Source organism: Homalodisca vitripennis, chromosome 4, assembly GCF_021130785.1.
Source record: "Homalodisca vitripennis isolate AUS2020 chromosome 4, UT_GWSS_2.1, whole genome shotgun sequence".
In the NCBI taxonomy this organism is placed as follows: Eukaryota; Metazoa; Arthropoda; class Insecta; order Hemiptera; family Cicadellidae; genus Homalodisca; species Homalodisca vitripennis.
This window is the reverse complement of record NC_060210.1, coordinates 6242715-6457500: the sequence shown is the minus strand read 5'-3', so window position 1 is coordinate 6457500 and position 214786 is coordinate 6242715. Positions and strand designations below refer to the sequence as shown.

Sequence of the window (214786 nt, the reverse complement as noted above, 5' to 3'; positions counted from 1 at the left end):
GGGAAAAATTTTAAAAAAAAATTTTTTTTCCCCTTTTTTTTAAAAAAAAAATTTTAAAAAACCCCCTTTTTTTTTTGTTTTTTTTTTTTCCTTTTTTAAAAAATTTTAAAAATTTTTTTTTTTTTAATTTTTTTGGGGAAAATTTTTTAAAAAAAAATTTTAAAATTTAAATTTTAAAACCCAAAAAAATTTTATTAAATTTTTTTTTAAAAAAAAAAAAATTTTTTTTAAATTTTTAAAAAAAACGTTTTTTTTGGGGGGGGGGGTTTTTTTTTTTTTTTGGGGAAAATTTTTTGAAAAAAAAAAAAGGGGAAAAAATTTTTTTTTTAAAAAATTTTTTTTTTTAAAAAAAAAAGGGGGGGGGGTTGGGGGGGGTTTTTTTTTAAAAAAATTTTTTAAAAAAATTTTTTTTTTTTTTTTGGGGGGGGTTTTTTTTTTGGGAAAAATTTTGGGGGGGGTTAATTTTTTTTTTAAAATTTTTTTTAAAAAAATTTTTTTGGGGGAAAAAAAATTTTGAAATTTTTTTTTTTTTTTAAAGGGAATTTTTTTTTTTTTTATTTTTAAAAAAATTTTTAAAAAAAAAATTTTAAGGTTTTTTGGGGGGGGGGAAAAAAAAAAACGGGGGTTTTTTTTTTCCCCAAAAAAAATTTTTAAATTTTTTTTTGGGAAAAAATTTTTTTTTTTAGGGAAAAGGGGGGTTTTTGGGGGGAAAAGGGGGGTTTTTTTTTTTTGGGTTTTTTTTGGGGGAAAAAAAATTTTTAAAAAAATTTTAAAAAATTTTTTTTTTTTTAAATTTTTTGGGGGGGGTTTTTTGGGGGGTTTTTTTTTTTTTTGTTTTTTTTTTTTTTTGGGGGGGGGGAAAAAATTTTTTTTGGTTTTAATTTTTTTTTTTTTTTTAATTTTTTTTTTTTTTTTTTTTTTTTTGTTTTTTTAAAAAAAATTTAATTTTGGGGGGTTTTTTTTTTTTTTTTTTTGGGGGTTTTTTAAAAATTTTTTTTTTTTTTTGGTTGGGTTGGGAAAGGGGGGGGGAAAAAATTTTTTTTTTTTGGGGGGGAAAAAAAAAAATTTTTAAAAAAAATTTTTAAAAATTTTTTTGGGGATTTTGGGGGGGGGTTTTTTTTTTTGGTTTTTTTTTAAAAAAAATTTTTTATTTAAAATTTTTTAAAAAAAGGGGGGGGAGGGAAAAAAAAAAATTTTTTTTTTTTTAAAAAATTTTTTAAAAAAAAAAAAGGTTTAAAATTGGGAAAAAATTTAAATTTTTTGGTTTTAAAATTTTTAAAATTTTTTTTTTTGGGGGGGTTTTAAAAATTTTTGGGGGGGGTTTTTTTAATTTTTAAAAAAATTTTTTTGGAAAATTTTTTTTTTTGGGGGGGGGGGGGGGGGAAAAGGGGGGGGGGGTTTTTTTTTTTTTGGGGGGGGGGGGAAAAAAGGGGGTTTAAAATTTTTGGGGGTTTTTTTTTTTGGGGGGGGGGTTTAAAAATTTTGGGGGTTTTTTTGGGGTTTTTGGAAAAAGGGGGGTTTGGTTTTGTTTTTGGGTTTTTTTTAAAAATTTTTTTTTGTTGGGGTTTTGTTAAAAAAAAGGGGGGGGGGAAGGGAAAAGGGGGGGAAAAAAAGGGGGGGGGGGGGGGGGGGGGGGGGGTTTTTTGGGAAAAAAAGGGGGAAAGGGGGGGGAAAAAAGGGTGGGGGGGGGGGGTTTGGGGGGGGGGGGGTTTTTGGGGGGGGTTTTTTTTGGGGGTTTTTATGGTGGTTTTTTGGTTTTTGGGGGTTTTTTTTTTTTTAAAAATTTGGGGTTTTTTGGGGTTTTTAAAAAAGGGGGGGGGGGGGAAAAGGTTTTTTTTTTGGGGGGAAGGGGGGGGAAGGGGGGGGGGGGGGGGAAAAGGTGTTTTTTTTAAAAAAAAAAGGGGGGGGTTTTTTTTAAAAAAAAAAGGGGGGGGGGGGGGGGGGGTGGGGGGGGGGTTTTTGGGGGGGTTTTTTTTTTTTTTGGGGGGAAAAAATTTTTTTTTGGTTTTTTTTTTTTTTTTTAGGAAATTTTTAAAATTTTTGGGGTTTTTGGGAAAAATTTTTTTTTTTTTGGGGGGGGTTTTTTTTTTTTTTTAAAATTTTTTTGGGGGTTTTTTTTTTTTGGGGGGGGGGGTTTTTTTTTTTTTTTTTTGGGGTTTTTTTGGGGTTTTTTTTATTTTTTATTTTTTTTAAAATTTGGTTTGGGGGGTTTTTTGGGGGGGGGGGTAATTTTTTTTTTTTTTTTTTGGGTTTTTTTTAAAAATTTTTTAAAAAAATTTTTGGGGGGGAAAAAAAGGGGAAAAAAAAAAGGGGGGGGGGTTTTTTTTTAAAAAAAATTTTTTAAAAAAAAAAAAAATTTGGGGAAAAAAAGGGGGGAAAAAAAAAATTTTTTTTTTTTAAAAAAAAAAAAAGGGGGGGGGGGGGTTTTTTTTTTTTTAAAGGGGGGGGGGGGAAAAAAAAAAAAAGGGGGGAAATTTTTTTAAAAAAAAAGGGGGGGGTTTTTTTTTTTGGGGGGTTTTTTTATGGGTTTGGGGGGTTTTTTTTTTTTTTTTTTGGGGTTTTTAAAAAGGTTTTTGGGGGGGGGGGAAAAAAAAAAAAAAATTTTTTTTTTTAAAAGGGGGGGTTTTTTTTTTTTGGGGGGGGGGGTTTTTTTTTTTTTAAAATTTTTTTTTTTAAAGGGGGTTTTTTTTAAATTTTTTTTTTTTTTTTAAAAAAAGGGGGGGGGGGGGGGGGGAATTGGGGGGGGGAATTTTTAAAGAAAAAAAAAAAATTTTTTTTTTTTTTTTTTTTTTTTTTTTTTAAAAAATTTTTTTTTTTTTTGGGGTTTTTGGGTTTTTTTTAAAAAAATTTTTTTTTTTTTTATTTTTTTTAAAATTTTTTTTTTTTTTTTTTTTTTGGGGGGGGAGGGAAAAAAAAAAAAAATTTGGGGTTTTGGGGGTTTTTTTAAATTTTTTTTTTTTTTTTTTTTTTAAAAAAAATTTTTTTTTTTAAAAATTTTTTTTTTTTTTTTTAAGGTTTTTGGGGAAAAAAAAATTTTTTTAAAAAATTTTTTTTTTGGGGTTTTTTTTGGGGGGGGGGGGAAAAAAAAAAAAAAAAGAAAAGGGGGGGAAAAAAATTTTTTTTTGGGGGAAAAAAAATTTTTTTGGGGGGTTTTTTTTTTTTTTAAAAGGGGGGGGGGTTTTTTTTTTTTAAAAAAATTTTTTTTTTTTTTTGGGGTTTTTTGGGGGTTTTTTTTGGGGAAAAAAAATTTTTTTTTTTTAATTGTTTTTTTTTTTTTAAATTTTTTTTTTTGGGGGGGGGGGGGGGGTTTTGGGGGTTTTTGGGGGGGTTTTTAAAAAAAGGGGGGGAAAATTTTTTTTTTTTAAAAAAAAAAAATTTTGGGGTTTTTTGGGGGGGGGGGGTTTTTTTTTTTTTTTTTTTAAAAAAATTTGGGGGTTTTTTTTTTTTGGGGGAAGGGTTTTTTTTTTTGGGGGGGATAAAAAAATTTTTTTTTTTTAAAATTTTGGGGAAAAAAATTTTTTAAAAAAAAATTTTTTAATTTGGGTTTAAAAAATTTTTTTGGGGGGGAAAAAAATTTTTTAAATTTTTTTTAAAAAAAATTTTTTTTTTTTTTTTTTTTTAGGGAAAAATTTTTTTTGGAAAAAATTTTTTTTTTTGGTTTAAAAATTTTTTTGGGGGGTTTTTAAAAAAGGGAAAATTTTTTTAATTTTTTTTAAATTTTTAAAAAGGGGGTTTTTTGTTTAAAAGGGTTTTTAAAAATTTTTTAAAAAAAAATTTTTTTGAAAAAAATTTCCCCCCAAAATTTTTTGGGGAAACCCAAAAAAAAAAATTTTTTTTTTTAAAAAAAGGGTTTTTTTTTCCCCCTTTTTCCCCCTTTTTTTGGGCCCCGGGGGAAGGGCCGGGGGAAAAAAAAAAAAGGGGGTTTTTTTTAAAAATTTTTGGCCCTTTTTTTTTTTTTTAAAATTAATTTGGAAAAAAAAAAAATTTTTTTTGGGGTTTTTTTTTAAAAAAAAAAAAAAGGGGGTTTTTTTTTTTAATTTTTTCCCCTTTAAAAAAAAAAAAACCCCAAAAAAAATTTAAAAACCCCCCAAAAAAAAACTTTTTTAAAAAAAAATTTTTTTTTCCCGGGGGGGGGTTTTTTTTTTTTTAAAAAAAACCTAATCCCTTTTTTTTTTTGGGGGGAATTTTTTTTTAAAAAAAAAAAAAAATTTTTTTCCCCCCAAAAATTTTTCCCGGGGGCCCCGGGGGGGAAAATAAAAAATTTAAAAAAAGGGAAAAATTTTTTTAAAAAAAAATTTTTTTTTTTTTTTTTTAAAAAAAAAAAAACCCCTTTGGAAAAAAATTTTTTGGGGGGGCCCTTTTAAAAAATTTTTTAAAAGGGGTTTTTTTTTCCCCCCGGGGAAAAAAATTTTTTTTTTTAAATTTTTTAAAGGTTTTTTTCCTTTTTAAAAAAATTTTGGTTTTTTTTTTTTTTTTAAATTTTAAAAAATTTTTGAAAAAAATTTTAAACTTTTAAAAATTTTTTTAAAAAAAAAAAAAAAAAAAAAAAAAAATTTTAAAAAAAAAATGGTTTTTTTAACCCCTTTTTTTAAAATTTTTCAATTTTTTAAAAAAACCCCCAAACCCAAAAAAATTTCCCAAAAAAATTTTAAAAAAAAAAAAAAAAAAAAATTTTTTGGGGGGTTTTTTAAAATTTTAAATTTTTTTTTTTAAAAAAAAAAAAATTTTTTTTTTGGGGGGGAAATTTAAAAAAAAAAAAAATTAAAATTTTTTAAAAAAACGGAAAAAATTTAAAATTTTTTTTTTAAAAAAATTTTTTCCCCCTTTTTTTTTGGGGGGGGAAAAAAAAAAAATTTTTTTTTAAAAATTTTTTTTAAAAAAAAAAAAAGGGTTTAAAAAAAAAGGGTTTTTTTTTTTAAAAAAAAATTTTGGGGGGTTTTTTTCCCCCCCCAATGGGGGGAATTTTAAAAAAAGGGGCCCAAACCCCCCCCAAAAACCCCAAAAAGGGGGAAAAATTTTTTTTTAAAGGGTCGGTAAAAAAAAACCCCCCCCCCGGAAAACCCTTTTTCCAAAAAATAAAAAATTTGGTTTTTGTTTTTAAAAAATTTTTTTTAAAAATTTTTTAAAAAAAAATTTTTCCCCCAAAAAAAATTTTTAAAAATTTTTAAAAAAAGGGGGGGGGGTTTTTTTTCCCCGGGGGGGCCCCTTTTTCCCCCCCCGGGCCCCCCGGCCCTCCCGTTTGGGTTTTTAAAAAATTTTTTCTATAGTAGTACAATTGAAGTTTAAATAACAACTAAAAAAACCTATAGGGGAGTAACTTTAATGAGTAACTAAAAGTGTTTTGGGGGTAAGGTCCCATTTTGTTCCTTAAAAAGTTCTTGGTTCGTTTCTTTGTTGAGAACGATCTTTCAGCAGTACATGTCAGTAAGACTAAAGTATTTCAATAATAATAATCGTTTACTAAAAAAAGTAATTTAAAAAATTGAAAATTTGGGGGTTCCGGACTCCTTTGGACCCTCTCGCTGGCTACGTCCTTGTAAGTGAGAATCAAAATGACTGAATTTTAAATGGCAGGCGATTAGATTATCCGAGAAGTAGCTAAGTAATAAAGAATAAGATTGCAGAAAATGTAAAAAGTTTTTCAACGATGTATGGAAAAAATTCTAAAATCTCTAATATTTCTAAAATAAATCTTCTTAGCAAGAACAAAATTAGAATACCTAGAAAAAGGCTTTTGAAAACCCTATCAAAATTAAATTTTCTTATTACAATTTAACTGATGTAAGAAAAGTTTGTAATTAGACCGATTGGGATAACTAGATATACAAGTATGTATTTGTAAAACACTCTTGGATACTCCAGGCATGCTGGGTCAGAGGATGCTGAGTCGTTAGCCAAGGTGAAAGGCGTGTCTAGAGTATTCAACGCTACTCATGTACTGCCTAACTTCCTCAGTTCGACCAAGGAAGCGGAAGAGGACACTGTCTTTTTCGTCAGCATGGAACGCCATAAGGAACAGGCTCAGGTACAAAACTTGAAAGCACTTTTGTCGAAAACGTTTTAAATACAGAACAGCGTAAATATTATGTTCTGTATAAAATATTATGTGTAAGATTTTAAAAAGACTTTAAATCATATACATTGTTTGTTGCCAGAGCGTAATCACTCTGCTGAAACAGCTGCACTGGCAGAGTTTCTCTGTAGCGTTCGAGGAGTCCATGGCAGAGTTGGCAGAGGTCCTGATACAGACCACCAAGGAGGACTCAACCGTGTGTGTCAAGGGTGCCGTGTCTGGGCTCAGCGGCTACTTTTCTCCCCCAACATTTTTGCAGGTATTTCTTTTTCTAGTTCCAAAAATAACGGTTACTGGTAGAAATATTATGTAATTTACATAATCTAAGGTATTATTGTTATTGAAATAGTTAAGTTTACTATCCTGTATTACCCGGTCCACATTCTTATGCAATTTAATTCTGGAAACATTTCGACCTCGGTGTGTGGAGCTATCTTCAGTTTAGAGTGCTATCATGAACTGCTTATAATACATACTGCTTATGCAGGCGGATAAAGGGAGGGAAGCTGTTCCTCGAGTGGATTATGCTTCAGCGATGAATATGGAAAGAAGCGAAGATAAGACTTTATCACAGCCGATAGCTTTTTTATTATCGAAAAATGGCAGCCTATTTGTTTTACGGCTACTCTACGGAAGGATGCCATGCGAATTTTTGAACCCATAAGGGAATGTTACTTAGTGTTTGTTCCAACGGACATCAAAGGAAACCCAAATACTGTTCAAATTTAAGTCTTTATTTTCCCCAAAACGTTAATATTATATCAGTGCTATAGTAACAGGTGAAATATCCACTATTTTTAAAAAAACTATACAATAACAAGTAGTACGTGATAAATATTATTTCATTTAAAACCCTTTGGATGCCACCCCCCATTTTCCAAAAGTACTACCCAGAAACCCAAGGGGCATTTACAGCAGTTTTGCAAGCTTTTCACAAAAAGTATCATAACTTTTTTTTTTTTTAAAACAGATATTGATGATTTTTTTACCTTATTTTGCTTATAAATGCCCCTTGTTCTGTTGGAAAATTTTAGTTGCTAAATGTAATTTAAATTTATAAAAAAATTTAAAAATTAAAAAAAAAAAAATTAAAATTTAAAAAAAAACATTTTTTTTTCACAAATAAGTGGTTTAAAAAAAATGTATGCTGTTTTCCTGTTATACCCTAGTAAAACTATATTAACCCTTAAACCCTAATTACAAATTTTAAAAGCCTCCCTTATATAGAAGTCCATTTATGTTTTTTTTTTTTTCACTAAATGTGACACGGGCCAGTTTTTGTTTTCAGGGACTTGTATGTAATTTTTTCCCACTATATTCACAAATCAATATTTGACACATACAAATCGATACTTTGGGATTATTTACCAACCAACCCCTTGAAGAACAAAAAATATAAATTTATAATAATTATAAAAAAAACTTGTAGAAGAAAAAAAACTTTTTTAAACAAAATTTCAAACTTACAAAATTACATTTTAAAAGGCAACCAAAATTTTTTAAAACTAAAATTATAAACATGTAATTAGTAACGCCCCAACATTCCATAAAACAAAAAAAGCTTTTCCAGGTAAAGTGTCGGTATTTGGTCGCGTTATCTTATCTTTCTCGAGAAAACCCCATTACGGCAGGCCGCGCGGCATCACATGATTATTTAAGTTTTTTTTCACGGTACATAATTGCCTTTCCATTACAAATTTAATTTTATTTCTGATCAGCCCCTCTAGAATTAATTTCTGATAGATACTATCTGAGGGGGGTTTTTTTTTTTCGTTGACATCAGCGCGAGCTTCGGAACACCTTCGGCCGGAGGCATCGCATTTTTGGGGGGCGGAGTTTGATCAAGAATAATGAAAAGTTTTGTTTTTTTTTTTTTTCAAAAAAGGTTTTGTTTTTATTTGGTAATGTTTTTTTTTTGTTGAATTTTTTTGTTTGGAGAAATGTAGGGGTTAAAATAAGAAAATACAACAAAAGGAACGGGCGGCGAGACTCTGCAATCCGTTTTATCTACTACACCGCTCGCTTTGACCTTGTTGAGGATGGGGAGGTGTTTGGAAAGACAATTCCTGTTTTTTTTACTGACGAAATATTGTTCTACGCTAAACTGTAATCAGTAGAAGCAAATGTCAACTGTCTGAGGATGGGGAGGGGTTTGCGATAAACATTCCTTTTTATATCGACAAATATTGTTTTACGCTAATCTATTAACAGTTGAACTAAATGTCAAAAACGATTCATGTCTGGGTGTGTCTGTATAAACCCCAAAATACCAATGAAATTTAATAAAAGGGGATAGTAAAAAAGCCCTAACAACAAAAGTAATGAGAAATTACAAAAGTAAACAACGCATAGCAACACGAAGTAACCTCAAACCGACCAAACAATTCAACAGTGCGAAGCTCAAATAGACCAAACAAACATCCATAAACAATTTAAAATACTTTTTTTGGGTTTCAAAGCAACTAATCGATATCGATTAGTCAAAATTTCGCGGCAATAAGATAAACTATAAGAAAATTACAGGTGAAAAACGTGCGTACCTATATTTCGGCCGTTGGGGATTTTTAGTTGAGTAGCCGACGGCCGAATACCGGTACGTTGGCACCAAAAAGGTTAAGTGCTAGTATGAAAATTTATTATTATTCATAAAAATACTGAACAAATAGAAAAAGATAAGAGTAATGGAATATATGGGAGAAAAATAAATATAAAACTTTAAAAAACTTTAACAATAATAATTAACGAACAATGAACTTAACAAACTATACATATTTGCCCGATTTTGACAAACTTCAGGTATGACATTTGATGTATCGGAAAAGGCCCCAAACCCGCGCATCAAAGAACTCGTCTATGGTAGAACATGATCCATGTGGAGCTCCAGAGCCTCTTTCCCGAAGATTTTATTTAGGTTAATGTTTTTAAAGGGGTATTGGGAGTTTATTTTAAAGTTTTCTTCCTATATAGCCAGGGGTTTTTTCGTAAGAAGGTGTGTTATGATCTGTTATTTCTATTCTTGTAAGGTAGGACGATTGAGTATAAAAGGGTTTGGGGGGAAATTGATAAATACGGTAAATAAATTTATCACAAGATAGAAATGGTTCTAGGAAGCCAAGACGGAGTTGTGGGTTTGACTGGGGGGGGGGGGGGTGGGGGGGGGGGGGGGTGGGGGGGGGGGGGGGTGGGGGGGGGGGGGGGTGGGGGGGGGGGGGGGTGGGGGGGGGGGGGGGTGGGGAATTAATTAAATTTGTATAAGTGGCAATAGCCTGATTTAATTTTCAATAAACATTGAATCGTAAAATGTAATTGCTCCGCCGGGACTCGAACCCGGATCTCTCACTTTGCCGGGTGAATGTGCTTCCATTACACCACAGAGCCCTAACTTTTTACGTTTCAATTATTTTGTATTTGGCCGTTTCTTTCATATATGTGTTTAAATAACCAAAACTAACATATGATCGAAAGACCAAATACCTGTCAAATGACTTCTATTTACATACATTAAATTTGTATAAATGGCAATAGCCTAATTTAATTTCCATAAACATTGAATCGCAAAAAGAACTTGCTCCGCCGGGATTCGAACCCGGATCTTTCATTGCCGGGTGGAATATATATAGAATATTGCAAGTCGTGATTGGATCCTACGATCTGGTTTTCTGGCATTAACAGTATCTATGTCATGTAAAGTTAGTTCCCAATGATACAACTAAACACAGCTCGTTCCACAAGGCCTTAAACCAGTGCTGTTCTAATTAGGGGTGCCGTCGCGTACATGGCACTGATTACAGTTATTGGGTGAAAATCCCAATTGACTCAGTTGATGAATATTTATTACAGTTGTACATGACTTTTGCAATGTCTATTAGAATAAAAGCACTACTGCCACGTTAATCACATATATTTTACTCGTACCTAAGCCCTAACCCTATTAGATTTTAAAAGGAGAAAACCAAGTTATTATTAGCCCTCCAACTGTTAATCCACAAAATTTTGTTGGTCAAACATTCCCTCTTATAATTACTTTTTACAATATAGCCTACGCTGTCAACGTATCGATTTAATTCATGCACCATTTGATTTAGGAAGAAAAAAATGCTAGAGAACAGATAATTTTTATGGTATTGAAAGAAAGATAAGCTAATTTAGTAACACTGTGTATTTTATTGTAGGCTTACATTTTTTCTGGTGCGCTTTATTACACTTTATTTTAAAAACTTGGTATTTTTCATATATTTAGTTATATCTATGGTTTCCTAAAACTACATCATATTTCCAATTACTTATAAACCATAAATTTATAAATTTTGATATAGTACAAGCTTTCAAACCCGTTTTTATATTTTGCTGAAAGAAAATTGTTTGCAAAAGTTTTCAATAATGTTGAAATGTAACATTTTTGCTTTTCAAAAAATAAATTATGGGAATTATTTCATTGGTCCTGTACAGTTTCTTTCATTCTGAGTAAGAAAAATGTGCAATATAACATGTATTCATGGACAATTGTATTAGCAAAACTTGTTTTACTAAAGTCTTACGTATACATCCGATTTTCAGAATTTATGCGCATCTCTGCTTTTTGTTGTATCGCTTTATGATGCTTTCATAAATGTGTATAATGTTTGTTTTCTGTAGCCAGATAAAATTTTACACAGAATGGCTATCTCACTTTTAAATATTTCTCACTATAACTTCATTAGCTAGGTATGGTCCCCTACTTTTAAAGTATCGACTGTTTATCTTAATAATATTAAAAATACGAAAGTGCCTTTTTTGGTTTGTTTTTGTTGTTACGAGTAAACTACTACTCAACCCACTGTACTATGTGAATTTTTACATAAACATTCTTTGGGTCCCTGGGATGAATATAGGCCAATTCCTATTTCAAACATCTCTCCAAGCTGGTGTAGTGTAAACTGTTCTGTGTAATCATTTTACTATGACAGCACAACAATTATTTTAATTTATATTAAGGTTTATTTGACCTAACCACTATTTTTATTATAATATTTATGTTTCACAATAAAAATGGATTGACATTAAACTCCGGTTTTCAGTCCTAAGCTGTATGTATATTTTCTTGGTATTGTGACAATAAGGCAAACTCAACTATGGGATTGGAAATACCTAAGACAAAATAAAGATTGCAAGAGACGTAAGTAGACCCTTTTTGACAGACGTTGTCTTCTGAGATCGAAATATGTATATATTTTCTTGGTATAGGCAATAAGGTAAACTCAACTATGGGATTGGAAATACCTAAGACAAAATAAAGATTGCAAGAGACGTAAGTAGACCCTTTTTGACAGACGTTGTCTACTGAGATCGAAATATGTATATATTTTCTTGGTATAGGCAATAAGGCAAACTCAACTATGGGATTGGAAATACCTGAGACAAAATAAAGATTGCAAGAGACGTAAGTAGACCCTTTTTGACAGACGTTGTCTACTGAGATCGAAATATGTATATATTTTCTTGGTATAGGCAATAAGGTAAACTCAACTATGGGATTGGAAATACCTAAGACAAAATAAAGATTGCAAGAGACGTAAGTAGACCCTTTTTGACAGACGTTGTCTTCTGAGATCGAAATATGTATATATTTTCTTGGTATAGGCAATAAGGTAAACTCAACTATGGGATTGGAAATACCTAAGACAAAATAAAGATTGCAAGAGACGTAAGTAGACCCTTTTTGACAGACGTTGTCTTCTGAGATCGAAATATGTATATATTTTCTTGGTATAGGCAATAAGGTAAACTCAACTATGGGATTGGAAATACCTAAGACAAAATAAAGATTGCAAGAGACGTAAGTAGACCCTTTTTGACAGACGTTGTCTACTGAGATCGAAATATGTATATATTTTCTTGGTATAGGCAATAAGGTAAACTCAACTATGGGATTGGAAATACCTAAGACAAAATAAAGATTGCAAGAGACGTAAGTAGACCCTTTTTGACAGACGTTGTCTACTGAGATCGAAATATGTATATATTTTCTTGGTATAGGCAATAAGGTAAACTCAACTATGGGATTGGAAATACCTAAGACAAAATAAAGATTGCAAGAGACGTAAGTAGACCCTTTTTGACAGACGTTGTCTTCTGAGATCGAAATATGTATATATTTTCTTGGTATAGGCAATAAGGTAAACTCAACTATGGGATTGGAAATACCTAAGACAAAATAAAGATTGCAAGAGACGTAAGTAGACCCTTTTTGACAGACGTTGTCTTCTGAGATCGAAATATGTATATATTTTCTTGGTATAGGCAATAAGGTAAACTCAACTATGGGATTGGAAATACCTAAGACAAAATAAAGATTGCAAGAGACGTAAGTAGACCCTTTTTGACAGACGTTGTCTACTGAGATCGAAATATGTATATATTTTCTTGGTATAGGCAATAAGGTAAACTCAACTATGGGATTGGAAATACCTGAGACAAAATAAAGATTGCAAGAGACGTAAGTAGACCCTTTTTGACAGACGTTGTCTTCTGAGATCGAAATATGTATATATTTTCTTGGTATAGGCAATAAGGTAAACTCAACTATGGGATTGGAAATACCTAAGACAAAATAAAGATTGCAAGAGACGTAAGTAGACCCTTTTTGACAGACGTTGTCTTCTGAGATCGAAATATGTATATATTTTCTTGGTATAGGCAATAAGGTAAACTCAACTATGGGATTGGAAATACCTAAGACAAAATAAAGATTGCAAGAGACGTAAGTAGACCCTTTTTGACAGACGTTGTCTTCTGAGATCGAAATATGTATATATTTTCTTGGTATAGGCAATAAGGTAAACTCAACTATGGGATTGGAAATACCTGAGACAAAATAAAGATTGCAAGAGACGTAAGTAGACCCTTTTTGACAGACGTTGTCTACTGAGATCGAAATATGTATATATTTTCTTGGTATAGGCAATAAGGTAAACTCAACTATGGGATTGGAAATACCTGAAGACAAAATAAAGATTGCAAGAGACGTAAGTAGACCCTTTTTGACAGACGTTGTCTACTGAGATCGAAATATGTATATATTTTCTTGGTATAGGCAATAAGGTAAACTCAACTATGGGATTGGAAATACCTAAGACAAAATAAAGATTGCAAGAGACGTAAGTAGACCCTTTTTGACAGACGTTGTCTTCTGAGATCGAAATATGTATATATTTTCTTGGTATAGGCAATAAGGTAAACTCAACTATGGGATTGGAAATACCTAAGACAAAATAAAGATTGCAAGAGACGTAAGTAGACCCTTTTTGACAGACGTTGTCTACTGAGATCGAAATATGTATATATTTTCTTGGTATAGGCAATAAGGTAAACTCAACTATGGGATTGGAAATACCTAAGACAAAATAAAGATTGCAAGAGACGTAAGTAGACCCTTTTTGACAGACGTTGTCTTCTGAGATCGAAATATGTATATATTTTCTTGGTATAGGCAATAAGGTAAACTCAACTATGGGATTGGAAATACCTAAGACAAAATAAAGATTGCAAGAGACGTAAGTAGACCCTTTTTGACAGACGTTGTCTTCTGAGATCGAAATATGTATATATTTTCTTGGTATAGGCAATAAGGTAAACTCAACTATGGGATTGGAAATACCTAAGACAAAATAAAGATTGCAAGAGACGTAAGTAGACCCTTTTTGACAGACGTTGTCTTCTGAGATCGAAATATGTATATATTTTCTTGGTATAGGCAATAAGGTAAACTCAACTATGGGATTGGAAATACCTAAGACAAAATAAAGATTGCAAGAGACGTAAGTAGACCCTTTTTGACAGACGTTGTCTACTGAGATCGAAATATGTATATATTTTCTTGGTATAGGCAATAAGGTAAACTCAACTATGGGATTGGAAATACCTGAGACAAAATAAAGATTGCAAGAGACGTAAGTAGACCCTTTTTGACAGACGTTGTCTTCTGAGATCGAAATATGTATATATTTTCTTGGTATAGGCAATAAGGTAAACTCAACTATGGGATTGGAAATACCTAAGACAAAATAAAGATTGCAAGAGACGTAAGTAGACCCTTTTTGACAGACGTTGTCTTCTGAGATCGAAATATGTATATATTTTCTTGGTATAGGCAATAAGGTAAACTCAACTATGGGATTGGAAATACCTAAGACAAAATAAAGATTGCAAGAGACGTAAGTAGACCCTTTTTGACAGACGTTGTCTACTGAGATCGAAATATGTATATATTTTCTTGGTATAGGCAATAAGGTAAACTCAACTATGGGATTGGAAATACCTAAGACAAAATAAAGATTGCAAGAGACGTAAGTAGACCCTTTTTGACAGACGTTGTCTTCTGAGATCGAAATATGTATATATTTTCTTGGTATAGGCAATAAGGTAAACTCAACTATGGGATTGGAAATACCTAAGACAAAATAAAGATTGCAAGAGACGTAAGTAGACCCTTTTTGACAGACGTTGTCTTCTGAGATCGAAATATGTATATATTTTCTTGGTATAGGCAATAAGGTAAACTCAACTATGGGATTGGAAATACCTAAGACAAAATAAAGATTGCAAGAGACGTAAGTAGACCCTTTTTGACAGACGTTGTCTTCTGAGATCGAAATATGTATATATTTTCTTGGTATAGGCAATAAGGTAAACTCAACTATGGGATTGGAAATACCTAAGACAAAATAAAGATTGCAAGAGACGTAAGTAGACCCTTTTTGACAGACGTTGTCTACTGAGATCGAAATATGTATATATTTTCTTGGTATAGGCAATAAGGTAAACTCAACTATGGGATTGGAAATACCTAAGACAAAATAAAGATTGCAAGAGACGTAAGTAGACCCTTTTTGACAGACGTTGTCTACTGAGATCGAAATATGTATATATTTTCTTGGTATAGGCAATAAGGTAAACTCAACTATGGGATTGGAAATACCTGAGACAAAATAAAGATTGCAAGAGACGTAAGTAGACCCTTTTTGACAGACGTTGTCTACTGAGATCGAAATATGTATATATTTTCTTGGTATAGGCAATAAGGTAAACTCAACTATGGGATTGGAAATACCTAAGACAAAATAAAGATTGCAAGAGACGTAAGTAGACCCTTTTTGACAGACGTTGTCTTCTGAGATCGAAATATGTATATATTTTCTTGGTATAGGCAATAAGGTAAACTCAACTATGGGATTGGAAATACCTAAGACAAAATAAAGATTGCAAGAGACGTAAGTAGACCCTTTTTGACAGACGTTGTCTTCTGAGATCGAAATATGTATATATTTTCTTGGTATAGGCAATAAGGTAAACTCAACTATGGGATTGGAAATACCTGAGACAAAATAAAGATTGCAAGAGACGTAAGTAGACCCTTTTTGACAGACGTTGTCTACTGAGATCGAAATATGTATATATTTTCTTGGTATAGGCAATAAGGTAAACTCAACTATGGGATTGGAAATACCTGAGACAAAATAAAGATTGCAAGAGACGTAAGTAGACCCTTTTTGACAGACGTTGTCTTCTGAGATCGAAATATGTATATATTTTCTTGGTATAGGCAATAAGGTAAACTCAACTATGGGATTGGAAATACCTGAGACAAAATAAAGATTGCAAGAGACGTAAGTAGACCCTTTTTGACAGACGTTGTCTTCTGAGATCGAAATATGTATATATTTTCTTGGTATAGGCAATAAGGTAAACTCAACTATGGGATTGGAAATACCTAAGACAAAATAAAGATTGCAAGAGACGTAAGTAGACCCTTTTTGACAGACGTTGTCTTCTGAGATCGAAATATGTATATATTTTCTTGGTATAGGCAATAAGGTAAACTCAACTATGGGATTGGAAATACCTAAGACAAAATAAAGATTGCAAGAGACGTAAGTAGACCCTTTTTGACAGACGTTGTCTACTGAGATCGAAATATGTATATATTTTCTTGGTATAGGCAATAAGGTAAACTCAACTATGGGATTGGAAATACCTGAGACAAAATAAAGATTGCAAGAGACGTAAGTAGACCCTTTTTGACAGACGTTGTCTACTGAGATCGAAATATGTATATATTTTCTTGGTATAGGCAATAAGGTAAACTCAACTATGGGATTGGAAATACCTGAGACAAAATAAAGATTGCAAGAGACGTAAGTAGACCCTTTTTGACAGACGTTGTCTTCTGAGATCGAAATATGTATATATTTTCTTGGTATAGGCAATAAGGTAAACTCAACTATGGGATTGGAAATACCTAAGACAAAATAAAGATTGCAAGAGACGTAAGTAGACCCTTTTTGACAGACGTTGTCTTCTGAGATCGAAATATGTATATATTTTCTTGGTATAGGCAATAAGGTAAACTCAACTATGGGATTGGAAATACCTGAGACAAAATAAAGATTGCAAGAGACGTAAGTAGACCCTTTTTGACAGACGTTGTCTACTGAGATCGAAATATGTATATATTTTCTTGGTATAGGCAATAAGGTAAACTCAACTATGGGATTGGAAATACCTGAGACAAAATAAAGATTGCAAGAGACGTAAGTAGACCCTTTTTGACAGACGTTGTCTTCTGAGATCGAAATATGTATATATTTTCTTGGTATAGGCAATAAGGTAAACTCAACTATGGGATTGGAAATACCTAAGACAAAATAAAGATTGCAAGAGACGTAAGTAGACCCTTTTTGACAGACGTTGTCTTCTGAGATCGAAATATGTATATATTTTCTTGGTATAGGCAATAAGGTAAACTCAACTATGGGATTGGAAATACCTGAGACAAAATAAAGATTGCAAGAGACGTAAGTAGACCCTTTTTGACAGACGTTGTCTTCTGAGATCGAAATATGTATATATTTTCTTGGTATAGGCAATAAGGTAAACTCAACTATGGGATTGGAAATACCTAAGACAAAATAAAGATTGCAAGAGACGTAAGTAGACCCTTTTTGACAGACGTTGTCTACTGAGATCGAAATATGTATATATTTTCTTGGTATAGGCAATAAGGTAAACTCAACTATGGGATTGGAAATACCTAAGACAAAATAAAGATTGCAAGAGACGTAAGTAGACCCTTTTTGACAGACGTTGTCTTCTGAGATCGAAATATGTATATATTTTCTTGGTATAGGCAATAAGGTAAACTCAACTATGGGATTGGAAATACCTGAGACAAAATAAAGATTGCAAGAGACGTAAGTAGACCCTTTTTGACAGACGTTGTCTACTGAGATCGAAATATGTATATATTTTCTTGGTATAGGCAATAAGGTAAACTCAACTATGGGATTGGAAATACCTGAGACAAAATAAAGATTGCAAGAGACGTAAGTAGACCCTTTTTGACAGACGTTGTCTTCTGAGATCGAAATATGTATATATTTTCTTGGTATAGGCAATAAGGTAAACTCAACTATGGGATTGGAAATACCTAAGACAAAATAAAGATTGCAAGAGACGTAAGTAGACCCTTTTTGACAGACGTTGTCTACTGAGATCGAAATATGTATATATTTTCTTGGTATAGGCAATAAGGTAAACTCAACTATGGGATTGGAAATACCTGAGACAAAATAAAGATTGCAAGAGACGTAAGTAGACCCTTTTTGACAGACGTTGTCTACTGAGATCGAAATATGTATATATTTTCTTGGTATAGGCAATAAGGTAAACTCAACTATGGGATTGGAAATACCTGAGACAAAATAAAGATTGCAAGAGACGTAAGTAGACCCTTTTTGACAGACGTTGTCTTCTGAGATCGAAATATGTATATATTTTCTTGGTATAGGCAATAAGGTAAACTCAACTATGGGATTGGAAATACCTAAGACAAAATAAAGATTGCAAGAGACGTAAGTAGACCCTTTTTGACAGACGTTGTCTTCTGAGATCGAAATATGTATATATTTTCTTGGTATAGGCAATAAGGTAAACTCAACTATGGGATTGGAAATACCTGAGACAAAATAAAGATTGCAAGAGACGTAAGTAGACCCTTTTTGACAGACGTTGTCTACTGAGATCGAAATATGTATATATTTTCTTGGTATAGGCAATAAGGTAAACTCAACTATGGGATTGGAAATACCTGAGACAAAATAAAGATTGCAAGAGACGTAAGTAGACCCTTTTTGACAGACGTTGTCTTCTGAGATCGAAATATGTATATATTTTCTTGGTATAGGCAATAAGGTAAACTCAACTATGGGATTGGAAATACCTGAGACAAAATAAAGATTGCAAGAGACGTAAGTAGACCCTTTTTGACAGACGTTGTCTTCTGAGATCGAAATATGTATATATTTTCTTGGTATAGGCAATAAGGTAAACTCAAATTTGACACCATAAATACATTAGATCTTAAGTAGACGCTTTTAGCTTTTTGGCCGAAGTCGGCTTCTCAGTTCTACGTATTTACATATATTCTAATAATCATGACAAAGTGGGGAATTCTAATGTCACGCTGGAAATATCATGGACCGGAAGTCAAAGCTTTTTGACAGACGTTGTCTTCTGAGATCGAAATATGTATATATTTTTCTTGGTATAGGCAATAAGGTAAACTCAACTATGGGATTGGAAATACATGAGACTAAATAAAATTGAAACGCCCGGAACTAGATACTTTTTGACAGAAGTAGGCTTCTTATGTATATTATAATTTTATAAATAAGGCAAATGTAGCACAGTAAATACATGAGACTATGTGTAAATTGAAACGCCCGGAACTAGATACTTTTTGACAGAAGTAGGTTTCTTATGTATATTATAATTTTATAAATAAGGCAAATGTAGCACAGTAAATACATGAGACTATGTGTAAATTGAAACGCCCGGAACTAGATACTTTTTGACAGAAGTAGGCTTCTTATGTATATTATAATTTTATAAATAAGGCAAATGTAGCACAGTAAATACATGAGACTATGTGTAAATTGAAACGCCCGGAACTAGATACTTTTTGACAGAAGTAGGCTTCTTATGTATATTATAATTTTATAAATAAGGCAAATGTAGCACAGTAAATACATGAGACTATGTGTAAATTGAAACGCCCGGAAACTAGATACTTTTTGACAGAAGTAGGCTTCTTATGTATATTATAATTTTATAAATAAGGCAAATGTAGCACAGTAAATACATGAGACTATGTGTAAATTGAAACGCCCGGAACTAGATACTTTTTGACAGAAGTAGGCTTCTTATGTATATTATAATTTTATAAATAAGGCAAATGTAGCACAGTAAATACATGAGACTATGTGTAAATTGAAACGCCCGGAACTAGATACTTTTTGACAGAAGTAGGCTTCTTATGTATATTATAATTTTATAAATAAGGCAAATGTAGCACAGTAAATACATGAGACTATGTGTAAATTGAAACGCCCGGAACTAGATACTTTTTGACAGAAGTAGGCTTCTTATGTATATTATAATTTTATAAATAAGGCAAATGTAGCACAGTAAATACATGAGACTATGTGTAAATTGAAACGCCCGGAACTAGATACTTTTTGACAGAAGTAGGCTTCTTATGTATATTATAATTTTATAAATAAGGCAAATGTAGCACAGTAAATACATGAGACTATGTGTAAATTGAAACGCCCGGAACTAGATACTTTTTGACAGAAGTAGGCTTCTTATGTATATTATAATTTTATAAATAAGGCAAATGTAGCACAGTAAATACATGAGACTATGTGTAAATTGAAACGCCCGGAACTAGATACTTTTTGAGGGAAGTAGGTTCTTCAGTCCTAAGTATGTAGGATGAAAACGAGGCAAACTCAGTTGTGGTATCAGAAATATAATTAATTTGAACCGAAATACTCCTATACACGCCATCATTTATATAAGGGAGTTCCTAAATCTCTGATCGTCTAACCATGAATACCTAAATTAATTATATGAACCTGATCGTATGCCTACCAACTTTGAAAAACATCATATTTCATCATAAGTGCTCTGATAAAGTAGGCTAAGACCTCGGATTTTAAAAACCTCGGACCAAGCCATGAGTAACAGCTAGTATTTTGTAAGATAGAATCATATATATGCATTTTTTTTTTTATTTATTTGTCTGTGGTTATTATAAAATGTGTGCTTGGTATAAGCCAGATTACATTTAAAGTCAGTATTTAAATCAGTGTTTAGGTTTCCGCAAAAATTTTCACCGAAGTTCACCTTGTACTAATTAACTCACGGCGAACATAAAACCAGACCTTGGGCGAAGTTTTGCCTTTTCTTTGGGATCGCCTTCTACCATAACTAAAATTCTTCTCAGAAACACAGATGGTGTACACTTATTGTGAAGATCGTGCTTAGAGTTAAGTGACCGTAGCAGACACTTGTGTACTTTTATACGTAAATCTTGATCAGTCCAATAATATCATTGATTATATTGTATAACAGAGCTTATTCCTAATGTTTTAATAGGATCTATTATTTGGTAAGAATTATTATTGCAACGCTAATAAAATAATACGAGTTTATATACGTCGCATGGCGTATCAGGACTTAATTTACAACCTAAAATGTAAGTGGTTGCCCATAACTTTTTCTTTGATCGCCAAAGAGATGTGTTATTCATGTCATTGTGTTTCTATTAAATATACCTTCAAAAAGACATGTCACAAGATAGGGGTTCCGATTTTAAAATTTAAGGTTAGCCCCTTCTAATCCCTTTGAAAAGGTGAGGGGAATATTTTATTCTCCAAAAAACTCACAATCGTAATTTAATAAGTATGGTGAAGTATGATATATGTCTCCTTATACACATGTAAGACACTTTAGTTGACGCAAACTGAATATTATCAATGAACGTGAAATTGAAATATATTTATTTTATCAACAGGTATATTTAAGAATTGTTAAAATAACGTTTGATAAGGAATCTAAAAACGATAATGGGATTTCTCTACTTACAATAACTATTTCAATTAGTGATTATTGTTCTAAAACAGTGGCATTGCTTGTAAAGCAACGATTTATTAAATAGGCTGTGTCTTTATTTTTGTAACATACGAGTTAAAGAAAGACATGTTTATTTCCGTAACACATGAATGCTCATTGTGTTCTCCTTCAACTTATATTGACTTTGTTAAATGGCTTCAAATTTAAAGTTTTCTGTGAATGAACAATCTGTGAGCTGTACCATACAAATTTAATCTGGTAACAGAATTTACCTTAGTATAATTATCTTAAAAGCGTTTTTATCGTAAATTAAATCACTTCAAGACCTTTATATAGTTGTGTACAGTAATATAAAATGCACATAATATACAGTTTGCATTTTTTTTCTGGGGATTTGATTCTTTATTGGCACCTTATTATAGTCACAGTTCTATACTGTAATCTTGAAATTTCTTTTCTAACAGGTTAAGTGTAGAAATCAATCAATTTCAGATACACTCATTTTTAACCATTTGAGCGCCAACGTCCTACTGTTAGAACGTTCGTATCGTATAATAAAAAAAAACATGTTTAACATAAAAATTATGTTAAAAAATAACTGTTTACAACTTTATTACTTCCCGTGTCAATTTTTAATTTTGTACATATTATAATGTTTAGACATAGAACAATATTAAGCATACATTTCTTTAACGTTTCTATGGATTAAATAAACTCAAAATTAAAAATAAATTCCAAAACCTTTTTACAATTTGTTCTAAATTTTGAAAGTTATTAACTATTTACTATACGTTTTGGTTTCATATTGATGTAGCACAATCAATTTTGTACAAGGAGTGCTCACACAATTTACAACAATATTTATACAGTATTTATATGTATAAGACGTTCTTAGTGTCAATGTTTACTCGCTTATTGACCAATATATCGATAGGTTTGTTATTATAGTACAGGGATTTGTGAATGGGCAGTTTGGAATGCATTATACAGTCATTAACAATGTAGTCAAAAGTAAAAAAACAAAAATAAACAAAAAAATAATACAAAACAGTAAAAAATACGACATGAAGTTCCATCCATTACGTAGATTAGACGTTTTAATTCACTCCTTTAATATTACGAGGAAGTTGCACAAGCCGACGCTGACGTTTTCATTCATTACGGTTGGAATTGTAACGTTATTAAAAATTAGACTTAATTTAAAACAAATAAGGTGCATAATTTTTTAAACACGATACTTTCGTCTTTAACAAGTTTCCGGGGACATCGTTATTTTGTAGGTAGACACCATACTTAAGACATATAACTGTCTAAAACACTATGAGCGTAAAAAGTACTCGATGAATCTATGTACATAAAAACAGCCTTCTTAATATTCATTGGAATATATTTTCATTAAAATCCAATTTATCTCCAAGTTTAATTTTAATTTAAAACAGATGTGGGACTGGAATCTCAAAGTAAACCGTACCTACCTTCAGGATATGCGGGAAATCTTTTTACATGAAATTTTGGTTTAGGATCGAACTAGTTGAAATAGTGGGCAATTATAGTTCAATCGTACTGCATATCGTTTGAGTGTCGTTTCAACAAATTATTAATAGGACGCCACTTTGAATTTACTTAAGTTCTATATTTCGGTTGGTTTCCCAACTTTTGTATTTTCAAGTTCATTAAAAAATAACTTTGATGACAAGGTAAAGGCGTTTTAGTAAAGAACGTAAAATTTCTGTTTCCAGATTAGAAAATTAATTACAGTAGTTTAAATGCGTTCTGTTTATAGTTGTCAAACTAAATATTAAACCGAATATTTAATTAATTTTAGTTGCAAAAATTGACAAAGTTTCGTTTTATAATGAATCATCGCTCCAGGTGCGCTGGTATTTTATCGGACCGTTATCTTATCAATATTTACTTGCTGATATTACAATGCTACTAGTGTGCAAATAGTTATTATCTTGATTGTGGTTGTTATTTCCGAATTTATTTATACAAGTTTTTATCCAATCAGCATAGAAAATGTTTGTAATCGTTATCATTCGTTAATGTATTTCCTATACTCCGATTATAAAATTAAATGTCCTCTTTTTCATTTAGTGATTATAACTAACTGTTTGTTTACTTCTGTCGTAATATTACTACGATTTTCTCATCATAAAATCAAGAGTATGTTTTTTGATAATAAATAATATAAAGTAAATTTGAATTGCGTTGTCCTCGATGACGAGTTAAATGCAAATAAGAATCTCAATTATCAATTATCAACATGAGCTCGGAGCATAGTAATTAAAAATATTCCGTCCAGCTTAGTCTGAAGGAATGTAGATCTCACATGAGGCTGTCATCTCTATATGTTAAATCTATTAGGTTAGATTTTAATTGCACAATACTGATGTGGCAGCAACTCTTTATGTTGACATAGTAATTCTGTATAATCTTAACACTTTCAAACGTTTCGAAACTTAATAATCTTGAAATCTTGCAAAACAAAAATTGTTACGTGCATTTTCTTTGCAAAAATCTTAGCGTTCATTTAGTTACTAGGATACTATTAATCAGGTCATGTGTAAATATATTCATTTGTAGAAATTTTTACTATTTTCACAAAGAACCACTTTTAAATATTATGCACATTATATGTTTAAACAAAATTGGCAAATTAAATAGCAAACTTAAAATTGATATTGTCCTACAAGTAAATGTACAAAACTAACATTTAAAATGCGCATAAATGTTTCTTTTCGAAAATACTAGGGCCTCAGAGGGCCAAAGCTCGTTTTCAGTTTCCTTTTATTAGTTAAATTGGATACTTAACAACCACCATCTTGAAAGCATAATAATCATCGAAAAATAAGTAACAATAAACGTTGCTAGAAATTGCTTGACAATGTAAAGAATAGTGTAATTTTATTTTTATTACGAAACACCCTAGGTAAAATATTTGTCAAATTCAAATGACCACCGTCTTGATTCAAAATACTGGTTAAGACTCAATAACGAAATCAACCAAGCTATGTGCAAATACTATCTCTGTACCATACTGAGTCTGAATCTAGAACTATTATCCTGTTCACAATTTATTCCCGCAATGTTGTACTATTAAAACCTTTATATGGTCACTGTCTGGGGAGGTTAAGGATGTAGTAAAAAAAGACATTAGGAGAAGAACTGGATTATATGTAAGATGGCGCCACCTTTTTTTATCTTATCACCAGACTCGCAGCAGGAAGACCGTACAACGGGAAATGAAGAAACACATGTCTGGATCAGTAAAATCGGTCCGTTCCATCGTTCCGCCACCACGAAATTCACGTGTCCATTCTCAAGGCGTCAGTACATGAAATTAGTTGTTTATTGAGGGCGCGTTTTGTTTGTTAAGTGTAATCAGCTCGCCCATCTATCTCTGCGGCACATGCGGAGATACGGCCCGCAACAACAGGATATGTGAAAGTGCATTAATGAGTTGACTACAGGAAACCACAAGATCTATTCGCGAAGATTAGATAAACAATTTCAGGCTACAACTGATGGTAGTAAGATACTGTCAATTATTATTGACGTGCAAGAAGCAAAACTTCTGTTTCCTAACATTTCAATGCTTGGAATATTGATTAGTATCATTATTATACCAGCATACGGAAGCAAAAACTTAAAAAAAGAGATTTAAATGTCCCATATACTCATTCTAGCAATTTATATTGTTACAAAACTGTTTGTTGGTTTTCATTACTCCTTGCTCTAGGCGCTTCCAAAATAGATAGATCAGTTTTATCTCTGGATCCCAATTCCTTTCGTAAATAAAATTTAATTTTTCTGAAGTTTTTTTATTATAAAAATAGTGCCAACCTAAATGTTTGACTGTGTTGAATGTCTAAAACCAATAATACTAGGCCTGGCCGTCGGATCACGCTTTGAGCTTTTAGTTTCAGTGTGATTTTATTGTTTTTTAGAATAGAGTCTTTTGGTCTATGAGAAATTTGAAATTCAAAACAATGAAGACTATTATTAAACGCTGTGAAAGAATTGAAAAACAAAGAATTGTACTTATGAATAGGCTATACATGATCTAATATACAGTAATAATATACTGAAACTTTATGGATGACCATCTAAAAGTAACCAGAAATGTTTAAATAAGACCAAAATAATATAGTTTTAAAACAAAAGTAGGCGTGGAATAAAGTTACAACTTAAAGAGAACATAAGGGCATTGTTTTTCTCTGGAATACAAAGCTTTCTTTGGATAAGGAGTGTAAAATTGCTGATTTCAGCATGGAATCCCCTGCGAATTAAGAAAGCAATTAATAAGTAATAGACGTAGTGTGGTAAGCCATATCGAGTGTAGTCTCTGGAGAATGGGCATTAGTTATAATGCAGCAGTTGAACACAATGGTCAGTTAGTGATTTTACTCACAGTTCGACGTTTGTAGGTCATTATTCAAGTCTCCCGTAACTAAGACACTAGCATAACAGACGGCAACAAAATAATTTCAGTCAGTCACAATCAATCCTCAGAAACTAGTTAGAAACTCTCCATACAAGCTGGGAATATGTGAACTAAAAATAAATGTTCACGAAGTTTTGCTCCTTTTTGTTGGCAACGGAAACTCAAATTTCCCTTTCATGGTCCAGATATTACGCGTCACATGGTTCACGATTATCTGCCACAATTACATAGCCAGAAATAAAGCCAAAGAGGGATTCTGACCTCCAGCTTTTCAACCCTAAAAGGGCAAACCAAAAGAAAGACATGATAGGGAGCAAGCCGTCATCACTGGGTTCTCGACGAAGGACACAAGGAGATGCAGGAGAAATTGTGTGGGTCTTCACATTTATTATCCTTCCAACATGAAGACTCCTCAAGATAAGTCCACTTTGAAACACTGTCACCTATTATTAATTACCCAATAGGGCCAAGGACGTAGCTAGCGAGGGGGTCCAAGGGGTCCGGATCCCCCAAATTTCCAATTCCTTTTATGTAAACAATTATTATTTGTAGAATTGATTAGAAATGTCATCGATTTGATTGCTCCTGCATTGGTATACATAATCAATTTGAGCTTCCAAAATGGAGTTTTTCCTGAAAACCTCAAACAGAGCATTGTAGTACCAATTCTTAAAAAAACAAATTCAATAAAATTAGACAATTTAAGACCGATAAGCCTTCTTTCAGTTTTCTCTAAAATTATTGAAAAGATTGTAATAATTCGTCTATTCTCTTTTCTCAATAATAGAAGATTTTTCAGTACATACCAGTTTGGGTTTACAAAGGGGAAATCAACAGAGGACGCTCTCATTGACGTAACTAACTTGATATACGGTAGCTTAAACAATAGTAAATTGACATCTGGTATTTTTGTTGACTTTAAAAAGGCTTTTGACCTGGTAAATCACAAAATACTCCTAAATAAACTTGAGTCAGCCGGTATCAGGGGTTCCGCCTTAAGCCGGTTCAATAGCTACTTAACTGGGAGAAAGCAACAAGTGAGAATAGGTAACCACCTTAGTACTCCCTCGATAATTAGGACAGGAGTGCCCCAGGGTTCCGTTATCTCTGCGACTTTATTCTTAATTTTTATAAATGATTTATTACAAACTAATTTTAAAGGAAAAGTATTTGCATTTGCTGATGATTTGGCGTTATTTTACTCTCATTCTGATGTAAATTGTTTGGGAGATATTATGGATCATGATATCGCAAAATTACAAAATTGGTGTGAAGCTAACAGAATGATAGTTAATGTTGACAAAACAAAGTATATTAATTTTAGCCTTTCAGATTACAACATTCCGTTCACTTTAAAATTTCATGATTATAATTGTAGTTATATTGATTGCAACTGTCAACATATAGAAAAGGTCAATAACATTAAATATTTGGGTATAGTCTTTGATAGTAGGTTAACATGGGAAAACCATATAAACGACCTTCATAAGAAATTACGCATGTCAATAAGAAAGTTCTATTTTTTGAAAAACTGTTGTGATAAAGAACTATTAAGAACATTATATTATGCACTAATCCATTCACGGATGCAGTATGGAATAAATTGTTGGGGTGGGACGTTTAAATATCTAATTGAAAAATTAAGAGTTACGCAAAACTACTTCCTCAGAATAATTTTAAGTAGACAAAAAAACTGACAGTTCATTTCCACTTTACGTTGATTTAAAAATATTACCGATTCAACATCTGTTTGTATACAAGGTGTTAAGAACCTTCTTCATTAGAAGCGGGAATAATGGAAACCAAAATTTGTTTTACTCTACCCATAATGTACAACATGGTACAATAAGAATTCCTAAAGTGAAAAAAGAAATGTTTAGGCATTCCTTCCAATACCTTGCACCTAAATATTTTAAACAAATACCAATTTCTTGTAGGACTTGTAATTCATTTAAAGCAAATTGTGCTAAACTGTTCAACTGGCTTTTATTGCAGGAAGATGTTAATTTTTTAAATTATGTCCTCAGATAGAATGTAGTTCAGTTAGTTTAGCATGAAATTGAATTTGTATATTTACATATTATTATATTTATATATTTCTTATTTAATTATTTATTGTTACATGTGTTAAATGATATATTGTTGATTTGGTACGGTTATTGTTAAAATGTAATTGTTATTGTTAAGATTTTATTACTGTTATTGATGTGTCATTATTAGTTTAATTGTTGCTATTCTGTGTTGAGTTATTGATATAATGAATACCGACATGTATATGTGTGTGTGTATATATATATATATATATATATATATATATATATATATATATGTATATATTGTATATGATCTACAGTAAGATGAGTTAGTGCACTCAGTAACAAGAAGGAAGGAAAAGTTATATATTTGTTATTTCATTATTTATTTGTTACATGTGTTGAGTGATATATTGTTGTTTTGGTACGGTTATTGTTAAAATGTTATTGTTATTGCTAATATGTTATTGTTATTGTTAAGATTTTATTATTATTATTGATGTGTTACTAGTAGTTTAATTGCTGTTATTATGTGTTGAGTTATTAACGTCATGAATACCGACATTTATATTGTATATTATGTTCTACAGTAAAATAAGTTAGTGCACTCAGTAACAAGAAGGAAGGAAAAGTTATAACTGGATTAGCTTACCCAGATAGAGGTTAGTTACACACAACACAATACTTGTATCACTTGTATTAATTACCACACAATCACAACTATTAATTTTCACAACACAGCCACTTGTGACAGTTTAAACAAAATATAGGAAAAACACAATATGGATAGGATAGTAAATTGTAAAAGGATAGTTTAGTATTTATTTCTGATGAATTATGTCACTGAGTATCCAGAGTGACGCCGGCTAATGCATGACTGAATCAGGCACAATTTGGACAAACCTCTGTCTGAGAGCGAAACTGAACTTTGCTCTCTGAGCAGGTTGGACAACCAATGAAAATAAAATCACTGCTGGCCGGCGTTATTCAACAATATTTGGATATTCATAGAAACCTATCAGCTCTGGTTCACGTCAGTAGTATTAAAAAATAAATAAAATAAAAATAAAACACTACAATTGGAGGCTCGATTTTAAATAACTACTTAAGTTGCTGGACTCTAGATTAAGTGTATTAATATTATTATTAGATTATATCACTGGCCACACTACTGGTAATAGTGGTCAGTAAATTCCGAAAAAGTTATTGTGAATTATACTTTGTAAATTATTGATGGAATAAAATTATTATTATTATTATTTTAATAATTCAGCATTACTGACATGTACTGCTGAATAATCGTTCTTAACATAGAAATGGGACAAGAACTTTTTAAGGAACAAAATGGGGTCTTACTTTCTTTATACTACGGGAAAATATCACTTGTCTTAACCCCAAAAGTCTTTTTCTTGCTACGTTCTTGGGCAGGGCCGTATTGAAATCGTGTCATTGTCAAGCCGTTTGTGCCATAACTGTCGATAGAGAGGTCTTACAGACTTAGCAATAGATTTCTATTAGTCCAAGGAAGAAGCCTTCTGATATTAGGTTCAGAAAGTTAGAGATTAAACCATCTGACTGTCTTTCCGTCTGACCGTCTGTGCGATACCTACTCATAGAAAGGTTCTAGAAATTTTAAACTTGATATATAGGTTCCTCTTGGTCCAAAGAAGAATCCTATTCATTTTGAAGTCTGAAAGTATAAGAGATGGAGAGAATAGACCGTCTGACTGATTTTCCGTCTGATCGTTTGTGCGATACCTACGGATAGAAAGGTTCTAGAGATTTTAAACTTGATATATAGGTTCCTCTTGGTCCAAAGAAGAATCCTATTCATTTTGAAGTCTGAAAGTATAAGAGATGGAGAGAATAGACCGTCTGACTGATTTTCTGTCTGATCGTTTGTGCGACACCTACGGATAGAAAGGTTCTATAGATTTGAAACTTGATATATAGGTTCCTCTTGGTCCAAAGAAGAGTCCTATTGACTTTTAGGTTTAAAATTAAAAAGTACTGTCCATATGTCTGTATGTCCGTCTGTCTCCTACCTCTCTCGTTACGTTCCGTGTCGCATTCTTTGATCCTCCATTGTACAGTTTATTCAATTACATTAATTAAACCAAAATGGTAATTATTTTTATATTTTCAAGTTAGTTTATATTTCACATCTGCTTCCCAGAGTGACCATTGGAAGAGCGGATCATAAGATAGTAATTTCAGTTTCCAGACTTAAAGTGCTGGTGCTACGTTTGCTGATTACTTAATAACTGCGCGTTAGCCAAAATTAACAGGTGGTTGGCCTTGAAGGGTCATAAGGGCCGAGATTGTAGCACGTAAAGCGATAAACATTACGTTGGGGCTTCACTTACACAAGAGAGAAAGGCTTCTTTGTCCAACGCGAGGTTGGACACTAAGCTAGTCCGTTGTTTTGTATAAATATGCTTCTCGAATACAAGTATCTTATAACTGTAAACACGTTGTGATTATTAAAAAAAAAAAAAAAAAAAAAAAAAAAAACACTTGTTCGTATCAGTATAAAACGAAAATACTATACAGTGTTTCATAAATGTATGCAACTTACTAGTAAGCACGCCTCTAATTAAGAGGTCTGAGTGTTTTCTTGTTAGTACAATATTTTTGGCTGAGCGTTAACGAAGTCGATCACTCGTGGGGCTGGAAATTTCACTTTTGCCTGTCTTCCACTCGATATCTCGAAAACGAATTGGCACTGCAGACCTGAGTATTGTATGAACATATGAATAGAATGTTGAATAGTAATACGTGTAAATGAAATGAGCTACAAATTATAGAATTGAATACAACCTCAGCGAAACCTGTTACGTGAAATTTTGTCTGTTGTATTATTTTCTTTTTATTAAAACTGATAATAGCATAAGAAATTACAAATGAAAATAAACAAATAACAATTCTACATATTGTTGCAATACATATCATCATAAATGGCGATTATGTATCTCCTGGTGTGCCATGTTGGGCAAAAGGATGAGATCAGAGTTAAACCAATCAATACAATACAATATACCTTTATTGCCAGAAACAATGTTAACATTGCATAGCATGCGTCACATAATAATAATTTTATATACATTAAAACAATAAAATGTCTTAATACCAACGATTTAATTTTTAAAATATCCTAGTTAGTTAACAATAACAGTTGACAAGCAGTAATATTAATATATAATACGAGTAAAAAATAACTTTGGATGTCAACGCCCCTGTACTATCGCATATTCAAGCTAGTGAGATGGTTAATGAATTCACGAACTGTATAAAATGAATGAGACACTAAAAAGTGTCGCAATGAACTTTTGAGCCTCATTTATTGATTTTATTTCTTCAGTGAGCCCAATTAGAAACCTTATGTCGGCTTGAGGAGGAAGTTGCTCGTATCTTCTCAATCTATGCTAAGCAGATCTGAGATTTTCACGATACCTTGTATCGTAGTTGTGAATGTCCCGACCTCGAACCATTTGGCTCTTAAACCGACAATGTACAGTAGTTTCCAGTATATACAAACATAGTAATGTTAATATTGTTAACTCCATAAATGAATTCCTACACGACTCTCTAAACTTTAATTTAGCAATAGTTCTGATAGCTCTCTTCTGCAAGATAAACAGTCTGTGGAAGTCGCTATTTGAACAGCCACCCCGCAATATAATACCGTAGGATAATAATGTGGATGGACCAAACCGTAATATACAGTCTTCATTATTTTATATGAACTGTATTCGGCAAGACCTTTAGATATTACTTGATAGTCTCGCACAAACACTGTCCACATGGTTCCTCCAAGTCAATAGGTAAATAGGTGAAAAGTAACAACTTTATTACTGAGGCATTAGCTGCACGCATGGTGTAGCGACTCGTAGAAGCTTTAAATTCAGAATACTAATATCAAAAGGTATAAATCTTCTGCAGCAAATCAGCCTTCTCTCTCGGAACATGTTTTTTGTGTCGTCCACGACTGGTTTGATGTCTTCATCTGTTGTGCCTGCGTCTGTTTGGATCTGTAGGCATTGGATGTCCTTAAGGTTTGTCTTATACTTGAAGAACAAACTGTTTGAGCCTTATTCTTGCAGCAACTCTTTTCTGATTTGAATTTCACAATAAGTACACAGTTCCTATATAAATTTACATTTTGTGAAGTGCTGCTTTCGAAGTCAAAGAATTCATTATCAAGCGTAAATACTGTATTTATTTGGGAACTGTATGCTTATTACCCATAATTTGTATTACGAGGTGCACACATAAAATTATCAAAGAGATCATAGGATCAAACATCATAAGAGATTTTAATACGTGACATTTAACACGTCCAGCCTAACTACCCCATCGTGTACAACATCATTTTATCTTGACTTCAGTGTGTAGACCTTTAATATTTAAATACTGATATCTAATTCAATTTAATGAACAATAAGGTGAATGTATTATATTGCAAGATATATCGAGAAAGATTCATCTATAGAATAAAATATTTGATAACCTTTTCTACTTTAATTTTTTATGCAAGATTGGGTTCTATGATTGAGCAAGTCCAACCGTGGAATTTGGTCGAAGCCTATCACTCAGCAGGCTCACTCAATTTCTCTTTTGTTTGCCAGAGGATGTCCAAAGGTCAAAAGATCTCTCAGTAATAAAATGTAGACTCAATTTTGCATTAAACGTCAGCGAAACTTTTTCATCTTTTGTACTAATAAAACAATCGAGAGCCAATATCACTGCAATGACACGCAACCCTAGTCTTTCTTTAAATCGAAAGGGAAACTTTCCCTGGAAAGACATCGATCGTCGACCGCGCTAGTTTGGTGGATATTGGCATGGCAGGGCATCAACAGGGTTAAAAATATGAAATTGTATTTTATTTCTTAGTCATATGTTTCTTACATTAAGTCACTAAAACCAACCATCAGCCACACAAAGCAGCATTAGCTAAGCATATCCCATATAGTGACTACTTTCTTTTTACCTAGTTATCTGAAGGTGATGTGACTAATATTTATGTGCCTGATGATCGGTTCTAATAGTATTAAGCTAGGAGAAATATAACGTATGAAAAAATATTGTTTCATACTTTTAACCCTTTCAAGACCCTCCCATTTCGACCCCCACAGTGGCATGGCCGATGTTCAATTTCTATTTTAGAAAATATCCTTCTTTCAAAAAAGAGGTTGTGCGATATGGTACTCAGCTTCTAGACCATAATTTTGTAAGTGCACTATAAGATAATTTATCATTATATTTACTTATAGTCTCATGCCCAAAAACATACTTCTGTGAGTATAAAATATTATAATCAATGAAATATTTTGCACTAACAAACATTTTTATTGACATACTCAATGAGGACTAAACAACATATTTTAGGTCTCAAAAAAAACAAATTTACAATACACTTCCATAGTTTTACGCTTGAAACTTTTTCTTGTTCTATTCGGTTCGTAAGCAAAATAATGAAATAACATTGTGTGTGCAATATTCTGACCAAAGGCGTTATAAAACCTTTTATAACGATTCTCATTTGTGAAACACTGTCATATTTGAACACAGTTTCATGTAACAATGTATTTTTAAAACTTGAAAATGCATTGTACATGTGTGCATTTCTATATTTAGCAGACTATTAGCTGGCGAATTTCACACCTAGGAATCACACAATAGCTCCTTTGTTACTCGGTGCCAACAAAACCTAAGAAACGATAATTCTACAAATCAATATTCCCCTCAACTAGCTTCAGTAAAAACAAAAAAAACCATAACACAAATGAGTCTCTTTGGAAACCAGTTAACAGTGATTTAGAAGCAGTAATTTACCGAATGTGACGTAATATTAGTGCGTTATGTTTGCTGGGCCTTGTGAAGTGCCTGAGAATTTTAATTTTTTTATTTTGGTCTTTTATCAATCTGTTGATTTTAACGAAGTACATTTTACGATTAAAATGTTGCCCCTAAATGTTTTTGTGTCTTCTAAGCACATATGATAGAAGCTCCTAATCATAAGTAATAGCAAGGTAAACCTCATGAGGTGTTGTGAAACAGGCTTCTCTGAGGTTGTGTGAAAATTACATGCCTGTAGCTCCTTTTATTCTGATAGTCTGGATACGTGAATTATGATAGAACGTATTACATCGTAATGTGATTTTACTCAATTTGTTCAAAAACTTTTTTATTCTCTTATTTCCTCGTTCACATCATGGTTAACCATGAGGCAAATGTAAACTTTGGGAGTGCCGATGGCAGAACGGTCTAAGACGTTGGACTTTGAGTTTAAGTTAGAGATATCGCAGGTTCGAATCCTGGCTATGACCCTTGCACTTTTTATCAGTACCCTCGACCTTGTACTGTATCGACTTTCCCCCTTAGTCTGTTTGATAAGATTCTCGCACAAGCCAGTGGTCCATGAGGACGGGCAGAATAAGGCTTAAAGGGGATCGGCTTCTCCTTAAAAAAAAACACACATTCGATAACGCTCAGCCAAATCCCTGGATTTGACATGTATCATCATTGAACTCGACGTGTCCTTTGTAGAAATGAATACTCATGCAAAACTGCAAGTCTTCAGTTTATTCTAAAGATGCAATAAATTATGTGGATTCTTCTAGATCCGCTCATTTTATTGTCTGAGAGTTACCCCGAAGCCTATCACTGAATGGGTCGGAAAGTTTTCATTTATCTGTCTGTCTGTACGCACGATATTTTGAAACGAACTGACCTGCATCAAGCTTCATTTCTATATGTAGAACACTAAGTTCGATGATGGTGAATGTCACTCCATGGGATTTAGGTTAGCGAATATTCTTGCATTGGTCTTTCCATGGTGGCACAGCGCCATCTGACATTGTCACAGACTAGTTTCCTGAAATCGGGAATCATGTTCGTCTGAAGAGATGCAAAAGAGTCGGCGACGGAGAGGCTCAAACGAACTCTTCGACATCAGAGACAACTAGACTACAAAATATAAAAATATTGTATAATCCAGGTGAGAACGTATTCCCATTATCTCATCAGGTGCACAATTTCGTCTTATTTCGGACGAAGCACAAGAGAAGGGTGATCTGGAGCTAAGCTCAACATTCACATGGAATCAACCCTTCTCACCGTAGCCACGTTTTATAGACAAGTTGATATTAATTGGTGGCTTTTAGAGGCAATATCGTAGAACATATGGATCCAAGACACAAAGTAATCTCAGTTGTAGACAGTTCTTGGAATGTGGGATTGATAACAATCTAAATGCCTCGGGAATTTCTATTTAAATTGCATCTATATTATATTTCCAAGGACATAGCCAGCGAAAAGGGTCCAAGTGATCCGGACTGCCCCCCCCCTCTAAATTTTCATTTTTTTCAATTACTTTTTTTAGTAAACGATTATTATTATTTAAATAGTTCAATATTCTTGACAATTACTGCTATAAGATCGTTCTCAACAAATAAACGGGTCAAGAACTTTTTAAGGAACAAAATATGGGGCCTTTACTCCCTGTTTACTATAGAAATAATTCAGTTGTCTGAATACCCAATTCCCCCCAATGTTTTCCTGGCTATTTTCTTGCATATTACCTATCTTTTTGGCCAGATCTTACAACAATACATTCAAATTGTCTTATTCTTGGGTGTTAAAGCTAATTCTGTCCTGAAATGGAACTGTCAAATTGATAAGGTTTGCACTAAACACACCAGAGCGCTGTATTGTATCTATCTAATATCATAAGAAAGAAACGTTGAAAATTGATATTGTTTACATTGTTACACTGTTCTCAGCTGTGGAGTTAAGTTGTGGGGGGGGGGCTTCTGAATCCTCTTTGGCGAGAGATTTTGTGCTTCGAAAAAGGGCGCCGAGACTCATAACATCTGTGGCCTCAGAGGTAGATAAAATTATAGAGAACGTCTTCGTCAAAAGGGAATCTTAGCTTTAATCTCCCTTTTTCTGTTATTGTTTTCAATAATAAAAGCCTATTTCCTTAATATTACCACCAGTATAATACAAGAAACAAAAGCAGTTGCATAGTTCCTAAACTTAGGTTAGAGCTCTTCTAAAAGTCGTTACTATATTATTTGGGATCAAAACTATTTAATTAACCTGACACCATAAAGAATTGCCCCAACAATATTTATTTTAAAACCATGTTGGACTACTTTCTATGACTGTTGAATTTTATAATTTAACTTTTTCACAATTTTAATAATTGTGTTAATGGTAGTTTTTAGTACTATCTTTACACATTATGACTATGCTCCAGGCATGTCAATGTCCATGAACAATGAAGTATTCTATTCTGTTCTATAGACTAATTGACCATAATTCCGCCTGGAATTACAACTGAAGCAAAGAACATGCAGGATGTTGGCGGAAGTGATCATTTACATTTAATCTAAGTTCAAAACTATCCAAAAGTTTTTGGAGCTAACGTTTCCTGCAGGAATTTAAATTTTCTTGTCCACTGTCACTCAAAGTAAAGACACTAATTCCGTAGTCCTGTATCTTCTACAGATTGGGGGTTTCTACAGACCACACAAGTAACGGATGCAAACGGAAAAAACCCGAGAAAAAGTTATAAAAGAGACCAGCTGGCCTTAGAAACGTTTTAATGGAATTAAAAATGTAAGTAATCCCACAAGAAATGGCCCTTAAGAATAGATCAACAGCTAATCCATAAATGAAACATGATTTTTTTGGACATTCGCCATCGTTCAGTGATTTAAAAAATCAGTAACACTACGTTTCGAGATCGTGAATCTGATCTCTTCCTCAGGTGAATAGCTAACCTAACACATAGCTACAATCTAGGATTAAATAAATAAATCATACAAGAGCATAATCAGATTGCAGACCTCAAAACGTAGTGTTGCTGCTTTTTTTCACTGAACAATGGCAAATGTCCGGGAAAATCTTTCTTCACAATATTTCATAGCCAAAACAAACTTCAAATAATGAATTTAATCGCTTTTTTCATCTCAAAAGTTATAAGTCCTGATCATTTAAGTCTACTTCAAGAAATGGAAGGACTTGAGGGGGCTCCTATAAACATATGTCGGCTCCTAATGAGTAATAGGCTCATGCTCTTCAAGTTATTGGGTCGGAAGCAATTTGTTGTTTAAGATCGCTTGCGAAAGAAACAAAGTGAACTCTCAGGAAAACAGAACAGGGTGCATAACAGGTGGGAACATAATCGGCTAAGGCTATTGCATGTTGTTGGGGGCAGACTCTTATGTAAACCCTACATAGGCCAATGACGAGAGAGGTTCTAATGCTGTTAGCCGGGCGGCGGTGTTGAGTTTATAACTGCCCTTGTCCTCGCAGACCTCAACAGATCCTCACCATCCTCAACATGAAACGTAACAACCACTTCCGTAAGTACACGTTCATGTACTCGTGTAGTCTTACGGAAACTTCCATTTAAATTCTTCAGTATTTGGACAGTCGAAATCTAAATCCAGTTTTAACCATTCCATTTCCACAAACAATTATTCAAATTAAAAATAAAAATTATTAAATAATTAAAAATATATAATTATTCACATAGCTTATTTATAAATGTAGGAAATTAAAAAAAAACTATTGATCTGTAATATCGCCTCTTTCCCCATTAGATTAGCAAATTTAATAAAACATGATAAATAACGGAGTTGCCAAAACTCAAGTTTTAAGCACTTTAAATACAACACATATAAATGAATGGAAGTTAAAATATAAAATAAGTAAATACATATTAATATTTTACAATAAGGAAATAATAAAATTAAAACTATTAGTTTCAAAAGAATAAAAACATATTTTATGTTGAAACATAAACCTGGTTATTGGGGTAATGATTTATTCTATATTCCTTTCCCTTACATGCTGGTTTGCGTGTAACTTAACCCAGATTAAAATTGTTAAGTTATTCAATTCATTCATGTGATTTATAAGATAATAAATTATATGATTAACCATTTGCTAAGAAGCTTTTTATATGCTTAATAGATAAGATATCATACGTTCATATTAAAATGTTGTATTTAATAATTTTTTATGGTAGTATAATTAATTTTCGTAATAAAAATGTCAGGTTATAAACTTTGATAAGTTATAAGTGCATTAGTTATATTTAAAATTTATTAAATTTGATATATATATATATATATATATATATATATATATATATATATATATGAAATTTTTCAACGTTTATATTTGAAAAAGTACAAGAGCAAAAGTATTGTGTTCATTTATAGTGAGCTTAAATTTTTTATAAACAATGAAAATTATAAATATGACTAAAAATTACATATGTAAAGGCTAGGGACAATAATCACAGTGTTAAAAATTTTAATTAGATGAACCTTATAATAAAAAAAAAACTAATGCAATAAAGTTAGATTAAGAGAACACGATATCAAAACTGTATAAATATCATTCTAGTTTAATTTTTCATTGAATTTTGTTTATTTTAGTTTGATTTTATTACCGTAAATAATATTATGATGTTATTATAATATTACCTTGTAATTTAATTTTACATCAACATTATCATATTATAAGAAATGCTTAGTAGAAAAGATAATAAATAGAACATATTTTACTTAACTCCAAATGTAAACTTTAAAAGACTCTTTAAAAATATTTACAGCTAATAAAATTTCAGTAAAACTTAAAAAACATATGAATTATTACATAATTTATTAGATTATTGCCCGAGCCTATCACTCATGAAGCTGGAAAAATATAATTTCTGTATGTCTCTCTATTTGCACGATATCCCAAAAACAAACTTTCATATGAATTTTAAATTTTGCATAAAATTCTATTTCTATATTAGCAAGACTGAGTGCAATGATAGTGCATTAGGCTGAGAGTTCGCCAATATTTTTACTTTGGTCTTATGGTTTAACTATGATGGGGAAAAAAATATCAGAGTAAATAAATATATAAATAAGTTGGTTAAAATTATATCATCATCATCATCATCTGACGTTTCCGTTATCACAGGTCGTCGTACACAGCCTCCTCCACTTTTTTCTGTCATTCCAGGTCTCCTTTTCCTCCACCTGCATTTTCTGTAGTCCCATTCTCTCTATGTCTTTCCACACTTGGTCCTCCCATCTTCCTCTCGGTCTTCTTCCTCTTTCCTCCTTCTCCAGTGCTATTCTAGGCATTCTATTATCTCCCATCCACTGTATTCTTCTTCTTTCCATTGTCTCTTGCAGTGAAACTACCTTCAATCTTTCTCTGGTTATTTCGTTCCTTATTCTATCTCTTCTTGTAGTCTTCTCTATCCCTCTTAAAAATCTCATTTCTGCAGCTTGCAGTCTGCTTATCTGATTATATGTGATTTTAAAATGTACATTTTTATTGATCGATAAAAAAAAAAAAAAAAAAAAAAAAAAAACAGGTTGGCAACACAACGTTAAAAGTTGATGACGAGATTTGATTTCAGCGCACACTATTTTTTTAGTGCCTTCCTTACTAAAACTGCAATGGAACTTTTTTATTTGAAAACTTCTATTAAACCTAAATGAATGAAGAAATTAAATGAGGCAAGATAACCTGAAAGAGACTTCATCTGAAGACTTTAAATTTTTCAAGAAACTTCATTTCTACATAGACAAGAATATGGTCTATGATCGGGAATGATCCACCCTGGAATTTGGCTCACTCGATAAGTTGGTACAAATTATGTTTTATTTGTCGGGGAGATGTTAACAATTATTTTCTGTATGATAGTCAGTCCTTCTATCCATCCACAACCCATCTCGGGAATGATATGATAGTGCCTAGAATAGCACTGGAGAAGGAGGAAAGAGGAAGAAGACCAAGAGGAAGACCGAGAGGAAGATGGGAGGATCAAGTGTGGAAAGACATAGAGAGAAGGGGACTACATAAAATGCAGGTGGAGGAAGAGGAGACCTGGAATGACAGACAATAGTGGAGGAGGCTGGTACGACGACCCGTGATAACGGAAACGTCAGATGATGATGATGATGATGATGATGATGATGTTAACAACTATTTTCTGTATGATAGTCAGTCCATCTATCCATCCACAACCCATCTCGAGAATGATATGATAGTGCCTAGAATAGCACTGGAGAAGGAGGAAAGAGGAAGAAGACCAAGAGGAAGACCGAGAGGAAGATGGGAGGATCAAATGTGGAAAGACATAGAGAGAAGGGGACTACAGAAAATGCAGGTGGAGGAAGAGGAGACCTGGAATGACAGACAATAGTGGAGGAGGCTGGTACGACGACCCGTGATAACGGAAACGTCAGATGATGATGATGATGATGATGATGTTAACAACTATTTTCTGTATGATAGTCAGTCCATCTATCCATCCACAACCCATCTCGAGAACGATATGATAGTGCCTAGAATAACACTGGAGAAGGAGGAAAGAGGAAGAAGACCAAGAGGATGACCGAGAGGAAGATGGGAGGACCAAGTGTGGAAAGACATAGAGAGAAGGGGACTACAGAAAATGCAGGTGGAGGAAGAGGAGACCTGGAATGACAGACAATAGTGGAGGAGGCTGTGTACGACGACCCGTGATAACGGAAACGTTAGATGATGATGATGATGATGATGTTAACAACTATTTTCTGTATGATAATCAGTCCATCTATCCATCAACAACCCATCTCGAGAACGATATGAGCTGCAGACTTGAAATGTTGCATAGAACCTCAGCGAAACCTGTTACTTGTCATGTGGTGTCGCGTTCTTCTACTTTGTTCCTTTATAGTTTTTTATGGATTCATTAGTAACTTTTAATTGATTTTTCACAATTTTATAACCGTAGATGAATTTTTCAGTGCACTCCCTTGCTCAATCCCTTACAGAATATTTTATAGAATAGTTTTATTTTTTGAATATGAGATATTTGAGGATGAACGCATGTGGAATGATAATAAAAAACCTTACTTAATCTTTTTTAATAACTGACATTGTACATTTTATGTTCATTTAAAAAAATTTTTTCGAGATGGATCCTTCGACACCCATTTACTAATGGAAGTACTTCTTTCTCACCATGATCACTCGATCTTTTACATTCTTAAAGTTTTCGTCACTAATCGGCTCATTTTCCAAACGTATGGAAAATATTCAGTGGTGGCGTCATTAAAAGATTATTATATAATTTCTTATTTTCTTAACAACAACATGTATGACACAGGGCTCTTTAAATACATAATTTCTTAACTTAGTTATAAAGAATTGCTACAGCAAGGCATTAGTAACCGATTTGTTTACGTAAAGAAAAAACAGTTTCCTGCAAATTATGATGAACAAAGCACTGCATATCTGTTATGGATATACAGTAACCTTCGACAATTTTTGAATCAGGAGATTTATAAATGCATTAACTAGATGGGCAATGAAGCATGTGTAAATATTAATAAAAAACGAAACAACATTTTTCTGGCATGTGGAAATTTGTATCTGAGTTGGGGATAGCACAGGTTATATATGCTCTATCATATAGGTTTTATTTTTAATCAGTACCTTAAACCTTTTACTGAACTGTCTCTCCTCTTTATTCTAATATTTCCACTGGCGAATGGGTCATGAGGATGGGCAGAATAAGGATTAAAAGGATATCGGCCTCTTTTATTTAAATGATCAATAATATTCTCTGAGACTGCTTCATATATGTTTCTGTTTTTTTTTCATGATCATTGTGTAAATAAATAAATAAATATATTTCTAAAGAGTGTATGGTGAATTCAAATAAACTTTAAAGTTTCTAAGGAGTTATTTCTATTTCTATTTAATACACTAAACTTTTTAAGGAAAAACTCTCCAAACACTGTAAATTTGTAGAACCTCCCCGAAAATCAAACTCTTGGATAGAGAAGCACACTCTCACTCTTAACAGTCTTGTGCTAGGTGAAGGTCGTGATTTATAAAAACAAAACTTAAGTCAAATTAATTAATTTTGTATAGTTTTAAGGGTACAGATTTAAGGTAATCAATAAACATAAATAAACACAGAAATATGTATAGCATTAACATTAACAGTTAGAATGCTGATAGAATTCTAGTAGACGTAGAAAGGTGTTACGTAATAGATAACAACTTGTATGAACTCTCAGGAAGCCGAATAAATGCATAATCCAGCAGAAGCCATAATTTCTCTTCTAGCACAGAAGTGTATCTAACTGTAGCTCTCAATTCTTTAACAAGCTTAGCAGCATGCAAGCATGATAATGCTTCGTCCTTCTTAGTTGACATCCATTTGTTGCGTCCGCATACAAGGTTTTATTTCTACACCTTGTAAAATCGTATTAGTGTTTTATTTTTGGTTAATTTGTTGAATATAATATTTTAGCGAATTGGTGACCTTTCAGTAGAATAATAATTTCTGCTTTATATGCATTATTTTCTATTTAGTTTTGATATTTCAAAATGAGAGATATCTTAAATTCGGCTAAAACTTCTTAAAAAATTTGGGAAATTCATAAATCGTCTTAGAAATATACAATGAGAAATATGAAAACAGTTTTAGAGCAAGTGAAATGGTTTTATCCAATATCAATTGGGAAAATAAAAATTACTAGAGTTCATAAACGTATCTTCACTCTAGACTGAACAAAACAATTACTCTACCAAGGAACCCAATGAAAATCTTAGAATTAGAAGATACTAACTTACACCATTATGGTTATACAATAATCGCATAACATGTACAAAGTGTATACGAATTTTGGGAATTTATTTTTTATTTGATGGCTAATCTATATATGGAATCTTCTAATATGCAATATTGTACATTGCATATTAGACTTCTGATGTGCAATAGGATTCTAGCAACGTGCACGTCATTGAACGACGGTAATCAATATTACTCGATTATTATTATAAATTATTATAGCTTGTTCCCTGGTTTTTCCTCTGATTTGCGATGATGGTCTAGGGAAAAGTCTGGTAAAAGAACACAATTATTGTACAGTAAAAGTTTCGCTTGCGGCCTAGAGAGTTCAAAAAGGCTGATTCCAATGAAGAATTCAGAGGACACAGATATCCTTTTTTATTAAAACGGAGAAGCCTTTTAAGCCCTTTTAAGCCTTATTCTGTCCGTCTTCTTGGGCCACTGGCCTGTGCGAGGATCTTATCAAAGAGAATAAGGGGGAGAGTCGATACAGTCTGATAAAAAGTTCAACGGTCACAAACAGGATTTTAACCTTCGCTATATCTAACTCAGACTCAAAGTCCAACGTCTTAGACCACTCGGCCATCGGTACTCCCTTTCCTTATACACATTAATGTAAAGAACTTTTAGAATGGTAAGGTCTAAATCATGTGCTCCATCTGTCATACAAATAGATATCAAAATCATCCAACAAATTAAAATCCACTGATCTAAACATTAATTTACTAACCAAATTTATTTTCTCTGTTCCAGAAGCTTTGTTATTCGCCACTCTCTTCACTCTCAATTGTCTCACTCCCCCTGCGGCCTCAGCATGTTCTGGCACCAGTTCTGCAGTTGTATCAGCACTGTTGCCACTACACACTGGCAGTGACTGCTCGGCTCTTCAGCTGAGAGGACTGCAACAGTTGGCTGCCCTGCGGGCGGTCGTCAACGAGATCAACAACGAGCTCAAACCTCAGGATGGACTCACGATTGGTAACATATTTTGTGGTTTTCAAGATTAAAACATCATTTTTCTACGCTTGTGGAACGAAATTTCAATGAAATAATTCCAGCAACCCATGCTGAATAATATAGTGTTATGGTGTTGGTAGGACTGCAAGTACAGGACACCTGCTCCACCCCTGATGGAGCCATGAGGGCTGCTATGAGGTCCTTGGTAGATGTCCAGCAGACCTGCAGTAACCCTCCTCTTTACCTCGGTGAGCTTACCTCAATCTTAGTAATTCCTGAAGTAATTGAACATCGTAATTTAATACGCTTCCAGTAAAATACTCAAAAGCTGTTAAAGATAAATTCAAGATGATGGTTATATTCTTTCTATAGTAGTACAATTGAAGTTTAAATAACAACTAAAAAACCTATAGTGGGAGTAACTTTAATGAGTAACTAAAAGTGTTTTGGGGGTAAGGTCCCATTTTGTTCCTTAAAAAGTTCTTGATTCGTTTCTTTGTTGAGAACGATCTTTCAGCAGTACATGTCAGTAAGACTAAAGTATTTCAATAATAATAATCGTTTACTAAAAAAAGTAATTTAAAAAATTGAAAATTTGGGGGTTCCGGACTCCTTTGGACCCTCTCGCTGGCTACGTCCTTGTAAGTGAGAATCAAAATGACTGAATTTTAAATGGCAGGCGATTAGATTATCCGAGAAGTAACTAAGTAATAAAGAATAAAATTGCAGAAAATTTAAAGGGTTTTTCAATGATGTATGGAAAAAATTCTAAAATCTCTAATATTTCTAAAATAAATCTTCTTAGCAAGAACAAAATTAGAATACCTACCCAGAAAAAGGCTTTTGACAACCCTATAAAAATTAACTTTTCTTATTACAATTTAACTGATGTAAGAAAAGTTTGTAATTAGACCGATTGGGATAACTAGATATACAAGTATGTATTTGTAAAACACTCTTGGATACTCCAGGCATGCTGGGTCCAGAGGATGCTGAGTCGTTAGCCAAGGTGAAAGGCGTGTCTAGAGTATTCAACGCTACTCATGTACTGCCTAACTTCCTCAGTTCGACCAAGGAAGCGGAAGAGGACACTGTCTTTTTCGTCAGCATGGAACGCCATAAGGAACAGGCTCAGGTACAAAACTTGAAAGCACTTTTGTCGAAAACGTTTTAAATACAGAACAGCGTAAATATTATGTTCTGTATAAAATATTATGTGTAAGATTTTAAAAAGACTTTAAATCATCTACATTGTTTGTTGCCAGAGCGTAATCACTCTGCTGAAACAGCTGCACTGGCAGAGTTTCTCTGTAGCGTTCGAGGAGTCCATGGCAGAGTTGGCAGAGGTCCTGATACAGACCACCAAGGAGGACTCAACCGTGTGTGTCAAGGGTGCCGTGTCTCGGCTCAGCGCGCTAGCTGTTCTCCCCAACATATTTGCAGGTATTTCATTTCTAGTTCCGAAATACACGGTTACTGGTAGAAATATTATGTAATTTACATAATCTAAGGTATTATTGTTATTGAAATAGTTATAGTTTACTATCCTGTAATCTACCCGGTCCACATTCTTGATGCAATTTAATTCTGGAAACATTTCGACCTCGGTGTGTGGAGCTATCTTCAGTTTAGAGATGTTATCATGAACATGCTTATAATACATATCTGCTTATGCAGGCGAGATGAAGGAGGGAAGCTGTTCCTCGAGTGGATTATGCTTCAGCGATGAATATGGAAAGAAGTGACAGATAAGACTTTATCACAGCCGATAGCGTTATATTATCGAAAAACTGGCAGCCTATTTGTTTTACGGCATACTCTACGGAAGGATGCCATGCGAATAATTTGTAATCCATGAAGGAATGTTACTTAGTGTTTGTTCCAACGGACATAATCTTCAAGGCAACCAAATACTAGTTCAAATTTAAGTCTTTATTTGTCGCAAAACGTTACATATTATAGCAGTGCTATAGTAACAGGTGAAATCGTCCACTATTTTAAACTATATCAATCATACAAGTAGTATTCGTCGATATAATATTATTTCATTTAAAACCCTTTGGATGCCAGCCCATTTTCCAAAAGTACTACCCAGAAACGCCAAGGGCATTTACAGCAGTTTTGCAAGCTTTCACTAAATGTATCATAACTTTTTTATTTTTTAACAGATATTGATGATTTTTTTACCATTATTTTGCTTATGAAATGCCCTTGTTCTGTTGGTAAATTTTAGTTGCATAAATGTAATTTAAACTTATAAAAAAGTTAAAAATTAAGAAAAAAAAATTAAAATTTCCAAAAAACATTTTTTTTTATCACAAATAAGTGGTTTTAAAAGAAAATGTATGCTGATTTCCTGTTATATCCTAGTAAACTATATCTAACCCTTAACCTAATTACAAAATTTTAAAAGCCTACCTTATATAGAAGTCCAGTTATGATTTTTTTTTCACTAAATGTGACACGGGCACAGTTTTTGTAATTTGCATGGACGTTGTATGTAATGTTACACTATATTCACAAATCAATATTTGACACTATACAAATCGATACTTTGGGATTATACCAACCACACCACTATGAAGAACACAAAAATATAAATTTATAGATATATTATAAACAAACATTGTAGAACGAAAAAAACAACTTTTTAATTACAAAATTACAAACTTACAAAGATTATCAATTGTTAATGAGGTCAGATTCGCTTAAACTTTTTTCAATGAACTTAGAACATTATAAAACGATGTATTTGAGTAACAGAACTAACATTCCATCAATCAAAAAGCATTTCCAGGTATTGTGATCGGTATTGTGGTCGCTGTTATCTTATCTTTCTCGAGAATCCCGATTACGGCAGGCCGCGCGGCATCACATGATTATTTAAGTTTTTTGCACGGTACATAATTGCCTTTCCATTACAATTCAATTTATATTTCTGATCAGCCCCTCTAGAATTATATTTACTGATAGATACTATCTCGAGGGATGTTTTTCTTTCGTTGACATCAGCGCGAGCTTCGGAAGCACCTTCGGCCGGAGGCACTCGCATTTTGGGTGGCGGAGTTTGATCAAGAATAATGACAAGTTTTGTGTGTTTTTTTTTTCAATAAAGAGTTTAGTTTTTATTTGGTAATGTTTGTTTTTGTTGAATTTTTGTGTTTGGAGAAATGTAGGGGTAAAATACGAAAGTACAACAAAGCGAACGGGCGGCGAGACTCTGCAATCACGTTATCTACTACACCGCTCGACTTTGACCTCTGTCTGAGGATGGGGAGGTGTTTGTGATAAGACAATTCCTGTTTTATACTGACGAAATATTGTTCTACGCTAATCTAGTAATCAGTAGAAGCTAAATGTCAACTGTCTGAGGATGGGGAGGGGTTTGCGATAAGACAGTTCCTGTTTTATATCGACGAAATATTGTTTTACGCTAATCTATTAATCAGTTGAAGCTAAATGTCAAATAACGATTCATGTCTGGGTGTAGTCTGTATAATCCCAAAGTACCAATGAATCTAATAAAAGGGGCATAGTAAAAATGCCCTAACAACAAAAGTAATGAGAGAATTACAAACGTAAACAACGCATAGCAACACGAACGTAACCTCAATCTCGACCAAACAATTCAACAGCTGCGAAGCTCAAATACGACCAAACAAACAGTCCATAAACGAATTAACTACTTTTTGGTTGCAAAGCAACTAATCGACTATCGATTAGTCAAAATTTCGCGGCAATAAGATAAACTATAAGAAAATTACAGGTGAAAAACGTGACGTACCTATATTACGGCCGTTGGCGATTTTCAGTTGAGTAGCCGACGGCCGTAATACCGGTACGTTGGCATCCAAAGGGTTAAGTGCTAGTATGAAAATTATATTATTATTCACTAATAATACTGAACAAATATGAAACAGATAAGAGTAATGGAATACTATGGTATGAAATAATAAATATAAAACTTAATAAACTTAACAATAATAATTAACGTAACAATGAACTTAACAAACTATACATATTTGCCAGATTTTGACAAACTTCAGGTATGACATTTGATGTATCGGAAAGCCCCACCAGCGTCATCAAATGAACTCGTCTACTGAGTAGAACATGCTATCCATGTGGAGCTCACAGAGCCTCTTCCTGAAGATTGTTATTGACGGTTCATGTTTAAGGTGTATTGGGAGTTTATTTTAAAGTTTTCTTCCTATATAGCCAGGTGTTTTTTCGTAAGAAGGTGTGTTATGATCATGTTATTTCTATGTCTTGTAAGGTAGGACGATTGAGTATAAAGGCTTTGGGGTAAATTGATAAATACAGGTAAATACAATGATCATCAAGATATCGAAATGGTTCTAGGAAGCCAAGACGGAGTTGTGGTTCTGACAGACACGCACCAGATGGCAGCAAAGGTCCTGCAGGCCTACCAAGCACTCACAACTCCCATGATCCTCTTGGTCCGCACCGTCGGTCTGGAAACGTGGCAGATTCCTCGCTCAGCTTCGAAGATGTACCTACTTCAGCAAGTCAGGTCAGTACTCTAGTTGACTGCGAATGACTTTCAGTCTGCCAACAGATTAATGAATTGCTTGAGTGACGTGATCAGAAAACGGAAAGTTTACCACCAAGCTCAATACTGATTGATACCATTCTCATTGACCGTCTATGTCAAATCTTGCAGTGTCAAATGAAATTTAATACATCTCTATATTTTTAGCTGAAGGCAATTTTTGACTGAAACCCTTACGTATTCCTTTAATTGTCAAAACCGATTTGAAATATAATTTGTTCACTTAGTGCTAGATCTTGTTAAAAGCGAATCTGACGGTCATTTGATTAAAGAAGAAGTGTGCTTTTCTTCAGTATGCAAAAATACAAATACACTTATTAAAAAAATATTAAAACTTTTAGGAAATAATATATGTAAGCAATTTTATCTTTTGACAACCTAAATTTATTACTAACAATATTAAAACGATTTATTATATGTAAATATGTTCCATATATTGCTGTTTAAAGTATATCCTTTCCGTTTCAGGATCTATCATAATATTTCATGACTATATTGTTATTAAAACTATAATTGCAGCACAGCTACTGAAAATTATCATCAATCGTACTAAAACTGTGATTAATATTTTACTGCAGTACAACTACTAAAGATTACTTTCAATAATTGTACTGAAACGGTGACTATTACTTTTCTGCAGCACAACTACTGAAGATTACCTTCAATTGTACTAAAACAGTGATTATTACTTTTCTGCAGCACAACTACTGAAGATTACCTTCAAGTGTACTAAACGGCTATTATTACTTTTCTACAGTACAACTACTGAAGATTACCTTCAAGTGTACTAAACTGCTATTATTACTTTTCTGCAGCACAACTACTGAAGATTACCTTCAAGTGTACTAAACGGCTATTATTACTTTTCTGCAGCACAACTACTGAAGATTACCTTCAAGTGTACTAAACGGCTATTATTACTTTTCTGCAGCACAACTACTGAAGATTACTTTCAAGTGTACTAAAACGGCTATTATTACTTTTCTGCAGCACAACTACTGAAGATTACCTTCAAGTGTACTAAACGGCTATTATTACTTTTCTGCAGCACAACTACTGAAGATTACCTTCAAGTGTACTAAACGATGATTATTACTTTTCTGCAGCACAACTACTGAAGACGTCCCTGAGACAATGAATGTCACTCTGAAGACCGAGTATGAAACCCAGCGACAAGCAGAGTTCCAGAACATCCACTGCAAGGATATCACCAATGCTGCTGATTGCGCCATTGAAAGCTCCACACAGGTAATTATTTAGATCTGTAGGATACGCCTTGATTGCGTATAGAAGAAAGGCTTTTAATAAACATGCTGCACCTAAATCTATCTATAAAGATGTCACTAGTAATTTGTGTTTGGTATAAGTGTGTGGTATAACTACATTTTTTTCAAAACAGTAGGGGCTATCTGCTTTCAGTCATTACTGTTTATTATAAGAAAAACAACTCGTAAAGTAATACATTTATTATACTTATCTTATGAATAATATGACAAAGATGGTTGCTAAACCAAATGGTAAAACGGATGGAGAAAAGAAAAGAAAAACTAAGTGCAAGTACTATTGAATATATAAAAGACAGAGTGTAATAAAAATGTTGGGATTTTACTAAAGCCCAAAGCTTTTTTTACTGAACATGATAACTGAACACATAATAGTTATTTTCCATGATTCAACAGGCAGTTTCAGAGTTGAATTTTAATAACAGTAACAGCTGTTCAAATACTGTTGAATTATGTATGGGCCATTTTGTTGCATGTGTAATATGAAACGTTCCATAAAATGGTTATTTCTTAACCGATGTTTACAAATGAGGTATCCTTGGAATGGTACAGTTATTTAAAAACAGGTTTTTATCTTATATATTTCTGGCCAAAATAGTAGTTCATTATATAATTCACGAAAAAATTTAATGGCCGCCATTTTAAAAATGATAAAACTTATTTTAAAATGTTTTTCTGGTATATTTATTTCTGAAATGGATTCTTTATAATAACAAAAATAAAATTGTTTTAATAAAACATAACAAATTGGCGTATAGCTGCTAAACAAAGTAGAAATTTGAAAAAAGAATATTCTTAATTTTTAGCTTAAAATCATAAGAATAATTTTTTTGTCCATTTTCCACTTCGTTTAGCAGCTATACGCATTTTTTCCTTTACGAATGTTATAAAATTGGTGTACGGGTCCATGTCAGAAGATATTTTTTTAGAAAAAACATTTTTAAATTAGTTTTAATATTTTCAAAATCGCGACCATTTAATTTTCGTTTAATGAAATATCTAATAAACCACAAATTTTAATTAAATGTTACAAGGCACAACAAGTTTTTAAATAACTTTTCCTTTCCAAGGACACTTCAATGCTGCATTTTAATTGCAGTAACAGCTAAACAAAATGAAACTAAAATAGCGTATAGTTGCTAAACAAAGTGGAAATGGAAAAACATTATTTTTATTTTTAGCTTAGAACCACATAGAGTCTGAAAATGCATAGCCAGCCTATCCTCTTTGTTAGGAGCTGTGAGAAAATATATTTCCCCTAATTTTCCAGGATAATCTACTGGAGAATGTGGACGTGTCCGTGACATCCATGGCTAACGCGGTGAGGCTCGTAGCTTCTGCTTTGCGATCTGTACACCGCGTCCGCTGCATGGCCGGCACCACCCCCACATTCGGCATGTGCCCCAAGTTGATGGCTCTGCCAGCCCATGAGTGGAGAAACGCTCTGCGCAGAGCCACCGCCGTCACCAAGAACAGTGACAACCACCGTGTCCGCTTCCTCATGGAACTGTCCACGAACTTCAACATCTACAGCAGAGACAACATCGAGGGCAACCTCATGAAGGTAGGCTGGCAACTCAATAATAGTCACCCTCTTTAGAATACCTTTGCACCAATGGCAAAACAACCCTCAGGTGGGCTCTGCCGGTAGATCCTACACTGGACATAACAAGGTGCTAATGGCATAGTGTAGCGGTACATTTATCGCAAGATAACCAGATCAAGCAACGTAGAGCGTGGCTGCTGCTTGGATGGGTGGCCGCTGAGCAATCTTGTCCTTGCAAGCTGCCTGCCTGCCCGGCCGTTGGTTGTGGTTCGGAAGTCACCTTTCAGCCGTTGGTCCCCAGGTTAAGTGTTAGAAAGGGCTTCATATCCGCAACCTCGTCTGGTAAAACATGATATCTTTGATTTTTAAGATGGCAAAAGTGACGTATGATTTATGAGTAAATTTATTTTAATTATTTGCCTAGTACATTTTATGCTTCAAGCCAACTAATTTATTTATTGCGCATATTTCATGGCAAAACTATAGAGGTAATTATAAAAACTAGCCTATAAAGTCATTATAGTACATTCATTATCCAGTGATAGCAATCTCAAAGAAGGCAATAAGAGCAGATCCTTTCATCTCCACTTGTAATTTAAACTATAACTATCTGTATGGCAGGCAAAGTAAAAATTTATATACTAAGTGCTACCTCATGCCCTTTTGTAATATAGCTACTGGATTTATTTTTAGTACACATATTCCTTTAGAATACATTATTTTTCCAAGTTGTGTCTTTGAAATTGACTTTGAATGAAACCTGAAACTTACACAAAAATTCAATTTTGTCAGACCTATCGTTTAACATTCTTGTTTTTTGTTTACAAGACCTTTATTTTTATTTTAAACATAATTTTTGTAGATTCCATCTTCAGAAAACCAGATTGTAATAGATTTATTTTGAAATTTGAAAGGAATAAATTTAACGGTCTGAATTATTACAGGTTGGATCCATTGTTGCTGGAAACATGAAGGAGGTCGCCAAGGACTATACTTTCCCAGTGATGCAACACGCGTCCAATGTCACAGCCTGTGGTGCGACCCCTACCATTCCCATTGCCCCACCTCACATTCCTCCACCCACCACCACCTTCGACGAAGACTCCATCGCCACCCTGAAGGACATATACACATCCGAGTACTCCTTCTACGAGCTGGTCGGCATGATCTGTGGTGTCGGCTTCATCATGTTCGGCATCATGGCTCTGATGATCTATCTCATCTACAACAGCCTCGTGGAGAAGACGGAGAAGGAAGTGGAGAGCGGGTCTGTGGATACGGTAAGAACCTCCCGCCCTGCCAGACGCAATTTCAGAGACACCTTCCGCCGGAACTCTTCCGTCCGCAGCTCCACTCACTCTTGAACAGACTGAGATCCTTCCGACTCTCGATTTAGCTTCTGAATATCTAAGGATGAAACTTCAATGTAAGGCTCAGAGATGATGAAAATACGCATCTCTCTTCCTTTTGACATCGTCCAAGTGATCATCCCTGTAAATGTGTTGAAGGTGGCTAAGTAAACGTAAATGCCTTTCATAATTTCCCAAGTGACAAGAAAAGAATTGAAAAAAAAAAAACTGTATGCCTTTCATTATTTTTTTTGGAACCCTTTGTAATTAAAAAAGCAAAGCTAACCAATAAAAATTGTAACGCCAGAAAAATATAAAGAAACGAAACCCATTAATGTTTTATTCATTAAACCCGTCATTTTTCTTTTGCATTAAACTTACTACATTTGAAAGTAGTTTTTTAATTGAAAGTATTTTCCCATAATAATTTCTAATTCCTTACTTCCAGCATACATGTAAATAATTACGTAATGATATAGTGTAATCTAATATGATCTTGATTATTGTTGGTTTTTATACAATATTACGACCTTTGATATTACCTTTTATATATTTATCCAATAAAACTTTAAAACTATAAAAATAGGAATACAAATAAAGAGGTACAAAAATATATTTGATATGTGAGTAATTTGTTTTGTTCTTCATTTGAAGTTGTGATTTTGTATAATAAGCTGTTTGTGATTCCATCAATTGTTTATAAATATTTGTGATTTAATTAAAATCTGTTAATTTTTATATTTCTCTAGTTAAACTGATTGCTCCCTTTATTTATTATTATACAGATGTAAAATCATCTGCGTGGATTTTATTTCAAAATAATTTTAAAAATAAAAAAAGTAATTTCTTATATTACATATATGACTTGTATATTTAAGTGAAATTACTATACTGTAATTCCAGAATAATAATAATTATGGTTTCAAGGTCATAACAATATAATATTCTTCAGTAAATTGAATTATTAAAGACTTTCATTTTACCATTTTCAGTTAAGCTTATCTAAATTACAAATATTTATTTCTTATATATTCAAACTTAATGTCCTTATTACATTTTTCATTTTCTGCAAACCTACGTGGTCTCTTCACTTACTCTAAACATTATACAAGTAATAAACCACACCTAGAGTGATTAATTAATTTTAACCCGTGGAATAGCAGTTAACTAGGTGAGTTTAATCATGTAGTACAACTATATTGAAAGTCAGATTATATAGATCTTTTGAGGCTAAAGTATGTTAGGGTCATATTTTATCCCACTTTTTGCTTTCACTACCACATTTAATGAGACATTCGTTAAGGTCTACCTTACCTTGAATGTTACTTGCCGACGCATATCTAATGACATTAGATATGGTAATGGTATGGTACTAACATCGCCTATAAATTAACGTGATATTTACATTAAATTGTGTCCACCCATTACAGTTAAGTTGTTACTAATTAATGTAAAAAGGTAAGCAAACCTATGAAGAAAGAAATGATACACCTAATTCACCCTGACGTCTATATTTTATTCATATTGAAAATAATCTCAGGATTAGCATTCTTCTCATAACTCAACCCTTTAATATTCTAGCAGCCAAATTTGGTAACTAACCTAGACATCAATAACTTTCCGCTTATGATACATTTTCCTTGTTGCTGGTGGAATGATTTGTGTGCCCCTACAACATTAAGGACTATTCCCCATTTCTTTTCAAGTTCTGAAATAAATAATTCTGTGTCTTTCTTGATCGTATACGTGTTGGCTTCTTTTGCCTTCTTTTTTATTTCTGAGGAACCTTCCTTCAAAGTAATTTTTTATGTATGCTCAACAAAACTGAGCTGTCAGAATTGATTTAGTACTCCCCGGCCTTCTCTAGGTCCTCAGTAGGGATTTCGTTCTGGGGGTTGATGTGATGCAAAGTTCTGACGAGTCCTGATCCTGACGTTTAGGTTCGGCATATTTACAATAACTAATCCATCCGTGTATCCGATGGTGGAAAAATGGAGCTCAGGATTGGGCAAATGGGTTAGGGAGTTTATTTACAGAGTCTTTAGTGTCTTTAATCTCGGCTATTCAGTGTATTGCAATGCGTTGGTGAAATATAGGAATTTCCATCGAGCAAACATTCTGTGAATGTTAGAAGGGAAATGCATCGAAGGAATAAGAAAGTATATCCTGGAATTACGTCAATTGTCCACCACTCAACATTACCTTGTGTCTGACAAGAATCCATCAAGTAACGGATCAATAGATTCAAAGAGAGTTTTACAAGATAAAATAAGAAACGCGTTAGAAATAGCAACGCCTAGTTCATGCCTACAAATACACTCCAAAGATTACATCAATATATGGGTAGTAATGGAGATACATGAACTTCTCAGTCATACACCCCTATGACCATCAAGTAGACCCTGCCTTAGACTTTTGTCCTAAAGACGGCATGACTATGATATCCTGATATCCAAGCTACGGAAGGACGGACAATCTGGCTTCCAAGGTAGGTCACTTATCCAAGGAACATCAATGCTCATTACAACTTGATGTGATTATCTTATGCGTCTGGCAAGAAGCCATCCAGGCAGGAATGGATCAAAATGTTCAAAGTGAGGAGTAAAAAAATGGCCATGCCTGGTTCTATATTAACAAAGATGTGCCAAAGATCTCATATGATTACATCGATACTTACATGATAATGAAGATACCGATCACCCGCAGACCTACGACAAAGTTGGATTCACTTCAGTCATACTTATCTCAACTTAGAAATCGTTAACTTTCGCTGATGCTCGTTGCCTTAAGGTGGGCACTATCAATATTGGGGAAAGAAGCACCAGGATGTGTCCAGGCTAAGATTGGTTGGGTTGTCTGCAGGCGTGGATGACAAAGGAAGAGAAAGTGCTCTGTCATACATTATTCTCATTCAAGTGAACAAGTCTGCATATGAAGTGTCATATGGTCGTCAAAAAGTTGGGACTGCTTTTCCTCTTCTATAATTGCGTAGTGTCTGCAGGCGATGACAGTCATACACAGTGCTCAGGGGGGAGGGGGAGGTGTGAGTCATTCTGAGATTAACTCACAAAATTAGTGGTTCATATCCATCAAAAGAATAGGATAGTATTCCTTCTTTATTTGTTGGTACCTGGAGTAGGCACCGACTTCCTATTATTACAAAAACAATAGAGGGTAGAGATTATCAATCTTCTAATTTCGATCTGTCTTACTATCAATTCGAAATGGTTTCGTTACATCGCTATCAAGGACATCTCTGTTTTGTCATATACTTATTGCACCTCACGTCCAACAAGCCAGCCAAGGACATAGCCAGTTAGGGCTGCAAGGGGTCCCGGACCCTCCCACAAAATTTAGAAGTTTTCAAATTAACTTTTTTAATAGACGTTTATTATAATTTAAATAATTCAATATTACTGACAAATAGTGCTGAAAGCTCGTTCTCAACAAAGAAACGGGTCAAGAACTTTTAAGGAACAAAATGGGACCTTACTCTCTGTCCACTAGGGGAAAATATCAGTTGTCTAGACCCCTCCGCCAATTCTTTCCTGGTTACGTTCTTGAAGCCAAGATAATATTTTGAAACCGGAGAACAATTCTTCGAGGACGGCACCCGGAATTTCGAACGTTTTGAGTCGTGCTTGGGATTAACTTCTATCTTTTACATCACCTTTCCTGTGGAGACTCATGTTCCTTCGGTATTGCGTGTGAAGACACTTGGAATGTTACACTACAAATTACCATAAATACATTTCTGTTGTGTAGTCTTTAAACTCCTTCTTTTACTAACCTCAGGCGTATACCGCATAAATAGAATGTTGGCCTTGCGAAATTTTCGTTACTTACTAAATAACACCTCTGACTGTTTCATATCGAGGAAAACTATCTAAGGATCTTTACTGAATATTTTTTTTTTATTTTATAAGAGGCAGACTAGAGCAGCAAGTGGAATTAGGCATTTGCACTCGCCATGCGTCTGTCGCACTTTTTCCACGCCAATGATTTAAGCATTTTGAAATGCAAAACCTAATAGCTATTTAATATTTCAAGTGTTTCAACTGAGTTTATTCCTTGTGGTGCTTGTCGTTGTATATATGTCTCGGCATGCATTATAATGTATGTAAACTAAAAATGAAGAATACATTTTTCCAATTTCTACTTAGATTTTTTATAAAAATTCCAACAGTACTTTTTACATCGTATGCATAAATGAGCACGATCACTTTAAAGATACGCTTGCGCAAACCAGGAGAGCCAGACATGTCATAGTTAAGATTAATCAGTTGTTTTTTGCTTATAATCTATATATATATATATATATATATATATATATATATATGTTCGGTCAAATATTTTCTGAGTCTATAAAGGACAACCACACAAACATTAATTTCTATATATATATATATATATATATATATATGTTCGGTCAAATATATTTCTGAGTCTATAAAGGACAACCACACAAACATTCATTTCTATATATATATATATATATATATATATATATATGTTCGGTCAAATATTTTCTGAGTCTATAAAGTGGACAACCACACAAACATTCTATATATATATATATATATATATATATATATATATGTTCGGTCAAATATTTTCTGAGTCTATAAAGGACACACAAACATTAATTTCTATATATATATATATGTTCGGTCAAATATTTTCTGAGTCTATAAAGGACAACCACACAAACATTAATTTCTATATATATATATATATATATATATGTTCGGTCAAATATTTTCTGAGTCTATAAAGGACAACCACACAAACATTAATTTCTATATATATATATATATATATATATATATGTTCGGTCAAATATTTTCTGAGTCTATAAAGGACAACCACACAAACATTAATTTCTATATATATATATATATATATATATATATATGTTCGGTCAAATATTTTCTGAGTCTATAAAGGACAACCACACAAACATTAATTTCTATATATATATATATATATATATATATATATATGTTCGGTCAAATATTTTCTGAGTCTATAAAGGACAACCACACAAACATTAATTTCTATATATATATATATATATATATATATATATATATGTTCGGTCAAATATTTTCTGAGTCTATAAAGGACAACCACACAAACATTAATTTCTATATATATATATATATATATATATATATGTTCGGTCAAATATTTTCTGAGTCTATAAAGGACAACCACACAAACATTAATTTCTATATATATATATATATATATATATATATATGTTCGGTCAAATATTTTCTGAGTCTATAAAGGACAACCACACAAACATTAATTTCTATATATATATATATATATATATATATGTTCGGTCAAATATTTTCTGAGTCTATAAAGGACAACCACACAAACATTAATTTCTATATATATATATATATATATATATATATGTTCGGTCAAATATTTTCTGAGTCTATAAAGGACAACCACACAAACATTAATTTCTATATATATATATATATATATATATATATATATATGTTCGGTCAAATATTTTCTGAGTCTATAAAGGACAACCACACAAACATTAATTTCTATATATATATATATATATATATATATATATATGTTCGGTCAAATATTTTCTGAGTCTATAAAGGACAACCACACAAACATTAATTTCTATATATATATATATATATATATATATATATATATGTTCGGTCAAATATTTTCTGAGTCTATAAAGGACAACCACACAAACATTAATTTCTATATATATATATATATATATATATATATATGTTCGGTCAAATATTTTCTGAGTCTATAAAGGACAACCACACAAACATTAATTTCTATATATATATATATATATATATATATGTTCGGTCAAATATTTTCTGAGTCTATAAAGGACAACCACACAAACATTAATTTCTATATATATATATATATATATATATATATGTTCGGTCAAATATTTTCTGAGTCTATAAAGGACAACCACACAAACATTAATTTCTATATATATATATATATATATATATATATATATATATATATGTTCGGTCAAATATTTTCTGAGTCTATAAAGGACAACCACACAAACATTAATTTCTATATATATATATATATATATATATATATGTTCGGTCAAATATTTTCTGAGTCTATAAAGGACAACCACACAAACATTAATTTCTATATATATATATATATATATATATATATATATGTTCGGTCAAATATTTTCTGAGTCTATAAAGGACAACCACACAAACATTAATATATATATATATATATATATATATATATATATATATATGTTCGGTCAAATATTTTCTGAGTCTATAAAGGACAACCACACAAACATTAATTTCTATATATAATATATATATATTATATATATATGTTCGGTCAAATATTTTCTGAGTCTATAAAGGACAACCACACAAACATTAATTTCTATATATATATATATATATATATATATATGTTCGGTCAAATATTTTCTGAGTCTATAAAGGACAACCACACAAACATTAATTTCTATATATATATATATATATATATATATATATATATATATATATATATATATATATATGTTCGGTCAAATATTTTCTGAGTCTATAAAGGACAACCACACAAACATTAATTTCTATATATATATATATATATATATATATATATGTTCGGTCAAATATTTTCTGAGTCTATAAAGGACAACCACACAAACATTAATTTCTATATATATATATATATATATATATATATGTTCGGTCAAATATTTTCTGAGTCTATAAAGGACAACCACACAAACATTAATTTCTATATATATATATATATATATATATATTATATATATATATGAAATGAATGTTTGTGTGGTTGTCCTTTATAGACTCAGAAAATATTTGACCGAACATATATATATATATATATATATATATATATATATATATATATGTTCGGTCAAATATTTTCTGAGTCTATAAAGGACAACCAACAAACATTAATTATATATATATATATATATTTATATATATGAATGTTTGTGTGGTCAAATTTTTTATAAAATATATTTGACCCAAACATATATATATATATATATATATATATATATATTATATATAGAAAATGAATGTTTTCTGAGTCTTTATAGACTCAGAAAATAATTTGACCGAACATATATATATATATATATATATATATATATATATTCGGTCAAATGAATGTTTGTCTGAGTCCTATAAAGGACTCAGAAACATATTTGACCGAACATATATATATATATATATATATATATATAGAAATGATTTTGTGTGAGTCCTTTATAGACTCAGAAAATAACCGAACATATATATATATATATATATATATATATATTTATATATATAGAAATGAATGTTTGTGTGGTTGTCCTTTATAAAGGACTCAGAAACATATTTGACCGAACATATATATATATATATATATATATATAGAAATGAATGTTTGTGTGGTTGTCCTTTATAGACTCAGAAAATATTTGACCGATCATTATGAAAATTTGTATGTATATGTATTTTTCCACGTTGAAGGTTTATATGCTATGCCCATTGATGTAACTCACCACCAGGAGGCGCTGCAAAATATATAAGTTGTCAAAGCGCCTGCACAAAACTTTACAAAACTACACTTACGAGATAGTTGTGTATAATAACCACACAATATGTGAAGGCGCTAAGTTTTTATGGATATTTGTCTTTCAAATGAATTTCTGTTTGGCCTTATAGCTTGAATGTTAGACCACTTTATTATTAAGTACATGTACGTGTACAATGGCTATAAACATATACTTTTTGTAGATTTTCTTGATAGTGTCAACAAGGTAAACTCTACATCGGCGTTGACAATATAATTTACATGAACCAGAAGTGCTCATACACGAGCAAAGCTTACAAAAAGCGTGCGAAGCCGCGGGGAACAGCTAGTTCTCTTTAAAAAGAAACAATTGAAAACATGGTTTACCTAATTCAGACAAATTTATCTGACACATTCAATTAATCGAAACAAAATGGCAAGAGAAGTATACATTTGGCCAGATTAAACGTTCTGTTCTTTAAAACTGATCATTACAGTAACCAGATATAAAAATACCCAATTTCAGATGTTGTGGAATTTTGAAAGTTTTAATTCTCTGGCTTTAAAAAGTTATTCAATACTGTCCAACTTTTCAATAAAGCAACTTCGGGAAATATAAAATATAGCTCACACTGTAATTTTTATGAGAATGTCTTCTTCACAAGAAGAAGGTAATAGTAGTTTACAAAATTTACCGCATAAAGTTAGGGAATTTGGAATTTTGCATTAATTAATTTTTTTATAAGTTGTGAGGTGAGAGCGTGGATGATCTCATAATGTAAACTTAATATGTTATTTATTGTTTAATATAGTTAAGCTTAGTACAGTATTTTAGATCTCTTCATCAAAGCAAGGAGATTTTGTTTTGGTGTCATTATGACGACGGCTAGAATGAGACTAGGGAAAAGATCGCCAAGTATGTAGTCGTGCAATTGGTCATGCGCGTCACTGTTTGGTCGGCGACAAGTGGCAGTGAGCGGCTGCACATCGACCGTCGACGGTAGAACTGCCGCATCGGCATTTCTGCTGCCCAATGCAACCTTCCGTTTAATTCTTCATACACTGATGGAGAGGCGGCAATAGCTGATTTGCCACTGCGGCAAAAACCACCCAGTGCGTACCGGGTCGATCGATGAAAAGTTCTGAGTTTATTGATTTAAAGAAGACATGATTAGCGTACCACTTTATTTTTAAGACATTCTCCATGACCCAGATAAATTCTTATGTGTCCTCAGTCAACGCAGAAATCTCATATACAGTACTACTTGAGTATAAATAACACTCAGACCGTCACAGTTGAGAGTTCTCTAGCGAGAAAACTATGATATTGGGAGCTTCAGATAACAAATCACCATTATCGGTCATATAATTTTTTTTGACAGGAATTGCAAGGAGTCCTTAAATGACCTCTGCGCTACTTTGGGAGTGACATGATATTCGGGAGGGATTAGTTTGCGGGTAGAGGCCCTCTTCAGTCAAGATCCATGAGTAACCATTTGTGGGCATTAATATCAGTCATATCCGCTTGAAAGAAGGGAAAGTCCACTCTGAACTCTCCACTCCAGTGGAATGCAAAGGCACTGGTCTATGTTTTGGTTTTGGTCTATGTCTGGTTATGTCTAGGTTAGAAAGAACCTTTCACACTTAGAGAGCCCCGACAACTCCAAAAGTAATTTCCTGCAGTAGACTAGGCCGATCGATTTACTCTTGTACCCCAGAATTTCAATACTTGCGGTTACTGTTGTGCAGCTCCTAGACAACCATAAGGTTGCCCAGATTTAAGTGTAAAATATTTTTCTGTACCCAGTGTAGATTCAACTTTAAGCTATAAAACAAACAGAACTACTGGGGTCAAAATCTGCCTTGTGGTTCCTGGATTTTAGTAATCCAAGTAATGGGCCAGTATATTACATTCAAAAATGTTTACACCTTATTGTATGCAATGCAAGAGTGCATAGCTATAAAAAGAAGGTTTTTGAAGTAAATATTATTAAACATTTTCCATTTTTAATAGCAAATAACAACTTTTAGACAGGATATCTTAATATAGCGTAGCTGGTTATTATTTAAAATATTGGTTAAAATATCTAAACATTATCCATTAAATAAAGTGTCATATTTAAAGAGTAGCTGTTTTATAGTGCTTCTCTGTATAATACAAAATTGAAAAACTAATAACTAAATCTATTGACTGTTACAAAGTGTTCATGCATATTATTCTACAGTGCAGCTGCAACTCCCCTGCTTTAAAATATTCTCAGCTAAAGAACTTAGGCACTAATTGTATTTCTTGGTAGAGTTCTTAACTTTAATTATTCACGGGGAATGGAGACTTGTGGCAGCTTCTTTGTAACAGTCTCTCTAAAGTAACATCTTCGCTTTGACTGAGCATTTTACAGCACAAACATTTTTTTAAATAAAAAAGGACTATACTAATGGAATTACTAGAAACAGTATGATTATACTGGTTTTTACAACAGAAACGAATAATTGCAATACAATCTGTTTTCTTTAACGTAAAACATAAATGATAATTACACTTTTTGGAACAATCGGAACAAATATCTATATAAAGATGAATCTAATAATGAATTTGGTTATTTTCCCTATGTTGCAGCTTTCTTACAGAAATTCCAACTCCCATGTGATGCATATACGAACTATGAAGACTTCTGAAATAACAGCATTTTATTGGTTATATTATGAATTTGTTGATAGTAGGTTAAAAATGCTTTGTAATACTCGTATAAAACAAAATTATAGCAAAATCCAGTTACAACCAACACTCGTACATTTAAATCTACTTCACCATGATCAGTCATATTATATAGCAGTTGATATGTATAAATAAATATATATGTGTGTGTGTGTGTGTGTGTTTTTTTTTAAGAACGAAAGTTTAAGTGTGATGTAGTGCAATGTGCTTAAATCAATAACAAATGGTTCCGCTTTGAACACAGAATTATGTTTAAATCCCATGTAAAATAGTTTATTGTGAACAGAACCTCTAAATTAGTAGGTTTTAGTGATACTGGCTAACATCCAAAAGGAAGCCCATCCTTAACTTATAACCCTCAGATCTGGTTTACATCTTATAGTAATCTAGGAACTATATTCTAAACTTCAGATTCTGGATCTTAGCTCTATAGTAAACTGGCCAATTTAACCATTGTAGTATAGAAGTACCACTTCGATCATGATTTCGTTTTCAGCTTAAGAATAAGAAAGATCAATATGGCACAATAAAGATTTTTAGTTTTGAATTTTCATAATTTATCAGCTATTTTAACTTTCTGGAAATCCTTTTTACTTAACCAAAGTAACATTTTGGTCAGTTTAATTCCCTGGAAAATTTTATCCAATAATTGCTCGTCACATATAAAATCTGAAAATGCACAGCCAGCCCAACCTTTTTGTTACACCCTGTAACTTATATATAATTTCATGAAATTAATTGGTTGCTTGTAAAAGACTATCGTTTATTAATTCACATCCACATAATAACAGAAATGTAAATATCCCAAAATAAATAGACTTATCAGAGTACAATTTTTTCAAACTGTAGCCAATTCTGTAAAATACCAATTTTCTGAAGCTAAAATAATATTGTTGCATTCAACAATGGCAAGTCCTACAAATCTTTTTGCATGTTCTGTCAATAACAATCTTTAGAAATTACGACTTGTAAAAGTGGAGTTTTGACATATTGATGTGGTTAAACCTCTTGTTACTCCAATTGGAAATAACTTACATTTTGACAGTAAATGCTTAAATAATACTTTCAAGTTAAAAATTAATTATAGGAAACCTTAACTTTTGTATGTTTAGCATTGCTCCCCGTTTTGGAGCTTCCGGTGGATAAGATTAAAATTTTGTTTGTAAAATAGCAGATAGAAGGTCATGAATATTGCAATTTGGAAAAATACTAGAATGTTATATCAAATACAATCTTACAAAAACGTTTCTACTAAAAATTAATTTATAATATTCAAAGAATTTTAATATTCATCTTTGAAGGTTAAACATAAATATTTTAACAATTGCACTCGTCCAGTCAATTATCATGTTGCTATATTAAATTCATGTGCTATTGTGTAATGTGAACTTATTGAGAGGAAATCATTTTTCTTGTTTCCGGTTGGTATAGATTATCTCAATCGTAGTATACAGTATATTATTGATTCATATCACTTAAATGTTAATCCATTGCTTTGAGTACCTCAGATGTTTGTATTTTTTCAGAATGGTCTAATTTGATATAGCGTACACACTTATCTCCTCTGTACAATGTACATCTGGAATTTGAGAGTGATTTGGAGTAATAGGAAGCCACTCTGTTCCTACCTACTACCTGTGATTACGCGATATAAGTAGGTTTCGATTAGGTTATCATAAGTATGTTACTTGGTATGTTAACTATTATGTTAACTAACTAGTATGTTAAAGTATGTTAAATTTGGTACTAGTAGTACCAAAGTTAAAGTTAACCTTTACGAGCAATCTCGTGATCTGTGCTCGAATTTGGGTACTATCTTCTTTTTTTATTAAAAAAATGTGTTGTGGCGTTGGACTATATGGTACGTGATCTGAGATCGTTAAAGTACCGACCGGAAATGACAATCGGTGGGAGACTTCTCTTAAAGAGAGAAAAATATCTCTCAAAATAACACTCAAATTCAAGCTCAGATTACGTGAGCGCGTGAATTGAGCGCTTAAATGTTACCTTTTCAATTCACAATAAGCATACATTTCCCTAATGACAAATAGTACTTAGGGATAGAGTGGCTCCAGATATACCAAATTATCAATTTGTGAAGGTCACAATGAAAGAGTTCTCAGATTTAAAAGGTCAGACTGCAGTCAACAATATTCAGATTACAATTATACGAAGGCTTCAGCAATTGGGATTGCTTATCTGTCTCTGCCTTATCTCCAAGAAATGCTGATTACAATTGAGATTGTTGCAGGCAAGGCCGTAGCCAGCGAGGAGTTCCAAGGGTTCCGGACACCTCCCTACAAATTTTTAATTTATTCAATTACTTTTTTAGTAAACGATTATTATTATTTAAATAAATCAGTATTGCTGACATGTACTGCTGAAAGATCGTTCTCAACACAGGTACTGGTCAAGGAACAAAATGGGGCCTTATTTTGTGTCCACTTTGGGAAAATATCAGTTGTCTTCACCCCCTGCCTACCAAATTTTTCCTGGCCACGTTCTTGGTTGCAGGACTCCGATATTCGTTTTTACAGTTTAGTAGACTAAAACAAGCTACTAGATAAGACCTATATCGAATTTAACAGCACACCTTGCTGGGAAAGTCATTAGACTGATTATCTACTAGCCTAGATAGGAATAGCTCAAACCTTACATATATTTTTATTGGTTTCAAAGTAGCCACTTTTGCTCGTTAACCAAAACTCACAAGAATGCATTACTACAGTACTTCATTATTATCATTACTTATGTTATATATCAATTGAATTGATCCACTTTAGACTGCGGCACTTTCCACATGGCCAAAACGTTTAAGAGTTTAAGACAAATTGTTTAATTATTTGAACATTGTTTTAACTGATAATTAACAATCCCACTACTACGTCAGTTTCCAATTGGTTTTACGAACAACTTGCATTATATTTTATTGTTTAATATTTTTGTAACAATATATTCCATAAACAATATTTGAACGAATATATCACAAACATCTGTTCTATATGATATAAAATGATAACATTTCCCTCAATTCCTTGATAAATAATCATGTTTTATCAGAGGAACACAAATAAGACAAGTCCGGACTGACTAGGGTCTAAACATGAACGAACGTGTTGGTGCCTCGTGGCTAAAAACGCCAGTTGGGGCCTAGCTGCAGGGAAAAGATCAGCTCCAACTCAAAGTTCGTGGTAAGTTTCATTTGATATATTGTATATTTTATATTATTAGATTGAAATTTGTGTGTCTCATCAAAACCGGTTTCATTCTGTTGTTACCATAGATAAATATATAATATATTATTTTATTCGTAAAATTAAAAGTCTCCAGGTAATTTTTCATCCAGCAACGTTATAAACCATTCTAGAAATATCGTTTGTGTCTTTATGAAATATTTTTTAAATTTACTACTAAGTATTGATACAAAATTTTAATTACAATATAAATATTAGCAAAAGGAATTTTCTGCTTCTGTAGGAAAATATTCTGAAATTGAGTTTCATAACTGCGACTTTTTGAGGTCTTCTAGTCTAGTCCAATCCCTATCATAGCCTCATGAAATTTTTGTGATGTGATAACATAATTTGTAATTTTAGTATGTAACAGTGCCACGAACATAATTTTGAAACTGTCTTTGTCTTTGTAACTTTTTAAAGGTATACTATAATACTTCAAACCTCAAACAGGATAAGAAGGTAGTTCTATAATTTGTTTCATCTTATTAATAACTGTAAAGGAGTTTAATTTCGAACTAAAAGGTGTTAATGAAAGTATTGAATAAATCGTTCACCCTATTACGTGTTAAGATTGTTTCAATTTAAGTTTTAACAATTAAAAACGTTAACAATAACTTTTAATTATATTTAATTACGTAAGGAAAAAACGATCCGGAAATAAAACTATGCATAACACTTTTACAATAGGATAACATTATAAAAAATAGTTATTTAAGATATGCTAACATTATACACATTCTCTTCTTGCTTCCCCCTCCCGCCAATAAACTCACCAATTCCTAATAATAAGGTATATTAATTACTTGACATCTATTGCAAACTATTACTTTTAAAAAATATTTAGTTGATTGTACACTTTAATTAATATGAACGCTTAATAAGTTTCGCATTAAACACAGTCAAAAAGCATTGTGAACTGCCATTAAATAAAGAATAGAATAATGTGTTTCCAAAATATAATAGACATTCTAAATTTAAAAAATTACTGTAGTGTATACAATAGTAAAAATAAGTTATATAATTATTCCAAATAAATGTCAGTAATCTAAGTCGTTGGATCCAAATACATTTTTGATTGTGGTTAATGCAATATTATTGATTAAGTGTTCGTATTAAAGATTAAATTTATATATTAATATAGCATACATCCAATCAAATATTTGATATTTAAACGTAACATATATCTGTCTAGAACACACTTTTATAAATAAAGTAGTAACATTTCAATCTACATCGTGATTTTCCTTTTAATCGACAAACATTCTTCTTATACTTACGGTGTGTAAATTAAATAAAAAAAACACTTTTGTACAGAGTGATAAAATACTCTAGATTACATACATCAAATAAAGAAGGATACTTTTAATTAATTTTATAGAAATTAATTTTACTTGCGAAAGGATTATTATTCACAATTCTAAATTTCATTATTATGCCCAATTTTCACATAATATATGAATTTCTCCACTTTTTTCCAAAAAGAAATTATTTTACAGAAAAATAATGAAACGTATAGAACATCTACAAAAATATGATATACCTTTATAGCATAAATACACTGTATATTATCCTGAACAATCATTAAGACAGTTTAGACAATCGCATTGTACTCACCTATTAAGATGTTTAATAGTATTCCTCTAATTAATAATGAAGTATAAGTATAGATTTTAACATCTATTTCATACAATTTGCTACATGATTTTTGCCCTTTTTCATAAATTTGTATTAATATAATTAATGTTAGTTTTTAGTTGTTTTAATATCAATTACAAGTATTCCCACCTAGTTTCGGTTCGTAAAATTCACATAAACATTGCCTGATCACAATTTACTTAATCCTCTAACAACCATATAAACCGGTCTCATCCGATAGGATGAAATGAGGCGGTTTGATAAATATTTTTCATTATTAATCGAAATTACGTCACACTTTACGAAACATTTTCCTTTATTTTATATAATATTAATGACATTCTATTACTTCTTAAACCCCTGATTGCATTTTATGACATAAATAAATTAATGTCCAATATAACTATTAGTTTTCTAATAGTATATAAATATTCCAAGAACAAATCTAAAGTCCGAAGTAATAGACACAGCTATGGTATACAGTACGGTTTAATTCATAATACGTATTATTTATACAGTGTTGAACTGAAGCACAACTTGGTATTTGTGTTTAGAACCCATAATAACACGAGATGGAAATAATTGAGTTTAATTTCTAATTATATTTAAATATGTTCAGTAATGACGTAAAGTGCAGCAATAGAGTGCGATTATACCCGCATTTTCTGCACATGTCACTTAGTGCTAATTGGTACTTGCTAGCTTGAATACATTAATAGCTCGTGTATATCAGCTATCATTTAGCAACATAGTAACATGTAACATAGTGTGAAGTGGAAAAAGGCAACGAGCATTGCTTGCCGAATCATGAATGTTACTCAACTATTAACATCCACATAATATTGAATGTTACTCAACTATTAACATCCTCATAATATTGAATACTCGATATTTTTTATTTTCTTTTAATATTGCGTTTTGTTTTTACTAAAACACAGCTTTACTATTTAAAGTTTTTAATTACATTAAATTAATTAAAACAATTAATCCTGTTAAATTGATGATCCCCAAAGCATGTGGAAGGATTTGGTTAACAGTTTAAAATTAAGATTTTAGGTATCAGAAAATTATTGGTTCTTTGCCTCAAGAAGACACTTGTGTTTAGTAATGATAAAAAATATAAAACTACAACATTGGGTTTATTTAAGACTGTTGGACCAATTGGAAGAACTTATAAATATTAATAAATGTAAATAATACATAACATTTCCAATTTATTTATTTTTCGTGCGAGGCCTTTCGAAACCGAATGATTAGGAAACCTCTCGCACGAAAAATAAATAAATTGGAAATGTTATGTATTATTTACATTTATTAATATTTATTGGGTTTATTGGTAATCATACTAATAAAAAGAAAATAGTGGCGTGAACACATTAGTAAACATACTGCCGACGACCAGTATGCTATCACTTATTTGTGGTACTAGTTCGTTTTATAGGAAACGTGTTATTTTGATCTGACACGTCGAGTTCCTAGAAACACAAGCCCAAATTTTATCCCAGGGTTTCTGCACGCTCTCTAAGTTTTGTAACTTTTAAAATGATATTTTCTAAATTAAATAAATACGAATCCATTATATATGTTCATTTAAATTCGAAAACCTTCATAATTCCCAAACGATTACAAATAAAGCAATAGCACTTGGTACATATTTACTGTACCTATACACCTACTTTTTGAACAAACTATCATTTTGTTTGTTGTGTTAGGGCGATGGTCCGCATGGAAATCTTAAATGAGAGCATAGGTTAATTAGTACATAAAATTAAAGTTCTTTATTAGCATTAGTACAATGCCGCAAATCTGACCTCAAAAGGTTTACTCTTAAAAAAATTACACTAGTTTAAAGTTTGAAACATTTACAATGAAGGTTTCTAGGTAGTTTAATATTCTTGTCTTGGCTCAAGTTGAGAAAGTTAAATTTAGTAAATGAATACTAAACTTAAGAAATACTTTTTAAGGTAGTTAGTGACCCTTCACATTCAATGGAGGGTGACGGCCTACAAGGAGAGTTCGGCAAAAAAGTTTAATGTAATAATAGCTCAAGATGTACATCATTATTACGCAGAGATGAATGATAAAGGGAAAACCCTGGTCTCAGATGTTATAATAGAAAGTTCTTAGTTTTAGGTTGAGCTTTTTACTTTAATTTATGTACACTTTTTAACACCCTGTATAAATAACCAGTGTGATAAATTGGAGTCATAAATTTGTATCGCAGTAAGTCTTTTTGAGTGAATAAATCGATTATCTAATATCTGTGGAGCAATGGAATTCTGCAAAAGTGAATGTTTGAATCCGGGGGAAGTATAAGAAAAAGCTTTTAAATGGGAGAATTATGTTGACCAACCTGGAACTGATAATATAATATAAATATTTATATAATAAAAATGTAATCAAACATATTCGCTACCAATATATTATATTGGTATTATATTAATACATTCTATGTATTTTACGAGGTGTATACACGGTATAACAAAAGGGTTGGGCTGGCTCAGAATTTTCAGATCCTATATGATATTCTAAGCTAAAAATGAATAATAGTTTTTCCAATTTCCCCCTCGTTTAGCAGCTATACGCCTTTTTATTTTTAAACAGTTGTATCTTTGTTGCTCTATTTCAGATGTTATTATTTTAGAAAAAAACATTTTTACATTGGGTTTACTGATTCAAAATGGGGGCCATTTAATTTTTATTTTATGAAGTATCTAATAAACCACTATTTTTATCAAAATTTCACGACACAACCAAATTTTAAATAACGTTTCCTTTCCAAGCATACTTTATTTGTAAACATCTGTTAAAAAACAACTATTTTATGGAAGTTTTCCTATTTTACATGTTCAAATGGCTCATAATTTGACAGCATTTGAACAGCTTATTTAAATCAGCTCTTACTGTAATTAAAATACAACACTGAAGCTGACTAATGAGTTATTTTCCATAACACTACCTTAACGAAGTGGAAATTGGAAAAAGAAAACTTCATTATTAGCTTAGAATCACACATAGAATATGAAAACGCATAGCCAGTCCAAACTTTTTGTTACACCCTGTTTTTGTTGGTCAACTACCATAATAATATACAATTTCAAGATTTTTAAATACTCCTAAAGAAAACGTTACTATCACGGACCTGATAGAACCTTCTCATAATTGTGTCGGCCCGTCGATGATATAACTGTTAAAAAGTCATAGAGAATGAAACTTGGTACATAGGTTCCTCTATGTCTAAGAAAATATTCTATTGATTTTATCGTCACAAAGTTAATGGGCAGATAATCCTTTTTTTGTCTGACTAAGGTATAAATCTTGATGGAAAGGACTTCAAAACTTGAAACTTCGGAGTCTTAGGTTCCTTTTAGTCCAAGAAAGAAGAGTCTATTTTAAGATCGAAAGGTCAAAGGCAAGTCCGTACGTTTTCTGTCCGTTTGTCTGTCTGACTGAGCTATAAACCTTGATACAAAGGACTACGAAACTTGAAACTTCGGACACTTTGGTTCCTTTTAGTCCAAGAAAGAAGTGTCTATTTTAAGGTCGAAAGGTCAAAGGTCAGTCCTTACGCTTTCTGCCCATTCGTCTGTCTGACTGAGCTATAACTCGATAGAGAGGACTCAGAAACTTTAAAAAACTTCGAATACTTGGATTCCTCTTAGTCCAAGAAAGAAGAGTTTATTTTAAGGTCAAAAGGTCAAAGGTCAATCCTTACGCTTTCTGCCCATTCGTCTGTCTGACTGAGCTATAACTCGATAGAGAGGACTCAGAAACTTTGAAACTTCGAATACTTGGATTCCTCTTAGTCCAAGAAAGAAGAGTTTATTTTAAGGTCAAAAGGTCAATGGTCAGGAGTTATTCTGTCCGTTCATCTATGACTGATCTATAACTCTCGATAATAAAGCCATAGAGACTTAAGATTAGTTCACAGGTTCCTTTTGAACATGAATACAGACAATTAATTTGATGAATTATTCGAACCATACACTCATTTACTCATTATACTCCTAGCTACTCTTTGACTGCCGTTCCTTGATATTGTGGTAAATTGTGTACTGACAAAAAAATGATAAATTTATGTACAACATTGTTGTGTAGGCCTATGGTTTTACTGTTTTATATTCAATAGTTCAAAAATTATAAATATATTCCCTTATGGTCTGGCATGGTTGTCGTTTATGGTGGGCAATATTTTCATAATATTCCTCGATTATACTTAAGTTGGTACTCTATTAAATACTAAATACATTAAGAACTTATTACTGCCCCTGGGCACAATACTAACAATCCACTTCACAAAAATATTATTTGTTTTATTATAACGTTTGGAATTATCCACAGAAAGCTTCTCGAACATGGCGGTTTGCGGATTCAAACGAACAGAGTATTTACTAAAGTAAATCTGAATTGAACATTAAATGATTTAAAAACTGATATATAAAATTACACGCCCAAGATAATGGCTTTTCGATCTAAATAACACGACTAACTCCGAATGTTTTGAACAATCCAATCAAAAATAAAAATTAAGATAATAATTTAATAGCAAGTGTTTTCACCTAATAATAAAGTCTAAAATTACATAGTCCAAATCTGCACATTTTTAACCATTTCTATCTTGTATATAAATATGGTCTTAATCGGATTAAAAGTTTCCGAGTTATTAATTTTCTAAAGTGCCTGTAACCATTTACGATCTTAACAGCAACAAAATGAAAGTTGTTGTTTTTAAATGATTGCTTTATATGCCTAAACGAAAAACCAAGCTACACTTTATAAATATATAATAATGTTGTATATATGTTATATAATGTTTTACATCTATACTTGTGTGGAGAGTAGTAGTAGTAGTAGTATTAGTAGTGGTAGTAGTAGTAGTAGTAGTAGTAGAGTACTGGCAGTACGGCAATTTATACTTAAAACCAGCGAAATCAGCGGAGTATTACAAACGTTGAACACACGTAATGACAAATATTACTGCCCTATAATGTTATATTTTACTAGCTGTTACCCGCGGCTTCGCACGCAAATTTCAAAATCAAAGTAAAAGCAATACTTAGTAAAGGCACTTATTTATATATTTTTCAAACCCAAGTAGGCATACTTCAGTTACATATTATTTCAGCGTTCATGGTTAAGAGTATAAAAGTTTAGGAACTGATTCGCATATCAGGTGCATGAACTTTTCTTTTCAGATTTAATTATATTTTAAATGCCACATATAAGTTTGACTTGTAGCCCAAATCAAGAGAATGCAAATAGTTTTGGAAACGTAATTCGACCACAAAGGAGGTTTTCCTCCAGCCCTTTTCATATACTTCACGTCTCAGATATGTGCCGTAGTTGAGTTTGCCCCTTAGTCCCGATGGAGTACGGGCATATATACAGGGTGAGTCTGACCACCCGTGCAGTATTTACAGCTGTCTTAATAACTGACTTCCAAACTTTTTCTATCTCTTTTCTCCATAATTTGGCCTCTCCGAATCCGTTAAAATTATTTTTAATTTTGAAAAATGCCCCTAAAGGGCCCCAATTTGGGGGGTAGGGTACTTTTTTGGGGAATTTTCAAATGTAAACATGGGTCATGTGATACATCAATTTAAAGGTCTTATTACACCGAACATTTTGGCGCAAACAAAAGTTTAATTATCTTTAACCGTATGTACAGGGTGTACCAAAACGTTTTTGAAATAGGACTTTAAAATAAAGTACCGTGTTACCCTACCTACAATACGGAACAGCTCCAGATTTTTTTCCTAACTTGCTATTGACCTATTTTTCCATGAAATATGTGGTACGGGCATTTTTCACTGGATTTTTAATTTCTAAATTTCAAAAATATTCAAAATTTAAGAATACAAAAAATCCTAAAACTCAAAATTCTTAAATAGCAACATATAATAAATTTTATATCAAATAAAAGGTCTTTTTAAAACAAACTTTTTTTGTATTTAACTTTTTTCCCTTATCTCTTACTGTTTCAAAATGGCAGCCGAAAAAACTGAATTACGTATATATCTGTTTACAAAATGTAACAAATTATTTTTATTTGAACAAACAGGTTTTTGTGATTAAATAAACAGAATTTGTTATGAAATCAGGCCAAAATTAAGCATGTTTTAATTTTCTAATGTGGCCCCAATATTTTTGTAGTAGTTTCCATGTTATCTTTTAAAGATAACATTGATTCATGTATGCACAATCTCAATGCAGTCTTGGACTAGAAAGGTACTTTGTACCACCCTCAACAGGCTTATCACTTGCGGTAAGCTGGCTAGACATCTTTATCTGACAAATGTGATAAGGCTACCTTAGTCAGTTCATTGGTGTCTGCTGTTAAGGACAGCTTGTGGTTTTTCGAAATGCCGTACACAAATGCAGAGGCATTCGATATGCTAATGGTGTTAGGCGAATGTTTTCAAAACTATGTGGCTTCTGCGAGGGTATATGCCGAACGGTTTCCAAATAGAGAACCTCAGTCACGAATGGCCTTTCAAAGACTTGCTATTCGAGTTCGTGAAACAGGACAGGTACAGCCTGACAGCAATAAGGGAAAAACGCTTGCAAGGCCTGTAAGAAGTGATAGGGCACCAGAAGTATTGGCGGCAGTGCAACTAAACCCAAATGATTCTTCCAGAAGAAAGCTATTGATTCTGGTATGAGTCAAAGTTCAGTGGTGAGGATCCTGAAAGACAATAAAATGCATCCCTACAAGATGTCCCTGCACCAAGAACTTCATGGTGATGATGGCATTCAAAGAATGAATTTTTGTTTGTGGGCAAGAGAAAAGTTGCTTACAAAATGACCATTTTTTTCGCAATCTACTATGGTGTGACGAAGCTACATTTCGGAGCAACGGCGAAGTTAACCGTCACAACATGAGGTACTGGGCTCATGAGAATCCCCACTGGATACGAGAGGTTGACAACCAGAGGTACTGGACTGTGAATACTTGGTGTGGTATTGTTGGTAGGAGAAATTGTAGGTCCTTTTTTTCTTTGAAGGACACCTAGATGGAGAGACTTATAACAATTTTTTAATTAATCACTTGCCTAACTTATTAATAGATGTACCTGACGAAGTTGTTGGCAATATGTGGTTTATGCACGACGGTGCTCCGGCTCACTACTCGCACAACGTGCGACAAACGCTTGATGAACAATATCCTGGAAGATGGGTTGGAAGAGGTTGGTCCAGTTAACTACCCACCAAGATCCCCTGATTTGACCTGTATGGACTTTTACTTTTGGGGTAGGCTGAAAGACTTAGTTTATGTTTTACGACCGACAACACCCGAAGATATGATGCAGCGAATCCGGAATGCTATAAATCAATCAGCCACGAAGAAGTGTTGCGAGCTGTAGATAGCTTAAGTTCCAGATTAGAACTGTGTTTAGCAAATGGACGGACTACAATTCGAGCACCTTTACTAGCAAAATCAATGAAAGGTAAGATTATGGCTAGTTCAGAGGTCATTCAGAGCTATTAAGCAAATTAAAAATTAAAGGACATATTTTTATTTCATATAATTTAAAATTAATTTGTTACATTTTGTAAACAGACATACGTAATTCAGTTTTTCGGCTGCCATTTTTGAAACAGTAAGAGATAGGGAAAAAAGTTAAATACAAAAAAAGTTTGTTTTAAAAAGACCTTTTATTTGATATAAAATTTATTATATGTTGCTATTTAAGAATTTTGAGTGTTAGGATTTTTTTGTGTTCTTAAATTTTGAATATTTTTGAAATTTAGAAAATCCAGTGAAAAATGCCCGTACCACATATTTCATTGAAAAATAGGTCAATAGCAAGTTAGGAAAAAAATCTGGAGCTGTTCCGTAATTGTAGGTAGGGTAACACGGTACTTTATTTTTAAAGTCCTATTTCAAAACGTTTTGGTACACCCTGTACATACGGTTAAAGATAATTAACTTTTTGTTTGCGCCAAAATGTTCGGTGTAATAAGACCTTTAAATTGATGTATCACACGACCCATGTTTTACATTTGAAAATTTCCCCAAAAAGTACCCCTACCCCCCCAAATTGGGCCCTTTAGGGGCATTTTTCAAAATTAAAAATAATTTTAACAGATTCGGAGAGGCCAAATTATGGAGAAAAGAGATAGAAAAAGTTTGGGAGTCAGTTTACTAAGACAGCTGTAAATACTGCACGGGTGGTCAGACTCACCCTGTATATATATATAAACTTATGTTGTCACAGTTGAGTTTACATTATTGCCTCGAGCAAGAGAATATACATATTTAGGTCTCGTAAACCTACTTTGGAGAAAAAGCTACTACCGTTATAATATATTTCCAGTCCTATAGTATTTGCCTTTTTATCTCGATAAATAAAAATTATATACATATGATTCGCTGGGAAGCCAATATCTGTCAAATACATATACTTGCGTTATAAGGGGAATATTCTAGGAAGTTCATGGAAAATTTAAAAACAATCGTTTATTAGGTTTTACGTTATATACGGCTTGTTGTTTTTCGGACTCTAATCTGGGAAAGAATATCTTGATAAGGCTTGTTAGTGTTCATTCATCTCCGTTCATTAAGCCACTGTAAAATGTTGTATCATAATAGCTCGAGTACCTTATGTAAAACATTCACTGATTTGTTTGTATTCTGATTAAGTGGTACAATCTGGAATAAAATTTTGATATTAGCTTCTTATATGTTGTCTTCATTACGTTACCCATCATAACTGTTCTAAAATTCAAGTGTAGGCAAATATTTCTTTGATTAATTATAGCTGAAAGTGTCAACAGCTGTTTGATAAAACATATTAAACGACCATTTTGCAGAATTCTAAAATATTCCAGGTAATATTGCAGATCTTTCTCTTTATAGAAACCTCCCTCGGATTTCAATGAATATTTTACAAAATGAATTAGCCGAATTGGTTCAACCGGTCTCTAAATTAATACTTAGCAAACATATTTAAAAATCAATTTTTGTTTATCATGTTAATAATAATAATGTAGTTTTATTGATAATAAGCACGGGGACTAGATAAACTTCACTTCTGTTTGTCTTTATATCTATCTGTCTGATTTTAAACTGCACAAATATCATTCTGGTATACATTATTATTGCATTTAATTGGTTTTAGTTTTATTTTATTAAAATGGCGTTCTTATTATATTTCTTTGTAATTTAATTTTAAATAAACATTATTATAGTTTAAGACATGCTTAGTCAAACAAATAATTAATAAAAAATATTTCAATATTATACAAATGTAAACTGTGAAAGACTTTTATAAATAATTGTGACTAATCAAATTTTAGTAAAACTTTAAAAGCGTATGACTTTTGAAAAATAGTTTTATAGCGTTAGCGTAGCATATCATTCGTGGGGTATTTCATCAAATCAAATGTTTTATTTTGCCATATATAGCAATGTATCGTCATGTATAGCAATATTATCAAAGTACTGCTTTAAATTTTAAAACATCCACAACACAATGAAACTCCAGTCAAACCTTTTCTAGCATTTGATTGCATTTGATATTTTTCTGTCTGTCCGTACAAACTCCTCGTATAGACACGAAGCTCATCAACAGTTAAGGGTTTATAGGTCAGTTCGTTTTTAAAATATCGTGCGGAAAGACAGAAAAATACGTGACAAGTTATATAAAGAAACTAAACTGAAAATTTTGCAATAAACTCCATTTCTACAAGAATGTATTCTATGATGCTTAATTTTTGTGTAAACTTCTTTGTATGAGTGCCTGTCCACTTATCTCTTTGCCGCATCTCGAGATGAAATGAGTTTTAGATTTGATTTGTCCTTAGCGAATCCTGTTACGACACGTGGTATGGCGTATTTATGCCTAGTAATAATAATCATAATTAATATTATTTACAATGTGTAAGTGTATTCGTATAGCAATGTTTTGCGGTTCTTGATCGAATTCCAGGACACAATCGCGTCCCCGAAAAAGCCACGTTCGGTACTAACTATGAAACACGTATACTCTGTATGAGCTCTAGTCTGCAAACGGCTTTAACCTAAAACATTTATCCGGACATGATGATCTTGAAAACAGTTTTTGAGATTGCCTGTGGAGTGATGTCTTGTTGGTATCACTGCAGTTCCCTGAATCTCTTCGCGTCGTCCGAGTTAGGCCCTTCTTCTTAAGAGTGTCGGATACTCGGGGTTGGTGTCCAAGAAGACGACCTAAATCAAGAGGAGAGGCTCCGGGGTTTTAGACAACGATATGTTGTGATGGTCATAAAAAGGAAGATTTTTTTTCCGTCGTAGAGTCAGCAAGTTAAAAAACAGCCCCCTTCTTCAGCGCGAGGGTTACGTTCTACAAAGACTTTCTGTTCAATTGCATTGAAAATGTTATGTGGGCTCCTCATTCTAGAGTTATTATACGTTATATTGACAATTTAGTAACTCATCAAGGTGATTTTTAAATGGCAAAAGCAACTAAAAGATGCTACCTAATTCTCTTCTACGAAATAATGTAAATGTTGAAATTTCAAAAAAACATCAAGTATAACCTGTACTGATTTAAGAGCGTCATTTTGATGATTTGCACTTTTTTGAAAGAGTTGGTTACCAGATCACTGGGTCAATAATAATTGTGTACACAGTTACAATAAGGAACACTTTCTACTGAGCAAAGTGAAATCATGTTTTACAAATATCTGTAACTTCGATTGCAGTGGGAGTCTCCCAAGATGGAGAGCTTGCCGGGAGAGATGATCGCGGAGATCGGTCTTTACCTTTCAGTGGCAGACCTGGCAGCTTGCAGTGCCACCTGCCGGACTTGGCGGGAGAGGTTCAACGACGACCGGATATGGCGGAGGCGCTGCACCCTCCGACTCGCGGAGTATCTTGAGAACACTGACACCACAGTCCCGCCCGGCTTGCAGCTCACTGAACACGATTCGCTCAGTCCGTTGTGTAAGTGGCGTACAAGGTTTATACGAGAGAATCGCCTGTGGAACAACTGGCGTCAAGGAAACTACACGAGTCATGAAATGGCTCGTATTGATCAAGTAAGAACCCTGGCCTCTTTTTACGGTAATGACTACTTGGTGATTATCATTTATAACGAAGTACAACTATGGAATGTTCGGGATGTGCCGACATGTTTGATGACCAACCCTTGTGATTTGGATAAAACCGTGTATGTAGACCACTTCGAGATTTTAAGAGAGGACAGAATCATTTTTGTGCAATCATCAAAGGTGTCGGTGTTCCGTATGAGTGTAACATCAACCCATTGGCCATTAATCTACACATTTCACTTCGACGAAAGACTTTCGACTGCAGATTTTACTGAAGAGGCTGCACTGTCGCCAAGTGAACACGCGATTATAACAGTGCCAGAATCGTCCTTTTACACTATTACTGGTGATTACTTCGTGGGGGTCGCACCGGGTTATACAAGACTTCTACACGTCTGGAACATCTACACTGGGGAAAAACTTAAGGAGGTTGTCTGTCCAGTCAGTAACCCAAATTCCTGCTTCATAACTCTATGCCACTCTTATAAGCCGTCACCAGATGTCCTGTCGGTTGTCGAGGAGGAAGTGCTAGAAGACAGGGGCCTGATGATAAGGATGCACGTTTACGTGTACAACGCGAGTGAGTTGGTGTTTAGAGAATTCGTAGAAACACGATTAGGAAGGGTGAATACCTTATACCAGTGCATGATCTATGATCCGTACGTCTTCATTAAAGACTTTTTTAATTTGAGTGTATTCAATTATAAAACATCAGCTCTAGTTGATGTCAAGCCTGCTTTAAGTAACCCGATACTCTTCAATGACAACGTTATTTACGTCAGAGAAAGAAAATTGAGGGGATTTAATGTTTCCACCGGCGTAACTAACCAGCTTTCGAGTTTTAACGCGTGCTCTATGTACTTCATTGCCTGTGACAGATTTGTAACCCAAGTGCTCAGTTTCAGAGACTTTGAGGTTTTGGAAGTTGGCAGAAGACAGGCGCGGCGTCACTTTAATTTCGAGTCAAGCAACCGCTACTGGTGGTCGGATAGAGTGGCCATGACGAACAGGATGTACACTAAAAAGATAATGATCGAATCCAACGAGCGAAATAAAAAGCACAACATCTATATCTTGAATTTCTGGTAGAGAATATGAGTTACCAACAAATATATGTGCTGTAAAATAAGTGCATGTGATTTTTAAGATTAGTGTACCTTCATTATTTTTAAATATAATTTCAAAACAATATATTATTAGAATTTAAGTAATCACCAAACACATGTTCACTGTAATAAAACTATAATTTACGAAAAAATGTTCGAAATATTATAGTTAATAATGATATAAAAATCAAGATATCTTTTTTATTATCTTGACACAAGTATATTTATCTATAATTTTAAATGTGTTATTTCATTTTTAAATATTTTATAAGTAAGAAATGTTGGTTTTTTTAAAATATTTTAAACAAAATACGTAGAACTTCTTACTCTTGAATATTAGTTTTGTTGTAAGCAAGTAATTGTATAATTAGCCATAAAAATGTTAAGCCTTATTTAACGTAAGGCTCGATGGCAAAATTTGAAACACTGGAAGTTTTTTTACTGAATCTTAGCAATAACTAGCTGTAGTGTAATGTCATTTCTTTTCTTAGCATTAGCATACCATTAGTTTCGTTTTCTTTCTAAATACTTATTTTAAAACATAAACTATGTTTAAGATCAAGCTTAACTCAGTATTCTGAAATTACTTTGTCTTACAATAATTGGTAATATAATTTTGAAAAGTGTCATGGACAGGGGCAGGTTCAGAAGGGGGCCACACTTTGCTCCTAATAGCTTGTATTTTCCAATTATTTTATTTTATTAGCAAACCATATCTGTTAGAATATTTTGAATAACCTTGTAACTTAATGTTTGGAACAGACTTTTAAATTTCTACTCTGGATCTGCTCCTGTGCAGGATATTATAGAGAATACGGACGGATAAGTTAGTGCTAGTTAATGCCAAAAGGATGTGTTACATATATGGGCTACTGTGTTAAAAACAACATTTCATTACCTTTTAAATAATGCTTTTATATAACTATATTTTATTACCAAATTAAAAGTAATTTTATTACTAACTTAGAACTGTATTTATTTCCCTTTCAATACATAGTGTAAAAAAACAGGCATGTGCTCATGAACGATGGTTGGTAGAATGACCCTGCCGATCAGATCCAAATAGCCTAGTATGGTAAGAGCTGAACCGTTCAAAGAGGTTAGGCCTAATAATAATAATAATAAATATTGATTGCGTTCACAATTTAAGAAAAGACTTTATACAATCTTCGATATACATTTAATAAAGTGTAATTCAACTGTATAAATAAATTGAGACACCTTATTTCATGTTAGAGATGTAGCCTCGAAAAGTGTTTTTTAAATATGTGTAACACAATATGAATACACCTTTTTAACACTTTTTTCAGGTACTAAGTACCTGAAGATGAAATCACAGATTTCGAAATGTACATCGTAAGAAAAATAAAAGTTTAAAAAAAGTGTTAAAAAGGTTTATTCATATTGTGTTATACCTTATTTCATTTATTAAACAGTTGCTGATTACAATCTAGAACAAAACTAAAGGATTGAACCAATTAATTTCAAATTCCTTCCCAGCGGTTCATCATAAACTCTTCAACAGAGTAGAACACCCACGATACCAATAGGTTTCTTAATCGTGGTTTCATTTTTTTTATCTTTTGGCTTACTGTGCGTATTTTGTACGGTTAAATTATTTCCCTTAAGTATTAATACAAGTTTTTTTTTCAATTAAAACAAATTATTATTGACTTTTAGTGTCTGCGTTAGCAGCGTTTAGTTGTCATAATTTAACCAGTTTTACGACTGCAACAGATTTAAAATATTGCAGTTTTTTTTCGGCAAAATTACAATTACAATTTTGGGAATATAATTTTAATAAAAGAAGGCATGATGGATAAGAGTCAAGGTAAATATAAAAATGAATATAAAAGTATTTTGCAACCATTAAAAAAGGGTTGTAATAAATTGTATTGCAATAATGTAACATGCATTTGTTAGTACACGTCATATAACCAAATTACAGATATTTCGTCTTCACAGCAGGACTGTGGGAAATAAGCCAAATGACAACAAAAGTTTTGAAAAGTGCTGATTAAAATTACTTTTTACGCATACCGTAAAGCATAATGTGGTAGTTGTGCCAAATTTAACTGTGATTTACCCATTCAGATTACATGAACTGTATTTATGTTGAAAGATTCCAATTATTCAAGAATATAGCACTGATATATGAGATTTTTAATACAGAAACTAACCTAAAAAGTCGGTTTTGAAGAGCTCTTAACTAATCTCGACTTACTTACGTTGTATAGTCACAATAGTTCTTGTTAAGATAACGAAATATTAAATCAATATTTTATCTGAGTCAAGTTAAGTCAGGGGTTAATTTATTAAGAAAGAAAATTAATTTTAGTTAAAAATATAACTTATTTTTGTGTACTCCCATTATTGAGTGTAAGCGCAGAATCCTATCCACTAAAGTATCTACTGTGTGTTAACTTTATTTACGAACTTCGGATTTGTATTTTTAGTGAGAACCTAAAATCTTTAATTGAAGATTTGCATTGGTTATATGTTTATATGACAACAAGAATGTACTTTTAATGGTACTGTTTTGTACTATTACTTTATTTCTCATGTATAGTTTACAGTCATTCAAAGCTTCCTATAAAATCATCCAATTCCGCAATATCATTCCACAGCATGTGTTGATAAGTAATAAATACTTAATTTACCAATTTGTTAATTCTGCGTTGCCAGATAGGTTACCCATGAGACCAAAGTAACCAGAGTTAATTTTCGATAGAGTTAATATGAGACTCTCATTGTATATGTGTACCATTTTCAATCAGGAACGCTGGGAGGGGGCACGGGCTGAATGCCCTAAGAGCAGCGAACCCGTGATCATTGCAAATACAAGAATTAGGTTCTAAATCAGGACATGGACACGGTTAAGGCGCTGAATAAGGACCTCATTATTCTAAGGGGATGCTTATTCAGGGCGTGGACACGGCCACTGCGCTGATTTCGCGCCCTTTCTCGAGACGTCAAATTTAGATAACGTGCGAGAGGGTGCTATGACCTGGAGGTGCTAAAGCAGGCGCTTCCAACCATTTTCGAGTTTCTATAAACTCGGAATTGACACCCGCTCACTGCGACCGGTGTTACAAATTTCAATTTGTAGTTGAAATTTCCTTTGGAACGTTATGAGACAAATAATTACAATCTTGATTTAATGGCAAGAGATAAAAATGAGGGCTATCCACTACGCAATTCTTCGCATTAATTATGATTTAAGTGTAACTATATAATGTGTTAATATCAAGATATAATTATTCAGGTATAAATATACAAATCTTTGGACCTATTATTTTTTATTAACGGAAATAAACACAAAGGGTTAGGTCTTACGGCTGTTTTACGGGGAAACAAAAAGCTCGTAGCATATTGGACCTCATCTCAAACGAGAGAGAGAGAGAGAGAGAGAGAGAGAGACCCTCAGTCCTCCTTTGATAAGGGGAGGATATGTTAAGTCTCCAAAAAGTACAAAACAGTATTTTAATGGGGATGGCAAAGATTATGTTTCGATATCTCAATTCGTTTGGTATATATCCAGGCGTATTAGGACTTAATTTACACGCTGGTTAGCATTTCTAACTCAATTACATGTTTATTATGTTTTATTACTTTTAATACCAAGTTTAAATGTTTTATAAAATGAGTTCAACGTCAAATTGAGATATTTCTACTTATTTAAATCTGTTTTCATTTTAGCTGAAATTATCTTTAGTAATGTCATGAAACATATAATTGCAATTCTGATTTGATATTGGCAAATCTTTGTATTTAAGTGTATGTAAGTCTGCCCAATTATGTCACTATAGTTTGTTCATATCAAGATATAATTATTCAGGTGGAAATATACCAACCTTTGGACCTATTAGTTTCCAATTGTGCCAATAAAAACAAAAGGGTTAGGTATTGAAGTGTTTTGCAGAAGAGAAACACTACTACTCGGAAAGGTTTTCTGTTAAATGGGATATACTACGAAGTAACTTTGAATTCTATGGACGGGCTATCAATTGTATGTATTAAACAATAACAAGCATTGTAAGCTTACAGTTGCTTCGGTTCAGTGGTCAAACGTTATCTTATCAACCTATTAAAATTGATAGGTACTGTTTTGTCGAGAGGTTGTCTTCCGTTGGTCGCCTGAAATGCTGCAACCCACCGTGTCTTGCAATGCTGGCCAGCATTTGTGATCTGACTTGGATTATTCACTCCAGGCAATGGATAAATATACCAGAGGATAAATAACCATTAATAACGAATGTCCCCTTAGTAATATTCTTCTGCAAGAGACGCATGGAATTAATATAGCAAAATGCAAACTCTTTAAACTGCAACACTCATCTTGAAGACTCTAGAAATATCATAAAAATAAATTGGAATTTAGATTACAAAACATACTTCATCTCGACATTATTTTGTTGAAAACAAAAACTACCTGTAATTATAAATTAAAATGCCAACCTACTAATTATTTGGTTTTCTGAATCAAAAATAAAAGAACAAAACATTTACAATACACATTTTATATCGTAACCGCTCCTCTACTAGTTTTTACGACCGCACTCCAAGCAAGGTTAATTCAATTTATGATATGCAACTAGTAATTCAAATTATGTTAAAATACGAGTGTTAAATAAAGCCTACCCCCCTAAAAGGAGTGGTACTCAATACAACCATCAAAATATTTACTTATTTTCCATTCATTTAGTATGAAACAAAATTTACCCAAATAGGAAAAACCACTAGTAAAGAAATAATTAGGCCTAACTTATCGCTTTCTAATGTTTATCTGCTGGACTTTCATACTCATCTTTCTTTTTCAAACTTATCGAGAGAGTAGTCCAATTTTCTTTGATATGACAACCGACACCGTACTTATTGCTCGAAAATACATTATGGTCAAAATTCCAAACTGAACTGGAAGAAAAAACAGTTTTATGCGAGGTAGATTGGATTATGTAGGATTGTTACTCCCGTATATGAGTATACAAATACACCCCCATTTTTTAGATGTAGGGCTTTCTTTGGATACTTTACATTTATTGTAATATGACTACTTCTTTCAAACAGGCACGATTTACATTTTCAAGGACTTTTCTATGCTCTGAATTATATAAGGATGATATAATGGAAGAAGATCCATAAATATGGTGAGTTCAAACTGTGACGTGTAGCCATCAGGACCGTACTCAGCACTGGCGGGCCCTGTCATTTTCCGCTGCCGCGCCCCCCTTCACCGCTCATCACCCCCCCCCCTATTGTTGCTAAAGATAAATACATAAAAGATCTAATTCGTCGGACCATTTTGAAAATTTTTTACATTAATGAAGTGAACTCCAAAAATGTTTAATAGTCTATTAGCTGTTTAGTTAAAACTATTTTTGTATATAAATATAATATAATATACATACACACACACACACACACACATATATATATATATATATATATATATATATATATATATATATATATATAGAGCCTATTTAAATCTCACAATACTTTTTGAATTAATTTTTAAACCTGAAAATCTGTTTTTGGGACCCTTAATGTCGGAGAGTGAAATGATTATAGTACTTTATTGCCCCGATCAAGAAAACATGTACATATTTAGGTCTAAGAAGCCTATATCGGCTATCAACGGTATACCTACTGTGGTTGTTATCTACACGGTCTAAAATATTTCTAGTGCCATAGTTGAGTCTGTTTTTTCACTCTGATCAAGGAAATAGGTAGGCTCTTACAGAGATCTAGAAGCCTAACTCTGTCAAAAAGCGTCAACTTCCAACCATCGTAATTTAATACGCTTCATCTTATTTTCATTAGGTTTATTGTCCTAAATTTATTCCGAATTTTCTTCTTCGATTAAAGATTTACTCAGATGCTCCTCTAACATAACCAACTGTCGAATTTATTTATTAAATTAGGATCAAATTCTAACCGATTCTTCTAACCGAGTTATATGTAATTTTCGGTACTTAATAAATAATAGTACTGATTGGTAATTTTGTTAGCTATAGTAATTTTTACCTAGCGCATTAGTTACACATTGTTTTGGTTTCATTGTATTATTACTATTATTGTTGTTGTTAAAATAAGACAATCTTAATATTTTGCATTGGTAGTTACTGAATTAATCAGTCTTAATCCTTGTGAATACTTGGGATCCAACAATACATGTTTTCTTGAAGAAATACGTTCTGCAACTTCAGGAAGTCTTCTAACTTTAGCATTGTCATGACATCAAAATATTGTTAAGGCAATTACATTAAACATTTTCTCAGTTTTCTCTGTCATCTTTAATTACGAGATTTAAATACAACCAGTTGTACAGTTCATGGTTGAAGATGACTCCTCTTCAAAGTACATTCTCACGATGATAATTGTGTGGCCTTGTTAGCTCACCTGATAAAATAAGACTTTCCTTACTTTTTTACGATTTGTTAATATACTATTTCACAAAACAAATACATTTTATACGATTATTTACTTTTAAAATTGGACATCAATTTTAAGTAATAACGTATATATTGTCAAAACTAACCTAAAACAACGCAACGATTACACTAAGATGTAATAAGAAGGCCAATATGTGCAGGCCAACTTCAAAGGTGATACAAATTTATTGACATTTTTCTTCAATAAAGAATCACTATATAAATAAATGGTGTAGAAATACATAAGAGATTTAATATGTTTTATATTTTGAATATGAACAAAGTGTTTAAAGCATTTGTCTATTACACATTAATGTTATCAAAAAGTACTGATGTAATTTGTCATTATAAAGATGTACAACTCCAAGGTGAAAGGATCAAAATATTACTACATAAACAAGCAGTTTAATAAGGAAACGAAAAAAGTACCTGTACTTTATTTATGAAAAGTCTACCTGTATTTTAACATTAAAACGTTCAGTAAGCATGGTACGTCGACATCCATGGCTGTCTTTTGGCATAAGCTTGACCATCGTAGAATGATCACTTGGTTACTCACATCAGTGTTAGCTAAAGTTTTGTGAAGAGGATGTGATTGTGTTTCTGCGTTTTGGAACTTACTGCTTTGTTAGTTTCGTAACTTTAATTTCATGTTTTACTGTAATCATAGTAAAATATTTTTTTTAAACGAGAGTTCTGGAGAGGAAGTGCATGTGTTTACTCTGTTTATAGCTATATTTCATACTGTATGCGCTAATACGTTGATAAAGGTTTAGTTGTTCTTCCGCCGATTTGCCTCTGTCCAGGAAACTCCTCAATCGCTTAAGGTTTAAAATTATTCAAATTAGACAACGATCCAGATAGTTCAAGGTGTACCAGCCGTTTGATGTTTTGTGTACTCTGCACTATTACTCAATTCTACTGACAATTGTGAAGTCATAGGTTTACACTTTTCTATGACTTTGGTTGCAGTGGGAGTCTCCCAAGATGGAGAGCTTGCCGGGAGAGATGATCGCGGAGATCGGTCGTTACCTTTCAGTGGCAGACCTGGCAGCTTGTAGTGCCACCTGCCGGACTTGGCGGGAGAAGTTCAACGACGACCGGATATGGCGGAGGCGCTGCACCCTCCGACTCGCGGAGTATCTTGAGAACACTGACACCACAGTCTCGCCCGACTTGCAGCTCACTGAACACGATTCGCTCAGTCCGTTATCTATGTGGCATGCAAGGTTTATACGAGAGAATCATCTCTGGAACAACTGGCGTGAAGGATACTACAAAGTTCATCAAATGGCCTGTATTTATAAAGGAAAAATCCATACAAAATTTTATAAAAATGACTACGTGGTTATGGTTCTGATTAATAAAGTAAAAGTATGGGATGTCAGGGATGTGCCAAGTTGTTTGCTGATGAATCCTTGTAAACTGGATCCCGCCTTTGTTGTGGACTACTTCCAGTTTTTAAGTGAAGATAGAATCATTTTTATGCAATCATCAAAGGTGTCCGTGTTCCGTATGAGTGTAACTTCCAGTCATTGGCCACTGATCCACTCATTCTACTTCGATGAAAGACTTTCGACTGAAGATTTTAGTCTGGATGATGTTAAAACGCGACGCCCAAGGGAAGATAGGATTGTATCAGTACTAAAATCTTACTTTTACACTGTTAGTGGTGAATATTTCATTGGGGTCGCTCCAGAAAGTGCGAGGCTTGTACATATCTGGAACATCAAAACTGGAGGAAAATTAAAAGAAGTAATTTGTCCAGTTAGTAACCCAGATTCTTATTTCACAAAGCTATATCATGCTCATAATCCCTCATCAGATGTTGTATTGGTTGCCTTGGAAAATATACAAGAAGGAAGAAATCTGAGAGCAAGAACGCATTTGTATGTATACAACTTGAGTGAGCTGCGTTTTAGAGATTTCACTCACTGCCTGGCAGGAAGGGGGAGCACATTACACAAATGCATGATCTACGAACCGTACATCTTTATCAAAGATTATTTCTTTTTGAGCATTTATAATTATAAAACAACAAGATTGATCGATATTAAGCCAGCTGTAAGTATCCCAATAGTGTTGAACGGCAACGTTATTTACGTCACAGGTGGAAAATTCATGCAATTTAATGTCTCAACAGGACAAACAAACCAACTCTCAACTTTTAATGCTCACCCAAGTTTTACCGTTGCTTGTGACAGATTCATAACACAATATCGCAGTTCTGGTCAAGACTTTGAAGTATTGGAAGTTAGTAGTAGAGAGATGCGATATGAGTTCAGCATCCAACCAAACAATTCCTATTGGCTCTCTACGAGAATGGCAAAAACGAATGCCATGTGCACTAAAAAGATCATTATCGAATTTGATTTGGAAACAAATAAGCGCAAAGTCTACATTATAAATTTCTGGTAGAAAATGTGACCTATTTTTATTTTTTAATAATTAAATATATATTGATATACATATTAAACAATGTTTTATAGATTTAAAAGTGATAGAAAATAAATAATAATTAAACCAGGAACCAATCACCGTACACGTTCGGCACAGAAAATAATAACCCTAGATAGTTTGTTAAAAAGAAGATATAATAAGAGAGAAAACAAGATATCAATACAATTTTAATACTTTAAAACAGACAAATGTACAAATATCATACAGTTACATTATTTTAATGCTGTAAGCGAATAATTTAAACTTCAATAAATAGTAGAAATTAAACTATACTTAATATCAAGCAATAAATCGAAGTATAGATTTTTATGGTAGTTCTTTATCACTTATCTCTACTAACATTAACTAGCCCATTACGTTTGACCTTCACAGAAATTTTAGAAATACACAAACAGAGCCTGAATGAGTTAACAAAAGCGTATGTTTTTTGGACACATCAACAATTTTTTCACAATGTAAATAACAACTATAGGATTGATCCAAAAGTCACCGTACTCTCAAAAAGTAATCTATTAATCAGAATATTTTTTTTAAATTGAATAAATGACAGCTTTCATTCACTAAGTCTTAAAACAGGCAGGTGCTCAATATGTCCACTATACACACATTTAATCTGGTAGAGACTTAGTTGCTCATTGTGGCGGAGATTTCTTCTATGGTAACTTAATTGTTTATTTTTTCCTTGCAGATTTCTTAGATTGTTTTGGTTTCCCTTCATCATCACACGGGGACACAGGTCTGACATTGTTCTTGGAATTATGCTTTCATCAAAAAATATCCCGAAGTATTTCTATTGTTACAACTTACGTGTGACAAGTCGCGCCATCCCGTTGCAGCAAACACACCCGTCTTCTAATGAAGTGACAAACTGATTAATAATTTCTGAGTAGAAATTTGGGTTAACAGTGGAATAATAAAATATTAGTACAGTACCTTTAAATATAACAATTTCACACCACATTCTCAACCTTTACGGTGGAGTAAGGATTCATAAAGCTCACATCGGCTATTATGACTATTAATATTTCCGCTTAAGTGGAACCAATCTTCATCTGCAAAAAGCGTAATATACGATTTATTGGTTTTATTATGTTCTACGCAATCTCTTAAATCACTTACAGTACTCAACATACCTCACCCGTTCTGTTTGTTTTAAATATTGACTGCCTGTTTTTGTGACTAAGCTTTAGACGATAATAGTTCTTTGGCAAGAACTGTGTGAGTGTTGATTGTTTACAGAAGAAGCTGAACAATAGTAACAATCGATTACAGTTTAGTTGTTATTTAAATACTCCTTTATTTATATTTAATTGTTCATACGTAGAGAACGGTGACTTTTGAATTACCCGTTACAATGCCTTAAATGTTAATATATTATTTGTTGTAGATGTGTTCCAATATTTGAGTTTGCATTTGGATGTACTTTCTTTTTGGAACATAAACAGTCTCTGTATATCGTATTTTTAATTATAAATAATTTTAAATGTAAAATTAACTCTGTACGTAGAAATCGTGTACGTAAAATATTAATAATTGATGATAGTAGAAATTAGTATCAGTCTATTAGACTGAAACTACTTGAAGTTAGTATTGTAAAATCAATGTAATGTCATGGACAGGGGCAGACACAGAAGGGTTCTATTCTTTGCTCCTGTTATTTAGTTGTTTTATCTCAGTATTTGTGATTTCTAGCAAAACATATTTTTGGAACACTGTACTTAATAATTTGAACAGTCTAAATTTCTACTCTGTATCCGCTCCTGTCCACGATATCATAGAGGATAACGACAGATAAGTTAGTGCTCAAAGACAGAGATTATACAGTACCAATTTTAGTGCCTAAAATACATGTTATTGTTTAAGAGTTCCCATTGTTAAATTTTTCTTATCGTGCTAGAGTAAAAAACTGGTGTGTTTTGTCATTGTGTTTCTAAATAACCCTTAAGGAAAGTATATTTTTTATGTTTAACTAACATAATAAACATAATTTTATCAATGACAGGGTAGTTCTCATTTCCTGAGTGAACACATTGTGTTATGAATCAAGGGTATGCTCCTACGCTTGTGGGCGGACGTAAAGAAGAAGTCCAAGCATTGACCAATAAGATCAAGTGTATAATAACAAGTACTACTAACCGAAGGCAATAGTTTTACGTAGATTCCGCACCATAGCGTTTTATGTCGTAGTGGTTTATTGCTGAATTTCGGTTTTCAAAGTCGATTATTTGCAATTTATTGCCCGAAGGAGATTTGGTTTTATTAACAGTTGTTGCGGTCAAATTGCCACCTTCTCTAATAATGATATCAAACACATTATAGTAGTGCGTTGAAATTTGAGAATAACATTATTTATTTTCAAATTTTACCAAACAAACACTGTAATTAGTATTTTATGCACTGATAAATTGCTTCCACTGTATAGTAATTTGGCTAATGCACTGCGTAATGACAGACAACTATCGTGGTTCTGTTTATATGACGTCATTAAATAGTATAAGAACTTATAAAAGTCGAGAAGATATTGATACTCTGCATATTTTCTTTCATAAGGTGTTTCTTACTTCAATTGTGTTACCACTAACTAATGCTAAGAATCTTCATTTCTTAATTGCGATAGAGACACAAAACCGCAGTTTGTTTTATATTATGTTTCTAAATGTACCTTTTACATTACTACATGTTAATGTTTTGATACCATACTAAACAAAGTTTTATAAACGATAGGATAAATTATTTCTGTATTGAAACGTGCGCACGATGTCGGATCTAGGGGCGGTGGGATGACGTCAGCCAGTTTGAAGGTTTTCATAGTACGCCGCTAGGCTCCATTCCATTATACTCTGTTACTGTTTAGTGTTATTTTATAGGATTTAATTTATGGAATAATTGTCCAAAACCTCTGGAGCAGGGCCCTACTTGGTAAAAACAGAAAATATTTTATATTATGAATAGTAATTATTCAATAAACTAAATAAATATAAAGGTTGTTCAGTAGAAGTATTCCAATACTTTGGGATTTTATTCTACTCATAAAAATGAGCAAAAAAATCATTTAAAAGTATATAGCAAAACATTTAGTTTTTCGTCTATCTGTCTGTATGTGATTTTTATAAATAAAAATTCATCTTTTGAACCAGTGAAGATAAAGCTAGGAAACTTGAGAATTATATTAAACTTTGGTAGGCCTTTTTAAAAATAAAATATTAACAAAATCCTTTTACACATTTCAAAGTGACGTCAGAAAAAGAAACCGGTATAGTTATAAACAATAAATAATTACATACCATCTATGTATTGATTTTTATATACCAATTCCAACTGTATCTTTTTCAAATAATCCGTCAACGCATAGACGAGCACGGTTACTCTATAAGTATGCTTGCACACGCAGGGAGCAAGATTTTGTCTTTTGATAGGCATCAGCTATTTTAAATAGATTATACAAATTTTATAAGATACAAAATTCCATGCATTAATAATCTTTTCTTCACATCACCAGATTCCCGGAATTTTTTTTACCTATAAGGGTTTAAATTATTTGCTCATCAGAGAGTTCTACAAACTAAACATCACAACACGGTCAAAACTTAATATATGGATAGTTGTATATATAAATTTGTTTTATTTCATTAAATTACACAAATAATTACAAATTTATTTTATAAAATAATATTTCCTGTATTATGCACGATTTATTACTCTTTGTAATTCCAAATTACTTTGATTAACATATGATGTTTATTTTGTTTTTATTTTGTTGGTATATTTACACTTTGACACCTGTTGAAAGTTTCTTGTTTTTTTAGATGAAATATAGAGAAATTTTATGTTTAATTATCCTGTTTTCTTCGAAGACATATAAAATAAAATATCGTATATTAAAGTAAATCGTTAAAAAAACTCATAAATTATGACAACGACGTGAAAAATATTTTCTTGTAAACCATTACGAACCTAGAAAGTTTTAATATGAACTCCCTTAAAAATAAAATTAAATAAGATATATAGAATACAGATTTGTTTATAAAACACATCATATCGTTACTTATGTTTTCGTTTAAATTACAGGCAGCCATATTATAAGTTTGAACTATATTACCAATGCGTTTGTGATTAAATGATTGTATTAATGTCATTCTTTATGTAAAGGAATTAATATAAAAAATATCTAAATGTTTGCCATATTTTATTTAAAAAAACGTATAACCTCTCACTAAACGTTGTTTCAGTCAGATTTAAATCAATTAAAGGATTGATATATATTTTTTATCAACTTTGTTCTTTGCTCAGAATGGAAATATAAAAGTAAAAAACAAAGAATTACCTAGGCCTAATTATTGGTTATTAATCGTAATAAATATAAATAAATCTTATCACCAAAATTTTAGTCAATGTAACTAACTTCAAATGCCGAAATTAATTAAAGATTATATTTGTAGCTTTTATTGCCCTGATACCTTTTTATATCTCTGATACAAGTGAACAGCTATAAATATTTAAATTTCTTATCTAAACAGTGGCGTATGACGAAAACTATTTCTGAGAGAGCACAGTGGGTGATTTAAGAAGGACAAAACGTCCTCCAAATACAGGGACTCAGGAATATTGTTGATGTTTGAGACCTCAGAAATGTGTTCTAGCAAACTACTGTGTGCCATTTACATGCCTGTCTTTCAACATTTCCTGGGGGGGGGATTGAACCCCTGATTGCCCGTTGTATACACCCATGTGATCAGCCGTATTTTAGGACTGGTATACTGGTATTTTGAACATTATTAGAGGGAAAATAAATAAGCCAATGGTACGAGAAATGTGCAAGAAATTCTCCTGTGTTTTTTCATGGGAAGCTGGTTTAACGCTGGTCGCGAGGACGGTTGACGCAACCCGCACGACACAAGGTTTGATGTTCACAGTATAGTAGTAAAGGTAGTAACATGAGCATGTTCTTATAGACCTGTATTGCACGGTGAACGTGGAACCGAGTATAGTAACTGGCAGCTCGTCACGTCAGAATCAGATGGAGGTTGAGTAGTAATATTTGTTTTACTTATTTACATCATCAGGCACGCCTTGTACACGCACAAGTGCAAAAGACAAAATCATTAAACATAGAAAAAGTATGAAACGCATTTAGCAACAATACTAGGTCTACCAAAGCCACTGTGATTATAAAGGTATATGCATCATAATGATAAGATTACACAAAAATTAAATCTGCATGAGTCAGATTCACTGTTGTACTAGCAGTTGCCCGCGACGTCGCACGCAATTTCCTATTACACTATATTCACGTATTCTTTTTCTATCACATTCTAAACATTCCTGAGATTATTGATAGTCGTTCCTTCGTGAGCCTCTTGGGCGCATTATGAAGATATTTACTATATTTCTTACCTCTATCTTTCGTTATTCATACAATTAATTTATATACATGGATCTCGATAATCTAATTAGGTTATGAAGAATCAAATTCGGTCTTTTAAGATTAATTTTCTGTCTAAGATATTTCCAATATTGTGGGGTTTTCCTTGTTCTCCGGTCAAGAAAATGTATCAACGAAAACCAATTTCAATCATAAAGCGTCTTCTTTCGGCTTTTTTCATTTACCTTCGATCTAATCAAATTCGATTACCTTATGTGCAAACATTCACGGCTTTGTACAATGAGGCGGTTTTTGTTACAGCGTTTAATAGTTTTTTTCATTGCATTAGATAGTTTATTTATCATTGGCGCAATCTAAATTTAAAATTAGGTAATAACTTCTTCTATGCAATCTGCATTACACTATTGATCAAGCACTTTAAAATAATAAATTTCTAAATTAAAATTTAAAATGTAAACAAATGTTTCTACCTCTTTGATGAACTTCAGCTGAAATTATTAACAGCCGTTAAGTATCAGTTCACTTTGTATTACATGTCGTAGTGCAGTCTCCCGGATCCAATGTAAAACACTCCAAAATCAACAACTACTTACACATTAAAAACAATTTAAAAAAAACATTTTCTAGTGGACCAAATTGTGAATCTAAACCATTCTTGAATTCCAATGAAAACACACACAAAATTTCATCAAAATCAGTCCAGTCGTTTAGGCGGAGTTCATTCACATACACACGAACACAAGAAATATATATATAATATATATATATATATATATATATATATATATATATATACTGTATATATACATTAAATTGTATAAATGGCAATAGCATTATTTAATTTCAATAAACATTGAATCGCAAAAAGTACTTGCTCCGCCGGGACTTATTGTATTATTATATATATATAAAGATTAAGAAGGAAGAACATAAATAGCTCTTAACAGTTATGGCTTTTTAGGGGCTAACTGTGATCTGACGAAGTCACGTATTCTGAAACATTATAGTAACGTTCATCGACAAGATATTGCTAGAACATTTTCTTTAACTTTTTAGAAGATTGCTCTTCTTTCAAGTGGAATGGTCAATTTTGTACCCTATCTATCATCACCTAATGTTGGCGATGATTTAATTGGGAACTAATCCAGCAAAGTGTTTCCAGTGACTCCATAGACAAGCAGTAATTCAATTAAAATGTCATAATTTACTGTATCGAACGCTCTGAATAGGTCGCAGTACATTCCAAAGTAAATTTTAAAAGGTGATAACAAATGTTTCACTAATGCCTAATTGATTTTTAATTTTCAACACATAGTTTTTGTTGTAAATTTAATTATGTTGCATCAATACAACACCAGCCAAAAGCGCATGGGAGGCTCAGCGTTTGCCCCACAGTGAATATCATTCTGCCCCGGGAAATCAATCCCTAATGGATGGAAATTTCCACGGTTGAATCCTGACTTTTCTTAACTCCTAAGTATTTTATTTAGATTGTCATGCTTTCTGTAAAGTTTTTTTTGTGTTTCATGCACACATAATATGTGGGCACTTCTTCTTCAAGTGAATTATATTTCCTACACCAGTAAAGGTTCAACCAGTGTTGAGTATGGCCTTGTAAAATATGCTAAAAACGTATATTTTTAGGCATTGTAATTTATTCCAGTCTATTTTCTGCCATAGTTATTTCGCTTTCTTTCCCCGATGTAAAAAAGTTTATTTGAAGAAGTGACCGTTCAAATAATCTATGATAAGAAAACGATGGTTACATGTCAACATCAGGTCACGACATTTCATGTCCGGTCTAGTTATGTTTTCGAGAATGTCCTCTCATTCTTATCGTGTAGCCACTTCCATCGCGTTAATGTAAAGAACTCCCTACGCGAAATAATTTGAAATCTTGGATATTACTCGTCACTCATAATTGTCACTAAACTAATAAAATGTTATATTCAATTCAAATGATAAATCGAGAGGGATCCAACTGAACGAAGGAGAGGTCTTGAATGGAACATCGTCAATAACTGGGAATCCGTTGCGCACTGAGGGGAGGAGGGGTGTGCTCACCAGGGCTTTTAAAAAATAAGGTAATTAATTCAATCTATGTTTTGTATAAAAACTATGGTTTCTATGAATAAAGTACACGTATTTTAAGCAGATATAGTTTATATAAGAGTAACTTCAGGTGCATTTAAAATCCATCCCCTCAATAGTTACTAGGTCTTGAATTTCTCGACTCAAGATATAAAATAAATTTCTCTAAAAAATAAAATAAATTTGTGTGACTTCTTATGGATTAAAAGTACAAGTTGTTTCAGTGTATTACTAACTCCTATATATTATGTTATAAGTTTGTGTAGATCTTTGGAGTCTGATTGTTTGATACTCAATAATCCAGAAACTAAAAAGCATATTTAGACGAAACCTGGCATATTGAAGTAGTTATATAAAGAATAAGCGCAGACGTCTTTTTATTTCAAAACACTACTCATAAAAAAATCTTAAGAAAACCTATCTGTAAACTTGGTCGAAACTGTAGGCTAAATATTTGTATAGCTTTGGAAGCTTCACAGAAGTTTGTATTTTTCAGGAAAAAATACCAACTTTTATAAATAAACAACAGAATTAGCTGAGTTAGTTTTCAAGAGTATTAGTATTTCTTTTAACTGAAAAGCATATGTGCTTCACGAAGTAGTTGGATAATACAAATAGCAGTGTCGGCAGTAGACTGGATTTCATAAATGGCGGCAATGACGATGTCAAGCCATTCAGTGTATCTATAAAAATGGAATGACGTTTGTTAGTCTCACTAAACCTCGAGAATGATTAGACCTAATTTTGATGTTGAAATATGTGTAGAAGTCCAAGAAAGGCTTCAAACGAAAGAAACATTAAAAGGTTCCTCAGAATATTTTATAATTCTTGAAATAGTTATAGTACTTACACACGTAATCCAAAGTTAACGGAGCCTAAACACATGTTGATACTTTCAGCTGAAGTTTACTAAAGTGGTAAGACATTATTTGTTTACATTAAAATTTTTACAAAATACTGAACAATCATACAATGCTTGACCAGTAGGTTGTGCAGCTTGCAGACGAAAATTTGTGCATTTCGACTAAAGCAATCTTTTTACCTTTTACACATGCACATAGTTTCATGATCGGGGTAAAAATCGATATTGCTTATAGCACCAGAGACATCGCAGACCGCAAATAAACGCTTTCATATCAAAATTGGATTCCAAAAGCAACATATTTGTTTATTTTCTTGGTTAGTGCAATAACATAAACTAAACTGTGGAACCGCAAATAAAATGGAGCGAAAGGGAATTTTATGTACCACAACTGACTCTTTTGGACTGCAGAAACTTTTCAGTTTTATTTAAGTTATATATATTTTATTTATTAGGACATAAAAGCAAACTATTACTATGGAACTTACAAAATCTTAGACAGAAAGTAAATTTAAAACGCCGAAAGAAGAAAAAGGCACTTTTAATAGAAGTTGGTTTTTATTGGTACGGTATATATTTTCTTCAAATCAAACTCAACTATATCACTCACTTATGGAAATATCTTAGATTGAAAATTAATCTAAACTACGGAAGATGACACTTTTTTACTAAATAAGACTATGTGTATTTATGTATTCATACAGCAAAACCTAAAATAGAACCAGTCAATATATTATTTACGTTTTGAATCTCTGAACCATGGATACGGAAATAATATGTACCTGATTTATCTACTTATGTTTAAAAATATTTTAGGGCTCCATCATATTACATCATTAATGCTATCACTTACAAATCTATGGCTTTGATTTAGAAAATTGCGTTAGAAGCCGCGGGTCACTACTGTTTCTGAATATAATCTAATTAAACCACATTAAACATGTAAAACTTTGTATAAATCTGTAAATAAGTTTAAACGATGTTTTGAATAATATACAATCTCAAATATCATGAGGCATTAAAATATTACACTCCTAGTGATTTCGTAACCCATGAAATTCCTTTCGAAATAAAGGTTCGTGAAATTATACATTAATCTTCTAAAAAAAGATATTTAATAACAAATATTTAATTGAAAATAAGTAATAATCCAAGAAAATATAGCGCAATACTATATACCATCATCAATCAGTTCAGGAAGTTTTGGCCATGGATAGAAGTGCGAAGTATTTATGTCAAGACAGGACACGTTCAATGCGTGTGATACACTGGCATCTCATGGTTGTGTTTTTTTGGCCTATACGGATTTTTCACCAAGTCCCTAAATAACAAATGAGTGTTTATTTCAGTGGAAGATTGGGCTCAAAATATGTGGTGGAAGTATTATTTTTGTGAGCTAGGTAGAACTTCTTTGTTAATTTCGTGACCTTCGACTTCCACAGACAGACGCCGTTGCTGTGGGAAGTACTTACATGTTTCTATCTATTCTGCATTTGGCTTTTGCCCAAAGCAATTTCCTAAATTTGTAATTTTTAGCATTCCTGAAGGAAACCGGATTTTTCCGGGACGTTTGCCATCGTTCAGTGGTACAATACAATCAGTAACACTACGTTTCGAGATCTACAATATCATCTCTTCTTCAGGTGTATGAGTAAACTAATGCATGAATACAAACTAGGTTGTAAACAATCAAAGTAAAAAAAAAAAAACATACCAGAGCTTTGTGACACGCATAAGTCAGGTACCACAACAGCCATGCACACTAACTCTAAAACATGCACCTAATAAAACTAAAAACCAATTATTAAAACTGAGCTAATGAGTACAGGTCACAATAGGCTTGCGCTCACCATCCAACCAAATAGAACTGACTAGAGGCCAATAGTAAATGGCGATCGTCACGGCAGAAACAAGAGGGCGGAGAAAGGAGTGACAGGAGTGGGCCTATTTTTTATTTTTGATTCATGCTAGATGAACTTCTTAAAACCATAGTCTAACGCCGCATTGGTTTTACAAATTTCTGATCTGTTTGATACTTTAGGTTTTATTGTTAGTTCCGTTTTCAGAATTGGCAATCAAAGGGCCCTAATTTCAACTGATGGCTGACTAATCGGTTGGTTTGCCAATTTAATGCATGAAACATTCCTGTGATTTGACAACATGACCACTAATTTGTAACTCCACATTAATTAATTTAAACTCTCAGCTCTATTTGATTTAGTATGTTTCCTTCTTACTTGTTTCCTATATGCAACAAAAGCAACCAATACAAACAAATAACGTAACCAGGCGAATTTAGAGCTAAGATGCCTTCTGTGACACCCAACTGAAACAAATGACCGGGCAAAGTATAAATTAATGAGCACACCACCATCCAAGAACATATGGCTCAATGATGTTTGACTGGGTTACCATACGTACACATTGCACTGCGACATTTGGATAATTATACATGAGACCTCGATTAAATTCTTCGCTTAAATAAACGAGGTTCTCGAAATTTATGAACTTCATCCAAAATAATCCGATGATATTCGGATCTTAAATCAATCTTTACTTGACTGTTATCAAGCCCTTGTGTTTCTATGTGAAGGCTACGTTAATTCAAGTTTCCTTGAACAACAGTTATTAGGAATCCTACTTGTTTTATTTGTTATTGCCTGAGCTTGTCTTAGAGTAATAACTGTTATTAGATACGCTGTTGTTATGTTGAATTTTTAACTGTTCTCACTTTCACCAATTCTCTCAAAAGTAGTATAAAGGATTGACCCAAACGAGCACTTTCTCTGTGCTTATTTTCTGACTGATGGATGATTTATGGTGTTTCATTTTCACTTTCAATTCTACTGACTGTTGTCAACCCATAGGTTTACAGTTTTCTATAACTTTGGTTGCAGTGGGAGTCTCCCAAGATGGAGAGCTTGCCGGGAGAGATGATCGTGGTGATCGGTCGTTGCCTTTCAGTGGCAGACCTGGCAGCTTGTAGCGCCACCTGCCGGACTTGGCGGGAGAAGTTCAACGACGACCGGATATGGCGGAGGCGCTGCACCCTCCGACTCGTGGAGTATCTTGAGAACACTGACACCACAGTCCCGCCCGGCTTGCAGCTCACTGAACACGATTCACTCAGTCCACTGTGTGAGTGGCGAATAAGGTTCATACGAGAGAATTACCTCTGGAACAACTGGCGTGTAGGAAACGTCAAAGTTCACAAAATTACCACTGAGCAGCATGCAAATACTATGGTTCAATTTTATGGAAATGAGTACATAATAATGATTTTTAATTGTGAAGTAAAACTCTGGGATGTCCGGGATGTGCCGACGTGTCTGATGACTAACCCTTGTGAACTGGATACCACCTTGATAATAGACTACTTCGAGATCTTAAGTGAAAACAGAATCCTTATTGTGCAATCATCAATCGTGTCAGTGTTCAGTATGAGTGTAACATCAACTCATTGGCCATTGATCCACACATTTTGCTTCAATGAAAGACTTTCAACTTCACGTTTTAATGATAGTACTATTAGGTCTCCACTCCCAAGGGAAGACGGGATTATACCAGAAAAACATTTTTACATTGTTAATGGTGACTATTTTCTTGGAGTCGCTCCAGACTATACGAAGCTTTTACACGTTTGGAACGTCAGAACTGGAAATAAGTTGAAAGAAGTCCTCTGTCCAATCCGCAGCCCGACGTCCTTCTTCACAAGGCTATATCGCTCTCGTAAACCGTCACCAGATGTGCTGTTGGCTATAAATGAATATCAACGAGATGAAAGTAGTCTACGGATATGGACGCATTTGTATGTATACAATGTGATTGAGCTGACCTTAAGAGATTTTACACACACACGAGTAGCAAGAGGGATCAGGTCATCCAGGTCATTCACATTTAAGATCCATGACCCTTACGTATTCATCAAAGATCCGTCTTATCTGCACATTCATAACTACAAGACATCAACTTTGATTGATATTCAGCCTGCTATAAGTAACCCAGTAGTGTTCAACGAGAACGTTATTTACGTCGAAAGTGAAAAATTTGTGGAATTTAATGTTACTACAGAAATGACAAGCGATCTCTCAATTTTTGAACCTCTAGATGTGTTCTTCATTGCTTGTGACAGATTTATATCACAAACCTCGAACTTAGTCGATTTTGAGCTTTTAGAAGTCGGTAGAAGACAGGCGCGGTCCAAGTACGTCATCGAAGAAAACAATCGGCACTGGCTCTCCCATAAAAGAGCAAAACACAAATGTCATGAACACAAAAAAGATCCTTATGGAATCCGATGACGAAAACAAGAAGAATAACGTCTATATCTTTAGTTTCTGGTAGATAATGTGAGTTACCAACACAAATATATGGTTTAATTTAATTCCATATTTAAATATTTGTATATTTTAATTGTAAGTACTTTGATTATATTGAAATATATATCATACATTCATTGTTACAGGGAATGAATAACCATAAAAGTGGCATAAATTTGCTGAAAATATTTATCTAAATTAAAGCATAATGATAGAAAATGTTTTAAAATAATTATATATAGTAATAAGAGTAAAATTAAGATATCAATAGAATATCTTATTTATATATATAAATACATATCCATATTTCATACAGTAATTTAAACTTAATTATTGGAATTGAAGCTTCATTTTGATATCTATCAATGACAGAATCGATGGAAAGTATTGACTGTTGTTTTACCTCCGCATTATGAATTTTTACAGTGACTAGTCACTTAAGTATACGCGGCAAATTTACAAACGCAAAAGCCGAGTTTAACTTAAAAATAATAAAACTAAAACAGTAAAAAACATGTCAGCTATATTTTCCTCTTATATAAATATCAACTATAATGCCTGGACACCTATTTCGTTTTAAGCGTGTTTCAATAAATAAATTTGTATTATGTTGTGTTAAACAGTTCTAAATTAAATTCTCGTAATTTATTTTTGAAACATGAACAATTTCAAATAATAAATTTAATTCTGCACTTTAAGAATGTATCGCCACATTATACAGCCTATAGTAACTAGTCTAATTAAATGCCAATGTCATGGACAAGGGCGGGTACAGACAGGGTATTCTTTACCCTTAATTAATTGTATTTAATTATATTTAACTGTATATGTACCTAGTACTGGAACAGATTTCTAAATTTCTACACTGGACCCGCTCCTGTTCATGATATCATAGAGGATAAGGGCAGATAAATTAGTGTACAATGTAATAGTGTGTAATACTGCTATTGTTAGTAGCAAGAGGACATGTTAGTGTTTTAGTTTCCTTATTATAATAGAATCAAGAACTACAGCGTTTTGAAGCCTTAGTATCAATTGAAGCTTTTATAACTACAATTGTATATGTTTTATTACTATAATAAACACAATTTTATTAATGGGAGAATATTATTTATTTCCCAATTGAATACACGTTGTATGGAACATTGTTACTCATAAGTATGTGGTCGGAGCGAAAGGGTGATGTCAGCCATTTAGAAGATTTGAATGGGCGCTGTAAGGCAACACAATTGTTAATTTAATTTGAAATATGTGTTATCTAATTACTGAAACAGATTGTTTGTAAACAAAACTAATTATTTTAGCATGTTTGCTTTATTTAAAGCTTTGACATGCCACTATTGCATTTACAAATTTTACCTCCCGCCCCCCCATAATTCCTAATTAGGGTTGGGGGTTTAAATTCTCATATATCCCACAATCATGATCTGATAACAGATATAGTATTCAATAAAAGTTGCTTCTCCGTTGAGCCAATTTCTACTCTGATAGGTCTAGTTATATTGAAAAATTGAAATTATTAAACAACATAATACTACACTAGTACTTAGATGAGATTCTAGAGTTCAAAATTAATGTGAAATGCATGAGAATTGAGACGTTTATTACTGCTGTCAACTAAAGTGAGTTATATAACCAAACGTTGTTTTAAACTCAACGATTTTGAGTATAGTATTATCTTCTGGTGAAATAAAAGAATTAATGAATAAAGAATCAAAATTGGGTATATCAGAGATGTGTTTGCAGCACTACCAACCCATGTCAATACAATAGCCTGTTTTAATCAAGGAAAGGAAGAAGTATCTGTTGCCATTTTGAGTCTTTTTGTGGATGGGATTTTTACTGTAAGTATAATATAAATAAATAAACGACTATAAAATGAGTATGGCGATAAAATAATAGCTCACTTTGTCATCACAATAAATTGTCATCACTCTTTACAAACAAAGTAAAGATTTTTCATGAAGATCGATCATTCATAGGGGTTGATATTGAGTTACAAGCTCTTGATGAATATTTTTGTTTTTCAACTTCTCGATCTCTTACGTCGATAAAATGTTTTATATATATATATATATATATATATATATATATATATATATATATATATATATATATATACTTAGGTCATCATTTAAATTAAAAAAAACTGGCCGTAATTAAACTTTTTTTTAACCAAATAAGGCTTTTTAGAAATTAATAATTATGTATGTATTTTATGCGATAATGCAAATACCACTACAGCACCGAAGATGCCTTAGACCCGTAGTAGAGTATAGTTACCGAAGTAGACACTCTTTGACTAATTTAGGCTTTTCAAGCGAGTATTTATGTATTTTTTCGTGGTAACAAGAAAATTTCTACTGTGGTGTGTGAAATATAATCAATTACAACCAGAAAGGCATCTTTACGCGCTAAAACTTAAATTTAATAAGAGCAAGTGACAATTTTGATTAACTTTTGAACCTCTTACCAATGAACACTGTAATAATGTAGCTTGAACATGTCTGCAACATGTTTTGAACGATTCAAAATCATCAATAATTATATTACATCATATGCGCTTTCACTAAAATTACTTCAGAATTTGTATTCCGCCACAGTGGCCTAAAATAGTTCAAATGTTATTCAATTATTAGTGATTATTATTTAATATAATAATCTGGAATGTTGCTGATAAATTTATGTACTTCATTGGTACTCATGAAAACTGTTTCAATCTCCGTCATCATCTGGACTAAAAATGTTGCTATTTATATTTGAAATAAATGTATTCTGAAATGCAACTGGACATAGGAATATTTTAAATGATCTTCCCATATTTTCATGAGTGTTATTTATATAATTTAACAAAGATATGATTATGAAGTACTTGAATTTCAATAGGAAATAGCAAATCAAGCCGCAGTTAGTTATAAAAAATATAACAATCATATCATCGTAAAAAAAGTATTCCTTCAAAATTATATGTGAACGGCATGAAAATTATCATTTTAAGAACCATAAAGAACCCATTCTAGAGGATTGTAGAGAGAACCGACTTTAAAATAACATAAAAAAATATAATAAAATTCAGTTTGTAAAACTCTTTATAACGTCTTGTGTTTTAGTTTAAATCACAGACTGCTACATTAAACACTAAAACTGTTAAAATTAAGTATATATATATATATATATATATATATATATATATATATATATCTGTGGCTTGGTGCTGAAAAGGCCAATGTCCAAAATGTGCTATTTTCTGGTTAAGGTGCCATATAACATTTACTGACCTGTTCTACCTAGTGCAAAAACGGCCAATGTCCAATTACAAAAATAAAGAAGATTCAGACTCTATGTGGTCCAATGTCCATAATAGTTTCTTCCAGCCATTTTATTAAAGAAAGGCCAAAGTACACATTGGCCCAAGCATGGTTTACCGAATCTTGATGCTAGAAAGGCCCAAGTCAACATTGGCCCTTTTACTTCTCTATGAAGGTATTACCTCTTAATACTCTATGGAATGGACATTGGCCTTATCACAGCTGATACATTACAGTGTTTCCATTTCATTCATTGCTTTCTTTCCACAAATATAATCATAGTAACCACTGCTCTGTTTATTATTGTTATTGAGTTTTAAAATGAATTCAAGAGGAAGAAAATTAGTAAACATAGCGTTGTTGGAGTACAACTCTCAAGGTAAGAATGCATTTTCTATCTATTATACATTAATTATGTTTTGGTTTCTTTCAGGTTAGTGAGGTTATGAAATGTTAGGCTATAATCAACTTAGCCATAAAACACCCGATAGATATTATGTTTAAAGATTATTAACAGATTTACCTAGTAGGTATGTATAACTTTATTGGTTTCTTTGTGCTTTTCAGGTGAAAAAGAAAGGATATATTTTAAAATGCAGAGTTGGGTCTCCCTGTAACTCTGCATTTTATGGACACATATTCTTAATTGAAACTAGTTTTTGTAATACCAAAATTTTGTTGTAATTTCAGATGAGATCAATGGACCCGTCGCTTGATCTTCAAAATGAAGACAAGTGCAAGAGCCAGTCTACTCAGTTGGAACATAGAAACGACTATGTTGGAGATGAGAGTCCAGTTAGACTTGACTTTGGCGACCCTTTAGATTCATCATCAGATGAATATCAACACTAGACAAAGATAATTGTTCTAGTAGTGAAGACGAGACATTAGTTATTAAAAGGATCAAAAACGACACAAGAAATCAAGTGTTGTAGTGATTCAACCACTTGTAAGTATGATAATTAGTGATAATACTCCAGGTCAAAATAATGACTGCTTGAATGTCATCAAGAAGCAATTTATGCTTCTAGCACTTCTGGGCGTAAAAAGTAGAGGCCGAAAAGAAAGTCGAAGGATGTTGGACCAGAAAGCGGATAAGAAACCCTAGTACTTGGAATCGCAATGTACAAAAACATGAAAAATGAAGGACTGCAATACAATACTGAAAAGGGTAAAGTGGTTCATGCTAAATCTTTTAAAAGATAGCTGTAATTGCAGGCGTTTTGAACAGTTTTCAGACATCGAAAGAAATGTCATCTTCTCCGATTACTATACATTGCCAAATGAAGGCAAAAAAGCATTTCATTGCTGGCTCTATTGATGAAGTAAAAAAGCAACGAGAGAGATTAAGAGAAGAAGATGGGTGTAGCAGTAGGCGTCAGTTTATTCGCCACTACTTTCTTCCTCTAGATGGAAAAAGAATTGAGGTATGTTCAAAAGATGTACATGCTAACTCTTGATTTGACTCTGTAAAAGGTGAAGAGTTATTGTGGAGAAGAAATGATCTTCAACATCAGGTCTTTGTCTAGAAGACAACAGAGGAAAGCACGGAAACCATCCAAAACTATCTGAAGATGCTAAAAATGTGATTCGGGACCATATTAAATTGTTCCCAGCATATGAGTCTCATTACTCTCACTCACATACACAAAAGAAATATCTCTCTCCAGACCTTTCGATATAAAAAATGTACAGACTGTATTGTAAATATTGTACAGACAATAATATTAAACCAGAGAAAGATCATTTGTACAGAAAGAATTTTGTTGAAAAATTTAATTTGCATTTTAAAAAATCCCAAAAATGATACTTGTGCAAAATGCGACAGATATGAGATGATTATAAAATCATCGGTAATAGAGGAAGAAAGAATAAATACACAGAAGTTAAAAGATGAAACATTTAGAAATGGCTGATTCTGCTTATAACCAAAAGAAGATTGATAAAGACATATCAAAGACAAACTTTGACACTGTAGTGGTATCTTTTGACTTAGAACAATTTTTACCGACACCTTGCCTTGTTAATGGTGTATGGTTTTATAAACGACAACTATGGACCTATAATTTGACTTTATATGAGACCAGAAATAGACAACCCGAATCCTTCCAGACCTATGTGTTTTTTGTGGATGAAACTGTAGCAATGCGTGGCAGCCAGGAACTTGGATCGTGCATTTTCAAATATGTAAAAGAGATTTTAGGGAGATGACGTAAAAGAGATAATCTTTTACAGTGATTGTTGCCCTGGCCAAACTAGAAACATCATTATGAGCTCAATATTTTTTGCTTCTGATTAGGTGAACGACAAGCACGAAACAATCCTCTTGTGATCCACCATAAGTTTCTTGTACCGGGCCATACACACATGGAAGCTGACGGTGTGCATGCGCTCATTGAAAGATCTAGGAAAAGAACAGTAACTTGTTTAGAGATACCAAGGGACTGGTCCAATTTCATAAGATGTATTGAATGCACCCCAAAGATTGAAGTATTTCAGATGGAACAAACTGAATTTTTAAATTTCAAGTAATTGTTTTTAAAAACTGAATTTGTGAACAGAAACCAAAATATTGATGGTGAAAGGGTGTACTGGGACTCTATTCATTGGTTAAAAGATGAGTACAACAAAGAAAATTCTTCCCAAATTTTGTACAAATCATCGTTTAAGGAATCTGAAGAGTTCAACGTGTTGGACATAAGTAGAAAAAAAAACGCTACGGCATACCCAAAGGTGTATGGTTGTCCCCATCAAAAATACGCCAATTAATTTGTCAAAAGAAAAAGTAGAAGATCTTACATCTTTAATCCCATATATTAGTACTAATAGCAAACTGTACTACAGTGCTGTTATTAATAGCCCTATAGAGTAGTTTCCGAGGTTGAAGATTTAAATCCATTTGAAAACTTTTCTGACGATGTTGGGGAAGAAAACTAAAATAGTGAAGGTGTATGAAACCATTTTGAATAAACATTGTTATACTTTAGATAAGATTCATTCATATTCTAAAGACATGCTTAGCTTATATTAAAAATGTTCAAACAATATGTGTGAAAAACAATAAATATGACATGAATAGATCATTGATTTTTTTATATACCTGAATTAATTTCCTTTGTGCTAATAACAAAATAGTTAATTTTCATCAGAAACTACTGTTATTGAGTAACAGTTAAACACCATATAAAATTACAGGGCCAATCTCCACAAAATTTGTGTAAACATTTATAATTACCAAAATTAAGAAAAAAGGCCAATGTCCTAAACAAAAATGTTTAAAAAAATATTACAAGCACTTAGTTATTATCAAAAATATCAGTTATAAAACTAATATTAAGGTAGAAAAATTTCATTTAAATATATTTCAATTTGACTTCACAGAAAATGTTTGAACAAATGAAGAAATGTTGTGCAAGCCGTAGTGAAAAATCAGGTTTTTTGGACTTCGGCCTTTTTAGCACCAAGGCACAGATATATATATAATATATATATATATATATATATATATATATATATATATAATATAATATATATATATATACTTAATTATATATATATATATATATATATCACTACCAATTAAGTTTAAATGAAATCCGTGTTTTAGTAAATACTATCCTTTTATGATGAGGTGCTGCTTATTATTTTAATTCAATACCAAACTTTAAAATATTTACTTATCTGAAATTGATTATGTATTTTTTGTAAACACTTTTTCTTTTACATTTAAATTAATCAAAACAATGTTCCATTTAAATTATCATAATTAATTCAAATATTAAACAAACAAACAAAGATTCAGTTAGGCCTATCTTACGATTGTTAATGTTTTATCAGCTAGACTTTAGTACTATTTTTTCTTTTTCAACCTTATCAAGATAGCAGTAGCACCCCGAACTTCTATGTAATATTTTACTTACTTTTACAACTTCTATAACATAAATCTTAATGAAATGTTTATATATATATATATATTAGTAAAAAAAAGTTCAGTCATCTAAATTAATGACATAAGTATATTAAATTGTTGATTCTTAGTCATATTTAATAATCAGTACAATGACATAGAGATTTTCCCATACAGTTATGCCAACTATGAAGACCTGGCATAATTTCGATACGTGTATATCACTAGTCGAGGTAATTTGAGGTTAATTCAATTTCCAATATTTCTGAAATTATTTATAGATTCTAATTGGATAATTTGAGGATAGGAAGGAGATAAGTAAATGGAAGTAAGTCTCTTTTGTACTGACTTTGGATCGGATTATTCAAATTTAATCACGTTTTGTATTTAAGATGTTCTGATTAGCCCTTTTTACGATTGGAAACATGTTTTGTCTTCTGTACCATATTTTGCTGACAGCACACTATCAGGGGAAGATAGATAACGCATTGGTACAATGTGCAAGAATTTTTTATGGTGAATCTGTTTTTTTTTTTTTTTTTTTTTTTTTTGGAAAACTGCTTTGTCTTTATTTTACTAAATAATTAATATCCTACTATGAATCCTATTTGTTATTAATCAAAGTGGAATTATTTTTTAAGCTGTACAAAACCGATGTTATTTATTATTACATAAAATATTTATTATTATATGAAATTTGTTATAAATGGTAAATGGGTAGAATACACATCTTCCAAATACAAATATCAATAAAACACATCATTAGCAGTATACGTGCTATGTGTAAACCTCTTTGTTTAGTCTTAATACGTCAAACAATTACAAAATCAGTTACTATGAGGTGCGGTTCTCTACTGCTCAACCTCCCGAATGGTTACGTGACGTGACGTTACATGAAGTTACTTTCCAAAACTATCTTATAAATAGAGATTTTGTGATTTATTTTAGGGGATGTTTATATGACCAACCTAGGAGTTTGTATGTATACACATTTTTCACTCCCTCCCAAATGAGGTATTTTGGGGTTTAATATACATTTTTCAATAAGAACCCCTAGTATTATTCTAGGGTAATATAAAAAGAAGAATAATGGCAGAATCCAATGTTAGTCTATCAGATTTGGTAGTCAATTAAAGTTTGAATAAATGATAAAAAAATATTTGTGCTAAAAGCAAACAAAATTGTTTGCACAATGTAATACATGTATTTTTGCTCTAAGAAATGTTTTTTTTTTTTTTTTTTCTTTATAAAATCCCCACAGTTAAAGTTACAAGCTATTGTAAGGCAGATAAAACATTCACTCAATAGTTATTTTGAGAACTTGCTACAACAAATCCTAAAACAAGTTATTAAAAGAATCAGCAAACATAAACAACCATTATTAACATAGCATTTGTAAAAGTTGTAAAACCTAATTTGTATTCTCGAAGTCCATTAGGAAGTCCTGGGAATACCGATAGCTGGTTTTTCCTTATCGGGACTTTTAAGACACCCTGTATATAAGTATATTATGACACGGTGACGGAACCTTTTACGGAATTAGATGGAAGGTTTCTCAGTAGACAACTCCGATCCTTACCAGTTGTGCCTATAAATGTTTCACTTATGCCTAATAAAGAGTGAATTTCAAACAAACGTTTTCTAGACCCATTGCTGATTAAATGTAATATTAATTGCAATATAAAATATTATACATACAGTATTGTATTGCTAATGTAATATTCCTGTGGTAATATAACACTATAATTGTATTGTAGTATCACTAGATAAAGGAATACGACATTTTCCAATATATAATTTTTTTATTTTGTGCTAGGCCTTTCTGAATCAAAGATTCCATCATCAGGCACTTCACAAATTATCAAATGTTTACATTTTTGTAATAATAATTATTTTTATACTAACATATGGTAAACAATTTGGATGTATGGTTAGCCAGTATCAAATATTTAATTAGAATTTAATTTTAATTTTTTTATAAATTGAGATGAGAGTAAAACTGAATTTTGAATTGGTCCGTCTTCATTATTGATAATTTGTTCTTGATTTATGGTAATGTAAAATGTTTCCCAAGCATTTAAGTGTGTTGTGTTTGTAACTTCTTTTAATAATCGTAAATTTTTATTAGAGATTGTGTGTCCAGATTCAATACAGTGATTCGCCACAGCAGATTTTTCATTTCTTCCATATTTTAAATGGAATGGACTTGTGTACGGACTTCGATTTTGAAAATTGTGTCCTGATCTCGGTACAGCCCAGCAGTCTTTATATTTTGTGCTACTCCTTGTGGATTAATAATTATTGTTAATTTTAATTATATGTTGAACCTAACCAGTAAATGTTTGTAAATTATAATTTTTTCTTAAATAGAATACACAATATTGTAATTTTAAATTATTCTGTGCAAGATATAAATAATATACATAAAATAGTGTCTCAGAATTTTAAATATGTTAACAACAGTTTTTATTTTGTAGAGAGAAAAATGTAGAAACTTATCTCTTGTTGTCTTTTTATTTTACTTCAAAAGACTATGTTACTGAGTCTCTTTGATGTGGCAAGATAGTTCAGTCAAGAAAAGAAAATATTTGTAATTTGATTTATGACTAATATTACAGCCTTTTCAAAACACATGTTTTTCGTAGCTTCAGACATTGGCCAGTGGTGTCGAAATTGTTTTATTTATAATACATCCTAATTTTTATAACTTCAAAAGGATCTCTTTCTTTCGAGTAACCTAATTTACCATGGCAAAAAGCATCTGATTGAATAATAGTGGCTTATTTATATCTTCTATACACGAAAACTGCAACGAGACATTCTAACATCATTCCGAAAGTCGACTTCGTTAATGCAGATTTATCTCGTTGTTTTCATAGTCATCAAACGTTGATATTTTAGAAGCTGTGTTGTTTCAATGGTTGTAGGTATTTTAGGGAAAGTAAAAGTGCTTGAAGATCTCTGTGTGTTGAAGCTGGGAAAATATTTTTAGTGAACCTTACGAGCCTAACACTTACTCAGCTAGGCTGCGGAAGGCATTCAAAGAAGTTGAAAAAAAGAGAGAAAATCTAAGAATTGCTAAAAGGAGACTGGAAAATATAGCAAATAAAAAATAACCTAGCAATGGAACTATATTTGTTATAAAATCTACAAAGTAATGAAAAAGTATCTTTACACGTTTTGCTTTCTTTTCTTGATTTTAAAGAATCGTTTTTTTACTTAGGTTTATTATATAGTCCGATTCAAAATATGCTTGTGTGCTCCTTATGTACAAAGAAATAATAAAAAGAAACCAGTTTTTAAAAATTCTTTAAAAAATATTTGTGCTAAAAGCAAACAAAATTATTTGCACAATTTAATAAATGTATTTTAACTATAAAAAAGGTTTTTTCTATTATTAATTTTTTGATGTAAAAAATCCTCTTGATAGGTTAATATTTATAAAGTTTATGGTACTTAAAAGCTATAAGTTTAACACGGACGTGATATTAACTGCTGTCTTAACTCACCGAGATAATAATGCTTAGAACTCTTATTATGCGAGAGATAATTCAATCAGCTGCGTATAATATAGTACATTCATTTTTTAAATTATTTTTAAAAGTATGGTGTTTATCGATGGTATATTGGTATATTATTTAATTTTATATTATATCTATACAATGTTCACGCCGAATTTTGTTTCATTCTGTCCAATTAGTTTTGTGCGATTGATTATCAAAACATCGGAGAATTTTCACAAACTTAGACTAATATCAATAGAATGAGAATTTTCAAAAAAATTGCGGTTATTTTGACGGTAACAGGGTTCATAAGGTGAAAAGAACTTTTGGACATTAATAAATGGAAAAAATAGTGGAAAAATATTAATTACATTATGTTTCAAGATCTGCAAACAGATTCTTTCCTAAAGTATAACTAACAAGTCGGAGATTACACAAGCGTGTTGTCTTTCATCTCTGTGCAGACATCAACAAACATAATCAAATCTAATTGTTTTAAATTAAAATATAGAACTCAGGTTACAATATTTCTGCTGAAAACGAACAAATTGGTAATATGACAATGGTAACGAGAGGATGAATGTGTCGAAAATTGAGGAAACGAAGAGGCCTTGTTTTTATTGTTCATTCTTGTTGAACTTCTTAAGGCCTTACTGTTACTACAATTTCAACTCTCAAGCCTGTTTCATTTTGAATGTTTCCTTTTTAGTTTTTCTTGTATAGGCAATCAAAGCAACCAATACAGAACAACAGGCGAAGTTAGGGGTAAGAAACCTTTTCAGACACCCCAATCGACCCAATTGCCGTCGAAGGACAATATTTCTGAGTGGACTCCCATCCAAGCAAAAGTCAGGCTCGATGTTATTTGATTTGCGATAACGCCCTAAACACTGAACTGCGCTGTTTGGAAAATTATATATGAAACCTAGAAACATTCTTCTATTATAAAAAAAAAAACAAGATTATCTAAGTAACCGTTTACTTTAATGTTATGAAGTCCTCATAACAGTGCGGGGTACTTTAATTCTTACAACGATACTATGAATTTTCATGATTAAAAGTCATTTGTCTCCTACGTGTTTTCGTTATTACCTGAGCTTGTCTTAGATTTACTATTGTGTTAGATAGACTGTTCTTATGTTAAACATTTTAAAATCTCTTACTTTATCTGATACTCCATTTGTATTAAGGATTGACGTAAACAATTTATCTGTTCTTATATTTTGACTAATGTAAGATTTTTTTTTTTTCATTTTTAGTTTAATTTCAATTTTTTCAAGTTTTAGTTTATCATTTGACGTTTTTCCCCTATTCAGAACACTTCTCAATGGTTTAAGCTTTAAAAATATTCTAATTGGACAACGATCCAGATAGTCCAAGGTGTACCAGCCGTTTATCTTTTGAGTACTCTGCATTGTTACGATAAGTAACTCAATTCTGCTGACAATTGTGAAGTCATAGGTTTACAATTTTCTATGACTTTGGTTGCAGTTGGAGTCTCCCAAGATGGAGAGCCTGCCGGGAGAGATGATCGCGGAGATCGGTCGTTACCTTTCAGTGGCAGACCTGGCAGCTTGTAGTGCCACCTGCCGGACTTGGCGGGAGAAGTTCAACGACGACCGGATATGGCGGAGGCGCTGCACCCTCCGACTCGCGGAGTATCTTGAGAACACCGACACCACATTTCAGCCCGGCTTGAAGCTAACGGAACACGATTCGCTCAGTCCATTGTGTGAGTGGCGTGCAAGGTTAATACGAGAGAATCACCTCTGGAATAACTGGCGTCAAGGAAACTTCATGTTTCACCACATTGCCTGTATTCTAGGGGCGAATACCCAAACTCAGTTTTATGATAATGACCACTTAGTGATGGTTATTCTTAATGAGGTCACAGTTTGGAATATCCGGACTGTGCCGACTTGGTTGATGACCAACCCTTGTGATCTGGATACTACCTTGGTTATAGACTACTTCGAAATTTTAAGTGAAGACAGAATCCTTTTTGTGCAACTGTCGAAGGTGTCGGTGTTCCATATGGATGTGACATCCAGTCACTGGCCATTGATCCACACGTTCTACTTCGATGAAAGATGTCCGAGTGAAGAATTTAGTACGGGTAATATCAATTCACCACCTCCTAGGGGAGATGGAATTGTATCAGTACCAGAATCATGTTTTTACACTGTGACTGGTGATTACTTCGTCGGGGTCGCGCCAGACTATGCAAGACTATTGCATATCTGGAATATCAAGACTGGGAAAAAATTGAAAGAAGTTGTCTGTCCAGTCAGTAACCCTAATTCTTACTTCACCAGCTTAATCCATTCCCATAAGCCAGCACCAGATGTCCTGTTGGTTGTCGAGGAACATGCACAAGATGAAAGTATCCTGAATGTATCAATGCATTTTTTTGTGTACAACGTTAGTGAGCTGAAATTTAGAGGCTTTAGAGAGACACAGCCAGTGACCAGGATATCTTTATTCGCATTTATGATCTACGAACCGTATGTATTTATCAAAGATTATTTTAATTTGAACATCTACAATTACAAAACATCAACATTGGTTGATGTCAAACCTTCTGTGACAAACCCGGTTATCTTCAACAACAACGTTATCTACGTCACAGCAGGAAAGTTCATGGAATTTAACGTTTCTACTGGAAAAACAAACCAACTCTCGAGTTTCGATGCTTGCGCCATGTTCTACATTGCTTGCGACAGATTTATAACACAACCTCTCAGTTTAAACGACTTTCAGGTTTTGGAAGTTGGCAAAAGAGAGTCGAAGCGTGAGTTGACCATGCAGCCGAACAACCACTATTGGCTCTTCAAGAGGGTGGCAAACACAAACTCCGTGTACACGAAAATGCTTATTGTCGAGACCAAAGTGGAAGAAAACACACGCAACGTCTATGTCTTGAATTTCTGGTAGAAAATTTGAGTTACCAATATAAATATAGTACAGTTTAGGTGTATATTTTATTATCATATATAACTAAATGGTTATATACTTTTTGTTTTGAAATTTATATTATAGGTTTAATTTTAATAGCAAATAAGTATTCATAAATCGAACATAAAAGCATAATTATAGGAAATGTTTTCATATATCTAATTATATACACTCGTGATAGAGAATTGATTAAAGTTATTGAATATTTTATTTGTGTGTATATTTAGAGAATTTATACATGTTATTGTCTTATTAATATTTTGTTTAGAATAGGTTTTAAAGGTTTACTGTTGTAAAAACATTTTATTCTTGAATAAATTTAGTTATATGATTGAATAGTTTTTAAACTGAAGTATTGTTAGGAACTTAGCATTATTTTATATCCAGCAATAACAGATGTAAGAAATGATATTATTAGAAGTTCCTATTTCATACCATAACTCTTAACAATAATTAAGTGCATTTGGCATACGCGATAGTTTGGAACTCTTATTTAATTAATTAATGCTCCTTAATATAACGTATAATATTACAAATGTAAGATTAGTGCAGCTAGACTTTTCTTGTCATTTAAATAACATACAATATAAAATGCCTTAAATGCTTTGTTCTATGTATGTTTCAATAACTAAATATTTATTGTGATGTTCTTCCTCTTGTTTTAACAAATTGTTTAAACTGTTAAACTTAACTCTCTAATTTGAAAATATTTTACTACAAATATTCATCGATAGCATTAATATTATTGTCTAATTAAAAATCTTATCAATGTCGTGGACAGGGGCAGGTACAGATCGGGGTTACTATTTGACCTTAAATTATTCTATTGTATATTTCCATATAATAACCAAACAATCTCATGGTAAAATTTTGAAAAAAAGCTATATTAAATCATTGGAAATGGATTAACAATTTCTACACTATATCCGCTCCTGTTTATGACATCATAGAGGATAAGGACAGATAAGTTAGTGCTCAAAGACAGAGATTATACTGTACCAATTTTAGTGCCTAAATACATGTTATTGCGAATTTCCACTGTTGTCGAGCCAGAATAAAACACTACAGTGTGTTATAGTCGCGTTTCTAAATAAGGCTTTCAGGAAATTATATGTTTATGTTTTACTACCATAATAAACATAATTTTATCAATTATAGGGTAGTTTTCATTTCCTGATTGAACATACAGTGTTATGAAACAAGGTTATGTTCGTACGCTTCTGGGTGGACGTAAAGAAGAAGTTCCAGCACTGACCAATAAGATCTATTTACGTATAATTTTACCAATACGTCTATGTACCAATAAATATTTTTACGTAGACTCTGTACCATAGCGTTTTCTGTCGTATTAGTTGATTTCTGAATTTCGGTTTCGGTTTTCAAAGTCTATTAATCTCAACGATTGCTGCGGTCAAATTGTCACTTTCTCTAATAATGAAAGTGATATAAGATACATTATAGGTGTGCTTTGAATTACTTTAAAACTTAGGTATTTGAGAATAAAATTGCTACTATTCCAATTTTACTAAACAAATACTGTAATTAGGCCTAGTATTTTAAGCATAAATACATAGCTTCCACTGTGTAATAAGGAAAACTATGGTAATTTGACTACTGCAATGTCTGTTGACAGTCAACTATCGTGGTTCTGTTTGTATGACGTCACTACACGGAATAAGAGCATTTAAATTTTTACATTTTATTCATAAACTCTGCATATTTTGGTTTTCAAAGGGTGTTTATGGCTTTATTTGTGTTACCTGCAGTTTAGTAATTTCGCGACCGCCTACTTAAAGGTCAGATTTCATGAATTTTTTGAGGTTGCTTGGATTTACCATTAAAATCCTTCTTTGTAGTTGACCGATAGTGTCAAATGTGGTTTTAAACACTAATATAAAATACACATGTAAAAAAACTATTCCTCATATATATGATAACGAATTTCAGGAGTAAATATTTACCATTCCCATTGCAGCTAGAGGAAACTGTTAGAGGAGATTGGAAGGAGATTCTTCTCCCAATGAAGAGGAGATTCTCCAGTCTTCAGTCTTCATTGTGGAGGAGATCCCAGACCTGGGCATGTCTTTCGTGTGACGATTATACTGAGATTGTGGACTTCATCTCTCCTGAAAAGGTTGACAAGTTCTTCCTGGGTTCAGATTAAAAAGCTACATATATTCCGGATACAGGCAGTCATGACTCCTATTCTGGCACAAATTGGTTTGTAGTGTTCTAATTGACCAGCTAATATGTAATCTCCACAGAATATCCCCTGAATATTAAGCCATACAAGAAGAGACTATCAAAGAGGCCTAATGTACAGTTGACAGATAACTGTCTGAACTGTTCTTCTGAACAGCAACTCCTAACCAGATCGTAATCAATGTTTCTGGGTGAACTGAGATCCACGCGAATTTTCTTGAGAGTCACGAAGTCATTCAGATCACCTTTTGGTGAAAAAGTGCAAATAATCGGATTTTTAAACTGTAACTCAGAAAGCAACCAATACGACCGGAAAGACTGTGGTTCGGACAGTACGAACTATTGACCTTGGGATGTTAGCAAAACTTGGTAAGAAACAACCAATCCTAATCGATCAATGCCGGAACTAACTTCTTCTTTACGGTCATTACAATCGCCGTTTACTTCATAATCACCTTCAACCACAAACATCTTTACTTTCTACCCAAATCAATGATTTATGATTGTGCTACATAATAGATATTTTATTATTTTTCTTGTTTTCTTATCAGATGTATAACGTTGTTTTTTATGATCTTTACAGTGCTTGTGTAAAAAAGCCACATTAGTGTGGCCTCTTATTAATTGCTGACAGATATTTGTAAAAGTCTTATTTTGAAGACTTTCAGAGAAGTCCATATTGAAGAAACACTACTTTTATGTGCTGTTGGATCCAAATATGAAAAGTTGAGGTGGTACACTGAATGATTTTTGGTGACATGTGAAAAAACTCTACTAGATTTTACTCAAAATAAAGCATGTGGGTACTCAAAAGCTCTGCTACGGAATTACAGATATTGATATCAAATCAGTTTTCTTAGTAAAAATCAATATAATTTTTTTTATTAAATGTTTTTAAATTCGTTTTTAAATGTATTTCAGCATCAGCACTTTTCCCACAAAGAGAATTTATATTAGGGGAGCAACTCAAAAGTTTTACAATTGAACTACTTATCAATTAGTCTCAGATTAAAGATATCCATTTCAAACAATATATAAGGTTGGGCAATACTTGAAACTACACAGTGTTCGTACACTGTTGGTATACAGTAGTTACCACTTAACGGGAATGATACAAATGCCCAGGTTCAAAGTAGTAAAGTGTGTCATCAACAAATACTATTGCTAAGTAAAATTTAAGTGTTATGTAGAATTCTCTATTTTACATCACTGATTATACCCGTCAATGTTCCCGTTAAAAGACCGCAGTACTAAACTGGGATAAACTATTTTTATTTAGTTCTTAATAGCTAAAAATTCAATATCTTTAAATTTATACACTTATTTAGTATTTTAAGGCAAGGAATTATTTTTCTTGTTCGTAATTTTAGCATTCTAATATTAAATTCAATAGAATTGACACACAAGATGGATTTTCATTTATCTGAGAAATATTTATGAAAATTTGTATGTATACATATTTTTCCCGGGAGAAGGTTTATATGCTACGCACATCAATGTAACTCGCCACCAGGCTGCGCTTCAAAAGATAAAAGCGCCTGGATTTTAAACAGTAATTACAAGTCATTTACGTATATTTAATACGAAACAGTAATTGAAGGCGCTTAAGTTATGCATATTAATCTTTAAAATCAATTTCTGGCAGGAGTTAAATCTTGAGAGTGAAACCACTTTATAATAAAGTACATGTACTTTTACAATGGCTATAAACATACACGTTTCACAGATCAACGCTTTTGATCGTGGCAACAAGGCAAACTCTATATCGGTGTTGGAAATATAATTAACACCAGAAGTGCTCATACACGGGCAAATCGTACGGAAAGCGTACGAAGCCACGGGCGCGGGAAACAGCTAGTATGTATATATATATATATATATATATATATATATATATATATATATATATATATATATATATACGAGTATATAAATCTTTTGTGTGAATGTATGTCAATGAATTCCTCCTAAACGGCTGGATCGGTTTTAATAAAATTTATGGTGTGTCTTTAGATGGATTCAAGAATGGTTTAAACTAAAAATTCAGTCCAATTTAAATTGTTTATTCTATTATTTTTTTTACTTCAAAATTGTCTTGCATTTTGGAATATTTTACATTGGATCCGGCAGACTGGACTAAGACACGTAATACAAAGTCAACTAGTACTTAACAACTGTTAAATACTTTCAGCTGAACCTCATCATACAGGCAGAAACATTTGTTTACATTTACATTTTGGAAAATATTAAATTATTTTAACTTCATCAGTAGTGTAATGGAGTTTGAAAAGCAACAATATAATAATTATACTGAAATAGACTTATAAAATTATACCTAAATTTTCCACATTATAAGAGTAATTTTTATAATACTTATTCGAACATCTTATACTACTATTATATACCTGTGATTGGAATGGATCAATGTTAAGTAACATAATGGTATTAAAAAGTTAATATTTAAAACCATATAAAAAACTAATAATTGTATCAACAACTACTGCTTTACAATTAAATATTTTAACACCACGCATTAACCAAAACACGCTAATGGTAATATTTAAATACAAATAGGAACAAAAAACAACTGCACTGGGCGTAAACAAAGTTCTCATTAGTTTATCACGATCGTCCAGATTGCTGATAAGTACGGCTCGATCACCAGTTCTCATTTCCCGATCGTCCAGATTGCTGATAAGTACGGCTAGATCTCCCTAGTTCTCATTGGTTTATCACGATCGTCCAGATTGCTGATAAGTACGGCTCGATCTCCCTAGTTCTCATTGGTTTATCACGATCGTCCAGATTGCTGATAAGTACGGCTCGATCTCCCTAGTTCTCATTAGTTTATCACGATCGTCCAGATTGCTGATAAGTACGGCTCGATCTCCCTAGTTCTCATTGGTTTATCACGATCGTCCAGATTGCTGATAAGTACGGCTCGATCTCCCTAGTTCTCATTGGTTTATCACGATCGTCCAGATTGCTGATAAGTACGGCTCGATCTCCCTAGTTCTCATTAGTTGATCACGATCGTCCAGATTGCTGTTAAGTACGGCTCGATCTCCCTAGTTCTCATTGGTTTATCACGATCGTCCAGATTGCTGATAAGTACGGCTCGATCTCCCTAGTTCTCATTGGTTTATCACGATCTTCCAGATTGCTGATAAGTACGGCTCGATCTCCCTAGTTCTCATTGGTTTATCACGATCGTCCAGATTGCTGATAAGTACGGCTCGATCTCCCTAGTTCTCATTGGTTTATCACGATCGTCCAGATTGCTGATAAGTACGGCTCGATCTCCCTAGTTCTCATTGGTTTATCACGATCGTCCAGATTGCTGATAAGTACGGCTCGATCTCCCTAGTTCTCATTGGTTTATCACGATCGTCCAGATTGCTGATAAGTACGGCTCGATCTCCCTAGTTCTCATTAGTTTATCACGATCGTCCAGATTGCTGATAAGTACGGCTCGATCTCCCTAAGTCTTTCTCATACGAATGTGCATGTTTATATGATATCATAAAGTTGTACAGTAATATTATAACTTATTTGAAAAGGAGTATACTATATCAGTTGCTAAATAAGTTTTAAATTACTTTCAAACATCTAGATGATAAAAATAATTTTATAGCACAGTATACAAGTTTATAATTGTGAATTTTGAGTTAAGATCCAGTTCGTCTTTCTTTTAATACAGCGTTTAGAATCTGACACGGTCTCAGACTTGACTTCTGGAAGAGATCAAAAAAAGGTCGGTGAAGAAGAAAGGCAAAACTAATTCTTTACGTAGTTTTGACATCAAAGACACCTTAACAATATAGTGTAACCTAGGTGAAGAGGTGTCTCATCAGGTACACAATTGAGTACACTGCGATGTTATAAATACGATCTGTAAGCACAGTGGAGCTACCGAGTTTTCTAGACATAACGTAGCTATGGAGGGATGGGTTGATTCAATGCCAAGTTTAGCTCCAGTTCGCTTTCATTTTAGTACAGAGTTAGATTGCATATCTTTTGTTTTACTTTAAATCTGTGGTGAAATAGATTAAATTTGAAAAAAAAAATAATATCGGTTGCAAAATTAGAAACTATCTTCAAATTAGAATACGATATTATTTATTTTCTGACAGATAAATAGAGTGTACATAATACTCATATACAGTAGGAAAAAACAAAATAAAGTACATAGAGAATTAAATAGTTTTATATAATATATTGTATATTTAAGTAACTAATTTTATGTAGTAATTTTTTTCCATTTGTTATATTACTTTTTCTTTTTGAATTCCCAACTGTAACAAAGTATTATTGTACAGATAAAATATTTATTCCTTGAAACTAATATAAAGTAATCTTTCCAAAAATATAGAGAATCAAACACAGAGCCTGTGTTAAGGGTAGGTACCTTCAAAGTTTCAATAATCCTTAAAGGCAAGACAGTTTATTAATAATCTAACATGTATTATTAAATTCCCACCAATATAACTAAAGACAACGCCGTGTACTTGTCAGAAGATCAATTCATTCATATTTCGATATCCAAGCTTTTAATTTATTTGACAACAGTTTAATATTTTTGCATACTTTAATAGTATTTGGAATAAAATTCAAAATTGTTGGTACTGAGCACTAACACTTTGTGAAGAAGGTTAAATTAGGTTTAAGAATTAACATATCCTCCATTCTCCTCAATTTACGCTTAAATACGTTATCTAAAGATAAAAATAAGAAACAAAATTGCTCCCAAACCCGAACCTTGGGATACACCATTCAGTTAATAATACATCCTAAATCACTGAATGAACCATTAATTTATCAAGTTGCTTTTTGATATTAGATAAGTTTCAAACCTGATAACAAGAAAATTCCCTGATAACAAATTTATAAAGCTTTTTTTGATAAGTGTGATAATGTGATATAAAATGCTTTTATAATGTCTTTAAAAACTGCACTGACATTCTTACAAATGTTCAAAGAAATATAAACATTTACAGTTTACAATGTTTTAAGATTTTTATATTTTTCAATTAGATTATATAACATTACTATTAATTCTCAAGTTATTTTAAAAATATTTTTCATCAGTGACGGTGATTAATTCAAATTCAGAGATCAGGGGAAGATGTAGAAGCCGCTTGATAGCAATGTAGTTGACCCATCCTTGCAAACATCTATCGGTTGTGAAGATAATACAGCTCTGGCGAGATAATGGGCCCACTCCCCAGTACAGCTCTGCTCCCCATCCTCGTGGGGGGAGCCTTCTATCAAAAATGTCAATACTATAAGTTTGAGCATATTTCACTAGCAATAACCTAAAACTATACTTTGGAAGAGCGAGTAATGAATAGGTACATACTCGGTTTAGAAGATCAACATAACAGATACATATTTTGTGTGTTATTCTTCCCTAACGAATGGCTAGAAGAAAAGAACTGAGTCCAGTTAGTAAGAGATAACTGCGCGGAGGGGTGTAGGGGTAATGCCAAAAAACACATAGCAGGCACATTGTGATTACTTCACATCACAATGTGCCAAGTAACATGGTCTCTATATAAGTACAGACGAAATATATAGTCTAGGCATGGTTTGGAATAATTTTAAAATTGTATTGAAGTAATTTTAAAATAACTAAAAATAAGTTTTATAGTGCACACAAACATATTATGATTTTAGCATAATTTTGAACTGTTGTATTACTGATTAATTTTTAATTTACATTAAAATAACTAAAATCATTTTTATTATTCAATTTTTTGTTTTACTTATTGGGTTGTTTCTTTGGTTCTTACCAAATTCGTTTTCAGGCAATTTTCAGGCAAGACGTTCCTAGTTCTTTTACTTGTATTCACTTAGGGGTTAATATGTATACAAAAATTTAGGTGTTTCCCTTTAAACGTCTTATCCTTTATTTAGAAAAATTCTTAATCGCTAAGGCTTTACATAAATCTTATTAGACAACAATACGAATATAAATGGTCAGGACTGTTCCACACATATTGATTTGTGTGAATACTTATAATAGTACTTTCTATTATTCTGACTATTGTGAAGTCATAGGTTTACAGTTTTCTATGACTTTGGTTGCAGTGGGAGTCTCCCAAGATGGAGAGCTTGCCGGGAGAGATGATCGCGGAGATCGGTCGTTACCTGTCATTAGCAGACGTGGTAGCTTGTAGTGCCACCTGCCGGACTTGGCGGGAGATGTTCAACGACGATCGGATATGGCGGAGGCGCTGCACCCTCCGACTCGCGGAGTATCTTGAGGACACTGACACCACAGTCCCGCCCGGCTTGCAGCTCACTGAACACGATTCGCTCAGTCCACTGTGTGAGTGGCGAATAAGGTTTATACGAGAGAATCACTTGTGGAACAACTGGCGACAAGGACACTTCACAATGTACCACATGGTCAGTGCTCACGGAGAAGAAGCCAACGCGGTTTTTTACGATAACGACTACTTAGTAATGCTTGTTTATAATGAGATGACACTCTGGGATATCCGGGGTGAGCCGATTTGTTTGATGACCAACCCTTGTGACCTGGATACCGCCTTGCTTGTGGACCACTTCGAGATCTTGAGTGAAGACAGAATTCTATTAGTGCAAGTATCGTATGTGTCTGTGTACCGTATAAGTGTGACATCAAGCCATTGGCCGTTGATTCACGCGTTCTACTTCGATGAAAGGCTATCGACTAGGGATTTTAGTGTTTATGACGCTATGTCGCCAGGTCCTAGGGAAGATGGCCTTGTCTCAATGCCACAATCATGTTTTTACACTGTTAATGGTGACTACTTCCTCGGAGTCGCTTCAGGATATGCGAGGCTTCTACACATCTGGAATATCAGTACTGGGGACAAATTGAAGGAAGTCATCTGTCCGGTCAGTAACCCAAATTCTTATTTCACAAACTTGTACCATTCTCATAAGCCCTCTCCAGATATTCTGGTGCTTGTCGAGGAGGATCTACGAGAAGAAATAAGCTTTAGGGCAATGGTGCATCTTTTTGTGTACGACTTGAGTGATATGTGTTTTAGAGCCTTCGTAGAGTCACGATCAGGCAGAGTGATTAGCATATACAAGTGTATGATCTACGATCCGTACGTTTTCATAAGAGACGCTTGTTTTATGAGTATTTTCAATTACAAGACATTCACACTAGTAGATATTATGCCTGCCTCAAGTGACCCATTCATCTTCAATAACAACGTTATTTACTCAAGAGAAGCGAAGTACAGAGAATTTGATGTTTCTACGGGAGAAACTGAGCTACTTACAGATTTTAATGCCTACCCGACGTTTTTCCTTGCTTGTGACAGGTTTATAGCTCAAGTCCGCGGTTTTTTGAAATTTGAGGTTTTGGAAGTCGGCAGAAGAGAGAAGGACAGGTGCTGGGTCTTATGCGATACACCAAGAAATCAGTATTGGCTCGCCTGCAAAGTGGCGACTACGAACGCCATGTACACTAAAAGGATTATCATCGAATTCAGGGCTGATGAATACAAGCGCAACATCTACCTCTTGAATTTCTGGTAGAACATATGAGTTACCAACACACGTAATATACATTCCTATTGTATAGTAAAAATGTATTTTAATCTATTATTTATTAACGTTTTACTTGAACTTTGATCACAATTCAAGTACAATCCTACAGTTTTACAAATTACTATAGATAATGCCAGGAGAGAAATCAAGATATCAATACAGTATCTCCTTTTCAAATATGTATTTAACATATATTATTATCTTTGTTATTATTATGTAATGCAAATGCTTTATTTTATCTGTGGAGTTATTTTATCTTTTTAGGGTAATAATTCTCAAATTCTTACAGAATTTCAAGCTTTAATATATACCAAATGATAAGTTCTTCTTTAGCATTACAGTAATTTTCATAGTAAATTTAGCCTGATTGGTAATTCCAGAACCACACACATTGCTTCAATGAATAAAAAGAAACAGAAATATATATTCATTTAAATTATAATATAAATTTAAATGCATTTCAATAAATTAATTGCATTTTAATGTACAGTAGGCTACTCTTTAAAACTTAATATTGTATTAAACATTCTTTATTTTAAAACATGTATAATCCAAAACTATATCATGGACAGAGGCAGGTACAGAGGGGGGCTAGGATTTGCTCCTGAAATTAAACCGTATTTGATATTTTTATTTTATTTGTAAAACAATTTCTTAAAATTTCGTAAAGCTGCACCTAACAATTGGAACGGACTTCGAAATTTCTACACTGTATTCGCTTCTGTCCACGGTATCATAAAGGATACAGACAGATAATTTAGTGTTCAGTGACGAAAACATAACACTGCCAATTTTAGTGCTAAAAAGAAAGAAGACATTCATGGTAGTGCTTAAGAGTTTTAACTGTTGTATTTATCATATCTTACTAGAATAAAAACCATGTATATTGCTTTTATACCAGGCTTTTACATGATTATACCTTTGTGTTTCACTGCTATATTAAAAATAATTTTTATATAGAATGATATTTATTTTCCAAGTGAATAAAATATTTCGTTAATTAAAAATACGGTTACATCAATGTTTTTATTAGTAACATTCTGGGTGTTTTTGTTCAATAAATACAGGTGAGGCCTTGATATCAAACACTGAAATGAAACGAGGATGAAGTAAAATTATTATCTCCTCATGGTGCAAGTGACCATTTTGTGTAATTTTTTTCCCAAAACGCGAAATTTTCAATAAGACTAACTTCATAGTACTTAGGCACGTGTAATATTGTGTTTACGCATGTGGTGCCAAGATTTATGGGGTAACAAAATGTTTATTTCATTTTCATAAAAATACTAAAACACTTTACGAAGCATAAAACTAACTATAAAATGTTATATTATATATTATTCATGCCATTATAAGGTTGTCTGAATGTAAGACGGTGTACTATAACGTACGTAGGTTTGTGAATATCACAAATTTCTTTATTTTAGATTTGTTTTTTACTATGGAAGGATTATGAAGGAAATATGGTTTTTTGGACATTTGCTCAGTGATAAAAAAAATAGTAATACTACTTTTTGAGATCTGCAATCTGATCTCTTCTTCAGGTAAATAACTAACCTAACACATAATTACAAACTAGGTAAAACATACCAATCATACCAAACCGTTGTGACACGCCTAAGTCAGGAATCACAACCACCATGTTGTGTGTCGACTTCACTAACTCTAAAATATGTACTTAATAAAATAACTAAACACAATGCTAATTATTAAAACTGAACTACAGAATACAGGTTACAATAATTCTGCACTCGCCGACCAACCACCTATGACCGAAGAACATCTGAAGAACATCTTAGATCATCAGATTGGAGATCTCGAAACGTAGTTTTACTGATTTCTTTTAACTCTGAACGATAGTAAATGTCCGGGAAAATCCTGTTTTCATCACAAATATAATATTCTCCATGAATGTGAGTTTTCCACCACCGACACGATAACAATAAGTGAGTAAAACCTGGCAAATGTCGATAAAAATTTATTCGGAATGTCCAGCTTATGATTTTTCTTATCTTTATAAGCCAATGTTCTGTTTTTGTGACCGCTGGCAAATTAGTAGTAGCATGCTCTTTCCCTTCAGCCACTTCTGAAAACCTACACACTTTCACTGGCATTTTTGTATAACTGACTAAGTACAAAACCATTTTTTTTTTTTTTTAATTAACTAGTGTTTGACGTGAATAATACTTATAAAATAGATTCTGGGTCATCAGATGAGATTCTTAAATCTGTGCTATAAGTTTGTCGTTAAAATGTTAATGGAGGTAAATATTCTAACTGCTTGATTATAATTAATAGGTTCAATAAATTAAGCAACGTTTTAGTAGCCTTCCTCACGCTTCCCCATTAAACTTTTTATCATTTTGTGTTTAATGCTTTGGTAAATGCTTGTGTTTAATGGAAAAAAGGTAAGCGGCCTGTTCCTAGATATAACTAAAGCATTTGATATGGTGAATCATGATATATTACTGCAAAAACTATATAGGTGTGGAATTAGGGGAGTTGTTTTTAACTGGTTCAAAAGTTATATTTTAAGAAGAACACAGCGTGTAAAGTTGAATGCAGTGCTTAGCGATTTACTTGAAGTTAAGTTTGGAGTTCCACAGGGTTCTGTTTTGGGTGCAGTTCTTTTTTTAATATATAATAATGATTTATGAAGCGCAAGATTTGTTGGAAAAGTAACTTCTTTCGCTGATGATACTGCTTTCTCTTACGTTGGAGAAACATGGGCTGATGTAGAGTTGAATATGAACCTAGATCTTCAAGCTATACAGTGGTGGTTCACTAAAAATAATATGATCTTAAGTACCGCTAAAACAAATTATTTAAATTTTAATTTAAGGGAAGGTAATCATTTAACAAATAGGATTATTCTACACTGTATTGATTGCATTTGTAGTAGGAGTGTATATTGTAATAATAAATGTATTGAAGTAAAAATTACTGACAGTATTAAATATTTAGGAATAATTTTAGATAAGGATTTGTCATGGAAAAAACATATATTAGATTTAAAGAAAAAATTAAATAATGTTTTGAGACTATTTTATTTTTTACGAAACATGTGCGATAATGATACACTAAGAATGATATATTTTTCACTGGTGCATAGTAGACTGGAATATGGAATTTCATGTTGGGGAGGGACTTATAAAACTAACACAAAATCCTTGTTTATTATTCAAAAACATTTCGTTAGGCTAATTTTACAAAGAAATATAACTGAAGCAAGTTTTCCTTTATTTTATCAATTAAAAATACTACCAGTAAGACATGCGTATATTTATAAAGTCTTGAAAATATTTTATCGTCGTAGCAGGAATAGTACAGATTTAAATGATTACAGATCAAAATTAAGAAATGCGTCAGATGTATGTGTACCTAGGCCATCAAACACATTTTTTACTAAAAGCTATAATTTTTTGGCGCCAAGAATATTTAATAAATTACCTAATCGCATTCGCTACGTCAATTCTTTATCTAAATTCAGCTCTAAATTAAGACAGTGGTTGTTGGAAATTGAAAATATAGACGAAATATTATTTGAGATAATACAGTAAAAGTTTTTGTTTTTAAAGATTATGGCAGATAAAAAATGTAAAATCTTCTGATATGGATATACGTTATTTTTTGTTTATATATTATTTAAACTTATAAAATATAAAGGTTTGCATATTAATATTTTATGTACATAAAATCAAGTTTTAAGGTTGATTTTTGTTTTGTTGTAGGGTAAAACATAGAACAGTTTTGTTTATTCATGAAACTAGATATTTTTGTTTAATGGTTTATAATATTTGTATGGGCTTTAAATAAAGACAAATTATTAATTGAAAGTGTATTTTTTTATGAGTAGACTTTGTTGGTTTTGGAGAAATTATTTTTCATTCTATATGTAATTTGAAAATTAGATCAGCCATTTGTAAAATAAATTCAGTAAGACCTCCAATCAGGCTGTGCCTTGGAGGAGTCTATTTCTCATAATTATATTATATTATGCATTGTACTTGAAATATATTAATTTTATAGGATCTGCTTGGCATTGTTTTAATTTTATTGTTATGTATGTTATGTATTGTATTGTGCCAGTGTACAATGTTCAGCATGATTTGTAACATATTTGTTGTTTTGAGAAATAAATTTATTATTTATTATTATTATTATTATATACTAAATTCGTTCTCACGTTTTAAAATTTTAGTTTAAACTAGCAAAGTAATTATATTACAAGCTTTCAACAGCTTTACCAATCGAATAAGCTACTAGCAGAATTTTTTACAAATATACGCACTGCTGAAATCTAGTTATTAAACCTTACAGTTGTAAGAACGTTTAGTTGTATCTTGCTGTCCCCGTTTGAAGTTGGTGGCACGGGAGGTTGGATGTTATAATGTCTTTTAACAAAATTAATATGTTTTGTAGACGTCAGTTTTAAGAAAAGCCTCTTAAACAATATAGCTTTGATGTTGCTGTTGTTATATAACAATTAAGAGTTTATTATATACAGTGGAACTGGAATGTATGTATACCGAAATTCAAGAGAATAAGCAAACACTTCGTTATATCGATAGAATTACTAAATAACGAGGTTCAATATGTGAAGGCTGTTTGGGGGAGACTTCGATACATAGAGGTTAAAATTGTTGTTCTGCTACAAGATAGAGTTTTTCGTTTTGCCATCGCACTTTCACACGAAATACTGTCACAGTTGAAAATGTAACGCGCACAGTTCACTGAGTTGACATTTTCGCTTGAAGCATCGTCCGATTCGAACTGACGGTGGAAGATGATTCACCACTGCTGACAACAGAAAACAGAGTGTCGGTGGTGAGAAACATAAAAAATACGGTACTGTACTTCTATTCGTTGCGCTGATAAATTGAAACTTAGATACATAGAGGTTAATAGTAAGCAATATTAAGAGGGGAATTCTTTATATTGAGGCTATTTAAGTTAAACCTTCGATATACAGAGTTAAAATTAGCACTGAAGTGCACGGCATAGTCAAGGGGAATAGCAAAATTTCGATTTATCAAGGAATTAGATATATTGAGGTTCGATATACCAAGGTTCCACTGTATAAGTACATGACGGCATTTTACTTATTTATACGTATTTCAAGTGTAATATCCGAGGTTGCCGATTTAGATTACTAAAATTAATTTTAAGTGGTGATCTTTCCAAATTAGAGTCAAAATAATTTTATTAAATTTTAAAATAGATGTATGATGTCTTCTGCATTAGATTTCGTCTCTTTCGACATGTTAAATAATTTGTTAAGCTGAAACAATGTGAGACACGTTTGGTGCAGTGGAAGCTACTGCGAAACATAAGCCTATATTTTTTACTGATGAAAAGATTTTGTTCCTTCGCGGTAACCTCTTAAGTTTCCTAAAATCAGAAAATTGCGTTGTTCGATAAGATTACTCGTATATTGTGTATGCAATATTCTTCGATATCTTTAGGTGAGTGTAGGTGCAGATTCCAGCAGTCAACTCAAGACACAGTTTCCATATTTCAGAAGATTGAGTGAGTCATTCCTTCACAAAACTCCACCAGAAGAAACAACATTACTTTACATTTTCTACTCTCAAACTCCATCAGTTGCTAGAAGCTCTGCGTATTGATCCTTTTTAGTTTTATTTAAGAGTAAGCTCCATTTCTCTAGTCTGTTGATGAAAAAATGTTAAGGTTGGTTGACGCACTAAAAAAAGCATGACTTAAATGCAATATGTACTAAATGCACGGACGCTGACCAAGTGCGAGCACCAAGTGTGAACATCCCAACACTTTGTGAACGGGTAGTTTCTTTTTTTTCTTACACACTTATAAACTTACCTGAGTTATTTAAGTAGTTGTCGAGTCTCTGATCACAACAGTCCTTGATGTACATTTCAATAATATATTTAATTTTAGAATTATTGCTTTTTATGCTAAACCTGTTATAATTAGAAAAGCAAACATATTTCTTATATACTCAATTGGTTTCTTTAGAATAGTACACATACCAAAAAGTGTAAAGTAATTCAAACCTCAGTGGGCGGCCCTGATTACTGTATGAAGTTGGCTGGTAGATGATGGGTAGGGTGGATATGAATAGGGCGGCGATCGACTAATTGCACAGTCACTAAATGCGGGAATGTATATAGTATTGAAAATATTATTCAGTGTACCAATGTATTATAAATATGTGAAAAGCAGGTTGGAGCATTATATTGAGAAGTGAGTCAGGACGACGAAGCTGAGTGATGCTATGCGCACATCCTATCAGTTTTCGTTCTGCGAATAAACAAATAAATAGTAAGATTTGTAACTGAAAATACAGTTACCTACTTTTTTTATTTATGTGATATATGCTCCGAAGAGTTATCCATCAGTGAGCATAACTTGCTTCACTATTTGGGAACTGCCGTTAGAAGGTGTTATCTACAGAAATGCCAGAAACAAATTGGGCATTGTTCAAAGAAATTGGAGGCAAGGCTTGTACTCTATAATAAAAATAGGAAGATTAAACAAAAAATGGGATTTATCTGCTTGCAAATTAATCTGTCTTGCCTTCTTTTGAGCTATCATGTCTAGAATTGTTCAAAGAAATACAAACATTTGCAGTTTACAATGTTTTAAGATTTTTATATTTTTCAATTAGATTATATAACTTTACTATTAATTCTCAAGTTATTTTTAAAATATTTTTCATCAGTGACGATGATTAATTCAAATTCAGAGATCAGGGGAAGATGTAGAAGCCGCTTGATAGCAATGTAGTTGACCCATCCTTGCAGACATCTATCGGTTGTAAATATAATACAGCTCTGGCGAGATAATGGGCCCAATCCCCAGAACAGCTCTGCTCCCCATCCTCGTGGGGGGAGCCTTCTATCAAAAATGTCAATACTATAAGTTTGAGCATATTTCACTAGCAACAACCTAAAACTATACTTTGGAAGAGTGAGTAATGAATAGGTACATACTCGGTTTAGAAGATCAGCATAGCAGATACATGTTTTGTGTGTTATTCTTCCCTAACGAATGGCTAGAAGAAAAGAACTGAGTCCAGTTAGTAAGAGATAACTGAGCGGAGGGGTGTAGGGGTAATGCCAAAAACACATAGCAGGCACATTGTGATTACTTCACATCACAATGTGCCAAGTAACATAGTCTCTATATAAGTACAGACGAAATATATAGTCTAGGCCGGGTGTAGAATAATTTTTAATTTGTATTGAAGTAATTTTAAAATGACTAAAAATAAGTTTTAATAGTGCACACAAACATATTTCGATGTTAGCAAAATTTTGAACTGTTGTATTATTGAATAACTTTAAATTTGTATTAAAATAACTAAAACCTTTATAATTATTTAATTTTTTATTTGGCTTATTGGGTTGTTTCTTAACTTACCTTTTAGTTCTTACCTAATTCGTTTTCAGGAAACGGCGTTTCTAGTTCATTCACTTTTTTCACTTAAGGGTTAATATGTATAAAAAATGTATTTTAAACGTATTATCCTTTATTTAGAAAAATTGTTAATCGTTAAGGCTTTACATATATCTTATTAGACAACAATACGAATATAAATGGTCAGGACTGTACCAGACTTATGTTGATTTATGTGAATACTTATAATAGTACTTTCTATTATTCTGACTATTGTGAAGTCATAGGTTTACAGTTTTCTATGACTTTGGTTGCAGTGGGAGTCTCCCAAGATGGAGAGCTTGCCGGGAGAGATGATCGCGGAGATCGGTCGTTACCTGTCATTAGCAGACGTGGTAGCTTGTAGTGCCACCTGCCGGACTTGGCGGGAGATGTTCAACGACGATCGGATATGGCGGAGGCGCTGCACCCTCCGACTCGCGGAGTATCTTGAGGACACTGACACCACAGTCCCGCCCGGCTTGCAGCTCACTGAACACGATTCGCTCAGTCCACTGTGTGAGTGGCGAATAAGGTTTATACGAGAGAATCACTTGTGGAACAACTGGCGACAAGGACACTTCACAATGTACCACATGGCCAGTGCTCACGGAGTAGAAGCCAACGCGGTTTTTTACGATAACGACTACTTAGTAATGCTTGTTTATAATGAGATGACACTCTGGGATATCCGGGGTGAGCCGATTTGTTTGATGACCAACCCTTGTGACCTGGATACCGCCTTGCTTGTGGACCACTTCGAGATCTTGAGTGAAGACAGAATTCTATTAGTGCAAGTATCGTATGTGTCTGTGTACCGTATAAGTGTGACATCAAGCCATTGGCCGTTGATTCACGCGTTCTACTTCGATGAAAGGCTATCGACTAGGGATTTTAGTGTTTATGACGCTATGTCGCCAGGTCCTAGGGAAGATGGCGTTGTCTCATTGCCACAATCATGTTTTTACACTGTTAATGGTGACTACTTCCTCGGAGTCGCTCCAGGATATGCAAGGCTTCTACACATCTGGAATATCAGTACTGGGGACAAATTGAAGGAAGTCATCTGTCCGGTCAGTAACCCAAATTCCTATTTCACAAGCCTGTCCCATTCTCATAAGCCCTCTCCAGATATTCTGGTTCTTGTCGAGGAAGATCTAAGAGAAGAAATCAGCCTTAGAGCAATTGTACATCTTTATGTGTACACCTTGAGTGAAATGTGTTTTAGAGCATTCGTAGAGTCACGATCAGGCAGAGTGATTAGCATATACAAGTGTATGATCTACGATCCGTACGTTTTCATAAGAGATGCTTGTTTAATGAGTATTTTTAATTACAAGACATTGAAACTAGTAGATAATAAGCCTGTCTCAAGTGACCCATTCGTCTTCAATAACAACGTTATTTACTCAAGAGAAGCGAAGTATAGAGAATTCGATGTTTCTACTGGAGAAACAGAGCTACTTACAGATTTTAATGGCTACCTGACGTTTTTCCTTGCTTGTGACAGATTTATAGCACAAGTCCGCGGCGATTGTTCGAAATTTGAGGTTTTGGAAGTCGGCAGAAGAGAGAAGGACAGGTGCTGGGAGTTATGCCTTACACCAAGAAATCAGTATTGGCTCGCCTGCAAAGTGGCGACTACGAACGCCATGTACACTAAAAGGATTATCATCGAATTCAGGGCTGATAAACACAAGCACAACATCTACCTCTTGAATTTCTGGTAGACCATAAGAGTTACCAACACACACGTAATATACATTCCTATTGTATAGTAAAAATTTATTTTTAAACTATTATTTATTAACGTTTTACTTGAACTTTGATCATAATCAAAGTACAATCCTACAGTTTTTAACAAATTACTATAGATTATATATGCCAGAATTGAAATCAAGATATCAATACAATATCTCCTTTACAAACATGTATTAGACATATATTATTATCTTTGTTATTATTGTGTAATGTCAAATGCTTTATATTTTTATCTGTTGAGTTATTTTATCGTTTTAAGGAAATAATTCTCAAATTCTTCCAGAAATTTTAAGCTTCATTAGAGACCAAATGATAAATTCTTCTTTAGCACTACAAAAATTTTCATAGTAAATTTAGCCTGATTGGTAATTCCAGAACCACACACATAGCTTCAATGAATAAAAAAAATCAGAAAAATATATATATATAAAAGTAAAAGACATATTAGTTATATTTTGTGTACAGCATAAATAATAACTAAATATGGTACCTTAAAAGGTTTTATGTTGTGCATTGCAATAAATTAATTGTATTTTAATGTACAGTACTCTTTAAAACTTAATATTGTCTTAAAACATTCTTTATTTTAAAACATGTATAATCCAAAACTATATCATAGACAGAGGCAGGTACTGAGGGGGGCTAGGATTTGCTCCTGAAATTAAACCGTATTTGATATTTTTTATTTTATTATAAAACTTCGTAAAGCTGCACCTAACAATTGGATGGACTTCTAAATTTCTACACTGTATTCGCTCCTGTCCACGGTATCATAAAGGATACAGACAGATAAGTTAGTGTTCAGTGACGAAAACATAACACTGCCAATTTTAGTGCTAAAAAGACATTCATGTTAGTGCTTAAGAGTTATTAACTGTTGTATTTATCGTATCTTACTAGAATAAAAACTATCTGTATTGATTTTATACGAGGCTTTTACATGATTATACCTTTGTGTTTCACTGCTGTATTAAAAATAATTTTTATATAGAATGATATTTATTTTCCAAGTGAATAAAAAATTTCGTTAATTAAAAATACGGTTACATCAATGTTTTTATTAGTAACATTCTGGGTGTTTTTGTTCAATGAATACAGGTGAGCCTCGATATCAAACACTGAAATGAAACGAGGATGAAGTAAAAATTATTTTCTCCTCATGATGCAAGTGACCATTTTGTGTAATTTTTTTCCCAAAACGCGAAATTTTCGATAAGACTAATTTTCATAGCACTTAGGCAAGTGTAATTGTGTTTACGCATGTGGTGCCAAGATTTTTGGGGTAATAAAACTTTTACTTCATTTTCATAAAAATACTAAAACACTTTACGAAGCATAAAACTAACTATAACATGTTATATTATATATTATTCATGCCATTATAAGGTTGTCTGAATGTAAGACGGTGTACTATAACGTACGTAGGTTTGGTGAATATCACAAATTTCTTTATTTTAGATTTGTTTTTTTACTATGGAAGGATTATGTAGGAAATATAGTTTTCTCGGACATTAGCTCAGTGATAAAAAAAATAGTAACACTACGTTTCGAGATCTGCAATCTGATCTCTTCTTCAGGTAAATAACTAACCTAACACATAAATTACAAACTAGGTTTAAAACAAACAAATCATACCAAACCGTTGTGACACGCCTAAGTCAGGAATCACAACCACCATGTTGTGTGTCAACTGCACTAACTCTAAAATATGTTACTTAATAAAATAACTAAACACAATGCTAATTATTAAAACTGAAACTACAGAATACAGGTTACAATAATTCTGCACTCGCCGACCAACCACCTATGACCGAAGAACATCTGAAGAACATCGAGATCATCAGATTGTAGATCTAGAAAAGTAGTGTTACTGATTTTCTTTGTTTCACTGAACGATGGCAAATGTCCGGGAAAATCCTGTTTCCATCACAAATCTAATACTCTCCATGACTGTGAATTTTCCACCACCGCCACGATAACAATCGGCAAAGTGAGTAAAACCTGGCAAATGTCGAGATAAAAATTTATTCGGAATGTCCAGCTTATGATTTTTCTTATCTTTATAAGAAAAAGGTTCTGTTTTTGTGACCGCTGGCAAATTAGTAGTACCATGCTCTTTCCCTTCAGCCACTTCTGAAAACCTACACACTTGCACTGACATTTTTGTATAACTGACTAAGTACAAAACCATTTTTTTTTTTTAATTAACTAGTGTTTGACGTGAATAATACTTATAAAATAGATTCTGGGTCATCAGATGAGATTCTTAAATCTGTGCTATAATTTTGTCGTTAAAATGTTAATGGAGGTAAATATTCTAACTGCTTGATTATAATTAATAGGTTCAATAAATTAAGCAACGTTTTTAGTAGCCTTCCTCACGCTTCCCCATTAAAATTTTTATCATTTTGTGTTTTAAATGCTTTATATACTAAATTCGTTCTCACGTTTTAAAATTTTAGTTTAAACTAGCAAAGTAATTATATTACAAGCTTTCAACAGCTTTACCAATCGAATAAGCTACTAGCAGAATTTTTCACAAATATACGCACTGCTGAAATCTAGTTATTAAACCTTACAGTTGTAAGAACGTTTTGTTGTAATCTTGCTGTCCCCGTTTGAAGTTGGTGGCACGGGAGGTTGGATGTTATAATGTCTTTTAACAAAATTAATAAGTTTTGTAGAGGTCAGTTTTAAGAAAAGCCTCTTAAACAATATAGCTTTGATGTTTGCTGTTGTTATATAACAATTAAGAGTTTATTATATACAGTGGAACTGGAACGTATGTATACCGAAACTTCAAGGGAATACGCAAACACTTCGTTATATCGAGAGAATTACTAAATAACGAGGTTCAATATGTGAAGGCTGTTTGGGGGAGACTTCGATACATAGAGGTTAAAATTGTTGTTCTGCTACAAGATAGAGTTTTTCGTCTTGCCATCGCACTTTCACACGAAATACTGTCACAGTTGAAAATGTAACGCGCACGGTTCACTGAGTTGACACATTCACTTGAAGCATGGTATCGTCCGAATCAAACTGAGGCTTGGAAGATGATTCACCACTGCTGACAACAGAAAATGAAGGAGTGTCGGTGGTGAGGATTTCCCGTTTCGACGTGAAAAATACGGTACTGTATTTCTGTTCATTGCGCTGATACATGATACACAGAAACTTAGATACATAGAGGTTATTAATAGTAAGCAACATTAAGAAGGGAATTCTATATATTGAGGCTATTTAAGTTAAACCTTCGATAAACAAAGGTAAAATTAGCACTGAAGTGCACGGCATAGTCCAACGGTAATAGCAAAACTTCGATTTATCAAGGAATTCGATACATTGAGGTTCGATAGGGTTTTTCGTTTTGCCATCGCACTTTCACACGAAATACTGTCACAGTTGAAAATGTAACCGCGCACGGTTCACTGAGTTGACACATTCGCTTGAAGCATCGTCCGAATCAAACCTGACGGTGGAAGACGATGATTCACCACTGCTGACAACAGAAAACGGAGTGTCGGTGGTGAGGAACATAAAAAATACGGTACTGTACTTCTGTTTCGTTGCGCTGATAAATTGAAACTTAGATACATAGAGGTTAATAGTAAGCAATATTAAGGGGGGAATTATGTATATTGAGCTATTTAAGTTAAACCTTCGATATACAGAGTTAAAATTAGCACTGAAGTGCACGGCATAGTCAAGGGGAATAGCAAAACTTCGATTTATCAAGGAATTCGATATATTGAGGTTCGATATATCAAGGTTCCACTGTATAATTACATTACGGCATTTTACTTATTTATACGTATTTTAAGTGTAATATCTGAGGTTGCCGAATTATAATACTAAAATTAATTTTAAGTAGTGATCTTTCCAAATTAGAGTCAAAATTATTTCATTAAATTTTAAAATAGATGTATGATGCCTTCTGCATTAGATTTCATCTCTTTCGACATATAAATAATTTGTTAAGCTGAAACAATGTGAGACACGTTTGGTGCAATGGAAGCTACTCGAATAATAAGCCTATATTTTATACTGATGAAAAGATTTTGTTCCTTCGCGGTAACCTCTTAAGTTTCCTAAAATCAGAAAATTGCGTTGTTCGAGAAGATTACTCGACAGCGTATATTGGTGTATGCAATATTCTTCGATATCTTTAGGTGAGTGTAGGTGCAGATTCCAGCAGTCAACTCAAGACACAGTTTCCATATTTCAGAGGATTGAGTGAGCCATTCCTTCATAAAACTCCACCAGAAGAAACAACATTACTTTACATTTTCTACTCTCAAACCCATCAGTTGCCCAGAAGCTCTGCGTATTGATCCTTTTTAGTTTTATTTAAAAGTAAACTCCATTTCTCTGGTCTGTCGATGAAAAAAGGTTAAGGTTGGTTGACGCAATAAAAAAAATCATGACTTAAATGCAATATGTGCTAACTGCACGAAACGCTGACCAAGTGCGAGCACCAAGTGTGAACATCCCAACACTTTGTGAACGGGTACCTAGTTTCTTTTTTTCTTTTCTTGCAGACGTATAAACTTACCTGAGTGTAGTTGTCAAGTCTCTGATCACAACAATCCTTGATGTACATTTAAATAATAATTTTAATTTTAGAATTATTGCTTTTTATGCTAAACCTGTTATAATTAAAAAAGCATACATATTTCTTATATACTCAATTGGTTTCTTTAGAATAGTACACAACCAAAAAGCGTAAAGTAATTCAAACCCCTGTGGGCGGCCCTGATTACTGTATGAAGTTGGCCGGTGGATGATGGGAAGGGTGGATAGGAATGGGGCGGCGATTGACTAATTGCACAGTCACTAAATGCGGGAATGTATATAGTATTAAAAATATTATTAAGTGTACCAATGTATTATAAATATGTGAAAAGCAGATTGGAACATTATATTGAGAAGTGAGTCATCACGACGTAGCTGAGTGATGCTATGCGCACATCTTATCAGTTTTCGTTCTGCGAATAAACAATTAAATAGTAAGATTTGTAACTGAAAATACAGTTTACTTTTTTTATTTATTTGATATACGAGTATGCTCCAAAGAGTTATCCATCTGTGAGCATAACTTGCTTCACTGTTTGGGAACTGCCGTTAGAAGGTGTTATCTACAAGAAATGCCAGAAACAAATTGGGCATTGTTCAAAGAAAATAGAGGCAAGGCTTGTACTCTATAATAAAAATAGGTTAGATTAAACAATAAAGCTCAGTGGGATTTATCTGTTTGCAAATTAATCTACCTTGCCTTCTTTTTAACTATCATGTCTAGTTTTTCTAGAAGAAAAAAACCAAGGTGGAGAGCTCTGCTCCGAACAATCCTGACGAAGTAGAGAGCTTCATTTAAAAGTGGTAAGACTTGGGGTATCTGGGCGAACTATCGTACATACACGCGGACATGTTTTGCGATAGCCATGGTAGCATAGACAATAACTGCCATTAACATTTTTCAATGTGGTATATGACTCAAGATTTCATAAGCTGTTTAGTCTATGAAAATCAAGACAGTTTTATTCATTTTTATAAGAACACCACAACTTTTTTCCCGTCTATACCTTTCATAAATATGATTAAAATATTACAAGTCATAATGGGAGTTAGCGCAACAGTTTTTTGGTCTTCAGTTATTAATATATCCTAAATCACTGTAATTAACCATAAATTCAACAAGTTGCTTTTTTCAGACCAAGAAAATGTATTTACCTGATAACAAAGTTATAAAGCTTTTTTTGATAAGTGTAATAATGTTATATAAATGCTTCTATAATGTCTTTAAAAATCGCACAGACATTCTTACAAATGGTTCAAAGAAATGTAAACATTTACAGTTTTACAATGTTTTTAAGAATTTTAAATTTATTAATTAGATTATATAACTTTACTATTAATTCTCAAGTTATTTTTAAAATATTTTTCATCAGTGACGGTGATTAATTCAAACTCAGAGATCAAGGGAAGAAGTTGATGCCGCTTGATAGCAATGTAGTTGACCCATCGTTGCAAACATCTATCAGTTGTGAAGATAATACAGCTCTGGCGAGATAATGGGCTCACTCCCCAGAACAGCTCTGCTCCCCATCCTCGTGGGGGAGCCTTCTATCAAAAATGTCAATACTATAAGTTTGAGCATATTTCACTAGCAATAACCTGAAACTATACTTTGGAAGAGCGAGTAATAGAATAGGTAAATTCTCGGTTTAGAAGATCAGCATAGCAGATACATGTTGTGTGTGTTATTCTTCCCTAACGAATAGCTAGAAGAGAAATGTATAGAAGAAGAGAGAAAAATGTATGTGATTCCCTTTAAACGTCTTATCCTTTATTTAGAAAATTCCTTAATCGTTAAGGATTTACATAACTCTTATTAGATAACAATAAGAATATAAATGGTAAGGCCTGTTCCAGACATATATAGATTTGTGTGAATACTTATAATAGTACTTTCCATTATCCTGACTATTGTGAAGTCATAGGTTTACAGTTTTCTATGACTTTGGTTGCAGTGGGAGTCTCCCAAGATGGAGAGCTTGCCGGAGAGATGATCGCGGAGATCGGTCGTTACCTGTCATTAGCAGACGTGGTAGCTTGTAGTGCCACTTGTCGGACTTGGCGGGAGATGTTCAACGACGACCGGATATGGCGGAGGCGCTGCACCCTCCGACTCGCGGAGTATCTTGAGGACACTGACACCACAGTCCCGCCCGGCTTGCAGCTCTCTGAACACGATTCGCTCAGTCCACTGTGTGAGTGGCGAATAAGGTTTATACGAGAGAATCACATGTGGAACAACTGGCGACAAGGCCATTTCACAATGTACCACATGGCCAGTGCTCACGGAGTAAGAAGCCAACGCGGTTTTTTTTACGATAACGACTACTTAGTAATGCTTGTTTATAATGAGATGACACTCTGGGATATCCGGGGTGAGCCGATTTGTTTGATGACCAACCCTTGTGACCTGGATACCGCTTTGCTTGTGGACCACTTCGAGATCTTGAGTGAAGACAGAATTCTATTAGTGCAAGTCTCGTATGTGTCTGTGTACCGTATAAGTGTGACATCAAGCCATTGGCCGTTGATTCACGCGTTTTACTTCGATGAAAGACTAATCGACTAGGGATTTTAGTGTTTATGACGCTATGTCGCCAGGTCCTAGGGAAGATGGCGTTGTCTCATTGCCACAATCATGTTTTTACACTGTTAATGGTGACTACTTCCTCGGAGTCGCTCCAGGATATGCGAGGCTTCTACACATCTGGAATATCAGTACTGGGGACAAAATGAAGGAAATCATCTGTCCGGTCAGTAACCCAAATTCCTATTTCACAAGCTTGTCCCATTCTCATAAGCCCTCTCCAGATATTCTGGTTCTTGTCGAGGAAGATCTAAGAGAAGAAATCAGCCTTAGAGCAATTGTATATCTTTATGTGTACGACTTGAGTGAGATGTGTTTTAGAGCATTCGTAGAGTCACGATCAGGCAGAGTGATTAGCATATACAAGTGTATGATCTACGATCCGTACGTTTTCATAAGAGATGCTTGTTTAATGAGTATTTTTAATTACAAGACATTGAAACTAGTAGATAATAAGCCTGTCTTAAGTGACCCATTCGTCTTCAATAACAACGTTATTTACTCAAGAGAAGCGAAAGTATAGAGAATTCGATGTTTCTACTGGAGAAACAGAGCTACTTACAGATTTTAATGCCTACCTGACGTTTTTCCTTGCTTGTGATAGATTTTATAGCACAAGTCCGCGGCGATTGTTCGAAATTTGAGGTTTTGGAAGTCGGCAGAAGAGAGAAGGACAAGTGCTGGGAGTTATGCCTTACACCAAGAAATCAGTATTGGCTCGCCTGCAAAGTGGCGACTACGAACGCCATGTACACTAAAAGGATTATCATCGAATTCAGGGCTGATAAACACAAGCACAACATCTACCTCTTTAATTTCTGGTAGAACATATGAGTTACCAACACACACGTAATATACATTCCTATTGTATATGAAAAATTTATTTTTAAACTATTATTTATTAACGTTTACTTGAACTATGATCATAATCAAAGTACAATCCTACAGTTTTACAAATTACTATAGATTATGCCAGAATTGAAATCAAGATATCAATACAATATCTCCTTTACAAATATGTAATGGACATATATTATTATCTTTGTTATTATTGTGTAATGCAAATGCTTTATATTTTTATCTGTTGAGTTTATTTTATCGTTTTAAGGAAAATAATTCTCAAATTCTTACAGAAATTTTAAGCTTCATTAGATACCAAATGATAAATTCTTCTTTAGCACTACAGTAATTTTCATAGTAAATTTAGCCTGATTGGTAATTCCAGAACCACACACATAGCTTCAATGAATAAAAAAAATCAGAAAAAATATATATAAAAGTAAAAGACATATTAGTTATATTTTGTGTACAGCATAAATAATAACTAAATAGGTACCTTAAAAGGTTTATGTTGTGCATTTCAATAAATTAATTGTATTTTAATGTACAGTACTCTTTAAAACTTAATATTGTCTTAAAAAATTCTTTATTTTAAAACATATATAATCCAAAACTATATCATGGACAGAGGCAGGTACAGAGGGGGGCTAGGATTTGCTCCTGAAATTAAACCCGTATTTGATATTTTTATTTTATTATAAAACAATTTCTTAAAACTTCGTAAAGCTGCACCTAACAATTGGAACGGACTTCTAAATTTCTACACTGTATTCGCTCCTGTCCACGGTATCATAAAGGATACAGACAGATAAGTTAGTGTTCAGTGACGAAAACATAACACTGCCAATTTTAGTGCTAAAAAGACATTCATGTTAGTGCTTAAGAGTTTTAACTGTTGTATTTATCGTATCTTACTAGAATAAAAACTATCTATATTGCTTTTATACGAGGCTTTTACATGATTATACTTTTGTGTTTTACTGCTGTATTAAAAATAATTTTTATATAGAATGATATTTATTTTCCAAGTGAATAAAAAATTTCGTTAATTAAAAATACGGTTACATCAATGTTTTTATTAGTAACATTCTGGGTGTTTTTGTTCAATCAATACAGGTGAGGCCTCGATATCAAACACTGAAATGAAACGAGGATGAAGTAAAATTATTTTCTCCTCATGATGCAAGTGACCATTTTGTGTAATTTTTTTCCCAAAACGCGAAATTTTCGATAAGACTAATTTCATAGCACTTAGGCAAGTGTAATTGTGTTTACGCATGTGGTGCCAAGATTTTTGGGGTAATAAAACTTTTACTTCATTTTCATAAAAATACTAAAACACTTTACGAAGCATAAAACTAACTATAACATGTTATATTATATATTATTCATGCCATTATAAGGTTGTCTGAATGTAAGACGGTGTACTATAACGTACGTAGGTTTGTGAATATCACAAATTTCTTTATTTTAGATTTGTTTTTTACTATGGAAGGATTATGAAGGAAATATAGTTTTCTCGGACATTAGCTCAGTGATAAAAAAAATAGTAACACTACGTTTCGAGATCTGCAATCTGATCTCTTCTTCAGGTAAATAACTAACCTAACACATAAATTACAAACTAGGTTTAAAACAAACAAATCATAACAAACCGTTGTGACACGCCTAAGTCAGGAATCACAACCACCATGTTGTGTGTCAACTTCACTAACTCTAAAATATGTACTTAATAAAATAACTAAACACAATGCTAATTATTAAAACTGAACTACAGAATACAGGTTACAATAATTCTGCACTCGCCGACCAACCACCTATGACCGAAGAACATCTGAAGAACATCGAGATCATCAGATTGTAGATCTAGAAAAGTAGTGTTACTGATTTTCTTTGTTTCACTGAACGATGGCAAATGTCCGGGAAAATCCTGTTTCCATCACAAATCTAATACTCTCCATGACTGTGAATTTTCCACCACCGCCACGATAACAATCTGGCAAAGTGAGTAAAACCTGGCAAATGTCGATAAAAATTTATTCGGAATGTCCAGCTTATGATTTTTCTTATCTTTATAAGAAAAAGGTTCTGTTTTTGTGACCGCTGGCAAATTAGTAGTACCATGCTCTTTCCCTTCAGCCACTTCTGAAAACCTACACACTTGCACTGACATTTTTGTATAACTGACTAAGTACAAAACCATTTTTTTTTTTTTAATTAACTAGTGTTTGACGTGAATAATACTTATAAAATAGATTCTGGGTCATCAGATGAGATTCTTAAATCTGTGCTATAATTTTGTCGTTAAAATGTTAATGGAGGTAAATATTCTAACTGCTTGATTATAATTAATAGGTTCAATAAATTAAGCAACGTTTTAGTAGCCTTCCTCACGCTTCCCCATTAAAATTTTTATCATTTTGTGTTTAATGCTTTATATACTAAATTCGTTCTCACGTTTTAAAATTCTAGTTTAAACTAGCAAAGTAATTATATTACAAGCTTTCAACAGCTTTACCAATCGAATAAGCTACTAGCAGAATTTTTCACAAATATACGCACTGCTGAAATCTAGTTATTAAACCTTACAGTTGTAAGAACGTTTTGTTGTATCTTGCTGTCCCCGTTTGAAGTTGGTGGCACGGGAGGTTGGATGTTATAATGTCTTTTAACAAAATTAATAAGTTTTGTAGAGGTCAGTTTTAAGAAAAGCCTCTTAAACAATATAGCTTTGATGTTGCTGTTGTTATATAACAATTAAGAGTTTATTATATACAGTGGAACTGGAACGTATGTATACCGAACTTCAAGGGAATACGCAAACACTTCGTTATATCGAGAGAATTACTAAATAACGAGGTTCAATATGTGAAGGCTGTTTGGGGGAGACTTCGATACATAGAGGTTAAAATTGTTGTTCTGCTACAAGATAGAGTTTTTCGTCTTGCCATCGCACTTTCACACGAAATACTGTCACAGTTGAAAATGTAACGCGCACGGTTCACTGAGTTGACACATTCACTTGAAGCATGGTATCGTCCGAATCAAACTGAGGCTTGGAAGATGATTCACCACTGCTGACAACAGAAAATGAAGGAGTGTCGGTGGTGAGGATTTCCCGTTTCGACGTGAAAAATACGGTACTGTATTTCTGTTCATTGCGCTGATACATGATACACAGAAACTTAGATACATAGAGGTTAATAGTAAGCAACATTAAGAAGGGAATTCTATATATTGAGGCTATTTAAGTTAAACCTTCGATATACAAAGGTAAAATTAGCACTGAAGTGCACGGCATAGTCAACGGTAATAGCAAAACTTCGATTTATCAAGGAATTCGATACATTGAGGTTCGATAGGGTTTTTCGTTTTGCCATCGCACTTTCACACGAAATACTGTCACAGTTGAAAATGTAACGCGCACGGTTCACTGAGTTGACACATTCGCTTGAAGCATCGTCCGAATCAAACTGACGGTGGAAGATGATTCACCACTGCTGACAACAGAAAACGGAGTGTCGGTGGTGAGGAACATAAAAAATACGGTACTGTACTTCTGTTCGTTGCGCTGATAAATTGAAACTTAGATACATAGAGGTTAATAGTAAGCAATATTAAGGGGGGAATTATGTATATTGAGGCTATTTAAGTTAAACCTTCGATATACAAAGTTAAAATTAGCACTGAAGTGCACGGCATAGTCAAGGGGAATAGCAAAACTTCGATTTATCAAGGAATTCGATATATTGAGGTTCGATATATCAAGGTTCCACTGTATAATTACATTACGGCATTTTACTTATTTATACGTATTTTAAGTGTAATATCTGAGGTTGCCGAATTATAATACTAAAATTAATTTTAAGTAGTGATCTTTCCAAATTAGAGTCAAAATTATTTCATTAAATTTTAAAATAGATGTATGATGCCTTCTGCATTAGATTTCGTCTCTTTCGACATATTAAATAATTTGTTAAGCTGAAACAATGTGAGACACGTTTGGTGCAATGGAAGCTACTCGAATAATAAGCCTATATTTTATACTGATGAAAAGATTTTGTTCCTTCGCGGTAACCTCTTAAGTTTCCTAAAATCAGAAAATTGCGTTGTTCGAGAAGATTACTCGACAGCGTATATTGTGTATGCAATATTCTTCGATATCTTTAGGTGAGTGTAGGTGCAGATTCCAGCAGTCAACTCAAGACACAGTTTCCATATTTCAGAGGATTGAGTGAGCCATTCCTTCATAAAACTCCACCAGAAGAAACAACATTACTTTACATTTTCTACTCTCAAACCCATCAGTTGCCAGAAGCTCTGCGTATTGATCCTTTTTAGTTTTATTTAAAAGTAAACTCCATTTCTCTGGTCTGTCGATGAAAAAAGGTTAAGGTTGGTTGACGCAATAAAAAAAATCATGACTTAAATGCAATATGTGCTAACTGCACGAACGCTGACCAAGTGCGAGCACCAAGTGTGAACATCCCAACACTTTGTGAACGGGTACCTAGTTTCTTTTTTTCTTTTCTTGCAGACGTATAAACTTACCTGAGTTGTAGTTGTCAAGTCTCTGATCACAACAATCCTTGATGTACATTTGAATAATAATTTTAATTTTAGAATTATTGCTTTTTATGCTAAACCTGTTATAATTAAAAAAGCATACATATTTCTTATATACTCAATTGGTTTCTTTAGAATAGTACACATACCAAAAAGCGTAAAGTAATTCAAACCCCTGTGGGCGGCCCTGATTACTGTATGAAGTTGGCCGGTGGATGATGGGAAGGGTGGATAGGAATGGGGCGGCGATTGACTAATTGCACAGTCACTAAATGCGGGAATGTATATAGTATTAAAAATATTATTAAGTGTACCAATGTATTATAAATATGTGAAAAGCAGATTGGAACATTATATTGAGAAGTGAGTCATCACGACGTAGCTGAGTGATGCTATGCGCACATCTTATCAGTTTTCGTTCTGCGAATAAACAATTAAATAGTAAGATTTGTAACTGAAAATACAGTTACTTTTTTTATTTATTTGATATACGAGTATGCTCCAAAGAGTTATCCATCTGTGAGCATAACTTGCTTCACTGTTTGGGAACTGCCGTTAGAAGGTGTTATCTACAAGAAATGCCAGAAACAAATTGGGCATTGTTCAAAGAAAATAGAGGCAAGGCTTGTACTCTATAATAAAAATAGGTAGATTAAACAATAAAGCTCAGTGGGATTTATCTGTTTGCAAATTAATCTATCTTGCCTTCTTTTTAACTATCATGTCTAGTTTTCTAGAAGAAAAAAACCAAGGTGGAGCTCTGCTCCGAACAATCCTGACGAAGTAGAAGAGCTTCATTTAAAAGTGGTAAGACTTGGGGTATCTGGGCGAACTATCGTACATACACGCGGACATGTTTTGCGATAGCCATGGTAGCATAGACAATAACTGCCTTAACATTTTCAATGTGGTATATGACTCAAGATTTCATAAGCTGTTAGTCTATGAAAATCAAGACAGTTTTATTCATTTTTATAAGAACACCACAACTTTTTTCCCGTCTATACCTTTCATAAATATGATTAAAATATTACAAGTCATAATGGGAGTTAGCGCAACAGTTTTTGGTCTTCAGTTATTAATATATCCTAAATCACTGTATTAACCATAAATTCAACAAGTTGCTTTTTCAGACCAAGAAAATGTATTTACCTGATAACAAAGTTATAAAGCTTTTTTTGATAAGTGTAATAATGTTATATAAAATGCTTCTATAATGTCTTTAAAAATCGCACAGACATTCTTACAAATGTTCAAAGAAATGTAAACATTTACAGTTTACAATGTTTTAAGAATTTTAAATTTATTAATTAGATTATATAACTTAACTATTAATTCTCAAGTTATTTTTAAAATATTTTTCATCAGTGACGGTGATTAATTCAAACTCAGAGATCAAGGGAAGAAGTTGATGCCGCTTGATAGCAATGTAGTTGACCCATCGTTGCAAACATCTATCAGTTGTGAAGATAATACAGCTCTGGCGAGATAATGGGCTCACTCCCCAGAACAGCTCTGCTCCCCATCCTCGTGGGGGGAGCCTTCTATCAAAAATGTCAATACTATAAGTTTGAGCATATTTCACTAGCAATAACCTGAAACTATACTTTGGAAGAGCGAGTAATAGAATAGGTAAATTCTCGGTTTAGAAGATCAGCATAGCAGATACATGTTGTGTGTGTTATTCTTCCCTAACGAATAGCTAGAAGAGAAATGTATAGAAGAGAGAGAAAAATGTATGTGATTCCCTTTAAACGTCTTATCCTTTATTTAGAAAATTCCTTAATCGTTAAGGATTTACATAAATCTTATTAGATAACAATAAGAATATAAATGGTAAGGCCTGTTCCAGACTTATATAGATTTGTGTGAATACTTATAATAGTACTTTCCATTATCCTGACTATTGTGAAGTCATAGGTTTACAGTTTTCTATGACTTTGGTTGCAGTGGGAGTCTCCCAAGATGGAGAGCTTGCCGGGAGAGATGATCGCGGAGATCGGTCGTTACCTGTCATTAGCAGACGTGGTAGCTTGTAGTGCCACTTGTCGGACTTGGCGGGAGATGTTCAACGACGACCGGATATGGCGGAGGCGCTGCACCCTCCGACTCGCGGAGTATCTTGAGGACACTGACACCACAGTCCCGCCCGGCTTGCAGCTCTCTGAACACGATTCGCTCAGTCCACTGTGTGAGTGGCGAATAAGGTTTATACGAGAGAATCACATGTGGAACAACTGGCGACAAGGCCATTTCACAATGTACCACATGGCCAGTGCTCACGGAGTAGAAGCCAACGCGGTTTTTTACGATAACGACTACTTAGTAATGCTTGTTTATAATGAGATGACACTCTGGGATATCCGGGGTGAGCCGATTTGTTTGATGACCAACCCTTGTGACCTGGATACCGCTTTGCTTGTGGACCACTTCGAGATCTTGAGTGAAGACAGAATTCTATTAGTGCAAGTCTCGTATGTGTCTGTGTACCGTATAAGTGTGACATCAAGCCATTGGCCGTTGATTCACGCGTTTTACTTCGATGAAAGACTATCGACTAAGGATTTTAGTGTTTATGACGCTATGTCGCCAGGTCCTAGGGAAGATGGCGTTGTCTCATTGCCACAATCATGTTTTTACACTGTTAATGGTGACTACTTCCTCGGAGTCGCTCCAGGATATGCGAGGCTTCTACACATCTGGAATATCAGTACTGGGGACAAAATGAAGGAAATCATCTGTCCGGTCAGTAACCCAAATTCCTATTTCACAAGCTTGTCCCATTCTCATAAGCCCTCTCCAGATATTCTGGTTCTTGTCGAGGAAGATCTAAGAGAAGAAATCAGCCTTAGAGCAATTGTACATCTTTATGTGTACGACTTGAGTGAGATGTGTTTTTAGAGCATTCGTAGAGTCACGATCAGGCAGAGTGATTAGCATATACAAGTGTATGATCTACGATCCGTACGTTTTCATAAGAGATGCTTGTTTAATGAGTATTTTTAATTACAAGACATTGAAACTAGTAGATAATAAGCCTGTCTCAAGTGACCCATTCGTCTTCAATAACAACGTTATTTACTCAAGAGAAGCGAAGTATAGAGAATTCGATGTTTCTACTGGAGAAACAGAGCTACTTACAGATTTTAATGCCTACCTGACGTTTTTCCTTGCTTGTGACAGATTTATAGCACAAGTCCGCGGCGATTGTTCGAAATTTGAGGTTTTGGAAGTCGGCAGAAGAGAGAAGGACAAGTGCTGGGAGTTATGCCTTACACCAAGAAATCAGTATTGGCTCGCCTGCAAAGTGGCGACTACGAACGCCATGTACACTAAAAGGATTATCATCGAATTCAGGGCTGATAAACACAAGCACAACATCTACCTCTTTAATTTCTGGTAGAACATATGAGTTACCAACACACACGTAATATACATTCCTATTGTATATGAAAAATTTATTTTTAAACTATTATTTATTAACGTTTTACTTGAACTATGATCATAATCAAAGTACAATCCTACAGTTTTACAAATTACTATAGATTATGCCAGAATTGAAATCAAGATATCAATACAATATCTCCTTTACAAATATGTATTGGACATAAATTATATTATTATCTTTGTTATTATTGTGTAATGCAAATGCTTTATATTTTTATCTGTTGAGTTATTTTATCGTTTTAAGGAAATAATTCTCAAATTCTTACAGAAATTTTAAGCTTCATTAGATACCAAATGATAAATTCTTCTTTAGCACTACAGTAATTTTCATAGTAAATTTAGCCTGATTGGTAATTCCAGAACCACACACATAGCTTCAATGAATAAAAAAAATCAGAAAAATATATATAAAAGTAAAAGACATATTAGTTATATTTTGTGTACAGCATAAATAATAACTAAATAGGTACCTTAAAAGGTTTATGTTGTGCATTTCAATAAATTAATTGTATTTTAATGTACAGTACTCTTTAAAACTTAATATTGTCTTAAAAAATTCTTTATTTTAAAACATATATAATCCAAAACTATATCATGGACAGAGGCAGGTACAGAGGGGGGCTAGGATTTGCTCCTGAAATTAAACCGTATTTGATATTTTTATTTTATTATAAAACAATTTCTTAAAACTTCGTAAAGCTGCACCTAACAATTGGAACGGACTTCTAAATTTCTACACTGTATTCGCTCCTGTCCACGGTATCATAAAGGATACAGACAGATAAGTTAGTGTTCAGTGACGAAAACATAACACTGCCAATTTTAGTGCTAAAAAGACATTCATGTTAGTGCTTAAGAGTTTTAACTGTTGTATTTATCGTATCTTACTAGAATAAAAACTATCTATTTTGCTTTTATACGAGGCTTTTACATGATTATACTTTTGTGTTTTACTGCTATATTAAAAATAATTTGTATATAGAATGATATTTATTTTTCAAGTGAATAAAATATTTCGTTAATTAAAAATACGGTTACATCAATGTTTTAATTAGTAACATTCTGGGAGTTTTTGTTCAATGAATACAGGTGAGGCCTTGATATGAAACACTGAAATGAAACGAGGATGAAGTAAAATTATTATCTCCTCATGATGCAAGTGACCATTTTGTGTAATTTTTTTCCCAAAACGCGAAATTTTCGATAAGACTAACTTCATAGCACTTAGGCAAGTGTAATATTGTGTTTACGTATGTGGTGCCAATATTTTTGGGGTAACAACATTTTTATTTCATTTTCATAAAAATACTAAAGCACTTACGAACATAAAACCCACTATAACATGTTATATTATATATTATTCATGCCATTATAAGGTTGTCTGAATGTGAGACGGTGTACTATAACGTACGTAGGTTTGTGAATATAACAAATTTCATTGTTTGAAGTTTGTTTTTTACTATGGAAGGATTGTGAAGGAAATATAGTTTTCTCGGACATTAGCTCAGTGATAAAAAAAATAGTAACACTACGTTTCGAGATCTGCAATCTGATCTCTTCTTCAGGTAAATAACTAACCTAACACATAATATTACAAACTAGGTTTAAAACAAACAAATCATAACAAACCGTTGTGACACGCCTAAGTCAGGAATCATAACCACCATTTTGTGTGTCAACTTCACTAACTCTAAAATATGTACTTAATAAAAAAACTAAACACAATGCTAATTAATAAAACTGAACTACAGAACTACAGGTTACAATAATTTTGCACGACCAACCACCTATGACCTAAGAACATCTAAAGAACATCGAGATCATCAGATTGGAGATCTCGAAACGTAGTGTTACTGATTTATTTTATCGCTGAACGATAGCAAATGTCCGGGGAAATTCTTTTTTCATCACAAATGTAATATTCTCCATGAATGTAAGTTTTCCACCACCGCCACGATAACAATCTGGCAAAGTGAGTAAAACCTGGCAAAAAGTCAATAAAAATAAAAATCGTATATACACAACAAGGAACATTTATATAGTGTCAAGTAACGTGAGACTTTACCACTCAAAGGTGCGTGTTTTAAGCTCAAAAAGTTCAAGGAGATTTGACTTTTACTTTGAAATAAAAATCTCTTCGTTGCTGGTTAAACTAAACTTTTATACCATATGGTTCTTCACACGGATACGAATTATCCCCCGCTTCACAATTTCAAGCCTGCATACAAAATTAACCACGCACTCCCACTGGAATGAGGAAGTCAGAGAGAAAGTGAGACAGACGACACGAATAACAGCAGGTTGTTAAAAATAGTTTGTTATCATGGCAGGATTGTCAGAATATTGTTTAAATACATTTGTGAGTAAATACCCAAAGAAGATTTCTAAAACTATTCAGTATGGGACTGCAGGCTTCAGAACTACGTAAGTTACTCGTAATACTGAACTAATCATGAAAACATATGTTTCATAACCTGTCTATCAAAACAGTTTTATAATTATAAGCATAAGCAACATGAACAAAATGTCAATCACATTTTTGATGTTAAGGTTTTGAGAAAAAAATAAAGTGTAAGATCTCATGAAGTATGTTCCGATTAAACAGAGCTGTGACTAGTACATACTGTATAGAAATGTTCTATGTAGGTTATGTTAGATTGTTTGTTTACTTTAACCTCTTCACACATTTGTTGTTTTATCAAGAGGAAAATGTTTCTGAAGTAAATAGAGAAAACAACAGAAATGAGTTTAGTTCAGGAAAGCCCAAAAGTAATAACAGTTTCATATAAGGAACTGGACCTAGGCTAGCTAATTGTTGGAGAGCATAGGCCTAGCCTAATATCAATGAAATGCTTTAGCTATTTTACATTATTTGTTGTCTTGTCAGAAATAAAATGCTGAAAAAGGTTATTGAAGAAACAGCAGTAAACAATTAAGTTTTGGAAAACCAGAGAATTTGTTGAAAATATTGTAAATAAAACTAGTAATATTGATAGTTAAACAAGCTGACAGTAATGCCTCCAGCCATCAGTGCGGGTCTGTGGCTGCCCAGCACTAATGGCGACGAACAAAAAAAACTTGGGTAAATGTAAAAGTAATGATTGAAGTGGCAAAATACGAGTTTCACGTGATTAAATTATTTGAATCATCCTACTGAACAAAACAATATAAGGTTTCATTGAGTGGAAATGAGAAATAACAAAGTTAAAGGACATAAAAAATATGGAGTAATATTTCCATGTTGTACATCCGCGTTGGGCGCTACTTGACCTGCTGTAACCATGATTCAACCTCTTGATGACTTCATCAAATGCGCCGCCGTCTTTGGAAACATATATGAAAAATTATACTGAAATGAGCAGAATTTTGATCCTAATGAACGAGGTTTTTCTTCATTTTGAGCTACAAATTAATTAGTTGTTATCAGATTGAGACAAGTGCCCCCGGCCATTGACGCGGGCTACACCTGCCCCGCGCTGATGTCTACGAAAGAAAAACATCTAGGCTATCAGTAAAATTTCAAATTCTAGAGGGGCTGATCAGAAACATAAATTGAAAAGTAATGCAAAGAAATTTATGTAAAGTGTTAAAAACGTAATAAATCATGTAAAAACCCAATATATTAATATTTATATTAATATAAATTGTCAGTAAGTAGTAGTGAACACTTACCATTGAAAGGAAATAATCTCGTTTCGGTCTAAACGTAAACTCCTAACATGCCTGATAAAACACTCCGACACACCATTCTCTACAATTCGTTGAACTAGTGGATGGTTGATTCATGATTGACAAGCACTCATTCGATCCGAACTACAGTACACGATATCTTGTGATACACTGGACCACAGCCCCGGAGCGCCCAGATAACAGATATGCTATTAGTCCCGGCCGCAGATAACATTGAAGTACACACAGCATACAAACAGAACATTAAAATATTTATGAATATACTTCCTTAAACTATGTTATTTGTCATTTGCACCCTCTAAAACCATATATATTTTCGTTCAGGAGGATGAGCAGAATACTTAATAACGTCAAATTCATGATTTCCAGGTATTGTGATCAGTATTGTTGTAGCTGTTATCTTATCTTTCTCGAGAATCCCGATTACGGCAGGCCGCGGCATCATATGATTATTTAAGTTTTTGCACGATACATAATTGCCTTTTCATTACAATTCAATTTATATTTCTGATCAGCCCCTCTAGAATTTAATATTTTACTGATAGGTACTATCTTGAGGGATGTTTTTCTTTCGTTGACATCAGCGCGGGGCAGCACCAAAGGTGCTGGCGAAGCCCGTGCTGATGGCCGGAGGGACTCGCATTTTGGGTGGCGGAGTGTGATCAAGAATAAAAACAAGTTTTGAGTGGTTTTTTTCAATAAAGAGTTTAGTTTTTGTTTGGTAATGTTTGTTTTCGTTGAATTTTTGTGTTTGGAGAAATGTAGGGGTAAAACACGGAAGTACAAGAAAGCGACGCACCAGCTGAAAGGGCGGCGAGACTCTGCAATCACGTTATCTACTAGACCGCTCGACTTTGACCTCTGTCTGAGGATGGGGAGGGGTTTGTGATAAGACAATTCCTGTTTTATATTGACGAAATATTGTTCTACGCTATTCTAGTAATCAGTAGAAGCAAAATATCAAATAACGATTTATGTCTGGGTATGGTCGGTATAATCCCAAAGTACCAAATTAACTTTGGTACAATCATGAAAAGCAACGCAAGACCCTTAAAGAAATTGTGGAATGGCAAACACAACCAAAATAACCAAAGAAAGTGGTAAATAAACATCACTATTGAGATAGTAACTGTGGCTAAAATTGTGAAAGCTGGAAAAATTTACCGTACCTCTTAAATTTTTCTCAAATGCAGAGTTGGTACACTTATTTTCCTTAATCATTTCCATGTAAATTTTGATAACTTGCTATCCCCTCCTCTAATGCGTATCCCATCTTAGTTTATTAACCCCCTCCTCCCCCTACTAAGAAAGCCCTACTACCTAATATTCCTATATATTTGGGATATTGTCCAAATTTCAAATATGTTAATACTTTTTGTGCAATGTATGATTGGTCAGCACTTAAATATTTTGTCTGGAATTGGAAGCAGGCCCTATATTATATTTAAGTGATCAAACCACTTAAAAGTGCTCTCGCGCTACGTGTGTTATGTTGTTTGTCATTAAATTATCTTATTTTTAGAGTTCTGAAAAGTTCTTGTAAGAGTCAGTTGTCAGAGCACTGTACTTTGTTCGGGAAGACTGTAACAAGCAAACCTGCACTCAATATTCAATTTTTATTTTCGAATGATTCGCTATATTACCCAACTTTGATATAGTAGGCTATAATAATCCTAGAACCAGAATTAATATACATTAACTACAAGAATAACACATTACAATAACAAAAATAATATAACAATAGCATTAAAAATAACAAAACAATTTTAAACTAAAGTAACATGTCAAAGATACCTCAAAATACTTACAGGTTACCCGGATAACAGTGAACAACCGCTTTTGTGTAATGGAGGAAAATATTCACCCCAGTCAGGCGTACTTTCCTGCGGTAAAATAATTTACAGGTAGTCTGCTTGACAGCCTGATGGTATTCTGCTCCTCAACCTCTATGACCGCTCATCAAAAACTTTCAATCTCATATTCATCGCCATTTTCAAATTCTCCAAAATTTTGTTATTTCTCACATTACAACATTATTATAATTTATCAATTCGTTGAAGTCATATTATAACTTAAATAAATTATAATATGGAATTATTCATATGGTGAAAGCAATCGATACATTCGATAAAAACACTTAATAACATGTGTAGACTGCTTATTAAAGAATATCTCTTTGTCCCGTTTGTCTAGTGCTAAATATCACATGACCACAGCGAATACATTTGTTTTGCTGTATCAGGCATTTAGCTTTAGTTTGTTTACATTTCCATTCAAAATTGTTTGAAAATAGTTTTTTCCAGTAATGTTCAGTGTCTTAAGTACTTGTTGAGACAGTCTACATTATTGACTATTTTTAGCCAATTAGACATAGTATTTTTTTACAACTCCCCCTGTTCAGTATTTGTTCTAAATACTATTGTATGATATTTTTCATTAAAAATGAAATTTGAAACAAATTGTATTTTAGGAAATCTGATAAATTTATTTTTTGAAACACAATGTACCTCAAAACACTTCTAAGAAAGATATTTTTAAAATTGTTTTTTTTCCTAGTCAACAAGGTTTTTTTTAACGTAAAGTGATAAGTATTACTAAGCGTTTTTTATTTGAACATACTTTAATATTTAAACATTTAAAGAAAATAAGTAATATGTTTTATAAAGCCCACTACTAAAAGCCCACTTTAACTGTAATGCTTTAAAGTGGTTTAATTAGCACTTTGTTATCTTCTTAAATAAAAATATAGATCAGTGATTCCCAACAGGTGGTCTGCAGACTCACAGGGGTCTGCAAGGCTATACCTAATGGGACAACAAGATGTTTCGGAGTAATTACAATATTTCATAATTACCTGTTCTACAAGTAGCCATTACTGCAATATACGAAGGCTATCCAGAAAGTAACAGACATTTTGAAATAAAACATCAACCAACTTAAATAGAAAAATGTTATTATATACATTTAAAAGCTACACTCTTAAGCTATTTTGCAACTTAATCCCTCTTCAAATTGTTACATTTATCATAACGTTATAAAAGTTTTTAGATTCTAGCTTTGTAGAAATCTGCCACCTGATTAATGCCAGTTGTGTGAAGTTCAGCGTCACTATAGAAGCGCTGTGTTGAGAGCCAGGTCTTCATCATTGGAAAAAGGTGATAGTCACTTGGTGCCACATCTGGGCTATATGACGGATGGTCAAACATTTCCCAATCAAAATAAGAATAAGAATAAGAATAAGAATTCGTTTATTGTCATAGAGCTTACACGAGCATCGACACAAGTCATGTATAAAATATAAAAATTAGCAGAAGTCCAGACAAGGAAAATTCAGTACCCAAAATATGAAGTTGCCAAAACAGTCACGCCACAATTTAAATTATTTTAAAATATAAATAAATAAATAACAAATTAAAACAGGTATGTAACAAATAAACAAATAACAACAACAAGTAAAACACAGCCTCAGAAATTACAACAACAGAATTATATAACATTGATAAATTTTTTAATATAGTTTGTATAAATAAAAAACCATGACATTAACATTTAAAATCTAATCATTAAAACTAAATAAGTTATGTCTAGAAACTAACAGTTCTACAGTCAAAAAATTCTTTCAATGAATAAAATGGGTTGACTAAAAGCCAGGAATACAATTTTTGTTTAAATTCATTAAAACTATATTTCAAGATAAGTGGTCTTAAACAGTTGTATACTTTCAAAGCAACAACTGTGTGACTATTAATAGTTTTGTTTAGTCTATAAAATTCTATGGATACACTTTCTTTATTTCTGGTGTTATCATCCAAGACTTCTTGTGTACGATTGGCTGAATGTGCAAAAACGTGGAAAATCCAAATTATATAGCTCAATTTTCTCCTACGCTTATTTTGTGTCACTTGCTGTAGCTTCTGCAAAGTTTCATAGTACCTCTCTGTGGTTATTTTTGATCCTCGTTCAAGGAAATGAACCAGAATCCAACAAAACATCTCAAAAAACAGTTGCCATAATCTTTGTTGCTGACAGAGTTTGTAGACGTTTTCTTGGTATTTTTTGGAGAATATGTATGCCCCCATTCCATAGAGTGCAATTTTGATTCACAATTGATATATTTCACTCATGTTTCATTACCAGTAACGATAAGATCAAGAAGTTCATTACCATGTTTGTTGTATTCATCAAGGAAAGTTAACGATGCAGCAGGTCTTTGTTTTCTGTGATTTTCCGTAAGGATTTTTGGAACCCACCTGGCACAAAATTTGTGGTATTCAAGCTTCCCTAAAATTTCTTGAAGTAAACTTTGTAAAATTTGTGGAAAATGTTCTGAGATTTTAGTTATTGTGAAACAGTGATTTTCACGAACTTTGTCATTAATTTTCAACATCAAATCTTCAGTCACTAGGATAGGTCAACCGCTACCACTATCATTATGAACATTAGTGCGGCCATTTTTAAAGTCAATACACCACCGCCTTACTCTGCTTTCACTCATTCTTCCATTTCCATAAATTTCACACAGTTGGCGATAGATTTCAATTGGATTATGGTTTTTTTTACCAACAAAAACCTTATTACTGAATGTACTTCACCAGTGGTGGGATTTTCAATTGCAGCACACATTTTAATTAAACGCAGTGAGAAAAGTAAAAGAGATACAGACCACGTGTGACTGCACCTCGATGCGTACTGAACGCCACAGTGTTTTGACACCAAGTAACAGCTGTAGCTGCACCTACAACTGCACCAATCAGAAACGTCTGTTACTTTCTAGATAGCCCTCATAGTTCCCTTGTAAGTTCAGCAGGTTACTCCTTGTTACAGTAAACTGACACTAGCTCAATCTAGCGACAATGTTAGGCACATCTATCTATTAGCATATTTGATATGTTTGTTAACAGGCGGCCACGACAGTGTCATTTACATGTGTTTATATATAGCAGAACATTTAATTTGTTCGGCGAGGTTCACCAAGTGATAATTGTTGGTTAAAAAGTGGTAAGGTAAACATTGAGAGGTAAGCTAAGAGGAAGCGATAACAGGATGACCAACAAATATACAGCAATAGCTAGGAATTTGAGTGGGAGCAACAGGTCTACAAACTGAATTTAAAGGTAATTAATTTTTGTAAGAGAGTACGTAGGGTAAAAGTTTTTTTGCTATCCTGTTCTTCTTCTTTATTTATGATAAAGATTTTTCATCTTTTTGGTGGTTTATTAAAAGTATTTTCCTCATGATTTTGTTTTTTGTTTGTACAACTTTTATGTGCTTGTTATGATTAATTGGTTTCCAATTCCTAGTTTGTCACGTTTTGTCGTTTAATAATTGAGAGAACGATACAGTTTTCTCTAATTAGCTGTGGACATATATATATATTCCCTCAAATTTAGTTATAATAAATACCACAGTGACAATGCTATGTACAAAGCAACATATACTCACTAAAAGTCTGTTAAGTTAAAAGATAGATGAATAATTTATTATTATTTATAGTAATGTTTGTAGCTGGTAAGTTAATAGCATCATATTTTAAATCCGTGAGTGCACAGGTAGCTCTCGTGGTGCTCAAAATTTTAATTTGATCGACATTCCTGTTATTGTTACTCAGTGCAGAAGACCTGAGCCATGTGATGTTCCGTATGGGGCTCCTGGCAACACTGCGGTCACGTGTGACCTCGGCAGCTATCGGCGTGATGATCACGGCCTCACACAACCCCGAGCCAGACAACGGGGTGAAGCTGGTGGACCCCCACGGGGAGATGCTGGACCCCGACTGGGAGCTGGTGGCCACGGAGCTGGCCAACGTTCCGGATGATCAGGTCGAGAACAGTGTCAAGAACATCATTGATCGGTTCCAAATCGACATGGATAAAAGTGCTTCGGTATTTATTGGAAGAGATACGAGGTACATTAAACTTATATTATGTGCCTGTAGTTATGTTCGTTTAGAACAGGGGTGCCCAACCTTTTTTACCCAAGGGCCACATTGTAAAGCCTTTATGGCCAGGCGGGCCAACATCCCCAGGGATTTGGAACCCCAAACAAAACGTATTGCCCGGAGTTTGTTCCAGAAATCTTGTGCAAAATATGAGTTTTAAGGTTATTTGGCCCTTGTTTCCTGATTATTGTAATTTCTTATTATTTATTAGTTGTTAGGTAAAGGTTTATAATATATTATGTTTTTAGGTTCTTTTAGTAGAAATAAATATAAACCCAGACTTTTAGACGTTTGCTCTAATTCTGAGGGAACAATAAAAAAGTCACCAATAAATTGAATACATTGATTTTAATTAATCCTACTAGGATACTAGGACATACAAATTACATGGCGAGTGGTTGGGTAGGGGTTACGTCGCCGCACCGCGCGCTGTGCCGTGCTTTACGCGCGCTCTATTCGCCAGCCGGCAGCCACCACCGTAGTCAGTGAAATCTGTCTGCAACTACTTTACTTCTTTCAACACTCATACTCCACCAAATGAATACGGCTCGTTCTACGTGAAATCGGCTGGACTGCTTGGTTCTCAAAATTTGTATTTATTTAATATTTCAAATGCTTGTAAACAAATTTGGTTGTTTTGGCAACAAGGCGGGCCACATAAAACTGACTCGCGGGCCGGATTCGGCCCGCGGGCCGTAGGTTGGGCAGCCCTGGTTTAGAATATAAGAAGCCAAATACAAACATGTGTATGAATACTCATAATTAGCTTTGTCTTTTCTATACTTTGATTAGTGATTTTTAATAAATAAATTATTATTCTAAATTTTTGTAACTTTCATTGTTTAAAAGATAATTGTAGAATTTATTTGCAATTATTTAGGCTCATTCAAATTTAAATGGGAGCTGCATTTTAACCCTCCTTGCGGCTGTCATTTAACTCCTTCTTGGCAGGCGTATAGATTGTTCCGTGAGCGTCTATTTAAGAATTTAAAAAAATTGAAATATATATTGTATATAAATCATGGTAAACTTTGCTATGCCAAAATAAATTATGGGTAGTAAAATTATATTTTTTTTCTATTTGTTATTGTAGAAAAAAATAGAATGCAGTTTTTATGTAGTTTTTAAAATATTACATTTGTTGTATTATGTACAATGATATGAAAGATGTGAATAAAAATGCGTGGATTTGTATTTTTTTAAACATTTTGCATCGTTTTGACATCAGAGATACCTAGATTACAAAATATAGTGTAATCCAGGTGAATTGGTATTCTCATTGTCCCATAAGGTGCATATTGTAAATTAATCGTTTTGAGCTTCTTCGTTGTCGACCTTTTTTCGATTACTTTAGACAAACATGGCGCAAGATTCCAGGAGTCAAGTCTGTAATAGCATCAGATTCCAGATGCTGCATTAAGAAGAAAGTGAACTGGAGCTAAACTTAACACTCATAGTAAATCAACCCTTCCCACCTTGGCTATATCGCGTTAATGGTATAGTTTAAATTTAATTGTTTTCTTATAATAGGATCAAATAGCCACACCAAGTAAATGACCCAAATAGTTTGCTCTGTAAAAGCAAACTCTCCAGAAGTAATAGAAAGTTTGGCAGATTTTGTTGTTGTGACTGATAAATTGTCTTGGTCAGAATAATGTTAAGAAAATTGAAAAAGATGGTCTAAAAATTCTATGACAACAAAGTGAACATGACAGGAAAATATGCAGTCCTTCAGGAGAACAGTTTAACATGTCCTCTGTAATATTACTTCTTCTGTTGTTAACTTTATTGAATATTCCAGCCCCAGAACAAATATTTTATTTGTATTTTCCTGATGGCCCAGTTGGTTCAGCTTATCCTTACACCAAAACTTAACCTTTCCCACGTCATAGATGGATGGATATATCAGAATGGCAGTCTTTAACCAAAACGCCAAATTCAGTTATATATTGTAGATTATGTCTCTTGGAGAGGTTTTTAGTTCACAAAAGGCCTTTGAAATGCCCGGTGCACGCTTCGTGCTTATCACGGTTGCCAGGGAAGTATTTTTAAACTACCTTCACTTAGCGGCAGTGGGACGGGAGTGCCCTTTGTCTAACTCCGATCTCTTGCTCGTCAGTTCTGTGTCTCCTACAGGGCCATAACCAAACATATCCGTGGTGTGCATTACTGCTTTCACGAGTGCATGCGAGTGCTCGCATCTACTATGTATCTCATTATTATTGTTCATTGTGTGAAAGTGTTGTGATTAGTTTGAAATATTGATCTTGTTTTATAGTGAAATGTAATTTAACTTTTCAGTTTTATTACATTTTACAATTAAATCAAAATTTATTTTAAATAAACAATTTTTTAAATATATCTTTTTTTATTTTTATCAATAAATATGCTAATTTTAAGTAAAATGCCCTGTTATATACTATTTTTGATTTTACCTTTTATAATTTAGCTATAGTAAAAATTGGATTTGAACTTGAAGAAACAAAATTATTTTACTTGTCGGGCATTATAAGAAAGTTAATGGATTTATTAGTGGCGTGCGAAGGGTTAGATTTGATGCAATCAATAATGGTGTAGGCCCAGTAGTAAGAGTCTGTCGGAGGCGGTGACCGCAGGGGTGGAGGTACTCCAAGGGGTGGCCAATGACTACGGTGTTGTGACGACTCCCATGCTGCACTACTTTGTGACGTGTCATAACACTGATGGAGCGTACGGTCGGCCCACTCAGGAGGGGTACTGTGACAAGCTGTCTATCGCATTCAAGGCTCTAAGGGGAGAGGTAAGGTTATTCAAGTGTTAAAACACAGATAATGGACTGTGCCTTTTTTCTACAATAGTTTTGTCCGAAAGAGTGAGATTTTGGTTATTATTTAGCGTTTGCTAAAACAGTTGACTATACAATTTAGAGAAGAAAAATTACACTCTTTTGTACATTTTTTTACAATTTACATTCTGTTTCTTTAATTTGATTATACAAAACATATCTCAATTAATGCTTTAATAACGCGCACTATGACGATCCGTACGAATGCTGTGCGATCACTGCTCATAACGCTTATAGGGTTATCCAAATATATCATGTTTTGCAGTCTCATCCCAAAAAAATCATTTTTGAAGAAATTGTACGAAACTGATGGCCTAGAACCGTGTTTAGTAATTTTATGAATTTTCCAAACAAGAAACATTGTTCCGCCGATGATTTTATTTTTGTTTGATATTTTGGTCCTTGATTTTAATGTAGGTTAAATTGTCAAACACTTAAACAGTCAAATGGCCATAAATATATAGATAAATATAATAATTGTTATATTGTAACAATATTACCTTCTTTTTTCCAAACAATTGGAGAAATTAATCATAAGGCAGTTGGTGGAACACATGGGTATAGAAGCTTAACTGCCAAAAACTGAAGTTTGGCAATGAAGTCTGTTTATTGCTCGAATTAACATATTTTGTCGTTTAATTGAAAACAAACGATGGGTTGTAGGTTGAAGGTGGATTGATTATTTATAAAATTGTGTAAACATTTGTATCAATCATAAAACATTAAGAAGGTGAAGACGGGTAAAAAAATAGTGTGGCATCCTCTCTTATTAAACAGTGAGGTGTACCTTAAGGGAATTGTCTTAGACCTGTACATTTCTCATTTTCCTACATGTATAAAACATTATTCGGTTCAACTGTATACTCTGGTTCATTTGTACTTGAGCTACAAATTTACCTTAAATCTGGAGGCCATTGCTTTTATGAACTCAGATTATAATTGTCACTAAATGGTTTGTTAACCCATTCACCTACTAATATTTTAGCACACAGTAGGGCCAAGGAATTCCAATATTTTTACCTATTATTTAGGTTTGCAGATATTTAGCTGTAACTTTCTAGTAAATCATTGTTTTCAAAAAAGATTTTGTAGCAATGTTTTTCTTGAGCTTACCTACCATTTAAAACTCCCTGCGTAAAAAAAAGCTATGAATGAAGGTATATGAGTTATTACCTATAATATACCGGTAATAACATACATTTTTTAATACAAAAAATGTTATGTTGCCCACCACCAATATTTTATTCCCAAAATTAAGAAAACATGCAATGAAATATTATTATTGTATAGCCTACCTTATTTGTCCTTAGAAGTCACACACCAAAAGAGTTTTGTATATTTCATAGTATATTTATACATAATTATATCGTTTTTATATTATATATACCATATTTACACACACACACACACACATACACATTATATAGAATTCTCACAACACCTTAGTAGTTCACAACAGTGTGATACGCCTCTAAGCATACGTCCATGTGAAGCAGCACTGAACATTTTCAAACTGTTCCCGTGTCACACGATCCCATTCCACCTCTGATTCATCACTACCGTTACTGAATTCTTCATTACAATAATTATAATCGTTCATAAAGCGATCTATTTCAGTGTCACGTAACCTATTACCAGCCATGTTTACGGACACTAACAACAACAGGTATCATGTGGAGTAAATTCATCTGTTATTCTTTGCTTACGTCAGTTTAGCCAACTAATGAAAAAATATTGTTCTAAACAAACAAGTAACCATAGAAACGAAACATAGTTTGATTAGTGCAGCTATCTGTCGAGTTTAAAGTGAACTATTACTGCCGCGGAAGCGCTCCGTCGAAGTATGGCAGGGCCCGCACCGGAAGTGGCAGATTGGCTTCGTAGAAGTAGGTGAATGGGTTAATAGTGGTTTAAATAACATTCAAATTTTCTGGGTTGAACTGTATCTAAACATGGCTTACCCAATTAAAATCTATAAATATTTTAAACATCTAGTCAACAGATGTTTAACCATAAATGAAGTATGCTCTCCGTGGCTAGGTAATATTTTAAGAAATTGATTGTGTAAGCAATGTTTCAATGCAGTGAACTGGAAAATATACATGCTAGTCATAACTATCATAGACTGACTGCATAAGTCTTAGAACTAATAGTTTAGATCTCAATATAAGCGTGAGCATATGTTTTGTACTGTCCCAAAAACCTGGTATGGGCCTATAGCTATTAGAATTGCTCTTGTTGATTAGTTTTACAAAGTGTGTGATCAGGTCAGGACTTTTTAACGCCTTAATTGATAGTGACCTAATATTTTATAACCATGTCATTCCAGCATGCTCTTGGTTGGCAGGGGGGTTTTATCCCGATTTCGAGGCCTAAGTCCTAATACTGTTGTTATATGTTTAGCTAAGAGATTTTTCTGTTTTGAAGGAGACCGATGCTAAAATGTATAAACCAATGTTGTAGACAAATATGAACGGCCACTACAAGCCAGAACTGGAGTTTGACGGAGCGAATGGAGTCGGGGCACTCAAAATGAGCGAATTACTGAGGTACTTGGGAGACTGTCTACAGGTCAACATCCACAACGCTGACACGACCACCAGGGGCAAGCTCAACTATCAGGTGAGAACGGTGGAAAATTCATTGATGACTTCATAAAGAAATGTAATATGTGGCAGAAAGAATATGTAACAAAGGCAACGATGCAGTATACATGCTATCTTCCTCTTGTTTACTACTGAAATTGACGTAAGTGTAACATTAGTTTTTTATCCTATACTCGTACTTAGCTCACAATTTCCGTCGGAAGGTTTGTTAGAAATTTTAATTTATTTACACGTAAACTTAAATTATCTAATACTAAGGGCTAAGTGCTAACATTTTAGGGGCTGTGTTCATTAACATGTTCATTATAACAGCAAATTTCTGGACATTTTTATATACCTTAGAATCTTTTTAATAATAATGGAAAAAAACACTAATCAATTTTGTAATGTTAAATGTCTAAGTATAACGAGAAAGGTATGTAGGCTTTGCAACTTGCACATAAAAAATATTTAAATATGTTTTTCAAAGTTTCTATGTGTACCCCAAGGGATACCTAAAAAATTTATTTCCTAAAAATTAAGTAAATAAATATATTAATATATAGATAAATTGTGAACAGTGTAAACATTTCTTGTACTGTTACTACACTTGTTTTTGTTGTTTGTTACGCTTACAGCGACTTATCACAACACATCATGTATTAGGTGCCATTTTCTCACTTTTATCATGTTTAAATAGCCTTGAGTACAGTCCATTCCCTTCCTGATTCTGTTCTGCTTACAGCGACTTATCACAACACATCATGTATTAGGTGCCATTTTCTCACTTTTATCATGTTTAAATAGCCTTGAGTACAGTCCATTCCCTTCCTGATTCTGTTCTGCTTACAGCGACTTATCACAACGCATCATGTATTAGGTGCCATTTTCTCACTTTTATCATGTTTAAATAGCCTTGAGTACAGTCCATTCCCTTCCTGATTCTGTTCTGCTTACAGCGACTTATCACAACGCATCATGTATTAGGTGCCATTTTCTCACTTTTATCATGTTTAAATAGCCTTGAGTACAGTCCATTCCCTTCCTGATTCTGTTCTGCTTACAGCGACTTATCACAACACATCATGTATTAGGTGCCATTTTCTCACTTTTATCATGTTTAAATAGCCTTGAGTACAGTCCATTCCCTTCCTGATTCTGTTCTGCTTACAGCGACTTATCACAACGCATCATGTATTAGGTGCCATTTTCTCACTTTTATCATGTTTAAATAGCCTTGAGTACAGTCCATTCCCTTCCTGATTCTGTTCTGCTTACAGCGACTTATCACAACGCATCATGTATTAGGTGCCATTTTCTCACTTTTATCATGTTTAAATAGCCTTGAGTACAGTCCATTCCCTTCCTGATTCTGTTCTGCTTACAGCGACTTATCACAACGCATCATGTATTAGGTGCCATTTTCTCACTTTTATCATGTTTAAATAGCCTTGAGTACAGTCCATTCCCTTCCTGATTCTGTTCTGCTTACAGCGACTTATCACAACGCATCATGTATTAGGTGCCATTTTCTCACTTTTATCATGTTTAAATAGCCTTGAGTACAGTCCATTCCCTTCCTGATTCTGTTCTGTTGACTGATTTTGCATTTTTTTAGTCACATTTGCTCGCTTTGGGGATTAATCATTTCCCAGAATGAATTTTGATAAATGTTTGAGTTGGCAACATTAAAAATTTGTTTGTCCTTCCTTCCTCATTACAATACGAGCAATAATACACACCACGTGAACAATGTATTTCTTTACAAGTTGCTGTTGGGCTTGTTCAATTTGTGCCTCATCTGGATGTGTTTAGTACAGTGTTCTAATGGTCAGATAATCTTGTAATGAGTTGAGAAAAATGAACTTGTCCACTGATTTCCATGAGATTTCTTAATTTAACTTCGCTGTACTTCTTTCCGTGGTACCTGAATCAGTTAGTTGATTCACTAATATGAAACACTAATGGAGTAGGTTGGACAACTCAACTCGTGAACTTTCATTGTAACAGCAGAATTAAGGAGAAGTTACAAATGTATGAAAATGTGACAACAGTCAATGTTATGAAGAGTTTGGATTCGTTAAAGTCTAAAGCCAAAGAATGTCTTTATTTCACCAGGCTAAGTTAGGACTAGGGACCAACGGGCTTAAAGTTGACTTCCGAACCACCAGCAACGGCTTGGCAGGTGGTTGCTTGCAAGGACAGGATCGCTCAGTGGTCGTCACATTTGTTTTGATACAATTGAAATAATTGCAAACAACATTGTATCATCAATACACATATAATTACTAAAGAGAAGTACATTTTGTTTGTGTAGCTTCGATTTTTTTTCTTGCCTCATTATAAATTAAACATATCCAGTTTTTACCACCCCTTTAAAAATCTATACCAAATTTCAAAATTGTAGGTCTATGTTTTTAGTCCATAAATTTCTTTTATTCATGCTGTGTTAGAGCACAGTATTTGTGCCGAATTAGGATATAACCTATGTCTGTACTGAATATTATTGTACTCTTTATACCAAATCACGCTATACCCTTGTCTGTGCAGAATCAGTTCATGTCCTTAGTACCAAATCAATTTATACTCTTTGTTTAGGTTATTTCCATGCATGCCGTATTGAGCTGCATGTTTCCTATAATCAGTTAACAGCTATATCTGCACCATGGGACATTACTTAATCCTATTCAGGTTCAACTGTGCATTATTCCCGTTACTTATTTGGTATTATAATTTAAAAATTACAACTAGTGAGGAACACAAGATTAGTAACTAATACACGATGGATGTCAGTGTGGAGCGGATCACGTAAAGAGCAAGCAGGTACCTCCATCAGGTGTGCCACTACGTCGCTACGCCCGCTGTGCTTCAGTGGATGGAGACGCTGACAGACTGGTATACTATTTCGTGGACGACAACAGCGCTTTTCATCTCCTTGACGGGGATAGGATCGCAACATTAGGTCTGTAACTACTTTAATATTTATTAACTCTTGTAGAATTTTAATTGTTTTAAATGTGTAAATGGTTTTTTTATGTGTGTAAATCTTAGAATTCATATTTTTGGTATTTAATTTTTCAATCCCGACATTTTATATAACATGTTGAGAAGAAAGGATTGGTGTGATTTGTTAAAAGTCAAATCTTGAATATTGAGTCCAATGAGCCTTCATAAACGATTCAAAACAAAGAATCGATTCATGAGATTTGACAATCGGATCTGCCGAGTTTCTCTGAGCCACTGTTGGACTGAAGGAACCTTTATTTCCCACCACTTCCAGAAAAGTTTACTGAAAATGTCACAGGTGTATTGTCTGCCTGTACATACACATTTTTAATCAAATTGAACAACCCCTGAGAGGACTGGTTGGGGTCTACTAACTCCCCCCCCCCCCCGACCCTCCTTCGTATATTGCATTTAACAATCAATCAATCAAATCTGTTTATTGTCGTAAGGCAATTACATGCAGTGACAGTGTTAAAAATGCTACCAAAGGTATCGTCATATTCACAGTTCAGTGTTTTCCAAAAACTAGTAACACACCTATTAACATGCTCCAACATAACGATTCAATATTGAATGTTAAATAAACAGAACTATAATTTATGCTACCAAATATGATGTTTTTTTTATTCTCATTGTGTATTATAAAAAACAGGGATGTTACAGGTCAGGGAAGTCAGGGAAAAAAAACAGGACTGGAAATCAGGGAAAAGTCAGGGAATCCGGTCTCAAGTCAGGGAAAAGTCAGGGAATTTCGACGTTGGTCAGGGAAAAATATAAAATCCCTTTACACAAATAAACTTACTGCAGATCATTTAAGTCAATCTTTTTGTATGTATTAAACTGTGTTCACTTTATTTTTTGCTTTTTTATATTTGCCACCCTGTTAGCCTCAACACCGCTTTTTTTCCACCCATTAATTGCCAAAAACCCTGGGGAAAAATGTCAGGGAAAAATGAAAAATTTGGTCTGGAAATCAGGGAAAAGTCAGGGAATTTCATTATTGGACTCCTGTAGCAACCCTGAAAAAGTAAGTTCAATCATAGTTTTTGTAAATTGAAAAAAGTGAAGAGCTTAATTGAGATAAGGTGGTATATACAGTACTTGTAAATATAACATTTGCATCAATAAAATAACACATTTGATATTTTCACACCTTTATTCTTATACTGTGCAGACAATTGAATAAATTCCAAGTATTGCACATATTTTGCCGTCAAAACTAAGTATATCCTTTGTACAAAGTGTTTTATTAAATTCTTCGAGTATTTGGAATTATTTGCCAACATCGCACCCAAACCAGCTGATGAAATCCACCTTATGCCAAACTAGGGAACAATGGCAAAAATAGTCTTGTGTACTGTCATCTGTTGTGATGTTTTCTCAATACTTGCGATAAATCACAAAGGGAAATGAAAATGCCTGAACTGAGGTGAGCTAGTTGAGTGAGTTATCTGACTAGTACTTATAATATACAAGAGACTATATAAGTACAAGTAAATACGAGTATTTCCCAGGAGGGTTCTGGGTGGTTTGTAACTTCCAGTTGAACCCACACTGGGTACAGCAAAACCTGGTGTGTCACCTAAATCTGGGCAACCTTGTGGATCTCCAGGGTAGCAAACACTAACCACAAATGTCAAGATATTGGGGTGCAAGGGTAGATCAATAGGTCTAATCTACTGTAGAGGATGACTGTTAGAGTTGATGGTGCTACCTTAATGGTAAACGCAGTTGCCAGCCTGGACATGACGGTGTGCCACCCCTGCGTGCTTTAACTGGAGACGCTGGTACAGAGCTGGGCTCCTTTACTTTGAAGGAGACATGACTAAGATAATTGCCCAAAATCCTTCATCCTGGATCTCAACGTGAGGAGATGCTCCGACCTTACTCATCAAGAATATCCTGTCACTCCAGAAGTAGCATAAATGTCTTTTTAGAACTAAGTTCAATTTCCCAGCTTCTTGTCTTAAGAGAACAACGGAGAACAGTAGACAGTATGGACTAATTTGCTTCTTGGAATCAATACCTTACAAAAATTATTGCTTACTGTTTTATACATAACATTCTTAAAGGTTCTATAATGGTAACAATTACTTTCAAAATCCCTGCTGGACTGAAGTAATGCCTTTTGGTGATCCCAGTTCCAGTAGATGAAGTGCAGGAGGGTTTAGTGGGTAAACCTAGGGATCGTAAAGAAGAAAGAGAAGAAAAGGGAGTCCCACACACGGGGAGCTCGAAAGCGGAGACCCTAGGTGCGTAACGCATTTCCTCCTGAGGAAAAAAAACTTTCAAAATGGCAAAAATAGATTTGGGAATGATTTTATTCCAAGCAAACAAAGTCTAAAATAAAAATATTAAGGATTTTTAAAATGGTGATTTAATTTCTTAAGATTTATAATCGTATAAATTCAAAGTCTAGCTGTGCACTAGGCATTACTCAAAATATTTTGTAATAGCTCTACTGGATGTTGTGACAAACTACTTTTAAATTTTAACTTTACATTCTTTGTGGTTACTGAAGTTGTGTTACTCTCGTTTAGAAAGAAACACGTACAATGATCAACTCAAAACATTTATTCCGAGAATAGGAGGCTGTAATTACATAATTATTTTCAGTGGCGGGATACCTAAAAAAACTGATGGAAGAGTCCGGATTGGAACTGAAGATGGGATTAGTTCAGACTGCCTACGCTAATGGCAGCTCCACAAAGTATATCTCAGAGTCTCTGGTATGTCATTTACACCTTACACTACAGGCTCTTTCCTAGATGATAAGCATTGTGGTTTAATAGATATTTTAGATCATTTTAGGAGTAAAGTTTAGGAAAGCATGTGGTTAACATATGAAAATTATTTTTTTTACGGCCCCAGAATGACTCGAAAATTATCTCTAGTATATATTTTAAACAAAGTTAATAAAGTAACAATGTTAATATATATAAATAAAAACTATAAATAAATAAATCCTACTTCAAAATACGTTGGTTCTATTTATTTAAAACAAATTTTATACTTAAAGGTGACTTTTGAGAATTGTTCTTCTGATATACTACTAGGTTTTTATATTCATAAGTTTTGTCTTAACTAATACGAGGGGTATTAGAAAAATAAGGTTCCCATGATTTTTTTTAAATAGACAGCTCTATATTTCTACTTAGTGTTATACATCAATTTAACACGTAAAAGTTTAGCTATTTTTCCACATAATCACCGTTTCTGTCCAAACACTTTTGTAGACGATGCTCCAACTTTTCTATCCCCATGTGTAGAATTCTGCCGCCAATCCTTTGAGTAACCTCTTCCTTGACTTCATCATCGGTAATGAAGCGTTGGCCACCCAAGTGTTCCTTTAATTTTGGGAATAAGTGATAATCACTTGGGGCTAGGTCTGGGCTGTAGGGGGGATGGGGCACAATATTCCAGCCAAAATTTGTCAGCAGTTCTTGAGTTCGACGTGAGACATGAGGTTGAGCGTTGTCATGGAGAAGCCTCACACCACTGGACAATCTTCCTCTCCGGCGGTTCTGGATCGCGCGCCTCAGTTTTCGTAATGTGTCGCAAAATCTGTCAGAGTTTACTGTTGTTCCTGTGAATGGTGATTCTCCGATATTCAAGCAGTATTGTCTCAACTTTTTCAACAACTCCATCTGAAACTGAAGGCCGTCCACTTCGGTTTTCATTGTGAATTTTCATGCGGCCTTCACTGAATTCTCTACACCATTTCCGAACGTGTTGAACAGATATGCCGTTTTCCCAAAAACTTTGATTAACTGACGATGAATTTCAATAGATGAAATCTGTTTTGCATTTAAAAAACGTATCACAGCACGAATTTCGCATCTGGCGGTAACAACGACAGGGAGCTACATCTTCGAAGGCAGCTAGGCCGGCGCTGTTGGACGTAGCGAGACGCGAGTGGTATGGAGATAGAGAGAGGGACATTTGATGAGTAAGACAGTGTTGCCAGATTTCTCCCAACATATCGCATTCTGTCTCGGCGGCATTGGGAACCTTATTTTTCTAATACCCCTCGTATATAGCAATTTAACTTAATTTTAATTTTATTCTGTAGTTGTATACGCAATATGACGTATATTGTGTTGTTAGTGACACAATTCTCCAGAGGTGTAATGAATGTAAATTATTAAAATGTTGTAAAAAGAAATGGTTTCCTTTATTTTTCAAAAAAGTGACATGAAATTGTTTTGTTTATGATAATTAACCAACAACAAACAATATTTAATTCACTGTTTCACCGCTAGATGGTGTGGGCATGTTGATTGGCTTATATTGAGACTGTTATGCTATATAAAAAACAACTGATTACTACGATGTAGTTTTGTGTGTGGCCCCCTACTTCAAGGTTTTCTATACAAAAAAAAACAAAACTACTAAAACCAGCATTCACAAACAAGTGTCTGTAAATATGTACTGGATGTCCCACGAAGAGGTTTAAAACGTTTTATTTTATATTACTTGCCCATTTATGCACCAAACGTTTTCAAACTCTACACAATTCATTTAATAGGGTTTTAAAATATTCTGTAAAACTTTCAGCTCTCTAGCAATTGTTGAAACAAAATGGTGGTATTTTGAAAAACTATACTCTCAATCAGTAAAAGAACAGTATTTCTGGTTTTGTAAAATTATTTAGTGTCATATTCTAGAGAATCAAAGCATTTCAATCAGAAAATTATAACAAAGCCTATTAAAAGACCTACAATTACAGTTGAAAATTATTCAAACTGTAATCCATCCACAGCGTCACACTGATAACAGCGCTTAACAGATGAATCGTAAGCTGTCACAAAGAAATTCTGCAGTATCCAGAGAATTTCTTCTTCCATTGATTGTTTTAATTCCTCATCATTATTGAAGCTACAAGTATAAACTTGTTCCTTCAAGTATCCTCCTCATAGAGAGAAATCAAACACAGTTAAATCTTTGGATCGAAGTGGACAATCTAAAAAAAATCACTTCTACGACCAATCCAACAGCCACGAAGATTGTCATTTAGTAATCGCTTGACAGGATTTATGAAATGATGAAGGAGCACTATCTTGTTGGAAGATTGCTTGGTCCATTTCTGGAACCGTAAAATGAGACAAGACTTGTTCATTTAACACCTGTTCATACCTATTCCCAGTCATTGTACTGTCCGAAATGTCAAAAGGACATACAACTGACCCCCCACCCCACCCCATTACAACTGACAGCTGCCTAAACAGTAATTCCTTTTGATTTGAGTAGTCTGTTCAAGAATGTGTGGATTACCAGTGTTATAGTAATAATTACAATTATACCTATTTACAGCACCATTGCTGTAGAAAGTGGACTCGTCTGAAAAAACAATTTGAGTCTGCTAATTAGGATCTAGCTCATGAAATTCAATAATACGAGAACAAAATTCCACTCTCCTGTCTGGATCATCTTCAAGAAGATTATAGACTAGGTGACTTTTATAAAAATATGTTTTTCTTAATTATTCTCTGTACTGCAGACTTTGGAATACCAGTTTCAAGTTCAACCTTCCTTGATGATTTCGGTTTACCTAGAGAGTGGAGCATTGATGCACATACTAGTACTTCTCTTTCCTCTGTAATGTTGCTAAAAGCATTAGCCCACGCACAACACTTCACTTTTGGTTATTAAGCAACTGTTCTTTAAAACTGCAACCCAATAATCAAATCAGGTAATTCAAGAAATGAATTTTTATAGGAAGCAAAATGGTAAAATTTTTTCAATATGTCACCATTGTGTTTCTACAATTGTTAGGGAGCTTTAATTTTCACAGAACATTTTTAAAACCTACTTTATTAACTGTGTTGAGTTTGAAAATGTTCAGTGCATAAATGGGCAAGTAATATAAATTCAAATGTTTTAACCTCTTTGTGGGACACTCTGTATATACTGTACCTTGATTATATTCATGTAAAATACATTTGTTCAACAAAAACAACTAAAAAGGTTTGCAAACTTTAGTGTAAAAGATTGCATTTTTTTAATTAAAATTAATTGATAAATTAAATTAAAGTAATAAAAACTTAGCACTCTCTCAAACATTTTTTTAAATTTTATTAAGCCGTTAAAGGGTAAACAAAGAAATATAAATTTTTGTCCTAATATAAGGGAAACGAGGATCTCAATAATTTAAGAATCTGTTTTATATCTAACTAGTTTGTGAGTTATATTTCAAAATTCGCTCTAAACAGTTAGCAATCTTTAAATGAACACATTATGTCAGACCAGCGCTCAGTGTTAAGTATATTTAATATTATATCTTATTCAAAACCATAATATAAACCAGTACTAAAAATATTCTATGTTCCCAGAACGTGCCTGTAGCCTGTGTGCCCACAGGAGTAAAAAATCTCCACAAGAAGGCTCTGGAATTTGACATTGGAGTGTATTTTGAAGCAAATGGTCACGGCACAGTTGTGTTCAGCTCCGACGCCAAGAGACAGATCAAGAATGCTACCAAGGACACAAGGTATTGTCATCATCATCATCATCATCATCAGACGTTTCCGTTATCACGGGTCGTCGTACACAGCCTCCTCCACTTTTGTCTATCATTCCAGGTCTCCTCTTCCTCCACCTGTATTTTCTGTAGTCCCCTTCTCTCTATGTCTTTCCACACTTGGTCCTCCCATCTTCCTCTCGGTCTTCCTCTTGGTCTTCTTCCTCCTTCCTCCTTCTCCAGTGCTATTCTAGGCATTCTATTATCTCCCATCCTCTTCACATGCCCCATCCACTGTATTCTTCTTCCTTCCATTGTCTCTTGCAGTGAAACTACCTTCAATCTTTCTCTGGTTATTTCGTTCCTTATTCTATCTCTTCTTGTAGTCTTCTCTATCTTGTAGTACTATTCTCTAAGTCCAACCCCTCGTCCTCGTCGTGAGGGACGGGCAACGGCTCAAAGAGACGGCTAACGGGGCTCTGGTGAAGCTACGTCAGGTCTAGCAAGCCGGTAGTGGATAAAACTTGCTTTCAAAAATAAGAACAAGGTATTGTACAGCGGTTAATTGTCTAAAACAAGTTATTTTGGTGTTTTGCTTGTTTTTCTTTGATGTACAAGATACTGTTATATTGTATCACTTTTTTAGACTGAGGACGAAATTAGAAAGAGTGAAATGTTATCAAGACCACAACCTTAAACCACAGATAAGCAGGCTAGAGCATCCGTCATTGTTTTCTCCTTGTGATTTGTGAACATTATTAAATAAGGAAAGGAGTAGGAACAATGTTCTTACATTGATTATTATATTACTTTTCATTGAAGATATTATTACCAAAAAGATTTTTGGCCGAAGTTTAACTAGTTTTAAAATTTGTTTGGATTTAAAATTATTGTCATTATATTTTTATGTAAAGAAGTAAATTGTAATTTTGATATTATGGTGGCAATATGTATCAAGCGTACAATTCTGTAGCTTTCGGTATTGTCTTTTTGTCATATTTGATACTGATTTAGAATTTGGTTTTATTATCATTTCAAGTTTTTTTGTTAGAAGTTGCTTTTTCTATGGATTTTAAGATGTTTATTAGAATTCAGAAAATATGATTGACATAATTTTATTTTTGAATAAGGTTTAATATTGTTCATATGTTAAGTCACAAAACCACTTACAAAATAAAATGTAATACAAACACTCAAATTCAAAATATCACTATCGGTTTTTTGGTATATGTAATAGAGAACTTTAAATCAATACGTAACTTGAAGTATTAAGTAGCTCAACTCATTTTTTTTAAAGAGTATGCATGTTTATCTCTGTAAAACTCATAGATAGCAATTTTTCAAATCTCAATGTATAATTATGTACAAAATATCAATGTATTATTTTGGGTTTTATGCTTGTTTGTTTTATTTAAAACATAGTATAATTAAAAATCAAAGAACCTATCAGACTGTGTATAGTTGTAGAGGTTAAGGCTTCGTCTCTGCTCACAGGATATGCTTACGGGCTTCAGTACTTGGCTAAGGTCGAGAGCTGCTAGGCCTTTCGCGAACACGTGAAATAAATCGTACTTAAGAGCTGGCTCAGCCTCCGCACGTCACTAATAAATCTATTAACTTTCCTATAACGCCAAGACAAGTAAAAATATTGTTTTTTAAAGTTCAAAGCTAATTTTTATTATAACTACATTATAAAAGGTAAAAGCGAAAAAGTATAAAACAGGGCATTTTACTTAAAATTAGTGTATTTATTTATAAAAAAAACTATTTACAAAAGTGTTTATTTTAAATAAATTTTAATTTCATAGTAAAATGTAATGAAACTAAAAAATTTAATTACATTTCACTATAAAACGAGATAAATATTTCAAACTAATCACAACACTACCACACAATGAAGAATAATAGCGAGATATCTAGTAGACCCCCGCGCTCGTGATAACCAAGAAAGCAGTAATACACGCCACAAATATGTTTGGTTATGGCTCTGTAGGAGACGCAGAACTGACGAGCTGATGGTCTAAGTTAGACAAAGGGCACTTCCCTCCCCCTTCCGCAGAGTGAAAGTTGTTTATAAATACTTCCTTGGCGATAAGCATGGAGCGTGCACCATGCATTTCAAAGGCCGTTTGTGAACTAAAACATTCTCCAAGAAACATAACGTATAATATCGGATATAACTGTATTTGTCGATTTCGTCAAAGCATACCATTCTAATATATCCTTCTACAACGTGGGAAGGGTTAATACTGTAATCATTCCCTTATGTGATGTTGTTTTTTTATAAGTTTTGGAGCCCTATATATAAATGTTCATTGATATTCAACACATCTCCGTTGTTGTAGCCTGCCAGCGTCCCAAGTGGCTGCGGCAGAGAGGTTGGCGTACATGGTGGACCTGACCAACGAGACAGTGGGAGACGCCCTGTCCGATCTTCTCCTAGTAGAGACTGTAATGCATGCTCGAGGCTGGGACGTAACCGACTGGTTACGCACTTACACTGACCTCCCCAACAGGCTCATGAAAGTGAAGGTCCAGGTGAGTTAGCTCTGTTAAGACGATTCTGTCTCGAATTGATTACGGTTAAAGTAGTCATGGATAGAGTTGAATTTATTTTATATTCTTGTACGATAAAATTCTAGAGGTTAAGTTAAAATGAGGACTTGTTAGTTCTAATTTTGCCTCGTAAATAGATATGTGTACTTCATTTCTTGATGAAACCGTACAAATTTGAGAAAATCTGTCCAAATACAAAATTTACTGTAAGTGATAAAAGTGAAGGTTTAAATCTCAAAATCTAAATTATTTTTAATGACACCCTGGGAAGTAGTCTTTGATCTTTAAGTTTAATATCAAAACTAACAGAATTATATTTTCCCCTTTAACCCTTTGAGTACCGCAGCATCGCTAATTTTGATGGTACGAAAATGTGGATAAAGTGCCGGCATGCTGATTTTGACATTTTGTATTTCGGTACTATTTTATATAGTACAAGGTTATTTTGGCCAAATAACCAGATAGCTGTATTCAATAGATTCCAAACTATCAATAAATATGAGTTTATGTTGTTTCCCTACTCTTTGTTTTGTGAAGCATGTGTTGTTTGGGTACTTTTTGGACATTTTTGGAGTTTTCCTTATTGGGGATAAAATAAACAGTATTAAAAAGAACAGACTTTCTTTAACCTATTTTGAATTTTACAAATTATTACGACAACCAATGAAAAGTAAGACTAAAGGAACAATATTATTCAATATTTTAGTTTTATTATTCGAGAGTGACAGGTGATTTGTGCGTGTAGGCCTACTTGAAGGGTCGCTTGTGTAAGCCTATTTGCAGGCGATTTGGTGATAGGAAATATGACTCATAGAGTATTTTTTTATTCATTATGGAAGAAAGAAAGTATTAAGAACATATAATGAAGTTTATTTTGGTTCCCGTTATGGAAGACTCGTCCAAAAATAGTGGGCTAACTCAAAAGGTTAAAAAAATTAACGTGCCCTATTAAAAATATAATAACAACCAATAAGCTGTACAATATGTTACTTTCTCTCCTAGCCATCCCCAACACATCTGCAGTTGGTGTTGGAGGTGTCATCTGCCGATGGAGATGTCATCTGCCGGTGCATGGGCATTAGTGACTCTGTCCAACTCACATACAGTCCAGCAATTTTTGTTGTACTAGATTCTACTGATTAGTTGATGGAGAGATTCAGTTCTACTTTTATCAGTAATGCAGTCAACTTGATTCTAACAAATCAGTGGGGCCATCCTTGAAGAGCTTGAATACTAGAAAGTGTTGGCCATATAGACAGAGAAAATCTCATGGACGAAAAAGGAAGTGATGAGAAATACATTTTTGTCAGATTTTAAATTTAAGTACTAATTTTGTGTTGTCTTTCAGGAGACTTTAAAGTAGTTTAAAAATGTTCACAAAAATGACTCTTGAATTCTGAAAAATAATATTGAAATAAATAGGAATTGTTTAGTACTGATTTGAAAATTTAGTACTTTTTGAAAAATGTTTACTCTCTTAAATATTCTACAAATTGATATAATGTTAACTCGTGTTTGAAAAGACTCAGTTCAAAACTATTTAAATTATTCCTTTTCTATTATAAAGATTAATTTTAGTAGTTATACACATTGCATTTTTATTGTATAGGATGTTAATGATCTCTTTCGATACGGCCAACAGACTGAGATACGTACATTCCAATTAGTTAGTGACTGGACATTTCTATTATTATTATATTTTTCAAATATCAAGACTATTAAGTTTGGAAAGTTTCTTCTAATGAAGAAGTAATCATATGAAGACATTCCAGTGATCTGATTTAGTGATTTATTATTTTATTATATTGGTCAATTTGACTATCAGAGTGCTTCTTCTTCTAAGGGGCGGCCTATTGCCATGCTCTCAAACCTTAAGGGCCTTTTGCGCATTCGGAAATGTTCCATGAGGCCAACCAGTTTACGGTTTCAGCAGTTCTACACACTGCAGAAAACAACTGATCAGATCCTCGTAGGGAAATTCACCACGCTTGTCCAGACTACCAAAGATGCTGTAGCACTTTCTTGCTATTGCAGGACAGTCAAAGAGCAGATGTTCAGCTCATCACATATTTGCCTCAGGCCTACTCTCAACAACATTTCCCCGTTGGTAGCTATTAATAGGACAGAACCTTTAATGGGGCACCGATGACAGAAACGCACCAAACGGGCAAAAACCTGTCCGACCCGACATCCTTGATCTAGGCTCACGATTGTTTGCTGTTGAACAAGCCTATGTAGCACTTGGTCGTGTAAGATCATTAGACGGTATTCGGATTGAAGAACTTGATTGCTTTAAGTTAACAGGAAATACCCCATGCAATAGTGAAGCTTTAAAAGAAATGATGAGATTGCGGAATGATTCGTAAGAAATACCACATTTCCACAAGAAACTAATTGATACAACGAACTAAAAAATGAAAAATAAATAATAGTTTAAAAAACTAAAAAAACACGCTTTTATAGCTAACCAAACTAATAAATAGAAAATAATTTTTATTTACAAAGAGTTTATATTATGGTAGTAGAAGGCAAAACAATCATTCATAGTCAATCACCTCAAAATAAAATTATAATAAAATTTAAGTTATTAACAGAATAAATTAATTCAGAGTAAAAAGCGTGGGGTGCATTTTACTACATTTAATAAATATAAATAAATATATATCTTTATTCTCCTCATGAAGTCATACTTTACAAAACATACTTAGCATTTTTAAATCTCAAAACAATTGAATAGTACAATTATACATATTCTAAGACCCAGGCTGACCTCAAAGGAAAATAATAGGGCCCCTAAGGCTACAAATTAGCCCATCTAGGGGTTCCATCATAATAATTATAACTATTAAAAATTAATGAGTTCAGGAGCATTAGCTTATAATTTATTAACAACTCTACTGTGATATAACAAACAAAAACTAAAAACAAAAGATGTGCTTCTTTGCCAAACCTTATGGACTAATCTATCAACTGAACTAATTAAATAGCCTAAAACAAAACAAAGCATTATACCTTTTTTATTTACTAAAAATATAACTAATTATAATAATCAAGTACAACATACAAAAAACAAAATACTTTCTCTTCTTAACAAAATGCCTATATCAATCATATTTTACACACACACACGCACACTCGCACACATACACTTATACAGATACATACCTATAAAATATACCGCATACATACATAGGTACACATGAAACCTGTATGAATGCCTACCATTGTTACCTAACAATGCCTCCTTAAAACAAAAACCTATTTTGTCACTTTATTTATGTACGTAATGTCATCGCACAATACACAATAAAGTCTCAGGATTCTCCTGAGTTAGCAACCACACCCTGACTAGTTTAACAAATAATCTATAGTTTGTTTGTAATTTAATATCATCACTCAGTTTATTAAATAGCCATGGTGCTAAGAAGTTAAATGTTTTAGTATAAAAAGTTAAATTAGGTTTCGGAACAAAAATATTAGAAGTGCTTCTTGTATTCATTGTATGCAAAATTTCATTATTTTTAAATTTTTTATTATTAAATACGAATTTCAAGGTTTTAAATATGAAAAGAGATCTCAATGGTAATATTCTTAGCTGGATAAAACATGGAAAAGACGAATCAAGTCTACTTTTCTTCAGAATAATTCTTACAAACACTTTCTGCAAAGTAACAAGTGGTTTCAAATTTGTAATGTAGGTTCCTCCCCAACATGTAATACCATACTCTAATCTACTATTAACTAGAGCAAAGTAAAGAGTTCTTAGAATACTCTTTGGACACATGTCGCGGACAAAATAGAACAGACATACACTTTGTAGAATTTTATTTTTCAATTTTGTAAGATGTAACTTCCAATTTAAATCTTGGTCCAATAAAACTCCTAAATATTTTGTACTGGTACCTTTTTGAACTTTAGCACAATTATCACATACAATTCCACTTTCTAAACAGACTTGACATTTATAAACTAAGTCATTTTGTACATTTAAATTTTGTCTCAAAGAAAAATTAATATACGTAGTCTTTTCAGTACTCAAGACCAATTTATTCTTTCTAAACCACCAGTTAAGAGCATTTAAATCCATTCTCATATTGGAAGTTATAAGTTCCCTTGTCTTCACCTTATAGCAGAGAGCAGTATCATCTGCAAAAGCTGTTAATTCTCCCTTGAATTTTCCATTACACAAATCATTAATAAAAATTATAAACAAGATTGCACCTAATACAGAACCTTGTGGCACTCCACAAATAACTTCCCCACTTTCGCTAAAACTATTTTCCACTTTGACACATTGCTGTCGTTTGCTTAAATAACTACTAAACCACTTTTGAGCTGTACCTCTAAATCCACAGTTACCCAATTTTTCTAGCAAAATCTCATGATCTACGGTGTCAAATGCCTTCTTAATATCAATAAACAGTCCAGTTACAAATTTCCCATCGTTTATCCCCGCATTAATCTTCTCCATAAAGCTGCACAAGGCTAACTCAGTACTTAGTCCTGCCCTAAACCCGTACTGATTCTTTGAAAAAAAATTATTTTTATTTAAGAAAAGCAACATTTTTTCTTTCATAATCTTTTCAAAAACTTTAGAAAAGGTTGAAACTAAAGATATGGGTCTAAAATTAGAGCATACATTAGACGGACCCGCTTTGTAAATAGGTATGACAACTGCGTGTTTCAACTTTTGGGGGAATACCCCTGTTTCGAAACTTAAATTCACAATGAAAGTTAAAATGTCCAATATTGCTGGATATATTATTTTCATCATGTTAGAATGTACACCATTTAATCCTGGTGATTTACCGTTTTTTAAGGTTTTAATAACCCTCTCTACATCTGAACTTAAAACTGGCTCCATAAAAAACGAGTTCACTTGATAATTTGCCGGAAAACTATTGGAATAGGTCATATTTTCAACCTAGGTTATTTCATAAGTCTCCTCTCAAAGATAATTACCGATAGAATGATTGTAATATTTAATATATCAAGCACCCCACGCTTTTTAATCTGAATTAATTTATTCTGTTAATAACTTAAATTTTATTATAATTTTATTTTGAGGTGATTGACTATGAATGATTGTTTTGCCTTCTACTAACATAATATACATAATATTACCTCTTTGTAATTAAAAATTATTTTCTATTTTTTAGTTTGGATAGCTATAAAAGCGTGTTTTTTTAGTTTTTTAAACTATTATTTATTTTAAATAGTAGATGATTACTGTTTCTATATTAGTCATTAATCTAACTATGTTTTTAATTTAGTTTAGTGCGTAGGACTGTTGGAGGAGTGGGGCTCTCTGAGTGTTAAAGGATTTTGACCTAAATTGATTGATAAGACAACTAACTGATTTGTAGGATCGTAACGTGATAACGACGACAGATGCAGAGAGACGGTGTGTCACACCTGAAGGGCTTCAGGATCGTATTGACTTACTCGTGACTAAGTGTCCCAACGGCAGATCTTTCGTCAGGTCAGTGATCTTTTGGTACAGTTCGAGGACTTTAGCTGTGCGCGTGTCCTTGAGTGTGTGGTGATAGGCGGGAGGGGTGGCGGGGTAGCATTATGCGCTGCGTCCCGAAAACATTTCCTGTGACTCATGGGTAAAACCCTCCTTTCAGGAATCGTATTGGCCCGAATAACTCATCACACTTGCTAAAATCAGTCTTTTTTGTAAAAGTGCTGATTGTGGTGGAATTAAATAATAAGAGAAAACAAAATAATAGGAATAATAGGACTTATCCTTGTTTTTCAGTTGTTATAGTGCTGTCTAACGTATTTTTGAAAATAACGTATTTGTGAATTTTATCTTTAAATCAAAATCGTGAGTTTAAAGTCGATAAAGAGATTGTTGCGCCTTCATCTCAGCGGCTAGCACGTAAGCGCAACCCGCCACACAGATAGCGTTTGTTTGTTGAAAGGGTAGTATTTGGGCCCTACGAGCACAGCTAAATTCCTCCAACTGTAACAGTATCCACAATTTGTAAAATAACCAATTCATTTGATTAAATATGAAATTAAAAACTTTATGAGGAAATAAAATTAACCCTTTTAAAACCAGCAAGGATCTTTCACTTGAACTAATTTATGCTAAAAGAACTTAGCGGGTGGTCTATCACCTACTTTTCTAGTACTTCATATTTTTCCTTAATTTAACCGATATACATTTTGTATTTAGTATCTGTATATTATATATAGTGTAAGATACCATTCCTTACAGTCATTTCTCATACAATATATTATCTTGTGTTGACTCTATTCCAAGGTATTGTTCTTCTATTGTTTTATATATAAAGGATGTAAATTAAGTCCTGACACGCCTGGATATATTCCAAACAGATTGAGATATCGATATACAATCTTTATCATACTTATTAAAATACTTTTTGTAGGATAAAATTATTTCCCCCCTCCCCTTTTTCAAAAAGGGGGTAACTTTAAATTTTCAAATTCCAACCCATATCTTGTGACATTTTATTTTAAAGGTCTATTGAATCAAAACAAAATGACATGAACAAAACATCTCTACGATGATCCTAGAAGAATGTATGGGAAAATAATCCCTTACATTGTAATGCCACATAAAAAAAGACACCTTTTACCAAAATTAAGTAGACCAGATACATTAGATAGTACGTAACCGGATAAGCTGGGCACCTCAAAGTCTTACTAAAAGATATCACGCATGCATTGTGTGTTGATATGCACAAGACATCAGCATTGTCCTTATTATTTCAGATTATTATTTATTTGTGTTATTTTCCCGAATAACTTTTGCTAGAAACGGTGTAGAGCTGTTTTCTTAGTGCTTGTAACATAGCACGTACATATAATTAGTAAATTTTAATAAAATGTGTACTGACACAATTCAAAAATAAGAATTTCTCTTAGCAATACGCTATACAAAAGCAGGGGAAGGATCACTAGAGTGAAGAATGTAGGAACACTAATAGATTTGGGCTGGACTCACTGTCTATCCTGCTAAAACGTTACGTCAGCCACCCTTTCTAAAATTGGGCATGGACCTACAGTCCTACAATCTGCAAGAAGTAGAATAGTTCTGTGGTTCATCATCTTTGCCTTAAATATTTTCATTGACCTGGTATGTAGACTAAGAGAAGCTTTTAAAAATGTAACAATACTTCTTCACAGGCCATCTGGGACGGAGGACATAGTGCGAGTCTTTGCGGAGGCGGACACTGCGGATCACGCGGACACTCTGGCGGTCCAGGTGGCTCAGGCAGTGTACGAGCTGGCGGGGGGAGTGGGGCCACTTCCCTCTCTCTAACCTTCGTCTACTTGTCCGTGTGACACACCAATAACTGTACGAACTGAAGTTATAGCAGTGTAAATCTCTAAAATATACAATCCTAAACTGCTATAATGATAAATCTAAGATCTTCCATTAGTCATAATGTCTTTGTGTTCAAGATGTCTCTTGTCAGGTGTTCTTAATCCAAATAGTGTAGTAAACACTTCCTCCCTAATTGACCATGTAAAGTTACATCAAATTATTATACTGTTTTAATATTGTAAAAATCTCTCTTAAGACTCGTATTCCTGGGACAGAAACAAATTATCACACTCGACTTGGAAAAGAAGCACATAGAGTGGGCTAAAGGTATAAACCATTGGTAATTAAAAGTAACCATATATGTTGAATGTAACTATTTTTTTGCATTTAAAATTATTTCCTTGTGTATTTTGATTTCCCCCCTGTAAAAACTCTTTGAAAGTGTATTGTCCTATTTTGTTTAGAATATAAATGATACAGTTTATTCCACAGTTGCTTTACAAAAAGGATGGTACTAATTTTACAATAACAACAAAGATGTTTAAGTTGTGCGTACAATAATATATTATGAGGGCTATTCAGAAAGTAAGGAATGTTTTGGAATTTTTTTTAAACCAAGTATAAGAAAATCTTTTATTGTATACTTGTGAAAGGGGGACTAAAAACCACTTTTCTACATAATCACTATACGAAGGCATTTATCATAGCGGTGGACAATCTTCAAATTCCTGTGTCATAGAAATCTGCCACCTGTGACCTCAGTCACTCAGTGATGCGTACCTGGGGCTCCTCGTTGTTGTCAAAACGCTGTCTTGTTAGCCAGGTCTTCATTTTCAAGCACAAGTAAAAATCACTTGGAGCAAGATCAGGACTGTAGGAGGGATGAGGAAAAACTTCCCAGTTGAACAAGTCAAAGAGTTCTTGCATATGGTTTCTCAAGTGAAAACTTTTAGATGACAATTTTCTTGGTGAAATTTTGGGTCCATACTAATTTTATCTGGTCAGTCCTTTGTTTTTCTTTTGTGTGTCTTCTGTTTATTTTGCCAATATTCTTTAGTTTCCCAACCAACTTAATTTCATTTCGGGCTTGCAGCCACATTTGCCAACTCACAAAGACTCATAGTTCAAGTATCCTTCACAGGCAAACTTGATTCAATTTCCTGTATTTATAAATATACGCAAACTTTTGCCTTTTCCTTCCAGTGGAAGCCTTACTGAAGTTGTTTTCATGGGAGACAAATTAATATTAGTGGTCAAAGGTTCCCACAAATTTTAATATTCTATACAGTATTAATTAATCACAAAAATGTATGTCAACCTTTACGGTTTCTACAACCGTGATGCCACTAGCATATTTTCGTCTCTTACAACAAGAACAAGCGAACTACTTGAATCAAGAATAACCATAATTAGATGCAGACAGATGTTGAGGTTATGTTCGCCTAAAGCAAAATCAGCTGATTCCAGTGCTCTCAACTGGTACAATAAAAATAAAAGTTGAAATAAAAAGTGCTGATGCACTTAATGAGTGCAAATTATGACACTATCCTTTCTGTAGGTGTGTAAGAGTGTCTAGAACATCTATTGACCACTCACTGTCTTTGGTAAAATCTGCACATAGCTCAACAAATGTTAAAGCACAGTCCGAACTATATTAAAACTGTCTTAGCAAAGTAACATTACTTCCTTGTAAAAATAATGCTAATATACTATTCTAGGATTAATGTAATCGTGCAGGTACTATACCAATTTGTGCTTTATGATGATATAACTATTTGAACTACGTCTTTCAATATAATGACTTGCCTTTATAATATGTATGTAATTTATATAACACATGTTATGAACATCTAATGTATGTATACATAATTTATAAAATAATATTGGATTAAGTTACCAATTGATTAAAAATATTCGAGACAACATCTCATGTAAAAATAACTAACATATTGTTGTTCACCATTTGTTTCTATTTCATAATAAAGCGTATGCCTTGTTAATAATATTTGGAAATATCTCGTTAGACTCATAACAATAATTTATTTGTATTCATCATAAACTACTGTGTATATCCCAATCATACTCTTAGATAAGGTTATTTTAATGCTTACCAATTAATATTACTATACCGTATTGCCTTAAAGTATTTTAAATGTAAGGAATGTTATTACTAGTAGCTTATCAGCTATTAGTCCTTTATTAAAAACATATCAACTTCTATTTTCTTAATTGTATTCAGCGTATTGAGTTTTATTTCAATTATTTTATATTGATAGTAATCCATGTTGTTTCTCCAATAAAATGAAAGATTTTCCCCTTTCGACGCTTTTGGAACACAAATTTATATTTCAATTGTTATTATAACAATGGAATACTTTATAAATATTTTTATAAAGTGTTCTTTAATGTAGTATTTAATGCATTTCTGGATATTTTGGATACTCAAAGTCCGCTGGAATATGGTTTAGTTTTAGTAAAGAAAATGTATTTTGTTAGTTTATATAAAATAATATAAAGATATTCATATAGTCTGATGTAAGTTTACATTATTTTATTATTAATATATGTGGGTGATTGTTGCTTTTTAAATATAAATTTTTTATTCGTTTTTCAATTTTTTGACTTTTTGTTTCCTTTTTAAATATGATTGGTCCTGAAGTGGTAACCTTATGAGCATCATAGTAGTGTTATTGCTCAAGCATCATGATTGTGTTACAACCCACTCTGTGGCACAGAAGCTGGTTTTGTATTGGGTTCTTTCTAAGCCAGTGGCGCTTTAATCAGTCATACTAAACATTTTTCATAAACAAAACAGTCCGAACCCATTTGAAAATCTGTATTGACCTTCCCAGGAATCGAACCTGTGACCTCTCGGTGACCTGAAGGCTTACCGCAAGCTTTAATGTATGATGCTTATGCATCATAAGCTCAGTAGAATCTGTATATGTACCTATTTGATCATTTTAACCCTTTGTATTCGGCAGGCCATTAAGTGAAATTCTCAAACATTTTACAAAGTTCATAAGCTTTGTAAACAAACACATGACCCAAGTTTATAAAATAAAAATAAAAATGCCTCTCTCTCCATTTGAGCGTTTTTCAGATACACTACTTTCAGAGCAACTCGTGTCACGTAATATTTCAAACTATACATTTAAATAAACTATAACAACAATCTTAATTTAAAATGAATTTAAATAAACTATACAAGAGAATACAACAAAAAATCAACGCATACAAATCTTAGTTTCTAATTAAAAAACTACGAAGAGATAATATTTTTTTTTAACTTGAAAGGATATGTCTTCTTTGAGGCATGCAGGGAGAAAATTCTACACTGTTGTGCCTAAGAACAAGAAACTTTTTCTTCTAATCTCCCTTGCCGCTTCCCGATCATGGCGGGTGCTTCGCTGTGAGACCTCCCGGCATATCAGTCTCTCACTCAGGTACTAAGGCTACTTGAGGGAAAGAACCTTGTGGATCACACAGCTAGTAAGTATTCATATGGTTGCCATATGTAGCATATTCTCTCGGTAACCAGACAGGTAAGCGAATCGTCCAAGATTGAAAATGAACCTTATAGCACTGTTCTAGAGTTTTTGTATCCACTGAGATGCTTTGCCATGTACTGGACAGCAGTAAAAAAACACGAATAGGACCAGTGACTGTATGAGCTGCTGCACTTTTGCTGTCTCTGGCAGTAGATTCTTAAACCTCGAGCTTTCCTAAGGAACTCTGGATAGCGTGCGTGACTTGGTCAGTGAAAGTGAGTTTGCTGTCCAACATAAGTCCGAGAGTTTTGACCTTTTCACAGCCTGTCTAACTCCTTCAACCCAGCATAATCCTCATGACACTCTTGTTTGCTGGAATTGTGGGGGTGAGACCATGCAGGGAGCTGGTGGTCCCTATGGATCTTTATCCTACAGATTTTCAGGCGGAGGTCGCAACTATTATGGAATATGCTTGTGAGAGTCTTCGTCTGCATTATAGGAGTAAGACTATCAATATTTTCATTGATAGTTAGGCAGCACTGATAGTGCTGGACTCTTGTGTGTTCAAATCCAAACTTGTCTGGGATTGCTATCAAGTCGTTTCTTCCCTTGCCAGAATCAACAATATGACTGTTGGGTTCCTGGTCATGAGGGGATCCCTGGCCAACCGGGGTTCAGCGTCAATTATGACAGGCCCTCAACCGTTCTGCGATATTCTAAGGTGTGAATCCTTTGGGACTGTCTCGAAATGGGTCTCGTGCTGAACATGAGAGAAGATGGAAGTTGCATCCAGGTATGAGAATAAGCAGAATGGTCCTACAGTCGCCTTCCTTCAGGGTGGAGTCTGACCTTCTTTCACTAAGTAAATCGATGTCTTCTAGAGTTATAGGTCTGATCACGGGACATGGTCACCTGAGGAAGCATCTTCACAGAGTCGGCATCCTTCGGGAGGATCCGCTCTGTAGAATGTGTGATGAGCAGGATGAAGCTACCAAACACCTGCTCTTTGATTGTCCTACAATAGCAAGGGAGCGGTATGCCATCTTTGGTAGTTTGAACTAGAATGGTGAATTTCCCCAGGAGGACCTGATAGGTTGTTTTTGGTGGTTTGTGGAACTGCTGAAATCATAGACTGGTAGGTCTCATGGTGTGCTTCCGGGGTGCGCAAAAGGCCCTTGAGGCTTAAGTGCATGGCAATAGGCCGCCCCATAGAAGAAGCAGAAGTAGATAGGGCCTTTAATTAAGGACGCAGTGCTGTGTGTAGAACCGTGCACTTGCCAACATTGAGAGTCAGTCCATTGATAATTGACCATTCAACAATTTCCTCTAGACCTGAATTCAGCTGATCAATGGCTGTTTCTGTCTGGCAAGACTCATAAGAGATATGCAGTTGGGAGTCATATGTATATAAATGAGCAGTGCAATGCTGCAGACTGGATAATCAGTTGTGAACAAGTTGTACAGAGTTGGCCCTAGACAATTACCTTGTGGAACACCTTTTTTCATCAGCAACCATCCAGATATTTCACGTTTCATTCTGGTTACCTGCAGTCTGTCATTCAAGTAAGGCTTCATCCAATAGACCACGTTATCACTAAAACCATAATAATGCATTTTTGGAAACATCTCATGATGCATCGAGTCAAATGCTTTCTAGTAGTACTAAGGAACTATATATTTGCCCTTGTCTTTTGCATCCAGCATATCACTTAACAGGTTGGTTAGAGCAGTGCAAGTACTATGATTTTTTTTCTAGAGTCAATGGAAATATTCTAGCACTGTTTATAAAACCTGTCAAACAACTACCTTTTCCAAAATTTTAGACAGCTGGTAGGATGAAAATAGGTATTAAGTGTTAAAGAGCAGCTGGTGCATTAATTTTTGGGAGTGGCCGTATTGTACTTAATTTTCAAGATTTTGGAAACACTCCATATTTTAGAGACTCTTTTATGAGATGAGTTATGGCTCCGACTGCAAAAGGACTCACAAATTTTATCATTTGAATATAAATGCCATCACTGCCTAATGCTTTTCTTTTCTCATTCATGGTTTCTTTTACTTGTTTTTCAGTGACAGTAGTAAAACTAAATCCATTCATCGATTCAATTCGTTTGGTAGTGTTGAACATAATATCATTGTTAAATCCCAATTCAGTAAAATATTTATCCTCGTCCATCTTGAACCTGGGTGCAAGATTAACATCGTTTTTATATTCAGATATAATTTCATATTTCTCTAGGCAATCCCATAACTCCCTCGGCTTTTTCGTTGACGACAATTCATCTGAGAAAGCCCCTCACTTTGCTTTCTATGCAAGTCCACTCAGCTTATTCCTTGCTCATCTGTATGCCTCCCAGTTTTTGTTCGTCCTTGCTTACCATTATTTGCTATATAATATATTTTTGGTCCTGCTCTAGTTTTGTATCACAGGTTCTACCAGGACGCTTTTCTTTTGGTTACTTTTCTGCATACAGTAGGCGTGTGTTCATCATATAACTCTTTTTATATTCAAAGTGATGGCTTGTTCAATGTCATTTACATTTTTAATTTTACGCAACTTCACTTCTGCAATCTGGCTAACAGCACGTTGACTATTAAACTTTGACAAGTCTGTAAGTGATTCAGGCTTAGCTTTTTCCTTTTCACATTTCAGTACACAATATATAAGTTTATGATCCAATATCTGCATTTGTTTGCGATCCTGGATATTTGAAGTATCGATGACGCTGTTCCTATCGAACTCGGCCAGCCATAATGTGGTGTATTAAATTGGCAGAGTGTTTCACCCGTTTTGGCTCATTTATTACATTATATTATCTCTCAAAATACTTAGCTTCACATGAAGTCTTTGACAGTAGGTCAATGTTAGTGTCACCAAATCAAATCACTGAGTTGACCTTGACTGCTAAGTTAACAAACAAGAAGAGGAACAGAGGTGATAGGCACCTACATCTGACACCCGGCAGTCTATACACCACGCACACATGTGGTCCATTCCAGGGTCAATGTTTATGGTTGAGTATACATTTTATAGACAATTCTATCTCTAATGTAAATCGCAACTCTACCACTAACCTACTTCCTTGTGTGCTATTACACCTATCACAATGTTACCAAGGAATACCCTGACTTGTAATTGTTGTCTGATAGGTTGTCAGGATTAAACCATGTTTCAGAGACTCCAAACACATCAAAATCCTTCATAGAAGAACTCATATATGTAACTTAATGTGGTCAAAGAGATTAGCTTTAATTATATTTTCGTCTGGACCATGCTCAAATGCTGGTCGCAAAGATACAAAAAATTCCTTGTGTTTCTAAATGATTCCTTTAAGAAACAAAATGGAGGATGAGCAGTTGAGTGTACTTGCCTTACTTTCTGCCAACTTCAGGAAAAATATCATTCATAGATTGATCAAAAGGATCTAAAATTGCATTGTGTTCTAAAATCTTTTTCTGATTTTCCACAGAGTTGTTCTTTGGATTCTCTTCCAATTTTTTAATTGTATGTTGGAAAATTTTACAATAAGGAGCCGATCTTCCGTTGCTTTCGCTATGTAAGTAATAAGGACTTATCATTATTTGCTTCTTTGCCGCAACACTCAATATCATGTCTAACAAGCTGTTTTTCACCACTATTAATAACTATGTCATTTACGTTCAGTAGACATGTTTTGGTATAAGTGAAAACTTTTTACAACACTATGTTGTGACAAAAACTTTCACTTCAATAATTACGTCCTCACACTAAACTCACAAATGCTCAGAAAAAGTAATTAAAAGTTGTACTATAACTGATACTACAAACTTAAAAGTGAACGCATAAAAAATGGATCAGTCTCAAAATACGTTAATGTGTGCGAGTAAAATACGCGTCTATTCTAGTGTAAATCTGTCGCGTATAAATCAATAGAAGTTTGTTACTGGATAATGTAGTTCTTATATTTATTTGTATCGTGTTACAGACACAAGTGTGTGTCTGCTTGTGTACAGAAGTAGTACAAGGAGATGTAACTGCAGATTGTTCGATTTTAAGTGTACGGTTGGGCTCTTAAAAACATTTATATATTTAAAGTTAGCCACTACCATGTTTACTTGGCTGAGCGTTTAATGGAGTCTTTCCCACAACTTCATGATTAAAGCATATGTTTTATCAACAATTAATGTTAATAAAGCCGTTTTTATTAACAACTCATTGTAAATCCATTTGACGTGGTGTAGATGGTACCATCAGCTACGAATTATTTTGTGCGCCACTAAGTCGTTCCTGATCTAAGATGTTTTCTCCAGAATGTCCTCGCTCAAAATGAATAGCAATTAAATGTGTTCATCGTTCTGCTCTGAACATTAAAAAGTTATATTTTCAACTACTGTCCAATTTATTATGATTAGATTGCATTCAACTATTTAACTGACATAGCAATCTTGCAAGAAAATGCACCATTGTTGCCAATTCCCCTTCTTCAAGGTTACCAGCCTCAACAAAAGAATGCAAGAACGAACAAAGTTTGACAATAACATTACAACTCTACATGTAAATGACTCTACATAACTGAAGTAAAGCCAAAAAACAGAAACTCAAGAGATTTGACTAGGGTAACTAAAGATTTGTGCAACACGCCAGTTGACACTTAGCGTGTTGCATAAATCTTTAGTTGCAACACACCAGTTGACACTTAGCGTGTTGCACAAATCTTTAGTTAACTAACTTTCTTGTGCTTTAGTTTACTTTAAGCAAGGACGTACAGAGACATTTATGATACGCAATTGGTTAAATTAGAAGATTGAAATTTTGTGTTGACCTTGACTGCTAAGTTAACGAACAAGAAGAGGAACAGAGGTGATAGGCAGCTACATCTCAGCTACCTTTATAACAAAATTGAATATGATTGATAAATATCAGTCAATTAGAAGTTGCTATGTCCATTGTTTTGTAGTCCTTACTATGATTAAGGAAATAGATGAAGATTTTCAGAGACTTAGAATCTTGCATTTAATTTTTCCCATATATTATTAGATATGTTATTTTGTAGATCATGCCAAATCTACGTGGGTCGTTCATTAATTTAACCAAGGCAGTGTGGATCTTGACTTCTTATTTTGTTCTAATTTATGTTAAACAGAGTATCTAATAGGTAAACAACTAAAACTTTGGCATACACTGAAAAGTACCATACCACCAACCAACCAACCACCACCACCCAATACCACCACCACCACCATACCACCAACCAACCAACCACCACCACCCAATACCACCACCACCACCACCATACCACCAACCAACCAACCACCACCACCATACCACCACCAAGACCACCATACCACCAACCAACCAACCACCACCACCCAATACCACCACCACCCAATACCACCACCACCACCATACCATACCACCACCAAGACCACCAACCAACCACCACCACCCAATACCACCACCACCACCAAGACCACCATACCACCAACCAACCAACCACCACCACCCAATACCACCACCACCACCATACCATACCATATCTAAGATTTGTAGTCATTTCGAGAAATTATAGTATCTGCACTCCAACTGAGATGCCATCCCAAAATTTAAGGAAGGTACATTTTTATCTAGCATTTATGTAATCTCTATGAAATAAAACCCCCACTCAGCATAATAATTTTGGTTCTTTACACACTTGGTTGTAACATTATCGCATTTCCGTAACATACGTTGAAAACACTGAGTTGAAACATGAAGTAATTTGGAAATTTAATTTTATAGATTACAGTGGATTTTCTCTGTTTTTTTATTGGTACTTTGGAATGGGTTCCAAATTGCCTAAAACATATCATCACTCCTAACGCTATAAAAAAAGTGAAATATTTCTTTACATCCCTTAGGTAAGTGATTGTAATAGCAAGAAAACTACATATCTTATGATTATTATTACATAAACAGTTCAGGCTGTAAAGAGGCTAAAGATAAAAAAAATCATTTTACCTGATAATTTTAAAAACGCTGTGATAGTTTACCCATGTTAATCATAGAGTGATGGTTTAATAAACATAATTAATTCTTGGCTGAGCGTTAGCAAAAACTATCACTTGAGGAGCTAGAAAATTTGTTTTTCTGTCTATTTGTTCACACTATATATTGGGCATGAACTGACCTGTAGACGACATTTTGCATAAGCTTAAGTTGTATATAAACGACTTTGAATTTGATGACAGTGCATTTCACTACATGGGATTTGGCTGAGTGTTATTTTGAACATTTTGACATTGGTCTTTTGGATACACCTGATGACAATCAGAAAAATTACAGAATAAACTTATAAAAAAACTGAGTAAAATTATATAACTTTAACATGTGATATACCTAATGAAATTTTGCATTTAACCTGAGCATAGCCTATTTTGCAACACTTGGTGTGGTGTACCGAAATGTTGCTTATAATTATCCCTATCCTCAGTATCTAATTAAATATTGTACACATTGGGAGTTTTAGCGTAAGGTGAATTATTCATTCATGCTTATTATTTATATCCCGAGGAAAAATGTGATAATTTATGAAAAAATTGCCGACACACATGGAAATAAATTTTTACATGGTTTTCTTCAGTAGCAAATCTAGAATTTTGCTTTGGTGGATCCAACTCATCCTCTCATATTACAAAGGTGGTGTGCCCATTAATTATTCCTTATAACCTTTATATATTATGTATTTGCAGTAATGATTGTCAGGAAAATGTGAACCCAAACTTTGAAAAAGCATAAATTGATTTTATTAGTACATCATTGACTGCGGATGATGCACACTGTTATAATATAATATCCTGGCTGTCCTAAAGTCAGAGAAGGTGTTTAACACATTTTATTTTACCATAACTTCTTCGTTATTTTACTATTCACCGTATTAAAATGAATAACAAGAACGAACATACTGTATTTACATTCCAAAATCTCATATAGGTCAAAATCCTATCTAAGATTATCTTTCAATCAATTCAGCAGTATTAAAAATTCTTTATTCTGAGGAGTGCAAGATATTAGGCCAAATCGAGTAGAAAATAAACCTACTCAAATCCACATTTTGAATGAATAGGCCTACCAAATTTTATGCAAAAACATTTTTTGAAATTTGTATTTAAAATGTTATAGAAAGGTGGTTCTGTCCAAATTATAAATCTTACGCACTTAAATGAAGATCGCTCTGAAATTCTGAAATAGAAGAGATAGTAAGGAGAATAGAAGAGATGTCTAACAGAGTCCGGTCGACAGAGTTCGGTAGTGTTGAGCTTTGTCCGCCAATAGTTATAGGTTTAGTCGTGCGATGGCGCAGTGAGCAGCGTCCGGTTTTGGGCAAGGACGTAGCCAGCGAGGGTGTGTAAGGGGTCCTAACCCCCCCCCCCAATTTTCGATTGTTTAGATTATTTTTTAGTAACGATTATTATTATTTAAATAATTCAGTATTACCGACATGTACTGCTGAAAGATCGTTCTCAACGTAGATGCGGGCCAATAACTTTTTAAGGAACAAAACGGATGCCTTACTTTCTGTTCACATTGGGACAATATCAGTTGTCTTGACCCCCCCCCAATTTTTTTCTGACTACGTGATTAGCTTTAGGAGGACATGTCCTCCTTTTTAATGTTTGTCCTCTCGGCTTTTGAAAATTATGTAAACTTTCCGGCTTTTTGGTGAACGCTTACATGTTCAAAAATAAGTAGCACCGTATTAAACAATTGTTCCCATTTCCGAGGATAGACCATGCAAAGTTATAGCAGCGCACAAGTAATGCCATGGTATGTGAACTGCTGTTAGATTCAGTTGTAGCACAGACAATGGATACGTTTCTATAGAAACGTATCCATTGTCTGTGGTTGTAGGTTTAGTGTTGTCTATAGTGTCACTGACTCACTGTTGTATCTATCCCCTCAGCTGCACTGGCGCTACTACCCCTTGATTTTCTATTTATGTATTATGATTGATAGGTTAATTTTGTTATAATAAGACTATATATTTTTCTGTTTTAGTGATAATTTCTTGTATATGTCTGTAACAAATCAATGCAATGAATTAATTTCAATTATTTCAGAAAATGTATTTTTAGTATCATTCTGAAAATTTGGGTTCAAATCAGTTCTAATTTTAAAGAGAAAAATTATAACAGTAATCAATTCTTTATTAATGCCAAATACTGTACAAAATAATAGTCTCAATAAAACTGTTATCCAACAATGCATTGTTTTAAATTTACATAAATGATTAATAATTGGATTCATCACTGGTACCAAATTTTGCATTTCCACTGAGCTAAATACTCGTATTACAGTTTAATACAAAAAGGATGCTAGTCGGAATGTTCATTGTCTGTGACAATCCTGCGGGTGGTCCGCTCGCCCTCGGAAGATATGCCGTGTACGGATGCGAGTTTCTCACTCAGCAGTAGACTAGTCTATGGCCCGCTATCCCTAATTTTACCTCTGTACTTCAAATACAAGTACAAAAATTATTAATGCATTCTTTTCTATTTTATACACGTACTAGACTATGGCAATTAAATATCACAAAATGACATCAAAACCATTTCAGATCCTTAACACATCTCCAAAAATATATTTTATATAATTTCCATATCAAAATAACAAAATTCACACATGCTTTTCCTTATTATATTTCAGAGTTTGTGAGATTGTAAAATTTGTAAATTTCAGAAGAGGATTCCTAAATTTATTTTGAGTGAAAACCTGTACCCCCAAAATCAATAGAGTCCTTCCTAGCTCCAAGAGGGGCTGATATAGCAGGTTTCAAGTCTCTAAGACCAAGATCAAGATTTGTTACACAGACGGCCAGATAGACTAAGGCACGAAGGATCTTCCGGGTCCTCAAAAATCGTTCTGATACTGGAGAATGGTTCATTAAACTAAAATGATTCAAAGCATTAAATCTTTTTTTCTTCTGGGTTTTAGGGCCACTATTTTTGGAACCCTTGAAAAGCACAAAATTCTTGAATTGTGGTAAGAGATTCTTTTAGCTATATGATAACAAACCAATAAAATTAATTTTTTTCCAAATGTTTGGACTTTTTACTCAAATTATTTCTTAGTTCTAAAATCAGACTACATTTTATTGTTTTATTTGGCGTTCTTTGATTACTTACGGGTGTCGTTTTTCGAGATTATTCCATTTTGTGTTTTTCGTTTTTTTTCTCCCAAAGCTTCTATAATAAAAATGTTTTTACTTTAAAAAATTACAAAATCAAATTTTGTTATTCAAATTCATAACGTGTGTACGCGCGTAAAATGATGAATTTGGTACAGTGTTTGCACCTTTGAACATACATAAATACAATATGGACCGTCTTATTTTTATTTGAACACGTCTTACCAAAAAGGTTTTTCGTATAGACGTATTAAAGGTAAAAATCCTTTTCATGTAAATTTAACGAAGAGACAAAAACGTCAATATAGAAATTACAATTAGTCCAGCTGTTTGTAGTATTCTTTGTTTGAAGTTTGTTTTTGACGATGGAAGGATTGTGAAGGAAACAGATTTTTTCCGGACATTTGCTATCGCTCAATGATACAAAAAATCAGTAACACTACGTTTCGAGATCTGCAATCTGATCTCTTCTTCAGGTAAATAACTAATCTAACGCACTAAGTCAGGAATCACAACCACCATGTCGTGTGCCAACTTCACTAAATAAAAAACTAGACAGAACACAAATGATCAAAACTGAACTACACTATACAGGACACAATAGTTCCGCATTTGTCGACCAACCACGAAGAACTGACCAGAGACCAATATCAAATGGCGATCGTCACAGCGGAAACATGTTTGAAATAGTATTGCATCTATTTTATTGTTTCGCCTCTACAAAATGTTAGAAGAGTGAAGGATACTGTGATTTTGTACCAAATTTTAAATAATCGACCATAATTTTGGAAACCAGATGAGAGCGAGGTGAAGTAGTCGGTGAAGAGCAGGGGTCAGAGATCCCTTCTATCACAGCAGGAGGGCGGGCGGAGAGTAGAGGTCGTGGCGCCGGGGGGCCGGGGGGTTGTTAAACAGATCAAGTGGACGTGAGTGAATACCCAGGCACTGCCCACTTGATGTGTTTGGTGATACCATTACACCCTTGCTTCATCTTGGTCTCGAGCCAACTCCATCCATCAGGGCCACTATAGCAATAGCCTACTCGAGCACTCAGCCACTTGGATCATCACGGGTTTCGCGAAAACCGGCTATTCGGTTTTTGGTGATATCGCACCATAAATTGCCGTCACCATATAAAGTAACCCCTACAGCCCCTGTAGCTCTGGTGGTTATTTATTCCACTTACGAAATGTAGCAAACTTGGATAATTCTAGTCATGATTTGCGATTCCCCTCATTAGCTCAGGGCTTGACGAAGAACTCCGCGCTATTGGACTAGACTTCTGTAAATAAACAAAAGACTACTTTGTACAATCGCTTTTTTATTGCAATAATTCGATTAAAAATTTTTTAAAGTTGTTAGTCACAGTTCTTAAACACCTTTTTTGAGTACTGGGGAGTTTTAAAAAATGGTTGATTATGCCACGAGGAGTTTTAGGTATTTAAAGAAGAATTGAAGAGCACCAAAGATCAGAGAAAAACTGTTGGTACACAAAATATTTTTGTTAAATAATAGTTAATTAAACAAAATGCAACTCCGTGAAGTTACAGTTCACGTAAATACTGTAAAAATGTACGTTTTTATCTTAAGAAGTTGTATTTGGTCCTGATTACAAAATTATTACAAATGTCCTACTCCAAATGGTAATAGCCTACTTCCTCGTGAAGTGAAAAAACATGTTCAACTTCTTGTCCTTACTGAAGTTTAAAAGAGTGTGACTTAAAAATCATAAAAAAAACAACCCGCAATATAAACCGACTACAATATCCTAACGATATGGTCTTCTCGATTCCCTGCCACTTAAGATCATTAAAACCACTCATAAAAGTCTACCACTGACCAGCTGACCTAGTGGCACGGAGGTTAGTTTTAGTGAGCTACATGATTTTAAATTAAATATCAATTAAGAAAATTTACTCTACGTAGTGTAAAAATTTATATCTATCTTTAACAGGTTTCTATGGGCCCGTAGATTCTGCTTTAAACAATAGACAATATCAGATTTACGTCGCCATTCTTTACTGTCGAGTAACTATTTATTTACTTCATAAGACTACACAAAAGTTACGTTCATATCATAGAGTAAACGAATAAAAATATAGGTTGATATATCCATGTATAATGTTGGTTCATAAATTTGATTATCACGTTTCTCTCGTATCATAGTACGTAACCGGAAACGGGGAGCCTTTTCATTTTGAAAAAGTTGTAAATTTTGATAAATTTGGTTTCGATCCAATCTGTCAAAATGGTCAATTCACATCCATTCATAGCCATACAATATAAATGTTGTCAAATGTCAATAATATAAGGCCAATTCGGAAAATAGTTTGTGTAACATGAACACGTGGTTTACAGTACACAGAATACAAATGTTAATAATTATGGAAATGTGAATATATCGGTAACAACAGAATTTAAAACTTCAAAGTCCATAGTGTGTTCCAGCTTAAAACAAACTACTGGGTGCGATTGAAACATTTGTCTTTCAAACTTTCGGGGAGGGGGCACCCCCTCCGTACATACGTCCCTGATCTCACATCATACATCAATATTCAGAGTAAACACCATTAACCAATTAAAAATCAAGTACCTTGACTAGCGCTCCTTTAGGTGAAGTAACTAACTAGCGCCCATAGCAGGAACAAATCTTGGCGTGAGGCTTGGTTTAAATCAAAGCGTATGTATATTAATGCTCATATTATGTCAGAATAGCTCCATTGCTACCAACACGAGAGATATATGCTACGAAAGTGAGAAGGGAAATGGGCTTAATCAGCGACCAAAGAAGAACATAGACTGGCAATCGGGGCGCGCGGCTGAAGCCGGTAATCACCAGAGTGGTGGGGATGGCAGTGGATGAGTCACCCACTACCGAGCGTCCGTGTGGCAGGAAGGGCTCGCTTTCGTTGTTTGCTTTTGCTTGCCACCGATTATAGAATTTATATTATTGGAAGTTGGATGTTTTTTTAAGATTGATCAACTAAAATATACTTCGCTGGAATTTGTGTACATTTTATTTCATTGTAAGTAAGGAATATAATACTGTAAAAACTATACTGTAACCTGTATTGAATGTTAGAAATCATTCATTGGATACATACTGTAACACCAAATAAACAGTAACATTGTAAACTGTAACATCACATAAAAAGTAAACTTACTATTTAAGTTAGACATTTAAATTATTCCGTATAGTAAAAGGTTTGAATTTGTAGGCTTTAAATCGTACATATAATATTTCATTTTATTATGTACTTGTGGTTTTTGAAACCCGCTACAACGATTAGTTGATTTAATCAAATTTTAGATATATTCCCATAATAAGTTATTAATGTTTATAGATTTGAGTATAAAAAAAGGTTGAGCATTTAAAACATTTAACCTATTTGCAGCGTATGGAGGCGAGGCGGCGGGTACGTGTGTTTGCGCCGCATGAAAATTTGTATCTGCTTTATACCTCGTTTCTCGACAAACTGTTCACTCCCAAAAATTTATAAAAAATACTACGGTAAAATTTGGTTTATTATCTCAAACTTTCTCGCAGACGAAACTCGCCTGACCAATAAATAAAAAAAGTAGCAGCCGACTCATTATTTCATGTTTCATCGCCAAAAGCTCAATTTGGTTTTTAATTAATAATATTTTATTTTATAATACTTGTAATAAACTTTTAAAAATGTTTATCTACTACATCATCATTGCCATAGTAATTGACTACAAAATTGTGAAAATTTCAAGTTTTTATTCCCAACTCTAACTGTATAATCCAAAACGGTGTTTAAATGAAACGCGGCGAAATTAAAAATGTATACTCGCCGCGAGCTGGTGCCCGGCCGGTTTGTCACCAGAGTGGGTGTGGGTTGGCTTCAACTGCCCGTAATGTATTAGGTATAGGGATTTCCAGTCTATGTTCTTCTTTGGTCGCCTGGGCTTAATACACTTCTCTACGTGGACTAAATATAAACATTTAAAGCCACGTCACTAGATGTAGTGAATTTCGAGTAGAACGAAAATTAAGAACATTCACTTTTTCACTTCTAGAATCCACCTCTGAAAACGATATAATGCATGATGAAATTTGGTCTATAAGTAACTTCCCTTTTATATAAAAAACATGGTTAAATTAAAAAAATTATACACAAATAACACTAAAAGATTGGATTTACCGTATTTTTATTGGTTTCAAGATGTTTATAAATTTATTTATTATTTACATGGAATTTTTCCTGTACATGTCTTAAATATTTCTTTGATTAATGTTATGGTTTTTATTATTAATGCGTATTGTTTAATTATATTAATTTGAAACATTGGACTATGAATTTAGTATTTTATATACGTTTGAGTTCTGTTACTCAATTCATAAAATTTCGGAATGATTGTAATAAGTTGATTTAAAAACCGGGTCTGCTTATCGTACTCTGCCTAAAGGATTATTCGTAATAATGATTTCGCCTGTACGGATCTTTAGTCGATTGGAGGTGAAATGGGACAGTTTATGATAGCGAGGATTATTGAAATTTAATCAACATGGTCCATGGTACTTCACAAAGCATAAGATATTTTAAAGGTACACCAAGAAATATATTAATGCACAAGAAACGAATGCTATATTTTCATAATTAAACGAAAGCACTTACTTTGGATTTTCAAAACACATCAGCCATCATGGAAGCCGCTAGATGAATTTTTTCTCCCTTTATCCCTTATATATCCAATTATTACTGATGTTATGCATTGTTATATAAAATGAAACAATGCCCGTAACTTATTTAATCAGTAGCGTTACAATCACGGTACTGTATAGCAGTATTAGTTAATTATTTCGAATTATATATGAAAACTATAATAGACCTTTATAGCAATTCTATTTAATTCCACTAAAATTTAAAAATTAGTAATATAAATGGAAAGAGCCTAGCCTTTGTGCGTGGGCTCCGGTCGTAAGAATATTGAAACTCAATATTTATAATGGAAACAATTGTTATATTTATAAATAAAAAAAAATGTTGGGTTGTTTTGTAATTTTTCAAGATTTAATAAAAAAGTTATAGGAATTTATTTTTAACGGACATAGGCATGGCATAAAAACCATCGAGTGCCACTAAAGCTAACAATAAGTCACATTGAGAATTTTATAGGCTACAAGAGGATATAATCTAGTTTTGTTAGCCGTTAGTTTCCTTGGCAAGTAACTGACCTTGGCGATAAGAGTGTAGGAAAGACGGAAACTAAAGTATAAAAGGTGAGGAGCGCTTAGTCAGTTCAGCAATATAAATGAACAATTAATTTCATAACCTTCTTCGCTCATCTAACGATATGTAACCATCTTCACGTGTTGTTAAACAGTTAAGAATCATGGAATCCATTGAAATCGCATCAGCGAAGTTATGTTTTTAATTTTTTTAATTTATTTAGGACTGTAGTTACCAACTTGTAGAGAGTATTCAGTTTGTAATGCGTATGAAATGTCATTTTGGTATGTGTTCGCATATTGTTTTATTTAGCTATTTGTGGGATGAAAGTGTTGTTTTACTAGTAACTGAAAACAATTCAATTATGCCCAATCAATGTTTAAAAATAGGCTTTAGTATTTATTCCCGATTGCTTTTATAGGCATGTTAATCATTAAAGGTGTGCAACAGCTATCCTTTTTCATTTCGCCAGGATGACATGTTATGCCTGCCGCATTCCTGAAATAATGTACAAGAAATATTTTTTTTAGCTTTTTGCGTGGAGTTTTCACTCGGACAATGAAAGCATGAGTAAAGCTTAGTGAAAAAAAAAAATCTTTAATTCTCATTTGATCACATATTTTGATTGAGAATGGTAAAATGTGTATTTCACATTGAAAAAGATGAGATTTGTATTGAGAAATCTGCAGTCGCTTTTAAGGCGGGTAATATTCCGTTTATATTTGAAATCAAACGCCCACAGATTGTGTGAAAATGTTCAGACTTAGCTAAGCAGTTATATAACTAATGAGGCCTTACCTAAAGTTTGACAATAGGTTTACAGAATTGTATGGAAAGGAACATTGGAACACCAAATCAAGGCACCGAATCTGAACCATCTCACCTCACTATTTGAATGTCAAATTGTTGTACATAACAGAAGTTTTTGCCTTTGTTTGATCTTTAGAATCTATTCTACTGAGGCTTTTACACGTTTTTAATTTTAGATTGTATAGACATAAGTGTGGGCTATGGCGGGCAAACGGGTTCTGCGTCTTAAACTTAAGGGCCGCCAAAGCATGGGCTCATCTGAACTATGTGCGTTTGTTTCTGCATCGCCTGTGCTCTGTAGAGTTTGTGAGTGGCTCCACTAATTTGTGATTATAGTATGATTCTGGCATCTTTCACTAGAGTTGATGTTTGTTGGTTGGGGGTGGGTGGGGTGGTTGTTGGGGTTGTATTGGGTTTAGGGTTTGGTGTAAGTGGTTTTGGGGTGTAGTTGGTCGTGAGTATATATCAATCATTAATTTTTACGTGTGTTCGTTTTAAGAAGGTAAAGTAGCTATACTTACTGAAAGATGCTTCTGGAACATCCATGACGTTACGTAAAGTGAGTAAGCCTATCAGTGTCCGAATCACTGGAGGCGGATTGGTAGGGGGAGAAGGTTATACACAGTCTTTATAACCTTTCGGATCACGATCCAAGCAATACCCTAACTGTAGTTATCGTGCAAGTGAAATGTTGATGGGCATGTTAAGTCAGCATTTGGAAGCTGATCGAACGAATTCCTAGGTAACTTTATACTCCTGCTGAAAGGTCACTTGGATATCTTGTGTTAACCTTTTCTTGATATTCTCAATAAGCAAGACGCAGATTTATCAAGAACTTCGTCATCTGAAAAGGCCAAATCCGCGTGCAAGTGATTCCGCTCGCGATTCTGTTATCGATTGCGATCGGTACTTTTGTAGTTTTGCAATTGTAACTCCCAAAATCAAGAATTGTCACTCAACATCTGTGGGATTCTTCAATGTTGACAACTATTTCTTCACACAGTCCAAACTGGTCCATATAAGCCGTATTAAATAAAGTCTCATGTAGAAATCATGATGTGAATACAGCCACCACCATCAATCAAGATGGCCAATTCTGTATCGTAAAGATGAATATGTGGACTGAAAAACCCTTTCGTACTTCTTTTGGCTTGGTCTTATCAACATTTTGTCTTTCCTTTTTTCGAACATAGACTTTTTGTTGTAGCACCGGCAAACATGGAAGTTCGCTGGTGTAAACAAACAAAATTCCAAAGGCTCGACTAGGCACGGGGGTGACCAACAAGAGTGAAAGAGAACTGAATTTTCCTTTCAATTCCAGTACGCTTTGCGATGCTCTGAACACCCTACACACTGTTGTTTGTACTATCACCACCAGAAGATACTTTCGTTTAAATTAAAAGAAGCAGAAATTGTGCCCTTTTTCTAATTGAATAGATTCTGTTAAAAGTGATAGTTAAGACTGAAAGTAATTCAAAGATTTACTACGACGCGTAGTGTAACTGGAAGACGTTCGTCTCCAGAGTGGATTGGGTTATTTGAATGGTATGAGGATTCTTTAGAGTAAACAGGAAGAGAGAGGAGGTAGAGTTTTTTTACCGTAAAAACCATATCATAGAAACCTCAAGTACTAATTGTAATTCCATCCATTGTCAAAAGATTCTCATTAAAAACCCCTTTGGAGTCTATCGTAAAATTAGGCCTAAAGGGTGGTTTCAGTTTACGCAAAATAGACAAAATCTATATTTTATTTTATTTCCTAATCACTCTATTAAAAGTGCTGCAAATAATAAATTATGTAGGGATGTGAAGAATGACCCAATCTTGAATAATGTAATCCAATATTTTGTGTTTCTTTTTCTTGCTCAAGGTGTTTTTTATCATGGGTATCGATATATACATGAATTCAAAATATTACACATCCATGGATGGTCTACACTATAAAAAAGTTGTAAAATAAATGTAAGAAATAAGAAATCGACCAAATAGCTTTTCATGGCGTTTATGTAAATAATTATGTAATTACTGCAATTTCAAAGTTGTTTAATTCTTTAACAACACGGGGACACTTAAACATGTATAAGCCTTTCAAGAACTACTATTATAATACCTGATTATTAAATAAAAAAACCTTCAAATACATAAATTATATTTAATTTTGTTTCGTTGTTTCGAAACAATTTGTTAGTTACTGCAATCGCATATCGGTCAACAGATGAGCTGTTTGATTTCAATCGATAGATATTTCAATTCCAAAAACCTGGAGAACGGTTGTTATAAACCAGGGTATTGACGCTCCGCCACCCGTACAGGCTTCTATGACCGGCTTAATTTGCCGTCCATGGATGGATGGATCATTCATCTCCCATCCATGTTGCGGAAACGGAACAAGGGCGCCTAAACTAATGGATTGAACGCAACTTCCGGTGTATTACCAAACTGTCCCTCAAAGTTGACAACAATCACTACAAAGTGTTTGATCGTTCGCTTGGGTGATACGGTATGGTGTACAGAACTGTAACGCGTAAAATCTTTTGCTATTTTGGAAAATTAAAATTTTAGTATCTTTGTTTACTGTGAAGATACAAAATTTATCTGAAGTACATCATTGATCTTGATTTTAAATTTTGTTTTATTATAGATACTATTGTTTTAACCTAGCACGAATTTGTACGACGTTTTGTCGACAAATGAAAATCCAAAAAAAGAAGAATAATCAAAATTCGTTGAAATACTTTTAATGCTTTTATTATGGAGGGGAACCCAAAAATAAAATTTACGTTGTGGGGTTAAGCTTTATTTACATTCCTATTAGAGGCAGCGTCTGGATATAACGGCTGTTCTGTATGTGACTCCTGAAAATCTGGAATCAAGTTCGTCTGAGTGATTCCTCAATAACCCATGGCGAGCGAAGAACGGTCAAATTGAACTCGTTACGTCTTTTGTATCAGAGACACCTGGTCGACATGAAGTGTAGTGTAACATAGACTTTCTCATGTCTCCTCCGGTACACAATTGAGGTGCATACGATGAGATAGACACGATCTCTAAGCAGGGTAGACAAACTGAGATCTATCACACAAAGTATTGTTATGGCGGGAAGAGTTAATTCCATATGAAGTTCGAATTTAACTCCAGTGTACCTTCATTTTGTTTGCAGGCGTTGGTATCATGACACTCTTGATCATAATGGGACTCCGGATTGCAGCGAGTCAAGTTTGTGACAGTGTCCAGATATAGAAGCTGCAATAAAAGGAAGGTGAACTGGAGCTAATTCAACATTCATTATGGATTCAGCTCTTTTCCTTGCCATAACATAAGCTTATTTATACGATTAATAATCAATCACTTAATTAAAAAATAAACTCAAGTTAGTCATTAACTTTGACACGCAGTATGTGTTTATATATAAAGCATATAGGTCAAGCTGTAATTCACAGATTCTTAAAAGTGATTCTGAAAGTGATATCCCTTATTCCTGGGTGTCTAATATTAATTTATGATTTCTTTGGATGGATACAATTATATCAGTAAACGGCAAGTGGAAACGTGTGAGAATTTTTTACCTAAAAATGCCCAATAATATATAATCTTCAAAGGTAATTTTTTAAATGAAAGAAATCTTTGTAGTCATAAAATGTGTTGACTTTCCAACCTTTTCAAAAGGAAAGTTGGATTTCTTGTTTTTATATTGATTTTACCAACTGTTGTTTGGTTATGATAAGTATAACATGGTCTCACATTTTAGGTAGTGGCTTTGTTGCAAACGTGAGTTTCCCGTGGATTTCATGTTGATTCATTAGAGTGATGGTAGAAACTTTATTGAGGCTGTGCCTCAATATACGAATAGAAGAAAATATAGTGTAAATGTTGAGGATATTTATAAACTGTACTTAGGATCAACATGGACAAGAGAGAACACAATAATGGTACTGTTTATCGACTAAATGGCATCGAACCAGCGAATTCCGGCTCGAGTTCCTCTGATTCTCGTTCAAATGTCCAGCTGACAATAGTTTGTTCAGTTGGCCGAGGTCGTCATGTCTGTCTGTCTGTCTGCTGTGTTGATTGCAACGGTTCTGTTCCGTTTGATTTTCGCGTACCGGTAAGTTGAAACGTGGAGAAAACAAAACACACGTCAGATGTGGTGTCTAGAAAGGCTTAATTGGCTCTAAGCTGCTTGCGGACTATATTTGCTTTGTTGTGAAACTCTGAAATTGCCATAAAATTTAAAGTTTTTTCGGTGTGGACGTTCCACGCCAAAGTTGTGTTTGTGTAATCAATCAGTTAGAGTTAAGGTTCTCATCTTTAAAAATACCGATATACGAAGGAACCTACATCAATGATAACTCTGCAATCTTATTGTTTGTTTTATCTTGGTTGTAATAATTTATATAATTGTCATTTTAATCTATATTTTCATAAAACATTTTTAAAACGTTGAACAGAAATCTTAATAAATGCACACAAAATCGTAAACTATAATATTTACATCAAACTTATATTCGTTGAGCATATTTTTATTATTTTCACACTCTTATGCACAATTGTGGATTTAAAACTTAACGAGAACAATATGTTTACAATAGGCCTGTCATCTGAGATAGTTTGCTATCTTAACAATTTAGATAAGGAATGTATCTCGTAGAATAACTTAGTGACGAAGTGAAAAATCAATGTTGTTCTGAAAATGACTGACTTATCCATTGAGCTTTCCGAATAAATTTAAGTAGTTTTCAAACTAAAACGCAAGAAGCACTATACTTCGTCATAAAAATTTATGTTATGTATCAGCAAATTGCGACTGTATATTCTTTGCAATTTTTATAGTTACGGCTTGTCGCTTAAAAGGAGTCCTCCTCCTTCATCAAAGAATCCCATTTAGTTACGAATATCGCTAGCGGATGGACAGGGGTTTGGGAGAGTCAGACGAATCGTCAATTCTTATATAAATTCCCGTTTAACTTTAAGTTCGTCAAATAAATTGTTGTTAAAATAATAATAGTTTTCCTTTTAATTATCTCTATATTGTCATTCTAAATGACGAATTTTAGACTTTAGAATTTTATTCAACTTTGCATATGTTGTTGTATTTTCCAGCTAATTTCAAAGAGATATTAATTTGGTTGAATGGCGTGCGGGATTGTTCACAGTCTCATCTATTCTATTTCATCTGTAGTATGTAGGAATATAACATGTTGTATTCATGTTGAAGGGAGAGGATGTTCTCAATCGTTGCAGTTACTACGGGAGACGTCACGGGGGTGATCTTACTTGAGGGCCGTCCTTCGGGCAAACCACTGTCTGGGGAGTCCTGCCGCAAGAAGCGATACCCAGAGCTGCATTCTCCCCAACTACAAGCGTGTACGAGGTGGAGCCGTACGGTTAGTCATTCCACACTCTTGGTTACCAAACCCGGTTATATAAAACTACATTACAAGATTTGCCTGACTGGGTGTATTATAGGTTTTAACTTATATCCTTCTAGAAATGTTACAAAATTGCCTAACTCTGAAGTTTATGTCGTTATTATATTGCATCCTCAAGACAATAATTAATAAATAGGTCAAGTGATCTGAGAAAGTCCATTGAGTACATACCCTGTGCTTCAATCAAGATTTATTACTTAATCTGCATGGTCTGAGCAGTTATGATGTTACTATACTGCATCTATTAAAGTCGATTCACATAAAAAGGTCAAGTGACTGAAAAGTCCATTCTGTCTTGAGTCCACCTTTGCATCAGTCAATGTAATTACGTTTATCTCCCTGAATGTGAAGTATGTGACGTATAACACTGACATCCCTAGTACTATAAGAAATCTGCCTGAATGGCAGTCTATGGCGGTATAACCTTGTGTCCTGAAGGATAACAACCCAATTTATGCAATGTATGAGGGAGTTTATGGCGTTACAACATTACATCCTTGTGATGGATCGTTATATTTAAGTGTAAGGATTAAGTGCTCTTGTCTGATTTGCATATTTATTCAGTTCCTTTGCTATAGTGAACCAATGAAGTTATCGCTAGACTACGAGTTTAGAAACAGTGGTTGAAGCATGCTTTACCCAGATCATTCTGATAATTTTACTTCAAAGCAGTCCATTAATTTTAATATATTTGCTCTGTTTCTAAAACCATAGGATTACCACTTTTATTGCAGGTATGTGGGTTCAACAGCAGGCGGTATTTGTATGGACCGGAACGCGTGATCTAGCCCCACGCTCTCAGACTCAACGGAAAACCCAGGTCAAGATTGGTTTCCAGATCCGTCGCTACAAGACCAACGCGAAGGCAGAGCTGGCTGACAGCCCTGGCGTAGAAGAGGGTGGCAGTCAAGGTTTGGTACGCGATGATAGCCCCAGAGTCAGCCTCAGGTAATTCAGTGAAATATACATCGTAATAAGCCACTTAAATAGAGGAGTTGGGATCGATGAATCATTCAGTGTTTCCATCGATTTTAGGGGCGATTGTATGAGATTTTTAATTCTCCTTTATATTCTAACAATAACCTTTCGATTTGTTGATTGGAATTGAGTAATGGATTTCATGTGATTTCATTTGTCCCTCGAAGGGGTAAAAATTTGTATTGAGTTAGTTTGACTATTGACTAATTGTCTTGGAATTTCACTGGACGGGGTTGTGTTGGAATTCGATTTGCCATTCAGTGAATTATCACAGGATTTAAATTGATTTAACATTTTAAGGGCCCGATGTTTAATTAATTTAGAATGTGTTTGGGGATTTGGGGGAGTACAGAATTTGGATTAAGTTTTAGTTTGATTTGCAAGTCTAAGGATTTCAGGGGTACTTGAATTTTAGTTAGAAGTTGTTAAATATCAGTGCGACAAACGATAATAATAAATGATGATTTGTTTCTGTATTAGTTATCAATGATTCGCTTTTAGTGACTTGAATAATTGTTGCAATAAAGTGACCATGATCGATTTTGAGTTTGGAAATGTATGTTTATGTTGAATTCAGGAAAGGACATTCTTAAGGGCTGTAATGGATTTAGCATACAAAATATTTTCCAAACTGTCAATCAAAATCGTACCAACTTAAAAGACCAGAAGGAGTTTAAGAATTTAAGTAGTTAATGATATAAATGTTGTACTCAATTAGCGTAGTTTTTAAAGGGTTAGTTATGAATTAAACTTTCATATACCATCATAACTTAATATTGTCTTTGTTCCCCAGAACTGGAACCATGTTCCCTGGAGCGCCAAACTCTTCAGATCCCGTTCCCGGAGTCTACTACCTATCCCTTTTCTGGGAGCAGCTCCTGCTCCAGGAGATGGCGGACGCCGACGATGAAGGGCTTGAGATTTGGGTTGTAGGGCCTTTGTCCAAAAAGGAACTCTATTGATTTCGAGTTTAAGATCCATGAAAGGCCATCGGTATGCTGGCCGTCTGTGCGATACTCTTGTAGAAGGTTCAGAGACTTGAAACTTGGTTTTAAATAGGTTCTCAAATCCAAAAAGGAACCCTTTTTATTTGGGTCTAAAGGTTTCATGAAGTCATTTTGTTGTTGAAAGTCTTTGCGATACTCTTGATTTGAAGGTTCCAGAGACTTAAAACTTGGTTTAGGTTCCTCTAGATCAAAAAAAGGGAAAAATATTTATTTTGAGTCTAAAGTTAAATGAAAGTCCATCTGTTTATCTGAACGTCTTTTTCGATACTCTTGATAGAAAAGGGTTTTAGAGGACTTAAAACTTGGTATGTAGGTTCTCTAGATCCAAAAAAAGGAACTATTTATTATGAGTCTAAGTTTACTTGAAAGTCCATTGTTTATCTGAACGTCCCTTTTCGATACTCTTGATAGAAAGGTTCTGAGACTTAAAAATGGTATTAGGTTCCTCTAGATCCAAAAGGAACCTTTTTATTTTGTGTTAAAGTTTCATGAAAGCCATCTGTTTATCTGAACGTCTTTTCGATATCTTGATAAAAGGTTTTTAGGACCTAAAACTTGGTATGTGGTTCCTCTAGATCCAAAAGGAACCCTATTTATTTTGAGGGCTAAAAATTTACATGAAAGTCCATTGTTTACTGAAGTCTTTGCGATACTCTTGATAGAAGGTCTAGAGACTTAAAAACTTGGGGGATGAGGTCCTCTAAATCCCAAAAAAAGGGAAACCCCATTTTTTTTTGAGTCTAAAAGTTTACATGAAAGTCCATCTGTTATTGGGCGTCTTTGCGATACTCTTTATAGAAAAGTTCTAGAGACTTAAAATTGTTTTTGTAGGGGGTTCCTTTTAGATCCAAAAAGGAACCCTATTTATTTTGAGTCTAAAGGTTACATGAAAGTCCATCTGTTTTCTGAACGTCTTTGCGATCTCTTGATAGAAAAGGGTTTTAGGGAACTTGAAAGTTGGTTTTTAGGTTCCTTTTTTGGGCAGAAAGGGGGAACCTATTGATTTTAAATTAAAAATTAAAGAAAAATTTCCATCTGTCTGTCTGTATGTCTGAGCGATTCTGATAGAAAGGTTGTAAGACTGGAACTTGGTTTTATAGGTTCCTTTTGGTCCAGAAAGGAAACTATTTTAAATTTTAGTTTTAATGGTCAAATTTATCAATTGGTATAAGGTTTCCCTTGGTTAATGGAAAAATCTATTAAATTTTTGGGTAAAAACGAAGAAGGGGGTCCAAAAAACTGTCCGTTTTGTGCTCATCTTTGTTACGTTAGGGTTTGGGGCCTCGATACTCTGTTGCAGGGTATTTAAAAAAAGAAAAGAAAATTTTTAAAATTTTAGAGTAACAGTGTTGTCCTGTGCCAATTTTAAACGTTTTTGCCTTTTTTTAAAAATTTCCAACGTATAACCCAGTAAAGAAAGAGTTATAGTTTTAGCAACTTAATTAAGCTCCTTAAAAATTTTAAAATTACTGTATATTTTAGTAGAAGTATGTTTGGTGTATCACAGACAATGTACAAAATGACTGTAAACTTTAACCATTGTCTAAGGGAAACTGCTATTATCTAGTAATAATAATGTTAATAAAAATTCAATAATACAGAAAAGCACTAAATGTTTTAAGGGAATTACAACTCGTGTAAGAAATGAAAAAAAATTTGTTTTTTTAGATTTGTTTTTATTTTCAATGGCCTTGAATGGGGGTTATTTGGCCAATTTTAGAATTTTAATTAATCTAATGTTCTTTTTTTTTCATTTGTAGTTGTCGGACAGTGAAAATAGCAGAATAAAGATTTTATTGTTGATCCGTCGTATAAATGGGCTTTTTATAAAAGAACAAAACAATCTTTAAGTTTTTAGTAATTTTTTTATGGGTTTTTTTCTACAGAAGCGTGTATTTTAAGGTGTTCAAAAAACATTTTTTTTAATAAGAGGAGTTGATTATAATTGAATCTAAAGGGAAATATGATCAATGTTATTGGATTCACAGACTGTTTTTTTTGTATAAATTAAAAATTCCAAAAGACAATGGGTTTTTCACTTGCACTGTTACAAATTCACCAAAATTTTATTATTATTATAGTAAGTTAAAGTAAGAATCTGTTTAAAAAATTTGAATAGTTCAAAACCAACATGAATACTCCACAATTTTAAAGAACCTTTACAAATAGTCGAAATAAAAAATTAAAAATTAAGTTTTTATGGTTCGGAGGAACTTTTCTGAGAAAAGGGACTATAATAAAATGAACCAGGGCCGTATACTGCTTTGGCGGGCGGAAAAAGTTATTGTGGATGTGGGGGTTTTCAATATATTTTGCTGAAAATTCAAGTGTGAAACAATTTTTATGGTCAAAATATTTAGATTTGTTTTTTTAAATTTAAATTTAGATAACTCTAAAAATGTATAATATTGAATGTTAGATATTCATGATTATGAGAACATCTTTAAAGGGCCCGTGTTTTTTAAATTTATTTTTATTCTCAGTTGGGATAATTCGCTTTGTCGACTTTCCCATTTATGTTTCCCTCGGGTAGACCAGTGGCCGTGTTAAGTTTTTTTGTTGTTTGATCGCAGGAACTATTATTGACTGTTCCGCTTTAATGATGATGTAAAAAAAACACGACGAGATTTCTAAATCAAAGTAAGATTATTATTTTAAAAGTAATAGTGACATTTTTTTCGAATTGTAATGAACGATATTAAAAATTTACCCTTTATAATGGCGTTTAACGTAATTAGTTTGGTTCCCATCGTCTGTCGACACGGGTCCGTTTAAGGGACATATGGAAAAGGCCGGTTCGGGCTCCCTAAGGGCACGGGCCCCGGTACAATTGTCCCAAACCGTTGCTACGGGCCTGGCCAGAACCAACAATGTTTTTAAATTTGAAATACCAAAAATTATTTGTCATTGAATATGACAAGAAGATAAGGGCAAATTCGAAATTTTTTTTGTTTATCGTTGTTTATTGTGTATGTTTTATTGATATTGTTTTGCTGTCTTTACTAGTCCTGCAGTAGCTGCAAGGTTTTAAAAATAAAGATTATAAAATTTATTTAAAACTAAAAATTCTTTAATTTGCATTTGGAAAATATCCAAAAACGATTAAAACTTTTTTGGTAATAATTTCACATAAACCCATTAATAAAAGCGTGAACTAATAAGCCCTTGGTACGTAGCCCAAAAAATTCAATAAAATTTTTTAAATGAGCATCTTTTTTTTTTTTTTTTTAAAAACCTTTGAATAATACCGCATTAATAAATTAAATTTCCACAGTTGACAAAAAATTTTTTTACTGTGATCAGTATTTTCAGTTTTTTTTTTACTTTTTCAGTTAAAAAGCTTGTACAGGGCCGTGGTTAATTTTAAATCATCGAATTACATCATTTTAAGTTATTAAATAAATTTGGGAATTTATTTAAAGGAAACGCAAAAACGTCAGGGTACCTTTAAGTAGACGCCAATCTTTATTAATAAGTAAAAAGAATCTTTTTTTAAAAAAAAATAAATGTTATGACTCCAAAATGAAATCTTTTTGGAATATCTGTTTCTACAAAATATTTGTTTAGTATCAATTTTAAAGTCTGGATTTTAACGGTTCAAAGTTAAAAGCTAATTAACAGGTCTGTATTAACGGGAGCTAAAAATTAATTTGTCCTTATTTTTTTGAGTTTATTTAAAAATTATTATTTTTTTAAAAATAATACTTCCAGTGGTCATTCGGTAAAACCGAAAAATACGGTTTTGGAAAATTATCTACCAAACTGAACTTTTTGCATTTTATAAGTCAGAAACTTATAATCCTACTGAGGTTTAAATATATTATACAAGGTTTAAGAAGCAAGTGCATATACTGTTTTAGTTTAAAGTTTTAGAATTAGGTGAACAAAATTTGTATATTACAACCTCTTTTCTAATCTTAACTATGTATTCCAAACACTCGCATTGGTCTCGTTAAGGAGTTCCTAAAGTCACTATCTGGCGTTTTAATTTTGTTATCCTCCGCAGTCACTTTAGTGTGCAGACTTTCACCCCCAGTCACGACCTCTTACGTTTTGTTTATTCAACGAGTGATGTGCCCTGCTAGGACACAAATTAAGCCGACGGATCGCCCAACATTATCCGAAGGCGGGCGTTTAATTTGTTTGGTTTTCCTTCCAAGGCGAGGAGGGGGAGAGAATTCCACGGAAATCAGTTCGAAATGCGGGCCTGATCTCTGGTCATAAAGAGCTATTGAATCATCAAACACAAATAATCCTTCTTGAAGTAGTTGACATAGAGTAAACAATGCCGGCATCTTTTTTTTTTTGGCGACTCACGTGCACAGTACTTACTGGAACCACCCGCCTCGCCATTTCACGGAAACGTTTGTGGTGTAAACAGTCTTTACTTTACGCTCTCAGCCCTCCACCGCATCTTACTAACCTCCACACTTAGCCTACTGACTGAAGGCTCACCTTTGCACCCTAGTTAGAGAGTATAATTGAGCAACCATTCTTCACTACTTTACGCTCTCGCCTCCTCCTATCCTTACTTAGCCCTCAGACCATAGCCTACTGACTGAAGCGCACTTTGCACCTAGTTAGAGAGAAAACATCCTTTACTGTTACGCTATCTCCGCCTACCACCTATCTTACTTAACCTCCACCCGTAGCCTACTGACTGAAGCTCACTTTGCACCCTAGTTAGAGAGTATAATTGAGCAAAACATTCTTCACTTTACGCTCTCGTCATCCACCTATCTTACTTACCCTCAGAGCCATAGCCTACTGACTGAAGCTCACTGTTGGCACCCTAGTTAGAAGAGAACCAGTCTTCACTTTACGCTCGGTCCTCCACCTAACTTACTTACCCTCAGACCCATACAGCCTACTGACTGAAGCTCACTTATGCAACCCCTAGTTAGAGAGAATCAGTCTTCCCCACTTTACGCTCTCGCTCCTCCCACCTATCTTACTTCCCTCAGACAATAGCCTACTGACTGAAGCTCACTTTG

At 33.4% G+C, this 214786-nt stretch overlaps 4 protein-coding genes across 7 annotated transcripts; all 4 read left to right on the top strand.

Moving 5' to 3' along the window:
* Window positions 1–36731: 36731 nt before the first annotated feature.
* LOC124358900 lies at window positions 36732–52264 on the top strand. Its single transcript, XM_046811152.1, has 9 exons — window positions 36732–36885; window positions 42918–43142; window positions 43262–43369; window positions 44093–44256; window positions 44387–44564; window positions 47484–47655; window positions 48801–48942; window positions 50248–50541; window positions 51468–52264. The coding sequence occupies exons 1-9, from the start codon at window positions 36864–36866 to the stop codon at window positions 51885–51887; spliced, it is 1725 nt and encodes a 574-aa protein (XP_046667108.1). The 5' UTR covers window positions 36732–36863; the 3' UTR covers window positions 51888–52264.
* A 13018-nt stretch (window positions 52265–65282) lies between these two features.
* Window positions 65283–125077, top strand: LOC124358899. Of its 4 annotated transcripts, none has more exons than XM_046811148.1 (2): window positions 65283–65387; window positions 122722–125077. In XM_046811148.1, the coding sequence occupies exon 2, from the start codon at window positions 122737–122739 to the stop codon at window positions 124168–124170; it is 1434 nt and encodes a 477-aa protein (XP_046667104.1). In that variant the 5' UTR covers window positions 65283–65387; window positions 122722–122736; the 3' UTR covers window positions 124171–125077. The 4 variants fall into 4 exon arrangements, with proteins under 4 accessions (XP_046667104.1, XP_046667107.1, XP_046667106.1 ...); XM_046811151.1 differs by lacking the exon at window positions 122722–125077 and adding an exon at window positions 99335–101853 and having other exon boundaries at window positions 65285–65387; XM_046811150.1 differs by lacking the exon at window positions 122722–125077 and adding an exon at window positions 77754–80169 and having other exon boundaries at window positions 65301–65387.
* Window positions 125078–151569: 26492 nt separating this feature from the next.
* On the top strand, window positions 151570–184132 carry LOC124358898 (phosphoacetylglucosamine mutase). The gene is made up of 10 exons (XM_046811146.1): window positions 151570–151798; window positions 158673–158969; window positions 161580–161781; window positions 164290–164448; window positions 167205–167373; window positions 170034–170146; window positions 173750–173907; window positions 176223–176415; window positions 181800–181915; window positions 183595–184132. The coding sequence occupies exons 1-10, from the start codon at window positions 151698–151700 to the stop codon at window positions 183728–183730; spliced, it is 1644 nt and encodes a 547-aa protein (XP_046667102.1). The 5' UTR covers window positions 151570–151697; the 3' UTR covers window positions 183731–184132.
* A 3451-nt stretch (window positions 184133–187583) lies between these two features.
* LOC124358858 (mucin-2-like) lies at window positions 187584–192748 on the top strand. The gene is made up of 2 exons (XM_046811091.1): window positions 187584–187728; window positions 192351–192748. Exons 1-2 carry the CDS (start codon window positions 187584–187586, stop codon window positions 192746–192748), a joined length of 543 nt encoding a protein of 180 aa, XP_046667047.1.
* The last annotated feature ends 22038 nt before the right edge of the window (window positions 192749–214786 follow it).

Bases quoted from the DNA above. Each gene is read 5' to 3' on its own strand.
- LOC124358900 (XM_046811152.1), top strand. From the start codon at position 36,864: ATGAAACGTAACAACCACTTCC. The intron at 43,143-43,261 runs GTAACATATTTT...TGGTGTTGGTAG, and splicing joins TCAGGATGGACTCACGATTG to GACTGCAAGTACAGGACACC. The intron at 44,565-47,483 runs GTATTTCATTTC...AAATGGTTCTAG, and splicing joins TCTCCCCAACATATTTGCAG to GAAGCCAAGACGGAGTTGTG.
- LOC124358899 (XM_046811148.1), top strand. From the start codon at position 122,737: ATGGAGAGCTTGCCGGGAGAGATGATCGCGGAGATCGGTCGTTACCTG.
- LOC124358898 (XM_046811146.1), top strand. From the start codon at position 151,698: ATGGCAGGATTGTCAGAATATTGTTTAAATACATTTGTGAGTAAATAC. The intron at 164,449-167,204 runs GTGAGAACGGTG...GATGGATGTCAG, and splicing joins GGGGCAAGCTCAACTATCAG to TGTGGAGCGGATCACGTAAA. The intron at 176,416-181,799 runs GTGAGTTAGCTC...ACTGATTTGTAG, and splicing joins TCATGAAAGTGAAGGTCCAG to GATCGTAACGTGATAACGAC.
- LOC124358858 (XM_046811091.1), top strand. From the start codon at position 187,584: ATGACACTCTTGTTTGCTGGAATTGTGGGGGTGAGACCATGCAGGGAG. The intron at 187,729-192,350 runs GTAAGACTATCA...TATGTTAAACAG, and splicing joins TCTTCGTCTGCATTATAGGA to AGTATCTAATAGGTAAACAA.